This window comes from Mustela nigripes, chromosome 4, assembly GCF_022355385.1.
Source record: "Mustela nigripes isolate SB6536 chromosome 4, MUSNIG.SB6536, whole genome shotgun sequence".
NCBI lineage: Eukaryota > Metazoa > Chordata > Mammalia > Carnivora > Mustelidae > Mustela > Mustela nigripes.
In genome coordinates, this window is record NC_081560.1 from 21,609,005 (window position 1) to 21,835,974 (window position 226,970).

Consider the following 226,970-nt stretch of genomic DNA (forward strand, 5'->3'; position numbering starts at 1 on the left):
TGAGAAGAATCCAGAATGTCAAATATGACTGGAACCTCACAGGTCATACAGTCTGACCCTTAACTGATTTATGAATTCCTTCTACTACTTCCCTGGCAAGTGGCCAACAACTTTGTTTTAAAGTATCAAACCCTAGGATTTGGCCCAGAATTTTAATGGCAACTTTTCACTACATTGTTCCCAGGCTATAGCGAATCAGTCTCTGACAATGACTTACCCTCGGGAGAACACAAAGAAGTTCATCAGTCGAGTGAGAATGGGTGACAACATGCCTCCATCTTTGAGAAGCTGTAGGTGAAGAAGTAAAGATGTTAGAGAAAAAAAAAACCACTAACCAGAACAGAAGTTTTATATTAGGAACTAAAAAAGGACTTTAGTCAAAATGTCCCGCTACTGAAATGTTTGTTTATTGGCCTTTTTTGTTTTTTATTTATTGGTTTTGTTTGTTTTGCCTACCCATTCTCTCACAAAGACAAAACCTATTTGTAATTCCCTTTAAGATTACATTTCTACACTAAATCCCTAAGCCTTCTAACTGATGTATTCAACGTTAGGGTCTGATCTGTTCAGCCACCGTGCTAATGGCACAGATCTCTAGATAGCTGTATTTCTCTAAGTATCTGTTGATTTCTTACTCTCAGAAATGAGGCTTTACCTAGAGGCTGCTTGGGTTTTATCAGCCTAAGAAGGAAGAAACTACCTTTATTAATGTAAGTTCCTGAGGAGAGCATTTTCACTATGGCCCATTACAGCAGGTATGGCCCTTATGTAGGTCCTAGCATTATTCATGTTGGTATAAATCTTAAAAACTAATGATTTTGTGACCAGAGTAGCCAACCTTTTGGAGAAGGAGAGGACGGTGAGTCTCAGGAAATATACCTATAGGAGAAAAAGAGACTTATGCTAGTCATTTACCAACAACCGTAGGCCAAACATGGGTCCATTACTGGAGACTACCCCACCTTTGGGGTCATCACTGCCAGAAACAGGATTACCAGTAAAACTTAGTTCTGTCATCTAATTACTTCTCCAAGGAATTCTGTTTAATAGGTCAAATTCTGTCCCACTGGGACTAACTTTCCCACGATCAGAGTAGAGAAACGGGAAAGATAATGTCGGTGCCCGTTCTTAATGCTGATGACTAAACCTTAACTCCCCCTGGCCTTTCTAACCATTCCTCAGAGCACCCAGTATCATTAATGGTTTGGGCTACAAAAGAAACCACCCATTTTTTCAGGGACTGCGGGTCCCTGGGCAGGGTTGGGGGAGAAACGAGAGTTTTTCCTTTTCCATTTTTCTCTGGAGTCAATGGGAAAAGGCCCTGAGCACTGCTGATAAAGGGATAGACTCCTGCCCCCATCTGCCCTTATGGTATTCAGGAGACATGTGCATTATTCATGGATTTATACGCTATGCTCCATGGCACACAAAGAAAAAGAAATCCCTCCTAAAGGTCTAATCAGAGGCTCAATAATTTCTACCTAAAACCTGGCACTGCCACCAATTAAGTTTCTGCAGCAAATTACAGGAGTACCCGAAGCCCCTGCGGCCTCATCACGATTGTTTGCTGATCCAGTGTGGCTGCTGCAGATCTTGCCAAACGTCACCGGCCCTCCTCACTCCCGAGCGCAGTGCTCGCTGGACCGCCCCGTCCACCTTGCTAAGCGATGCTTTTACAAAGAAGCCCTTAGCTCTATAACATGGCTTTTTATGAACTGTATGTTGATCTGATCCATTTCTTTTATAATCCTATTCATTTTATTTTCTGTATTTAAAAACGTTATTTTGAGAAGGGGGCAATAAATCTCATTAGGCCACCTAAGTAGTTCATGGCACAAAAAGGTCAAGGGCCTCTGGTTTAATTGTGTCTGCCTGCAGTCTCATCAGATTCCCATTTAGACGTTGAGGTGGTATCTTCTTGTGGCCCTTCGCGGCTACACCTCACTCTCCACCCACCATCACGGCAGTTACCTCCGTTTGACAGACAGAGACTCTTTATGGTAAGCCGACCGGATCGATTCTGCTTGAACCTAGAACAGGTGAGGGAAACACAGCTGAGTGGACATAACACCAATCCAGCAGCTGAAGACAAACTCCCAAGAGGGAAAAGGGCTAGAACGAAACTTCTCCCAACATCTCAAGCCAATGCGACCCGTGAATGGTGCTGAAGTTTATGACCTCACTGACCTATAGAGCAGCTCCTGAGCAACGATGTCTCCGTAATCATGAGACAGAAGGTTGATCCTGCGGTTCTGGAGCCCCAAGTGCCGCAGAAGTGCCTCCACGATGCTGGCCTGCTCAAATATGGAGTAGTGATGCGGTCTCTAAGGAGAAGGCGGCCCAGACATACAGGAGGAAGTCATGAGTGCAGAGCCTCTGCCAGCCAGACCCACTCCCTCCCCCACCCAACACTGGTCCCATCCAGATGCTGCTTACTGGTTTGTCACTGAAGCCAAAGCCCAAGAAATCAAGCGCGATCACTCGATGAAACCTCAGGGTCAGACCTTCCCAAATCTACAAGAAAGAAAGAGATGATCTGGCTTCTGTGATCCTGCGCCTCCTCTCCTCCAGCCTACAGCACAGGAATTTCATTCCGATCTTGGCTTAGCAAACGGACTTTGATAAAGGGAAAATCTTGTGCAAGTACCACAGGCCCTCAGATGATCCTCTTCGTTTATTCCTAATCTCTACCGAGGGGAAATCTCCAGCCATTTTTAACTTGGCAATGATCCTTCCCAGATCACCAGAGTTTTTACTGCCTTACATTAAACGAGAAACAGCTCTACACTTGATCCTATTTCATTAGGCAATTCAAATACAGAAGAACCTTCCAGTGCTAAAAAAAAGAAATCCTTGATTTTGGATTTTTAAAGAAAGTAGGATCTAGAAATCTGATTTTATTACCTTGTACCAATCATAGCTGGATGTTGGAAAGCCATGTAAAAGCACAACTATCTCAGGACTTCCAACCACACCCACAGAGTCTGGGAAGAAGGAAAGAAATGAGTTAGGCTGACTGCCTATAAAAATAACCTTGAAAATCTTAAACTCTAAGTAAGCTAGTATAAGGACAAGAAACCCTGACTAAATTAATGAAATAAAAATAAATTCCTTTTTAAAACAGAAGCTTACTGCTTTAGGTAAAAACAGGCATTGGATTATTTTCTTTTGTATCTTAAAAACTTGTAAACAACACATTTTATATGAAAATGCTGGAAGGCAGTCTGCTTCATTTCACCTATATTTTTTTTAAGTATTTCTCCATCTTTTCCTTTTTTCTGTATTATCAATATGTAAGTTGTTTTTCACAGTAAAAAGTAACCTTGTGAAGTTAAAAGTATACAATGACAACATAAACACTACAGATTCTTTGTACCTTATCATTAAGGGCCTCGCAAAAATTTTCTAAAATATAGATGGCAACACTTCCTCAACCTGCTGGACACCTTAGTTTGCCCTGTTTGTCCGGCACCTTCATTTCTTCCAGGGGAAAGCCAATCCAGTATCAAAAGCATCATGCTCAAACTATTAACAATTCTAACAAGCAAAGGATTAAGCAGTATAGACTTGGACATTTTTTAATGCAGAAACATTTTAAATTAGCTAAATATTTAAACAGTAAAATGCCTTGCTTGTAGCATTAGATTAAAAGTGGCACATTCATACATCCTGCCAGGGGCATGAGATTTGGTAAGGTTTGCAAAAATAATTTCATTGGAACCAATTTTAAAATATTTTCTTGAGAATCCATGCAAATAAAATCATTCCATTGACAAATAGTGTAGTTTGAAAAAATATGGAACAAATAAACATATACACGAAAATATCCCTTACTATTAACTATTAGTTAACTATTTAAAACATGAAAAAACTAGAAACAACTCAATGACCAATATAAAGAAAAGTAAATACTTACTTAGTTGAATATAGCAAATGAGAGGAGGTCAGGAGCAATAATGAAAAACGGTTTATGACAAACATTTTTCGTTATTGCTCTTGACCCCCGCCCAAAAGAGATCTTTTCCAGTCTCGTTTCAGTTTCTTTACCTATAAGATGGGGTTAATGGCACCCATCTTCAAGTACTGTTGAAGTAAAGATATTTAATCTTAAAGATAGTAACAAAGGTTGAATACATAATTCAATGACTAACATCTGGTAATTACTTGATAAGTAGCAGTTATAATAATTATCATTAGCAAGTTGATCTATACAAAGGTATAAGGCTTAAAATCACATTTAGTTATGCATATAACAAATACACTTTATAGAAATAAACAATAAAATGAAATCAGGGATGGAGGGAAACAGAGCGAGCAGTAGGGCTAGCCGTTGAACACTAGGGGCGCTCAAAAGAGAAAACTGCTATCTATCAATACAAATGAGGCTATGAAGAGAAAATCGTACTGACAAGTCAGCTCTACAGATACCGGAATCTACAGATACCGGAATCTCCATTCCATTGCTCCCACCCAGCTACCCCTAACAGTTTCCTTTGACTTTCCCTGCTATGGAGTTTTTAAGGGGAATTAACTGCTTCCTTCAAGCACACTACACTGAAAAAGAGGATTCTTCCCCTCTCCCTCCCTTGAGTGGCAACGAGACCAATAGAAACAAAGTGAGTACCTCAGTGGGACTCACAGAACCTATGATACACGCAGGGTGCTCCAATAGTCCTCTTCTTACCTTGGTAGAAGATGCGCAGTCCCTTGTAGGTGAAAAATTTGCCCGAGGACTTCCAAGAGTGAAGAGCGGGAGAAAGCTGGGGAGGGGGGATATGCAGATAGGCCGCCAGCAGGGGCACGGCCAACAGCCCCACCTGAACCCACCACTCCCTCATCCTGTAAGACAATCAGAGACCTGGGGTAAGCAGTCAGATGACGCTGTACATGCTTTGACAAGCCCCAAATTGGTAAAATGGGGTGGGAAATTTCTGTCCCATGCCATGGCAGAAAGTTTACCAAGAATGCAGAAAGTATACCTCTCCCCGCAATGCAGTCACCATACCTGCTCACCATTCTAATTTTAAGGAAAAAATATATTACTTTAATACATCATCTTCCCCCTCTCCTTCCCACTTTAATCCCTTGGCACCCCCCCCCCCCCCCCCCGCTGTGCTTTTCCTAAAACCTGAAGAGGTTTTTACGTAAAGCAAAAGGAAGTTAAGTACTCTGCACCTTTTTGTTGGCTTTTATCAAAGCTTCCCCAGGAAAGATTTCCTTCCCATTTATTCTAAAAGCTCTATCACCCACCCACCAGCACCCCCCTCAAGTAAAATGTTAAATATATATAGATATACATATGTAGTTTTCCACTAATGTTTAAAATAGCATCACATGTTCTTAAACAGAGCCATTTTTGATTTTTTAGTATTTATCAACTCTCTGACCCCAGTGAAGCCCCACTTGGTACTACTCCCTGTGTCTGTGCTGAGAAACTGCTCCAGGTAAACAGTCTGTAGGAAGCTAGGTACGCTGTGTATTTCGCCATAAGCAGCTTTGTCATGACCCACAATATCTAATCTCTTGAGAGGTCAGGGCAGCAGGTTATATTTCTGCTTTTCTTAGACTCTGAGGTAGCTCTCATTTATTTAATTTGTTAGAACTGGTACCCCCCCCACACACATACTGCAAACCCCTCAAAAAAAAATGAGTCAGAGCTCATATCCAACACCTGAAAATTGCTTTTGCCTTTGGAAGGAAAGCACTGGTTTGCACACCCAACCTTCTCATGCCCAGAACTTCTAAGTCAGTCTATCCACAATGAGGAGTGCTAAACAGGAATCAGAGACAGTTCCCTCTGTTTCTAGTTTGACTGCTAATCCCATAGTCAGCAGAGAAAGAATTATCAATACAATGGAAGTTCTCTAAAATAACCAGAATGGAAACACCTTCTAAAATGAAAATCTAGCCATAAATCAGGGAAATGAATTGTTACAGCCATGGCAGCAGTGGCTGTGTGTACACACCCTTCCACCATCTTGCCTGTGATCTGGCCACAATCTCTATCCATCATAAACTAATCAAAAAAAAAATTTTTTTTTAACTCTAAAACAAGTAAGACTGTGGTCCCACAGGGGCCAAATCACCAGCGCCTTAAAGACTCTGAGCAGCACTGTCTATTTTTTTTTGCATCACCAGGGAAGTCTTTTTTTTTCCCCCCTTCCTCCAAAGCAGCTGTCCAGAAAACACACCCAATGATTTGGTTGTATCTTTCAAGTTAATATTACAAATGATTCCCTAAAATGCCCCCCAAACATCATCATATCACCATTTTTACCCCACAACAGCAGCAGGCTACATCCCAGTATCTACTTGAAAAATGAGATGACAGAAAGTATCAGGTTTGGATATCATTAGCTATCATCTGTCCTGTACTTCAGCTCCTACATTTGCACGTTCACATTTCATCACTCCTTCCCCAACCCCAACCCCTCCCCCCCCCCCCCCCCCCCCCCCCCCCCCCCCCCCCCCCCCCGCTTTTCCTCTCATTCATTCAGGGGTTCCAGCGGAGGAATATCTGCAATGACTCAGCAGAGAGCCAGGGAGGGGCTACGAGAGGAGCGGGCAGAAGGAGGCTCCCTGCAAGAGGGGTGGGGGGGGAGTTGGGGGGATGGAGGGAGGGGGATTGGAGTGGAAGGTGAGCGATGGGGGGGATGGAGAAGGGTTGGAGGGTGGGGGTGGGGAGGGAAGTGGGGGGGGGAGTGGGGGAGGAGCGGAGGGTGGGGTGGGCAACGACTGTGCATTTTCCACTCCTGGACACCCCCACCCTCTATACCTTCCTTCTCTTTCACTCCTCTAAAGAAAAGAGGCAACCTTTCAGGAAGCCGTTTTCTAGTTTAATTACTCGGTAAAAATGTTCCTAACGACATTTTGGGATTTTTAGTAGGGAAGCAATCTGGTAGTCAGTAGCCGAAAGAGATTAATCATTTTTTGACCAAAATCTCCATTACTTGACGAGCCACAAGTCAAGACTATAAATTCAGCAAACCCAAGTAACAAACGTTCTGGAAATTAATCAACCCTTCCAAGCCTTGATTTCTTCATCTCGTCAAGAGGAAAAAATACATTTAATATCACCAAACCTGCCACCTTCCAGCGTCGGGTGAGGCTGTGAACTACTTTGTAAATCATTGCAAACAATTCACGTGTAACATTATGACAGTTTGATCACATCATCATTCTCACTTAGCGTCTCATTACCGAAATCTGAAAAATACTTACGCCTCGGTGATATGGTACCGCAAGTTCTAGTCACACCTATGCAGTAACTCGCGCCACAGCGATACCAGGGTCTTCAAATCCTAAATCGCGCCACAGCGATACCCGCGTCTACAAATCTTAAATTGCGCCACAGCAATACCACGGTCTCGAAATTCTAAACCGTGCCAAGATGATGTGGAGGGTCTAGAAACCCAAAGTCACGCCAGGGAAATGCTGGGGTCTAAAAATCTTAAATCACACCAAAGCGTCACCAGGGTCTAGAAATTCTAAATCGCGCCTGAGCGATGCCGGGTCTAAAATTCTAAGTTGCATCCGAGCGGTATCAAAATCTAGAAACCCTAAATCGTGCCAGGGTGATGCCGGGGTCTAAAAATCCCAAACTGTGCCAAGGCGAAGATGGGGTCTAAAAATCTTAAATCGCACTAGGGCAACGCCGCGGTCTAGAAATCCTAAGTCGCGCCAGGGCGAAGCCGCGATCTAGAAATCTTAAGTCGCGCCAGGGTGAAGCCGCGATCTAGAAATCTTGAAGTGCGCTAGGACGATACGAGGGTCTAAAAATCCTAAATTCCGCCATGGCGACACAGGGGTCTAAAAATCCTAAGTCGCATCAGAGCGATACCAGGGTACAGAAATATCAAATCTGGGAGATCTCCAGCTCCATATTCTACTGCGTGCAAGAGTGACATCCCCTCCCAAGTAAGCGGATAGGGCTCAGAGGGCAGGCAGGTGCTCCCCCACCCACCCCAAACCCCGGGTGGGGGTTTTCCCTCCACTGCGGGAGTCGCGGTCCAGCAGCCCTGGCACGGACACACAGAGTCCCCACCAGCTAGCCTGCACCCACCCTCTCCCAGACGGCGGCTTGGAGCCAGCCACACCCCCTCGCGCCTGCCGCACGCACCCACCTGCGGAGGCGATCTCGGCGTACCATGGCCGCGTCTTATCCCATGCCGCCCGGCACACGGTTTGGAGCACCGCGCGCCGCAGCTCCCGCAGCAGGGCAGGCCGGCCGGCAGCCGGGCACAGCCTACAGCCTGCGAGGGCGGCAGCGGCCGCGGCAAGCAGCGAGCAGCCACCCGGGCGTGCGCTGCGGCACTGCGCGAGATGCGACTGCCGCAGAGGAAGCACCAAGATGTGCTGGTTGCCGCGGCAGTGCCGAGCGAGTGGGCACCGACTTTTAGAGCCCACCCGCGCTCCGCCCCTGGCCCGCCCACCGCGCCGCAGTGCCCCTCCCGCCACAGCCACCGCCCCTCCCCGCGGCCCCTCCCCTCAGCCCGGCCGCCACAGCAGGGATGGAGCATCCTTCTCACAGCAGCACCTCTAGGGGGCACCTTTAGAGTTGTCGACCCCCGCCAGCACCCCACTGCTCCCTCACAGGCCCCCCCAACCCTGAGCTCTGGGTTCTGCTGAGTTAACACTGCAGGAAAAGACCACAGATCCCGAAATCCCAACACACACCCCAACCACAGACCACCGCCCACAGTCCCCCCCAACCCCAGAGGTGGCCACTCGACCTCAGGTGCAGGGGCTCAGAGCGGCCAAATGTGGTTACCTGCTCTCAGTCTGCACCACGCCCGAGGCATGGGTTCTGAACTAGGCGAGTACCCAGTACAAAGCAGCGGTCCTCAAGTGCCCAACACCTCTTAAGTCCCTAACTATGGGACCTATGTCCAGCCAAATGGCTAGGGAACAATAAGCTCTGCTGGGGCTACTACCAATCTCATCGGCTGATTCGGGGTACAGCGGCTAGGAAGCAAGAAGAGCAAAACTTGGGGGAAAAGTCTGGATTCTCCCTCTCAACCACGGCCATGACCACGGCGCCAGCACGTCTCCTTTGCAGCAGCACTACGTGGCCCGCATGCCAGAGCCCCGCCGCAGCCCTCTCGCGCGTATCGGGCCAGAAATAATGATATTCACAATTATGAGACGAAAACTCCCCCTTTTTTAGATGTACGATTGAATCACAATGCAAGGGCCCCAGCGGTACAGGAAAGAGGGAAGGAATTTCCTTCTTCAGCTATAATCCTTTAAAAGGCATATATTACGCCTTTGAAAAGAAAAGTAGAGAGAATCACAGTGTCTACGTTCGTTTTCTGGCTATAAACTTAAACTGATGAATGCGCGCGCGGGATGCAAGCGAGCCAGGCAGCCCAAGCAGTGCCGGCTCCCTCCAGCGGGGGCGCTGCAGGCCTCTCCTTCAACTCACACCCGCCAGCCCGGGCCATTCCGCAGCCCAGAGCACAGGCAAGCATGAATCGCAAAAGGCCAGTCCAGCGGAGCCCACCCAAGGCCGCCCAGCACCTAACATTGCACTGGGAGGTAAGGGCCACCAACCAGACACAGGAGAACCCACCACTTATGAGCTGTCATCAAAACGGGTGGCGCAATCCAGGGTACACTTCTGGTGTCCGATGAACAAGGTCGTGAAAGGAACGATTTTTTTAAGCACCTACAATGAGCTAAGAGCCGGGGATACAAAGACGAATGAGAAATGGCCCCTGCCCCAGAACAAGATGCTGACCATCCGGTGGGGAAGACGGACAAGAACTGACGCCGCTTAAATTTTCTCTTTAATTTCCTGGCAACATTCTGTGACAGGTTGGCCCCCTCCCCCTAACATCTAAGGCCCTCAAAGGCCGAGCCCAAGTATTATTCACCTTTTGTATCCCCAGAGCCCGCCACAGTGCCAGCCACAAAGCAGGCCCCTAATAAATACTGCATGAATAAGTACAAGAATTTGAGGGGCGCACAGGGGAGGAAGTAATTAAGGGGAGGGGGGGAGGGTTGTCTTGAATGATGAATAGACATTTACCGGAGACACAAAGAGCATTCCAACCAGAGGGGACGGCATTTGCAACCGGAGGCGCAGGACTGCGCAACCTTTGGGGAAAACTGCAAGTCCTCTGGGTCCAGCGCCGGCAGGCAAAAAATTAGGCTACAACGAGTATTTCATCCTAAGGAGTTTGGAATTTGTCCTAAAGAAAATGAGAAGCCACAGATGGATGTAAACCCTTTATGGACTCAAATGGTTACTTACCAAAATATAAATTACTCCCTTTAACAGTAGAAGATTACCTATTTTAACTAACTACCACCTTTTAAGGACTGAATTAATTACTTAGCAAAATTCAAATCAGTCCTCTCAACAGAGTAAAGGTTTTCCCATTTTAATTAAAACAATAGTAACAACCTTTGCATTATTTTTCCCCCCGTACTTGTTGTCAGTGAGTCCCACGGATTCCATACTTTCATTCTCACCACACCAGGAATACCAGCACCCAAGATGAAGGCAGTTTGATATTTAACCGACTGGGCACTTACAAAGGATCTTATTCTGAGAGCCTTAGAACGAGTGGACACATAGGAGAAACTGCTAGGGGGAGGCATGGAGAGGGGACCAAGGAAGCTTTTGAAAACAACAGGAATTCTAAGTCAGGCGCTCAAGAGAAACAGAGTGGCTAGAAAAAACTTCCTTGGAGAAGGAGGAATTAAGGGTCGAGGACTTCAAACCCAGAACTTGCTTAGGCGACAAAAACATTTCTGTTCGGAAGACCCTCCACTGCAGAGGCAAAAGAGTCTTAACAATGCAGAAGATACTATGAGAGGTCAGCTTCGCTAAAGCCGGGAATTTGCTTTTCCAAAGTCGAGAGGACTAGCTAGCAAATAATGCCCAGGAACCAGAGGGTTAATGAATTTCTAAATGTGGAATTCTAAATTCCTAAATGTGCCTGCCTTACTTCCAGAAAGAAGCTTCCTCCACCCTGGGAGAATCTAGCCTAAGGTATAAAATAGTCCAAGTGCCTGAGAAAACATGCAACCATACATAAATCCAAAGTCTGCCTCCGGCTTGCTCTCAGTACACTCTTTCAGTTCTTGGATACAGAAAACATAATCCACAGACATCCGACATGCCGGGCAGTGCATTCCCTCGACCAGCAGCTTATCAGACACTCCTGTCACATTCCAATTCTAAGATGGTCCCCCATAATAAGACCTCGGATTTGTGCAAAAATTAGTGTCAGAAGCTCAGCATTCATTGTGCAACAGCGGTATGAGATCAGTTGATCATCATATTTTGATCATCATATTTTTTCTAACCCCGGTGTGAGACCCATACTATGACAAGCACAAGGATATTTCTGAAGATGACGAGACAGAACTGGGACCGCCACTCTGAAGAGCCATCTATAATTATTGATTCAAATAAATGGAAGAAGTTCAACATGGGAGAAATTAGGCTGAACAGCTGCACATGTTAGAGACTTGGGGCTTTAGGGGACAGGGAGCCAATGTGATATGGCTCCAAAAATGCCATTGTAGACTGCAGAATGTCATTAGAGAAGCACCGGGAATAAATTAACCCTACTCTATTTTGCTAGTCAGAATTCACCGAAAGTATTTTATTCTGTTTTACAAAGCAATTTAAGAGACACATAAACAGGAATTTGTTCAGGGATCACCTAAAAATGCATTGCAAATTATGTCACTGAAGGTATAACCGCTCTCATATTTTAAGCATGGATCTTCACCAATTTATCCCTAATCCTTACAATAACTCAGCAAGAGGACTATTTTCATCCACATTTTACAGAGAAAGATACAGCAGCTCAGAGCACTGAGTGTTAGTATGTAAAGGACTGGGAACTGAACACAGATGTGTCTGGCTCCAAAGCTGGCGTTCTTTCCACTACCCCACACTGCCTCCCTGTTTAAAATAACTGGGCATGTTTAGCTGGAAGAAAAGAAGCCTTGTGGAGTACGTGGAAGAAGGAAATGTGTTAGCAGTCCTCAAATATTTGTGGAAGCAGCATTAGACATTTTATTCTGTATGGCTCCAATGAGTGCAAATTGTAGAGAAACAGATGTCGATTCAACATAAAGAATTTTCCAACAGTCAGGTCTGTCTGGAGAGACTGAGTGGGCTCAGCCATTTTGGGACGTGACAAGTCCCCCGTCATGAGGGGCTGGGTAACCCTGTGGCAGGTATGCAAGCTCTGAAGAATGCACGAATGACCTTAAAGGTCTTTTCCCATCTGACAGAAACTAAGGATCAGAGAGGTACTGGAACTTGGCCAGGGTGACTCCTCTACCTAAGGGTCAAATCCAGAACTAGGTCTTCCCTGGGTTCCTCAGCCCACAACTCTTTGTACAACATGACGTTTCATGCTGAGGGCAAGAAAAATTGAAATCATCAATACAATCACACAAATCTCCCTCTCAGCCAAATTTAATTAATATATCCCAAAAGTGACTGGTGTTTTCCTCTTCAGGCTCATTTTTGGGTGAAAGTCTTTGACTGAAGAAAGTTCAAAAGATGTGTGGTAGAGAAGCAAAAGGTGAATAATCCATTAACCAGATAAAATGAACCTAAGTGACCGAGAGCTGTTTCTATTGATTATAGTGTCACTTGGCCCCCCGTGTATCTTCACACACCCTCTACGTTACTGCGCAGGTCCCATAATCCCACACCCAGTCCTATCCCACTGATCCGTACCTATAGCACATCTTACACACTCACACAGGTAAGAGAAATAGATTGGAGGATTCGAAATAAAATTTGTCTCTTGCATTTTGATAGCTCTTTGCCTTTCACATATATTATCTCATCTGATGCTCACCACAGTGCTCTAAGGAAAACAGCTACTTTCTTTCAGACAGACAAGCAATTTCCTAGATGCCTGGGGAAGAGAGGAGACGGTACACAACTCACTTAAAAATAAATAAGTAAACAACCTCCTTTCCACATTAGATTATTCCTCCAGCCTGGATGAGTCAACCCAGAAGCAGGTGTTTCGCTTTTGCTCGATTGCTATCCTCACCTCACACCTTCTCCAGCTGTCCTCCCCGACCGCGCCCTCCAGTGCCCCCACCCACGCTACTCCTGCGGCGCTGCCTCCCGAGTCCCCGTTACTACCACACTCCCCTGGCACCCCCCTCCCCCGCGAGTGGCTCCAACTCCCAGGGCAAACTACCCTCCCTGCGCCGTGTGGCCGCGTCGCCGCACCCCCACACCCGCCGAGGCCCCTGTGGCTGCCACATCCCTGGCCACGACCACTACGACTATCCCAGCGTGGGAAGGCACAGCCTCCCAGACACGCGAGTCCCGGTTCCGTGGAGGGCGGTCAAGCCGACTAAGGGGAGTCACGCCGAGGGCGAGGGTTAGGGGACTTTTGTGTTCTCGTCCGACCCCAAGGTTCTGGGAGATGACGATCGAGGACCTCGCCCACGTGGCCCTCGTGTGGCGCGCACACCTCGTGCAGCCACCCACGAACCCCAGCGCGGTCCTGCACGCCCCCAGCATATCGTCACGCCCTCCTGGGCCACTATCATCACTCCAAGCCTGGTCCCCAGGATGTGTGGGTGCTCCACGCACACTATCCACATTCCCCAAGTGTGGCTACACCCGCTCTTCGGGGGGTCTGTGAGGGTTAGGGTCACTTCTCCCCCGCCCGTCTCTTACCTGACTCAGGTAAGACCTGGGCTACAACACTCCATGTTTGGGGAAAACGGTTGCGCATGCGCTTCCTGCGGCCAGAAGTACTGGGCCTCACCCCAGTCCCCAGGGAAGCCCAGCCAAGCCACTGAATACCCGGCTCTGGGCTAGAGCGTCGCCCCTCCGTGCACCGGCCCGTCGCCCCCAACCCAACCTGTGCAGCCGCCTTCTCCCTGCCGGGCGTCAGCGCCACCTATTGCAAAGGGTATGAAATGGCAGTCTGTGTCTTGGAGAAGGATCTGATGGATTGGATAAATGAGAATAAAATTTTATACGGCCTCATCTTTTATGTGAGAAACTGAAGGCCAAAGAACAGATATTTGGGTAGTTGTTAACTTTGTAGAGATCTTTGGTGTGTCTTCTATATCTCAGCCAGTCATAGTCCCTAACGACTCGTAGTACCCTAAAGGCTCCCCAGTCTACATCTCCAGTCCTGTCCTCTACCCCCAAATTCTAGATGCATATATTTGCCTGCCTTGTGTTCATCTTGCCATGAATGGTGCACACACATCTAATATTCAACAAGGGCGAAGTTAAATTCACTGTCCTTTCTCCATGTCCTCCTTCCCACACTATCATGACTTCCTAAGAACCTGTGCTTCCTTCTCTACTCTCTATCTTGGTTAATGACATTACCATCTATTCCAGTCTCCCAACACAGAATCCCCGTGATGTAATGGAATGAGGCTAAAGAGCCTGGCAACTATGGGTGTAGATGCAAGTTCCTTCCTTCCCCCTCCTATCCATCTTACCTCCCAAGTGTCTCTTAAATTCATCTGGCTCCCCTCTGTTCCCACTACTGTTTGTCCTTATTCAGGTCTCATTATCACTCACCTGGACTACAGCCTTCTAATTAGTTTCCAGGTCTCCACCATCACATCTTTCTAATCCATCATTCACGCACCTGCCAGTGATTTTTCTTAAAACGCTTTCCTGCCTCCCTATTGCCAATGTTAAATTCAAACTCTCTGACTTGGCATGCAAAACGCGAATCCTTCCTCTAGAATCTTCTCTCTTATCATTTCCACCTGTCCCACACCCCAAACCTTCCCAAAACTTGTACTTCCTCCCAAACACCGTGGGTTTCCTTTCTCCCTGTTCTCCATGCACACATATTCTTTTCCCTTACGAAATATATTCTTCCCCACTTTGCTACCTAAAAAGTTCATTCATCAAAACTCAACTTAGGGGGCACCTGGGTGGCTCAGTGGGTTAAAGCCTCTGCCTTTGGCTGAGGCCATGATCCCAGGGTCCTGGGATCGAGCCCCGCATTGGGCTCTCTGCTCAGCAGGGAGCCTGCTTCCTCCTCTCTCTCTCTGCCTGGCTCTCTGCCTACTTGGAATCTCTGTCAAATAAATAAATAAAATCTTATAAAAAAAAAAAAACCAACTTAGTTGTCACATCCTCTTGCAAGCCTTTCCTAAAACCTTCCCGCAGAACAATCACTCTCTCCATTGTGATATCTGCGTCCCTTGAACACACTTGAACAGTTGAACAGTTAAACTTGAACAGGGACAGCTTCTTGTTCATGTCTGACTCCCTTGTGCCAAGCCAGCATTTTATAATAAGAATGAATAAAGCGCACATTTGTTCATCACTATGTGCCAGACTCTGCTAAACTCCTTATATATGTCATATTATTTAATTCTAGCATATAAAAAGAGCTATTATTGTCTTCATTTAACCAATGAGAAACTGAGGCTTTGAAAGATGAAGGAGCTTATCCAAGGTGGCTGAGCTGGTAAGTTGTGTAGCCGGGATTTGAATCCAGATATGTCTACTTATGTTTATTCATCCAAAAGTTTGTGGAATTGGGGTGCCTGGGTGGCTCATTCGGTTAAGCATCCAACTCATGACCTCAGCTCAGATCTTGATCTCAATATCGTGAGTTCACACCCCATGAGTTCAAGCCCCTACCTTTTAAACATTATTAATGCTTACAGAGTTAATTTATTTTTTAAACGGAAACACATAACTATTCTATGCTAGTGGATGGAAACAGACTGTTCTAATTCAAACTAATGGTACAGAAGGTCAAAGAAATACCCTTGATATCAGGTGAAATAAGAAAACAATCCTGCTGTTATTCTGTATAATCTGTTCTTACTATATGCATGTTATGAATACTTTCGTATTGTAATGTAAGTACATTTTTTCGAAACCACTTCTGGGTGTGTGGGGGAGGAGAAATATAAATTAAGAGAGTCACCATCAGAATGCTCAAGAAGTTGCTGGAGGGGTGCCTGGATGGCTCAATCAGTTAAGTGCCTGACTCTTGTGAGATCAAGCCCCCCCATCAGGCTCCATGCTGGGCATGAAGCTTGCTTAAAATTCTCTCTCTCTGCCCCACCTCTCTCTCTCTCTCAAAAATAAATGCATAAAGTTATTTTTTAAAAAGAATAAAAAAGATTCTCTCTCCTTCTCCCCCTCCAACTCCTCTTTAAAAAAAAAATTGCTGGAGATGAGGATACCAAAATATTATGTAGGATGCCTGCGGTCTAAATGAGCTAATATTTGAAAAGCCCTTCAAAGAATGCTTGGCACACAGGAACTACTCTATTACTACTACTGCTATTACTGTTGTTGTTGCTGTTAAGATCTTCAATAGCTCCCAATTCAATGGTACAGATAAGCACATAAGCTGATAACAAGCAAAGTGATGAATGAATAATACAGCTGTGAACAAAAGTCCAAGGGCATTCCCAGAGTGGAAGGGGGCATGTATCTGCCAGGGAATAGGGAGAGGAGCAGGAAAACAAGATGGCACCCACAGATAACACGACTGGGGAAAGTTGCTAGAACCAGAGCAACACCACCTAACTTCCGCAGAAACATTTGTCAGCAAATCTTATACTACTGAAAGTTCCGTTTCTCCAAATCTCTAATATTGGAAGTTTCCTTGCTATTCCAAGCATTCTTTTGCTGCTGGCGCAGGGATGGGGCCTTAACCACTGGGCAAAACGAGACTTTCACCAAGTTAGCATGAAAGTGTGCAGAAGGGAGAAAGTTGAGTGCAGCTTATGATGGTGTGGCCCTGTCCTCAAAGGAGGTTCCAACCCCACCTGGAAGTCCAGCTAGGATAACCGAACCCCACCTGGAAGTCCAGCTAGAATAATCGAGCTGGACCTGGAAGTCCAGCTAGAATAATCGAGACTCCAACTAGAATAATCGAGACTCCGGGAAAAGGACATTCCCATACCCCAGCCTCCAAGCCCTCCTTAGCAGAGGAGAGACAGTTGGGCATAGACTTGGTGATGTGTGCCCTGAGCAAGAAGGAAGGGCTAAGTAGCAGAGGCCGTCGTCCAGCTTGGCAGGCACGGCCCAATAAGGCGCACCTCTTTCCTCCAAAACCATGCCAGGTGTCTAGCACACTAACCCAGTGTTTCCTAAGCCAAACGACATGGAAGGCTGCTTAAAGGTCTACATTCTTTACCACAGGCCATTAACTTTATACGTAGGCAAAACATATTTATGTTCCTCCCGTTCTTCAATAAACAGAGTAAAGAAACTTTCTGTGGGTAGTTCACTCTGGACCAGTGAAATGAGGGCAGCTATTCTGATGGGAATAACTAATGAGACACATACAGAAGAAAAAGCTAAACATTAAACAGAGGAACACTGTTGGTGGAATTAAATAGATAGAACTTTTTTTGGAGAGCATTTTGGCAACGGCCATCAAAATTGACCTAGTGATTCGACTTTGCCAAATTTATCCTATATGTATACCCCTTAACATGTGTTCAAGGATGAACAATGCTGCATTATTAGGGGGAAAAAAAGTTTTTTTAACTGAAAATGAGCTAACTGTCCATCTATAGGGTGCTACCTGTGAGGCTAACACCTAAAGCTTCTGGATAAACATGAAAAAGCAAGGTTCAAAACAATGTCTATTACAATCCTACTTATATAAAAACATCTGTGTATCGTGTATCTAAATATCTCTATATTTATAATATTGATATATTTGTATATGTATTAGAAATGCCTGGAAAGATACAGATGTGGCAAATTGGCAGCTTAGGGACAAATTCGGGCAACAGGGAGATTGGTTTTACTGGGGGTTTTTGTTTGTTTTAAATTCAAATCTGGAATGCCTTTCGGAAGGGTTCCATACAGCTAGCTCTCTTAACTCTATTATCTTAGATTCCCTGAGTCTTCTTTGCCAGGGCCCTAAATGCAAGTAAGGAGACAAGTGAGCTTGGAGGAGGGCGGGTAGCTGGCGGGTACTTGAAGTTTTTACTTTCCACTTCCATCTAATCAGCAGACAGGACTTAAGGGAGGGTGGGGAAGGGATTGATGTCTTTCATTCTCAGGACAAGAACTGGAGGAAAACACCCATGCTGAAAGAAGAGGCACGGATTTGCAAGCTATTGCTATGGTCCAGATAAGGACAAGGAGGATCTGAAAAAGCCTGTAAATGCAAGGCTGAATTGTGAAACCCAGATTTGAAACTTCTTTTTAAATCCCTTATCAGCCACTGCCATTAAAAGAATGCACAGGCTTTTCTTTCTTCTTCCTGTTTTCCCCATCATGAAAAATTGCAACCTATGGTTTATCACATGGGCCACTTTTGCAGGGCACTGTTGTTCTCTGTGGGAATCCAGCTCTGCTCAAAGCGTGCCTGGAGAGTCTCATTTTCCCATACCCGCAAGTTAATTTCTTTTCTCTTCACTGTGTTGATGATACCAGCTGTATAGAAAGCAGAAGTCTTCACCACTAAAGATGTAGCAGAAACCAAACTCTGATGTCCCTGGACAGAGTCAACCAGATAGGACTGTCCTGGCCCTTGTTGTCTACCTTGTAGGATCACTGGTTTCCACAGTTCACTTTGAGATAATATTAGAAACCCCACAGCCTGCAAGTAAGAGTAAAGCTTTACCTTAAAATAAGAACAAGGAAAACTTCCAAACGAAACATTCCCTGGTTTTTGGCAGTAGCTAAAAGACAGCCTGGTGTGAGAGTCCTGGATGCCATCCTATGCTCTTTCATCTACTGGAAATTCTTCAGTTGAATGAAATTATTTATTTGAAAAGGTTTCATTGAATTTAGGCTGGTATTTCAGAGACTTTCTCTTCTGCTGTCTCAACAGTGGGGAATGTGGCACGGTACTACGTTGGAGAACTTGGGGCACGAATAAAGTCAGATCCATGATTACTCACCTCTTTGCTGGATCATTTCTCCAAAACAGAGAAAGGGAGAGAAAGGAGGATGGGGAGGTGGGATGTAACACAGAAGTTTTACAACTGTAGAAGGGGTTACTGCCCACTGGTAACCCACTGTACCCCCATTCCCACTGTGTTTGTCCCAAAACATTATGAGTGTCAAGGATATTCAAGTCCTTCAATGCAAATCCACTGAGTTCATACAAGTAACTCAAATGTCCGTTCATTGATTGATGGATAAATAAACATGGTATACGATACGATGGAATATTATTTGGCAATAAAAAGGACTGAAGTACAGATACTTGATACAACTTGGATGAATGTTGAAAAAACTGTTAAGTGGGGCACCTGGGTGGCTCAGTCGTTGAGCATCTGCCTGTGGCTCAGGTCATGATCCCGGGGTCCTAGGATCGAGCCCCACCTCAGGCTCCCTGCTCAGCGGGAAGCCTGCTTCTCCCTCTCCCACTCCCCTGGCTTGTGTTCCCTCTCTCATGGTCTCTCTCTCTGTCAAATAAATAAAAAAAAAATCTTTAAAAAAAATTGTATTATGTGAACAATGCCAAACACAAAAGACCACATGTTATATGAGTCCATTTCTACACAATGTCCAGAATAGGCAAATCTATAGAGACAGAAAGTAGATTAGTGATTGCCTAGGGCTAGGGAGAAGTGGGGGAATAAGAATGATTGCCAATGGGTATAGAGTTTTTTGGGGAGGTGGTGAATATATTCTAAAATTGATAGCGGTGATAGTTACACAACTCTGTGAATAAGCAAAAAACCACTGAATTGTATATTTTACATAGGCAAAAGAGTTGTTTTTAAAAAAAATAAAAAGGGGTGACTGGGTCGCTCAGTGGGTTAAGCCCCTGCCTTTGGCTCAGGTCATGATCTCAGGTCTTGGGATAGAGCCCGCATCAGGCTCTCTGCTCAGCGGGGAGCCCGCTTCCCCCCTCTCTCTCTGCCTGCCTCTCTGCCTGCTTGTGATCTCTCTCTCTGTCAAATAAATAAATAAAATCTTTTTTAAAAATCTGAAGTAGCTAATTTTATATAAATATAAATATATATATATATATATATATATATATATATACACACACACACACAAAATACCTAATAGAATTAAGAAGAATTTCATAAGAAGAATTTCACAACAAAGAAAAAGGGATCAATTCATGAAAAAAACTCTTAAGTGTGTGTGTATGTGATGATAGAGCTTCAAAATAACTGAAGCAAAAACTGATGGAAAATAGAAAAATAGGTAAATCCACACTATAACTGGGAATTTTCATATTCCTCTCTCATTATAGAAGAAATGGACAGAAAATGAGACTATAGAACACTTGAACAACACCATCAATCAATTTGAACTAAGTGCCATTTAAAGAAACTCCATAGAACACATAGTTTTTTCAACTGAACAAGAAATATTCACCAGAATAGATCATATTCTGGACCATAAAACAGGTCTCAATAAATTTAAAAGGATTGAGTTCATATGACATTTAGTTCTCTAACCACAATGGAATTAAATTATAAATCAATAACAGAAAAATATATGGAAATCCTTAGATATTTGGAAATTAAACACTAGACTTCTAAATAATCTATAGGTCAAATAATAAATCACAAGATAAATTATTAAATATTTGAACTAAGTGGAAATAAAAACAGAACATATCAAAATTTGTGGGGTACAGCTAAAGCTGTGCTAAGAAGGAAATTTATAGCAATAAAAGATTATATTCAACAAGGAGACATGTCTCAAATCATAAATTTAATCTTCCTTCTTAAGCAACTATAAAAAGAAGAGCAAAGGAAATAGAAAAAAGGAAATAATAAAGAGCAATTGATGAAATAGAAACAGAAATAATAGAGAAAATCAATGAAAATAAAAGCTGATTCTTTGAAAAGATCAATAGAATTAATAAAACTCTAGCTAGACTAATCAAGGAAAAGAAAAAGAAGACAAAACTTACCAACATCAGGAATAAAAAAAGGAAAGAATACAGATCCTCAGACATTAGAAGGATGAAAAGGAAACATTATAGACAACTTAATGCTAATAAATTCAACAACTTCAATGAAACAGACAAATTCTGTGAAAAATACCAGAGATCATTCAGGAAGAAAGAGATCAACTGAATATCCTTATATCTACTAAATAAATTGTACTCATGGTTAAAACCTTCCCCCAGAGAAAACTCCAAGCCCAAGTGACTTCATTGGTGATTGCTACCAAATAGTTCAGGAAGAAATAATCCCAATTTTACACAAAGTATTCTAGAAATAAAAGAGCCAGGAACATTCCCAATTCATTTTATGAGGCCAGCTTTATTCTGTTGCCAAAACCAGATGAAGGCATTACAAGAAAACTAAATACCAATATCCTTACGAACATAGATGCAGAAATCCCTAACAAATTTTTGGCAAATTGAATCTAACAGTATATAAAATGAATAACACATCACGACTACATGGGGTTTATCCCAGGAATGTAAACTTGTTTTAATATTCAAAAAACAATCAGCGGAATTCACCACAATAACAGACTTAAAAAGAAAAACCATCTCCATAGATGCAAAAAGCATTTAACAAAACTCAAACCACATTCTTGATAAAAATTCTTACCAAACTAGGAATTGGAGGGAACTCCCTCAACCCAAAAAGAGAAAGACCTATCAATAACATAATTTTTAATGTCTTCCCTACTAATACAGGGAACACGGACGTCTACTCTTCACATTTCTATTCAGCATTGTACTGGAGGCCCGAGCCAGTGAAATAATGCAAGAAAAAATAAATGAAATCACACATGTTGAAAAGGAGTAAGTAAAACTGCCTCTATTTATATACAACATGATTGTATATATGAAAATACTAAAGAAACTATTAAAAAGCTACCAGAACCAAAAAGTGAGTTTGTTAAGATTATAGAATACAAGGCTGTAAGTATACTTCCTAGCAATGAACAATCAGAAACGGGATTTTTAAATAATACCATTTACAGTATATCCTAAAATTATGAAGTACTTGGGGATAAATTAACTAAAATATTGTAAGATCTGTATACTGAAATCCTTACTGAGAAAAACTAAGGAAGATCTAATAAGTAAAGAGTTATATGATATTCATAGATTAGAAGACTCAATATTGTTACAGTATCAATCAATTCTCCCCCAATTGATCTATAGATCTGAGCAGATGAGGGACGCCTGGGTGGCTCTGTGGGTTAAAGCCTCTGCCTTCAGCTCAGGTCATGATCCCAGGGTTCTGGGATTGAACACTGCATCAGGCTCTCTGCTCAGCAGGGAGCCTGCTTCCTCCTCTTTCTCTGCCTGTTTCTCTGCCGACTTGTGATCTCTGTCTGCCAAATAAATAAATAAAATCTTTAAACAAACAAAAAAATAAATAAATAACAAGCTGATTCTAAAGTTTATGTGGAGCACCCAGTTTGGTAACACACATACTAAAGTTTATGTGGAAATGCAAAGGACCTAGAACAGTGGAAACAACTTTTAAAATAAAGAACAAAGTTAGAGCACTCACACTACCTTATTTCAGGACTTACACTAAAGCTATCTTCATCAAGACAAGGTGATGCAGGTGTCAAAATAGACACGTACAGTAATGTCACAGAACACAGAGTCTAGAAATAGACCCACATGTATATGATCATTTGATTTTCAACCATGTCCCCAGGTAATTCGGTAGTGAAAGGACAACATTTTATCATCTCTTTCAGAATACTATTTCAGAAAATAGTACTAGAACAAAGCAGAGGTCTATTGGGTATCCACGTGCAAAACACAAACACATACACACATGCGAGAAAAAAATCTGGTCTTAGTTCACATCACTTATAAATTTAATTCAAAATGAGTCACAGACCATAACCAAAACATATTCAAAATGCATCACAGATCTAAATATTGTAAGAACTATAATAATTCTAGAAGAAAACATAAGAAAAACTCATAGCAGGCTTTGGTTAAGCAAAATATTCTTAACTAGGACATAAAAATAAAAAATATGACAAAAATGATAAATTAGACTTTACCAAAATTAAAAACTTCTTGGGGCACCTAGGCGCACAGTTGGTTAAGCATCCGACTCCTGGCTTCAGCTCAGGTAGTGATCTCAGGGTTGTGAGATGGAGCCTTGTGTCAGGTTCCCCACTCAGTGGTGAGTCTGTCTGAGATTCTCTCTCCTTCTCCCTCTGTCCCACCCATTCATGCTCTCTCTCTCTCTCCTTTTCTCTCTCACTCTCTCAAATAAATAAATCTTTAAAAAAAATTAAAATTTCTCAAAAGACACTGTGATGAAAATGAAAAGCTACAGACTAAAGATATTTACAATACCTATAGCTTAGGGTTTGTATCCAACATAACTAAAGAATCTTGCAATAGAATAAGAAAACCACGCAGTTTTAAAAGAGCAAAAGAGGGGCACCTGGGTAGCTCAGTGGGTTAAAGCATCCCCCTTCAGCTCAGGTCATGATCCCAGGGTCCTGGGATCAAGCCTCTGCTCAGCAGGGAGCCTTCTTCCCCCTCTCTCTCTGCCTGCCTCTCTGCCTACTTGTGATCTCTGTGAAATAAACAAATAAAATCTTTTTTTAAAAATAAATTAAATAAATTTTAAAAAGAGCAAAAGATTTCAACAGACACTTCACCAAACAAGGTATATGAATAGCAAATAAGCACAGAAAAGATGCCTAACATCATTCCTCACTAGGGAAATGCAAACTGAAATCACATGAAATACAATTTCAGGCCCAGCAAAGTGACTAAAATTAAAAAGACAGACAATACCAAGTGTTGACAAGGATATTGAACAACTGAAACTCTCATACATTGCTGGTGAGAATGCAAAATTGTGTAACCTCTTTGGAAAACAGGTTGTTTCATGTAATGTTAAGCACATGTTTAATATAGGACTGAATTACTGAGACACTGGGTATCTGACAAATGGAAATGGAAATGTACATTCACACAAAGTCTTGTCGAATGTTCAGAGGAGTTTTATTTTTAACAGCCAAATCTAGAAATGCCCTTCAACGGGCACCTGGGTGTCTCAGTGGGTTAAAGCCTCTGCCTTCAGTTCAGGTCATGATCTCAGGGTCTTGGGATTGAACACCACATCAGGCTCTCTGCTCAGCAGGGAGCCTGCTTCCCCTTCTCTTTCTGCCTGCCTCTCTGCCTACTTGTGATCTCTCCCTGTCAAATAAATAAATTAAATTAAATTAAAAAAAAAAAAGAAATGCCCTTCAACTTGTAAAGAGATAAATTCTGGAATATCCATTACATTGAATAATACTCAGCAATAAAAAAGGAGTGAAATACTATATATGAAACAGTGTAGATGTTTCTTTTTTTTTTTTTTAACTATTTTTATTATGTTATGTTAGTCACCATACTATGCTAAGTGAAAGAAGCCAGATAGAAAATCCAACAACCCATATGATTCCATTTATATAAAGTTCCAAAAATGGTAAAACAATAGTATCTACAGATAGAAAGCAAATCAGTGGCGGACAGAGACCAGGGGGTCAGGGGAGAGAGAATTAATTGCAGAGGTGGCCTAGAAAACTTTTTGGGAGATTAGAAATGATTATGTCTTTGTTGTGATTGTGGAATGGCTGGATACAATGTACACTTAAACTTACTGAACATTATCATATGTAAAGTATACCTCAATAAAGCTGACTTTTAAAGTGATAGAAAAATAATATTTAGCATAAGTTTATAAAAAGTCTGGAAGAATGTACATTAAATTCTTAAGAATAGGGATGAGACTACAAAAGATTTTCCCTATTCTACTTTGTTATATACTTCTATGTTTTATTTTGTAATGAAGAAACTTCTCTATTAGTCAGGATTTTTGTGATTACCAGTGATAGAAACCCATCTCAAGCTAATTTAAGAAAAAAAGGAATTTATTGGTTTATGCGCCTGTATAGTCTGGGGTAGATTCAGAGAGAGCTGAATCCAGGTACTCCAATGAATTTACTAAGAATGAGTTCCCCAACTGTTGACCCTTTTCCCCTCTATTTTGCCTTCATTTTCAGACTGCCTCTCCCCCTTTGATGATGACAAAGCTTAGCAACTCCGGAGGAAAACACACACCAGGAAAAGTCCTGGGCCAGTTCTTAATGACCCAGCATGGGACACATATCCTTCCTTGAGCACTGGGACTGTGACAACCAAGCCTGGGTCAAAGGATGTGCATGGAATCGAGCAAGGGCAGGGTGATCACAGCTCACCTGCACACTGAAGATCAGTTTTCAAAAGGAGAAAAAAGGAAAAAAAAGGAAGAGGATCTGATATCAGAATAAAGCCTTGGCAGGCAAAAAGCAAAAGATGACTACTATAAGGTACTGCTTTTAGAATAAGGAGGGGAAAGTTTGTTTTGTTTCATTTTTTTGTTTTTAATCTTTAGAATAACTGAGCCCAAGCCAATATTCTTTGGTGTTCTAAGAGAGTACAGTGTACAGGAGAAGAAGGTATTCCTGGGGCCCACTCGTATGAAGTAAATGAATCTATTTAAAATTCATATGTTGAAACCTTAACCCCCAATGTGATGATATTAGAAGGTGAGGCCTTTGGGAGGTAATTAAGTTAGATGATGTCATGAAGTGGAGCTATCCTCCGTGATGGGATTTGATTCCTTACATGAAGAGGAAGAGACTTGGAGCACCCGACTCTTGGTTTCTGCTCAAGGTGTTGATCACAAGGGTGGTGAGATCAAACCCCACATCATGCTCCAGGCTCAGCACAGAGTCAGTTTGAGAGCCTCTCTCTCTCTGCCTTTGCCCCTCCTACTCATGATCTCTCCCTAAAATAAAGAAATAAATCTTAAAAAAAGAAGAAGAGGAAGAGGAAGAAGAAGAAAAAGAAGACAACGATGACAACGACTAGAGCTCTCTACCATGTAAAGTACAGTGAGAAGGTGGCCATCTTATGAAGCCAAGAAGTGGGTCCTCATCAGACAGAGTCTCCCAGCACCTTGATCTTGGACTTCCTAGCCTCCAGAACCGTGAAAAGTAAATGTCTTCTGTTTAAGCCCCTGGTATTTGTTACAGCAGCCTAAACTAAGATGCCGACATGGCAGCATTCTCTGAGATGGATTGGAGAGGAACTAAGGAAGATTCTATCCAGGAGGAAGACTTTCCTTGCCAAAACAGAGAGTAATTTGTAGAAAGGGGTTCTTGAAGGAAAGGATATTGGAAGTTGACTAGGAATGGGGAAAGGATTTCTGAGTCAGCCTGAGGGTGGGGCATGGGGGAGAGCTGGGGCACAGGGATGGCTGAAACCCTTGTGGGTGGCTTCTACGCACCAGGATTCCAGCCCCAGGATAAACATGCTGCACTTCTGAAGAATCAGGCCAATTTTGCTTGATGGTAAATAATTTTAAATACTTTCATATTAATACAAATCCAAATGCATTATGAAGTAAAATGCAAGAGTTGCATGAATTCTTAAAATAAAAATTCCTTGCTTGCAATCATCCCTTCGGCTGCCTCTCCTTCTCTCCTCATGAATTCAATCTTTTCTGCTGTTAGGAATGCTTCGGTGGAAAATTTTAGGAAGTACTTCTTTAAGAAATAAGGGCTGGGGATAAGGGATGTACTTGGATTTTATTTATTTATTATTATTATTATTTTTTTTTACAGTGTCCAGATACTTTCCAGAAGAAGAAATCAGGCAAGGATTCAGAATTCAAAAATTTGGGATTTTGAGGACAGGGCTAACATCTGGAGGGGTTGGCAGAACAGATATGAATATAAGCATTAGGGACTGAGGTTCAGGACTGTTCATGCAAACCCTAAAAGCAGCTGCATTCCTGGGTGGAACATCTCATGTGGAAACTATGGGATCCTGCCCTGGCTCAGGGTCTGGATTAGTGTCTCTTGGTAGGAGTAGGAATCTAGTGTTCTTGGAGAAGCAGATTCATGTCTGGGGTCAGGGGAAGTTCATCTCCAAACAGTGAGCTCTAGTGAGCCAGCTTTCAGCTTCAGAACTGGTGGAGGAAAGAGATGGAGCCCAGAGGTTCTGAGTTCACAGGCTTAATAAAATATGGGAGAGCAACAAAGGGTCATAAAAATAAAGACATTTTAACACCAGAAAAGTACGAAGGACAAAATGGAAATGACAGTCCTTCCCTAGAAAAGGACCATTAATGGGCACCTGGTCTTTTTTTTTTCTTCTTCCCCATCATCACGAGGCAGGAAAAACTTTATCACAGATCACCTCATTCTGAGAAACTGGGAACCAGTGAAGCAACAAGAAGGGTCCTTCCTTTCATGCATTGTGGGATGAAATGAAAATAACCCCCAGGGGGACTTTATTAAAAGGCAGTTGGATTAGCTAATACTACTGGAATAATCACATTACAATATATATCAGACTTACATGTCATACACCTTAAACTTATACAATCTTATATGTCAATTATATCTCCAAAAAAAAAAAAAAAAAGACAGGGAAATATCAGCTCACAGCAATCAGCTTAGCATCTTCAGCTAAACCACTGGATAACCAAGAACAACACAGATCTGCTTCCTCCTGGGTGGGGCCCCTTTGGAAATCTTAATAAGTCTTGACGAGCATGGTGGATTATAAAGGACAGGGAGCGAGAACGGGTGGCGTCAAATGACAGGATTAAATTGAAAATATAGATTCTTGGTGTGGGGTGGATGAAGAAATTAAATAATTACAAATCCAAAGGCAAAAGAAAAAAGAAAAGAAAACGAAAAAGGAAGAAACACAATCAGCCTGCACCTGGAGCATTAGGTTCTGGAAATCCAATTTGCACATAAAGAGTGAAGGGGCCTTCACAAAGGGGGGCAGGAGCTGAGGACCTGCTAGTGGGCAGAGGACCGTTGCCCTGGAGACAGTCTTAGCTAAGAAATGACAAATAGAAAAATAACAGGGGCTTAACAGAGAAAGGAAAAAAAAAAAAAGGCATTACTCAGGATGGTTGAAATCTTAGAAACCAGACTAGACTACATGAAAGAAATGTACTTAAAAGGACAAATATAGATTTAACTGCTTTAAAAAATGAAAACAGGAAGAAGGAAGGCGTTTTAGTTATTTCTAGGTTAGGAGAGGTGATCAGACACACAATAGATTTAATAGAGGATATGAGAGAAATTTGTTAGGAACAGAAACTAGGATACACTTGTCTATCTCCTAGCCTTTGTCCTGGAAGGTACTAACAAAATGTATACTTGGAGAGCCTTTATAATAGAAAAATAATAGTAAAAATAAATTCAGGGAGCATCCTTATTGTTGCCCATGAAAATGACTTGAAATGGTAGATTTAAGAGGGGAAGTCCAGAGTTACTAGCATGAATGCCACAGATACTAATTGACTAGTTTCAAGGCAAGGCAATGATTGAGAGGAAGTAGTTTGAGCAAATATAGCCAAGAGGTTTTGGGGTTAGGACTTGCTAAAAGTTGGTCTAGACACCATCTGCAGGGTGGCTAAGGGTTTTGGTATTGAATTTGGAAACCAGAGAGGCTAGACTCGAGATGGGATCCTATCTGGATGACCTGGAACAGGAAGAGCCACCAAGATAGGTCAAAGGATTTGGAGTAAAAGACAACTGGGAGAATGAGGTCCAGGAAGGAGCACCAAAGATAGGTGTGGAGCTAAAACAGTAAGTAGCCAATAACAAGGGCAAAATGATTAGGGACACTTGGATATCATATCAAGTAGGTTGCCAAAAGTACATCAACTGACAAATGCATAAAGGTCATATACACACAATGGAATATTACTCAGCCATCAAGAAAAAATGAAATCCTGCCATTTGCAACTACATGGATGGATCCAGAATGTATTGTGCTAAGTAAAGTAAGTCAGAGAAAGATAAATACCACATGATCTCACTTATGGGGAATTTAAGACAGAAAGCAGATGAACATATGGGAAAGGGGGAAATTAAAAAAGGAGAGAGGGGAACACGCCATAAGAGACTCTTAATAATAGAGAACAAACAGAAGGTTGAAGGAGGGAGGTGGATGGAGGATGGGCTAGATGGGTGACAAGTATTAAAGGGGACACTTGTGATGAGCACTCAGTGTTGCATGTAAGTGATCAATCACTGAATTCTACTACAGAAACCAATATTGCACTGTATATTAACTAGGTAAAATCTAAATATATAGAGATAGGTAAAAATGAGGGTTCTGGACAATTCCAAGAGGGGACTAAAGCAGTGGTTTTCTGAGTGTTGTCCTCTGACCAGCAGTATCGGCATCAGCCGGGATTTGGTAAAATGCAAATGTTTGGTCTCCCTAAAGCAGCTCTGGGGTTGGGGCCCAGCAGTGTCTGTTTCAACAGCCCCTCAAAGAGATAGCAACACACACTGAAGTTTCAGAACATCCTTACTAAAGCATCCCTGACTCACCTTTTAATGGCTCCTGAGATCAGCTTGTTAGGAGACTCCTTTAAACCTCTGGACCAGCCTCAACAGGAGGAAAAATAGTAAGACTCACTGAAGGGGACCCACACAAAGCCATATTGGGGTTTGACATTGGTGTCAGACTGATGGTGGGAAAAATCTGAAGCCACATGACCCAACTTGTAGAAGAAAGGTAGACAGAATTAGTTAAAGAGTAGAACTTTGAGAAGAATCCGAATTCACTGCTAATCTGTATCAGATAATTAACTCTAGAAAACTATGGGTTCATAATAGAAAAATTCATGAACCCAATAACGAAAAACAAACAAAGGTGACCCCCTGGTCTTCATATTGAATAGGTCTATAGATCAGAAGGTCCCCTGGAAATGGAAAAGGAAATTTTTCAGCTTGGAGAGATCAGGTAGTAAAGCAACAAGAAGCTTTAGGCATCAGGAACCAAAAACATGCAGACATCACTGGATGGGGTCAGGGCACTAATGGAGAAGACTGTAAATGACTGTAATTTTTGGAGCCATGAAGCCATAAATTGCACTGGGAGGGCTGCCTGCTATTAGAGTAGCACTCTCTGTTCTCAAGATGAAGCAGCTGGAGGCTATGGAATTGGTTAAAGTGATTCCTGGAAAAATAAAAGAAAACTGAACATGTACTATAAGAGGTCTTCTGCCACCCTCCCCAAAAGAAATGGGGCCCAAAGCCCTGGACATAGGGGCCTGGACCATCTTCAGAGGTGAGACTGCCTTCATGCTTCTGAAATTCAAATATGGGATTTCAAGGCTAAAAACTCAAGGACACTAAAAAAGTAAAAAGGCTGCCCATTCTTGCTACCACTAAACTTTCAGTTTAATGATGAGGCAGTTGGAAGGGCAGTGGGGGGTATGACGATGCGCAGGATGCAAAGAGAAAAACTTGCTCAGGTTATGGTCTTAGCTTTAGAAATGACAGAGGGCAAAGTAGGGACCTAACAGAGGCTTAAGGAAAAGACATATCCTCTCCAAGTTCCAACCCCATAAACTGCTGATGCAGCAACAGGAAATAAAAGTTAAGATAAATGAAGGTAGATCAAGGCACTAGGAAATCCAAGAATGAGAACCAGGCAAGTGGGTGGGCCGGGGATGGAAGACTGCCAGAGACTGAGTCTATTCCAAAGCTTTCCTCAGCCCTCCCTCTTATTTCCTTTTTTTGGGGAGGGGTCGGGGGAGGTGGTAATGGTGGTGAGTTTTTAACATTTTTCTTGAAATGCAATTGATGTACAACAGACCACAAATATTTAAAGCATATACTCTTCATATAATATCATGAATTTTAACATATGTATATACCCCTGAAATCATCACCATTATCCAGAAAATTTCCTCCTGCCCCTTTATAATACATTTCTTTCCCTTCCACCACCTCCTACCTACCAGTCCCCATACAGGCACTCAATCACTGACACAATTTCTGGCACTAGATTGACAGAAGCTTTCTAGAAAATTCTTATAATTTTTGTATACACTTTTCTAGAACTTTATAGAAAATTGTGTAGTACATACTCTTCTGGATGACTTTTTTCATTCAACATAATGAATCTGAGATCCATCCATTTTGGTGTGTGTATCAATAGTTTATTCCTTTTATTGCTGAATAGTATTCCATTATGTGGAATAAACTATATAGCCAACAAATATCTATTCATTTATCCAGTCATCTGTAGATGAACATTCGGGTTGTTTCCATTCTGGGGTATTATAAATAAAGCTATTATGAACATGTGCAAGGCTTGGATGTATTTTTCTTAAGTAAATGCTGAGTAAGGAATCTTGCCAGAGATAAAGGTCTGTATCAGTTTTCTATTGCTGCATAGCTAATTACCACAAGCCCAGCAGCTTAAAATAACACCCACATATTTGTTCACATTCTGTATATTAGAGGTCTGGTACGGCATGACTGGGTTCTCAAGTCAGGGTATCACAAGGTTGAAATTAGATATCAGCCAGGTTAAGTTTTCATCGGGAAGATCTGTCTGAAAAAATCCACTTTCAAGATCACTTTGCTAGAAGAATTCAATTCCTTATGGTTGCGTAAGTGAGCTCCCCATTTGTCTGCTGGCTATGAGCCAGGGGTCATTCTTGGTTCCTGGAACTTACCTCATTCTTTGACTTGTGGTACTCTCCATCTTAAAGCCAGCAAACAGGGAACTGAATCCCCCTCATGTTTCAAATTTCTGACTCCTCTTCTGTGACTAATGAAAAAAATTCTGCTTTCCTGTGATTAGGTCAAACCTTATGCAGATAATTTCCCTATTGTAAAGGTCAATAGGGCAATATAATATAAACTAATGCTAGGACTAAAATTCATCACATTAACAATCTTGAAGATTATTCAAGTCATGTATAACAGAGACAAAAGAAATATTGGGGGTCATCTTAAAATTTTTCCTGCCTCAAGGTCATTTCATAACAGTACAATGATTAAATGTGTTTGTATCTAATAACAGAGTTTCAAAATATAGGAGATAAAAACTAAGGGAACTAAAGAAGAATTATACAAATTCACAGTTGTAGTTGGAGATTTCAGCCTTCCTTTCTCAGTAATTGACAGGACAAATTACAAAATTAGATAAGATTTAGAAGACTTGAACAACACTATTAACCAAATTGACCTAATTGACATTTGTAGAGCATTATTCCCAGTGATTTTAGAATGACCACTCTTTTCAACTTCATGCGGTATAGTCACCACTATAAAACAAAAACAAACATATATAAACTAGTTTAAGTTTCAACAAATGTAAAAAGACAGAAATCATATAAAATATAGTCTCTAACCACAAAGTCATTCAATTAGAACTCACAAAACCCCCGTTATAGCAACTCCATCACAGCATGGAGACACTCCAACTTTATGTTTAGATGTCAACAAGACATTAATCCTTTGGTAAGATAAAAGAAATATTATTTAATCACAGAGAATAGAAATCCCAAGGTAACTGGTGGGGAAGACTGCTTTCTCTGGGACAAAGTCCAGAATAGAGAGAGTGAATAGTGAGTGGGCAACTTTTTTTTTTTTTTTTAGATTTTGTTTATTTATTTGACAGAGATCACAAGGAGGCAGAGAGACAGGCAGAGAGAGAAAGAGAGGAGGAAGCAGGCTCCCTGCTGAGCAGAAAGCCAGATGTGGGGCTGGATCCCAGGACTCTGGGATCATGACCCAAGCTGAAGGCAGAGGCTTTAACCCACTGAGCCACCCAGGCACCCCGTGAGTGTGCAACATTTTATAAAGGGAAAGTTCTATCAGTGTAAAATTTGAAAGAGGTTCCACCCAACATGAAATTTCAAAGAGCCAACAAAAGGGCCCATGTGCTTATGGGGCCTGGGAGCAAGCTGGCTGTATTGGGATGCTGCATGAGGCAACAAACACAAGCAAGCTATTAGACCCATAGATGTCTAGCTCCAAATCAGATGTCAAATCAGATGTCAGAATTTGTTTCTTTCATATCTTCTTCATAACCCCAAATAGGAGAAAATTAATAAAAGTAAATAATCTGTGGATTAAAGATGAAATTATAAGGGAAATGAGTAAATACTTTGAACTGAATGACAATGAAAATACAGTATATTAAAATTTCTGGGATGCAGCTAATTCAGTGCTTAAGGGGAAACTGAAATCTTATTGAAAAGAGGAAAACTAGATTCAATGACCTAAGCTTCCACCTTAAAAAACTGGAACAAGAAAAGCAAAGTAAGCCCATAACCCATAAAAGGAAAGAAATAATAAAGAGCAGAAATATACAAAAGAAAAGAGAGGTAATGGAAAAATCAACGAAGTTTAAAAAAAAATGCTTCTCTGAAAGGATCAACAAAAAGGACAAATCTTTAGCTAGACTGCTCCAGAATAAAGAACACAAATCATCAATATCAAGAATGAAAGATGTCATCACCACAGACCCAATAGATATCAAAGGGACAATAAAATAAATATTTTAAATAATTTTAGGCTAATAAATTTGACAACCTAGATGAAATGGAAAAAAAAGTTCTTGAAAAACATAATTTGCAGTAATAATTGATACTTTAAAAAAGCAAGTACTCACAACACATTTTTCAGGTAAAGGACTTGTATCCAGAATATATATGTGATATATAATAGTAATAAAATTATAGTATAATATCAAAGTAATATAATAAGTATGTAATATAAAAATATATCTTACAACTCATTAAATAAGAGAACTATCCAATTTAAAAGTGGGCAAAGCATTTGAAGAAATCTTCACAAAATAAGATTTACAGTCAATCTGCACATGAAAAGATATACAATATGATTAGTCATCAGGGAGATGCAAACTAAAACAATAATAATTTATCACTAGTACCCACTAGAATGATTACAGTTTTAAAAAGTGACAATTCTAAGTGTTGGAAAAGATGTGGAGAAATTAAAGCTCATTTATTAGGAATATAAGATGGTACACTATAGAAAACACCTTGACAATTCCCTTTAAACATACACTAACCATACAATTCAACAACTCTACCCCAAATTACCAAAGAGTAATTAAAACATATGTTCACACAAAGGCTTGTACATAAATATTCATAGCAGCTTCATTCATAATAGCTTAAATCTAAAAATGAGCTGATGTCAACTGACAGATAAATGGATACACAAATTGTGGCATAACCATAGTCAGCAATAAAAAAAACTAACACCACCTGCAGCAGCATGAATAAATCTCAAAAAAAAAAAAGAAATGATGAACAGTGATTCCATTTAAATGAAATTCTAGAAAATGCAAATCTAATCTATAGTGACAGAGAGCAGGTCAGGAGTAGCCCAGGATGAAGGGAAGGTATAGTGCCTGGGCCTGGGCACAGAGGAAATTTTAAAGGTGATAGAATTGATTGCATCTGTGATTACATGGATCTATACATTTGTAAAATTCACCTGCTTGTGTACTCAACATTAGTGCATTTTATTGCATGTAAATTACAACTCAATAACTTGAGTGTAAAAAATCTTCCCACAGGAACTCTTGGGTGGCTCAGTGGGTTAAGCCTCTGCCTTCGGCTCAATCATGATCTCAGGGTACAGGGAATGAGCCCCGAATCAGGCTCTCTGCTCAGCAGGGACCCGGCCTCCCCTTCTCTCTCTGCCTGCCTCTCTGCCTACTTGTGATTTCTCTCTCTGTCAAATAAATAAATAAAATCTTAAAAAAAAAATAATCTTCCCACAAGGAAAACTCTAGGTGACTTCACTGGTTTTCATTAAATTTTAAGGAAGAAATCATACCAATTTTACACAAATGCTTTAAGTAAATAGAGGAGGGGTGCACCTGGATGGCTCAGTGGGTTAAAGCCTCTGCCTTCAGCTCAGCAGGGAGCCTGCTTCCCTCTATCTCTCTCCCTGCCTCTCTGCTTACTTGTGATCTCTGTCCGTCAAATAAATAAAATCTTTAAAAAATATATATAATATATATAATATATAAAATAAAATAGAAATATATAAAAATTTACATATTTTTATATATTTTATATATATATAATATAGGTATTATATATTTATAAAAGAAAATAGAGGAGGGAACACCTTTTAACTCATTTTAATGAGACCAGCTATACCCCAATAATGAAACCAAAGAAGTTACAAGAAAATAAAACTTCAGGCCAATATCCCTCATGAACATAGATACATAAACAGACAAAATATTAATAAATTGAATGTAGCAATACATAAAAATATTCATATATCATGACCAAGGGGAGTTAATCCCAAGAACAAAAGACTGGCTCAACACTTGAAAATCGATCAATGTAATTCAATATATTAACTGAATAAAAGAGGAAAAAGCCATAAATGGGCAGACAATTTTCTAGGTACTCTAAGAATACCTTTTAAACAATTCTCCCTCCAGCTGATTCTTGTCCAATATTGGTTAGTATTACGTGAGTAGTTTGACCCCACCTGCCAATTTGCCTCACATCTAATCACCAATTCTTTCTTGAACAAGCTTTGCATCATCAATGTCCCAGGCCCATGCCTGCGTGACAGCAGGAGAGGGTCAGAACAGGCATTCAAGCGATGACTTTACCCTTTTTTCCTTACAACTTTATTGAAATATTTCTTTTGTAGAAAGGGTTTATATTGCTATGGCAATCACATTGGATTCTGGGATTTGTCGTATTTTATTTTGCCAGTGAGCAACACGCAGAGACCCAGACTAGGAGAATTCTGTCTGGTGCCCTCTCCTCCAAAAACTTAAAAAGCTAATAAAAGATACCTTTCCTTTGGATGCCTGCCCACAAACTGGAGGCATCCAAAGGAAACCACCGCAGCCAGATTTTGCATTTACTAGCCACCCTGAATCCTGGGAACCTGGTCTCACAAATCTGTGACAGGACTCAGCTTCTGTGCTCGCAAACTGGATCCCTTACCTTGGACCTTGGCAGCCACCGTGAGTTTCTTGCCCTGAACTTCCAAACAGGCTTCCACCAAGTCACTGATAGTGGCACAAAGACCATTAGAGCAGGACTTCCTCCACCGTAAATCTCAAGCCATACTCTGGCTCAGGGAGCTCAGGGAGGGACTGCCACATAGCTGCTCTTACCAGCAATCCATGGGAAATGGCTGCCACAGCCTGGCGGTGGGCCTGAGCTCCCCTGTGAGCCAAAGCAGGTGGGAGTAGGATCCAGTGATTGTTTTGTAGTAATTTAGGAGGAATGAGCTTGAACCACGAACTCACCCAACACGGGAGTTCAAGAGATACTTAAGAAACTGAAGTGGGAGCCTCCATGCCTTTGCCGGGGAGCCATGCTCAAGCCCTTCAACTGTTTATCTCCAGGTCCATTGTTGGTATCGGTCTGGTTCCCCATGTCTTCTGCTCTTGTGGCTGTACCTGAGTCACCTGCTGGCTTCCTCACCTCCTGCTGTTGTCAATAACTAGTGCTGGCCATGAAATTTATAATCCAAGCTAGGACACCTTTAAGAACATGAAGTGGGTGCTATTAATAATTATCCTGTAACAACAGGTATAAACTGGTTTTTCCGCCCCCGGAAAAACTAGGATATATGATTACTCTAGCCATGATCCCCCCAACCCCAAGGAGTTCTCTCTCTCAAAACTAACTGGGAAAGTCACAGTCACCAACCACATCATTTTCTTTGCTGCCCCCAGAAAAAAAGACACGCTTTTAATTTTAAAGGCTTTCTCTCTCAGCACTAGAGGTAAATTGACAATGGTAACAAAAAAAGAAACTAATAAGGGAAAATTAAAAGAATATAAAGTTTTTTTAACTTATGGCCCCTGGTGTGAACAGCCAAATTTACTAAAATGGCAAGTGAAATTCCATGGACTTTAATTTTTTTTTCTTTTTATAAACGACCAGTTATTATTACAAATATATCACATGTGTATTGTGGGAAAATAGAAAATGTAAACAAACCCAAACTACAAAATTAAACACTGCATGCCCATCATCAAGAGATTACTGCTGCTGAGTGATGTTAGCAAAACCAGTGGACTAAGAACCTCCAAATGCTCTCCTCCATACGGCGATGAAAAAAGTAGCAAAAATCATTAGACTCAATTTTTCAGAACTCTGGAAATTAAACAAAGCAATCCAAAGAGCATTTAGTCAAGAAAAAAAAAAAAACAGCTGAAACGCAGGAAGAACTATGAGTTCATGATCATTTAACTTGCTCTATTCCCATGTACCTCTCTCCAGCTTCATAGCAGCCTTGAAAACCGATAGTCGACAATTACAGTGAAAATTCAGCAGTTTGGCAGCCACCAGAGAGGCAGAATGGAGTTGGAACTTCTTTAAAGCCTCAATTTATAAAGAATTGCCATTATCTGACCTATCTTGGTGGCTCCCTGGGAGACCCCACTTGCAAGATGGCTTTATTTGAGTAACTCAGGGTTCATCCAGTACAGAAACCCTCTCCCCAGGACATTTGTTTAAAACAATAAGAGGTAATTGTCTGACTTCACAGCTGCCTGAATTATGGGCTAATGGTTGGGGCAAATAATAGACCAACTAAAAAGCTAAAAATGGGGACACCTGGGTGGTTTCGTTGGTTGGGCATCCGACTCTTGATTTCGGCTCAGGTCATGATCTCAGAGTCGTGAGATGGAGCCCCACATTAGATGCCACACTTGGCAGGGAGTCTGCTCAAGATTCTCTCTCTCCCTCTGCCCCAGCCCCATGCTCTCTCTCTAAAATACATAAATAAATCTTTTAAAAAATAAAAATTAAAAAATAAAAAGCTTAAAAAAAAATGATGGGAACAAAACGTCCATAGGAGCTATAAAAAGATCTGTATATTCCTGGGACTCTAGAAGCCACATACATATGTGGGCTTGTGCTTATGGCCAGGTCTGTGAACATGATCAGCAATGACCTTAAGAGCTCACTTTTACTGATCTGATGCTCTGTGCAAGCAGGAACTAAAGGAAAAGGAAGAATTTTCAACTGCCTGGCTGAGTGTTGAAGGTATGTCCCAACATACACACTGAACTCCTGTGTAAGGGCTGGGAGACTTATTGGTTCCAAGGAAATCTCTTTTATTATTGACTGACCACTAAGCTAATATATTGATCAGAGACTTCAATGGTCATATACAACAAAGAATACAGACTTCATAGAATTTGTTCAGAAAAGTCACTAAACAAATAAACAATAACAAATAGCAACAGGTATAAGACACTCTGGGGAGGGGAGATTTACAGATTATATTCCAGACTGCCAATCTGAATTCCAGACTGCCAGATAATATGATATTATTTTAAATGTCCTGTTTTTTTTTTTAAATTAAAAATGAAAATGTCCATTTTTAGTAAAAACTTCCAAGACATGAAAATAAACAGGAATATAGATGAATACACTGCAGGGAAAAGCAATCAATAGAAACTCCCTGAGGAAGCCCAGATATTGGGCTGAAAGGACAAAGATTTAAACAAGCTATTATAAATATTTTCAAAGAATGAGAAAAAGCCAGGTTTACAAAACTGAAGGAAAGTTTGAGAACAATGTCTCATTAAATAGAAAATACCAATAACAAGGTAGACACTATATTTTTTAAAAAGGAATCAAGTAAAAATTTTGTAGTTGAAAAATACCATAACGGAAATGAAAACACTCAACGGGCTCTAAAACAGAGTTGAGCAGGCAGAACAAAGTATTTGCAAACCTGAAAATAGTTCAATTAGCTTATCCAGTCTGAAGAATAGAAAGAAAAAAAGAACAAAGAAAAATGAAAAGAATCTCAGAGGCCTTTGGGATGCCAAAATAATTCAACAAAAGTTGCCAACTTGAAAAACCCACTTTCGATAATAGGTAAAACAACTAGACAGATTAACAAGGAAATAGAAGATAGAAACACTCCGAACCAACTAGATCTAATAGACATCTACACAACACTCTACCCGAGAATATGAGAATACACAGCTTTCTCAAATGCACCTGGAACATCCTCTAGGACAGACCATATGTTAGATCATAAAACAAGTCCTAATAAATTTGAAAGGACTGAAACAATACCAAGAATATTCTCTGACCAAAATGGACTGAAATTAGAAATCACTAACAGAAGGAAATCTGAGGAAGTCACAAATAATTGGAAATTAAACAACACACTCATAAATAACCACCAGGTCAAAGAAAATGTCACAAGGGAAACTAGAAAATACTTTGAAATGAATGGAAATAAAACACAACATGCCAAACTTTACAGGATGCAGTGAAAGCAATGTTCATATGGAAATATACAGCCGTAAATAGCTACATTTGGAAAGAAGTTTTCATGTCAATGATCTAACCTCTCGTGTTAAGAAAGTAGCAAAGAAGAGCAATCCAAACATAACGCAAGCATAAAGACAGAAATAATAAAGATTACAGCTAAAATAAATGAAATAGCAAATAGAAAACAACAGAGAATATTAATGAAATTTAAAAGTTGGTTATACTTTTTAATCCACAACATTAATAAAATGTTGACTAGACTGACCAAGAAAATAAAGATGGAAGATTCAAATTACTGAAAACAAAAATGAAAAAGGGGACGATACTAGTGACCTTACTGAAATAAAAATGATTATAAGGAAATTCTATGAACAATCATATGTCAATAAATTAGATAACCTAGATGAAACGCACAAATTCCTAGGAAGACACAAACTGTCAATACTGACTCAAGAAGAAATAGAAATTTTGAAAAGACCTATAACAAGTAAAGAAACTGAAATAGTAACCAAAAACTTCCCACAAAGTAAGCCCAGAACCAGATGGCTTCACCAGTAAATTCTATAAATCTTTAAAGAAAAATTAACACTAATCCTTCATAAACTGTTACAAAACATAGAAGAGGAAGGCACATTTCCCAACTCATTCTAGGAAGCCATTACTACTCTGCTACCAAAACAAGATAAAGATATTACAAGAAAAAATTAAAAACCGATATCCCTTACAGATTTACATGCAAAAATCTTCAAGGAATCAGACAATTGAATCTAGCAACATATAAGAAGGAATGTATACTATGACAGAATGTAAGGTTGGTTCAACATATGAAAATTAATGTAACACACTATATTAATAGAATAGAGCATAATACCACGTGATCATCTCAACAGACACAGAACAAACATTTGACATTTCATGATAAAAAACACCCAACAAAACAAAAACACCCAACAAGGGGTGCCTGGGTGTCTCAGTTGGTTAAGCATCTGCCTTTAGCAGCTCAGGTCCTGGGATTGAGCTCAACATCAGGCTCTCTGCTCAGCAAGGAGCCTGCTTCTCCTCTCCTTCTGTTTGCTATTCCCCCTGCTTATGCTGTTTCTTTCTCTCTGTCAAATAAATAAATAAAATCTTTGAAAAAAAAAACACTCAACAAATTATAAAATATAAAGGAACTTCCTCAACCTGATAAAGGCCATCTACAAGAAACCCACAAGTGACATCACACTTAATAGTGAAAGACTGAAAACTTTTCTCCCTAACATCAGGAACAAGGCAAAGGTGTCTGCTCTTGACACGTCTGTTCAACATCGCACTGAAGGTCCTAGCCAGGGAAATGAAGCAAAAAAAAACAAAACAAAACAAAACAAAAAAACAGCCAGAAAAGGAAGGAAAAAATTCTTTAACTATTTCTATTTGTGAATGACATAATCTCCTAATAGCAAATCCTAAAGAATACATACACACACACACACAAATACATACACAAAATTAGCACTAATAAATGATTTTAGGAAGAATACAGGATACAAGATTTAAAAATCAATTGTATTTTTATACACTGGCAAAAAAAATAAAACTAAGAAAATATTTTCATTTATAATAGTATCAAAAAAATATTCAGGAATGAATCTAACAAAGAAGTGTAAGACTTAAACAGTGAAGACCACAAAAATATTGTTGAAACAAATTAAAGTCCCAAATAAAAGGAAAGACATCCTGTTTTCATGGGTTAGAAGATTTCTTAGGGTTAAGATGGCAATAATTCCCACATTGATCTACAGACTCAGGGCAATCCTTATCAAAATCCCAAATGCCTTTTTTGCACAGATTGACAAGGTGATCCTAAAATTCAAATGGAAATTCAAGGGGCCCAGAAGTTCCAAACAATCTTGAAAAAGAACAAAATTGGAAGACTCACACTCCTCCATTTCAAAATTTATCCAAAAAGTTACAATATTCAAGACTCTGCATGGTTCTGCCATAGAGACATACAGATGAATAAAACGGAATTCGGAGTTCAGAAATAAACTCATATATTTACAGTAAACTGATTTTTTAAAAAGATTTTATTTATTTATTTGACAGAGAGAGAGAGACAGGGAGAGAGGAAACACAAGCAGTTGGAGAGGAGAAGCAGGCTTCCCACTGAGCAGGGAGCACAATGCGGGGCTTGAAACCAGGACCCTGGGATCAGGGGCTGAGCTGAAGGCAGACGCTTAATGACTGAGCCACCCAGGCGCCCCAGTCAATTGATTTTTGATAAGGGTGCCAAGACGATTCAGTGGGGGGAAAAATCGTCCTTTCAACCAATGTTTCTGGGGAAACTGGATACCCACGTATAAGAGTGAAGTTGGGCACCTACCTCATACTGTATACCAAAACTCTCAACATGAGTCAAAGACCTAAGTGTAATAGCTAAAACTCTAAGACTCTTGGGAGAAAACGTAGGGCTAAATCTTCATGAATTTATATTAGACACAGTTTTTAAGATATGACACCAAAGGCATAAGGAGCAAAAGAAAAAAATAGTTAAGTTGGACTTTATCAACCTTTAGTGCTTCAAAACACAAACACACCCATTAAGAAAATGAAAAAACAACCCAGAGAATGTAAGAAAATACTAGCAAATCATACAAATGATAAGAGTCTAGTATCCAGAATCAGCTCAATAATAAAGAGACAACCTAATTTTTAAATTGGCAACCAACTTAGACACTTCTACAAAGGTATACAAATTGCAAATAAGCCCATGAAAAGATGCTCAACACCGTTAGCTATCAGGGAAATGAATGGCAAAACCATAATGAGATACCCCCTCATGCAGAGTACGGCAGCTGTAATAGAAAAGTTGGACAGTGACTCGTGTTGTAGAGGATGTGGGGAAATTGGATTCCTCATACACCGGTGGTGGGAATGTAAAATGGCGCAGCCCTTTGAGAAACAGTTTGGCATTTCCTCCAAATATAAGCCGTGTGACCAACAAGTCTACTCTCAGGTTTATACTCAAAAGAATGAAAACATATGTTCACACAAAAACTTGTATACAAATGTTCATAGCAGCATTATTCCTAATAGCCAAAATGTTAACACAACCCAAAGGTCCATCCACCTACGAACAGATAAATAAAATGGGATATATCCATATAATGTAATATTACTCAGCCATAAAAAGGAATGAAGTACTACTCATATATGCTACAATGTGAATGAACTTTGAAAACATTATAAGTGAATGAAGCCAGACACAAAAGACCACATACTGTATGATTCCATATATACGCAATATTCATAATAAGCAAATCCATAGAGACAGAAAGTAGACTGTTGCTTGCTAGAGGCAGGGAAAAGGAGTTAAGGGGCTGATTACTCATAGGTATGGGGCTTTTCTGGGAGGTGACAGAGCTGTTTTGGAACAATACAGTGATGATAGTAGCAAGACCCTATGAATACAGTAAAATCCTCTAAATTGTATACCCTGAAAGGACGAGTTTTATGGTATATGAATTATACCTCAATAAAAAATATCTTAGAAAAACAATTGTATTTCAATACCAACATTACCATCTTTGTGGATCTTTTTCTATGCTTAGATGTAGTATGTAAGATTTTAGCCAAAATGGCATATCGCTAACTATACCCTTGGAAACCTTCTTTTCAGTCACCTTATGATTTCTGAAAGTTTCATTTCATCTAATACTCAAATACTCAATCCATATTAAAATGTCCCCATTTGTTTAAACAATGTTCTTTCCAGCCAGTTTGCCCAAATCTGTATCGAGCCCAAGGCCATCCATATAACACATCTTATGATATCTTAAGTCCCTTTTCCGGGACACTGGCTGTTGAAGATGCCAGGTCATGTGTCTTACAGAATACCCTACCCCCCCGAATTTGTCTGACTGCTTCCATATAATATTGTTCAGCTTGTTCTTCCATCTTCTGCTTTTCATATAAAATAAAAGTTATATCTAAACTATATATTCCAGTTAATTGTATTTGTCTAGAACAGATCATAGGTTTTATTGTATACTCCATATTGAGTCACAGCAGAGGACACATAATATCTGGTTGAGTGTCTATTAGTAACACTAAGTCTGATCCCAGGATATGAGAGTGATGACAGCCTGACTTCTTCATTGCACGTTTTTTTTTTTTTCCACCTTGCCACTGGAAAGCTTTCTGTGATATATTGCTTCCACACTACACATGTCTCAGCTCCCCAAATAACCATCCACCAAACACTTTTTTTTAACATCAATTGAAGCTCCTTGCCTGAATCTGTATTTTCATTAGAGTTTCCAAAATATTGTTTTCCTTATTGTGTAATTCCTTCTTACCTCTATGCAGGAATGCTTCTGGTGGGGCTTTTCCTTATCAGCTAGGGTTAACTGGTACCTTGAAATATAGCTCCTACTAGAAAGGAAGGATAAATGCTTAATTCCTTCCACCAAATTCAAATTTTCAGGGTTTCTTTTTTTTTTCTTACAGTAGTGTTCACCCATCCTGTCTTCCTTCCTTTTTACTTTCTGTGGCTCTTCCTGTCAGCCTGAAAATGTATTCAAGGCCTCTCTCCAGGCCAGCCTTCATCTATTAGGCACTTTCTACAGGGGTTCCACTCACTCAGCCCCTAACTTTTCCTAAAACTCAAATCAGCCCATTGAGACAAATTTCCCCAAGAACACCCACAGAACTACCAAAATCATGAGTTGAGGCCTTAGGGTTTCCAGAAATTGTCCAGGCATGCATTTCAACAAGACTAACCAAACCAGGTAGAGGCTGGTCTCCTTTTTCTTCTTCCATTTTTATCGTACCTGAGCCCTTGCCAGGGCAAGCCCTTGCCAGACTCAGCTCAGCTCTAACCGTGTTCTCTGAAAGTATTCCTCCTAATCCTCAGCCTTTGGAAATGATTACTAAGGTAAATAAACACATGGGCTAGGAATTGTGGTATGGGGAGATAAGAACTGTTTCCTCAGCAAAGGCCGTATTTCTGAAGAAGAGAGAGAATCCTGAGGAAAGATCCTGCACATCAGCACAGATTGTGGGTCCGAAGCCCTTTTCTTTTTTTCCTGTGAGGAAGACTAAGTCTGAAGCAAGATGGGCTCGAATCTGGAGGAGATGTGGCCGATTCGAGATACTTTGTCCTCAGCCTGGGCTGAGTGAAGGTGCAAACAAAGGGGAGCAGGACCTCACTGGCAGCCTCAGTGAGAGCTGGGAGAATGAGCACCTCTCTAGCCCCTGGGGTATATGAACTGACTGATGTATAAACCAGAACACCAATGCATTCATATACAAAGAGGACAGTCCTTGCCAAATGAACCAGATGTCCATGTTGACTGGTCAGCGCATTCTCTCCTGTTGGAAACTCTACATGGGAAGCCAAATTATAATCCAGAGGTTGTTTGTGAGCATGAAATCAGAACAAAGTGGGGGGAATTGGATGAGCTCTGTGGCATCCATAGGGATAGAGGGTGGATTGCATATTTGTGTCTAACGGTCAAAAAACAACTCTTTCCCTTGACAGGGCTGGAGACATAATGACAAATGTTTGTTCCTTGGCTCTGCTTTTCAGCACTCCCTACAGACCACCCCCCTTCTGCTCACATATTCTTTCTTCAGCTGTTAAGCCCATTGATTATGTTACAGCTTTCCTCCACATTCCGTCATGCCTTGATTAAATTTCCAGGCGCTGCTACATCCTGTTTCTTAGGATGACATTTGCAGACATGTATTCACATCCATTGTGTGTGGATTTCACTAGTTTAACGATCACAGAATAATATTTATTATCAGTTTGGGAGATGCTTCATGATTATTCCCTACATATTGATGTACTAGACAGCAGAAAAAAAGGAAAAAATGACCAGTGTGATGAAGGAGAAGACATCCTGTGTTTTGGTCTCCCATATATCTCCACGACCACTGTCAGAGAATTTGATTCATTTGACAAATGCTTGTTGTGTGCCCACCATATGCTAGTCACCATAGCCAGCACTAGGAATTTAAACAGTAGGATATGGTATCCCTGCCTTCAAGGAGCTGACAAAGTAGTAAAGGAGGCAGGCAAGGAAATCATCCATCATAGCACAGTGTGATAGATACTGTGTGCCATTTAGAAAGAGCACCTCTCAAAGTCTGGGATAGGGTAGGGGTTAAGAGAAGGCTCTCAGGAAGGGACAGTCTCGGGGCACCTTGGTGGCTCAGTTGGTTAAGTAACTGCCTTCGGCTCAAGCCATGATCCTGGAGGTCCAGGATTTAGCCCCATGTCGGGCTTCTTGCTCAGTGGGGAGTCTGTTTCTCCCTCTGACCTCTCCCCCTTGTTCTCTCTCTCTCAAATAAATAAATAAAATCAAAAGAAAGAAGGAAAAAGAAAGAAAGGAAGGAAAAAAAGGGATGCTTTCCATTTTGATCCCAAAGGAAGAGTGAAGGGTGAGAAAAAGACTTTCCAAAGAGGCACAAAGACTCAGAGGCAAGAGACAACGAGGCATATTTGAAGCTATTCTGTACTTCAGAATGGCTAAAGCACTTACTATGGTAAGAAACTGGGATGAAATGGTAAGCAGAGGACAGAATTTCTAAGGTCTTGCATGTCATCTAAAGGATATGGACTTTGACCATAAACTGTGGAGACTCACTGAAAGGTTTTAAAGTCTACTTTGTCTAAAATTAATGTAGCCAGTCTAGCTTTTGCTTTGTGTTGTTTTTACTGTGAAAAAATATACATAATGGGAAGTATATAGTTTTAAACATTTTAAAGTATGTATATAGCGTATTTTGTTTATCTGCTCATTAGCTGATGGACACTTGGGTTGTTTCCACCTTTTGGCTAGTGTGAATTACACTAGACAGATTACACAGATAATCTGTCTGAGTCCCTGTTTTCAAGCCTTCGGGTATATATCTAGGAATGGAATTGATGAGTCATATGTAACTCTATGTTTACATTTTTGAAGAACCATCACACTGTTTTCCCACAGCCAACTGCACCAGTTTACACTCCCACCAGCACAAGACTTCCAATTTCTCCACAACCTCACCAAGATGTTTTCTTTCCTTCCTTCCTCCCTTTCTTTTATCTTTTCTTTCTTCTTTCTTTGTTTCTTTCTTTCTCTAATAGCCCTTGTACTGGGTATGAGGTGGTAACTCACTGTAGTTTTGATTTGTATTTCTCTAATGACTAATGATGCTGAGCATCTTTTCAGATGTTTATTGGCCACTTGTAGATCTTCTTTGGAGAAATGTCTATTCAAGTCTTTGCCCTTAAAATTGAGTTGTTTGTTTTGTTGTTGTTGAGTAATAGGAGTTTTTTATGTATTCTGGATATTACTTCCTTAGTGGATATAGGATTTCCAATATTTCCTCCCATTCTGGAGGTTATCTTTTCACTCTCTTGACAGTGATCTTCAAAGCACATTTTTCATTTTGAAGTCCAACTTACTATTTTTTATTTCGTTGTCTGAGCTTCTGGTGGCATATTTAAGAAATCACTGCCAACTCCAATGTCATAAAGATAGCCCCCCATGTTTTCTTCTAAGAGTTTTATAGTTTCAGCTCTTCCATTTACGTCTTGATTCATTTTTAGTTCATTTTTGAATATGGTGTAAGGTTCAACTTCATTCTTTTGTGTATAAATACTGAGTTTCCACAGCACCATTTATTCAAATTTGTTGAATTTCCCTAGGCCAGCTTTGTTTTGATTAGTGTTTACATGATACTGTTTTTTTCTATCCATTTACTTTTAACCAAAAGTTATTTTTATATTTAAAGTATATTTCTTGTAGATAACAAATAGTTGGTTTTCTTTAGCTAATCTGACAATCTTTCCTTTTAACTGGGGTATTCATACTAAGGGCTGGCAAACTTTTCCAGCTAGTAAATATTTCAGGCCTTGTTAGCCATCCAGTCTCTGGACTCTGCCATTGTAGTAGGAAAGAAGCCAGAACAATACCTAGATCAGTGAATGAGACTGTGATTCTATAAAACGTATTTTACAAAAACAGGCAACAGGAGATCTGAGCTGAGGGTCAGTTTGTTGACCAGGCCCCCGCCCTGGTTTAGACCATTTATATTTATTTTAGCTATTGATATGGTTGGATTTAAACCGAACATCTTGCTATGCATTTCCTATTTGTTCCATATCATCTGTATTCTTCTTTTTTCTGCTTTCTTTGGGATAATTGAGTATTATTATTATCTATTTTATCTTCACCATTGGTTATTTAGCTACAATTCTTTTTTAAGTGGTTACTCTGGAGTTTACAATATATGCCTTAAACTTATTACAGTCTTCCTTGAAATAATGAACCATTTCATGAATAGTTTAAGAACCTTACAACAGTAGACCTCAATTTCCTTTCCCAAGGAAAATAGCTTAGAGCTATTATTGTCATACATCTTAATTTTACATGTTATAAATCTCACAATACATTGCTACTATGTAAATTTTCTTTTAAAGAAAACAAAAAGGGAAATATCTCTTATATTTATCCTCATTTGTGTATGTCCAAATTTTCACTAGTACTGTACTCTTTCTGCCAGAGAACTTCCTTTAGCCTTTTGTGTAATACAGGTTTATTGGCAATGAATTCCTTCAATTTTTGTGTGAGAACGTCTATATCATCTTCATTTAAAAATATATTTACACTGAGCATAGAATTCCAGAAAAACATTTCTATTTTCCTTTCTGCACTTGATGTCTCTTTATTGTCTTCTACTTTGTATAGTTATTGACAAGAAGTTTGCCATAAACTTATCTTTCTTCTTCAGTATGTAATGTTTTTCTCTGGCTGTCTTTGAGATTTTCTCTCAAAAGAAAAATCTTTGGTTTTCACCAACTTGACTATGATGTGTCTGTAAGTGGGTTTTATATTGATTTTGGTTTGGTGTACTTATGTTGCTTAAGATTCTCTGAGCTTCTTCAAACTGTAGCATTGTCCTTCATTAATTAAAAAAAAAAATACTGGCCATTTTATCTTAAAATATTTCTTTTGCCCTATTGTCTATCATCTTGATATTGTCCACAGCTCTAAACTCTATCTTTGGGGTGCCTGGGTGGCTCAGTGGGTTAAAGCCTCTGCCTTTGGCTCAGGTCATGATCCCCGGGTCCTGGGATCAAGTCCCGCATCCGGCTCTCTGCTCAGTGGGGAGCCTGCTCCCCCTTCTCTCTCTGCCTACTTATGATCTCTGTCCGTCAAATAAATGAATTAAAAATATTTAAAAAAAATAAATTAAAAAAAAAAACAACCCTCTATCTTCTGTACCCTCCTTTCCCATCTTTTTCTCTGTGTTTCGTTTTTGATGATTTCTAATGTAGTATCTTTAAGTTCATGCTTTTGTCAACAGTATCTAGTCTTCTGGTGAACAAACTACAAGAATTCTTCATCTTTGACATTATATATTTTTATCTCTATTTCCTTTTTATAGTTTCCATTTTTGTGCCCCAGTTCCCCATATGTTCATACATGTTTTCTACTTTTTCCACTAGACCTTTCATATATTAGCCATACTTATGTAGAAGTTCCTTTCTGATAGATCTTTATTGCTAAGATCTAGTTCTGTTGATTGTTTTCACTTGATAAGCTCTCTCCCCATTTTTATTATCTTTTTATATTGTTATAATTTGTCACTGAATGTGGAACATTACATGCGAAGCCAGTAGAGACTGAAATCAATAGTGTTTATGCCTGGAAGGGGGCTTGCCTCTTCTGTCAGGCTATTATTGGACCATAGGGAGGGGGGGTTAGGGTATAAGGGGTTGAGTTAATCTAGCCAGTAGTTGACCTGGTTTGAGCTTAGCTATTGAGGTCCTTACCCAACACCTCGTGCACCTCGTGCACCTCGTGCTTAGTGTGGTAGGGAATGGGTTGCTGGAGGGTTTTTCTCAATACTCTACCATTGGCTTTCAGCAGTACCTGCATATTTGCACCACTCCGTGGGGTTTCTCTCCACAGTCTTGCCTTCTCCTTGGCAACAGACTGCTTGCTGCTTGTTGCTAGGCTGTGTTGGAAGGCAGGTTGTGGTCCTTGATTCTCCTGGAATCAGCCTCAGTCTCAGGCAAGTCCTGTGCCTCTGGGCCTGGAGAATAGGACATTTTCAGCATTACTCCCCTCCTCCCGTCACCTCCCCAGTGGTGACCAAACTCTGTCTTGTGTCTTTGGTGGGCCTTGGGAAGGAGAGAAGTACCTGTTTCTCTCCCAGTGGTAGTCTACCTCTGCTTCAGTTGGTGCAGGTTCTTGGACCCAAGAGGTTTTCATGATCACTCTACCCCACCCCAACCACAGAGCAGACAGTTTTTGCTTCTATCCTTACCCCCGAAGTAATAGATATCTTCTGGGTTCCTGAGAGTGAGAAGAGTGAGAAGGTTCCTGCCCTCCCCCAGATGCAGACAGATTTGTTCCTACGCCTCCCCTGGGGACAGGAGGGTCTGCTTTCCCTCCCCCAGTGGCTTAAGACTTTTTGGCTTTAATAAAAGAAAGGTCACAAGATATGGGTGATTTGTGCCTGTCACCTACATCAGGCAGTCACCTCCTGTAAACCTATACCACCAAGGGGAGGGGCTCTCTCTGGTCTCCTGTCTCCCCCACCCCACATTTTCTTTTGAGCAACCAGTTACACTGTGTAGAAGACCTTGGAAATGAACATAAACTTTCCTTGTGTCTGTCACTCTGAATGAACATAAATACATAGAAATACAGACATAAATCTGCCTACCTACCTACCTATTTGGGAGAGAGGAAAAGATATTTATTTTAAGGAATTGGTTCATGCAATTATGGAAGCTGGCAAGTCCAAAATCTGAGTAGAGCAGCAGGCTGGAGACCCAGGGACGATTGCAGCTGCAGTCTAAAGGCAATCTGCTGGCAGAATTCCCTCTTCCCCAGAGAATTTGAGTCTTTTTCCCTTCAAGTCTTCAACTGATTGATAAGGCCCACCATATGATGAAGGGTAATATGCTTTATTCAAGTCTACTGATTTAAATGTTAATCTCATCTATTAGGCTCCTGGGTTGGCATAGTCAAGAGTCTAACTCTTGGAGTGCCTGGGTGGCTCAGTGGGTTAAGCCTCTGTCTTTGGCTCAGGTCATAACCTCAGGGTCCTGGGATCAAGCCCCGCATTAGGCTTTCTACTTGGCAGGGAGCCTGCTTCCTCCTCTCTCTCTCTCTCTGCCTGCCTCTCTGCCTACTTGTGATATCTCTCTCTCTCTCTGTCAAATAAATAAATAAATCCTAAAAAAAAGAATTTAACTCTTGCTTTTGGTTCAGGTCATGATTTCAAGGTCATGAAATTGAGTCCCACACTGCTCAACACAGAGTCTACTTAAGATTCTCTCTCCCTCAGCCCCCATCCCCAAGCTCACAAGCACGCACGTGCTCTCTCTAAATAAATAAAATCTTTTTTTTTTTTTAATGTTAATCTCATCTAAAAAGTACCCATAGAAACATCTAGAAGAGTGCTTGACCAAATATCTGGGTACTGTGCCTAGCCAAGCTGACACATATAACTAACCATCACAGGCTCCCAGTTGTTCTAAACTGATCCACTAGTCCAAATTCAGCCTTTAGGAAATTGTGAAAATTTTAGCTTGATTTCTCATAGTCAAATCTATCACACACACCTTTTTGCCGGTGCTCTGCCAAATGAGAAACAGCTTGTGTGTCCCTTTTTCTCCTTAGTCGGGCTTGCCCCTTTTTGGCATTTGGTTATGTGGCTGCCTTGGGATCTCAGTTCATACATTCAAGAAAATGTATAGATTTTGTAGATTATTCACTTTTACGGATAGGAAAGAAATAACGGCCCTACAGGTTTCTACATCTTAAATAAAAGCAAAACTCTCACTAATGTTTGCTTGTCTTTTACCATGGGTATGATCTTGATTATTTAAAAACCATAAAGGATAGGAATGATAGCTTGGTTTTATATGTCATATGTTGGTGGCCTATGGATTTCACATGAAAACCTAGGTTTCTATATTATTCTGAAATTCAATTTTATTCTGAAAAATGGACATCTGAAATACTTGATCCACATTTACTGAACTTTTCATGGGCAGGGGGTCTCCAGCTGCCCAGCATGCCAAGTGACACAGGTACCTCATGGCTGACTCCTCCTTCCCACCGAGACAGAACATTCTGAGATTCAGGTTGGCTCCTCAGAGTCCTCTTGGAATGAGAGTTGCGGCTCTATATATATCCTAAGGTAGAAGCAGAATATGGCATGTGACAACTGAATGGCCTGATAGGATCACAGTGGGTGAAGAAAGTCTTAGATCTGCTGGGCAGGGACATTGTACACCCTTCCTACAAACAGCTGGGCATCCTAGGTGGCTCTCAGAGGTGGCTGCAGAACTCCACATGTGGGAATGCCAACCCCATTATGTAAGCAAAACCAGGATGCCAATATTTTGTTTCACCAAAAAGCAACGTCCCCAGTGGTGATCCCTGAGAAATCCTGGGAGGTGGGTATTAATTTCCTGGGAAGGACTGTAGGGATGGCTGGTGCCTCTGGGCCTAGGCCAAGCACTTCAATTCTGGCCTAAGCTGGACACAGGCAAGGGTCAGCCCTCCACTCAGAGGCTGGTGTGCTACTCCCTTGGGGCACATTCTACCACCAGACAGAGTGACACTAAATTGTTCCCAGGACTTCAGGGACTTTCTCCCAAGGTAGGGTCTGTCTGGGGATTTGTGGGTTCACTGCAGCAAGTACAGTTCCATTTCTTGGGGACAGGGACAGAGCCCCAGAACTGGACTGGATTGGGCAGAATTCCTTCCTTAAGAACCTAGAAGTCCTTTATTTAGGGAGCAAAACTAAATAAAGCCAAGGAAGGGAGCGGAGGCCTATTTCTGAGAAGCAATGTCATGAGACAGATCTGAGGGGAAGGTGCTGGGCTCCCATCAGCAAAGGCTGAGAGCTGAGGGTGAGGGGGGTTGGAGAGACAGTTGGATGGCATGAGGCCAGATTCAGGCTGAAGATGGGTCCAGAGGGTTTTAGGCTCAGAAGAGAATCCGACTGCAACACCTACGTGCCCACATGGTTTCCCAGGAAGGGAGGCTGGGGGGGAAGGGATAGACCAAGTACAGCAGACCTAAAACATGAACTACTCTCAAGCCAGCTCCACTTAACCTATCTGGGGCTCCCACAAACTCTGCGGAGACTGAAATCTTTTTGGAACACCTACAGGGTTAAAAAAGAAGACATCAAACAAATGGAAGTTCACAAGAGCACTTCTAACTTCATGAAAAATAAGATTAATCAGTGGAAGCAGGAACTTTTAAAGAAAAGAATCAGAACTTCTTCTCTTACAAACAAAGCTTGAACCTCTTAGCAATCACAACTCTGATTGCAAGGATCTCACTCAAGTGCCTGGAGGGTCTTTTACTGCCAAGAACGGGAGTGCTGGAGCACTTCACAGAGCAGAATTACGCAGAATTCAGCTCAGGTCTAAAACCACCCAGACAAAGACCACAGACCATTTTCAGGCTGAAATCAGAATCAGGCTTTTTTGTGTCTTAGAAGGAGAAGGCTTTTTACTAAAGTACAAAATTAAATTCACAGTCACTGAAGGATATCTGCAAAATACACAGAAGTGTAAAGAATTTTAAAAATCCACATCCCATCATCCAGAGACGGCTTACATTTAAATTTTTCTTTTCAATGTTTTCTGTGGATACCTTTATGTTTCTCCACGCAAATCAGGATTATTTTAAGTAAAAAATTATTTCCAGCACTTCTCTTTTATATCATTCTCCATAGCCTTAATTATTCCTTGAAACTTACTTTTTAATGGTTCCATAATTTCACTTTTTGTGGATATGCCCTCACTTATTTTAATCATTTTTAAACTGATGATTATTTAAGTTGTTACAACTTTTCATCATTTTAAAAAGATCGCGGTAAACATCTGTGGGTGTAATCATTGCATATCTCTCTGATTATTTCCTTAGAAGACATTCTGAGAATATTAATATTTGAGGGCTTCTTGACACCTACTCTAAAATTACTTTTTAAAATGGTTATACTTCTTTACAATCACACTAACAATGTATGCGCATGCTTGTTTCATGCACTAGCCAATACTGAGCATTATCATTTTAAAAAGAGAGAAGAACACAAACTTTAGTCCATTTGTTAGTTGAAAAATGAGATCTAGCTGCACGGTATTATATTTCTTTCATTATTAGTTGGAAGTTTCTTCATATGTTTATTAAATGTTTTTCTTCTATGAATTATCTTTTTATGACAGTTATCTATTTTTCATATTAGCAGTACGCACCTTGCTTTAATTATGAGGCAGTTTTGCTACATACCCATAAGGAATCTTGAAGGGAAATTCATCATGTTAAAAGCCTTTTGATTTATAGCTTTAAGCTTTCTAAGGATTCCACCGAGGGAAATAAGAAGTTCTTCTACAGCAGAGCCTCTCAAGGTGTGGCCCTTGGACTCCATGCATCACAATCAAAAAGTAGGAGTGGGAAACATGTATTTAAAACCCTAAACCCTCACCCTAGACACACAGAATCAGCATCTCTGATAACTGGACCCCCAAACCCACATTTCGGTAATCTCTCTGCATGCTTACAGGCAGCCCAAATTTGACAACCAACATGAGTACTGAGACGAACCTGATATTCCCATACCCTCTGGGGAAAAAAGGGAAACGACCATATAGAGAAGTGAAGAATGGAAGTCGAGCTTCTTACTCCAGAAGGATTTGGGGTCTTACACTTTCTGTTCTTTTGATTTATTGACCTCCATTGTTCTTTAACTTGATTCATGCATTATCACTCATCTACTTGGTCCCGACGTTGGAAAAATTATAGCCATCCTTGATGCCTTCCAATTCTTTGCACTCCTTACTTCTTTGCACACATATAACTGTTCCTTTAAACTACACATGCTTTGAAAAATATTTTTCTCTTTTTACTACCTTTTAGTTTAGTATCCTATTCTCACTCTCTCCTCTCCTGTTTATTCTACCCATCATCTCCATCATCACCCCACCTCCACACCACACCAGTAAGTATTCCTTCTAAGTAGCAAGGTGTCCAAAAGCCTCTGAATAGTAAGATATCCTCCCCACCGCCCCTCTTCCTATTTTTTGCAGCCTCTAAACTCTACCTCATTCTAGTGGAGGGATGAAAAACTAGTAATTTTAGAGGGATTAAAGGATTGGAGGACATGAGGGAAATTCGGACAATGAACATGCAAGAGACAGCTGTGGCCAGTTTAGACTCCTGGAGGTCAAGCAACACCATTTAAGGTGTGGCCCTCTGGGTGGGAGGCTGAAGTGTCTGAAAGGACAAGGGCATGTGAGGCTACGTTGTTGAATGGGTCACCGGCACAGACCCTGCTATTACTCACAAGCAGAGAGCTAGGGAATATGAACAGTTCAGAGTAACCTTTCTCCATTCCTGGAAAAACAACTTAGAGCAAAGGACAAAGGGTTACTGTGTTGTTCTCCCATGTCAAAGTAAATAATTTTGTTGGATTTGGTGGGACATTTTGGAGCCAAAGTCAAACTGTGTGTGTGATAGTCTTGTAAAGGTGCTAGGACTTAATTTTCAGATCTGGAATAAGAACAGGTGGCAGCTGATGGCAGGAGTCACAATGGTTTCCATGACAACGGGACTGGTTCTTAGTCATCCTCCCATCCTCCACAAAACCAACTGCAGCTTTTCTCATAAGGTGCTTATTAAATATCTGTTAAATGAATGGTGAATCACAGAATGGTGTGTGCGCTTTGCAATTAAGGCTGCCGTTCCCTAGCTAGCTAAAAAGCTTTTAAAGCTACAATAATTACTGTATTTACCCATGATATTTTGCATAATTTGCATATTAACTTAACCCGAAAATAATAAACTAGAGATTCCCATTCTTGCTGAACCACTCTGTCTCAGATCTTTTCCCTATTGTAGAAGTAGCCCAGATGTTTGCTTAAGATGGCCTCAGGAGGGGAGGGTGCCCTGTGTCACATATGTGCCTGCACACTACCTAGAAATACTTGTTTCCCCCTTGAAGTCCCCCTTCACCGCCTTCTGCTCTCCCGCCCTTCCCACTCCCTGGGCTCTGCGCATCCGCTTACGCGCAGGCGCTAACCTACCCCTCCCCCCGCATCCCTCTTCCCGCGCTCAGACAGCAGCCGGCGGGGACCCGCGCAAAGCACAAAAGGCTTCCGCAGCTGGCGTCCCCCGTTGCCTGTGGCAACCATTGAGCGGCGCTTCGCTCTCCCTTGACCCCGCAATGGCAGAGTAAACAGGGCCTCCATTGGCTGGCCGGAGAAAGAAGGCCAATCGGAGTAGAGGTTGTAAGGAGGCGGCCGAGAGAGGTTGTTGGGGGGTGGGTAGGAAGCTAGGGTTAGAGGCTACCGGTGAGGCTAGAATCCCAGCGTGGTCGTTTGGAGCAGATATGTCTGTCCGGAGGCACATTGGGAATCCTGAGGTGAGGGCCAGGTCCGGATCGGAGAGCCGGAGGGGGCGGGCGCACCGGAAAAGGCTCCACGTGGCCGGGGAAGAGCAGCTAGCGACTTCCGCTGGCCGGAAGGCGGGAAGCGGCCGGCGTGAGGAGGGGTCTGGAGAGCGCAGGGAGGCGGGGCGGGCCCGGGGGACTCGGAGCTGAGGCCCGGATCCGGTGCTGAGCGCCGGCGGTTGTCGCCCAGAGCCGCGAAGTGCGCGAGGACACAGCCCCTTCCCTCAAAGGGCTTCCAGTCTAGGCGCGGCAGTTGCATAAAATAAAGAACACCTGAATGAACGCCCGGAACACGGAAGGAGCAAAATCAGGAGCAGCCATCATTTCTGATTATGGGGATGCAGAAGAGTAGGAATAAGCAGATCAAGCCATTTGGAAAGGACACAGAATTTGACCTTCGTTTACCCTCTAACCGATAGGACCTTGAACTTGGTTCCGCCTCTAGTGCCCCGCGGTATTTGTGGCCCCTTAGTTTCAACAAATGTTGACTGGACTCTTACATGGCAGCAGGCGCTAGAAGCACAGAGTAAGACAAGGCATTCGCCCGTTAGTAAGTTCAGTCTAGGGAGGGAGACTTGGAAACCATTTGAATACAGCGTGGTTGGGGAACAGGATGCGAGAGCACAGAGACGAGTGAGGGAAGGAAGCGTCGGTCCTGGCCATGGTCTGAAATGGCGAGGTGACTGGGAGTGGACAGTTAGTTCCCTGTAGAGAAGCTGGAGTCAAGTCTGGAAGGGTCTTCCGGGCCTTTATACCGAACAGGAGTTGCAAATTATTTCATTTCATGGTGGTTGGCTGTGAGCTATGCGGAGAAAGTTGTGAGGCTCTGCAGGACAATACCAGGATCGAATATAATCTCTATCATGAAGGTGGGGGAGATAGATGGGGAGAGTGGCCGTTTGCCCCATATTTATCTTGCCTGCTGGACTGAATTTGAGAAGCTTTTGAGGATCTTTCAGTAACTGAATGATGTGGTCAGATTTGCATTTTAGGCAGACGACTGTTAGCCACATCGTGGAGTTGAGGAGGCCAGGACGGGGGTAGGCAGATGGGTTAGGTGGTATTTACCATATAGATCTAAAGGAACGTCATGGAACATGGGACAGAAATGAGAAATATTTAGGTAGTTAAATCATTAAGACTTCATGATTAGCTTTGAGAAATGAAAGTGGAATGGATGACTTAGTTTCCCAGCTTGGGCTACTCAGCAGTGCCCATGCCATTGATGAGATCAGGAATGTGGGAGAGAGAGGAGTGTAGGGGACCAGAGCTGGGATGCTCTGTGTGGTCATACATTTGTGTCCTAGAGGAAGATGTCCAACTTCCTTGTTTTAGTGGAGCACATTTTCCAGTAATTTCTTGGAAAAAAGTGCATGAGAAATAACCATTTTTTATTTCTTTCTAAAATGCTAAGCATGTCTGAAAAAGTTATTCTGCCTTCACATTTATTTGCTTGCAAGTTTGGTGGAGTATAGAATTTTTAGTTGGAAACCATCAGCATTTTGAAAACATTGCATTATAGTTTTCTAGTATCCACTGTGGCTGTGGAGAAGTCCAGAGCCATGCTGTACCTTTGTACTTGGCTTAATTTTTCCTTTTTGGAAGCTTGTAGAATTTTCTCTATGTTAACAGTGTTGTGTTTCACAAAGATACTCCTTGCTGTGGGTCTCTTCACTCGTTTTGGTAGGCACCAGAATTCATGTCTTTATATGCTATGAAATTCTGCTGAATTATTTTGAATTATTTTGTTGTTGACTTCACCCTCCTATTTTCTCCATTCTCTCTCATTTATTTATTTATTTATTTGACAGAGAGAAAGAGGTCACAAGTAGGCAAAGAAGCAGGCAGAGAGAAAGGCGGAAGCAGGCTCCCCGCCGAGCAGAGAGCCCCATGTGGGGCTCAATCCCAGAACTCTGAGATCAGCAGAGGCCTAACCCATTGAGCCACCCAGGCCCCTCTCCATTCTCTCTCTCTTTTTTTTTAAAGATTTTATTTATTTGACAGAGAGAGATCACAAGTAGGCAGAGAGAGAGGAAGGGAAGCAGGCTTTCTGCTGAGCAGAGAGCCCGATGCGGGACTCGTTTCCAGGACCCTGAGATCATGACCTGAGCCGAAGGCAGCAGCTTAACCCACTGAGCCACCCAGGCGCCCGCATTCTCTCTTTCTTAAATTAATTATTTTCATGTCGCTTCTATAAGACTGGTTCTCTAATTTTCTTAAATTTTATTTCCTGTTTTCCACATCTTTTTTTTTTTTTAAAGATTTTATTTATTTATTTGACAGAGAGAGATCACAAGTAGGCAGAGAGGCAGGCAGAGAGAGAGAGAGGAGGAAACAGGCCCCCTGCTGAGCAGAGAGCCTGATGCGGGACTCGATCCCAGGATCCTGAGATCATGACCTGAGCCGAAGGCAGCGGCTTAACGCACTGAGCTACCCAGGCGCCCCTGTTTTCCACATCTTTATCTTCGTCTTTTTGCTCTCTTTGGGAGATTTGTTTATTTAACTTTATCTTCTAATCCTATTTAATTTCTGCTGTTGTGTTCTTAATTCTTAAGACCTGTTTTGGGCTCTGATGTCCTTTTACAAAAATTTTATTTTGAAATAACGATAGATTCATAGGACGTTGCAAAAATAGTATAGTCCCATGTACCTTCACCCAGTTTCCCCATTGATTATATTTTATGTAAGTATAATACAATATCAAAGCAAAGCCATAAATTTGTACAATTTGACATTTGTACAATGTGTATATTATTCTAGGCTATTTTTTCACATGTGTAGGCTTAATATAATCAAGGTTTCACATGTTTAGATTTATAATCAAAATACAGAACTATTCCGTCACCACAAATAGCTCCCTCATAGTGTCCCTTCCTAGTCATTTCCATTTCCTCTACCTCACCATCCTAGCCCCTGGCAACCACTAATGTGTTCTCCATTTCTGTAATTTTGTCATTAGGAATGTTACATAAATGGAATCACATGATATGTGACCTTTTGAGATTGGCTTTTTTCACTCAGAATAATGTCCTTGAGACACACCCAAATTGTGACCTATAGCAGTAGTTCATTCCTTTTGTTGCTGATTAGTATTCTGTGGTGTGTATTTATAACAGTTTGTTTAACCATTCAACTATTATAGGATATTTTGGCTGTTTTCAGTTTGGGGCTATTCTGAATAAAGATATGAACTTTTGGCAGCTGTTTGTGTGGATGTTAATTTTCATTTCTCTGGGATAGATGCCTAGGAGTATAGTTTCTAGGTTGTATGTGAGCTTACATTTAGTTTTTTAGAAACTACCAAACTATTTTCCAGAGTGAACTGTACCATTTTACATTCTCATCACCGGTGAATGAGAGATGAGTTTCTGTACATTCTTGACAACATCTGGTATTGTCAGTATTTTTTATTTTAGTTTAGTTTTTTGTGGTTTTTTTTGTGTGTGTTTTTTTGTTTGTTTGCTTGTCTTTAGGGAGGGAGAGAGGAGGAGGGAAGGAGGGACTGAGGTTGAGGGAGAGAGAATCTCAAGCGGGCTCCGCACCAAGCACAGAACCCAGTGTGGGACTTGATCTGATAACCCTGAGATCATAACCTAAGCCAGAATCAAGAGTTGGACTGAGTCACCCAGATGCCCCTATTTTAGTTGTGTGTGTGTGTGTGTGTGTGTTTTTTTTTAAGATTTATTTATTTATTTATTTGACAGAGAGAGAGAGAGAGAGAGCATAAGCAAGGGAGCAGCTAGCAGAGAGAGAGGAGAAGCAGGCCCCCAAGGATTAGGGAACCTGACACTGGTCTCTATCCCAGGACCCCAGGATCATGGCCGGAGCTAAAGGCAGTTCCTTAACCAACTAAGCCACACAGGCGCCCCATAGTTGTTTTAATGGGTATACTGTGACATCTCATAATGGTCTGAACTTGTATTTCCCCAATGGATACTGAGGTTGAATGTCTTAAATTTTTTCATGTGCTTATTTGCCATTCATATATCTTCTTTAGCAGAATATCTCTTTGTATCTTTTTCCTAATTTCTAATTGGATTTTTTTTAACCGTTGTTTTGGTCTGTGACTATATAAATATAAATTATTGCCAAAGCAGTGATCATTATGGTTATATTTGCTTTCTTATTATTTTTTGTTTTTCTTGGAGTTCCTATCTACCTTTATTTTTATTCTGTATTATTCCTAAATTTTTATAAATAATGTAGGAAAAATTTCCTACATCACAATGTATCATTTGTTTCCAGTTATCTTTTCCAAAATGTTCTCTGTGCATTTGTGTGTGTGTATGTAGAGAGTTTTATTTTACAGTTTTCTTTTACCTAAGTGTTAACAACATCATATATATGGCTTTTTGACTTACTCTTTGCACTTAACAATAAGTCTTGGAAATCTTTCCACGTCAGACAAATAAAGGTCAACTTAATTTTTTTTAACGATTTTATTTATTTGTTTGACAGAGACACCAAGAGAGGGGACACAAGCTGGGGAGTGAGAGAGGGAGAAGCAAGCTCCCCACTGGGCAAGGAGCCTGACATGGGGCTCAATCCCAGAACCCTGGAATCGTGACCTGAGGCAAAGGCAGATGCTTCAGGACTGAGCTGCCCAGGGGGCTCTCCCCGCAACTTAATTATTTTCTTGTAACTCTTACATAAGTACTTGGTGTTGTTTTAGAGCAAAAGTTTTTGTTTTTTTTTTTTTAATTTGTGTTACTTGTTAAATTTTAATGTTTTTACTAACAGCATTATGAGATATAATGCACCCATTTAAAATATACAATTCAGTAGTTTTAATATATTCACAGAGTTGTGCAGTCATCACTGATCAGAATTTTCATTACACCAAACAAATTCTATAACCTTTAGCTATCCTCAGTTTTCCCATTGTCTCCCCCATCCAGTCTTGACTATTACTAATCTAATTTGTCTGTCTATTTGCCTTTTGTCTACATTTCATATAGATGGAGTCATGCAAAATGTAGTCTTGTGTGACTGGCTTCTTTAACTTAGCACCATGTTTTAAGGTTCATCCAGGTTATATCATTGTATTAGTACTTCATTCCTTTCTACTACTGAATGATATTCCTTAACATAGACATACCTATTTTATTGACCTGTTCTTTCTGATGGACATTTGGATTGTTTCTGCTTTGGAGCTATTATGAATGATGCTACTGTGAATATTCATGGACAAGTTTTTGTGTGTGTATGTGTTTTCATTTCTCTGGTGATAGTTTTGGAAATATTTTTCCCCCTGCATAGTTAATTTCTTTCCTCTTGCTATTTTTCTTTTCATTTTGTTAGAGATTAATATTAGTTATCTCGGGCTGCCCTAACAAAATTCCACAGACTAGGTTGCTTAAACAACAGAAATTTTATTTCTGGCAGTTTTGTGGGAGTGCTGGGAAGTTGAAGATCCCGGTGCTGGCCAGTTTAGTTTCTAGTGAGAGGTCTCTCTTGCCTTGCGGATGGCTGCCTTCTCATTGTGTGTTCCTAGATTTCTTTCTGTGTGTACTTGTACAGAGGGGGAAGCTTTTCCGTGTCTCTTCCTACTGCGCTTGTGCCCCACCCTTATGATCTTACTTAACCTTAATTACCTCCTCAAGGCCCTGTCTCCAAATACAGTTACACTGGAGATTAGGGCTTCAACATGACTCAAAAATATAAATTAATAATTTAGGATTAAAAGAAGCCTTAGAACATTGCTATGAAGTGAAGTGAATTGCTGTGAATTTTGGGGGTCCACAATTCACTTCACTTCATGGAAACTTAAACAGGTGATTGGAATCTGTATATTTGAGAGGAGCTTTCTTTCTTTTTATTTTTCTTTTTCTTTCTTTTTTTTTTTTTAAGATTTTATTTATTTATTTGACAGAGAGAGATCACAAGTAGATGGAGAGAGAGGCAGGCAGAGAGAGAGAGAGAGAGAGGGAAGCAGGCTCCCCACTGAGCAGAGAGCCCTATGCGGGACTTGATCCCAGGACCCTGAGATCATGACCTGAGCCGAAGGCAGTGGTTTAACCCACTGAGCCACCCAGGCATCCCTCTTTTTCTTTTTTTTTTTAAAGATTTTATTTATTTACTTGATACACAGAGAAGTCACAAGTAGGCAGAGAAAGAGGGGGGAAGCAGGCTCTCCGCTGAGCAGAGAGCCTGATGTGGGGACTTGATCCCAGGACCCTGAGATCATGACCTGAGCCAGAGGCAGAGGCTTAACCCACTGAGCCATCCAGGCGCCCTGAGAGGAACTTTCTGACGGTGAGCCTAATTACAGGAAGATCTCACTGGGCCATGGTTTGGGCAACTATCCTCCCAAATCTGTACCTTCAGCTCTTTCCTCTTAGGCTGGTGATTGTCCTCAGAGAATTCCTTCAGTCTCCTGAGAGTAAAAGCCTATCTGAATTCCTGGAGGAATTAGGGCTAGGAGCTAAATCTCAACATTAGTATGCATCATTCACTTAATACCCCTATTTTCAGTAATGATATCTCTGCCTTTCTCTGTCTATAGACCTCCCAGTCCAGAAATCCTTCTCAGGGAATAAATCTATAGAGAGCTACCATGGTGGGGGGGGGCAGTCACCCAGTAGCACGCAGGGAACAGGAATTTGGAGATCAAGTTGCTTCTCAATCAGCCTTCAAACGATCTTCCTTTTTTGAGCCACTCCTTCTGCTCCCCATTTCTGGAGGTGCTTGAGGCTGTCAATTCCTAAGACTTTTAAGAATTGTTCTTGGCTTTCCCTTTGACTTTCTTGAATCAGTCAAGTCATTTTCACTGTTGATCCGCTTTCTAGAATTCAAAAATCTATTGCTGTCACTTCTCCCACTCTCTGGTTTTTTGAGCTTTATGTCCTTAAAATAGAAGACAAAATTGAGGTTTTGGAAGGAAGTGAAATTAAATGCATGTGTTCAGTATGCTGTCTTCACCCAGTAGTTCATGATCTGTAATTATTTTATTTGTAATCTATAATTATTTATTTGTTTATTTCTGGCATACTTACATACTTAGGGTCCTTGTATGCATTTTCCCACTGCCTGGCATGCAGTAAACATCTGTTGAATGAGTAAATGAATATATGCCTGAGCTGGGAGAAGAAGTCAGGCCATGGTTCCCTATTTGGATATCAAGCATATAAATGGAATTAAACCTAAGTGTTTGGCTCTCAGAGAACCTATAGATTGAGAAGATGGAATCCTGGGGATCACAGTGTTTAAGCAGCTGACAGAAATGATCCTTGTGTCATTGGAGAATCGGGAGAGCGATATCCCTGAAGCCACGGGAGTGGAAATTGAAGAAGGTGGGGCTATATACCAGTGTCAAATGGTACCGAAAGGTCGAGTGAGTTAAATAATGGAAAGTCAGCATTATATTCAGCAATTAAGGGCTCTCTGATGCTGGCTAGCTACCAGAGGAACCATAGTAGAATGTTGGGGACAGTAGCCATGTTGCAATGGATTGAGGAATACCCAGAAGGCATTCCAGTTATGTATTGGAATATGTATTCTGCTTATATATTGACTTATCATGAATCACCCCATGTTTAGTGACTTAAACTAATAGTCATTTTATTATGATCTCTATGGTTCTGAGGGTTGACCTGGCTCAGCTAGATGCTTCTTATTTGGGATCTCATATGGTTTTGCAGGCAGACAGAAGCTAGGGCTAGACTTTTCTTGAAGGCTTCTTCATGGCTGTTGTTACAGTCTGTTGGCAAGGACCTCAGTTGGGGCTGTCAACCATACCACCTACAAATGGCCTTTTCTATGTGGCTTGGCCTTCCTGACAACATTGTAGTTGAGTTCCAAGAACAAGTATCCCAGGAGAACCAGGTAGAAAGGTATTGTCTTTTATGATCTCACCTCAGAAGTCATAAGGCAGCACTTTAATCATAGTCACAAGCCCATCCAGATTCAAGCGTGGATGTGGAGGGTGCGGGGGGAAATAAGGGGACATTGGCCCACCCCACCATGGGAGGAGTTTCAACATCACAGTATAAGTGAGATGGGAAATTCTGTTGCAAACGTCTTGAAAAACACAATCAGCCATACGGAGTAGTTGCTAACAAAATGGGGTTGCTACATGTGCATACAGGGTCAATCAAGATTGGTGTTTGAGATCAGTAGAATTGGACCAGATTAAAACTGCCATTAAAAAAAATGCTGTCTTTTCAAAGACCTGTATTAAATGTAAGATTGCCATAAATGAGACTCTTTTCAAGATTGAATTCATTTCCTTCATTTTAGGGACCCCCTGTCTATTCAAAGGAGATAAGTAGGGAAATTCTGAGCAATAATGGTATTTTTTAAAGTCCTTTAAACATAAATCTTATTATATATGTTGCAGTTGAAATACAACCAACCTTGTGAGTTTCATTTTGAGAGAGGTGGGAAGTCAGAAAAGCTCATTCATGTTTGAACAATTTGAGATTCAAACAATCTCACTCATTTTTTAGTGTTTTGCTTTCAGAAAAATCCCATTGTTGACTTATCATTCTTCTCCCCTCTCTAACATCTATGCATTCATAGAGCCCAGTCTTTCTTTGCATGTATTAGTAATTGGCCAAAATACTCTTGCAATGATGTGGCTCATAGCTCAGTATTTTTGGTACCTTCCATTGTCCTCAGGACCTCCTCCAGACCCTCAGTCTACATTCAGGCTTTTCTACTTCGAGTCTGCATGTCCACGTCCCACCATAAGCACAGGATTTCATATACCCATGGTTCTTAACCCTTTTTGGGTTATAAACCTTTTTGAAAATGTAGTGAAAATCTCAGACCCCTTCACCAGATGAATGCACATTCACAAAATTTTCATAGTGTAATAGGACTCATGGGCCATCTAAAACCCACTGGTGGATCTGGTATCCAGAGCCCCTGGAACAAGTGGAAGTGGGCAAGCTCTAGAGACAGACTACCCAGTTTCATTCCAGGTTCCACCCTTCTCACCAGCTGACTAACCTCGGGAAGTCACTCCATCTCTGTGTCCCATTTCCCAATATGTAGAATGAAGATAATACTAAAATCTACATCAGGAGTGGTTGTGAGGATTAAATGAGATAATGTAGGTAAAATGCTTAGTCAAGTTCCTGATGACATGGTTAAGTCTCAGCAAATGTTAGCAGGGATTATCTCCATTGTTGTTGTTGTACCTTCTCTAGCAAATCGAACAATGTGGGGTTCTTTCAACATGCTTTTAAAGTGGCTTTACTGCTCTAATTTTCTCCACTTGGAATACTTTTTCCATCCTTCCCCCTTGGCTTTATCCATAGAAGTTCAACCCTTAAAACCCAGTTCCAGTACCATTTCTTCCACAAAGTCTCGCACCCCCAACCCCCCCAACCCCACCCCCACCCCCGTATGTGGGTTCCTAGGGCATCCCGCTGTGCTGTTCAAGGCTCAGAGCCAATGCATCCATTAGGCAGTCCTTACTGCTCACACTGGTGGGAGGCCCTGCAGCAGGTACAGAGATCCAAGAGGTCAAGCCATGTCCCAAGTGCAGGAAGTGAGGAGTGTAATTCGTACAAAGTGCTGTGACCATCCGGGCAGGGAAGAGACTTCCATCTGGCTGGGACCTTCAAAGGAGTCTGCTTGGAAGATACATCTATGCTGGGTCTTGAAAGACAAGTAGAAGTGATGGATGGCATGGGTAGACAAAAAAGACATTATCTTTGGACCCTTTCTAGGGATCTAAACCCTCAAAGGATCTTCGACATTTTTCATTGCTCACTGATAATACCACAGACATGAACTTTCTTAGCCTCCTCCATCCCCCCGACAAACTTCATCATGATTACCTATCTGATATCTTTATGTTAAATACATATCCAAAGCAGAACCTTCCACCTGGGCTCTGGGCCTCATCCTTTCCCGCTCCCTCCTGTCCATTTCCAACCCCTCCTATCTAGCCTCTAAACATCCTTAAATCTCTCCTTTCTTCCAAAACAAAACAAAGCAACAACAAAAACTAATTCCTTAGCAACTCTCAAGGAAAAAAAAAAAGGCCATCTGGCTACTATCGTCTTTCCTCCCTCCCCGTCTCATACAACCTGCTGTTTTTGCTTCTGCTTCTGTCAGTTTGCTATAACCTCAACCACCAGGGTCGTCAACAATGTCCTGTTTGTTCAATCCAAATTTGCTTTGTTATTCTCATATTTGACCTGCATTCTTGCTGGCTTGTTCATGTTTGACCTCTTGTTCTCGGACTTGACAGCATTGATCACTCTTGATCACTCCCTTCTTCCTGAAACTCTTCTTTAGTTTTCGTGACCCACTTTCTTCTGGCCTCTCATGAGTCTCATGCATGGTGCTTTTTTCTACCTGACCTTAAGTGCTGGGGTTTTTCTTCTCCGTCTTACACAATCTCTGAGGGTGATTTTGTCTATTCGTATGGCTTACTCTGCTTCCTATATGCCAACAACCCCCAAGTCCTTTTCTGCAACCCCAGATTTCCCTCCTGATCTCAGACCCAAACAGCCAGCCCACCACTTCCATTTTGGATGACCTACAGACATCGCACACTTAACATGCCTCAATAGGAAAAACATGTTTTTTTCAATATATGCTTCCCCCTTAAGTCCCTTTTCTGGGGAATGATAATCACTGTCATCCCCTGTTACACCAGTCAGTTTTCAATCATAGGATTTTACGTCTTTAAAAGATTTCTTGAAACTGTCTCTTCTTTGTCATCTCTACTGTCACTCCCTTAGCACCGCAGACGTTTCTTAGAACGACCACCCCTTAACTTATCTTTGTGCCTCTATCCTTGATGGCGGCGATCCCATTAGTTCTCCAGAATGCTGCCAGTGTGAGATTTCTAGAATGGAAGGATGATCCCATCACTTCTCCTTAAACTGTCTTCAATGACTCCCCAATCATCTGTACTGGGGATTCTCAACTTTGGCACCAGTAGCATTTGGGGCCAGCTCCTTCTTTGTCGTAGGGGACTTCCCTGTCATTGTGGGATGTTTGGCAGCCTCCCCGTTCTCTACTCAGTGGATACCAGTAGCACCTCCACCACCACCCCCAGTTCTGACAACCTAGAATATCTGCAGACATTGACAATTGTCCCCAGGAGCAGGGGGAGCAAAATTGCCATTTAAGAACTAGTCAACTACAGGAAAAAAAAAATCTGGGTTTCTTAGCGTGGATACAAGGCCCTTGAGAAACTGCCCTCCCTGCCTCTTCAGTCTCATCTGACCCCATGCTGCCCCCTGTGCCCTGGGTCTACCCAGAAACCCTGCTGCTTCCACCCACTACTCCTTTAGCTTGACTGATTTTCTTGGCCATCAGATTTCGGCCCAGAAGTCACCGCTCAGGACATGGTTCTTGCGGGAACTGATTCCGCAAGCTCCTGTCCCCTGCTTCCCTCTCCTTTTCATCATGCAAAGTGGGGTTTCTCTTTGTTGGTTTATCTTCCTTCCCAGCACCACTGAGAACTGGATGGCTGTGGTCCTCAGTGCAGGAGCTCACTCCTCCAGTTAATGTTGCCTGAATGGTTAGTGCTCAATAAGGCTTTGTTGAATGAATGAATAGTCCTTGAAACAGCTTCTTTCCTCAGCTCTTTCACTTTCTACCATTCCATCATGTTTATGTAATTTAAAGAAGCCAGTTGGTCAGTAGGTCAAGAAATAGTCACCCCCCACAAAGCAAGAATTTTAAGGAAAAAAGTATGGCAGTTCCATAAAAGCTATGGCAGTCTGCTTAGAGTGAAGCACAGTTGTACGTTGTAGTTGGCACTAGAAAGTCAGGAACAAGAAGTGGTCCAAAATGGGAAAATGGAAAAGAGACACTGCATTTTTCTACTGCAGCATATGGATTTCTCATTAGTCTCTGTAAGGGAAAACCGGGGGCGGGAAGGGCCCAGCGACTGCAGCTGTCCACACTCTCTCCCCCATCATTCTGCTGCCACCACACCTGGTCCCAGGAGACACCCTCACTTCTTAGCTATGTTGGCTTAGGTATGGACAAATCCCCTTGGTTCAGCACAGACTAGCCTGGAGTTTTTCAAAAGACACTTTGCTAGGAAACTAGTGGAAAACAAAACTAAACAAAAGTAAAAACAGGAAATAGCATATAGAAATTATGAAAGTACAGAGTAACAAACAAAAATAAAATTAAAGAAAATCCCTTAGCCTAAGATAATGGAATTCTACTATTAGCTTTTCTTGACTCAGTTTACCAGATATGTGATTTTCCTGGCTTTTTAGTTTGCATTTTTGGGTTTTTTTGGTTTGTTTTGCTATGATATTGTTTTCCTCTGGGGAGATCTTATTCTAAAGTTCCCCTTTTCAGTCTTTAGATATTTCCCTTCTCTCACTTAAGAATCTTCTGTTTTCATCTAGGAAAGAGTTGGAATCGATGTCAGAGTCAGTTTCTCTTAAAGACAGCAGTTTGCTGGTCAGAGGGAGACTGAAGTTTTCCAGTCTTTCTCTAGGGATAAAATAGCTCAGGGGTTACACGCATGCACGCGCACACACACACACACACACACACACATCTGAGGCCCAGTGCTAAGTGTTCACTTGCCTGGAGTGAAATGGAAAACACAGACAATGTCATGAGTTTTTTAATAACACTTAAAGACCAATCTTTTTATTCTGGGATTTTTTTTTCTTTCTTACATTTTAGGTATTAAAACATCAGATGGTGGTTATGAGTTTTGTGCTTTCTTTTTAATGTCCTTTCTTGGCAAAATTAAATGTTGATTTTTCTCTGTAGGTGCCCCCAGTTTTAAAAAAATTCTTCCTGGTCTCTGAAATCTAAAACACTGGCCAGCAGGACATGCTGTAGCTAACTACGTTTTTAAGAGCAGATGATTCGGGTTTTAAAGTTTGGTGTTCTCCACCCGGTTTTTTCTTCTTCTTTCTTTCAGCTGGTAGAGCAAGTGACTCTTAATCTCGGGGTCATGAGTTCAAGCCCCACATTGGGTATAGAGATTACTTAAAAAAATAAATAAATAGGGGCACCTGGGTGGCTCAGTCATTAAGCGTCTGCTTTCGGCTCAGGTCATGATCCCGAGGCTGGGATCGAACCCCACATCGGGCTCCCTGATCGGCAAGAAGCCTGCTTCTCCCTCTCCCACTCCCCCTGCTTGTGTTCCCTCTCTCACTATCTCTCTGTCTAAGTAATTAATTACAGTAATTAAAAATAATAATAATAAAGTTTGGTATTCTCTTCCAAGGAACCAGGGGATTACTATAAGATACTATAAGATTTTATTTATTTATTTGCCAGAGAGAGAGAAAGGGAGAGTTCAGCCGGCAGAGGGAGAAGCAGGCTCCCTGCTCAGTGGGGGGCTTGATCCCAGGACCCTGGGATCATAATCTGAGCCAAAGGCAGTTAGTTACTTAACCAACTGAGCCACCCAGGCGCCTCTATACTCTGCATTCTAGATACTCATTTGTTGACTGCCTATCAGCAAATGTGTCCGCTGTGTACTAGGTTCTGGATGAATACAGATTTGAGGAAATCTAGAGAAGCAGCTCAGGTTGTAAACAGGGATACAGGGTACTCTGGGAGCTACGGAGAAGAAATGCCTGATTCCACCTTGGGTAAGTTTGTGGTCAAACTTACAGTGGAAGTAAGTTTCTACCTAAGGGCAAGTCAAGGAAAGGCATTCTAGGCAGACATTTGTTAAGCCTGGAGACTAAAGTGAGTGCCGCAAGTTAGGGGAGCTCTCGGGCAACATCAATAAGGGAACACGTGCAAGAGGGGCGGAAGATGAAGCCAGAAGTGTATTGGCCAGTTTCAGTTTCCTATTCCACAGCTGCCTGTGACTGAGCGAATGATGTTCTTTCTTGTAGGCCAGGAAACGGCCCAAGCAAGAAAGCTGTATCTTGAAGTGTCAATTCACCAGCCTTCCCTCACTTTGATGGCTTTCACCAATACCCCTGGAACTTAATATGCATAAATGTCTTGTGCTTGGACTTTGAGTTCACTCCCAGAGTACAGGACAATAGCCATTTTTGGATGACCACAAACTTACCCTGGGCCGTGAGGAGCCTCAGCTGCCCCGAGAGTGGACACCATTGTAGTGACATCTGTGGAGCCTCAGACTCCAGGCAAGCAGGGAGGACTGCCAAACCAGGTCCTGGCCTGGCAGCATCTGGGCACAGTGCTCAGGTCTGGGTCCAAGTGCTACTTTTCAGGGAAGAGATGGATAAAATCTGGAGGGTGTCCAGGGGCAATGGCCTAGAAATCATCATACAAAGAGTAAAACTAAAAAGAAGGGGGAGAGAGCTGCCTTTAGTTATTTTCACAGATTTCTTGAGGCAGGGGTGGAGGGGGGGTGTCTTATTCTGGGTTGTGACAGTGGATTGGATGGAACTTAGAGGGAGACTAATTTGGCTCAATGTCAAATCATCTTTAAGAGTTTTTCTTCACTCCCACCCCAAATTACTCGTGCTATGAGATTATTTGGACCAAAAAAAAAAAAAAAAAGAAAGAAATATTTTGATAGAAACAAAATAACCATCTCCACCTATGGAAATGTTGTCATGAAGAGTTCTTGACTGAAGGGACAGTTGGACCTCTAGAGCTCCTTTCTTCTTTAAATTTGATGAAATTTTATCATCCGTTCTATTTTTTAAATATATGATTCTCAGTTAATTGTGAATTTTCTTAATTTTTAGTATCTGACCAAAAGAATACCACAGAATCCACGGTATCAGCATATCAAGTCAAGACTGGATACTGGTGAGTAAATATTAGAAAATTAAAACTTAAAAAAAAAAAATCCAATAACAAATTACTGTCAAGAAGCAGGCTGTTATTCCTGCTGTCAGTCAAAGCTCAAGGTTTCTCACATTCCAGTCCCATGGCCTTCCAGGTTCACGCTCTGTCTTTGAAAGCTTTTTTTTTTCCTTCAGATTATCAGTAAAAATTTCTATTTACATAACTTAGCTTCTTATAAATTGCAAAACTGATAAAAAACCTTGTTCAATAAATTACAAGGCTGAGGCTAAATAAATACCCCTAAATAAATAAATAAATAAACAAACAAACCTCTCTTTTGAAACACTTCAAGTATATTCCTTTAAACTTGGAATAATAGATAGTATCTGTATACACTTGTTCAATTCAGTACTTGCCAAGTACCAAATACATGCAAAGTTATGGACATAGAAAGATGAGTGTAGATTGTGAATTTTGTGGTCAAAGAGCTTAACCACTCCCCGGGTCCCTAGTGGATTTGTAGGCTTTTGAGATTTTGATTTATTTGTTTCGTTTTTCAACCATTCAAAGTCCTTTGTGGCAAATCCATTCTATTGGGAAGGTTTTGCTAGTGGATTGGGGCACCACATGCCTTTGGCAATGCTGAATTTGCCACGGGTAACCTGAGGACAACCAAGAAGATATAGACAAGATATTGACTTGGTTTGAATCTCCTTCATTTTGTCTTTCCCTTCCTCCAGTCTCCTTCGAAATTACTGTCTTCCATTATGCAAGCTTGCTCATGTAAAATGAACTTCAATTGAATGTTTTAAATGAACCACCTTTGCAGATACAATTTCTTGGGACCTTTCTTTCAAACATTTCCAAGCTGTATAGATATTTATCCTTGCAAATATCCTGTTTGACAGTAGGTAGAAAATTTTATCTCCGTTTTTGAGGAGGAGGAAATTGTGACACAGAGATTGTGTCATTTACTTCAAGTTCAATGAAAGGAGACAGAACAAGGGTTTGAATGCAGGGTGCAGAAGTCAGTGGTACATCAGGAGACCTGGTGTGGAGCCTGGCCACTGTCTCTTCAGCCAGCTGCCCCAGCTTTTCCCTGAGCCTCATTCCTTCTACCACAAATGCCTTCAATTCCTCCATCTCTACCTGCCCCCCGCCCCCGACCCCTTTAACTGTACCTGTGACCCACTCCTCTGGAATAAGCTATTCTGTGAAGGAAGCACTTTGGTTAAAAATGCTATATATTTTTTTCTGAGGGGTCCAGATAACATTTAAAAGGCAACTATAAAGGAATGCATTTCTTTTAGAACCTTCTTAAAATGAAAATTTTTTAAGAGCTGAGGTTTATTTCAGATATATAGGTTTGTCTGTATCTTCATAGATTTTTCTCCTGGAAATTGAATTGGGATTTGTGAATAAAAACCCATTTCTTTCCCTTCCATTCCTCAATTCCTAACTAAAATTTGACTTAATAATAAATAGTACCTGAAATTAATTTCCTCTTTTTTTTTTTAAATTGAGATACTGAAATCTGCTTTTTGTAATTCATAGTAATTGCCGATAGCCTTTTATATCCCCAGATTTTTAAAGTAGTGTTTTGCTCATTAAACTTTTTATTTTGAAGTAATTATGGATTCACAATTTTAAGAAATCATGGAGAAAGTTCCCATGTACCCTTTACCCAGTTTCCCATAGTAACATCTTATGGAAACTATATAGTATAATAACCATGATACTGACATTGACACATACAAGTCTAAATTCAGAACATTTCCAGCACTGTAGGGATCCCTCATGTTGTCCTTTTAAAGGCATATCCGCTTTCTACCCTCACCCTCTCCTTAACCCCTGACAACTACTAATCTGTTCTTCAATTATATGATTTTGTCATTTCACAGATGCTATATAAATGGAATCATACAATATGCAACTTTTTTTTAAATTGGCTTTGCACCCTGCATAATTCTGTGGGGATTCCTTAAGGTTGTTGCATTTATTAGTTGATACTTTTTAATTTATTGAGTAGTATTCCCATGGTATGGAAGTGCCACAGTTTAACCATTTATCTGTTCAAGGACTTCTGGATTGTTTCCACTTTTTAACTCTTACAAATACAGGTGCTATAAACATTCATGTTTTGATTTTTGTGTGAATATAAGTCTTCATTTCTCCCAGATAAACGCCCAGAAGTCCAATTACTGGGTGAGATGATAGTTGCATTTGCAGTTTTTTAAGGAACTGCCAAACTGTTTTCCAGAGTAGCTAGACCATTTTACCTTCTTCCCAGCAATGAATGAATGCTCCAGTTTCCCAACATCCTAACCAGCATTTGGTGGTGTCACCATTTTTAATTTTAGCCATTCCGCTAGCTGAATAGTGGCATATCACCATTTTGATGTGTGTTTCCCTGATGGCTAATGGTGTTGAACAGCTTTTCATGTACTTATTTGCCATCTGTATATCTGACTCAGTGAAGTTTCTCTTCATGTCTTTTGCCTGCTTTCTGATTGGACTGTTTGCTTTTTAACTTGAATGTGGAGTGTTCTTTATAGATTTGAGCTACTGATCCTTTGTTGTTTGCAAATATTTTCTCCAGTCTATAGCTTGTCTTTTCATTTTCCTGGCAGGGTCTTTGAAGAGCCTAAGTTTTTAATTGTGGTGAAGTCCTGTGTATCAGGCTTCCTTTTCTGGATCATGCTTTTGCTGTCAAGTCTAAGAATTCTTTGCCAAGACTAGATCCCAGAAATTTTCTATCGAAGTTTTTTCCTAAAAGTTTTATAGTTTCAGGTTTTACACTTAAGTCAACAATACACTTTGATAAAATAAATCGAAAAAATAAGAAACAAAAAAAGAGAGAGAGAACCTGGGTCACTCATTTGGTTAAGCTTCTGCCTTTGGCTCAGGTCATGATCCCAGAGTCCTGGGATTGAGTCCTGCACAGGGCTTCCTGCTCAGTGGGGAGCCTGCTTCTCCCTCTCCCTCTGCTCCTCACCTCTGCTCCTGCTCTTGCTTGCTCACTCTCAAATAAATAAATAATAAAAATACAAAAAGAGAAAACAAAACATTTTGAGGTGATTACTGTATAAGATATGCAGCTTAGATCAGAGTTAACTTTTTGCTTATGGATGTCTAGTTGCTCTAGCTACATTTGTTAAAAGCCTGCCTTTCCTCCATTGAATTTTGTATGCTCACCTTTGTCAGAGAACAGTTTAGCACATTTATGTGGGTCCATTTCTGGGTTCTCTCTTCTGTTCCATTGATCTATGTGTCTATCCTACCACTATCTCACAGGCTTGATTAAAATTGGTTAGACTGATTACTCCCACTTTCTTTCTCTTTAAAAATTATTTTAGCTATTCCAATTCCTTTGCTTTTCCGTATAAATTTTAGAATAATCTCATTTACATTTACCAAAAAAGCATTGCTCTGATTTTTTTTTAAAGATTTTATTTATTTATTTGACAGACTGAGATCACAAGTTGGCAGGAAGGCAGGCAGAGGTGGGGGCGGGGAGGCAGGCTCTCCACTGGGCAGAGAACCTGACGCAGGACTCGATCCCAAGACTCTGAGATCATGGCCTGAGCCAAAGGCAGGGGCTTTAACCCACTGAGCCACCTAGGCACCCCTGCTCTGATTTTGATAGGAGTTGCATTGAACCCATATACCAATTTAGGAAAAAACTGACATCTTTACTATGTTGAGTTTTCCAGTCTATTACTATAGTACACTAGTCCCCCACCCCCCTGCTGCCCCCCACCTTCCAGTTTCAGTTACCTGCGGTCATCTGCAGTCTGGAAGCAGACACTCCTCCTCCTGATTCATCTCAGAAGGTCAGTAGTAGTTTCATGCTACGTTACAATGCCTATGTCATTCACTTACTTCTCATCAGGCATTTTATTATCTCACATCATCACAAGAAGAGGAGTATAAGATGTTTTGAAAAACAGACCGCTTTCCCATAACTTTTATTGTAGTATGTATTATAATTTTCCTTTTTTATTATTAGTTATTGTAGTTAACTTCTTACTGTGCCTAATTTATAAATTAAACTTTATCGTAGGTATATTAGTGTAGGGATAACAGTACATGTAGGGTCTGGTACTAATCTGTGGTTGCAGGTGTCCACAAGGGAGGACAAATTGCAGCATAAGTATCCTGTCTCTTAGATTTATATGTCTGTTAGATTTACACCTAAGTATTTCATTTTTTGTTTGGCAATTGTAATTGGTGTTATCTTTTTAATTTTGGTGTCATTGTGTTCATTGCTAATGTATAGAAATTACAGCTTATTTTTATATGTTTCTCCTGAATCCTAGGACTTTGCTAAATTCACTTATTAGGAAAGAGAAGAGTTTGTTTGTTTATTGGGGTTTTTTGTTTGTTTGTTTTGTTTTTTGGTTGGTTGTTTTTTTTGGTAGATACCGTGGGCTTTTCTCTGTAGACAGTGGTGTCATTTACAAAAAAGAAGTTTTATTCATTCCTTTCCAGTCTGTGTATGTGTTTTATTGCACTGGCTAGGACTTCCAGAACTATGTCAAATAAGAGTGATGAGAGTAAACATCCTGTCTTTTCCCTAATCTTAGGGGGAACGCATTCAGTCTTTCGTCATCCAGTATAACGTTAGCTGTATCTGACTGAAGAAGTTTCCTCCTATTCCTGTTTTTCTGAGAATTTTCCATCATGAATGACTATTAAATTTTAACAAATGGTTTTACTGCATCAAGTGATATAATTATATGATTTTGTCTTTAATACGGTGGATTACCTTGATCTGCAAATATTGTACTATTGCTACATCCATGGACCAAACCTCACTTAGTCATGGTGTGTAATTCTTGTTATATATTGCTCAGTTCTGTTTATTATTTGGCTAAAGATTTTTGTGTCTATATTAATGATGTGCATTAGTTTGTAATTTTTGGGCAGTGGGGGGGCTGTCTTTGTCTAGTTTTAGTAGCAGGGTAATACTGGCATCATAAAATGAGGTGGAAAGTATTTCCTCATGTTCTATTTTTGGGAAGAGATTGTATATTATGAATTGTACACTTAAAAACGGTGACTTATAGTGGCGCCTGGGTGGCTCAGTTGGTTAAGCATCTGACTCTTGATTTTGGCTTGGGTTATGATCTCAGGGTTGTGAGATCGAATCTGGTATTGGGCTCTGAGCTGGTTCTGGAGCCTGCTTGAGATTCCCCCTCTCTCTCTGCTCCTTCCTCCCCCACCCTACTCCCACTGATATTCTCTCTTCTCTTGAAAAAAAAAAAAACCAACCTAAATTAAAAGGTGACTTTTATCATATGTAAATTATACCTCAGTTTAAGAAAATAGCACACCATTAGAAAAAATACTGAATAGAAAACAAAAAACCCTGGTGTTAATTGTTATTAATTGGTTAATTGGTGTTAATTCTTTCTTAACCATTTGGTAGAATTCTCTAGTAAAACCATCTGAACCTAGAGATTTCCTTCCTGAGAGTTTTTAAATTTTGAATTTAATTGTTTCATAGTTATGGGACTATTCAAATTACTTGTTTCCTATTGGGTGAGTTGTGGTAGTTTGTGTGTTTTGAGGAATTAGTATGTTTCATCCAAGTTTTCAAATTTATGTGTGTAGGACTGTAATCTTCACTTATTATCCTTCTGTTGTCTGAAGTGCTAGGCCCTGATACTGCTCATTTGTGTCTCTTCCCTTTTTTCTTTGCCATGGATTTATCCATTTTACTGATACTTGTGAAGAACAAGCGTGTGGTGTTTAAAATTTCATTGATTTTTGCTCTCATATATATTGTTCCTTCCTTCTGCTTTGGGTTTATTTGTTCTTCTGTTTCTAGGTTGTTGAGGGTGGGAACTTAGCTTATCATTTTAAGACTTTTCCTCTTTTTTAATGCATATAGTTAGTGCTGTAAATTTCTCAACACTGCTTTAGCTGTGTCCCACAAATTTTGATATATTGTATTTTCATTTTCATTCAGTTCGTTGTGCCTTTTTATTTCCTTTGAGACTATCTTTCTGACCCATGAATTATTCAGAAGTGTGGTGTTTCATTTACTAGGGTTTGGAGATTTTCCTGTTATTTTGATTTCCCGTTTGATCCCATTGTGGTTGAAGAACACACTGTTTCGATTTTTTAATAAATTGTACTGATGGGGGGACAGTTGGGTGGCTCAGTCAGTTAAGAGTCTGCCTTAGGCTCAGGTCATGATCCTGACTCCTGAGATCAAGCCCCATGTCAGGCTCTTTGCTCAGCAGGGAGTCTGCTTCTGCCTCTGCCCCTCCCCCTGTTCATGATCTCTCTCTCTCTCAAATAAATAAAAAAAGTCTTTTAAAAATACCTTTAAATTAGCTTTAACATTGATGTTCATTTTATTGCTCAGGATATGGACTATCTTGGCATTTATTCCATAGGCACTTGAAAAAACGTACATATGCATATTTTTGCTTCTTCATATTTTTCTTCTTTCCTTAGGTTTTTTTCTTTTTCTTTTTCCTTTTCTTTTTTTCTTTCTTTTTTTTAATACTTTTTTTTTTAAAGATTTTATTTTATGCAATCTCTACACCCAATGTGGGGCTCAAACTCACAACCCCAAGATCACACACACCACTGACTGAGCCAGCCAAGTGTCCCTACTTTTCCTTTTTGATTAGAGAAGTTTCTTTAGCTCTTCTTTAGGGTAGGTCTGCTGGTAAACAGACTCTCTGAGTTTCCTTTCATCTGCAAAATGTCTTGATCTCCTTTCATTCCTGAGGGGAATTTTCTCTGAGTGTGGGAGCCTAGGTTGACAATTACTTTCTTTAAAACCTTGAAAAATACTGTGCCACTTTCTTCTAGTGATGATTTCTGATCACGAACTGTTTTTCCCATATAGGTAAGGTGTCGTGGCTTTTTTTGTTCTTGCTGCTTTCAAGGTTCTTCTTTTCTTTAGTTTTCAGAAGTTTGATTATGATGTATCTGGTGTGGGTTTCTTTGGGTTTATCCTGTTTGGCATTCACTGTGCTTGTATGTACATCTATAGATTCATGTTTCTTGTCAAATTTGGGAAGTCTTCAGCCATCGTATCGAGTACTTTCCCATCCCCACCTCCTTGATCCTCTTTATGGTGCTTTGATGGCACCTCATCATAGCCCAGCAAGGATAGAAATCAAGCCCCCCCCCCCCCGACCTCACCCCCACCCCACCACCCCAACATTTGCTGACAGGTGAGGGTGGTGTTTGGTTGGAGTAAAGCAGTTATTGTCTGACAGTTTTCTGGCTTGCTGGGCTGCCCCTTCCCCAGTCCTTTGGGTGGAGCCAGCAGGCTTTTATGAGGGATTTATTTTTTCCTGTCTGTCCATTGGTGTTTCCGGGTTGCTGGCTTCTTTAGCTCCAAGTCTAAGATATATGAGGCAAACAAACAGGCAAGACAGATAAAACAAAAAGCCAAGTAAGTCAACTATCACGCCATTTCTTGGGTCCTGAGGTCCCTACCCAGTCTGCCCTCCTGTCTCGAACCTATCAAGTCTTTTTTTATATTTTATATGTAATGTCCAGGTTTTTTTTTTAATCAGTCTTTTTTAATAATTGATATATTATTGTCTTAAATTGAGGTATAATTTACATACCATAAAATTCATACTTTTAAGCAGTTCAGAAGTTTTTAGTACATTCACAAAGTTGTGACTCCGTCATCATTCTAATTGCAGAACATTTTTATCATCCCAAAAAAGAAAGCCCATATCCAAGAGCAATCACTTCCCATTCCTTACTTTTTCCAGTCACTGAAAACCACCAGTCTACTTACTGTATCCATAGTTTGCCTATTCTGAACATTTCACATGAGTGGAATCATGTAATATGTAGCCTTTTGTGTCTGGCTTCTTTCAGTTAGCATAATGGGTTCAAGGTCTGTCTGTGTTGCAACATGTATCAATACTTCATTATTTTTTACTGCCAAATAATATTCTATTATATAAATATATTCCACATTTTGTTTATCTACTTGCCAATTAATGGACATTTGGGTTGTTTATACTTTTTAGCCACAATGCTGCTATAAACATTAATGTACACATTTTTGTGTGAACATAGGCTTTTAATTCTCTTGGTTAGTACCTAGGAGTCACATAGGACCGTATGTGGTAACTCTGTGTTTAATTTTTTGAGGAACTGCTAAACTGTTTTCCAAAGCAGCTGCACTACTTTGCATCTTCACCAGTAATGTACGAGGGTTCTTTTTCTCCACATCCTTGATGATGCTTGTTAGTGTCCATCATTTTGATTATAGTCATCTTTGTGGATATGAAGTGGTATCGCATTGTGGTTTTGATTTGCATTTTCCTAATGACTAATGATGTTGAGCACCTTTTTATGTGCTTACTGGCATTTGTGTATCTCCTATAGAGTAATACCTATTCAGATCATTGGTCCAGTTTTTACTTCTTGTTGTTGTTTTTTTCCTATTGCTGTATAATAATAGTTCTTTTACATAGACTGGATCCTAGACCCTTATCAGAAATATAATTTGCAAATACCTTCTCCCATTTTGTGGGTTGTCCAGTGTTTTTGTTTTACTTAGCTGAAGGAGTAAAGTACATCTACCTCATCTTCCTGGAGTCATAAGTCTCCCAAACTAGTTTTAGAATAGCTTTTGGAAGGTCCAAAGTGTACTCCATTGCTTAAAACGGTATTTTAAAGTCAGTGTGGGACTATGCTAGTGTTTGATTTTTGTTGTTGTTGTTGTTGTTGTTGTTTCAAACTTAGACATGATTTTGAAGTCAATTTCAGGGGAAGGTTTTAACGGTTTTTTCCTATGACTTACCTCCTTGTGTATTCAGAGAAAGTTTCCGCTTGGTGTGCCATGGCCTATTGGTTATGTGCTGTGATACATGTCCTGTTAGCTCTCTGGGTAGCCATCAAGGCCCAGGGCACCCAGCATGTACACCAGCGTTTTGTTCAAACATTATCATTTATATGTGTACCGAAAGGTGCAAAGGGTGAGGAGTCCTGGTTAAGAGAGCACAAGTGAGCACAAGTGAGAGTATAGTCCCGTGAGAGTAAGGAGCCCCTGTCTATGGTACGTTTTTAAGCTCTGCAGTCAGAGCAGTGGAAATAGGGCCAGGTGTGAGTGAGCATTCCTCATTTCTAGGCAAAATAGATGGGTCTTTAATCTTTTCTTACCAAACAGTGAGCAATTCAGAGTTAATCACAAGGAATCAAGAATTGCATGGTATCTCCGGTCTTCGCCCAGATCACCTCCTGAGTTCTTCAAAGACTGCTGTCTTCTTCCTGGGTAAAGATTATTTTTGACTTCTATGCTTCTGACTCTACTTCTCCTATAAACTCAAACACTACTATATAGCCACGCTAGAAACAGCAGAATCATTTTGAACTTCAAATATTTCTTTTGTTCCATAGGTGCCTGGGTGTCTCTTACCGGCTCCCCAGCCTTGCCAGCCAGTGCCATGAATGGATTTTGCTTCTGACGAAATCCCTGACGGCGTTTTGTTCGGTCTCCACCGCAGGGTTCTGGTGTATTCTCAAGCACCGTTTCTGGGTTTCCGTTCCGCAGCACCACAGGCTGATGAAGGGACACTTTCCAAACCACAGGGCTCTCCCTTTGTCAGTGTCCTGCACTCTTTCATCGCCTGCATTAGCCTCTCATTTCAGTCTCTAGCCAGTCTAATTTCAAATGTCTTCAGTTTTCTAAAATTCTGTAGATTTTTTTCCACTGTGCCTCTTCTAGCCTTATTTTCAATTTTTTAAAAATTCATATTACTCTTGTTATCACCACACAAACTAGTCATTTTCTTTTTTAGCCTCTGCTCTGCCTGAATATTTGCTAATAGTCTTGATCTTAAGCACTCAAACTCATTATAGACAAGGTACTCTTCACTTTTATTTAGTATTTAATTCTGTTTCTTATGTCAAAGGAAGAAATGTATGTGAAAGCCTTTTATAAACCAGAAAGTACTATATACTCATATAACTTACTGAGATTAACAAAGGACCACTGTGCTTCTTTTCACGCTTTCTGCTCCTTCTGAGCCAAAGAACTTCTCAGTAGAGGAAGGAAATATTGAAGAAAAATAAAGCAATGGAGTTGTCTCTTAGCAACTGAGTTCATGCCTTATAAATCTTGCCCACTTTAGAGTGCTGCTGCTCAAAATCACTTGCTTTCTTTACTGGCTCAGTACAAATAATGTTATTAAATTATAGGAAAACAAAGGGAAAAAAATCTAACAAATGAGTCACTCTGTTTATTGACTGTGCACTCTCTTGAATAGCACTATTGATGGAGTTGGGTTGTCTCTTGATTCTAATCGCGAAAGTTTTTTATGTATATAAATACATATGTCTATATGTGTGTGTGTGTGTGTGTATATATATATATATAGAGAGAGAGAGGTGTGTGTGTAGGTATCTTTTTTGTAATTTAAAATATAAACTTAGGTAGAAGCCAAATGCCACCTTATACATTTCGAGGTTACCCAAGTCTTGAAATAATATGGATGTCACATAGATAGTACAAAACATAAACTGTGATAATGATCAAGTTGTGCAAATGCAAGCCAAATTGGGGGCATGATAACTTGTGTTATAAAATAATTCATTATATGGATTCTTCAGATAGTTGATCTTCATAGTATATTTCACTTAGCAAATAATTCCAAGTACCTTTTGTGCTAGACAATGAAAGAGATAAAGATTCTGTGTGTGTGTGTGTGTGTGTAAATAGTCTTTGGCTTTCACTATCAGAAGGTAGATAAGACTTGCACACAAATGAGGCGGTAGGATGATGAATTCCTTGTGGGTGGTGAGCTGAGTCTGTAGAAGTTCAGAGGAGGGAAAGGTCACTTCCAGCTGGGTGAGCTATTATGATTACATGGACAAGATGACATGTTAGAGAACAGAAGACTAACGGAGAGTTTGTCAAGTTTAGTAATTAAGGCAAGATTGAAGAGGCAGGTAAGACGTTGGCGCTTTCAGCTCTAGAACAAGGAGTTTAAACTTTAGTCAGGAAGCAATGGGGAGCCACTGACATTTTTTTTCTTTTAATCAAAGTCTTGTCTCAGAAAATTTATCTAGCAGTAATGTGTAATTTCAGTTAAAAGAAAAGAACTGGTTTGCTGATAGTCTTTTATGCTCCTTTTGTATGAAACAAAGCTGCATTTATAAATAAGCCAATTACAGAGTTGATTCATTTCTAGTCTTTTTAGAAGGTAGTCAAAAGCCTGTTTTCAGATGCAATTAGATCCAGTAAGATAAACTGCGTAGTTAAGATAAAAGTGTTCTATGAAGTGGGGTGAAATACTACATTTCATACTTTCTAAGATCATTTTTAAGGATCTTTCATGGCAGGCATCCTAGTGTCTTTCTCCACCTGAAACAATGCAGAAATTTCCCATTTCCTCTTTTCCCCCAATGCTTGGATAGAATAAATGTCTATAATGAAAAGACCTTCTTATCAGTCACCCTCTCAGATTTGTTCTTAATTTTACCAAATATTTGTATACCTCTGCAAAAGACTGCATTTGCCTGCCTTCTCCTTTAGTGGGAGAAACAGAAGGGAGCGCCGGCCTACCTCACAGGGTTGTTGTGAGGCCCCACTGGTACAAAGACAAAGTGCTGTGTAAATACTCAGAAAATGCTGGTAATTGATTGATTGAGAAATGGGCTTGGTGTTGGTTGGCTGTTGGTGGAAACCTCTCTAGACTGGAAATGCAATGTTTTAATAATAAAGGCCATATAATAAGCCTGGCTATTGTCTTCCATGTGTGGTGTGGGTCCCACCTGCTACTATTAGGGAAATCACACTTCCTACATATTTACCTCACAGTGAAATCGTGTTTTTTAAAAGCAGCACTCCCGAGAGAAGCAGTATGTTCTCGTTGAGCCATATTACAAACCAGGAGGTTGGGAACATTCAGTCCGGCTATCACTGGACAAATCGGTGATCCTTTTGGTACCTCGGCCTCCTTTTGTTTTTTTTTTAAGATCTTATTTATGACAGAGAGAGACAGTGAGAGAAGGAACACAAGCAAGGGGGGAACTGGAGAAGGAGGAGCAGGGTGCCCCGATATGGGGTTCGATCCCAGGACCCTGGGATCATGACTGGAGCCGAAGGCAAACACTCAACCAACTGAGCCATCCAGATGCCACTGTACCTCAGCCTTCTGACGAGACTGCCTGAAGCTGCCAGGCCAAAAGAAGCTAACTGCTGGGTCAGCAACACACAAATATAGGGGACTCAGGAACACTCGTGACCAAAAGCTGTTACGAAAATAGTTTAAGAATGAGACGTTTGTCATGTCTTTCCCCGTTGTATTGACCAATGGGTTCCCCCCAAGGTCAAAGTTGCAAAGGGAGAAGTGTGTGTGTTGAGGAAGAATTCGTGGCTCCCGCTCCAGAAATCTGGTCACATCTCAGGTCACTTCCAGCTGAAGAACCTAGAAAAGATCATATTTGATGCTATGTTGGTCTGGGGTGCTGTTTGAATCTCTTAGGCATTTTCAGGGTCTCGCCTGAGAAGTCTCGGGCGTTTCAGCAGCCCTGACTGCTGTCATGTCTCTCTGAGCTTTTGGAAGGCCACAGTCTGGCTGTAGGGCTACACTGTGCCATGCTGTCTCATCCTGATCTGGACAGTGTGTGTCTTCAAGTGGAAAAAAAAAAAAAAGAACAAGTGTTTTTAACTCAGTGGAATTTTATTCTCTGATGAATTTATAAGTAAAGATAAAATAACATGTTGTAAGTTTTTTGTTTTGTTTTGAGGATGTATTTTGAGTTTCAGAGCAAGAATTTTCTCTACTTCTGACCTAAAACATGAAGAAAAGCTCAGGCTAGTCCTTAAAAAACATCAGTTCGTGCCATTAATTGAAAGCATTTCTTTTATCTGAAGTTGGGACTGAATCGGACTAGCTGCTCCCAAAGCTTAAAAGTTAGCACAATTTTCAAAATGAGAAAACTTTGAAACAGTTTTCCCCTTTTTTGCTGTATCTTTCGAATGCCAGGCAGAGCTTGCTGTGTTGAATCAAATTGAAGCATGCCCAGTGAAAAATAATAGCCCCTGGCTTGGGAACTAGACCTTTAGTTCGTTCGGAAACCAAAAGGATCCTGGCCCAGTTTTAGTGTATGGAAACCCTCCAAACCACCTTGGCTAGCCCCAGTATTGTAGAACTAGGCTATAGAACACGAGGGCTCAGTGCTCTCCGCAATGGTGGGAATCTGCTGTTATTTCTTAGCAGATCAAATCCATGGTGAATACTAGGGCACAGACTGTGTGGTCTAGTTCAGGCTGCAACATCAGCAAGAAAAGTTGAAGACCAAGTTCAGGAAAGCAAGGGAAACCGCAAAGACTAAGCAGAGGGCAAGGGCTTGCTTGGGTAGCCACAGCAGCACATTTTAGACATTCAGAGAGATCCTTGCTTCTTTCTTTCTTACTGGCACAATTTCCCCACAGAAAGATTGTAGAAGAATAAAGGGAGGAGGAAAGTCTTGACTCAAAAAGAGAAAAAAAGAAAAGATTATATATATAAAGTGATCATTTGTATGGCCTGGGACTTCCTAGTGTTTGCTGTGTACCCTTTCAATACATGTGACCAGTACTTTCCCCTTGATTCCTCATCATTTAACGAGGCTATATAATCCAAAAGACTATTAATGTGGTCCAATTTACCTACTATGATTCTGTAGGAAGAGGATAGGAAGGCTTAGGGAATACTTGTACTCCATTCTGTTCTTGCAGTGTTCGCTCATTTTCTTCTACTAAAAGCCTGTTTTATTCTCTTTCTAGGTAACAGTATGACTAAATACACAGAGAAGCTAGAAGAGATCAAAAAAAGTGAGTAACACTATTGAGGTTCTGGGATAATGGAGCCCTGAAGTTCTAGAAGTAGGTTATTAACAACCTTAGCCCCGTCCTACAGCTGACAGGCATGGAGAGCTATGGGAGGCGGGCGAGCCTGGCAGGTGCCAAGGAGAATGTGGGAAACCCATGTTCCATCCCAGCCAGCTGCTAAGGTTGTCGCCTGAGGGCTGAGTTCTGCCCAACTAACATCCCACAGGAGATGTTAGTGTTAGAATGCAGAATGAGCTCTCTAGTTAGGCAGTGAGCATCCCAGCTTCTTGTTTCACTGGACTGCAATCTCCACGACCTTTTTCAAAGTCATGATCTTTCCTGTCTTCTTCGTTTTTTCTATGCCTGAGATAGTAAGCATACCACCTCTCCTTTCATAGCCTCCTTTGGCGTATAAATTAGTCGGTTATTCATGAAAGACGTGGAGGGGCGAGAGGGAACAAGCTTAGTCTTAAGTGGTGCTGCCATGCCTTCTGAATTCATTGCATTCTGCTTTCCTTTAATTAAAAATCATATTTCATGCACGTCCTTTTTACAAAGTAATCTGCTTCCAAGATAAGCTACTAGTCACCAAGTGCATCGCCCTTGCACAAAATCTTAATTTTTCAACTTGTGTCCAAAATGGATGGAAAGTGTACACAACCAAGGCCAGAACGAAAGAAGTAGAAACATCTGTTTCCTAAGATGGATTTGTCCATCTCCTCAGTAGAGGAACCCAGTGCCAGGGGAGTAGTTAGCTAATGGGAGGCAAGAGGCCCTCTAATGGTTCCCAGTTCAGAACTTCACTCTGGTAATACACATCCTTTGGGAAGAGAATATTACAAACCCAGAATTCACCATAACTTCTGTTTTTATAACAGGCCTTTTAATTTAAATGATAATGTTTCTGCTTCTTTTGAATTGCTGTGGTATTAAGAAACCCCAGCCAATAGTGTGGGGACTCCGGGGCGGCTTTATGCTGTGACCCTGCTGGTTGCCGTGTTCGGCTGTAAGGGCTGTTACAGACATTTGTTTTTTCCTGTGTAATTGTCACACCATCCTTTTCTTCTTCAATCATTTATAGCACATTTTGTACTTTTATTATACTTTACATTACATAAGTATACTTATAGAGAGAGAGAGAGGGAGAGCGAGAGAGAGAGCATATTTTACCATTTTAAACTTATTTAGAAAAAAATCTCATTACTCACCCATGCCTCATTGTTGTCATCCTTAGTTCATCCACAGCAGGTAAAATTCAGCCGGCTTGCTTCTGGTTGGGCCTACAATCCCTTTTGCCTCCTATCCATTCGAAGCTTAGTGTAAGCTCTCATGTCCACACCAAGATTTGTCCTCTGAAAATGTCCCATTCCACGCAGATTGCGGAACCCTGTTTAAAACATTTCTTAAAAGCACAATGTGGGGGCACTGGGTGGCTCAGTGGGTTGGGCTTCTGCCTTCGGCTCGGGTCATAGTCTCAGGGTCCTGGGATCGAGCCCCACATCGGGCTCTTTGCTCAGCGGGGAGCCTGCTTCCCCCTCTCTCTCTGCCTGCCTCTGTCCCGACTTGTGATCTTTCTCTCTGTAAAATGAATAAATAAAATCTTTAAAAAAAAAAAAAAAAAGCACAATGTGGTTTCTCTAATATCTAAACTTTAAATGGAACTTGTTTCCCCACCCTCTCCCCCCCCCCACACCCAAATACCTCTAGATAAAGTCCTTGAAAATGTTTGCTTCCCTCTTGAGAAGTTTTGGCCTTCCTTTTAGTAAGACAGGAGGCTCCTCTCACTTTGTTTCACACACTTTGTGCTGATTCCCTGACTAGAATTACTTCAGATTCTGGTTTGAGATCTACATTTTGGAAGCTCTTCCCTTCTCTTTCCCCATTTTCTGCTGTAGATGTTCTTTTGGGTCACAAGGGAGGAGAATATTGCCTTGTTTTGTGACACCCTAGACCCCTCACTTTTCTCGGGTTACCTTAGATGCCATGTCTTTCTGTGAAATCACAAACCTTGTTCTCTTACTTCCTTTGATTTGTCTTCCACTGTGAACCCAACTTCCCTTTGCTACTAACGTGTTTTAACAGAACCCTGAAAACGCAGAATTCCTTTGTAATCTGAATATTCTTTCTGCTCTGTCTCAGGAAAATAGACACTCTGTGTCTATTGACTGCTCACAAAGCCCATTCTTGGCTTCTGGTGGTTGGATGACACTAGCTGAACCCAGTGTGAAGCATCCTAGATAGTCAGGTCTCTGTCCTTCCAGTAACTCGAGAGAGCCAGCCCGAGACTCCGTACTTACCGGAGAAGCAAAACTTGATAACATATCTGAAACTAGGATTTTTTTGTCTTCATCCCGGAGTTTGGGAGAAGTGAGGGTAGCAGAAGCTCCATTCTTAAAGCTCTGTTCGCCCTTGCAAGGACAGACTGACAGAGCTTTCCAAGTCAGCCTTTTTAATAAACTTTAAAACTTACTAGTAAAACGTCCAGGTCGATCTTTTATCTCTGAGTAAGAATGTCAGAGAGTCCTAACGATGGCTGTCCTTCTAAACAAGAACCAGGTATGTAGAGTTCAGGTTCAAATGTACAGCGGGATTCTGAGTGCCTATGAGAGGATCCTAGATATACCAGTCAGCAGAATAGACGAGAGCCTGTTTTTCATTTGAGATCATTTCTACTTTGTCAAAGGGGATTTGGATGGGTACATTTTGTACTGGGAATGTGAAGAAGTGGAGAAGTATTTCAAACTATGTAACTATTTATCAGTGGAGAAATGCCACAGAGCAAGCTACTTGAAAATTGTTGACTCTCTTGATTGGTTTATTTAATTGCCACTGTGATGGATATAAATGACTTTTGGTGGGCAGGTTGGTGGTAGTCTTGGGTCTGCGTCCTCATGGGTCTTAGGAGTTCCTTTGTATCTAGGTTTGTTAGCTTGTTGTATCCAGAAGAAGCTATTATGAGACTTATCTAGAAGTTATGGTTAGTTATTAGCCACCTGTCTCTCTTTGAGACATAGGAGAGCAGAGAAGCTTGAATTCACTGTAACAAAGAGTCTTGGTATAGTGACAGAAGTCTAGTTGTTTGTTTGTTTGTTTGTTTTAAGATGTTATTTATTTGACAGACAGAGATCACAAGTAGGCAGAGAGGCAGGCAGAGATAGAGGAAGGGAAGCAGTCTCCCTGCGGAGCAGAGAGCCCGACATGAGGCTCCATCCCAGGATTCTGGGATCATGACCTGAGCCGAAGGCAGAGGCTTAACCCACTGAACCACCCAGGTGCCCCCAGAAGTCTAGTTTTTAAAGTACTATGATTTCCTGACTCTTGAGTCATAAGGTGTTTTGGTCAACCAAGCTAACACCCTCCAAAGGGTTCATTCTGTGTTGGTTTCTGGAAAATTCATGGAAATGATTAGTAACACCTAGTAACACCAGGTAAATAATTTTAAATACCTTTAATCCTTTCCTTTGTTGCTAGGAGTCTTGGTTTATGCGACTTCTACCCTGCAAAGGCCATAGTAATTATCCACCTAACCTTGAGTAATTCGGGATTAATGAGGAAGTACTTAAAGAATCATGGCGCCAATATAAAAATGTAGAGATGAAGGGGAGCATGAGGGTGGGTGGGAGCTCCATGCTGAAAACTCTTCAGAATTGGCAGTTATCTTCAGGAAATTTTAAGGAAGCTAACTTTTAACATGCCTCTGTGGGACAGATACTAGATCGTGTGAGACTGGCTAAATTTTAAGACCTTTCAATGTGATATGAAGAACCATTAACAACAAACAAGCATAAAAGTTGTCCCCATTTGAGTCATGTCTCAGGACTGTCAAGATAGAGCTGAATAAATACTGATGTTTCAGGAGGATGATTTTTCTTTTAAACTGTGGTTAAAAAGAAAACAACAAAAAGACAAACAAAAAACACCTAACATAAAATGTACCATCTTCACCATTTTTATATTTTTTAATTTATTTATATTTATATTTTTTAAAGATTTTATTTATTTATTTGACAGACAGAGATCACAAGTAGGCAGAGAGGCAGGCAGAGAGAGAGGAGGAAGCAGGCTCCCCATGGAGCAGAGAACCCAATGTGGGGACCGATCCCAGGACTCTGGGATCATGACCTGAGCCAAAGGCAGAGGCTTTAACCCACTGAGCCACCCAGATGACCCACTCTTCACCATTTTTAAATGTGACACTGCTGCACAACAGATCTCGGGAACTTTTTCATCTTGGAACACTGAGTAGGTGGATTTTTACGGAAGTGGAGTCGCGGAGAAACTGATAGAAAAGATTATCAGCACCAGGCCTAACTTTGTTCCCAGTGCAGTGGCAGTGGCAGTGGCGGTGGTGATTGGGGCAGAGGTGGGGGGAGGTTGTCCTGTGTCTCCAGCATAATTTGTAACCACAGGAACAGATCCGGGCAGAGTTAGAATAATAGGGTGTGAATGTCTTACCAGCTGTTTGACCTGGGGCAACTGAGCTTCTCTGGGTCTCTGTCCTCATTTGCAAAATGCAGGCGTTTATTCCCCCTTACCCTCTTTGTTGGGAAAAGGATTTCAAGTGTCTTATAAAATGCACGTACTACAACAGTGGTCAAAAGGAAGAAAGAGAGCAGAAGTAAAAGGGGGAAGATGGTAAGCAGATAGAAAAAATGCAAGGGGTAAAGTCACCAGACACAAAAAGATGACTTATAAATTGACTTTAGGCTTCCTGCCAGCCAAAGCAAAGGTGGGAATGTAGAGGTGATAAAAATGTGTGGCACACTTCATTTTGACCGTACCGTGAGGATCCTATATGAGATAGGATATGTAAAAGCAAATAAATCACTTGAAAATTACACTGTCTAACTTGATGGGTAGAAAGAATGAGTACCTCTAAGAAAAATATACCTAGAAAATTACTTGTCCTATCCTGCTTTTCAGATTATAGATACAAAAAGGATGAGCTTTTCAAGAGACTAAAAGTTACAACTTTTGCCCAGCTGGTAAGTTTAACTAAAATCCTTTGGAGTAAAGACTCTAATCTGTGCTGGTTTATGTGAATATTTCTAATGCCACGCTAGGTAATGTTTGCAGAAGAGTTCCTTCTGATTCTTTACACCTTCGGGAGGATTGATGTGTGGTATGTGTGCTCGCTCAAGGGTAGTATGAACAGTCTTCTCTGGTAAGAATTTTATAAAGTGCACATTCTGCCTTTCAGTCATCACGCTATGGCTTAGGTTTGGTTGTTGTTTGTTTTTTTTTCCTTGCACCCTTTAACTTAATATTTAGAATCTAGAATTGTGGTCTTTGGATTGTTTGGCTGTTTTTCTCTATGAAACCAGGTGATTGCTATGGGCTATTTGTTACTTTGGGAAAGTCACTTTCTTCTTTCCTTTGAAAATTACGGACAAAGTGTCTCTCGGGCCCCCCAAACATGAGTTTCATTGATGTACCTCAGATGGATCTTGGGTCTTAGGAGCTGAGCTGTGAAAAGTGCTTTAAAAACTATGTGTCGGTACACAGTGATGTGCTGAATATGTTTATAATTACATTTATTTACTCATTGAACGTAGAGTTGTTGATTCAGTTCTGTCATTGCAAGTACTGCACATTGAGACTGAAATATATATGATTATTTATTCATGTTTCTCGTCTATATTGCCCTTTTGGTCTTTTTAGTTTATTATGTGATGTTTTAAATGAAGCTTTTTTTTCTGGAACCATCATTTGCGTGCGGTATTATTACCACTCCCAAAACAAGGAGGCCTAAGATTTAGTCTCCAATGGAGGACACTGACGGTTCCTTAAACCCAGAGATCTTTTATGTTTGATGTTTCCTCATCTTTTATAAAAGATAGAATTGCCTCTGTTTAAAGACAAACATACATGCATCTCTACATTTCATTCTTTCTTCTATCAGGTCATCCAAGTTGCTTCCCTATCTGATCAGACACTGGAAGTGACAGCTGAAGAGATTCAAAGGCTGGAAGGTAATGGGAATCGAGGATGTGGGGTAGATAAGTCATTGACCATTTGACCGAAGTGCTTGCCCCGTCTGCTTCTGCTTCGCTGTTGTGTTCACAGAGAACTGGGACTTTGATGGATCTATTTGCAATTCGATTGTTACTCTCTGAGAAACGCTATCTGGTGCTTTAATTGTTAATTCTTATTTATTTTCAAAAGCCATCTGGTTTTCTGGCTCTAACATTTGTAGTTTTAAATGTTTTTGATGTGTTTAATATACTAATTACTTTCCAACAAATATTTTTAGTGCCTTCTCTATACGCATAGGTCACAGTATTAGGTGCTAGGAGACCACAGAGATGAACAACGCCCACTCTGCTTACAAGGAGCTGGTAGCCGCAAGTGCACACGCACACACGTATGTATGCTGGATGAGAAGAGCGGGAACAGAAGCACAAAATCATGAACGTGACAGAAATTCATAATGGAGAGCTGGAGAGAAGCCATCATTTGTTGAATATATATTGCTAAGTCCTGCACTCGAGTTTTCTTATTTAATCTTATCAAAAACTCTAGAAGGTACACTTTAGAGACGAGAAACCCAAGCCTCAGAGGTTACATTACTTGCTCAAGGTGACACAACCAGTAAGGAATGGGCTCAGGATACACAGATTTGCAGGTGTCTGGTAACAATCATTGTCTTTGCTGTGGGAGTTCTGAGGAAGGAAAGGTACTTTCCAGTTAGAAAACTGAGGTAGGCTTTCTTAAAAAACTTTTGAACTAGGCCATAAAGGAGGGTAGCATCTCAACAGGGTGCAAGTTAAGGGTGAGGTTCTTGCAACCTGAGCAAAGAAAGGCATGCGGAGAATGAGAAGCTCCAAGCGAGTTTGGGCAACATGTCATCCAGCCTGGTGGCCATAGGGTGGGTGGGGGTTGGGGGTGGAATGGGTGCTGGGTTGGAGATAGGGCCAGGAAGATAGGCTTCTAGAAGCTCCAGGTTTCCTTTCTGAAACACTGAGTGGAAAATAAAACCTCTTAGTTGTACTCTCATGAAAAAGAATACACAGAGTTAAGGTCTTTATTTTATCCTGAGGTACTCAATCACCAATGTGCGGCTGTTTACTGAAGGGAAATGTGTTCTGTGAAGGTTGATGGAGGCCAGGAATCTGACTTCTGATTTCAAGACAAGTTTCTCAGGAAGTCCCGAGCCCTGGTTTTGTGCGACTTAACTGTCATCTCCCTGGGCTTGTTTTTGTTAGGGAGGATAAAGAGCATCTGACAAAGACAGGAATTTATCTCTGACAGATGCCTCTCACACGGCAGAGAAATAAGGGCTCTTTGTAACAGAGATAATTGAGTCTCCTCACAGAAGTACTCCCAATTTTAACCTGGTTATATAAGTACCTGGATTTGGTCCTTTAATTCATTGCAATTGCAGCACTGGAACATATGGGCACATGCAATTTTCTCTTCTGAGATGAATTTGCACAGCAAAATAGGCTCTTATAAAGTAGGACACCATAATGTGTGAGTAATATTAGTGTTTTTCTAGTGCTCTACACAGAATAATAACTCACTCAGGAATGCCTGTAGAACAGATTGTATGCATATTGGCTATTTTTGAAGGAATTTTTAAAAAAATCTCCTTTTGTAAGTTTATTGTTTTTTTTCCTGACTTAAAAAGTGTATTTCTAGAAAATTAGAAAACGGCAAAAAAAAAAAAACCTATATAAAGAAAATTAAATAACATTTTGCTCTATTTTACCCGTATCTAACTGCCCAGCCAAATCCCTTCTCTTTGGGCATGCTTGTGAATTGTGCTGTTTCAAATTAACATTTTATCATGCATACTATCCTATGTCATTAAATGGGCTTCAAAACCTGAATTATGAAGGTTATGTTGTCATATAATGCCTGTCCTGTGAATATACCATAATTTATTTAATTATTCTCCTATTGGACATTACAGTTTTTCTAATTTCTCACTTTTATAAAACAATGCTGTAATGTAAATACATAAACGTCCGTGTGCTTCTGACTATTCCCTGAAGATAAATTGCTGCAGATGGTCAAATGATAGAACCATTTTAAGATGCTGGATTCCACATTATCTCCAGAATGGTTCTTCCTATTCGCATTCCCAACAAATAAAGGAGAAGACCTGTTTCTCTTCATCCTTGGCATTGCGGGATAATTATCATTTTTGCAAAAGTTTGCCAATTTGGTAGATGAAAAGTGGTATCTAATAATTTTCCTTTGAATCTCTCTGATCATGAAATAGACCTTTGTGGTACATATGTATTTGTTGGTCATACCTGTTTCTTCTGAGAACATTATATGTCCTTCCCCATTTTTTTTCCTCTTGTGGTATGTCCATCTTTTACTGATTTGTAAAAGCTCTGTATATTAGGATATCTTGAAATATTGGAAAGCAGTACAGCCTTGAAAATGAATGAGAAAAAGCTTTATTTAATGATTTGGAACAGTTTTCAAGCTGTATCGTTAAGTAAAAATAAAACAACAAAACAAAAAACCAAAGTGTAGAGCAGTATGAATGGCATTCTCCTGATATGTAAAAAGGAGAAGAAATAAAATAGATGCTAAAGTCCATGGTTATTTTTTTTCTGGAAGGAGACAGAAATCTCTGAATGCAGTTCCCTTAGGAGAGGAGCCTGAGGGCCTATGGGTCTGCAGTGGGAAGGGACTTCCCTGTCCCTATTAATAGTTTTATCTTATTTGCATTTTTACCTTGTGCACAGGAGCTTTTTTCAATTAAAGCACTAGGTAATTAAAAAACACTTTGTAAATTAAGTATATTAACCTTTTCTCATGCATCTGGGTCATAGATATTTTTCCTAATTTGTTACTCACCTTTTAATTTTCATGTTGGTTTTTGACATACACGAGGTTTGTTGCATTTTTAAAAGATTAAATCTATTAGCCTTTCATGTTGTGTTCTCTTTTATTGCCTGAGGCTCATAAAGTCCAAAACAAGATAAATGATTCACCTATACTTTCTTCTGTTAGCTTTGTTGTTTGTTTGGTTTCCGACATCAATCTATCTGTTAATATTTTGGTATATGATGCGAGGGGGTTTTCTAATTTGATTTTTCTGGATAGTAGGCACAATATCCCACTATCATCTACTCAGTCGTTCTCCCTTTACCCACTGATTTGTGATGTTACCTTTAACATATATATTCTCTTTTTATGTATATTCTGGGTTTTATTTCTGTGTTCTCATACTCCATTGTTCTGGTTTGTGGTTCAGCATTCTTTTGGTCATTTATCTTTGCAATATATGTTACTATTTGCTAAGGTATAGTCTCTAAATTACCCATATGTATGAATGTGTGTCTGTGTGTGTATATATGATATAAATATAAAATATCTACATATATTTTATATTACACGTGTATAATATTTTATATATATAAATATTTTTTTCTCATCTTTAAAATCCCTTTAAGCTTTTCAGAAATCCCATTGGGATTGTTTTATGTCTAAAAATTAAGTTTGGAAAGAATTAATACCATTTCACTTTTAGTCAGCCAGTCAGGAATGTGAAGGTACATCACTGTCTTCATTCAGATTGTCTTTAATGTCTCTTAAGTAAAATTTATAGAAGACCTATAAAGGTTGTAAGTTTTTACAGGTCCTTTACATGTCTTAATAGGCTTATCTTCGAGGAGAGGATATCTTATATTTGCAGTTGTTACTGTAAACGAGATGCTGATCATATTCCTTTCTAATTGGTATATTTTAAAAAAGTAGTTTTTTAGTATTTCTTTTTTTTTTAATTTAACCACATACTTATTTCCCTTATGCTCATAGGATTCTTCTGAAGTTTCTAGGTATATATATAGCATATGCAAAGTGAATGTTAATATTCTCTTCAATAACTAGGCCTCTGAGTTCTATTTCTTCTCTCACTATACCAGTTAGAATAGCGAATTCTCAAACTTTTTGGTATCGTCTCCCTCCGCACTCTGAAATTGAGGACCTCAAAGAATTTTGATTTATGGACATTATATCAGCTAATATTTAGGATATTAAAAATTTTAACTGAGAACTTAAAAATATTTATTTACTATTTCATTTACAAATAGTGATACTGAACCCACTGCAAACATAAATAACATTTTTATGCAAAATAGTTGTATTTCCAAAACGAAAAAAAAGTTTACTGAGCATAATATTGTTTTACATTTTTTTTTAAATCTCGATGTCTGATTGAATAGTAGACAGCTGATTCTCATGGCTTCTGCATTCAGTCCATTGCAATATGCTGTTTGGGTTGAAGTACATGGAGAAGATCTAGCCTCACATGGATCTGTAGTTGAAAAAGGGAGAATCTTTTAATAGCCCTTTCAGATAATTGTGGATACATATCTTCAGTACTATGCTAAAACCTGACAACCCATAGCTTCTTAAAGGTTAGCTGTAATGTGGAACCTGAAACCATATCAATGCGGGTTTCATACTCTGTTCCATTAAACCCATCGGTCTGTCGTGTACTTTGAATTAATCTTCTTACCCATGCATGATTTTATAACATCATCCATTGGTCATTTGGAAAAGATCGATTCACCGAGTTATGAAGATCTTCCAAACATTGACAAATTTCATTCATTACACAATATCCAAAATATATATATATATTTATTAAACTCACCACCTATCTTATCAGAAAAATCATTAAGTGCAGGGAGGCAGTCAAGCTCCTGGTGGCACGAACAGGATTTCCAAAATTCTGATTTTTTTTTTTTTTTTCAAAATTGAATCATCACAACAGATACCATCAGTTGTTTTCCTTGAAATGACAATCCGCTTAGATCATTTTTGAGAAAATGTCTGCCACATGCACGAGTCTAAGTAACTATAATTTTTCCGTCAGTTTTCCTTCCAAGTAAAAATGGTGTTCAGGGCAAAAGCAGCACTAATCACACTAATACTTTCCCTTGAGACAAGCATGGTGCGTCTTGGTTTGGAGCCGAGTTGCTATATGCGGATCCCCATTTCATCCCACGGAATATTCAAAAGGTGTATATTTAAAGATGAGATTTAATAGAATCATGATTATGGCTCCCTTGGGGACTTTTTCCCAATGTGACTGTCCTGTTTATGAACTGAGCGCATCCATGATGGTGAACAAATATGACGGTCACTAATAAAACTCGGTGCCTCTGCCCTGATTGTGGCTCAGGTGCTCTCAGTTTGGCCCCCATCACTTTGGCACCATTCATGCAAGTATCAACACAGTAGGAGAGACCTCACAGGTGCCCCTGAACAGGTCTCAGGGACTCCTGGGGTCCTAGATGTTAGAACTTCCGGGACAGTTTTAAAACCGTGATGGAATTTCCCTGTCTTGACCTAATTTCAAGGGGGCTGCCGCACTCGTGAATACACCCGGAGGTCAACATCACTTATTTATCCCTTTGCAAATCTTAGACCATGAGTCCTCGACGACTTCAGAGCCCGATGACAGGGAAATCAGTGCCAGGACCAACGGGAAGGGGAGCCTCGGGGAGCAGTCGCCAAGCCCCATGCAGGTCCTAAGCAGCACGGGAGCAGGGGACTCCAGCCGCTCGACTCTGCAGAGGTACGCTTATCGCTCCTCGGGTCCAGGGTTTTCCCTGCATTTGACTTCATACTCATTTGGGTAACAGTTTCAGTGATTTAGTCGCCGTAGAAACAGACTGGCAGTAGTCAAGTCCTGCATTTTCACTGCAGCCCTTCTAATTTTCTCTTGGTATAAATGCCACCGCCTGAATCTTTTCACAGCATCTTAGCGAGGATGAGAGTATATTGCTAGGAGAGCATTCATTTCTACTCCCTAATTCCAGCCTTCTCAGCCTTCCTGGATGCAGGTTTGCTATTAGGACTTAGCTTTACAACTACTATCTTCTGATTCCCACTCCCGCCCCCTTTACTGTCTGCCGCAGCTTATAATTACCCTGTCTGGAATCAGAAGAAAAATAGAGTGCCATACGCCCTGCTCTGATATTACGCAGGTGCAAAGGAGCGTGAAAGCAGCCTCTGGCGTCAGTTCTCCAACGGCACGGGACTGGTCCTCCTTCCTGCGTAGACTACGATGCAACACTTTCTCACAGATACTAGGTGCTGATTATAGGTTGGTGCTCATTTTCAGCACACGACCATCCCTTCTACAAGCAAAACAGTTGTGCCAGAGAAACTAGGTCTGCTAGAGAATGAATTGCTATCATCAGTACCACTATTATTTTTTTAAGATTTAATTTATTTGAGAGAGCACAAGTGGAGGGAGAGGGGCAGAGGGGGAGGGAGAAGCAGACATCCCCATTTAGCAGGGAGCCCCATGCGGGACTTGATCCCAGGACCCTGGGATCATGAACGCAGCCGAAGGCAGACTCTTAACTGACTGAGCCACCCAGGTGCCCCAGTACTGCTATTATTTTTTTTATAACTATTTCACGCAAGAACTCTAAAATCGGAATTAGCAACATGGACCAACAAGACTTCCACTGAGGGTGCAGCTTCATAGGAATAGATTTTCTTCTTCTTTGGTGCAACAAAACGGGCCCTTGCTGGCATCTCGTTACAACACAAACAGGTCTAAGTGCAGAATTTGATTTTCCCGTGCGGGGAGAGGAGCCGTCAGGGGACACGTCAGATTTGCCTGGGAAGGGCGTCCTCTTACTTCAGTACAGGCATTTCACTTCTTGCCATTTTGTTCGTAACACCCACTCCTCTTAAGCCTTTGATTCATATATTTTTTTTAACCACATTTTGTCTGTAATCTTTAATATGACAACCAGTTTAAGACCTTAGAAACATAACTGTCAATGGCGAACTCATTCATTTAATCCTAGTGTTTCCTCTGTCTCGTTATGTGAATGTCACCAAATCTAAAAGCCTCTTCAGCCTCAACACTGTCACCTATAAACTGGGAATAAGTACAGATAACTTTTGAAGACATTAAGGGTCAAAATACCTATCGGATAAGTTGTTGTATAAATAGATGAGAAACATTAAAATGATATTGGTTTTTTGTTTTTTGTTTTTTTTTTTTAATTTATTTGACACAGAAAAGGAACACAAGCAGGGGGAGTAAAAGAGGGAGAAGCAGGCTTCCCGCTGAGCAGGGAGCCCAGTGCGGGGCTCGATCCCAGGACCCTGAGGTCATGACCTGAGCCAAAGGCAGATGCTTAATGTCTGAGCCACCCAGGCGCCCCACAATGTTGATTTCTAGTGCATCTAATATACATAGAAAGCCTTCCTTTTTCTTGTGCTACCAACCTTACTCTTTCCCATTTTGTTCTGATTTCTTACACTCCTCACAATTCCATTAGATTAACTGTTGGCCTCTTTCTTTCTCTGAATGCTGTCCTTGTTGCTGGAGGTGGCATGTGCCCAACGGTTTCTGCCCCCTCAGCCATGCTAATGACCTAACATGCATTCTCTGAAGGTGAGTATGGGTGGACGCCTGGGTGCCTTCCTCGGGGCCCAGGGTGCTAGAATAGGAATCCATACGGCCATGCATTCAGAGGCAGAACTGAGACACCATTTCCATTTTCCTTTTTCTTTGAAGTACCCTTTGAAAAGACACTGAGCACTTTCTGACTTTTCTGAAGAAATGCATTTGACCTTGAAGGCACTCACCCCTGACTAGTTTCTGCCAACCTTCTTTTCACTTGCAGCGTCATCAGTGGTGTTGGGGAACTGGATCTAGACAAAGGGCTAGTGAAGAAAGCAGAGCCCACCGCCAAAGACAAACCTTACCCCGACTGCCCCTTCCTGCTACTAGATGTGCGAGACAGAGATTCTTACCAGCAGTGCCACATTATTGGAGGTAAGAGAGGGAGGAGGCGTTCTAGCGTCTCATTCCAAGAACAGAGCCTGTTCTAGAGTCCTGGCAGGCCGGAGCCACACCCCAGGGGCAGCAGTTAAAGAGATTTTCTGTTAGTGGGATCCCTTATGGGAATCTGGAATTGGGCCCTGCCATAATGCTCTTGAGAGAGGCTGGTGACGTTCCCAGATGGCTCTGGGGCCCAGTGCTAAACATCCTCAAAGGTGACATGAAGCTTCCTAATGTGTTCATAGTGCTCTGTTTCTGTTCTCTCAAAAAAGTATTTAGGTTTATGGCTGGTGGATTTTGCAAGTATGTTTCTTTGAGCTTTTAAACTTTAAACCAGCTGGGAATTTGGGGCCAAGTTGTACAGAGAGCTACAAACTGCCTGAGCTTTTTCTTCTCTTTGCAGCTTACAGTTACCCAATTGCAACTCTGTCTAGAACAATGAACCCTTATTCAAATGACATTCTTGAATATGTATCCTTTGTTGCATTTTAAGGAGTTGGGTGGTTTGAGGACTGTAAGAGTCAAACTTATCATGAATCATGCTTGTAGGGAAAAAAAAAACTCTGTAAAGGACCTTTGATATTAATTAGCTTACTTAGCATATTTCAGAATTTGGATTCTTAGCTGTTGCTGAGTACCCTGACCAGCCTGGCAGATGCTTCCAAGCTATCCTGCAGTGGGCCAAAAAACATTAGGTTAAAGTCTGTGATCTGTTGAGAGTTAGTCCTAAGACCTTTTTTCCCCCCAACAAAGCTTTCCCAACTAAAACTTCAGAGGTAAATTTTTTCTTTCTTAAAATTTTACTTAACTTTTTTGCTCATAAAAATGACACAAATAGAAAATAATTTAAGCACTGAAAAATATAGAAAAGATTGATAATCGTACAACTGAACAACTCTGATTATGTTTTTTTCATATTTTATTTCTAGTTGTCTTCTCTGTATTCCTTTTAACAAAGGAGAAATCATACTGGAGATATAATTTAGTATTTTGACTTTTCCTTAGTTCATAGTACAGTGTATTTCTCCAGGCTAATCCAAGCTCTTTATAAACTTCATTTTTGATGCAGCACATTATCTCGTCTTACTATATACTATACTATGATTTACTAAACTCTTCCTCTCTAATGGGCTTTTAGGTGGGTCTCCTTTTTTTTACTAGCATAAATAAGCCTGCAGTGGACCCATAGGACAGAGGTTTTCTATTTCCTCACCTGTGAATGGAGCTTGTCATACCTTTCAGGGCCGTGAGGATAAAAGAGCTAAAGGGTGTGGGGTGTGGAGCTGGTGCTGTCTTGGACCATGGTGATACTCGTTTATTAAAAAAAAAAAAAAGAAGAAGAAGAATACCAGCTCGTGTGGTTTCCATGACAAGAAAAAAAAAAAAAAAAACCAGAGAGTACAGATGTGCAGAATAAAGAGTGGGGTTGTCCAACGCTCTCTGAACTCAGGAAGGTGACCCCAGACCATTCCTTGTTCCTTGGGGGTTTCTAGGTAGTCTAGTGTGGGTGAACCTTAACTCCTGTGACTCTTAGAAAAATGCCCACGGCAAGGTCATCATTCTGTACGACGATGATGAGAGGCTGGCCAGCCAGGCAGCCACCACCATGTGTGAGCGGGGCTTCGAGAACCTCTTCATGCTTTCCGGAGGTGAGTGGGCTGTACCCTGTTTGGGATTGAAAACAAGATATTTGGACTCACAACCCTTCAACCCCCTCCCCTATCACCCTTTTCCTGTGCACGCTCAGAATTGCAAATTCTGGAAGGAGAGAGAACCACGCTGGCTGCAAGGGGTCAGGAGTTCTGTGAAACTTCTCTTAGCTCCGTCAGCACATGTTTTTAATTCCTGAAATACTGCTGTTGCTATAGGACTCTGGGAGAAAAACCTTAAAGCTGAAGACTGGAGCGAAAGGATTTCTGGTGGAATTCTCAGAATCCCGCCTAACCGTGGACATTTTCTGGTCTAATCTGCTTCATGGTGAAGCAGTTAAGATGTCCCGTCCTTGCGTTGGCTCAGACTGGGAGACCAAAGATGAGGAGACGTGCAGCCGCCTTCCCAGGCCCTCGCCTCACCACGTTAACACTGCTTTTTCTGATGCTCTTTCACACCCAGGTCTAAAAGTCTTAGCTCAGAAATTCCCAGAAGGACTGATTACGGGTTCCCTGCCAGCGTCTTGCCAGCAGGCCCTTCCTCCTGGCTCTGCCCGGAAACGATCGAGCCCCAAAGTGCCACCCCTGCCAGCTGAGAATAAATGGAGATTTACCCCAGAAGACTTAAAAAAGATAAAATATTACCTGGAAGAGGAGCAGGGTCCTGCAGACAATCCTAGTAAGATATTTGGACCTTTAGAGATCATGTTTTCCGTAGACCTTTGAGATTTGCAGCTTTGAACATCACCTCCTCGTACGAAAAGTTTGTTCTCTTATATTCAGTCTTAAAATATTTGTAGGGGATGGGGGGTGTGCGGGTGCTGTGTGGGGAGGGGTGGGACAAGGGGTGGTGATCCTAGGTTGTGGGAAGAATTAGACGTTGCATATAGACAGAGAAAGAGAAAGGGTTTATCAGTCGGATAGCGTACGTATTCCAAGCAGAGCGGAGGGGCTAAGTTGACGCACAAGGATTTCCTCTCCGATGGGCTTTGTTTCCCTCTGTGGCTTCTGGGCACCTTGAAACCCCGTCTAGCCTTCCCGTGAGCACACTACTTTCTCTTCTCTTTCCCCTAATCCCTCCTGTATCCATTTCTACCAAGTATGAAGGTCAGGCTAGGCTGGTTGGGGATAACAGAGAGGAAGGAGGGGGAGCAAAAGCTCTCTGGGCTTCCTTTCCTTCCGGCCCCTTCCCCACCTTCAGGCTGATCTCAAGGAGGAGGAGTAGGTTTTAGCCTAAAGTAGACCCTGAATAGGACTTCATTAGCTTAAAAGTGGTTGTACGCTAAGACTTCATTAACTTGAAAGTGTACTTGGCAGATCGTGCCCAGAGTCATTCTTGCAGCTCTGCCTCTGCTTTCTCGCTCCCTCAGGCCGCCTGAGCCAAGCTAACACCTCTGGAAGAGACTCCAAGGTTCCAGGCACCCGCAGCGGTCAGAGCCTACCTGCCGGGGTCCCCACCGGCCCCCCGAACCCTCGCTCGCTCAACAGCGGCCACCTGCAAGGCAAGCCCTGGAAGTAAAGACTTTGTCTGTCTTAGTCGAATAAATACTTTTTCTCCTTTTGGAACTGCCCAGGGGTTCCAAGTTGGTCATTTTCAGAAACTGCTGCACAGGAAAGACCCCCCTGCGTGTGACAGGCCCTCTTCCCTCTGCCCCGGGGCCAGCACTTGCCTGCACTCAGCTCGGAAGGAGTTTTACAAAAACCAGAGGCATGACAGGCTCTAGCGTCCTCCCTGTTGTTTACAGAATATTTAAGTTTCTGAAACTGAGCAGGAAAAAAAAAGTCTAATGTTTTAGGTCCTTAAAAAAAAAAAAAAAAAGGCCCAGCTTGTATTGGGTCATATCTTGCATTGTTTTGTAAATTCTTCAGTCCCATCTGGTATGTTCTTCCCAGGCAGTTCTTTTTCACTCAGTGATCTTGGTTTCATGAAGATTCTCCAGGTGGACTTTGTAGCAGCCATCTCGGGGTTGGGGGCTGTGGAAGGCTGGGGAAGTGGGTGCTTCTCATCTCTCAGCACCCCCTAGCCATGGGCCCACTGGTCTGTTATGAGTTGGGAGGCGACGGGGGACACCTGGAGCATTGCTTGGTTTTCGGGTGTGTTAGAGCCACCCTCACACTCCCTGAGTGTCCCTCCCCGCTGGCTGTTTTCCTGGACCAGCCCTGTAACGATGCCCTCACAGAGGGCATGAGGGCTCCTCACCAGGACGCCCTGTCTGCCGGACGGTCCTGTGTTAGGGCCACTGCTGCAGCCCCACTGCCCACCCCGACCTGCCCCTCATCGGCGGTCGGTCTCCTCGTTGTACATTTCCACTCCCCAGCTCAGGCCCATCCTTCTTGGATGGATAGAAATTATGGCCCCTTGAAAACAGCAGCGTCAGTTGGGCGACCTCAGGCAAACAAGGTGAGGACAACTCCATGGTCCTTTGTCAGGGCTGACAGCCCCTTGAAGCCCTAGCTTTAAAATACAGTATTAGTCTAATTGAGTAATTAGTGCAATTTCCTGCTTACTTTTCATTCTCATGACTGAGCTGTGATTAGGAGGTTGTGATTACAGATTCTGGTTTGGGCCAGAATTTTGAATCAGCATTAAATGAATTGCTAGGTGACTGACATTCATTCCATTTAATTGGAGGAACAAAAGACCTCAGGTAAGGATGAGGGACTCCGAAATCATCAGGCAAAGGGAAAGAGCCTTGTTAATTTTTATGGTCTGTGATTTGTAGCTGTGATAAGGGACTGAGGAATAAATTGTGCACTTTGTCATGGCAACCGGCTTCTGAAAAGCCAACTGAAAATTGCCTGTCCTTAGGTGGTTCCTGCTCTCGGTAAGATTTGCCTTAACGGGACCATTTTCTTGCCACCAAAAAAAAAAAAAAAAAAAGGGAAGGAAGGATGGAAGGAAGGAAAGAAAAAGAGAAAGAAAGAGAGAAAAAAAGAAAAGAGAGAAAGAAAAGAAAAAGTACTACAGTATTTCTGTATTTCTAGAGTTGGGGGCTGTGTTTGTAAGAGAAATAAAGGTAATAAATATCTCAAAGAGACATATGGAAAAATAACTCTCAGATTCAGCCCAGTTGTGTTTTAGTGTGTTTATTCTTCTCTACTTGATTTCCAAAGTGCAACATATTCTGACGCTTTAGAAATCAAACAAACCAGGGACATTGTTCAGATGTCAAGCCGTGCCCAATTTTCCACAAGATTCAAGAATCCTGTATAAAATGCAGCCAACGTACACATAGCTTTAATGAGGAGCCTGTCATGTTGCCCCATAAATTTATTGCCTGAGAACTTAGTTCAGCCTTTTGCTAATGCCAGAATGCTCTGGCTTTTTATTTTCTTTACGGCACAGATTTTAAAAAATGCAAATTTTTCCACACTCAACTTTCCCCTAGCATGGACAAGATTTTCAGCCATTTATGACACATATAGATTTTCAAGGGGGGAAAAAATCTCTCTGTGTAACAAAGTTCTGTTTATGCCATTTTAAAGTTGACTAGTCAGGAGTTTCGATTCCCCGTTCAATTCTATTTTGACAGGAATGGTAGTCCTCCTTTGTTCCGACTCTGCATTCCGATCACCAAACACCCTAGAGTATTAGAACCTACTTTGTGTGTGTGTGTATGTATATATGTATATGGAAAGTCACCATAGCCAAACCTCATAGAATCGCTGCGCATTTAGCTGCGACATCTGGCAGGTTGAATATATTTGTGTGTGTTTCTCTGTAGCGCTTTGCCTGTTGATAAGGATTTTAAATCACTGCTCCTCAAAGACCTCTTCTGATTCTGCTCTTTGTGTGTTAAGTGTCCACTCGCAGTTTTTTACACGCTCGAGTTACTGCTTCGAATGTTCTACTCTGTTAGCTTCTTCATTGGATTAACTGACATGTATTATTGAAGTGATCGGTGGTACTTTGTGCAATTATGAATGTTGAAGATTAAAGTACATAGTTATTAATTTGTTGTTTGCTATTCATATGCTGAGATCTGCCAAGTTCTCTTTTCCTCTCTGTGGAGATGATCTGGGGGGGCTGCAAGTGATTTGAAAGCATGCCTCTTTTCACGGCATCTCCCCAGAAGGTACTTATTCTTTGTGTAAAAATCAGGACGTCGTTCCAACCAGAGCGAGGGACCTTAGCTCTCCAGACAGAAGGCCTGGGTTTCTCCTCATGTTCAGGCAGGGGCTGGTGGTCCCTTAAGCACCTCACAGCAGGACTTTCTTGTCAGTGTTTCAGGGGTTGTCGGGCTGCACTTGCCTGGGAATGTGAGACCCCCCCGCGACCCCCCCACAGGATGGCACTTGCATTAATGATGTATAAATGCATTTCCACCTGAGCAGTGCTGATAGCCAAAATCTAAATAATAACCCCCGTGCTTTAAAGGGGTGTGTCTTTAAGGAAGAAAAGAGAAAAGCAAAGAAGCAAGAAAAGGAGTGAGGGGCTATGGCAGGGGTGGAGGGCTGTGGGGGGTGGGGTGGGGGAGCTACATTACTCACCCAAAAATGAAAAGCATATCTTGGGTTGTAATAATGCCAGGGTTAATCGACTGGATGGTATAGAACGATGCAAATGGCCTCAGAGTAATTTTATTTTTTGCCTTTAGTAAAACACCAAAATCAGCGCAGTCATGTCGGACTTGTTGTAAATCAGAATTACAAGAGAACAAATAGTGGTGTTCATTAGTTGCTGAGGGACTTTTTTTTTTTTTTTCCTGTGGAGCTATCGAGATTATACAAAAATTCTTAAGACTCCAGGCCACTCACCAAGAAAACAGGACAAAACAAAACCCTTCTTTTCCCCCAATTCCCTGGTGGAATATCAGTGAAATCAGAGTCCTCAGCGAGGAAGAAAGATGTAGGTAATTTTTCTTGTGCTGGTTTCGGGTTCTGTCATGTCACATATTGGTTATAGATTCAGTCTTTATGTTATCCGACATTTTGGCGGGGGTGGGGGTGTCATTAATTTCTGCCCAGCAGGATTTACAGCCCCGACTGCCTTCTTCCCCCACCACGACGATCATCGCCGAGAACCTTCCTTTCCACCGTTGCAGCCCATGGTCATGGTCTTTCTTGGTCATTTAGATTCATCACAATTCTTTCAAAGGCATGATTCCTAGAATACTTTTCTTTTTCACAAGAAGCATCAGAAACATGCATTATAATTCATCAGTTTAATTATGTGGGCATAATGATATGCTTCTATGCAGCTCAATTAATTTTTTGACTAACAAATATATTTTTTTCCTATAAAAACGGGAAATAAGACGCACTGTGCTCCCAGAGTGTTCCGAGTACGTCTGGGTAACAATACTTTCCCCAAACGGTAGGAATTATTGACACTGTTGTTGTCGTGTCCTTCCGCTGAGCCTTAGGTCTGTTATGACGTGGAAAATGTAAGGATGGAAATTTGTCAGCACTGAATTCTGACGAAACAGGATTCAGTGCGTGATTTTAGGCGTGTTTACAAAAGTCCATTTGTCACACCGCGATCCGCGATCCGCGATCCCCTGGCGGTCTCACTCTCTGAGGCCGATCCTCCTTTGTTCTGAACGCAGAAGCAAATGCTCTTCGCCTGTGTAACATCTTGAGGCATCTGGTAAGATGTGTGGCAAACAGAGGCCACTTATTAAATGCTCCTGACTGATGGACTGCCTTTTTTAAAGGATGCAAATACGTCTTCCAGTAGACATTATTTTGACTATAAGCTCCCAGAGGGTGAAAATCACCAGCGATGGGACAGTGACCTTTAGGAAGCGTGCGTGAATAAACGCACTGAAGCCGTCAGGACTGCGGTCTAGGGTGGGGTGCCCATTACGGGGGCCACTCGGAGCCGGCCTGCCGTTCTAGAGACCCTGGCAAACTCGTTATCTTTTGTCCCTGTGTACATCCTGCTTTTGTAGGAGAGGCATTCACAAGCCTGAGATTTTTAGATTACCCACTGCAGGGGGCACCCTGGGAGCTGTTAGGGCTGTTACTACTACCCTGGCTATGTGCAGTCTGCTGGGCCCATTTTCATGGTCCCCTCAGGCTCTCACTAGCCTTTGGAATTCATCAAACACAGGTGGCACACCGTCCCCATCCCAGAATGGGCTCTTTTTCTCCCTTGTTTCAAATCTCAAAACTCTCCAGATAGTGATCCTAGCAAACACGCTTACTGTGTGTTAGGCCGTGTTTCTAGACTCTTCCAGGTATGTTTTGGCTCATTTCTCACAACAGTCCCATGAGAGGGGCACCCCATTTTTCAGGTGAGACTGAGGAGCCAGTGGAAATTAACCAACTCGCCTCGAGCCCCTAGACCCTGAGCTAAAGATGGAGAAGCCCAGAAGCGACCTGAGAACCGTGGTTTCTGAGCAAATTCATCCAGACCACTCCGCTCTGTCTACCCACATCAGCTAGGCACTGCGCTCTCCCTCGGTGGTAACCCGATTTACCAACGTGAATGCAACTTGCCCTCGGGTATCGGCCTCCCTGCCCTCCTCGTCCCCGGCAATCCCACCAAAAGCTTGTCCTCCTCGGCCTGCACAAAAGGCAAGAGGAATTCAGAGACTGCACATCTGCTCCTGGGAGTATGTATTTCCACAAATCCACTGTCTGTCTGGCTCCCACCGCCTATCCTGAGAGCAGGGGCGCCAGGCTTTCTGGAATCCATTCTGTGTCCAAATGAACATGAATGAGGTCTCACTTAAAAAAACGGGAGTTACAAACTTTTAACCTGTCAGAAAAGAAGGAGGCTGTTTTCGTAAATTGAACTATTCATTTAATAAACCACATTGATATGATTTGTGTCCAATCGTTCCTTTCCTTTGGGGTGAGGTCTCTGATTTAGACTGAGACGTAAATTGTGGGAATTGGCTCCTGGCCACGGGCCTGGGTCTCACGGGAGGAAAGCGGCGGCAAACCTCTGCCTCCATCCGTGTCCATAGAGCGTTTGCTCCACTGCACTCTCCCCAGAATGTAGCAGAATGCCCCCCCTGTGGTAGAGCAGGAGACTTTTCATTTTCTTCTTTGCATTTGGCCATAAACATTTGGCAGTCTCCGTCTCTGAGGTTGTTAGGCGATTAACTCAGCTCACAATTCGAGTTGCCAAATTAATGCAGATCCTGAAAGCTTTGAGGAAAATTCATTACCCTGTGACACTTTTCAGATTTGATGGGTCCTCTGTGCCTCTCTCTCGGAGTCCTTCCTTCATGTGGCTGATTTGAATGTGATGGTTGGTCAGATCAGTTTCCTGGGAGTAGCACCTGGGGCTGATGATATTTGCAGAATGGTGTTTCTGTCCTTGGAGTCCTTAGGACAAGAGCCCTTCTGCACCCTCAAACCCACCTGGCCCCACTTGCCTTTGCAGAACCCTCGCTGAGATGATAAATAGCACTGCACTGGATGAAGGACTGGTGAGGTCATATCTGGATTGTAGTCAATGACATTTCAATTTGAACTTCAAGCCAAAACCGGAAAGCTACACGTGCATATCTGAGTGTCCCTTCAAGAGGCCACCTGAAGGATTCTTGTGGACCACCAGTGGCCCACAGGCCACATGGAGAACCATCTAGAATGGTGTTAGAAGAAAGCCGAATGTGTTCATTTAAAAATAAAGACTTTTGGAAGGCCTTGGAAAATAGGCATTAGCGTAATCAGTTCCCCAGATTACTGCAGAAACCAAATGCGAGCAGAAAGGGCTCTTGGGGAATTTCATTAGAGCTATGGCAGACTGCTCAGGGAACAGCTCCCAGCTGGGAGCAGGGGAAACCCCTTCCCTGTGTCGAAACACTGCTGCTTCCTGATCTATCTGGAGTATACGTTTTTCCCAAAGTAAGATTCATTGTTCTAGGCAAGATAGAGAAATAGGACGCCAGAGCAGAAGAGATGAGTTGAGGCAAGTTATAAAAAAGAACCTGGGCACAAATTAAGATTTGGCCATGAAATGTTGGATGTTAGTATTAAGTTGATTCCGGATAACTTTACCCACAAGGTATTTGGTGTGTTTGAAATAGTTGTGCTTTTTTCCTGATTCTAAAAGCTTGTTGCAAGAAATTCAGAAAAGAGGAAGACTACCACCACCACCACCACTACCCAGGGTGACCTCCATTATCACTGGAGAATATATCCTTCCCGGCATAGTGTGTGTGTACGTGTGCATGTGTATGTGTGTTTCAGACAAAAATGAGATTCATACTCAACATACTATTTTGTAACCAACTTACTTTTTTAAACAACTGTATGGAAGTACAAATCCCATACTCTAAAAGCCATGCATTTTTAAAGCTACAGTTCGAGGACAATCAGCAAATTTACAGAGCTGTGCAACCATCACCACAATCCTATTTCAGAAAATTTTCAGTGTGTGGTCGGCTTCATTTCACTCAGTATTTTGTGACCCATTTCCTCATGTCAACACGGTCTGCAGTGGCCTCATGCTACTCTATTGTTCAAACACGTCAAAATGGGCCTCTACAATGGTGCCCAAATGGGTTCTTTTCCTTTTTATTTAATTTTGTATTCTTGCAGCCTTTACATACATATCTTTGAACTTGTCTGAATATTTTTATAAAATAAATTTCTGCAAGTGGACTTTCTGAGTCAAAGCAACAATACATTTGAAATTTTGATTTATTTTGTGTCCCCCACCCCCACCCCCCGGGAAGGTGGCATCAATCTATCCTCACACCAGTAGTACATGACAGGTCTTATTTCTTCATACCCTTGATAACACTGAGTTGTCGATCTTTTTTTTTCTTTGTCAATCTGATGGGAGAAAAATGATTCCTTTGCTTTCCTTTAATGTACAAAAAAATCACCCAGAGGAATGGTATCTCTCATACGTTTATTGGCTTTTTCTGTTTCTTCTTTTGGGGATTGCTTATTTTTCTTTCAAAATGGTCGTCCTTTTTATTTAACGCCTTTTACTTATAAGACCTCTTTTCTCCTCAAGGTTTTTAATACTTTTTCATATATGCTGCACCTTTTTCTAAAATTATCATTTCCCTTTGTGCTTTATGTTTTTAATTCTAAAATAAAATTTTTGCCCCCAGATTTGTAAAAATGTGTATCTGCAAATAAAAATATAAGCCTCTTCCTACCCTTGGAAATAAAAAAAAAAAAACCAAAACCCACATAGTACTAACAAGTTCCATGTCTCCATTTAACAAGTATTTATTAAGTGCCTACTGTGTGCCATGTCTTTGGCCTACCGGTGAGGATTATGTGTTGAAAAAAACAACGCAGTCTCTGCCCTCGTGGAATTTTCCTTCTGGGGTCCGTTCCTTATCTTGTCAGGTATCTTAAGACTAACTTGCTCAGAGCCTCACTTTCTAAGTGAGGAATTCCCCATTCGGGGAATTCAAAATACCTCCCCAGCCTACACTATACAGATTATAAAATCCGTGAGTTCATTTGTTAGCAAAAGGAGAGAACATTGGCTCAACAAATATTTATTGGGCATGTAGATATCAACTACTGTTGGTGGTTTTGGACACTGAATGCTGAACCAAGTGGTGCCCGCTATCAGGAAGCATGATTATTTTAAATTAAGCAATTCTATCCTTGAAGCCTAAGTAATCTAATTTTGTTAGATAAAGTGTCCTTGCTAAAATTAATATTTTTTGCTTATCTCTTCTTATCTTTCTCCATCTTAAGCAAAAAATAAGATCGGCTTATTTGACTTGCCCAAACTGAGCCCTTAAAATAGATTTTAGCCTATCTACATAGATTAAATGGAAGTGTTTCGCAAAAGATAACTTGAAGGAAGTGTTATAAAATCTTTAGGTCATTTTTCTGTAAAGACTGAAATACTGGGCTACCTGGGTGGCTCAGTAGGTTAAACGGCTGCCTTCGGCTCAGGTCATGATCTCTAGAGTCCTGGAATTGAGTCCCGCATTGGGCTCTCTCCTCAGTCTGCTTCTCCCTCTTCCTCTGTCCTTACCTCCAGCTCGCCCTCGTGCACTCTCTCTTAAATAAATGAAATCTTAAAAGAAAAAGAAAAAAAAAGACTGAAACACCATTTTACCTTGCCTCATAACCATATATATATATATATATATATGGTTGTATATACTACATGTATAGTCTTCCTCACACTTTTTGTTTTCTGGAATGTTTGGTAGCAAAACAAAAGTAGGGCACTTGTGCTGTGGAAAAGATAAGCCTCTTAAGTCCTTAGAGCTGGATGCCATGTGACACCCCACCTGGCTCAAACAGGGGAAGGCTGCCATCTTGACCTGTCAGCTTCACTCTTTGGGGAGCTACCAACCCACCCTCACCCCCTTCCCAGTGACTCCTGTGAGAGTAACCCCCTGCTCCACATTGGCATCTGAAGAGATTGGGAAGAAACACCAGGTAGATTCTTGCTTTGAAATAAGTTGAGACGCCCAGTGTCTTGTGCTAGAGCTCAGGCCATACCACAGCCATCAGAACCAACAAGCCAAAGGAGGGAAATCAAGTTTTAGGAGCTATGGAGAGTATCAAAGGGAGAGTCTTATATTTGAGGAATTATGCAGATGATAAAGAAGCAGTAGTGGGTAAAAAAGGAAGGAAAATGGAAGCATGCCAGAAAGGACGTGCCATATCAAAAATAAAGCTACTTCTGTCCCTAAAAGCAAAGTCTTCTTCACGTACTACAACTAATAAAATGTTCTGGGATTGTTGTTTGTTCTTTATCTTCAGTAAATTTTTCATCAAACCCAGTTGTTTTCTTCTGACTTAATTAAGTTTGCTCTGCCTGGCGGCGACGTGTCTTTGGAAGAGCAGTGGCCCCCACGATTATTCTAGTCCGTCTCCCGAGTTATTGCTTCTGTAGATAAATGGACCCAACTAGCTCTACTATTGTGCAGGCGGAATTCCTCACCCCTGCAGGGTGCCCAGCATTTGGTTAGCAGCTGTGGCTGCACTGGCTCCCGAGGTAGGAACCAGTCGCCGTCCTGATGAGCTGAGCGCAGGGTGGTCTAATTAAAACAGATGCCACTTGGATCCAACTTCAGAGGACCTTGGAATGTAGGGGAGTTTGGGGGTCATCTAGCCCAGCCACCCACACATTCCCCTCGAGGCCTGCGGGAACTAAGCCCCTTCTGCACCAGCTTGCAAAGACAGAAACGCCGCGGACACTCCTCCACGCCAGTCCCCAGATTCTGTTCCTTGGACAATCCAACTTTATTTGTTGCTGGGGGCAGAGGCAGGCAGGGAGGAGGAAGAGGAAGGTGCCGAAGGGTCAGTTCAGTAGGGGTGCTGCAGGGCGTGCTCCATGATGGTCCGGAGCGCCAGCCACGTCTCCTGGGCCGTGGGGACGATCTGGGAGGCCGGCAGCAGGAAGCCGTAGCGCCCCGTGTCCCGGAGCTCGAAGGTGAAGGAGTACTTGATGCCCTGGCTGTAGGTCCAGTCAATGGTGCTTCCACTGGCTTGGTCTGGGGCGGGAGCAGATGCCAGAGAGCAAAGTTCAATCACTTTTGACACATTAATATGGGCCCCCGCACTGGTCCAAAGCCCAGAACCTCATGCAGGGTTCATCGGAGTTAACGTCTGCTGGGGCCTGCAATTGACCAAGCCGCCTGGCTTCCTCCCAGAAGCTTCCCCAACAGCTCTAAGCTCAAGAGGCCCAAAGAGAGGGACCAGCAGAGATTCTCCTATCACAGCGGTTGCAAGAAAATTCTCGCAATTGCGAAAGCCCCACTGAATACCACCCGCCCCCCAGCAGCTGCTTTGGTCAAACCTCCAAATATACCAGAGTTACCCACTTGGGCAACCAGGATTTGTCCCCTGGGGCTCTGGTCTGCAGGAGAAAGTGCAAAGAGCCAGAGGCAAAGTGAAAGCCCCCTGACTGGCATTTTGCAAGAAACTTGGCCCAGATTTGCAGTGAACAGAGGGTAATGAAGCTGTTTCAAATCGGGCCGGGTTGCAGGAGGCAGCTGCGTATCAGAATGTAAGTTGACAGCACTGAAGGAAGCCAAAAAACTTTGATACAGTTTGCAACTGCTTCCAAACAGAGCCTGGAATCCAAAAGTAAGGCCAGCCTGAGTGAAGACTGGTGCCCACTCACTGGCTAACACCTGGCACCCTGAGCAGAAGGTATGTGTACAGAGGGGTGTGTACAGCCCTCTCATCTCTGTCCCTGTCCCCTGCCTCTTGTCAGCCAGCAAACCTATTGCATTCCTCAGGGCCCTAAGGGATATGGCCCCACCCCACCTGGCCCCTATGACTCTGAGCCCTCTCACCCCACTGCCATCACATGGGGCTCCTTGTTGTTCCCACTATTTCCCCAACATGCCAGTCCAGATCACAGGGTAGGGCCTTTGTTCTAGAAGATTCCTCTGCCCAGAAGTCTCTTCCCCAGATAGCCTCTTGGCTCCCTTCCTCGTTTTCCTTCAACACTTGTCCATTTTTTACTAAATGAGACCTATTCTTCTACCCACCTCCCCAACCTCCATGCCCCGTATCCCTGGTTCCCCTTACCCTGTTCTAGTTTCTCTTTTTGTCCCCAACTTTCACCACCTAACATACTGTATCATTTACTTCTTCATGTTTATCGTCACTCTCCTCCACTAGAATGTACAGTTCCTGAACTTCGCTTATTCCCAACTGTTTCCCAAGCACAGAAAACAAGGCATAGTAGGTGCTCAATAAAATCTGCTGACGTTATTCCATTTTGATGTAGCAGTGCTCCTCCCAGGGGCATTACAGGTACAAGTAAGCTGGGGATAGATAAGATATAAGATATCTTCTTTAAATTAAAAGGCATCGGAGGAGGAGTATGTTTTTAAGCTGAATTTCTTGGTGATACAGAAATGCCAGCAGAACCCTCCACCTCCTCCATAAAGCTGGACTTAACCTAAAACAAGGGGACAAAGGTGCTCAAAGGAGCTGATATGCTTGTCTGAAGATATCAAAGAAGGCAGAGTTCCTGTCAGAAAAGGGCCCTGCTGCCCACCGAGACACGGCCGAGAACTGTTCTCCTGGCCCATGCTCCCAGATCTAGGCACTCCTGGGCACCTCCTCCAGGAGGGACAGGACCTCAGGCAGGAAACACCCCAGAAACCATGCACCCACTTACAAATTGCTTTGATGATGCTGCCATACTTGAACTTGGTCCCATATAGAGAGGCGAGGGCAGTCACAGCAGACTTGGCCAGCTGATCCTGGAGAAAATGCCAAGCAATAGCAGCTGTTATGGCCAGCAACAACAGGCCAGAACAGCAGGGCCATGGTAGCCCAACTTTTAGCTGGGAAGTAGCCCAACAGAGCTCAGGATTTCGGCAGCCCCATAGCCCTCTAACCCGGTGGGATGTCTGGCTAGCACTTCAGTCTCTGCCCTTTGGTCACACTGCAGCTCCAGACTGAACTTCTGGTACCAGCTCCAAGTCTAGCCCTACCCCCTGCTCGGTCATGTGACTGGAGTGACTCAACCCCTCTGTGCCTCAGTTTCCCAGGCAGAAAATGAGGCTAGTCTGCCTTGCAGGTCTTCCTAAGCCATCAGGGCTCCATGGAAGAAAGGGGTGCTAGGCACCGGAGGGCAAGCAGGGGATGGGCACACACCAGCTCATCCCGGTCGGGGGCTGCCTCTGCTTTGTAGCCGTAGGGATACAGGAGGAGCTGGGAGTAGCTGTGGATGGAGATGAAGGCCTTGATGTTGCCGTGGTTCTTCACAAAGTCCACAATGGACTTGACCTCCACTTCGGAATTGGCAAACTTGCCATGGTAAGTCTCCGAGCACGGGTTGCTGCTGGCTCCAGCCACTGTAAGAGAGGAAGGGGGTTAGCTGGCGTTCCTTACGGCCAAGCAGCGTGGCGTCCACAACCTCAAGTTCTCTGCATGGAAGTAGGAACGAGGCGGAAAGCAGGAGGGCTCACCCACACTCTGGGATTAAGGAAAGACCAAAGGCCTTTTATAACCTGGGGGTCCTCCCTCCCTCCCCAGCCAGGCATAGGTAACACGGGCAGAACCTCCTTCCCTGGGAGGGTCTCAAACAAGACCCATTTTTTTTTTCCTTAAGATCTTATTTATTTGACAGAGAGAGAGAGAGCAAGCATAAGCAGGGGGAGCCACGAGGGAGAGAGAGAAGCAGGCTCTCCACTGAGCATGGAGCCCAACGTGACTGACACCCGGCTCAATCCTAGGACCCCAGGATCATGACTTTAGCCAAAGGCAGATGCCTAACCAACTGAGCCACCCAGGCACCCCAAGACCCATTCTTGTAGTGAAGGGACCACAGAGAGAAGGAGTTAAAGTTATCCTAGAAAAGCCCTACATGGGTTTCAGGCCTTAATTCCATTGAGGGAAGATTTGTTTCTAGAAACAAGATGCAAGAAAATCTCACTGAGTCTCAGAGGAGACGCTGATATTCCCCCCCTCAACTCCGCCCTCACTGCTGGGGCAGGAAAGAGGTGGGGGAAACAGGACACAGGAGGGTAAGGAGCCGCTCTGGGTTTCCCATCCCTGCTTCCAAATTCCATGGGGCCTTACTCCCAAAGCCAGCATCCCAGTTCCGGTTGGGGTCCACTCCAACACAGGAGGAGCCCGCCGTGAGGGACCGAGTCTTGCGCCACATGCGATTCTGGGGAAGGAATTAGACATTTGTCTGTCATCGTCTATAGCAGAGGTGTGGACACAGCATGTGTCAGAAACCCCTTTCCATGGCTTGTCAGGATGGTCTGCAAAGGAGGCTCTTGGTGGAAAGAGGACAGTGGCTACAGTAGACGGCATTTGGCCAGAGGGTTCTACCTGTGGGAAGGAAGGCACCAGGTGCACCCCCCGCCCCACCCCCCCCCGGGTTGGAAGCGTGATATACCCGCCATAAAATAACATGAAGCTAGGAAATAAGGTCCAGGGCAGTGGGTCTCCCCCAGGGACAATACCAGGACATTTGGCAAAGTCTGAAGACATTTTTGGCTCTCTCAATGGAGGGGTTGCTCCTAGTGTTTCCTGAGTCTTAGGTCGGGTTGTTGCTAAACACTTTGCATGCTCAGGACAGCCCCCCACACAAAGAACTCTCTGCCCCAAGTTTCCAGAATGCCAAGGATGAGAGCCCTGGTCTGGGAGGACAAGGCTATCTGCCCCTCCCTTGACTGCTGGGGGTTGAGATTTGGGGTGAGTAGTTCATGGGGCTCAGAGGCCAGAGGCCCACCCTGTTGCCCCCCGAGAATGGGACAAGGCCTGTACCTTGCTGTGGGTGAAGGCAAAACCATCAGGGTTGGTGACAATCTCCAGGAGGATATCCATGGAGTCAAGAATGGCGGTGAGAGTGGAGTCCTGGCCATAGTCCTGTGTGATCTGGTGGGGAGTTCGGGGACAGACAGGCGGCACGGGTCAGGCCAACTGTCCACCACGAGGAGGCAGTGAACATCTGCTCTATCTGCCTCACTGCTTCCGGGTGAGCTGGGGAGGCCAGGGCTCCTGCGGGCCTCTTGACCACAGCTCCACCAGGCCAGGACCCCACTCAGTGCCCGAGGCTCACCTTCTTTGCAAACCAGACGCCGCTGGCCTGGGTGACCCACTCCCGGGAATGGATGCCTGTGTCGATCCAGATGGCGGGACGGTTTTCTCCCCCAGTGCTGAACTGGACAAGAAGAACGGAGAGATGCTGCTAGGGTCCTGTCTTGGCTCCTTGAAGGGGAGCAAACCCCGGCCCGGAGGCCCTCTGCTCCCCGGGTATGTCAGGTGGAGGCCCCGTGTGTGGGGCCGTCACTCCGGTGAGTTGTGGGGCTGGGCGTGGGGGTGTCAGGACAGGAATCCAGCAGGACGCAGCCTCCAGCCTTCATACCAGCCTTGGGGCGAATAGACCTCAGCCGGCACTCTGGGCCCTGCCCCCTTCTGCTGCCCATACACAGTCCTCTGTGGGGTATCCCAAACAAAATGTTTTCTCTGGACTCCCCTGACCCTGGGTTACTTCCCGCAATGTAACACTTGATTGAAAATACGTGGGACCCTTAACATTTTAAGAACTGGGTGTGCACAGGTATGCCTACAGCTAGACCAGCATAGAAATTCTGTCCTTCCCCAATGTCCACATGGGGTGTTCATGTCATGGGGAGTTCTCCGTGACCGTGGCTCACCACACGGGTGGATGCCCGTTCTCAAGCAGGTGCCTGTTACCTTCAGCACGTAGATGGGACGCCCTTCGTAGCTGTTGCCAATCTGGAGCTTGCTGACCAGCTGCGGGTGCTCGGCCACCAGCATATCCATGAAGCCATAGATCTGAGAGGGGAGAGAAGGGGAGGCCAGCTGGAGCGGCTGCCAGGCACCTGGCTGCCTCCTGGACGGAGTGGCCCCATTAGCCTGCCAGCTGCAAGCCCGACCATCTCGGGGACCCACCGCCCCGGGCCCCCCGCCACCCTCCCCGCAGGGCCGCCTGGAGACCCAGCAGGTGCCACGCCCACCCAGGTGGGCCCCGTTCTGCCAGCCTGAAGCAGAGCTTGGTGCTTGTGCTGAGTGACCCAGGGCTCCCTCACCTCCTCCAGGGTGTGGTAGGTGGCGTAGTTGAAGGTGTCTGAGGAGCGGGCCCGGGCCTGGAAGGCGAACATCTGCTCCTGCTCCTCGTCCAGCAGAGCCTGCACGTCCTCAATCATGGTCGTGTACCCGATGCCGTGGGCCTCCAGGAAGATTTTGACAGCCTGGATGCTGCGGAAGGGCACTCGGACGTCGATGGGGGAGCCAGGCTGGGCAGGGCCCCGCCAGAAGTCCAGCTGGGGGGGGGGGGGGGGGGGGGGGGGGGGGGGGGGGGGGGGGGGGGGGGGGGGGGGGCCGAGGGGGGGGGGGGTCATGGCAAGCTGGGGAGGGGTCCATCCGGGAGGGGAGGTTGGGCCAGAATGTCCCCTATGACTGTGGCTGCGGCATGGCTGTTAAGGGCAGGGGACGAAAGGGGAAACTGCGGGCATCAGACGGAGTCCACTGTGGTCAGGGAGATGGCCCGGGAAGCACGGTGGAGGGGCTTCCAGACCGCAAGACAGAAGGGCTGGAAAGGGGGCCCCCCGCTTTGTTCAGATCCTGGAATGCAGTGAGACTCTGGAACAGGGGGAGGTGGAGGCTGAGTCATTTCCTATCAGGGATCCGTCCCGTGGGTCCTTTCTGGGTGGTGAGGAGAGAGGGCCCAGGACCTGGGGGCCCCAGGGAAGGGTGGTATCCTGGGGTGGATCGGCTGGCCCGAGAGGAACCAGGGAGCCTCGGGGGGGACCCCCCCCCCCTTCTGACCTGCAGGTGCTCCAGGTCCTCCAGCTCCTTCACCTTCTCTACCTGGGCTGCATCGGCAGTGGAGAGTCGGAGCACCTGGTGCCTGGGCGGAGCGGGAAGGAAGATGAAGGGCCTGAGCCTCTGGGACTGGCCATTCACCCTCCCCAGGTGGGAGGCGGGGGGCGTGGAGCAGCCTGGAATCCCCAGGCTGGGCTCCGATCCTCTGGCTGAGCAGGAGAAAGCATGAAGGGTCTTAGCAATGCAAGGCCTAGGATCCTTGGAACCTTCTGGACACAGCTGCTATCCTCATCCCGGTTTTGACTCTCTTTTTCTCTCCAAAGCTAGCCAGGCTTCCTCCCACCTCCTCTCCTAAAAACTCCTTCAAGCTCGGATTTCTTCGTGAGGGCCCAGGCCCCTTCTCAGCCCAGGCCCCTGGTCAGCCTGCCCTCCCGGGGTGTATGAGTCTGTGCCTCTCTGGAGTCTTCCCACAAGTCAGCCCATCTGTCACCTCCAGATGCTGGCCCGGGGCTGAGTCCTCCCTTCTCCTGCGTGAGCACCCTCTTCTCGCCATCCTCTTACCCCGAAAAGTCCTCTTTGCCAAGCACAGCCCCTAGCAACACACTCAAAACCAGCAGCCCCCTCATGCTGCAGCCAACTGGGAACATCAACTGAGTCTCAGAGAAGGTCCTGGGGCCTTTTAAACTCTCCCAGGTCAGATGTCTTCTGGCCATGCCCAAGGCTAGTCTTCCCACTGGCACCTGGGCTGAGTCCCACGGTGGGGGACGGACGGGAGTCCTGAGCTCTGACACCTTATCACCCTCCCTGATAAAGTGGCAGGGAACTGGGCAGCTGGGGAGATAAGCTAGGCCTCAAGCCCTTGGCTGTGAAGTGCTCACCTGGGCCTGAGGGTCAGCTGGGGCCTGAGGCTTCCCAGCTGGGCCCTGGCTTGCCCATTGCCCCAGGTCTGCACCTCAGGCCCTGCACCTGGGCCTCAGTCCTGTTTACCGACCGGGCAGTGGAGAAGGAGCCAGGATTCCACAGCGGCCACACCAGCTGGAGCCTCACAGGAGGTGTCCCCTTCCCCCATGTTCCTAAGTGCCAGCCCCTCTGTTCCTGTGGCAGAGTAAGGTGGGGCTCTCTGCCCCCACCCCGCTCCCGCATCTGCTGGCTTGGTCCGGGGCTGCCCCTCCCTGGGGCTAGGCACATTGCCTTCTGGGGTACGGCCCCCTGAAGGGTGCTTCCCAGCCCCACTCCTCCCAGCCTCGATGATCTTGTGGGCAGCCAGAGCAGCAGCAGTTGGGGCAGGAACCTGACTCTCGCCTGTGTTGGCCCCCACCCCCACTGCTCTAGGGCTCAGGATCAGGGCTCCCCTTGATGGGAACGACAACCAGATGTCATCTGAGTAGAAAACGTGGTGGTGGGAAGCAGGGCCAGACCCGTGTTGGGACTGCACAGTGTCCAGCAGAAAGTGGAACTCACAGGGGGGAATTGATTCTGGCTCTGGACGCTGATCTCACCGCGGAAACATCTCACACAAATCCGCCCTAATCCACAGGGGCCCCCAGGGGCTACCCAGCACCGTCTGGGGGCCCTGCTCTATGTCAGGGCCTCAGGCTTGGACACTGACAACAGCCAAGGTGGCGCTTTCTGGTTTCCATCTGTTCCCTCCGCTTCCCTATCCTACCCCCTACCTGGCCAGTCCCCACTCTGTCCTGAGCCCAGGTCCAAGCAGACAATAGCACACTGGACACCCCCACCCCCCGCCCCAGCAGATGTGGAGACTCCATGAAGACTGTTTCTTTCCTCTCCAGCCACCTTGCCTGACCTCCAGGCCCCAGACAAGACCTACTTCCTCCCTGAAGCTTCCTCTGGCTTCTTTCTCCAGTATTTGCCCCTTCTCTGAATGCTAACCCCCTTGCGTATTCATTCTTCAGGCCAAGCACTGTGCTCTCCCCTGCGATGATGCCCAAGGCACATCGCCCCTGATCTCAGCGAACTCACAGTGTAGTGGAGGCAACAGAGATAACCAACTAACTTGTGTTCTCTTGGGGTCCTCCAAGAAGCTGTCTCCAAGACAGGATTGGACATGCAGGAGAGTCGTGGGGAGAACTCCCCGTGAAGGATAAAGGAGAGAGAACAAGAGAAAGCAGGAGAGCCTTCACACCAAGCTATGGGGCTGAGCCCTGAGAGAAGAGGTGGGGAAGGAAGGGGAGGGGGGTTGGGGAGAGAGGAGGGAAGAGATGGGGAAGGAGAAGGGGAGAAGAGGGGAAGGAGAGAGGAAGCAAAAGGTGGAGGAGAGGAGATTGGGCAGGAGAAGCTCAGACAGGAGCCATTCTGAGAACCTTGTGGCCAGGCTGACACAAAATCTTTGAGTCAGGGGAGACCTGCGTCCCACAGGAACGCCAGTCAATGGCTAGGGTCAGCCTGTGGGATATGTGGCCACATCACAAGATGGGGGTGAGGCCCTCGGTCAATTTGGCTCCCACTGACTTGTCTCTGATTTCAGAGAGCCCAAGGACTCATGTGGAAGACAGAAGTAACCAACCAACGTGTCGGTTCTCCAACAGGTCTTACAAGAAGCCATCACCGAGACAGAATTACATGAACCAAGGACCCACTGGGGATGCCTTCCTCCCTGTGGGAGACCTGAGTGGGGCATTTTCTCTGCTGTGCGTGAGAAGTCCCTGGAGGGCTGCGGACTCCAGGCTATGGGTCCATACTCGGCATCCAGGGAAGACTTTACCAAGAAAGTGACATTTGACCTGAGTCTTAATGACAGGATTTTACCAGACACAGAAAGGAATGGGTGTTTCATGACTCCAGGCAGTGCTTGAACACACTCTCATTTACTCCTCCTTAATGTGTGTCTCCCCAGTGAGACTGGAAGTTTCCTTGGACCCGGAACTGTGTTTTAGCCATCCCTCATATTCTCCCTCAACTCTTAGTGCCCTACAGTGTTCTCGTGTTTTCCAGTATGTCCCCCAGCAAGAAGAAAGGTTCTGTAGACCCTTTCTTCAGTTTGCATTATGAAAACAATATTTCTTTCTATGTTTCTAAATCTAAAGGTATCCTATACGTTTCATGCACACTACACATGTTGGGGGTGTTGGGTATTTCTTGAGCTTTCTGTGAATTCCTTCCAGAAAAGACAAGTCCACTGGTGGAAGGGCGATGGTGGGGCCTGTGGGGAGAGGGTCAGCCCCACCAAGCAGGCCTTTTGAAGCATCTAGCCAGCAACCTAAGGTGGCCAAGAGTCACATAATCTATTTTCTTGCAAGATTGGAAAAGATTAACTCAATGCTGCAAGTTAAAATTAGGGGCAGTACTGGCAGGAAGCTAAAAACACAACAGGAGAGGACTCTGGGTCTCAGGTGGAGGCTAGGCCTAATTCCCTGGCTCCCTCCAAAGCCCCTCAGGAAGCCGAAAATAGTTTCTTCATGAAGACTATCTGCTAGAATGGAACCAGGAGCAGAAGGCCACGGCTCTGCCTTTCCATGGGAGCTTCTTTCACATTGGTCCAAAGCAGGAGCAAAGATGGAGGCCATTATGTGGAAAACAGGGGGTATATGAAGAACATCAGGACCTAGTAGCATAAGAAATAAGCCACCAGCCTGGCATTCAGAGTCAAGGAAAGGACACTGGTCAAAGGACTGAATGCAAACAGAGGAAGGCCTGCTGTAGCCACATGGAGGAGAGTCCAGTGTCCCTCCCTTCTTCCTCGAGGAACAAACCTAGATTCGGTGCAGGTATCACCTCTCAGGAAAGTCACCCCCTTCCCAGCTCAGAGATAAATTCCAAGATTGGCTTAAGACAATTGAGGAATCCCATTGTCTTTTGCAAGTAATTGATTTAGGGGTAGGCATTTGACCCAGTTTGGCCAATGAGACATGAAGGGAAGCAAGCAAGGAAATTTCTAGAAAATGTTTTTTCCACACTTGAGAAGGAGACAACTTTCCCCGGTTGTGAAGTCTGTTGCCTCACCTTTGGACTATATAATATGAAAGAATATATGTTTCTTTTTTATTAACTGTAAAAAGCACTAAGTCTGAACAAAGCATTCTAAGTGATGCCCTTGCTAAGCTTTTATTATGCTTTTTAAGATTTTATTTATTTTTTTAAGAGAGAAACTGGGAGCCATGGGGTTGGGGGCAGAGCAAAGGGAGAGGGACAAGCAAACTCTGCACCAAGCACAGAACCCAATGTGAGGCTCCATTCCATAACCACATCATGACTTAACCCAAAATCAAGAGTCAGACTCCCAACCAACTGAGCGAGCCACCCAGGCACCCCCTTACTAAGCTTTTAAAGTGCTTGTGTTGTGAGAGGACAATACAATTTTAGCCTAGGGGAGACTTTATGAGAAAAGTGCATCCTTCTCCCTCTGAGCAGACAGTCCCTCATCCTCTCAGCAGAATGCTTTTGTGCAGTGCACAACTTGGACAACTATTCATGGCAGCCCTGTTGCCAGAGAGTGCCCAAGCATGGTAAACAGAGTTTCTAAGACAATGCTTAAAGGTCCCTAAACTAAAACCTAGAAAAAGTTTTGTTAAAAAGGTAGGAAAGTCAGTCCATGTCCATATTAGGAATCAAAGGAGGCCAATGGAGAAGGGATATCCTTGCAGATAGCACACATGGGCACAGTCAAAATGGTCAAATTTTGACTGGATGACAGCTGCATGAGATTTCAGCTGTCTCGCTTTGGCAAGTGTGTTTAATGCTGCCTGGGGTACAGTTGTGCATATGGAAAGAGAAGTCTGTGAGAACCTGAGGCAGCGAGGTGGTGGACTATAATGGCCATCTCCTCATTTTGCCTGCCCAGCACCTCCTCCTTTTGGTAAATAACACCTCTGTCTTCCCCTGGGCCCACTCTTCCCAACTCTGAGGACAGGTGACTCGGCTGTCCCCACCCCCACCGTAGCTCTGGAGATGAGCCAACTAATTCTATTTCTTACCCCTCTGGCTTTATCAAGTTGGCTTTCTGTCACGTGTGCCTGAAGAAAGTACACAGCTCACACAGAGACATTCTCCAACTTCAGGAGAGAGCAAAACGGGGGAGGGAATGCTGTCCAGGAGTAGATGGCCACAAAACCCATTATATCATTCAGGGAGGTCACTGCGCATCCCGGAGCCTCAGTTTCCTTCACAATTCTGTCCTACAGAATGTCCTACAGAACATTATGATTCTAGGACATTTGTATATTTTACCCCCAAACAAATCACAGCCTTGGTGACAGGTCTGTGCAGAATACAAAGAGCCTTCCCCAGGTTTGTGGGCAGATCAGAGTAGAGCCACGGGGGCCCTGGGGCTTGTGATGGGTGAGTGTTCCCAGGAGCCCGCGGGTTGAGAGGGGCCCCTGACGGCTGAGGCTGTGGTGGGAGGTTGCAGGCTCTGGGGGCTTCCTGGAAGGCTGGGTGGGGGTGGGGGGAGGCCCTGACAGCAGCCTCCTTGAGCTTTTCTTTCATTAATTGGGTGCCCGGTAGAGGCTATTGTTTGTTTGCTTGGAAGTTGCAAAACTATTCCTTTAAAGGGGCTGCTGGGGCTTATGTCCGGAAAGGAGGTAGAATTTGTAACCTGAAGAGAGAAACACTCCAGTGGGCCTTTAGGAAATGTCAAGTCAGAGCCCAAGTCTCAGAACAGAGACGGAAGAGAGAAGATCTAAGCAGGAATGTCCCATAATGTAGAAGAGGAAATGGGGGAGGGGAGAAGCAACGTGGGAACAGGCAGAAGGCCAAGGAGAGTGAAGGCTGTAGGAAGGGGTTGTCTCACAAAGGGACCTAGGCTGACTCCAAAGCCAGCTTCCTGCGGAAGTGATTTACTTTCTACATTGTATTTCCCTCCTGTATCCCCAAGTAAAAATTAGTGAAATGTTACCTTGAGGTCTTAGCTAGGCACTGGGGACGTTGAGGGAGGTGGATGGAAGGGAGGGAGGGTGGATGGGGAGCCACAGAGTGTGGCAAAGCTGGTTAGGCGGCCAACGGCAGACCCGGGGCTGGGGGGCAAGCGCCAGAGGCGACCGAGGGACAAGCCAAAAGAATGGATTTGCAGACATGATATCATTCCCAAGGATGATCCCAGATGCTTGGGACAGGAGAACATGCGAAGGCCAAACAGGTTAAAGTTGTCCTTCAGGACACCCCCGTCCCCAGAAGAACATGACATGCGCCCCTGCAACCCAAACTCAAGATGTGGTGTGACTTTGATGAAGTCCCAGAACCTAAGTCAGGTTCGGTGGGGTGCGGAGGTTCGGAGCCGACGACTAAAGAAAGAATTCTTAAGACGTCGTTGGTGCAAAAGGTGATTTATTAGAGCACGGGGACAGGGCCCGTGGGCAGGCGGAGATGCGGCTGCCCCGGGTTGTGAGGGGTCGGCATGTTATATACCCCGCGGTTCGGGGGAGGTGGTGAAGGGATGGGAGGTTTCGACAGAGTTCTCACATGTTAAGGAGGACCTACAAGGTGCCGGGGCGGGGTGGTGGGGTCCTTGCCCTTATGGCTTGATCAATGTCGTCTTTAGGTCAGGCACTAGCATCAAGATAGTTGGGAGATTCTTGGTGGGGTGTTATGATCCTGCTATCATTTACATTCCCTTCTACCTCAGTCTCCTCCAGTTTATGGCGGGGAGGGAGACATTAGGGCTTCAGGAACTGAGAGTTATTTGCCTCTGGAAATTTGTGCTATTGATAAGGTCACCTCCCTGTTTGTAGATCTCTAGGACATCTGTAGAGCACGGGAGATTCCTGTCCTGCAGGATTGCGATCCCTGCAAGTGAACTATTTATCGTTTTATGGCAGTCAGGGGTGCCTGAGGGATGCTACACATATTATGGAGGGGAGCGGGTGAAGAGGGGGTGCAAGGCGCCAGCTTTTGCTTTGTCCTCAGCCAGCCTCCTGCTCCCTCCTCAACTTCACCAGAGGGTGAGGCCCTGACAGGCTAACCATCCCTAGATTCCCTCCACCCGTAGTCAGCGGCTGTCCGGGCCATCTTATTTTTCTGAAGAAGCTTTTTTAAATTTAATTTTATGTTTTCGGTAAAGTCATTTTCTCTCCGGGCCTGTCTGGGGCGGTCAGAGGGGAGACGGAGGAGGGAGGGGGGGCTGGGGTGGAGGCAGCTAACGGCTCCTCACTGGACTCCCTGGCCCCCGGCCGCGCGTCCATCACTCTCAGCCTCTGCCGCCTGCCTGCCCTCACACAGGACTCTTTCAGGTTCCAAACCGCCCGCCTGGCTTGTTTTTTTAAGAAAGCAATAACCGCAACACATTCACTGTGGCTCTTTATAGCTTTCCATATGTATAATCACTCTTTCTCTCTTCAGTTTTTCCAATGTTTTTTTTCTTTTAAATAAATGCTCATAAATTTTACTGGTGAAAAGGATGAAAAAACATACCTAAAAAGAGCAGTTTGTTGGAAAGGGAAAGGAAAAAAAAAAAAACAAAACCCAACCCAAGCAGAATGTAGAAAAACTGAACTCCTGTTTAGCATTATATACCTAAGAAATGAAAAACAAAAAAAGAAAAAAAAGTTCAGATTTTACGAGAAAGAGATGATTCTGTCGTATCTCTAAAACTTGCATGTTTAAGGCTTGAGCTTTTATTGGACACACTTAAACCCCTCTAGCCACCACTTTCCTGGTCTTGCTGAGGAGAGCCCCTCAGTCAGAGGAGAAAGACCCCTGGCTTTAGTCTCCTCTCAGCCGTTAGGTTCATGGAGGGCCTCACAGAAGTTCAATGATCCGGAGACCCCAGATGAGGGGTTTGGCCGGAAGCTTAAAGGGCCCTGGAAAGTTCTCTGGCTTGATGTTAAGTCAGTCACTTGTTTAACTAGAGCAAAGAAACTGACTCGGAGACCCCTTCAGACCTTCTCTCCCTTCAGAGCAGCTTCAGGAGACTGCTGGCCATCCTTCCCTACCCGTTCTCCCTGTTCTCCTACCAACAGGACTCTAATTTTATTTGGGGCAGCACAGTGCTCGGCTGTAAGGTGCTTTTCCAGCTTCTGTGAGCGCCTGACACAGAGTGTCGTGGAAGTCCGTGGATGGACCAGCTTGGCCGGGGACTCCCCATTTCTGGCCCCGGCCCTTCCTGCCTGAAATACGGTCCCAGGATGGCGTCAAAGTGATGGCAGGGTAGCCAAACGGAGCAGGCCAGAGGGGCCTGGGTCTCCAGTGCATCAAGTCACGTTCAGTCAGGTGGGCGGGTCTGCCCACTGCATGCGACTCAGTGTGTGAAAAAAATAAAACCCCCATCTGATTAAGCCACAGAAAAGTGGGCTTCCGTCACCTGATGCTAAACCGAAGAAAGAATCTATAAAAGGCCCAGGAGGAGAAACACTCCACAAATACTGAGTTTCTGTTGTGCACCCGACAGGAGCTGAGTGAGGCTGAATAACCCAAACATGGTCCCTACCTTCATGGGAGCAGCCAAACTAGTGGCAGAGACAAAACAACACAGAAGTCAATTATCATTGTAATCCCGGAAATACACTAAAGCCTTGTAAAAGAGGATAATAGATCCACTTCTAATGGGTGGTTCTAGGAGGACTGGTGAGGAAATTATATTGAAGAGAGAGAGAAATTTAAAAAGTGGGCCATATGGAGGAAGAGAGGAGAGAATGTTCCAGAAAAGAAGGAGCATCGTGTGTAAATGCTTCCAGCTGAGAAAGAACTGAGAGGAGGCTGGTGAGGTTGGGGCTGATGAGCAAGGTGTTCAGCCAAATTAGGAGAGGTTCCCAGGGTCAGCCATGTAGCATCTTGGGCAGTGACAGGGTAGGGATGGGGCAGGGGGAGTTGAGTCTCTGAAGGATTTTAAAGAAAAAGCTGCCTTTCAAGACAACCCCCTTCTGTAAAGCAGTTTCAGCTCCAAATTTCCTGAGTCTATTGGCTGCACACAAGTCTTGTCAACATGGCTGTGAGAACAAGTTCCTGGCCCTTAGTCCTAAGGGGCTCTGGGCATGACGCACTGCCACTCAGTTAGCTGGATGCCCCTTAGCTACTATCCTGAGCCTGAGCTTCTTTATCTGAAAATCAAGGCAGTAAGAGTCCTAATTCTTAGAGCTGAGAGGAGGAAATGTGTTGAACCCTGTAATGCACTTGCAGCCATGCCTGGCACACAGCGAGTGTTAGGAAAGCTTATTATTTTCACTGTTGTTACTGAGAAACCCATCAGGGTCCAGCTACTCCTGCTTCTAGGGCAGTGCTTTTGCAGCATCACCTGGGCTCCATCACCAGAGATGTGGGTTCAGGAGGTCTGGGGTGGCCTGAGAATTTGTATTTCCAGAATTTGTATTGATGCCTGTGGCCTCCAACCACATTACTTTAGATGAAGGCCAAGGCAGCCCCTTGGGAAGAATGACCAGCCTCCCACTGCTGTAACCACCTTCAGACCTAATGGATAATAGCAGAGGGTAGAGATGCTGAGCCCCAAGGTCCCCAGGAAGACTCAAATGTGTTTTTCTGGGAGACAGGAGAGCAGGTGGTTCTCAGCCTTTAAGGAACCTCACAACTTCAGGAGGCTTTAAGGAACCTCACAACTTCTGGGGCAGATAGTAAACATACAGATTCGTGGGGTACACCCCAAAGATTCCGTTACAATCTGGGAATGGAACCCGACTACCATAACATTCAAAGACTCCCCATGGACTCTGCTACAGGTGCGGTTACATGTCGCACTTGGACAAATGATGACAGAGTGATTTTGGAGTTAGACACACCCAAGTTCAAATCTCCCTCAACCACTTCCCATGCATGTGGCCCCGTGTGGTCTTTAAAACCTCTCCAAATTGTGACCATGTGTTCCTCATCTGAAATACAAGCTTACGAATACCAGTAATAGTCTCCCCAAGAGGATGAAATGAAAATATTTGAGCAGAGGGTACAAAAGTTATAATCACAGACTCTAGTGTGCAAAGGTGTAACTTGCTTTATTTGTCTATAGCTTATACTAACTCAGCCCATGGCATCATATTTCCTCTAAGAGCAGAAAACTTCAACCTGGAGGTTCTAGCTTGCTCAAATCACTTCCACTTCCCCTCGTAAGGAAATGCAGCCCGAATCAGGACACTCTCCTCCTCTGTTGTTGGCTCTTGCCCTAGAGAGGATCTGGGTTCTTCGGATGTTCTTTACCCTGACTTCCTCAGGTCTCCTCATGGCACAGCTTCTCTGGGCACAGGCCTCCCCTGGCCGTGGTGCCTCCGTGGTCACTGGCTGCATGGTCCTTGGGCTCAGCCTTCTTGCCTCGACCCCAGGCCTCCTCACCATTTCTTTACTCGGAGCTCCCGAGAGCTGCACTGCTCAGGTGTACCCCGCCATGTGGGCACACCCATGAGTGTACTTTAATCACCTGTCTAGACCCCCAGTTCACTCCTTGTTAATCTGCGCCTCGGCCACCATATTGGTCATGGGCCTTACCTAGAGTTTAGATCCCCGCGGATCCCTGCCTCCCACTGATTCGACCTCTGGCTTCTTTTACAGGGTGGGTAGAAATGGGGACTTGTTCTCGTTTTCCCCTGCTTCCTTCTATATCTGTGATTTATAGTAAAACCCTGTGTTCTGTGACCTGCGGGGACCAAATCACGGGTCCCACAATCCTTTTCTTTTGCAACAAGAACAACAAAATTCTGGCCCTTGCCAATGAAAGTCTTGTTTTCTGCCTCAGACTCACAGAGACCCTTTCAGCTCTCTGGTGAAACTCTTGCTTCTTCAGAGGACCTGCCTTCCCCTGAGGGCAGGACAAAGGGACCCACTCTCCCTGCTCCCCGGTGGTGGAGGAAGGCAAAAACTATCAGGAAGCCTCGGGATGGGGGTAGGGGGCCCCTCAGTTGTATCTCAGAACATCATCCCTTTCTCATCCTTAAATAAAGTGCTTGCTTGGTAAATGTCCAGCCTGCTCAGGGCCTGACTAGAGCTTGGTGACTACAGGTGAGGAGGAGGAGGAAGCTGCTTGTCTGTACCCACCTTTCCCTCAGGGCGCCCGAGATGCCGCCACCGCAGACCCACTCCTTCGGGGGAAACATTGTGCCCTCATCTCAGAGTGTAGACACCAAGGGGACAATGTGTATACCAGTAGCTCCCAGAGAGTGGGTTATGTGTTCTGGGCCTGGAGAGCACTCAGGGGAAGGAATAGGAGGTCTGCTAGCCCCCGGATCCTCCCGGATTCCTAAAGAGCAAAGAGGCATTTCAAGCTGCCCCTGGCCCCTTCTCAGTGCTGAGCCCAAAGTGGGTGGTGGCCAGCGCCAGAGGCCACCCAGCCTGTTCAAACCTGTTATTTATTGCCTAAGGGGTTAGGGTAAGGGTGTGGGGAGGACTATGGATCGATCACTTGGGGTTCAGGAGGAGCCCCAGCCTTGGGGAAGGGAGTGCGTGCTCCTGCTCTGCCCTCAGCGCTGTTGCTAGTAGGGGTGCTGCAGGGCGTGCTCCATGATGGTCCGGAGCGCCAGCCACGTCTCCTGGGCCGTGGGGACGATCTGGGAGGCCGGCAGCAGGAAGCCGTAGCGCCCCGTGTCCCGGAGCTCGAAGGTGAAGGCGTACTTGATGCCACTGTCGTAGGCCCAGTCCACAGTGATCCCGCTGGCCACATCTGGACACAGAAGGGCAAAGAGATGCCCCCAGCAGGAAGAACAGGGTGTGGCCCGAAGGTGCAGAGGTTGTCTGAGCCACAAGTGGGCCCTGGCGACCAAACCCCAACTCACCCCAGACAACACTGCGCTTCCTGACCCCAGCCTCTACCTGCCCCATGCCCTGCCCACCCTCCCCATCCCCTGTGCCAGCAAGAAGAGAGCTCCTGGAGACCACCGAGCTTAAGATCTGCTCCTTCAAGGAACATCACAGTAAGCCGGTCATTAACTAGTGCTGCAAAGAAAGACCAGCACTCACCCCTCCATTCAGACTCAGACATCAGCTCTGACCCAACCCAATTAGGCCGACGGCGCTGCTCTGGGCACAGCCCTGCCCGTCAGCTGCCAGCCTGCACCTGCCCCACCCCAGGGGAACGAGGGGCCTCCAGCTGTGGCCCACTCACAGAGCGTGGCGCTGATGCTGCCAAAAATGTACTCGATCCCATGGACCTCATACAGGGCCTTCACCGCGTCCTTGGCGAGCTGGTACTGTGGGATTGCAGCCAGAGGATGAGAGGCTGGGGCTCCCCACACCCCCACACCCTCACCAGCTGCTGAGACACAAGAATTGAGGGGGTCCCGGAAGCTGAATGAATAGGTGACTCTCATAAGAAGGGAGCACAGCCCGTTTGGCTTTGAACTCAACCACATGTGAGAACAAGCTCTCCCCCTCCTCCCTACCATGGGGTCGATGGGTCCAGACCCCGGTTTTGGAGTGAGGGCCTGAACCTCTGGGGAGGTCTTCCTGACGCCTCCCCCAAAGCCCCGAGCCGCCAATCTCACCAACTCCTCCTGGTTTGGAACAGGTTCCAAAGAGTGGCCATAAGGGTACATGAGCATCTGAGAGTAGCTGTGAATGGAGATCAGAGCCTTGACGTTCCCGTGGGTGGTGATGAAGTTCACTATGGCTGCCACCTCTGGCTCCGACTGAGGGGAGGGCCCACGGTAAGTCTCAGAGCAGGGGTTGTTATTAGAACCATTTCCTGGAAGAAAAATAAAACCGTCCAGAGAGTTTGAATTCCCAGGTTTGGGAAAGACGCCTAATGCTCCCAAAGTATCCAGGTATTCCTCTACGTCTCCCATAGTCCTTTGCAGTTTGGTTGAGGCCCCGTGACGACTTCGGACCAATGAGAATGTGAGCAATAACGATGAGTCACTTGTAGTTTGAGGCTCTTAAGGGCAGGCATGGCTCCTCCACAGTCTCTTCTGTCTATGTGGCTGCAAGCAAAGGACTCTAGATTGAGGAAGCATCCTGGGTCCCTTTGTCAAAGTCGGGAGAAAGCTGCCAAGGAGACTCACCTACCCACCCACGTCGGACTTTTGTGCCCAAAAAATTAACTTCTACTGTGTTGAGTCCCTGAGATTCGGGTGGGTTTTTAATCACTGGGGCACACCCTAGTCTAACACATCAGAGGGATGAATTCACACGAGGACTCAGCCATGCTGCCGGCCTTGTAGAGAGCTCTCTCAGCCTGTCCTATGCTTCAGCCCTGATGGTTCCATTAGAAAAGTGGGACAGCCTTCAGCGGAAACTCGAGGTCTACAACCCTGGCTTCCCCGATGAGCCTCGACCCCTTTGAGCTGACCCTTCTCTGCCGACTCTCCCCTGCCGTGCCGAAGTCTTGGCTCAGCTGAGTGCTCAGACTTAGTATCTGTTCAAGCTTTGCCACAATCACAACCTCAGGATCAACATGGACTTGGGGCCAGAAAAACAGAGACTAGATCCCTGCCTGAGGCCAGTCTGGGAGCCACCGATGTAAAGAGCCTTTGACAATTCTTCTTGGGGACTTCAGCTGGGGGAGAGGAGCTGAGTTTCTATTTTGTTCACAAATTTAATTGGTTCCCATCTCCTAGATTCTCTGCTCTCTGTCTCTTTTCTTCCTCTTACCCTCTTCTTGTGTCTCCTTCCCCTCCCCAAGGGCCATGTCATAGAGGGTTGGATTGTGGGCTGGTCAAGATTTGTGGGTTAGGAACATGTTTGGAAAGAGCCATCCCAGTTCCTCCTCTCACTCCTCCCTGAAATGATTGCACACAAACCTGAGGCGAGGTCAGGGGTCACCCCAACTTCTGAAGGCACCTGGGGATGCCAGAGCTGTCCCCTAGACCCTTAGGGCAGTGCACTGGCTGGAGGGCTGGGGGGACTGGGCCAGGGACCTGTTGAGATGCTGCACTAGGGTTGCAGCAAATCAGTCCTCCCCAGGAGTGCAGGTGAGGGCAGCCTGAGTGGGAGGGACGGTCTACAGATGACTCATTATGCAGCAATTAAATTAAGGCAATGATAAAACCATAAACAAAATCTTCCCGCCTGAGTCACCAACCCCAGCACACACTATTTCTGTCCACAGGCAGGCCCAGAGGCGGTTCCGTCACTGGGGAGAGAGCGTCCCCCCCCTTGGTCTGCGGGGTCCCGCCTGCGGTGGGGACCCGGGTGAGAAGGGGATGTGTCTGCAGGAAGCAAGGGTGAGGAGCAGCCCCACAGGCTGGACAGTGGCCCTGTTTGTTGTGTCTGCCGGGAGTTTCTGCACCTGCTCCCCTTGATGAATGACAAACAGCAACAGATGAGCAGAGCCGGGTTGGGGGGGTGGGGGCTGAGAGCTTTGTCTGCGTTCGCAGCCCACGCACAGAAAGCGGTTCCCCTGCCAACAACCAGGTGGCTTTGCCCAAATATGGAGAAACACTTCAGGCCATTAGTTCTGGTTTGAGCTAAGCAGCATAAACTAATCTTCCCTGGACCAAATGGGAATTAGCTGCCTGCCTCTTTCTGACGTTCACAGTCCAAGTCCTCTGAGCCTGCCTGTGTCACAAGTACCTGCTAATGGAGTCATTAGCTATTTATTTTTCCTTCTCTGAAAATGTAATCTGTAGCAAGGGGACATCTCTGGAAGGACATGGTAAATTATTAAAAGCAGTAATCTTTGCGTAGTGGGATTATGGGAGCTTTTTGTCCCCTCTGGGCTTTCTTTTCTCCCCCCATACATTTTTTTATATTGTGTATATACAGACTGGCCCCCCTTCCTGCCCCCTGTGGAGAAACACACAAATGTTATTTTCTTTAAGAGATCATTTGTCTTGCTGCTAGCCGGTTTATCCTGGGGCACACGGGCACTTGCTTCAGCCGGTTCCGAGGGGCCCACCTGGATGCCCACTCGGAGCAAGTGTGTGGTCATTTGGAGGTGAAAACACCCATTTTTACACGGTTGTGTTCCCTTACACAAGCAGCTACACACACAGTGCCAGATTCTCAGACAGCCCACACAACACGGGCTGAGGAGCCTCACTCGGGATGCTTCAGTGCTGATTTTTCAACGAGAACAAACGGAAGGAAGCCAGATTTCCAAAGTGATGGGCAGATCTAGAATGTTCGATCTCATTGGTTTGGCCACCCATCTGTGGAATCTCCTTTTCAACAGCAAAGGCACTGTCTCCTTGAAGCCAAACTCCGAACCCCCCACCCCAGTCCAGTATAGTGGGTGTTGCATCTGGAGCATGAAGACTGCGCCTGTGCAACTTGTCTAGGCCAGGCCCAGCATCCCACCCATCAGATTCCTGCATTCCCAAGGTCCACATAAGGGTCTCTAGGTTTTCTGGAGGCCTCAGTTTCCCCGTCTAGTCCCTACGCTACTGGTACAGTAAGGGAGATCATTGAGAAGAACAACAAGGAACTTGGGAAGAAGCTGCCCAGCTCTGCCTAGAACAGTATGACCCTGCAGACGTACACCAGCCCACGCAGCCAGGATTACAAAGCAACTGAATAAAAAATAAAAACCAGGCTCAAATCAGAGTTGATGATAAGAAGTTGACTTATTCTATCATTAAAACCATTGTTCTGGCCTCCCCAAAGGGCAAATTTCAGATCGTGGCTCTCAGGAAACGCGTTTGAAGACCTTTTCTTTTGGTGGGCTCCCTACAAGGGTGGGCTAGAGAGATTGGGGGGTGGGCATATAAACTGAGTTTTGAGCAAGCAGCAAGACCACCTTGTACCTCTTGAAGGTACAACCTGGAGACTCTCTTGTACCTTCCCCCACTGTACTTAAGGTATAATTCCTGGAGTTAGTCCTGCATACAAGGAGCTGTTCCCCGCGTCTCCCAAGGAGCCTGCGCATACGTGTACATCCACAGACGTGCAACATCTCCCCATACCGCTCTGCCAATCCTAGGCACGTCCCTGGCCATGACTCACTTGCATTAGCTAACTACACCACCTCCACAGTATGCATCCATGTAACTTGACTGTGTGGGAGACGTGCCAAGGCCCCAGTACTCCTCCAGCCCGGCCCCCAGGTCCAGCGGACTGCCATACCTCCAAAGCCCGACTTCCAGTTCCTGTTAAGATCCACACCGATGCAGAACATTCCAGGTCTGGTGGACTTGTTCTTCCGCCACAGGCGGTTCTGAAAAAGCCCATGGCAGGTGACATTCACCCCTTTTCCAGGGATGGGAGCCTCTGACATCCTGTCCTAGGAAGGCAGGTCTGGGGGGACAGAGAGGGGCAAAAGGAAGGACTCTCTAGGGCAGGATGGATGAGGCTGGGGCAGGACTGCAGATCCCCTGGCAGGGGGAGGCCGGAGGACAGGCACAGGCTGGCAGCAGTGGCCTTCCTGGGCAGCAGGGCAGGGATGGAATGGCAAGGTCCGAAGCCGCAGCTCCCGAGTCACCCGCCTGCCTTCGTGAGACTCTCTGCCATGAGCCTCTAAGGGGCCGGCCCCCAGGGAACCTTCCCAAAGCCTCAGCAACCTTTCCTGCATCCGCCCCAGAGCTGACCCCGGTCCCTCTCCTTCCCAAATGCCCTCACCATGCTGTGGGTAAAGGCAAAACCATCAGGGTTGGTGACAATCTCCATGAAGATGTCCATGGCGTTCAGTATGTTTGTCAGGGTGCGGTCTTTGCCATAGTCACTGACAATCTGCAAGCAAGGGCAGAGTGGGGACAGGGCAGGGATGGGAGGCGCTGCCGGCTCTCCTCTAAGGTGGCCCGGCCAGGGGCTGCGGGCAGGGGTGGCCTCAAGCCATCAGATGCATTCTTGGTGCAGAACTAAAGGCTTGGATTTTAAACAACTAGAAGGCAAAGGATGGATGTGGGTGCTGGGCTGCCGACGGGCAGAGCACACGGCAGCTGTTCCAAAGGACAGGAGGGGAGAGAGCCCCTGAGTTTAAACAAACCCAGTATAAATTTTCAGCTGGTGACACCCTGAAACAGTCAGGGGTGGGTGACACCCAGCCCTGCCCCACCCCCATTCCACGCTGACCTTCTTGGCCATCCAGATGCCAGTGGCATGCGTGATCCACTCCCGGGAGTGGATTCCAGTGTCGATCCAGATGGCCCGGCGCTGAGAACCTCCAGTGCTGAACTGGGTAAAAAGCACCAGGCCCAAACAAGCGTGAACTGAGACAGCTGCAGGGCTGTCCCTAGGCTCCCAGAAGGAGGCCCCAGATGTCTCCGCACCACCTGGGGTGGCCCCTCTGGGCCCAAGAGGGGGACTCTATGCGCAGGTATTTGTGCCTGAGTCCACAAAGGGCGCGCGTGTGTGGGCCCTGATGACGTTGTGGGGCACATGCACGTGGGGAGCGGGGTGGTCCAGCCAGAAGCACAGAACTTCTCGGGCCTGAAAGTACCTTAGACTGGTGTTTCTTGACCTTTCAAGGGCATGTGAATCCCCCAGGATCTCCCTAACATGCAGATGCTTGGTTGGTAGGTGTGAGGAAGGGTCCAGGGGTGGGCATTTCTGACAAGCTCCTGGGGACGCTGCTGCAGGCAGGTACCAGGACCACACTTTGAGGAGCAAGGTCTTAGACAACATTAAAGAGAGAACCCGCACAGCCCCCAGGGAAATCAAGGCAGGGACAGAGGAGGTCACGTCCTATGGGAAAGGAGGACACCTGGTCCTTTGGAAGAGTCCCCCAGGGCAAGGTTGAGAGCAACAGCGTTCGTCTTCTCCGAGAGCTGGATGTCAGGGGCCCTGTGTGATCCACACTCCCGAGTGCCCTTTAGGGCACATGCTAAGAATTGTTTCTGGGTGGGTTCCGTGTTCCTACCTATCCTGCCTCATTCATGACCAAGGGCATTGCTGCTGCCAACTTTGCTCAAACTCTGTTTCCGGTGGCCCCTGGGAAAGGTCGGGAGGTCTCCCCACAGACTCAGTCCTATCTGAGGGGTTGCCTGAGCCAGAAGGCCTCGATCATTTGGAAATGAGGCCTCTATTTACCTCTCTTCCCATTTAACAGATGAGGCAACCAAGGGACTAGGGGGAAAGCCGGCTTCTCCACACTCACATCCCAAGACCAGCATGACGACTGCCATCTTGCAGTTCCCTCTCTTTAGCAACCCTCCCACCTACTTCCTGAGGACATGTCAGGTCATTGCACTGTCACCTGCCCATATCTATAAGGGTGGGTCCCTGAACACCACAACCTCTGTGCTGCGGGTCACCTCTGGGCAAGAGCACACACATCTTCTCTGTCCTTAAAATTGCCACCCCGCCATGACCCCACAGGAGTTCAGTCTTATGCCAGAGGCACTCACTGTAGAGTCTAGTGGTCAACACCGCCAGCTTTTACCTTCAGGACAAGAATGGACCGATTTTCAAAACTGTGGCCAATCTGAATTTTTGAGACAATATCTGAATACTCGGTTACAAAGTTGTCCATCCAGTTATAGATCTGAAAGGAACGACAGATATCAGACGGGCTCTTGGGCAGAGAGGGGCGAACCCCGGCGTCTCCCCCATGCCACCCTCCTGAACGCTTTCCCACCCCCCTTGAGGATCTAGGAGAACACAGATGGAGAACTCCACAAATCAAAGACACCCACTAGGCCTACGACAACGAGCTGCAGTCAGCCTGGACCCGAAGGCCACACACCACACGCAGAGCTAAGTGTGTTGCACGTGTTCACCCACTCAGCCCCCAGGCTCGGCCCCTAAGTCTCTCTCCGGCAGGGAGTGTTTCTTGCTTCCATTCTCTTGGCCCACCGAGTCCATCTGACAGACCCCGCAGACCCTGCTGTGCTGTTGGGGCCTTCTCGGCCCTTTTAGATGCTAAGCCCTCTGAAGGCAGAGTTATTTATCTCTGATCCCAATAAATACTGACAGGCCGTATTAATCCCTTCCCTTCCTCTTTCAATGTATATAATTGAATTACCAAATATATGGGAAAAATGGATCTTCTATTCCAGGCCATGTGAAACGGGGAAAGAAATGATAATCACAAGGTGGACAGTACCCTGTCATCCCAGCCTTTAACTGAAAATGGGGCCTGTGCCTTGAGTTTCTATCTGGACTGGGCGTCTCTACATTCTCCTTTATACATAAGCCACAATTGGTCATGCCTGCCCTAGCTGGCTGTCACTGGGATCAGGAATTTTCTCAACTGAAGCAACTCTCTGTTCTACTCTACAAAATGGCTCTCCAACGTTCCTTGCCTCCTGCCCCTTTACACCCTAGTACCCACAGCTGGGGCCCCTTGACACCAGAAATGCTGTGGGAAGGTCGAGACCCCCCTGAATCAGTATTGAAACAGTGTTGGCTACTGAGACGGCCCCCTCCTTCCCCTAGCTCTTCCCCGGGGCCAGTGACGCATCTTGACTTCAGCGTCCTGCCTCCTCGACCCATTACTCTGCCCCATAGCTGCCCTGGGCGGTACTGTTGAGCCCCAGTTCTCTCTGAATCCTGGCTTCTGGACCTCTTTGAAGCTGTCTTCCTGACAGGCCTTCCCCCAGTGTCTGCGCTGCCCTCCCCTAGTGTCGGCTCACACTCTCCCACAGATGTCAGAGTCCTTCATTAGTCCCTGCCCGAGTCTGGAGATCCGGAGAGCCCAAAGGGTAACAGAGCCCGGAGTCGGCTGGGCAGACCCACCTCCTCCAGGGTGTGGTAGGAGGAGTAGCTGAAGCTGCTCGTGCTACGCTCCAACCGGCGGGACTTGGCCATGGCTTCTCTCTCCTTATCCAGCAGCACCTAGGAGACACGCACACATGCTGGAAGGGAAGGGGAGGGCTGGGCCAGGCCTGCCTTCCCAGAGCCCTACCTCAGCTGGCTGGGTGCAAAGACAGCACTGACACAGGAGAGTGAGCCACTGTGAGCGTGAACTGCACAACGGGAGAAGATGCCAGTTATGCGGTGACTCTGCTGGGCCAGCCAGTGTTCATGCTGCCATTTCCCAAGGGAGCACAGGGTGAGCAAATGCCACCAACTTGCTGTGGGGCCTTGGCCTTAGTTTCATCAGCATGAACTTTGGGACAGTAACACCTGACTTGCCCATCATCACATAGATAAAATGTAATCATGGATATGAAAGTGTTTTAGAAAAGTGCTCCTCATCTATTGCCAACGTCATTTTTGTCCTCTAGGGGCACTGCTGAGTCAAGGTCCAAGCTGAAGCATGTACCCTGGACCCCTGGTCTCCTCTGACCCACAATAGCCCCTCTTACCCACAGGGAGTAGCCTAAATAATTGATGTCCAGCCCATTTGGAAATCCAGCTATGGACTAAGCAGGTCCAAATAATTAGAAATTTAATGTGTCAATAGTCTTTTACTCACCATCTTAACTGCCTCTTAAATACAAGCATGCGTGAGCCAAAAGCAATGTCCTTGGGTATCACTGGGAGTTGGCATTCAGTCCTCATATAGTACTTTCCACTGACCACAAGGAGGGCACATAGCTGGATTGGGTTGCCCTCCCACATCGTTCTGGGACACTTTTCCCAGCATGGGACTCAGTGAGGAGGGCAGCTGCCCTTCACCCCAAGCTCTACCCTTACATTGGCAACCAAGGAGAGAGACATCCCAGGATTCTACACTGACTTGCAGCATGGGAAGTGCCTGGGCCCCCCTGCTATGAAGGGTGAAGACCTCACCCCAAAGTCACCCTGGTTTGAGCCCTGGGACCCAATAAGTCTCGATGATACTTTGCTTCAGGCCAGAGCAACCTTTCAGCTTACCAGACATCCTTATTCTCCCTAGCTCAGCTGACCCAGTACATGACAAATGACAGGGTAAGAAGAAGAAACTATTCGTGTTAAGGAGATAAAGCAGATTGGGGGAGTGAAGGGACTCAATGGCAAAGCCATTGATAAGAACCCAGATATCTTATTCCTAGCCTTGGGTTCCCTGAGGTTGTCTAGATATCAAAATGAAAGTCTAATAAGAATAATAAACACATATATTATTTATATATTATTTATAATATATTTATATATATTATTTATATATTATGTATCAAAATATATACATATATTTATATATGTATATGTCTATATATGTCTATATATTATTTATAATATATGTGATAGACATATATATATATATGCACACACATAGATATGCATATCTACAGTTGGTCAACCCCCACACAGCTGAAAATCTACATGTAACTTTGACTTCCCAGAATCTTAACTACTAATAGCCTACTGTTGACGAGAAACCTTACCAGTAATATAAACAGACAATTAATACGTATTTTTTATGTTATATGTATTATACACTTACAGTAAAACAAGCTAGAGAAAAGAAAATGTTTTAAGAAAATCACAAGGAAGGGCACCTGGGTGGCTCAGTCCATTCAGCACCCAACTCTTGATTTCAGCTCAAGGTCATGATCTCAGGGTCGTGAGACTGAGCCCCTTGTTGGGCTCCATGCTCAGAATGGAGTCTGCTTAAGATTCTCCCTCTCCCTGTCTCTGCCTCCACTTCTGCTTGCTCCCTCACTCTCTCGCTCTCTCAAAATAAATAAAAATCTTTTAAAAATTAGAAAATCATAAGGAAGAAAAAAACATTTACAGCATCAAACTATATTAATTTTTAAAAATCCATGTATAGCCACACAGTTCAAGTCCATGTTGTTTAAGGGTCAACTTTATACTTATCTGTGTGTGTGTATGTGTGTGTACATACAGAGAGAGCAAATGTGTAAAATGTTAACAACGGGCAAAAATTCCATCATACTATTCTTGCAACTAAAGGGTGTTTTAAAATAATGAAGAAAGCAATACCCTGAGTATGGGAAAACATGATACTAAAATGTCAAAAAATGACCAAAATGTTAACAATTCCTGTTAGAATAGAAAGATTATTATTTTAAGCCATTTTAAAATTTTCTCCATTTTTACATTTTGGCAACGTGCTTATACTAAAATGCGTATAATCTTCTCAATGAATAAATAATACTAAAACAAAAATAAAAGCCCCTGTGACTCAAATAAAGGAGCAACCATGGACTCTTCAGTGCGGGGGGGGGGGGGGTGGTTGAAGAGAGGTAGGACCACCATCCCTGCTGCAGACAGAGGCCACCGCCCTGTGACCACCACCCGCACGCCCTCACCCCCGCTGCCCCCGGCCAGTTGCTCACAACCCTCAAGTTCACAGATTCAAAAGTGGGACTGGGGATCAAGGCCTGGGCCTCATTTTCTTTTCTTTTTGAGCACCGACTGCATGTTAGGCAATGGTGATTGCAACGTTTTCTGGCGCAATGGGGTGGGTTGGGGACAGTCCCACTGGGGCAAAGCTGGGATTGCTGGTGGGGTGAAGGAAGGAGGGACGAGCCTTGGTCCTCGCTGGCACAGGCGTCCCCCTGGGAAGCTCTAACAAAAGGGACTTGTCTTCTCCCAGGAAACCCAGAAATCTCAGCAGCCCACCACCATGACCGACGTGTGCCCGTTGTTCTGGGCCGGGCCTGACCAGCTGTGGAGAGCAGCTGCAGGGGTGCAGGCGGGCTGACTTGGTGGACCCGGACGCCCCACTCTGGCCCCAGTGGAGTGAAGGGTCCGTACATCCGACGGCCTAGGGAATTGGAGGAGGGCCTGAGGCAGTGGGTGAAGATGGAGGACGGGGAGGAGAAACTGGGAAGATAGGAGCAGAGGACCCGGCTCTGCCTACAGACCCAGGGATGCCCACAGGAACACAGCTCCCTTGAGACCCGGCTCTGCCTACAGACCCAGGGACGCCCACAGGAACACAGCTCCCTTGAGACTGTTCTTTGTTCCACAGAACAGCTTGGGGGCAAATGGGAAATCGCCTCGAACTGCAAATAACTTTCCAAACACCCTCACAGGCTTGTGAATGGAGACGACACCTGCTTACAAATTGGGAATGCTCAGCCCTCGCAGCTGGGCCCCAATTCCAAGAACACTAATCTCCCCTGGCTTGAAAACCACACAGATGTTTGCTCCCTTCATGGGGCCGAGGGAAGGAGATGGGAGAACCAAGAACGCAGTCTTGCCACAGGCTCAGGGAAGCCTAATTACAGCCCTGTCAGGCTTCTCACAGAAAAAAAGAAACAGCTCAGAAGTAAGCCATTTGCCTCCCTGGAAGCCATAACCTGACAAGGAAAGTAATACCTTGGTGTGAATTAATTTATGACAGGGTTAAGGAAGGATGAGAACATCGAGCAGAGAACAGCACCTCCAGGATGGAGGAGGGCAAGAGGCTGAGGAAGGCCCCGGAAAGGTGAAGTTGATGCCTGAAGGGAACCAGCACTCGGCAGCCAAACTCCAACCAGACGCAAATTGGGGAGCAAATTGGATGCTCCCCATCCAAATGAGGCGGATGGGGAGCATCTCACACCCCACCCCACCCCCAGGCACCCCCATTCTGTGACAACAGCAATCACCTCTCCTCATATGCCCCTGGCCTCTTCCAGGCAGCCTCATGGTGGGGGCAACTGCAGTCCGCATCTCCATGGTGGTGACTACAGATCGGGGGTTCTCGGAATGGACCCCCTCCGAGGTCAAGGCTGAACGGTGGCCCCACTGCCCAAAAGACAAAGTTAAATCCACCCACACCAACAACAATGGCAACTGCTGAGGAAGCAGATGGCACAAGGGCAGAGAGAGGACGGGGCCTGGAGCCAGGCTGTCCCAGGTTGAATCCTGATGCCATCACTGACGAGCAGGTCGCTCATCGCTCTGTGCCTCAGGTTACCAAAGCATTAATCTCTCTGTGCCTTCATAAAATGGGGGTCATGTTATCACACACTTGAGCACAGTCTTTAAGCTGTTCTCATGAGGATCAGAAGGGTTAATACGTGTAAAGTACTTGAAACGCTGCCTAGCATGCAGCTCTGAGGAGAGCCGGAGGAGGATGGCAGGGCAATAGTCACTCTTGGGGTGACTCCAGGACTCTGTGATGGAACAGTCATTTACCAGACATGACCAGGAAATCTGGATTCCTCCAAAGAGAAGTGGTATCTGGAGGACTTGGATGACAGATGGCCGTTAACGGTCAGTCAGCAACAACCCTCCTCCCAGGACCAACAGAAGGGTCAGGCCTTCTCTCCCTGCCCCCTTGGAGCAGCCGGACTCTGCCTCTCCATCAGTCCCTTGCCCACAGCTGCTCCTTTCCTCCCTTGCCTTCTCCTGCTCCTTCCTGTCCAGCCTCCTCTCCTTTGAAGAGCTGCCTCCCAAGCCCACCCCAGCCACAGTCATGGCCACTTTTTAATCTCTTCTTTTCAATGAACAAGTGTTTGTGGAGCACGCACTAGGAACTAGGTATGGCAGCCAACGAAACAAAACTGCCTGCCTTCATGGAGCTTACAGTCTGGTAGGGGAGACAGAATAATTACATAAATTATAAACAGCATAATTACATAAGTTAGATAGGATGTTAGAAGGTGGTAGGTGCAGAGGAGAAAAGTGGTGCCGTGGAAGAAGGGAGGGAGCTGGAAAATGTAGGAGAAGAGTACAACTTCAATAAGTTGAAAAGGGGCCTATGAACAAGGTTTTTAAAGCAATGAGGGAAGAGGTCTTGCAGATACCTGCAGAAACAGCATTCCAGTCATAAGGACTAGAAGTGCAAAGGCCCTGAGGTACAAATCAAGTCAAGGACGCTGAGGCAGGAATGGATCAGGCAAGTTTGAGGAACATTAAGGAGGTCCAGGTATCTGGAGCAGAGTGAGCAAGGGGAGAGTAGTCAGTGATGTGGGGGTGGGGCATAGGTGATGTGGCACCTTATAACCATAACTGTGGCTTTTACTCTGAATCTCTGAATTGGGAAGTCATTAGAGGTTTTTCTTTTTTTAATATTTTATTTATTTATTTGACAGAGATCATAAGCAGGTAGAGAGGCAAGCAGAGAGAGAGAAGGAAGCAGGGTCCTTGCTGAGCAGAGAGCCCAATGTGGGGCTTGATCCCAGGACCCTGAGATCATGACCTGAGCCGAAGGCAGAGGCCTTAACCCACTGAGCCACCCAAGCAGCCCTCATTAGAGGTTTTAGGCAGAGATGTGACATAACTGAATATAATATATAATACTAATGATTTTAAAGGATCTGTTTTGAGACAGGCAACAAGGAGGCAAGGGTGGAGTTGGGAAGAGAAGTAGAAAACTCTTGGAATAATCCAGGTGTGGGGCCAACAGGTGTGCTGGCCCTGGGTGGCAACCTAGAAAGGTAAGATACATTTTAGAGGGAGAACTGATGGGATTTGCTGGCGAAATGAAAGTGGGATGGAAGAGAGGAGTGAAGGATGACTGCAGGCTTCTTGTCTGAGTGAGCAGAAGGATGGTATTGCCATTTCCTGAGATGGAGAAGGCTGTGGAGGAGTGGGTTGGGTGGGAGACGGTATTCACTTCGGAACAGTGAAGTTCGAGGCGGCCATGAGGCAGGAGGTGGTAGCATGTAGGAGTCCGGGGTTCAGGCTGGAGGTGGGAGTCTGGCTGGAGCTCAGTATGGGAATATTGAGGGAGCTGACGGTATTCAACACCATGACCCTGGATGAAGGGATAGAGGAGCAGTCGAAGAACAGAGCTGGGAACTAGGAAAACAGCGTGCAGGGGGGCTGCCAGCCAGTAAGATGCGATAATCCAGGAGAGCGTAGTATCCTGGAAGCCCAGACAGGACATTTTCAAAAGAGGAGAGAGTGACCAGTTGTGTTGAAAGTGGAAGGAACAATGGGCACTCCAAGTCAACCCCTGAGTTGAACCTAGATGCTGTGGGCGAGGACACCGTTTTGGTGACAACACAGTTTTGGTGACGTGAGGGGTGGACAGTCCGCGCAAGGAGAAGGGTGGAGACGGCAGGACAGTCCACGTTTCCAGGAGCTCTGCTGTATGGGGAAGCAAAGCAATGGGCTCATAGCTGGAGGTGGGTGGAAAGGAAGGATCAAGGGTGGATTTTTTTAGGGCAAAAGAAATAACTCAATATCTGTATGCTAATGAGAATGATCCAGTTTGGGGGGGGAGGGGCGATGGGCCAAGCAATATTTACGCTAAACTGTGTTTTGCTCTAGAGGCTCAGAGAACTGGCGGTTTTTGTTTTCTCCTTTGTGCTTTCCCCTATTTTCCAAATTATCTAACATGAATATTTATTAATTTTGTAATCAGAAAAAAGCCATTAAAATCCACAGAGCTGATTGCTCAAGTGAAGCTTTTCCATGGTGACTCATCCTAGAGGAAAAAAAAAAAGAAAACTACACCAAACCAAAGGGCTGAAAAAAAAGGGGGAGGTGAAGAAAAATTAAATGCAAATAGAGCTCACTCGGAATCAGATAATTTCTTGCCTGGCCCACTGCAATTTCCTCAGCGCCCTCCTTCCTGTCAGTGTCTCCCAGCTCCTGTCCCCAACTCAACATTGCCACTGTCAGAGGGATTTCTCTTAAATGCAAATCTGATCATGTCAGAGCCCTCCAATGGCTCCCCCACAATTTTTTATTTTCGGGATAAAATCTCAACCTCTTCACCTAGCAGAGGATGCCCTTTGTGATCTGGTTGGGCCTCATCGCCAATCGGGGGCCCCCTTCCCCTGCCGGTCCCCCCTCGCCTGCTCTTCAGTCGCACAGCACCCGCACCGTAATTACTGCCTTCTGAGAGCCCAGACTCTTGTCCTCGCTCCCATAGCAACCTGCTGCACTCCATCAGCACACTCATCCACTCCATTGTAATCACTGATTTACTCCCCTCGGCTCCCCACCCCCATGACCCCAGCGCCCCTCACGATACAGGACCAGAGCTCTTCTCTTTGTATTTCCCGCACCTTGCACACAGTAGGTGTCTCTGTATCTGTGGGTGGAATGAATGCACCCAACTCTTCTACCTCAAGCAGCCCCATGATCACAGCTCGGAGGCAGGGGGTGGGTTGGGGGGATGGAGGGCCTCTTCCCTTCTTCAAAAATCTCCAGTGCCGTTGGCCAAAGCAAAAGCCCACACCCAGGTTTTTTCCCTATCCCTCTCAGTCTGGTACTATCCAGCAAACACAACTGCACTTCTTTCCTTTTCTCGAATCCGTTAGTTCATCTAACATTTATTAAGCCCCAGCCGAGCGGCAGGTGCGACAGCATGCGCTAGGATATAAAGATAGACAAGGGGCATGATCCTGGACCTTGAGGGGCTTGGGGGTCGGGGGGCTCTGGAGACAAAGACCAACAACATAACAGCAAGGTCTTTGTCTGGCATAGCTCTTCCTGAACCTGCCAACAGAGTAACTGTTGCGACAGTTGAGGGCCCACCGTGCAAGGGACACTAGGCCAGACACTGTCGCTGAGAAGGTCTGGAAGATTTGGAAGAAATTCGGCCTGTGAGCCAATCACTGCAACATGAGGCTGGAAGCCAGCAACCTGAGGGGTGCAAAGCCTTCCCCTCCCGTTAGCGCCTCTGAGCTTTTCTCCTCCTGGACGCCCTCCCCCCCTCATCACCACAAATCAAACTCAACACAGCAGCCTCCCCCACCCCAAAGCTACCGGCCCCCAGCTCCCTCGAAGCCAAAATGGGATCTTAAGTGTGACAATCAGAGCTTGATGCAGCACAGAGAGAGCGAGTCGTTGGTGTAAATCCCGCCTGGCTGGATCTGGCTGGATGAGGGCTGGGAGTCTGGGGCATCTCACTAAGACCCGGCCCCCCACCCCCAGGGATTCCAGGCCAGGGGAGCACAAGAGAGGACAGGCTGAGGAGAACGAGGACGACAGCTCCAAAGGAGCCCGTGGACAGGCTCAGAGTGCCTCTGGGGCCCTTCCTGATGTGCAGAAATCAACAGAAAATTTTGAGAGACCTCTTCATATCTGCTTGCCAAATGCTGCGGGGGTTTCCAGGGCCCAGCAGAAGCAGGGAAATGCAAACTTCAAAATTCAGGCTTGGGCTAAAAATGAGAATCGAGTGCTGTTTCTTTCGATGTGGTACCCTGTCTTATCTGCGGGAGTGTCCCCATTTTGGTTCGTGGGGAATTAGAGAAAGAGCCCAGCCCTGCACGCTGAGCAGCCAGCACGTGGGGGGATCAAGGTTTCTGAACGGACCTAAGGGACCCAGCCCCCGGGCTCACATGGGAAAGGAATGCCCCCAGGGCCCTTATCCCTCGGCACGGGTGTCAAGTGTGGGCGCCCGGAGACTGTTCCCACACTGGGAGCCCTCAGAGAGTAGCTGCAGCACAGCGGGGCCGGGGGAGAATCTAGGTGGCTACGCTCCTACAGGTACCCAACGGCAGAGGGGGGCAGCTGGGGAGGCCTAACCAGCACATGGTGCCCACAAGATCGGCTTGAAGAAGGAGGCTCCCTGGGAGAGCCTTGAAGACAGAAGAGTGGAAACAAAATGCCATGATGTCCAGAAAAGACACTGTCAGGTGTGCGGAGCGGTGGGGGTGGGGAGTTGGCATGGCCCTGAGGAAGGCTCCCTCTGCCCTCCCCGAGGCCAGGTCTGCGGCCCCCCTGGGAGCACCCTGCCTGGGAGAGGTGTCCGGGACTGAGAGCCTTTCGGTACTGGCTTTGGGAGGGAGGCCACAGCGGGCCCACAGTTAGTCTCATTCACCTCTTGCCGCTTGTCTGGAGTGAAGGGACTCTCTGGTATTGGATGGCTGAGACACCACCAGGACAGGAGGGACGGTCAGAAAGGCCAAGAGAGCCGTCCAGTGCTGCCTACTCCTTGTGCCTAGGAAAGACCTGAGCTACTTCCTCCTTCCTGCCTTCCTCCCCCCAACTCTCCTCCTCGGCTGCGAGCGGCTAATTCCTCCCCAAGAGGACTCACCGGCAAGTGACTGCCATTCCCACACTAAGAGAACCCCCCACCCCGCCCCGCCGCGTGGACTCTGTCCTAGATTTAAATATTCTCTGAGAAGTGTGAGAGTTCATTCCTTCCACAGCCAGTTCACAAGAACGCAGATGGAACTCTAGAAACAAGATGTCCACTGTTAGCCCCGGCTTGTTTTCCTCCTCGTCGGGCCCAAACCAGAAAGCCATGTGGAAGGTGGGGCCCTAGCCGCAGCCCTGGGGCAGGACCTCACCTGGATGTCCTTTATCATGATGCTGTAGGCAAGGCCATGAGACTCCAAGTAAGATTTGATGTCTTTCAGTTCTGAGAAAGGAACTCTCATATCCACAGGGAGGCTGGGCTTGGCTGGGCTACGCCAGAAGTCCACCTTGGTCACAAAGGAAAGGAGAACAGACATGTTTCTCGCATGTCCTTATTCACGATTCGGTAGGCACCTTAAGTAGCCAGGTGGTCGCCTTCTCTTACACGGTTAAAAGGGCCCCAGTTCCTAAGGCCTAGCGGAAAGATGGGAGCAAACAAACCCCCCAAACTGAGCCTCCCTCTGTAATTCCCAGCCCCGCCTCCTCTCTCAGCCTCACCCACACACTGCAACTTCACCTGAACCCCAAGAGCCCCACACAGTTGCCAAGAGCGAGACAGCTCGTTGTGTGGGACATGAATATGGACAAGAACCCTGGTCAGAAGAGGAAGGCCTCACTGCCCCTAAGTCCAGGAGAGGTGAGGAGCACCCGATCCGGATTCCCACGTCATTTGAATGCGACGTCTCTTTCCCAATTTATAAAACAGAGAGAGCTGTTCTAAAGTCCTGGGGGAGAGAGAGGTACGCAAACAAAGGCTCCGGACAAGGGCTCCGGGCTACCCCCAGAAATATCTGGTTGTTTCAAGAGGCCTCCAACATAACCCTTCTAACCTAACGGTTGAAGAAAATGTTTTCCATGGTGGAGTACTTGCAGAGGACAATATTCTCGGAAATAAATGCTCAGCCTGACAGGGACGAACCCAAATAAAACACAGGTTTGCCAAGCTAAAGCCATTTCAGTTGGGAAACAGATGTGTCCAGGCTACACTCGGCATGGCAGCCCACCCAGGGACCTATTGCTTCCTCTGTGGCTTCAGGATGTTCCAGTCCCTTGCAAAGTGGCCCCCGATGGGTCTGCCCTACAGCCCCCCATCTAGGACAGAGGAGAAAGCCAAGAAGGACCACCCAACCTTCTGGGCGAGTGTTCCCAACCTTTCCTGAAGAGAATTTGATTTTCCACAGTGTTGTGCTCTTTGGCGGAGCTGTTTGGCGGGCAGGCTTGGGGTGTGGGGAGCAGGAGGGGGGCTGAAGGGGCAAAGCCACTCTGAGAGAGTACAGAATGTGTTCCTCAGCCCTGAGGAGTCCTCACCTTCTGGGGCTTCAGGCCGTCCAGATCCCTGAGAACTGAAAGCTGCTTCTCATTTTTAGCCAGGACTCGAAGAACCTGGTCTCTGGAAAGACAGAGGGAAGACAGAGGGAGCTGCGGAGAGGGCCTCCTGGAAGGCTGGGCTGCTTGGAGGCGGCTGCGTGAGAAGACACCAGGCCTAGGGCCCCTGGCAGAAAGGCTGGAGGCTAGAGGACCCAGAGTAGAAGTACACGTAGCTCTGGGAAGCACACGCCCCTCTGATAGCGGGGAGTCCTTCAGCCTGGGATAGGGGCCGCTCCAGCCTGAGGACAGGCTGTAGACAGATGAGCCCAGCGCCAGGACAGAGGGAGGAAGAGCCGGAAAGGCTCTACAGGGGAATGGAGGAGGATGGAGAACAGAAGGAATGAAGGGGAGGAAGGAATAGATCCAGGGGGGCAGGGGAGACCAACTGTGGCCCCAAGGGCTCTTCACACAAGGGCCCAGGGCCTTGGTCTGCCCAAACCTTGGGCCCTCTCTGGCCTTCTCTCAAGAGCCCGAGGACACAGAAGGGAGGATCAGCCTGACACTACCTTATGGGAGGAAGGTGAGCCCCTTCCCACCCCGCTGGAGGGACTGCGAGGCGGTACGACAGCAGCCTGCCTGTGGCCTCCGGGGTCTGCCATCTGGGAGGGCACCGTCTCCCTCCCTGGCTGGCTCTGATAGCGGGGAGGACAAAGCCCCTCTCTGACCCCCTCTCTGATCACCATACTGGGGATGCCATGGGGTAGTCACCCGCCATGAGCTTTGGGAGGCTGAGAAACAGGTCCCTAGAGGGCCTGGTGTAAGACACTAACGCGTCTCCTTAGTTGCAGGAGGACAATACTGCGTCTCTAGGGTAGGGAGACATAGTCTTCTGGCGGTTACTAACTTCCTTAAGAACCAGAGAAAAGTTATAAAACTTTCCCCCCGCGCCAGGAAAAAAAAAAAAAAGTAGATATGCCAACAACTTCACCTATAACCAAGAATCAGGGGGTTCAGGAAGCCCTGAAAGCTTCCCCATGGGCCGCAGATGAAGAACTAGTGTGGGGAGGGACAATAATACAGCCGCTTGTCCCACCCTTGAGCACAGGCATGGGAGATGACCGACCTGAATGGGAACTGAGGTGCCGACTCCCTCCGCCTTGGCCAGGTCCCAGTGGGGCAGTCACCTCCCTCTCCCCACACACACACACCTGGTCCCCAAGCTCTCAACAGCTGCCACACACACACACACACACACACACACCCCCAGTGGAGCAACCACTCACCCTGTGAAATTCATTTGGCCCAAAGCCGTTGCCATAATAAAGCTGAAGACCACGAGCATCCACCTGTCCACAGGGGATGGGCCAGGGCCCAGGCCTCCTCCAGGGGCGCCCTGCATGCTTCTTCCCTCAGGCGAGCTTCAGGGGCCTTCCTCGTGCCCAGGCATGGCCCAGGCCTCAAGGCAATGCAGCACCTAAAGGCCGGCAGGCCCGGCCTGAGAACAGGCGTTAGGTTCTCTCTGGGGAGACCCAGCGTGTGACTCGACACAAAGGGCCTGGGGAGAGCTGGGGCCACCCCTCCCCACTGCTAGGCAAATCCCCTCCTGGGAAGAGGAAAGAGGGAAAGAGGAAGACGAGGCTCCTGGCTTTCTTTCCTCCCTGGAGGTTTGCTGGGCCAGCCTCTGGGGAACATCAAATCCTCCATTTCCGAGAAAGATGAGAACAGCTAGAGGCCCAAGGAAATCACTCCTTTCCTCCCTCCTCATTGAACTCTTTTCTTTTTGGCTCTCCTTCGCCCTCCCCATCCACTCACACTTCCCCCGGGGCCACGTCCTCCTCACACATAAGGGTGTGGATGCCGTGGAAAGAAGGCTGGGTTTAGAGACAGAGACCACGTGCTCACTTCCTATCTAAAAGACCAAGAGCAACTATCCTAATCTCTCTAAATCTCAGTTTGCTCATCAGGAAAATGGGGTTAATAATACCTCCCCTCCCTACCTCACAGGGGTCTGGGGGGGTATTAGATGAGACAGCTTGGGTGAACTGGCTTGGCCAGGCCTGCAAAATAGAATGTATCATTATTTCCGAGCATTAACGCTTAGTCACAGCTGAACCTTACTTAGGTCAGGGCTCCAATGGCAGTGGGGAGGAGGGGGACAGAAGGGAACGGAGAGGGGAACCAAGCAAATAGGTACATAGCATGAGAAGGAATTCGGGAAAGACTCCCTTTCCTCTGTCTTCAGCCGGTCGCTGCTAGGCCGGCACAGGTAGTGCATTTTCTGCTAGACACCAAGGTCACTGCAATCATTATGGTTCTCGACAGACGGCAGAGTCAATTTCTCGGTCCTGCCGAAGCCCCACACAGCCCCCTTTATGGTCCGGGAAGAGCGGGAATAAAGCCGAGGCCAGCACACAAAGCAGTCATATTGGAAGGGGAGAGTGAAAGATGATGCCTGAATGGTAAATGAATCTAACAGAAAATCCACAGGAGGCCAAGGAAAAGCAGAGACTAAAATCCAACAAAGTTGTTCAGCAGAGGACATCAACAAAAGGCCACTTAACTGTCACCGGCGATTCTCAGAAGCCCCCCTCCCCATCCATCCTTTCCCAGAATGACCAATTAACCAGCCATGTGTGCGGAGAAGGGAGCTCTTTCATTGACAGGATGCCCTGCTCCCACCCCCCACCTGACCTACTCCATTATTTCAGGGTTCAGCTGTTCAGACATGCCAAACTCTCCTAGAACCCTGACTTCGGGAACTCTCAGACAGAAACATTAGCAAAGAGTTTCAGGACCTAGAAAAGAAAGCAATTAGGCTTTCCACCCAAGTAGCATTCAGTTTTAGTAGAAACAAGAATAAAAGAGTGTTCTAGTAAACAATAGCTTGGGAATTTAGAAGAAAAAAAGTGGGATGGTACTAGTCACCAAAAGTACCCAGCATCTTCTTGTTCAAAAGCATCACTTAAGTCACTAATAATAAGACAACTATCCCTGTCTTTTTGGTGTAGGGGTGGGGAGAGAGAGAGAGAGAAAGATCGAGAGCAAGAGCAAAAGAGAAAGAGAGGAAGAGAGAAGAGTTCTTCAGAACTCTTGTGAACTCTACGGCAGCCCTTCCAATAGAACTTTCTATGATAATGGAAATGTTCTATGTCTGCACTGCCCGATGGGATAGCCACTAGCCACTTGAAATGTGGCCAGTGTGACCGAGGGGTGGAGTATCTTATTTTATTTAATTTTAATTAATTTCAATAATTTAAATAGCCGCATGTGGCTAATGGCTATCACATTACACAGCACAGTTCTGTGGGAATTCACCAGCCCAGAGCAGTGCCTCTCAGAGACACATGGCTGTGCTTGCCTTAATACCTAATATTGGCTTCTCACTCAAAATTAATTATTCATCTATCATTTACTCAGTAAATGTCTACCGAATTTCTGCTATGTGCCAGGCACTTGCTAACGTGTGGGAATAAAATACAGAACAATACAGACCTGGCCCTGAGGTTTCTAATGGGGTAAATTAAATAAGTACAATTATTTTGCAAATAATTGTAAAAATATCACAGGTGTGTGTGTTCCAGTGTGCCATGAGGACAGGTACCACTGCCTCCATACAGACTGAGGAGACAGGGAGAATCTTCTAGAAGAAGATCTGTTGGAGGAATTTTATCTCCTGCAGGTGAGGGGTTTACAAGCCCAAACAATCCTGCCCACGTGAAACAACGAAAATGTTGGGTAACGTATCTATAATGACTTTTAAAAGGTACCACTGAGTTGGCAGGAGAGTAAAAATCTACAGATCCCAAAAAGGTGTAAAAGCCAGACACCTCAACGGTAAGCAAATTTTACCCCCTGAGGGGTTCTCTCCAGCCCAATTCCTGATCTGCCTCCCTAGGAGAATATGCCTAGAATCTAGGGTCATTTTCCTTCTGCTTGAAGTAGATCTTTTGAAACTTTCCTTTAGTGATATTCTTTGTTCTTATTTGTTTGCAAGTTTTTCTTTTGTTTTCATTCTGTTTATTTATTTGTTTGTTTGTCAGAGAAAGAACAAGAGAGAGCGTAGCAGGGGTAGCAGCAGGTGGAGGGAAAAGCAGGCTCCCCTATGAGCAGGGAGCTTGATGTGGTACTCCATCCCAGGACCCTGGGATCATGACCCTGGGATCTCGACCTAAGCCAAAGGCAGACACTGAACTGACAGAGCCATCCAGGTGCCCTTCATGCCATTTTTTTTTTTTAAGATTTATTTATTTGTTTGGTGGGAAGCAGGGAAAGAGCACAAGCGGTAGGGGTAGGGAGAAGGAGGCAGAATCTGAAGCAGACTCCGTGCTGAGTATGGAGCCCAAAGTGGGGCTTGATTTCATGATCCCGAGATCATGACTTGAGCCAAAACTGAGAGCCCAAGGCTTAACCGACCACACCACCCAGGCCCCCCTAATTTGCTTTCATTCTTAAAAGAGTTTAACTGGATATCCATCCCAGGTTGGTTATCATTTTACTGTCAACACATTGGAAACATTCTCCCACAGTCTTCTGGTTTCCATTTGTCCTGTTCAAAGGTAATCAACTAGTCTATTCACTGTTCTTTAGCAGGTGATCTTTTCTTACCCCCGGTTGCTTTGAAGATCTTCTTGTCTTGGATGTTCTGCCGGTTTAGCTTCCTGTGCTGACTCTTCGGCCATCCCAAACAGACCCAGAGATGCAAGGTGATTGCCTTCAAAGCCCAACAGTTCCACAAAATTTCACAAGCTGATAAACATGTATACAAAAAACAAAAAACAAAAAACAAAACAAAACACAAACAACCACACATCCTAATTGTCAAGATAATCCCGAGATCAGAGTGGGAAGACTTCCTACAGAATCCATTAAAACATATTACAAAGACGCTATAATATTGGCACAGATAGACAAATCGAGTGCAGAAACAGACCCAAGCATATTGGGGTCTTCATTTTTTGCAGACTTTGGCCCAGCAGATCACTGTGAAGTAGACCGGCTATTCAGTATATGTTTCTGGAACGACTGTAGATGGAAATGAGAAAAAATGGAATGAAATCCCTTTTGCACCACATATAAAAATCAATTTCAGGTAGATTAAAATGCTCACATGTAAAAGGCAAAACTGTAACACACTTGGAACTGTAACATAGAGAATATTTCCTGACATTGGGATAGGGAATAATTTTTGTAAATAAGAAATAACAAAAAAAAGAACATAAAAAGAACACGCCCTTCCCATAAAGGGCAAAATGGATAAAACCAATAAAACTAAACTAAATTTTAAGAACTTCTGTTCTTAAAATCCTTGACAGAGGGCGCCTGGGTGGCTCAATGGCTTGAGCCTCTGCCTTCGGCTCAGGTCATGATCTCAGGGTCCTGGAATCGAGTCCCATATCAGGCTCTCTGCTCAGTGTGGAGCCTACTTTCCCCTCTCTCTCTGCCTGCCTCTCTGCCTACTTGTGATCTCTCTCCCTCTGTCAAATAAATAAATAAAATCTTTAAAAAAAAAAAAAGTCCTTGACGGAGAATAGAAAACCGACTTCAGGGGCACCTGGGTGGCTCAGTCAGTTAAGTGTCTGCCTTCAGCTCAGGTCGTGATCCCAGAGTCCTGGAATCAAGCCCCACGTCGGGCTCCCTGCTCTGTGGGGAGCCTGCTTTTCCCTCTGCCTGCTGCTCCCCTTGCTTGTTCTCTGTGTGTGTGTCAAATAAATAAATCTTAAAAAGAAGAAAGCCGACTTCAAACTGAGAAGACATATTTATGATACCCAAAACCAGTAAGCCCTTGCTATCCATGCTATAGAAAGAACATCTGTGCATTCATTTCTTTGCACGGGTCAAACATATGCAAGGCCATTTCACAGCAAAGCACTCACAAGTGATCTCTCTCGCCACTCTTGGTGGAAGTTTAAATTGGTGAGATTACCACAAGCTGTTGTTATCTAGTGAACTTGAAAAGGTACCGTACACCCTATGTCCTGACAATCCCACTCCCGCCTACGGGGCCTGGAGAATCTCTAGCTCATGAGCACCAGCTACAAGGACAAGCCGGACGAACGAAGGTGTAGTCGTGTTCATACCAAACACAAGAGAACAGAGGGAACGAATGAGCTGTAGTCACATCCATCCAGGGGACAAACCTCAGAACCGCAAAACTGAGTGAAAGGAGCAAAATCAGAATATACCATATGTTTCCATTTACATGTTTACATTCACAAACAGGTAACACTCAACAATAGATTGTTTGGGAATATGTACACACAGGATAATTATGAGGAAAAGGAAATTATTAGCACAGATTAGTGGATTCATCTGGAAAAGAGAAGGGATCATAAGGAGGGGCACATGCAGGCTTGTTAACAGTGCCCAGTCTTGTTCTTTTTCTTTTCTTTTTCTTTTTTAAGATTTTATTTATTTTACAGACAGATCACAAGTAGGCAGAGAGGCAGGCAGAGAGAGAGGGAGGGAAGCAGGCTCCCCGCTGAGCAGAGAGCCCCATGTGGGGCTCGATCCCAGGACCCTGAGCTCATGACCCGAGCTGAAGGCAGAGGCTTAACCCACTGAGCCACCCAGGCGCCGCCTCCCTCCCCCATCTTGTTCTTAAGCTGAACAAGTAATATTTTATTTTTAACAGGCTATGGAAGACTCTCGTATGTATCCTATGCTTCATAATAAAACATATTTCAAAAGAATTACGGGAAACTTAATTCTTATTTTTTATAGCGAGAAATCAATAGAAAATGCCTAAAACAGAACAATCAAGAAGGAGCAACATAAGCACCTTCCCTTGATCTATGGATGTGAACGTCAAGCCTGAAAGAATTCAGTATGGCTGTCGCTGGAGAGCAAGACGTGGGGAGAAGAAGGAAGGTTCGGCTGCTTTTTATAACAAGTCTTCTGAAATTATGTGACTCTTTAAACACTGTACCGTATGACCGATTAAAATAAAAGTGAAGTTTAGGGATCCGGGGTGGCTCAGTCAGGTAAGCGTCCGACTTTTGATTTCGGCTTGAGTCATGCTCTCAGGGTCATGAGATTGAGCCCCGCGCTGGGAGTGGAACCTACTTGAGATTCTCTTTCTTCCTTTCTCTCGGCCCCTCCCCGCATCGTGTTCTCTAAATAAATAAACAGCAGCATTTGATACCTAGAGTAGTTGAATGCACGGAGACAGAAAACAGAAGGGTGGCTTCTAGGGGCTGGTGGGGACAACAGAGGAATTAACGTCTCACTGGGACTGTTTCATTGAGGAAGATGAAGAAATTCCAGAAGCAGATGGAACTGAGGGTCGCACAATGATGTGAATGTACTTAAGCTACTAAACTGGACACTTGAGTTTCACACGATGCCTATGTTACCACACAAAAACACTGAAGCTCAAATAAAGGTATTGTTTGAGCTGAGTTAGGTAACGACACGAAGGAGTTAACCCGCCAAAGCAAGGTGGGGAGTCTGCAGGGAATCTGATTCTTGCCCGGAATCCCTCTTCATTAAAGGTATTAATTCCCACTTTGGTTGGGAACCTCCCTGAGGGTCTCCCGAGACGGCATGAGGTGCTCCAATATTTACAAATAAAATTCCCAAACTAAATTATGTTTGATTTCCAAAAGTCCCCTTTGGGTGTTTAATGGAAATAAATATATCAAATGTAATTTGAAAACACAGAGAAACAGGAGTGTCATCATTCACATTACAAAAGGATTCTTTGATTAACAAGAGGATTTACCACAGTTTCTTAACATAGCCGCCTCTCCCGGTACACTCAAAATGTGATTTAATTAACACAAAACAGGCTTATCCCACCTTCCAGAAATAAGCCAGACAGGTGCTTTCCGAGGAAATGGAGTAATGAGAATCCAAGAAAGCAATAACCCACCAAAAGGTGGTTAAGGCTTCTCTGGAGTTTCCAAATCCACTTCATCATTCCAAATCCGACACCGGGGCCACCCCCCCAGGGGAAGTCATAGCAGGCCGACCACATTTTCAATTTAGCTGCTCACGCCTTGTGCCTCCCTGCCCTCTCACCCACTGTGTAGACGCTGCCTGTTTGCCAGTGTCAGTCTAACCAAACAATCACCCTGTGGGCTGGAGCTGTGTCATCCTCACCCACGTGACCCAGGAGCCCCAGGTCACTGCCCACAACCTACCTACCTATTGCCTGAGTTGTTGATTCCCTCATTCCAATGACTGCCCAAAGCTTGGGGAGCGTGGGGAGCTTGGAAAACTTGGCCTTCACCTAGGCTTTCACCCCTCCCTGCACCACCAGCTCTGTATCCACCGCTCAGAGCTCCTAAAACTTTGTTCTGCTCCCCATTTTTAATTCCTAGACCCCATTCCCACCACCCACAGCCAAAGACCTCACTTGGTGTACTCCTCAAGGGCAGCTTTCCAATACCAGGGTCTTGCCTTCCCTTCCCCCTGGACTGGTGTCCATCACCAAACCTAGGCCAAGCTGTTGGTGACAGCTTCATCGGCCACCCTCTGCTACATGGCTGCCTTCAACAGGGCACCCAGCTGGCCTCCTCCCAGATGCACTGTACCCACTCTCTTCCCCACTGGGCCAGCCACCCACCAAGGGAACCCCAAGCTCCCACCTGCTTCCACCTAGCCTCTACGGGACCGAAGCTTTGCCCGGTGACATGCTCTGGTCTCAGCCCACAGTTCTCACCACATTGTGGCTGAGGGACTGGCCACTAGAACCCAGCTAATGACTGTGAGATGCCCAAGACCATGGCCCAAGAGCCTGTCCTCAGCAACATGGAGGGTTGGCAACCACCACCCAAGAAGCCATTTCTCACTCTTTGGAGGAAGGGCGTCTGCAAGCCAAGGGATGCATCTATAAACAGGACCAGCCCCTTGGGGTGGAGAGCCACCTGTTCGGCCCTGTGGGGAGCTTAGGGAGTCCCAACCACGTGGAAGAGAGAGAGTGTAACCCACATGCTTTCCCTGTCAAGGGATGGCAAAATCTTTCTGGAAAGGGCCAAAAGTAAATCATAATAGGTTTGGGGGACCACAAGATATGATAGAGCAAGAGTTCTCATGGAATTGTCTTTTTTACATTTAAAAATATAGTTCATTGGGGCGCCTAGGTGGCTCAGTCAGTTGTGTGTCCAACTCTTGGCTTCTGTTGAGGTGGTGATCTTGGGGTGAAGATCTGGGGTGAGCCACCCAGGCATCCTTTTATTTCAATTTTTGTTTGTTTTTTATAAAATATACAATGAGTACAACAGTATTTGCCCAGAATTTATAAATAAGTAATGACGTATGTTGGATGTGACACGTTATTTTTTCATTATGGGAGTGCAGGATGAAAAAACATCTAAAAGATGTTGGCCTGGGGCACCTGGGTGGCTCAGTGGGTTAAAGCCTCTACCTTCAGCTCAGGTCATGATCCCGGGGTCCTGGGATCGAGCCCCGCATTGGGCTCTCTGCAGTAGGGCACCTGGTTCCTCCTCTCTGCCTGCCTCTCTGCCTACTTGTGATCTCTGCCTGTCAAATAAATAATAAAATCTTTAAAAAAAAATGTTGGTCTAATGCTCAGGGACTGATTTATTTTGAAAAAAAACCTCACAATCTCATGCTTTTGTTTCGAAAAGTGCTTCTCCTCCCACATTGTGTCAGATGGCAAAAGTTTTTAATTAACATTTATTTAAATCAATGTTGACATATTGAAGAATTTCACTATCTTTGAAATCAATGTATTTCGGGGAGAAGCTATTTTTTAAGCACTGCTATGATCAAGGTTGTCTTTTGGGAATCTGATGTGTGGTGGGGATTTTAATCATCACTGTTCCTTTTTGTTGCCCAGAGTCAGAACGCCTTCCTCTGGCAGGCTGTTGGGATCAAGAATTTTAAAATGAGTGCTTGGGTCTGTGCGAACTTCATGCCTTCTTTGACTGACATCCATTATGCGGCGCCATTCCCTGTGTATACCGAATCCAGTCTCTTCCACCACAGCAGACTTTTGTACAACAATAGGACTGTGGGCGGGCGTGGGAGAATTGCTTGCCAATGTAGCTTCTCACCTTATTTGGTTTCATCTAAACAGCAGGTTTTTTGCATTTTGCCCATATTTCGTAAAAATTAGTACAAAATATAAACTAAAATTATTAGTGCCTGTGATCAAACAATTGAAATAAGCCTGATGCGGCTGATCTAAAGATGGAGGTAGATGTTCTGGAAGGAAACAGCCTCACTCGGACATTCACTGGGCCCACCCAGGTAACGAGGTATTGATTTAGGCAGGAGAAGAGCAAAACTATAAAAGATGTTGTCCAGAACTGTGACCGCTTGAAGATTCATCTCTACCTGGAAGCTAATATGTGAACTTGCCACAATTTCATGAATGCTGGTGGAAGAAACAAAAATCCCAGCCCAGAGACAAAGGACTTAATGATTCACGGCCATATCCATATTTGTGCCAGTACCTTGGGCCCCGTTTTCCACAAAGGGGGCCTGATGACACCTGAACAAGGCAGTAGGTGGGAACCTGAAACCTCTAATGATTTCTATTCTTCTCATCTGGTATGACCGGGACATGCAGAAATGTGAAAGATCCATGGAGAATCATCTCCTGACTCATGTGTCAAACACTGGGGACATGGCACTGGAAATTGGGCTTAAAATAGTAGTCCTCAGCCTTGGCTGTCCATGAGCAGTATCTGGGCAGATTGTTACTGAATCAAAGTCCAGACATTGTTTTAACTGATCTGAGATGGAATCCAAGAATCAGTAATCACAAAAGCCCCCAGGTGATTCTTCTCTATGGGCAGGGTAGAGTCCACCTGTCCAAAAGATGATGAGGGGAGATGTAATTAGCCACATTCATGTTTAGCTCAGCGCTTCCCAGACTTTGCTGGGTACATGAATGACCTGGGAATCACATCCGATGTCGATTCTGATCCAGTAGGTCAGAGCAAGGCCAGGGATGCTGACGAGCTCCCCGCTAGAGCCTGATGTCAGCATTCAACTCTGAGTAGAAAGATTCTGTCTCCCTGGGAGTATACTTCTCATCACAGCCTGTGTCTACTGTGAGATTTTCATACCTTGGGCTTTATGTACATACGTGTTCCAGAATTTATCACATATGAAGGAGAAGGCAGTCTGCTTTTAGAAGTGGGTCTTGCAAGAGGAGTGAAGCCTGTCCTTCCTCAGGACCACAGATACATCCTGGGTGTTGAGATCATGAGAAGCTGTTCGACAGACTCCTGAAAAATGGAAATTTAGAACACAGGGTAGGTGGGACACTGGGGTGGCTCAGTTGGTTAAGTGGCTACTTTTGGCTCACATCATGATCCTAGGGTCCTGGGATTGAGTCTCACATTGGGCTCCTTGCTCAGTGGGAAGCCTGCTTCTCCCTCTGCCTCTGCCTGCTGCTACCCCCTGCTTGTGCTCTTTCTCTCTCTGACAAATAAATCTTTAAAAAAAAAAAAAGAAGAAGAAGAAGAAGAAGAAGAAGAACACAGGCAGGCCATTAAATCCTAAGCAACAACTTCACTCTGAACCATATGTTGCTCATATATTGATGAAGGGAACAGTTAGGGAAGGGTTCACAAATCTGGATCCAAGTGTCAGAGAAATAAAAAGGAAAATCCCGACATTGCTGGAACAAAAGCCCCATCAGGTCTGAGCAACTCAGGAAAACATTGATCAACTTGTTATTATTTCTCTCTCTATTGGGACTAAGGGAAATAGCTCTGGACTGCCTTTTCCTAGTCTCTGGTTTCATTTCGGTTTTTTGTTTTTGTTTTTTTTTAAGATTATTTAATGGAGAGAGCGCAAGGGGAGGCACACAGAGAGAGATGGAGAGAATCTCAAGATGCTGAGAGTCACTCCCTGCTGAGCGTGGAGCCCCACATCGGACTTTATCTCAAGACCCCAAGATCACGACCTGAGCAGAAACCAAGAGTCAGACGCTTAACTGAGTGTGCTTGTTACCCAGGAGTCCCTGCTGTTTTCATTTCTAAAGGTCATGGTGCCATTGGCCTCTGAGTCCTTGGAGCCGGCATCTACACCCTTCTACCATCCCGTAGCCCTGGCAAAGAGGGGAACACTCTCTTCCAGGGCCAATGCTACTCTCACCAGGCCTTCCCCAACATAGCAACGTATCCACTATCCATCTTGATCCGGTATCATTCTGGCTCCACAAGGCCCTCACTTATTTTCCAGAGCAAATGGAAGGCCCCTAGACCTGCCAGGCACCAGGGAGCCTGAGGACACAGAGAAACATGCCCCTTAAATATTGATCCAACCGATGGCCCTGGGGCAAGAGGGAGGGAAGGAAGATCTGGTGCATTCTTCTTTCACTTGCCTCCTTAACAAGTTAATACCTGTTCACCAACAGCCGCCTCTGACAGAGCTCTAGAAATACCACCTCACAATGACACGATAGATCACCATCCTTCCTCTTCCACGGGGCCTGGCGTCTCAGAGTTTTCTAACAGAGATTTGCTGAAATTGGAGCAGAAGGGCTTTGCTTTCTCTGACCTCTGTGTTTCCCACATCCGTCAGAAAAGAACAATGCCATGGCAATGTCCTTGGAGCTGAGGAAGGGAGAGAGCCTCAGACACTTACCTAAGTGGAAAGAAGACACCAGGCTGCTTCCAGATCAGGCATGAAACTGACGCTGCTCAAGGTACTCACGCACTGTCTCCTTATGACGCACCCATGGATGCTTAGGTCCTGGGGGTCCCAAAGAATAAATCTTGGGTCGCACCTCGAGAAAATGATGAGCCCCATATCTGGGTCAACAGTTTCCTAAGGTTAGCCCAAGTTGTTTAAATACTCAAGAAAGTAAATATATCTATTTTGTCATCCAAAAATTTGGAAATTTTGAGAAGCTAATAGTTAAAGGTGGGGTTGGTGGGTCCTATGGTTTGTCTAATCCCTATGAAAGGGCATAAAAGTCTAAAGGATGAAAATAGGCTTTGGGGTCCATTCCGGATGTTTCATAATAAGTAAAACATTCATTCGTTAATTCCAAGTCCACCCCGGATGGCAAACTCAGGCGTAGGCCCAGGAAGGGCAGACCCACAGGAAACACACAAAACACTCCTCCATTGTGGTCATCATGGGCCAGCAGTGGCCGCTAGAGAGGGAGACCTGGGCTCCTGTTTCCTCCTTACAGCACCTCTCATCCACAAAACTGGAAACAAAGGTTCCGGGAGCCAGGAAGATAATACAGGGTGGTGAGACCAGACAGGCTAGAGGATATGCTATCTGCCTCTTTAAAACTCGGAGTCCTTATCAGTGAAACAGGGACAGTAGTAGCAACCAGCCCATGTATATCACCAGGTGCTTGTGATAATTTAATTATCCAATATCTATAAAGGCATTTTGAAGCTATAAATCATTACAAAAATGCAAGCAATGAAACCAATATCAAGTCTTTCTTATCTCTGAAGGTTTAATTTATGCTCTATCTTAGAACTTAGGCACATGCATTCCAAACTGTTTTCCAGAATTCCACCAATTGGTTCGAAAAAGTACTCTTTTCCTGATGCCCTAACTTGTTGAGAGTATGGTTTATGCAATTGTTAACTCACTGCCCCTGCAGCAAATCAAATCAACAAATATTTATCAGCTGTTGAGCTTTACCTTGTAGGAGATACCAAGAGAAAGAAAGAAAGGAAGGAAGAAAGAAAGAAAAAAAACCACACAAAACCATGAGATTCACTTTTTGCACTAAAGGAACAAGTTGCCCAGCTCCCCCGCAGTACCCATACATCAAGGAGGAGGAAAAAACTGTGCTCTCTGGATGCCCCCAGGACACCTGGAGCTTTACTTCAAATACAAGAAACAGCTGGTGTTCATGATTTAAGGCTCAATACAAATAGTAGAATGAATTTATTTTGCAAGCTGTCTGATTTGGCAAAAGTCCAGAACTCATCAAACAGAAAGATAAGGATGACGATGATAATACAAATGATTCTTCATAGTTGATCCTAGTATAGTGACATAAAACAAGGGCAACCTCCATAGGATATCCCAGAGCTGGAACATACCCTCAACTTCACTTGCAAGAAGTTTACAGTGGGGTCTTCCCGGGCCCCGTAAAAATCTAAGGTGACCCCATAGACTTGACATGGTTGTGCTTGAAAGCTGGGCCTGTGAAGGCTTCAGGCAATAATTCTTTGTATTAACCCAGTAAAGGGGCATCAATATCTACTTAACATGGGAAAGCTCCCAGAGACAGAACCCCAATATTTCAAAACCCAAATAATACTAAAAATGACTTTGCATCCAACAAGTGCTTTTCTGTGAACTGTTGAGACTTTTGTCATTAAGTCATATGAAAAATCTAAAGGACATTAGGGGAAACACCAATCATTCGATTCATGAAGGAATGTCCACCACTTGGTGAGAGAAATGATTCAGGCTAACACACACTGAGAACTGTTCCTGCCAGGTAAGGCACTCCATACTTGAACACATCAGCTTCCTGAATACTCTCAAGACACTATTGTAAATACTCCCATTGTTCTCATTTTAAATATGAGGAAACTGGAGCTCCCAGAGATTCCATCAAGGAATCAAGGACATATGGCCAAGCAAAGGAGTTGGGTTGTCCTCCCACTCCTCGCCATCTACAAACCAGAAGACAGAAGTGGATGTGGTCTGTGTGTCAGCTCCCAAGTGACTGCAGTTCCATCGGTGGTTCTGGTTTCAAGCTGACAGCACAGAGATGACAGCTAGTCCCATTGATAGCCATGGACTGTATCCCTCATCCTGTCAGTCATGTCACCGAGGTCTGTTTTTGGACCCCAACAAGACTGGGTGTAAGATTTGGGGATGACTCAGCAAACCCCATTATACCCCCAGTGTTGTAAAAAAAAAAAAAGAGAGAGAGAGAGAGAACTCAAAATACTTCCATCATTAACAGATTGTCCCTTTTCCATGCTCATTGGTGTCCTTAATAGTGGAAAATTCTGTAAAGACTTATTTGATGAGGTACAAAAGCCTTCCAAGCTTAAGTGTGTCTTAGAAATTTAAGTTGTGTCCATGAATGTTCATGGCTCAAGTTTTCTTTTTCTCGGTGGGGTCTTCACTTAGAGAACAGAAAATAGTAATTACTTGTCTTGGGGAAGAGACACACTGCTCTTGAGAGATCTTCTGCCTATAAAATGTGCATTATAACATCTAGCCTACATTTTTTCATATGGTTTGGGGAGTCCAAAAAGAATGCAAAAAAGAGAGTTAAGAAAAATTTTATACCACAGCCCAAACACCATCTTCTCGAATTTTCCCAATCGAGAGGCCCCTCCACCATACATCTCTGTCCTTCCAGCAGCCTGTTTTTCTGTTATTTATGGCAGCTCTCATTAACCAAATTAAAAATTTTTAATTTGTTTTCTTGAGTACTTTCTGTCTCTCCAACAACAATGAAATTCCATGCAAGAAGGAATTTTGCCTTCTTGTTTGCCAGGGCCTTGCCAGCATCTAAAACTGTTGCTGGCACAACTAGACGTTCAGTAAATGCATACTGAATAAGAAAACATTTCTGTGTTCAAATCCGTACCTTTATAAACATCTTTAAAACTGGATTTCAGGTACAGACAACTAGATTAATCATAATCCTTGGCTATCGTTGACCCATGCATGGCCCTCTTTTATGATTTATTTAGCTACTGAATTAGTCCCCCCCCCCCCAATAAGATCATAAATTCCTGGAAAAAACAGAACCTGAATCTAACCATAGGGCCCTGGTCCCTATCTCATCCCCCGCCTCTCCCCATCCAAGGGAATCATCACTCAGAATGCCAGGCTCTTCATTTCCTGTTGTCTTAAGTCCATTTTCCTAGAAGTAGAGCCTGAGAAAGGATTTTGTTTAGGTGATTTTTTTTTTTTTTTTTTGAGGGAGTTCTCAGGAAAGGGGGAGTTTGAGAAGCAGGACAGGATGGGGGGGTGGGGAAGCTAAGGAAGGATGTGGAATCAGCTGGAAAAGGTATTCAGAGCTCTGGAGCCCACATTGCACCACAGTGTGACCCTACATTGAGGCAAAAGATTAGCTGTTTGTGCCCCCAAGTTAGTCAGGCCTTGGCTGACATTTGGGGAGGTGATATAGGGAAAACAAGTGCATAGCTTCCTGTGTGAGTCAGCCCCTATTTGGCTAACTGCAATTCTCCAGAGAGGGAGGGAGCCTTGAGCTGCTGCCAGCTAACGCTCCCAGCAGCTGGGAATCAGTACACTGAACAGGAAAAGGGGTCTGAGCATGTATCCTATCTTTCTTCCCTTTCCCTACAATTTTTTCAAAGTTTGTATGGCTTCCTGAAAGGGAATTATTACTTGCATTTTGTTTAGTTATTTGGAACTTTCTAGAAAGGAGATCATACTAAATTTTGTTCTGACTCTGTATAATATTTCAGTATGTGAAAATACCGTACTTTATTTACCCATTCTCCCACTGGTGGACTTTCGGATTATTTTTCAGTTTTTGCTATTAGGAACAGCGTTGCTGTAAACATTCTCCTCTGTCTCCTGTTGTTTATATGCAAGAATTTCTTGGGTTTATGCCTGGAGTGGAACAGCTGGACCATAGGTGTGAACTTCAGAAGGTAATGCCAAATTATTTTCCAAAGTGGCTTTACAGATTCACATGCACCAGTAACACACAAGAGATCCTATCACCCACCTCCTCGCCAATGTTTTGATTTCTGTAAATTGAAAGAGTGTAGAACGGCATCTCATTGCAGTCTTGACTCGTGATCAGTAAGCCTCTCCTCATATGTTTATCAGACACACATGTTTCCTCTTCGGTGAACTGTTTTCTCACAACTTTTGTCCATTTTCTCTTGGTTCTTTGTGCTTTTCTTACTGATCTGTGGGATTTCTTCATATGCCCTTTGTTGTGTGTACAGGAAGGTAGTGAACATCATCTAGTTTATAACTTCTCACTTTCTTTATGTATATATTACTAAATAGAAGCTCTTAATTTTATTATAGTCACAGGTATCCTCTTCATGGCTTTTTAGGTATTGTTTAGGAACTCTTTCCCTCAAGGAATGTAAAGGACCATCTCAGTCTTGGGGGTGAAGAGGTCTACACATAGAGCCAGGTTAGAGACAAGTCCCAGAGGCAAACACTGCCATGCCTCCTGGGGTATTGTCTGGTCCAAGGCAACCCTGACTAGCCGGCACAAGTGATCAGCTGGCTGGCTAGCAGGTGTGTTCTGGTTCTAGAATTGGATATATCATGCCATTAGAGCTGGATACCATTAAAAATTCTAATCATAGACTGTAATTAACTTTCCTTGCTCTGACGCCCCGCTCACTAAACAACCTTCTGATTATAATTTGGCTTCCCATGTATCTTGCCTACAGGGAGAGAATGTACTGTGCGGACCAACGTGAGGATCCAATCCACTAACCAGTTACATGCCATGATGTAAATTAATAAATCCGTATTCTGATTTTATCACATGCCTCATCTGAGCTCTGTGGGCGTGAGTCAGCATCCCCGAGTCTAATCAACATGGACACCAAGAATATCAAGTGCCTGAACTAAAAAAGTAAGAACTAGACCCAGGACCAGAGTGCAGTCACTAAGGTAACGCAGCCCTGGAGGCCCCTCAGCCCGAGGGAGAAAAGGCCTTCCTACAAGTCACGCGATACAGAAAGGGATTAAAAATTGGCTTTTGACATTAGAAAGAGCTGCATATTCAAAACCATGGCTTGTTTCCATTCAGGTGAAGGCAAAGAATCGGAGAGGATCATGAGATTCATATCGAATATTTATTGGCTTATGAGCACATACCAGATGCTGCACGAATCCTAGGCAGGAGGATAAGATTTACAGACATGTCTGAGAAAAGGAAAAAAAGGAAGAAGGGCAGATGGTATGCGCTGAGAAGAAATGGAACAAGAGAAGGCTGACTGAGGAATCCTTACTCCACCTTGACGCTCATGGTCCGGGATGTAAAGTAGAAGTTGTCTTTAAAGACCAAAAGGAAAGCCAGGAGGAGGAAACACAAGGTACACCAGAGCAGAGGCAGGAATGTGCCACAAGAATGTGCAGTGAAATTATCCAGGCCAGAGGAGTAATTTAGGACCCGTAGGGTGAGGGCAAGATCTTTGAAGTGAGTTCAAAAGGCAAAGTAGAGGTGAGCCCATGAGGACAGATGGGGATAATTTAGCAATCCTGCTATTAGATCACCACTTCATAAAGGGTTCCTGGGAGAACAGTACCTAGGTACTGGGTGGCACAGATCCCCTTCTGGGATCCCAGTTACACTGTGTAACTAACTAATGGAAGAAAGTGATCGGAACTGTTGTATCTAGGCATTTGGGGCCCAGTGAGGAAAAGTGATCCACTACTTTGTATTCAGACCCCAAACAAACAAAAACCAAAAGGAAAAAAAAAAAAAAAGGAAGATGGCCTCTACTGATAACCTTACAAGATTTATTTTTCAAAGACAAATATGTTCAAGAAGGAGTGAGATAAATTAAAGGAAGTTCTATGTCACCTTTGAGACTGATCTCAAAGACAGGCACTGTCGCCCACAGCATCTCCCTTGGGGCCCCAGCAGCGCAAGGTCACCAGCCTGGATGGATGGGACAAGGTGGGGAACCATCTTAGTTCCTTGTTTTTTGTTTTCAAAATGAGTTAGAGACGTGCCACCCAGTACGGAATGATGCTAAGTGTGGTCTGCCCAACCACTTACGTGAGAGGAAGGCCACAGAAAGGGTTCAGTGGACCAGCAGGATGGAAGCACAGCAGGGTGGCAAGAGCGCCCCTCTGAGGTGCACCACCAGAATGCATGAACTTCCAGGATGAGGGCTGAGGAGGGGCTGACCTGTGCTCCCCACAAAGCCAGAGGGCTCTGAGTCACACGTGAAAGAACAAGCTCCCTTTAATCGTGGCTTCGGTGAGCACGCGTACATGAGGAGAAATAACCAGAGACAGAGCAGAGTGCCTCATCTAGTAGAGATTGTCCCGCACATGCTCCATGATGGTCTTCAGCCCCAACCAGGTCTCCTCTGCAGTGGGGATGATCTGGTTGGCTGGCAGGAGGAAGCCATAGTGCCCAGTATCTCTCAACTCAAACGTGAACGCGTACTTGATGCCATGATCATACGCCCAGTCAACGCTGCTCCCGCTAGCTGGATCTGTAAGTCAGGAAAGAAAACACCTTTGAACCCCAGTTCCTTTCAGGGTTAGATGGGCAGGCCTCAAGAGTTCTGCCTGCCCATGGTTCCTTAGGGACCTAGAATTCTTGCTGAAGGTCATCAGGCCACCAACAAATGAATACCGGCCTGATCCGTTTGTCTCAGTCTGTCCTATATGATGGTCATCTTCATTCATCTCAAACCAAGAAATTTTAAATATTCGAGCCCACCTTTTCGCTAACTCACTGTTTAGACTCTTTCCAGTCACTCAAAACCAGTCTTCACAGAGTGAGACAGGCAGCCTCCAAGCCAGCCCCAATGATCCTTGTCTCCTGGTTTTCACCTCCCTGGGTGGTCCCCTCCGACACTGAGTGGGGTTGCCCTGACCTGAGTAACTAACAGGAAATTGCAGGAATGATGACGTGTGACCTTCAAGGCTGATCATAAAGACTGTGGCTTCTGCCTTGCTCTCTCTTAGATCATTTGCTCTGGGGAAAGCCAGGCATCAGGGTGTGTGGATGGTCAGAGAGTGTCCCATCACCAGGTCTGAGTGGTGAAGAATGGAGGCCTCCTGCCAGTACTCAGCAGCTGAGTGAGCCACCCGAGAAGCAGACCCTTCCAGCAGGGTCAAGGATTTAAAGGACTCTAGCCCTTGACTGCAACTTTGGGAGAGGCCCTGAGCCAGAGCCACCCAGCTAAGCCATTCTTGAATTCCTACCCCAGGGAAAGAGTGGAAGAAAATAAATGTTTATTATTTTAAGCTGCTAGGTTTTAGGATAACTTTTTACATAGCAAGAGATAACTGATAAACACAGAGAGAACGAAGCACAACCCTTGAGACTTCCCTTTGCCAAAAGGCTGGGGAAAAGAAAGAGGCCTGCTTTCCTGCTTCTTCCCAGCCAAACTCGACTAGAGCAGAAACTGGCTAAAAGTGCAAAGTGTGGATGACACTGAATAATAAAACAATGATGTCAATAGCAGCTATCATTTATTGAACATCTCCCATAAGCTGGTCATTTATATTGAAAAGTTCACATCTATGACCTCATTAATCTTTAAAAACCCAGTGAGGTGGGTATTACTGTCCTTGTTTTTCAGAGGAGGAAATCCAGGCTCAGAATGAGTAATTTATCTAAGGAAATATAGACGGAAAATGGCAGGACTGGAATTGAAACCCAAGGCTGTCTGCTGAAAAAAAGCCCATGCTTTCCTCAACCTCCTCCCAGTCCATTTAGTATTTATGGTACATGGCTGTTAAATGAAAAGATGGGTCCTTTTGTTTTCCATTATTCTTGAGGGTTATTTCTCATGGTATCACTTGTGATTTTTTTTAAAAAGATTTTATTTATTTATTTGACAGAGAGAGATACTGAGAGAGACGGAACATAAGCAAGGGGGAGAGGGAGAAGCAGACTCCCCGTGGAGCAGGGAGCCCAAGGCAGGGCGCGATCCCAGGACTCTGGGATTACAACCTGAGCTGAAGACAGACGCTTAACGCCTGAGCCCCCCAGGCACCCCTCCACTTGTGACTTTTCTAGAGATGCTGTGATGCCATGCCCCATGAGGTTATGAAACAGGCTCTCCTATAGTCTCTGAAATTCTTGTGTGGTCTCATATACCTCTACCTACTTGTGCTCTCTCTCTCTCGCTACCTTGCTGTTAAATAAATAAATAAAATCTTTACAAAATGATAAGATAAATTTTAAAATTAAAATAAATAAAAATCACACTATTTCCCAATTGACATTTAAAGATTATTCCCTATTCGCATCTACAGACGTACCTCATTCATTTAAGCGGGGGGCACACTGTTTCACTGTGTGCCTGCACCAAATGTGTTTTTATTCGGTACTGTACTGACGGACACTGAGGTACTCAGTAGGCTTCTGTGAGTATGAAAAACGTTGTCATGAACATCCTTCTTACTCAGGATCTATCCACAAGTCAAATGAGCCTAAAGAACTTGTGTCCCAGCCCTTAGTAGTAAAGAGAAGGGGAGAAGGTTGCTAGAGGCAGGTAGTCTGAAAGCAGTACAGTCTGACCAAGGGAAGAAACCGGAAAATTCTAAAAAAGCAGATGCCCAAATTAAAGCAGCAAAATGGGCTTGGGGTTGCCCAGCACAGGGACTGAAAGTGCAATGTGGCACGGAAAGCCTCTGGAACATTATTACTAATGTTCAGAAGGCCACTACGTCATGAAGAAAGGAGCTTAAATCCCTTGTACATGCTCTGTTTAAAAAGGCAAGAAAGTGTAAAATTTGAGATTATTTTCAGCTAAAATGGCTCATCTAAGAAAAGGTCTGGCATTTGAAGGGACAGACGTCGACCATGCGTGTAGCACATGTAATAACCCATGGGATCAGAGTGTTATTATACAAAAATTGATTACAGTTTTGGGAAGCAAGGAGGGCAGGCAAAGCCTTTAAACAATACAGAAGATGGGCTCTTGAAAGACTTAGGAAATATTATGTCTCCTGGACAACACTCAGGGAGCGCCTTCCACCTCTGGTTCTGGAGGAATCCGATGAGTATCTCTTGGTTTTGGCAGAGCTTAGACTGGGAAGAATGTGTTTGATGTGGGTTGACAAGGCCACCCTTTAAACTGGTGTTTGACCCAAAAGCCAGGACTGTGGTGACCCACAAAGCTCTTTCGAGAGGGCCTCACCAAAGGACTCCCACCAAGTCTCTTCATCCCTCTGCAGTCCTAAACTCAGTTCTCACTAATGGAGCAGAGGATGGAGAAATTCTCCTGAGGTGTTTCTTCTCCGAGGAGTTCCCATTTAACAACACTAATAATAATCAACCATGAATAATTAATGGATGGTTCCCGCAATTAGCCACATGAACACCTAAATCAGGCTAATTGCTTTATGCAGCAAGGCAGTATATGAAACACACACAAGAGGGCTGAGGTCAGATACAGAGGAGGACCCAGGAGGGGGGATGGAGAAACTTCCCAGAACAGGAAGGCTGAAGGGAACAGCTAGCTGAGGTGGAGCGCTTGGATGGAGAGTTACGGTGTGGAATAGGACAGAAATACGGCAAGTGTGCAGGGAGTCTGAGGGGGGCCCCACTGTTGGAAAATTACTTACAGAGGATAGACACTAGAGGGGAAAAGACGGGCACTGGCTTCAAAGGTGTCAGAACCATGCTCCTCGTGCTCATGCTTTTATTTCCCCTTGATAGCTAGACTCCTGAAGAAGGATAGTGTTCTTCGATTTGATCTTTAAGTTTAAAGCTCAGACTCATGGAACGAGGGAACTGGAAGGATCTCAGTAGGAACAGAGTGAAATGCACACATGAAACACTTCAGTGAGAAACCAAAACAAAGCTATTTCCTCAAAATGAGGTTGAAGTTGTAGGTAATGAGCCCAAAGACCCTCTTCAGGTTTGGAGCCTTGGTAGGGTTTGTTTGGGGTGGGTTCTTTTTGGCTTGATGCTAACCATTGCCGAGAGGAACCCCGCTCCCAGCATGCTCTGCTCCAACTCGTGCTCATCTCCGATGGGAAGAGGACGAGTCTCCTCTATGCCCACTACAGCCACCTCGGTCTGCATCTCTGAAGGTGGGTTTCCTTTGAAAATGAAATGATGGGCTTGAGGAACTTCTGATAAATGATGTTGGGATCTTTCATGGATTAGAAGGGACACAGACTCCAGCATACTAGCAGGACTAAACTCGCCACGGGCAGGTGACACGTAGCATGACCGTAGTGATGGTACTGATGGAGACAACCGCCTACAGCAGCTATCATTCCACAGGCCTGACACAAATTCAGTCTATCGCTAACAGCCAAAACCATCAGACTGCGACGTAGTAAGCCTAATCTGCGGCTCTCCTTCCACTTCACGTTTCCTCTCCGGGCATTCTCGAAATAACTAATAGAGCAAGTACTTACAGACAGTGGTGCAGGTAGGACCCACTTGGTATGTCGTGCCTGACAGGGAAGCCAGAGCTCTGGCCGCACGCCTTGCCACCTCGTCCTAGGAGGGGGAACCAGCAGAGTGAGAAAGAATGGATCCCACAACCTGACATCCCTCAGCTGCTCTGCATTGCGATGGTGTGGAAGGTTCTTGGCCCTTCCCTCAAGTTTCCCTTCTGGTCTCCTCCTTTTCCATCCAACTAGAGCCAAAGCCTGATACACAGAAACGTGGAGGGCTGCTCACCAACCCAACCTAGTGAATACACGACCATCTTCACCTCCCTTGAGGGATGGGAGTGTCATGTTCTTGAACGTGCGGGAAGGCCAAGTATGTTCCAGAGAAAACTTTCTAAGAGCTGGGTGTTCCCAGAGTGAAGGTGGAGACAGGGCCGTCCTATATGCATATGCCAACACCTGTTTGAGACCAGAATGTGACCCACACTTAGCATGAGCCCTGCATCTACTGGGAGGTTTAGAGACTAGCTGTGGCCCTGAGCAGAAGGGCGCTCTGGAGTCTACCAGCACAGAGGGAGAAGCCTGCCTTCACCCTACAGATGCCAGCCCTACTCCAGTCAGTCCACCCTAAGTGTCTCTTCACATCCTAGGGCGAGCTACTACCTGTGACGTGGAGCACCCCTAGGCTGTAGGTGGCAGCCTACTTCAACTCTACCTTGACTGGAATGAGGAGTACCTCTCCCTCACTCACCACAATGCCACCCACAGTTTTGGCAAGCAATGGGTCTGTCACACATTTTGGTCAGAAAAACAACTAAGAAGGAAAGGCAGGGGTCAGGTGTGGTTCTTGAAAGTCACAGCAAACACAGAAATAAGGAGAACTGTCTTCTTGTCCCCAGACGGTCTGATGGCACAATCCAAAGGGCAGAAGGAGAGAAGACCAGGCCCTTAATGAAATAAGTCCAGGCTCCTGGACTGTCTCTATAAGTTGTGGAAGGACCATTGTGGCAGCACCCCGGGGTCAAGCAGGCCCAGGGCCAGGTCGGCCCTAGGGAGGGCAGCCCGTCACTTACCAGCTCATCAGCATCCGGGGCCTTCTTGACGGTGTACCCATATGGATACATCAGCAGCTGTGAGTAGCTGTGCAAGTCGATGAAGCATTTGAAATTCCCGTGTTCTTGGATGAAATCTACCACCGACTTCACCTCCACTTCCGAGTTGGCATGTGGTCCATGGTATATCTCAGAGCAAGGGTTGTCACTGGCCCCCTCTCCTGTGGGGAGTGGCCCAAGCAGAAACATGAATCCATCGGCAAGAAAACAGAAATGCAGGACACTGAACCCAGAGGAAGAGCAGGAGTGGCTGGCCATGGACAGGTCGATGGAAGGAGCCCCCTCTACACCAGAAGCCTAGTCCGCAATATGTGGACATGGTGGGTGGGGCGGGGGGTGATGCAGAAGAGGGAGGGCATTGGATCTGCCACAGCTGAGGAGGGAAAACTGGAAGGATTCCTTTAAATGGATAGAGTCGACCTTGTATTGCATCACTAACAGCTGTCATAAATAATTAATATCATACTCGACAATGAGTTGTAATTAATAAGTATTCCAGATAATTAATACAAATACCAATTAATAATGAAAATGACTCCATTTATTCTAGTGTCAACTCATTCTCTTGGTTCAGATCTTAATGGCCAAGTGCTGCCAAAAATAATCTATTGTGGCTAAAGCTTCCCAGTTGGCTGGTATTTAGATACTGCCTTCTGTACTGGTTCACAACACAGCTCCCTGAGGTACGCGGTATGTGCGTAAAACCTCCCTGCTTGTGGGAAGAGCTGACTTAACTTCCACGCCCTCAGCGCCCCCATTTCTCTCAGCTCCTTTCCCACAGACCGATGATTCTTCCCGCCACAGGGTGTGGGGAGGGCGAATGTGCAGGTACAAGAAGTAGGTTGAAGACAGGACATCAGCCCAGCTGTGGAAGAGCGCGAGAGAGCACTACGGGCTTCTGGAGCTGCAAGGCGAGCTCCGACCCTAACTCTGGGCCACCTGCTCCTGAGACTGTCTCCGAGCCCGACTGTCTCGCTTCAGATAATAAAACTCACTCACTGGGTCAGACAAATAAATAAGGGAACACACAGGAACACTTTACCTGGCAGCCAGTGGGCATGACTGTAGGGATGGTTTTTAAACAGCTGGAACTCAGAACCTGGGTCTCCTAATCCTCGTGCCCTTTCTGTGACACCAAAGGGCTGCGTGTCACACTGACACATCTAAGGGTCAACTGCTGGGATTGAAGCCTCACCACGACCCACGATCTGGTCTGGCAGGGTGACTGTGCTAACTGCTCTCTTCCCAGTTACCACCAGGAACCCTTCCACCCACCCAGTCGCTCGCCCGGGAGAAGTGGGGATGCCCAGGGCACAGAGCGTGGATCTGAACGTCTAAGACTAGAATCATTTTTAAAATATAAGTGTACTTTCAGGAGAACAAGAATTGTTGAGTCATTCCCTTTCAAAACTACCCCCCAAAAATGTTAAAAACAAAAACAAAACAAAAAACAAAAACCTGAGACAGAGTGTAAGGAATTGGCCCACATCTCTCAGTGAAGCAGGAATGGAGCCAGCCTGGAAACTGGCTCCCTCACTGCCTGCTCAGCGCCCTGTGGACCAGGCTCCCTGGGGCAGCAGGGAGCGAAAGCCACCCCCCCCCCACCCGCAGCCTACCTGCAAAACTAGCATTCCAATTTCTGTTTGGATCAGCACCAATGCAAGGGCTTCCAGGATTGACGGACCGTGTCTTCCTCCATAGTCGGTTCTAGAAAGACCACCAAGGAGGGAATAAGCATTCGGAGGTGGGTCAGGGCACAGGAAAAGCAAAGGTGTTCTCTGGGGTGGGGGTCTATGATGGAGCAAGGTTCTTAGCTCTGCCTGAAGGATCACTGGGGCCCCGGTGCTCAAGAACTGAGCAGTCTCCTCTCATCTCCCAGAGAAAGGAGGCTCTGCCTCCCCAAAATGCCGTGATGAGAACTTTGTAACGCAAGAACTAGCCTGATGTTACCTGAACCCTCCAAATTGATTTTTGGCTTAGGCAGAAGGAGGACAGACAGACATTGTCTGCCCGAACTACCACTGGTCTGACGGGAAGTGCACAGCAATTATTTTATTCTTGCCTGAAAAACTCAACTGAACCCAGTCGAACTTCAAGCTCTGACTACAAGTGAAGAGCAAATACAGGGCTTATAGGAACAAATGACACACAACAAAGAAGCCATCAGACAAATTCAGAATGTGAGATGTTCTACAGGACAATTTACTTGGTTTCTCCAACAAATGAATGACATTTTTAAAAGAGATGTGTGTGGCGGTGGGTAACTGCCGTAGATTTAAAAAGCCTACAGAGCGGCAACAACCAAATACAAGTGCAAAACCTTATTTGCGGACTGATTTCAATAAACTGACTCAAAAGACATTTAAAAGATAATTGGGGGAATTAGATGATGTTAAAGAAATTCCATTAATTTTTTTTAAGTGACAGTGGTGTATTGTTTGGGTTTTTTCTTGTTTTGTTTTAATTACCATCAACCAGAGATGCATATTAAAGAAATTTGGGGTCCAATAACCTGATGTCAGGGATGTGCTTTTAAACAAAAGGAAAAAAAATGTGTGGGAGGGAAAGAAATGAAAAGAAGATTGGTTAAGTGTTGATAATTGTTCAAAATCCATGAGAGGGAGTTCATTAGACGATTCTCTCCAAGAAAAAATATTCCCTGGTGACTCTCAGCTCAGGGGATGAGTGAGAAATGGAACCCGAGGAAGCTTGTAACGTGCATGTGGGTGGGAGTTCTCTCCCCGTTCCTACAACTGTTTGGGTGCACAGCAAGGAATTCACCAGACTCTTCTCACCTTCAAGCCCAGCACACTCGGTGTTACTCACTTGAGTTTGTGTGTACACATATCCATCAGGATTGGCCACAGGCAACAAGAAAATATCCATTTTCTCCAAGATGGTGGTGATGGCTGGGTCCTTCCCGTAATCAGATGCGATCTAAGCAGAGACAAGATTGTCAGCTTCTTGGGTGACCAGCTGGGGTGCCCAGTCGAAGCGCGTGTATCTTCCCCAGGTGCCCCCTGCAGCCTCTCTGTCCCCCTCATAGACACAGCTCTCTACAAAGCTCTTGGAGTACTTCAAACACTGGGGGAACATGGCTTCCTGATGACATCAACTGCAGAGTCTGGGGCTGCCTTGTTGGTTCCTTCCTTCCAGGGGGCGGGAACAAGGGAGGGAAGAGCCACACATCATCATAGTTTTGGGGAACCTGGGCCCCCACGCTAACGGAGAGGGAAAGTACATCCTCCACACGCAACACCCCTCCTCTAGCTAGTGCTGCGTTAAAGCAGACTCTTGGGGGGGGGGGGGGCACATGCAGACAGCCTGAGATCCCTGAGGGTCTAGAGGGCTAGGGTGGGCTGATGGCACAGTTGGTCTGAGTTTTCCTGCGGAGAAGGCTCTGCTCCCTTTCTGCGGGGCTGACTATGGGCTCAGGATTTGGGGTCTATTTCTACAGCTCATTAGCTTGCTCGCTGCCATGAATGGACTTTGTCATTTAGCCACAGTGGCTTGACCGAAGGACTCTGACCTTTTGCTTCTCCAACCCAAAAAGCCCACCCTCCAACTGTTTCTGTGCTGAGTACCTTCCCACCTCATCCCCCCCCCGGGCCCAGCCTCCTAGGACCCTGCAGGGGCACCCTGGCCCCCCAGAATTGTCAGCTAATACCGCGCGACATGACCTTCCTCGCAGTCCAGATCGCCGTGGCCTGCGAGATCCACTCCCGGGAATGGATGCCTGCGTTCAGCCAAATGGCTGGCCGCCGCCGCCTGCCTTCTGCGGTGCTGAACTGTGGAAGGACAAAGAGGCCCGAAAATGACCCTCCTGCCCGTGTCTCCACTCATCTCTCCTCTCCCCAGCTCACCCCTATTCATTTAATCAATTTAAGATAATTCAGAGACCAACTGTTCCTGAGGGTACCATCTATTTATCAGGTTTATCCGTGACCAGGGAGCTTAATTGGTTGGTTGGCGAGGCCCGGCCGCGGCTCCAGGCCACTTGAGCCGCTCCAGGGTTGGAAGCAAATGGCAAGGGGAAACAATTGCTATTGTGAATGATAATGCCAGTGTGATTAGAGATAATATTATGTCTCTTGAAAGACCTCAAATGGTACCCCAACAGAGAGAGGCCCGAGAGTGCATGAACTGGCCTGTTCCAGCTGATGCAATAAATGAATTTGATTTTACAAGGAGGAAGACAGAGGTTCACTATAGCTCTTTGCAAATGGCATTAAATGAGTTCTGGCTCCTGCCTTTTAGTGTGGGTCTGGCCACCTTGGGTCAAAGCGTGGTGCTAATGAAGCCAGAGTCTCCTCAGGTTGGCAAATCGTCTAAATTTATGTGGATTATTTTAGAGCGACCGGCTCGGTGGCAAATCTCCTCTGGCTGGTAATTCAAGCCAGGAGCCTGGGTTCTTCGGGGCTTATATGACACTAAGGATCTGACAAATTCTTAGCACCCTCATTTGTTCCATGCTTCGTATCTCCAAATTCCTTTTTATTCATTTGGCTGGGTTATTTATGTAATTTGTGCCCCTGCCATAAATTCTCTACCTCTTTTGCCAATACAGACCTGAATCTGTTAGAAATATCTAGAAGTTAGGCTTTGTGCAGCCAAGGATCATAGGCTGGGCTTAAAATTACATCAACCCTAAAATTAGCTTCCTAGATTGCTTTTCCAATAAGTACCCCTCAAAGCAGAATAGAATTTGTAGAGCAATCCCAATTTGACTTGCTTTTTGGAGGTAAGAATGAAGGCAAAAGATTGTGGCCCATCTGAGTGCTTTCTGGAATGCTAACAGACCCACCCCACCCCCATCCCCATACCCCTCACCCACTCCATGACCCTCCCCCCTAACTGATCCTGTCTTTCAGTCAAAACTTGCAATGGGATGGTCTCCTTCTACGTTCTAACTCCTTCCACATTAGGCAAAAACAGGGAACTCTCAATCACACCAAAATTGAGCCCCAGAAGATGTCTCCCAATGCCTCTGAAATCAAGAAGAGCCTAAAACCCCCCTCCTTCAGAGGTCTGAGGGCTGGGTCCTGGACACAAGGGACCAGGAGCCTGAGTCCAGCTAGGCCTCTTGAAGAGCCTCTGGCCTCACCTTCAGTACATACATGGGCCGGTTTTCAAACGAATGCCCAATCTTCACCCTGGTCGCCAACTCAGGAAAATCTCCGGCAATGCTGTCCATCTCACGGTAAATCTGAAGCATGGAAAGGTGGACTCAGGAGCATTTGAAAATTTTGTTTTCAGCTCTGGGTAGGTATCTGTGAACTTCATCTTACTTACATCAATGACTTCTTCATTGATTTGATCAATGATTAGATCCAGCCCTGTGATCTCAGGGTTGACAATATTGCTGCCATGGAATACTTATTCTTGAAGAACTGCCTTAAGAGCCCTTTTCTACAACATTCTAGAGAATAACACATTTTATCTGTCCATAAAATTATAGGCCACTAAACTAGAGAGACTTGCACACAGACTCCTCTAGCGGTGTGGTCCTTCATGCCATACCAGACTGGAGAATCAGCAATTGCCCCATTTGGCCAAGGTTCTTGAAAAGGGTCCTCTCCAAACCTTTTGATCACTTTCTCTACCAGTTTTTTTAATTAGCATACACACTATATATATATATATATATATATATATTTGTTTTATAAGAAATATATGTTATGTATATTACATATATACAATATATTATGTATACCACCAGAATAATGTACCAAATGTATTAAGTACATTATAAAAAAAGAAACAAAATGGTAGCATTAATAATAAGTATAAACGTATGTAGAACGTAAATAGAAGTTGTAATAGTTTCTTCCTCCAACCCAGTGAAGCATCTTGCTTATACCCTGTAGCCCAAGCCCCCCACTTTGGAGATTCTTCTAACGGCCTTAAGGGAACGAGTGAAGAGCTATAAATCACAGCAGCAAATGCTTCCATTTGGTTTCAATTTCTAAAAAAAAATTAATTTAAATAGGGTTCATTCATCTTAGTTGCTCAAAACTACTGAGGGCAAAAGAAGGAAATAAAGAAATGTATGTTTAGACCTTAAAAGTGGAAGAGGGAGCCTTACAGGGGAGAAAAATACACGATTGATACTAAAATTCCAGTTTCAGTGGTCTGCCTGAGCGGCAGTCAGTACGGCAGACCGAGCAGAAGCAAGAAACCGCTCCCCAAATGTATACTCAGGCCAGAGAAACTACAATGAAAATAATCCCCAGCCAAGCTTAAAAATCAAGAAAGGAGACATTGCAGGGACTAGAAATGAAAAGGGACCTAACCAGCTGAGTGGAGGGCAGAAAGTGGAGCCTTGGGACCAGATATCCACTGCAGGCACTAAGGGTTTACAGCAAGTCAGGAGTAGTGATCGAGGGCATGGGAACCGGGGTGGGCCAAGGAGCTGGAACTTAAGAGCTGAGAACCGGCCACTCCAGCCGTGAAGAGGGCTTGGAAACTCTACCTACTAACCCTAGAGAGTGAAGCAAAAGCCAGATGCCCACCCTGAACCATGAGAGGCAAGAGAGTCCCCCAGGAGAAGTTAAAACACCAAGCTGTATCAGGAGGGAAGGGTCCAAATTCACACTGCCAGCATGAGGAGGAAACTTAGCCGGCAAACAACAGAAACAATGCAACAGCAACAAACATACAGGAAAACGGAAACTGGAAACCCTGGCTGAGACAGACATGAGACTCCCACCAGAGACCCTAAGCAGTTACAGGATGAGAGCTCTTCAAAGCTGTTTTTAGAGAGAACTGCATGTGATCAAGCCAAGAGGGAGACCGTACACCAAGGCACAGCAGAAGGCCTCACAGGGGACGGGGGATGTGGGGGAAACTGCAATCAGATGGCAGTGACCCCTAAAGCCGGAGAGCAAAACCAAGCCCATGAGAAAGTGCAGCTCCCATAGAGGGCAGGTGAGGGGATGGCATTTCTGGGGTCTTGGGTGACATTTGCAACCACTTAGCTCAGCTAGGGAGTGTGCCACGCTAACGAGGCGCACGTCATGGGTCTGATCCCTGTGTGAGCCCTGAGCTCTGCTTTTGTCCGTGGCCCTGGACTGAACTCCTAACTTTATCCAGCTGCTTTGCAGATGTATGTCATTGGTCACAAAAGGGATCAAGGGGCAGTGCAGTTGGAAGTGTATACAATAAACAAAGCTACTGACAATCATGGGAAAGAAGTGAAAACAGTTGGTCAACCTTGAAAATAATCCCTCATCTAGAAGAAAAACAGCTCAAAGTCTATGTCTCACGAAAAGCATGCCAGGAACCCCATCTTTGGTTATAAAGAACAATGTGTATGCAGATATGGGAAGGAGAATAACAATTTCGTTTTGAGATGTTGTTCTGAGCTAGTAGAGAGTTTCTAGACTAATGTAGAAGACATTGAGGGTCTTAAGGAAACTGTAGGCTATCTGATGCAGCCCCATTCTATAGCCCCTCTTGATTCCTCAAGTTCTAATATCATATTAAGTGGTTCTGCTCCAAATTTTTTATTGAAAGTGTTGGCTTACCTTGAAAGTCAGTCATCTATATAAAGTGGTTTTTAACTAAACACAGCACCAAAACACATTAGAGTACAAATATGCATTATAAGTAATCATGATAAATGAGTGGAAATATTTGGTTAACCTTGGAAATAACCACTTGTCTACTTGCCTGGAATAAGTAACATTTTAATCTGGGTGAGTAAAATACAGGGATTATGGTGGGATATAAGAAGGTTGAATTACAAGGATGGAAATGATTGTAATTATTTCATGGTTTTCTTTCAGGGGTTGCCTCAGGAAGGAAGGATGCATGTGGGAGAAAATGTTCAGTTGTGTTTCACTATGCTCTTAGGTGCTGGTGGGAGATAAACAACCCAAGAATTACCAAAAAACAAAACAAAACAAAAAAAAATGGAAGTGTTCACATTTTAGCCCCTTAGTAAAGGGGTACTGCGCTATGGACCAGGGCTTCCTCCAAGTAAGAAAAGGGGTTACAAAACCCAAGATGTCAATGACCTTGATCTTAACCTGCTCCGAGACACTTACAGCTTCCAGGGAATGGTAGGCCCCATAGTTGAAGTTATTACTGCTCCGCTCTTGCCCTTCATTGTGTTGCATTTCTTCATCTTCGTTATCTAGAAGGGCCTGAAATAGACACGGCAATGCTGTGAAGTGACCCACTGGAGACGGAGGTTTAAGTTGTTTCTGCCACATTTTGGCACGAGCTGGCCAAGATGGCGGCACCCTCGGCACACAAACGTCAAGGTGTAAAAGGGGGTCAGATTTCTTCCACATATCTACAAAAGCTTATTTCTTGGCATCCAAAGTACATCACCCCATTCAAAACCCCAAAAGCAGCATATGTGCTATTTGGTTATTCTGTACTATGAATTCTCTAGACATCGGCCCGCATCTGGTATCCAGTGCCTCTGAAATACACAGCTTGGGAAACCATTCAGAAACAAAGAAATTCTTATAACCACTCATACTTTGAAGGCTCCTGGCAGATGTCCGTGACATGTGAGGATGATTAATAAGCTCACAGCTGCTCACGCCATCAGGAAACTCCCGGGCCAAATCACCAATTAGTCTATAACCCACCTCGGTGAAGGAGAGAACATGAGCCAGACACTGTCCTGCTGTTCCGACACAGGTCGTGAGGCTGGTGTCTGGCTTGGGTGGTGATGTTCCCGCCGCTGAGAACTACAGGTGACATTCCCTCATTCTCAAAAGATGCTTTTCATGACGAGTCTCCAACATACCCCTCCCCACACACACTTTTCTTCCCTCTTGACTTCAAATACAACAAGGGAGAGAGGGTTTGTATTTGTGGGGCATCTCTGACAGACCAAGTACCGTTGGGCATTTCACATACACTTAATATATTTAATTTTTTCGATCAGTTGTATGAAGTTGGCATCGCTGCTACTACCATTTTACTGATGAAGAAATAGAGGCTCAAGATGTTAATAGCTTCTCCAGAGCCACACAGCTGATAGCAAATCGGGATTCAGATCCAGGTCTGTCCAGTTCCCTAACCTGGGTATGCCCTTTCTACAACAACAAGTTCCCACTAAGAAGTCACTGCACTTTACTCCCATGGACCTCAGTGAGTTCATTTATAAAATGGAGAAGGATAAGACCAAGACTTGCACGTGTCTCAGGTCCACTCTGGGTGATTTGTCCTACACAAGACCAGTTAGGGACCATGGCCTACCCACCTGCAGGTCTTTAATTGTCACTGAGTACTCTAAGCCCTGGGACTTCAAGAAGGATTTGACTGGCTGCAGACTGACAGATGGGACCAAGACATCCACAGGACGACTGAAGGTGGAGGGAGATTTCCAGACGTTGAGCTGAAGAGAATGGAAAATAAAACCAGGTTAAAGGACAGTTCAGGTAAAAGGCACAATGAGCTCATTCTTCTCAAACAACTGCCAAAAGCCAGGATGATCCCTGAGGAGCTGGGTTCTGACCAGGGGAAAACTCTGCCCATTTCACAGCTGTGTCTGGTCAGGCCTACCCAGAAGGCAAGACCTGGTGAAGTCCAAGAAGTAGTAAGTCAATGACAGAAAGAGGGAGCCCACGGTTAAGGGCGCCCAGCTCCTAGGACAGCAGTGCCATGATCTACAGCACTTCTCCCCATCAGCCCTCACAATCGTGTAAGGACCCGTTGACTAATACAGAACTATACACAAAAACTCTCCAGGAGTAACAGTGTCGGTGGTGCAAGAGTCTTCCGTCACTGAAGTCAGAGATACTGAAGAGGACTCAGAAGAACCACGTACCTTAAGGTTGTCTGAATTCACTAGCTGACTTAGTTTGCTGATCTCATCTCCATTTCTGACGTTAATCCTAAAAACTTGGTCCCTGGAGGGGAGAAAAAAAAAAAAAGCAAAAGATAATGGTGAGCTTTCAGCTGGCAAATAAACCCCAAGCCTATGTCCCAGACATAACTGGGCCGAATGAGAGGAAATGGTCTAGTCTTTGGTTATAATGTATAGCCATTAAAAATAAGACTACGTGGCAAATATGAAAAAGTGCTTATAGTATAACTTGAAGGGAAATATTAAGTGAAAGAGCAGGACACAAAATTGTATGTATGCCACGATTACAAGTATGGAAAAAGCAGATGCATTGGAAGAAAAACAGACAACGGAAATATAGCAAATGCTGACAGTGCTTATGTCCGGGTCGTGGGATTATGGATGACTGACTTTTTTTCCCCTTGTATCTGTTTTCTGTAATGTGGTCATATTACTTTATAATGAAAAACATATATATTTTGCAGAAAGGAATGTTCCTGAGTTACACGCAAAGCTAACTCAAGACATAAAGAAGCACTTCTTCACTGTCAGGGGCCAGGACTGAGACTCTGGCTGAAGGTCCACGCTGGGAAGAGCTGGAAAAGAGAACAGACCTTCCATCCTTGGAGGGTTAGCTATTTGCTGGGTGGTCTCCCAATCCCGTCCAGCTCCAGAACTCTATACAAATGTGAAGTACAATACGGGCTGGGTGCTGGGGCTGACTTGGGATTCAGTCCTCCCCAGGGGGGCCCTGAGAAGGCCCAGAAGGGAGCCGGCCAGTCCTGAGCCCTCCTTTGTTGTTTGTCCCGAACTTGCTTCATCTACACCATTTAGCTTCCGCAGCAGCGGCAGGGGCCGAGGCCCCCCTAGTCCTGTGTGTGGGCGGGAGAAGGCCAAGCCTGAAAAGCTGCCTTTGTGCTCTCAGCCGGCTCAGGGAGCCAGGGGGAGCCATTAGGCTGTTGCTAGGTGACCGCCCGAATGAATCCGCACTCGAGACGCTGTCACATGCGTCATCCCTTTACCCGAATGAATGCGGGAAGAGCTGCTGGAGAGGGCTGTGGGCTGAAGGACCTGTTGACAGGGAAAACGGTTCTGTCACAGGGAGCTAAATGTGCAGCCTCACGTGGCCGAACCGCATCTTCTCATCAGAAAACCGGCTCGATCCAGATGGGACTCTCAGGGTCTCACTTTGTTCCAGGAGGTTCTGGAGACTCTCCAGGGGGTCTAGTTCAGCCCCAGAGAGGCTTCCCCTGCAGGTGGTGGGTCTGGAGGAAATGCCAGCTTTCTCCCCAGCCCACCCAGGCCTTGGAAGTGGGCTGCCACGCGCAAGTCCTGGGAGCTACTGAGGCCACGGAGGAGAAGCCACTGGCCGGGCAGGTCTCAGTCAGAACCCAACAGGCCTGTTAGGGGTTGAACTGCAGCCCTGCGAAGGTGGGGAGTCAAACCACCATTTCCCCGACACAGGCAAGCAGCCTCCCAAAAAAAGGAACAGGTTTAAAACAGAAGGGAAATCCTTACTCCTGGCTAAGTACCAGGGCCCATCTGCCGAACTTATGCTCTGTCACAACCCACCCCCAACACTCCAGAAAAAGAGGAGTCTTTAAAATGAGTGTTCTAGAAAGCACCTGTGCACTGACATCTCTATCGACAAAATGAGGCATCTCGTAAAATACAGCATTAACTAGAACAATGACAAGGAAGGAGGGGAGGGAAAAGGAGCAAGAAAAAAAAGAGAGGAACATAAGAAAAAGGGGCTCTTCAGAACACGAAGATCACATTACACAAGCATCCAGAGCACGCATTTAACTCTTCCCGAATTGGAGACCTCACAACAGAGCTTCTACACTCCTGGGTGCAGTCCACGACAGTGGAACACGGTGGATCTAACTGGCCCCGAGCATGAAAAAATCCACAGCACACTCCATCAGGCCCTATCAGCCAAGCTACAGAGGACAAAGATGCAACCCGAGTGCAGAGAGGCCGAGTGGAAGGATGGGTTCAGAATGGAGCCTTTCCTCAACTGTCTCTCCTCTGCCTCTCCCTCCTCCCTCCTCTCAGCTCCAGCCTCACTGAAATCCCAAATTCACCATGTCCTTTGCCCTTCCATGCCTTTGCACATGCTGTTCCCTCTGCCCGGATGTCCAGCCCTTTTCCTTATCTGCCTGGCAATCTCACGCCCAGGCTCTAGAATCAACTGTCAGCGTCTATGAGGTTCTCCCTAACCTAGACGGAGAGTCTTCAGATGGTGCTAAAAAAAGCGGGGAGGATGGGGTGGATCTAACACCATTCTCGTGAGCCTAAGTCCATCCAAACCTAGAAGCAGAAAGAACGTAAGGAGGCGTCCAATGAAGGGCAGCCATTTTCTAATCGTCCTTGTCTCTATCTTTATCTCTATCTCTACTTTCCCAGTCCTGAGAGTTCCGATAGCTGAACACAATCTATCTCTGTGGTCTGGAAATCCATTCAAGGATCTCAAACTCCCTGAAAATGGAAGATGGGTCTGGGAGAGGGGATATGTTGGAATTTGCAAGTTGTCGTGTTGACCCCTGTGACTCCACACAGGTGCTCTTAGTGATGTGTTCATTCCAGCCTCTCCCACACCTGCCGCCCTCCAGCTGCTACCAGCAGAGTGACGGATGCCTTCCTCTCGCTCACCCTCCCACTCATCCCACATTCTGACAGTCAACAGCTCCACTGGTGCCGAGCTTCTATGCCTCTGTTGGTTCCATGCACACAAGCCAAGGGCTTGTCCTTTGTGCCTTTCTCACCCATACCCCCAGCCACCACAAAAGTTGATTTCACAGAACTCGTAGCTGCCTGCCAGCTACTGCCAATACTCCAACTGGTTTGGCAACTACATTCCTGTTCGCTGTCTGTCCTGCTCCTCTAGGCATCCTGGCCACCATCCCATCCTCAAGATGACCAAAGGGCAGCACAGAAGATACCAGCAGAATGAGACACTGGGGGCAGTGGGGCATTAAGCCGAAGGAATAAAAGCTGGGGAGGGAGGTGGTGAGGGTAGGGGAGAAAACCCATCATCTTCATCGCCATCGGTACTGTCCCTGCTCCTAGCCAATAAGTGCTCTGGCTTCCCACCACTTGAATTCTCACAGAGGCCAGCTTCCCCTTGCTAGAAAACGGTCATCGAGCTGGGTGTGAGGGCCATGTCTCTAAGCCCCTGGAAGGATCCCACCACCTTTGCTGGGTCCTCACTACAGGATGAGAACAGATTTTGGGGGTGAGGATGACACTGCCTGCGATTAGCTCGTGCACACAGCCCTTTCTGTGTAAGCTCTGCTCCTATGGTGGGCACTCCAACGCCAGGTCCTGCTGTCTCAACTCGGGCGTCCACCACATTGTAAGCGAAGTCTGTATCCTGAGAAATAAAGATTTTTCCAGCCATGTGAATAGCTGCAGTGAGAGCCTGACAACTCCATGCTTCAGCCCACCCGGCAGCGAGCATAGTTATTACACGGCGACTGCTGAGCTGCCGGTAGAAAAATCTTCTCCGGCCACCTGCTATGTCTAAGTCCTCTGAGCTATTCGACAGTAGACACCAGGTGTGAAAAGAAGTCATCACCATAAAAATTACTCAATCTCATATTAGTAATTACCTCAATAAACAAACCCCAAGTCCCTTTAGCCAGCTAGCATATGAAAGAGTAGACTAACAGATAGAGATATCTCTGTGAGATAGACGATTCTCCCCTGCTTACCAGTTAAGTGGGCTTGGGCAGGTTCCTTAACCTTTCTGAGGCTGAGTTTTCTTCATGTTTAAATTGAAGAAAATAACATCCCCGACTGGCGAAGTTGTTGCGGGACCCAAAAGATAATGCACATGAAAGATCTTTGCAAATGTCAAAGCATTAGGCCGTAATGAGTTATTCGAATTCAATCTTCCAGCAGGGGACCACAGCATCCTTTCATCCATCCTACCGCCCAAATGTCCTCTCCTCCGCAGACCACAAAGCATTCCGCACGGACCGTGTTGGGCATGTGTGTACGTATGCACGCACACGCACGCACACACACACGCGCACGCACGCACACACGATCCGGCTGTAACCTTTCATCCCAATTCTCACCACTGTGGCCAGGCGAGAGCTAGCAAATCTCCGTGTCCCAGATCCTGACGAGAAAGCCCCAGGTCTACAAAGCCTTCCCCGCTAACAGAGAGGTGAAACCAAAAAGCCAAAGACCCAGGTTTTCCCCTAAGCATGGCAGAAATTAGAAACAATCGCTGGTAGTTCTTGGTACTTCATAATAGAGAAGTGAAAAAGTAAAAGAGGCCTGGAACTGACCTTAGAAATAAGAACTGGGAAAGAAAAGAACTGGCAGGAGATTAGGGAGCCAAGGAGGGACTGTGGAGGCCACCTGGTCCCGATTTCACAGGCATGACTGAACCTGACAAAGAAGGAACTTGCCCGGGATGACACAGGGCAGAACTGGGACACGAGCTCATGTCTTCTTTTCCAATGGCAACTCCACTGGAGATATAACCAGCCAATCATTTTCAAATCCATTTGGTTCCCATAGCACTGAACCAACCAAATAATAATAAATCCAAAAGGAACTTACCCAAAAAACTTTTCTCGGCCACAGACGCTGAGCCCAATAAGGGCCCCAAAGAACAATATCCACTTCATGTCCCAAGGGTGTCAGTCCCAAGGCTGTCAGTCATAGAGTGGCTGAGTCAAGCTGTATTTATAAGAAGTGTGAGGCAGACTCATGTCCCTAAAAATGCTAATGTGATTCCCAAGCACCCTTGCAACTGTGATGGTACATCAGGCGGGCCCCTACCAATGCCTCTTCCATTCCTTTGGAATGATAAAGGCCTCTTGATTTACAAGGGCAGGAACTTGATCCTCAGGCTGGAAAAGTCTGTGCCAAGGGAGCCATATTGCTCATCATTTGGTATTTAAATAGTGTTTTTTCAGTAAATAGGGAAGTCCCAACAGTGCTGGAAAGAATTTATACTGATGGGAGAGGCCAAATTTTAAGCCCTAAATGAGGTTACCTCTAGAGTTAAAAATAAATAAATAAATAAAGTGAAGACTTAATAAGACTTGTCAGAGAATTTCACCAGAGCGGGTCATGATGATGAGGGTTTGTGACCTCTGTTAGGAATCTGACATCTAACTCTTAAGACCCCACTCAAAAAGTAGAAATACATGAGGTTGGTGGGATAGGAAGAAGTGTTAGTCTGGATAAAATACCAGTTTTCCTTGGGGTCTGAGTAAAGGTAAGGCTTAATAATTAATAATTCTTAATTATTAATAATGAGACTTTCTTACATTTGCTAGACTCTGAATCTGGTATCCTTTCCACCCAATCACATCAGAATAAATGAAAGGTGCTCATAATCTCCACGACTTCTTCAGGGATTCTAAGGCCTTCGAATCTGTTCTGAGAACTCCAAATCCTCAAATTCGGAGCCCCAAAATGAAAGCCTCCCCCATCCCATTGTCCCCATGGTCTACATCATTCTTTTTGTTCTTGCTCAAGGCAAAGTGGATACAACCAAAGGTCATTGTCAGCGATGCAAAAGAAAAATTTTTCTGATACTTATTAAAACTGCAAGGAAGACTTTATTCAAGATTATTACAATAGGGTTCACACAACAGGAGAGTAATTGTGTTCAATTCCAAGTTCAGTGAAGACAGCAGAGTGAGGGGGTCAGTGGATGGAATACTGCTAAGGGAAAACATCAAGGGTAGGGGGGTTCTTGTTTAACTGGACTCACAGGGTTCTTGCCAAAGGCAGACCAAGAACTTAGTCATCAAAGGTGGAGGATGAGCAATTCAATTTGGTATCAAGGACTGGGGGATGACTTAGGATTCTTTGCTAAGACTGACTTAAACAGGGCCCAAGGACAAGGTCTAGTCAAAAAAAAAAAAAAAAAAAAGGGCTCAGAGAAGTCAAGGAGAGTCTTTGTCAGAAATCATAGAGCTGGGGGCTTTATCAGGACTCTTTTCATCCTTCCAGCACTGAAACTGAACTCCTACGCACACCCTGGTCCATAACAATGGTTGGGCTCCAGCTTTGAAACCATTCGAAACCAGCTTTGAAATTAGTAACAAGAAAAGATGGGAGCTGAATCTGCAAGAAATGCGAACTAAAGAATCAAGTACCCAGAATTCTAGGCAAGCTGACATTCACTTCCCACCTTCTTTTCCCAGAGAAAACCATCAAGAGGAAGAAAATCGCAATCCCTAAATGGAAGTCAATGTCTAAAAAGAAATTATGTAGAATCTGAGACCCAGGTTTGATGGGGCAACCAAGATGAATGAGTGTCATTTGTTTGGGTCCCAACTAGTTTTTATAACGCAGCATACTGGAAATGCGAAAAAGCCAAAGGCAACAATGCGACCAGAGAATACGTAAGTACCTAGAATAATGTATGGCACGACGTAGTTGTTTAATTAGTATTTATTGAATAAAGAAACTCGAGGGTGCCTGGGTGGCTCAGTTGGTTGGGCGACTGCCTTCAGGTCAGGTCATGATGTTGGAGTCCAGGGATCAAGTCCCACATTGGGCTCCCAGCTCCATAGGGAGTCTACTTCTCCCTCTGACCTTCTCAGGTCTCATCCTCTCTCTCATGCTCTCTCTCAAATGAATAAATAAAATCATTAAAAAAAAAAAAAAGAAAGAAAAAAGAAACTTGAAAGTCACTTGCTAGCTCTAAAATGTTACTCCGTTAAGGTGAAGGGGCGGGGTGCCTGGATGGCTCAGTTAAGCACATGCCTTCAGCTCAAGTCATGATCCCAGGGTCCTGAAATAGAGCCCCACATCAGGCTTCCTACTTTGTGGGAGCCTGCTTCTCCTGCTCCCTGCCTCTCACCTTGCTTGTACTCTCTCTCTCTCTATATCTCTCTGTGTCAAATAAATAAATAAAATCTTTTTTTTTAAGATTTCATTTATTTATTTGACAGACAGAGATCACAAATAGGCAGAAAGGCAGGCAGACAGAGGGAGAAGCAGGCTCCCTGCTGAGCAGAGAGCCCAATGCAGGACTTGATCCGAGGACCCTGAGATCATGACCTGAGTTGAAGGCAGAGGCTTTAACCCACTGAACCACCAAGGTGCCCCAATAAATAAAATCTTAAAAAAAAAAAAAAAAAAAAAAAAGGTGAAGGGGCCAACACATGCCACAACATGGATGAAACTTGACGACATTCTGTTTAAGTAAAATAAGCCAGTCACAAAAGGACAAGATACTATCTGATTCCATCTATATAAGTTACCTGGAATAGGCAAATTCACAGAGACCCAAAGTAGAATGGAGGTTTCCGGGGGTTGTTGGGAGGGAAAATGGGGAGTTATTGCTGAATGGGTACAGAGTTTCAGTTTGGGATAATTTCCAGAAATTTCCAGAGATGGATGATGGTCATCATTGCACAACCTTGTGAATGTACTTAATGAATTGTGCACTTAAAAATGGTGAAAATGATCAATCTTATGCATATTTTACCACAATTTTTTTTAAATCTTTAAACGATGTTGGGAGCCTTTTTGCTCAGTATGGGTTTTGTTCGTGGTTTTTGAAGATGAAGGGGTACAGCTCAGTGGCTTGTTATGTTTTAGGGCAACATAAATCAGAGAAATAGTCCTCCAAGATCAGGGTTAGAAAAAAGAATAATCACAACCCAACTCTGCTTCAAACCAAAGAGCTTTTAATGGTGTTTATTCCCTAGAGCCCTAATAGGGATGGTCCCGCACATGCTCCATGATCGTCTTCAAGCCAAGCCAGGTCTCTTCGGCTGTGGGCAAGATCTGACTGGCCGGCAGGAGGAAGCCAAATCGACCGGTGTCTCTCAGTTCAAAAGCAAATGAGTATTTGATGCCATAGTCATATGACCAGTCAATGCTTCCTCCACTGGCTTGGTCTGAAGGGCAAATGAGAACAAAGTCTGAGTATGCTGTTCCCACTGGCATCTCCAGACACATAACCTCTGTGTTAGGTTTCACCATTACAGATAAGTCAGGCCCCTCTGCGTGGACCTTGAGAGCAGAGATAGCTTCATAGGGGGTCATGCTCATGAAAAAGTAGATTAATTTGAAAAGCAAAAGGTGTTATTCAAACGGACGCTATACTTAGCCTTCCTCTGGCACTCTTAGGAGCCTCTGGCTTCACCCACCCATTTGGAATCCTGCCTGCTCTCCTAATTGGCATCTACTACACCTTAAGGAGGCCACACCTCTTCCTTCTTTAGAGGAGTGCTAGATGCAGACATCGTTTTCTCTCGTGGGAGAGGAGGGATTACAAGCAGAGTAAGAGGGGCGCCTGGGTGGTTCAGTCGTTAAGTGTGCCTTTGGTTCAGGTCATAATCCGAGAGTCCTAGGATTGAGCCCTGCATCGGGCTCCCTACTCAATGGGGAGTCTGCTTCTCCCTCTCCCTCTCCCCCTGCTTGTGCTCACTCTCTCGCTGTGTTTCTCTCTGTCAAATCAACAAATAAAATCTTTAAAAAAAAAAAAAAACAATAGAGTAAGAGATTTGACCCCTGCCCTCAGGGAACTTTCAGCATGAGGGTGGAGTAGGCTTTATTCTGCTATCAAATAATATGCCCGGCACCTATACATGATGGGTGACACCAACAAAGTAATGTGCACCTGTGTAACGTGTGGCCACTGACATGACAGATGATGAAGGAAGGTGGCATTAACCTACAAAGACCTATGGCAATCATGACTCAGAAGAGCTGAGCAATGGACAGGCACTTAGGTCCCTCCCAGGGAAGGCAGGGGAGAGGTCAGATGGAAGAGTGGGAGAGAACAGCAGGAGACCTGGGGGAGACAAGGGTGTTGTACCAGGAAGAAGTAGGATTAGCGGTTAATATTATAAATTAACACTATAAAGGTCTGTGATTTGTGTCTTTGCCTTCACCTGAATGTTTGCTGACTTGAACTGAATCTTCCTGGATACCAAATTTCCTAATTTACACTACCTGCCTACAGCCTATCCTGCTAAGAGGTCCATGGTAGACAGAATGCTGGCTTCAGATTGAATCCTGGTTCTGCAAATCATTAGCTGGATCACCTAAGGCACTTACCTCTCTCAACCCCAAAGGCTTCATCTGTCAAATAGGGATAATACTACAGTACTTATTTCATAGGGAGAGTTAAGTGGGAGAACACTGTGTGTATGATTCCAACACTTGTTTGAGCACTTACTAAATATGTTAGATACCTGTTAAATCAGTTGATTTAATCCCCACATGGATAGCAAGGTGGGTGCTAGTATTATTCCCATTTTACAGATAAGGAAACTGAGGTTCTGAGAAATTAAGGGAAGGAGCTGAGATAAAGTATGTAGGCTAAGCATTCAATACATTTCAGTTGTGATGATAAGCACCAGTATGAATAAATGACTAGGATCCTATCAAAAAGTCAGACCATGAGGAAGGTAAGAGGTACCTGAAGGGGAGTAATCCAACAGGAAACTAACAAGAAACATTTATATAGTGCCTTACAGTTTGAAAACACTTTTATTCTACATCCTATCTTTTGAGACTCTCGACAACCCATTTCACAGATGAAAAAATCAAGGAAGGATGAGTGACCTGCCTGAGATCACTTGGTTCCAAAGTGGCAGAACTATAATTCAAAACCAAGCATCCATCCCCAACGTCTGGGTCTTTTTCACCCTCCACCTCTCTGAGAAAGAACTCAAGTGACAACTTCGTCCATCATAGCACAGCTCCTCAGAGCCCTTTCCAGATGAGAAACTACCCAGGAAATGTCTCACCCACCACAGCAGTCCAGCCACCTCTTGGGTGGAGTAAAGCAGGTGTTCAGCCCAGAGCTACATACCAATCTAGGGCAGGAGGCAAAAAGTACTTAATTGGGACCTGTTCTTAGAGGCAGTGCTTGTCCAAGCTGGCGTGATGCCAGAATCAAGGATAACAGAGTCAGCTCTGGGAAAAATGGAGCCCGAACTTGCTTGACCATTAATGGTCAGGTTCCAACAGATCAGATGGCAAACCTTACACATGTCTGATACATGCTTATTAGGAATATCTGAAACCTTACCAAGTAAAGCACACTAAACCTCAGCCTTCCAAGGTGTACCTCACTTGGACATGCCTTAGATAAGAATGGTGAGAAACCAGAATCCTTGTAATAAAATGGTTGAGACCCCACGTGGAGAGCACAGGATGCCATTCTGCTGACATTCTCAATACCAGCCTCCACTCAGAGGCTGCCCAACTCAGAAACCATGCATTTCTTGACCTCAAGTGGCCATCATGGCCTTCCTCCCCAGTGCCACTAGTCAGAGGGCCCTCCTCCCTGGGGGTTCCTCTGCCAAAAGGGAGGACAATCCCACGTGGAACGTGGTTTAAAAAAAGGTCAGGGCAACTGTAAGCAGATCAGCCCTCCCAGAGAATAGGTTAAAAAATATGTAACAAGAGCTCCAAATCTATTCATCCCGTTTGGCCTGGTAATCTTGCCTTTGGAATATACACCAAAAGGATCATCTAAAAGAAAAAGAAGTCCATACCAACATGTTTGCACTAGCATGTAGTAGCACCATTTAGCAAACAATATAAAGGTCCAATAACCAGGATATAGCAATCTACTGGAATAACAAATACCTAGAGTGGAAATGCATAGACATGTGCAGGAAATAACATCAACTGGAAAAGGCTGGACACAAAATAGAACACACATATTGATAACAACTAGATAAATATATTTGAGTTCATCACCAAAATTACTAAAGAAATTGAAACATAAAATGCAATGATCATTAGATTTCTTTTTTCTATAAAGTCTTTTAAATGCCTCGTAATGGCAAAAAAAAAAAAAAAAAAAAAAGCAAAATGACAGAAAAGAAAAACCATAATCATGATCAGTAGTTCTGGGATTTCCATTGATTGTCCTAGATATGCTAGGTGAACTCTTGCTCCTCAGCTCTCCAAGACTACCATTAAGAAAACCATGACTAACAAGTGTGCCTTCCCTTGGATTCCCACCACGCTCCACCCCCATGTAGCTGCTCCCGGTGCCTCCAGCCCATCTGCAGACTCACTCCTCCTATTCAAGCCTGATCTACCCACCCCTACGTGACTCCTTCTTGTCCCCTTTCTCCCCCACTCCACAGTAGCACTGCCTTGCTCATTTCTTGTCTCTCCTGTGTCTTCCACCTCTCCTTCTCTATTGGTCCTTTTCCCACAGTCAATAAAGAAGTCTCTCATCTCAGAAAAAAAAAAAAATCTCCATTTCTCTCTCCTTCCCTTCTCATCTGGGCTCCTCCAAAGGGGGTCCACATAGGCTCCAGACCTCCGCTCTCCCCCATCCCATGTGCTCCTCCCGTGACCCTCACCATCCTTATGAAATGGTCTGCTTAAAGTCACCAATAAGCCAGTGATAAAAATCCAGTGGTAAATACTCTGTCCTTGTCATAGTTGACCTTCTCATAGCCTTTCGTCATCATTAACTGCTGCTTCCTTTCCAAAAACTGCTGCTCCTATGGCTTCTGAAACATAAGCTTCTGGGCCCCTCTGCAAAGCCCCACTGGGTGGCCCTCCCTCACGACCCCCTCTGCTGTCTGAAAGGTTGCTCCCCTCCTCCATCCAGGGCCCTTCCTACTCCAAGTGGTGTCCTTGCTCTCCCATTCCAACCATCCTTTCTATGTCAACTACTTTTTTTTTTAATGTCAACTACTCTTAAGTCTCTCTCTCTCCACAGAAGCCCAGGGCCATGTGGTGCACAGCCTACAGGATGTCCTCCCTTGAAAACACTACGGTCCTCTCAGCCTGACCCTCCCCAGAGCTGAACTCACTCTCTCTCCACCCACCACCTTTCACCTTCCTGGAAGTCTCCCTCTGTTAACAGCCCTGCTCAATGACCTTCGGTGAGAAACTCTACCACATCCAGTGAATAACCAAAGCCTTTTGGTTTTCCCTGCTTCACATCTCCCTAGATCCTCCACAGCACTGCTCTAGTGTGGACCCCACTTTCCCCTGAACAAGTCCTCCTCTTCCTGCAGGAATTTCATACTCCCAGCCCATCACAATCCAGCCTCCACACTCTTGCTAGGAGCCTCAACACACTCACTCCCTGCTGAAAACTCCAGTGGCTTCCGGGGTCCTGTGGGTCAAGACTTAAACTCCTTAACATGGCACCCAAAAACCTGAACCCTCACTCCCCTTGTTCCTACTTTCTTCCAGGGTTCCCAAACTTCCTTGTTGTTCACAGAGTCCATCATGCAGTTTTACTTCTGTGCCTTTGCCTGCACTGTTAGAGTGGAAATGGCCCATTCTTTCCCCCTCCTCTCGCTGTTTGGTGAGCAGCCATCAAAATCCTGCCGTATGCAGCTTTTCCTGATTCTGCCACTGTCAAATCCTCCCAACTTTCTAATACTTCTATACCATGTATAGCCTACTACAACACACAGCAAACCAACATTCATCTTCCTGTTCATCTCCCACATTAAACAGTGAGTTTTCTGTGGATTCTCTATGTCTGTAGTACTTGACATAATGATTAGCCCATAGTAGAGGCTTAATAAAAGGGTGCTGAACAGAGTGTGTGCCTATAAGAGGCATTTGTTTCCAAAGGGTCCATGGGTGTGGGAGCACAGGGAAACTCCTGGGCATTCAACCATGGGCTCTTGAGTTTCTGGGTTTGCCCCTAAGGAAGTGGAGAGACTCCTTTGGGGGACTCAGAATCTGCATGGGTGCATTAGGATTTCCCACGGCACTGCAGTTGTTTCTTGTTCCTATCCCAATCCACCATGGGAGAGGAGAGTCTCAGAAAGTCTGACAGCAGGCTCCCCAGCTTTGTTCCTGACATTGGCAGTACTCCTGACTGATCTTCCTCTTTGTCTCCCCAAATTCTACATGCACAAATGGCTGCAATAGAGTCTGCCCACCAAAATATCTGGGTCCTTTTAAAGAGTCGCCCCCATTCTGCCCCCACAATAAGTCCATGGCATTATTCAGGGTGCAAACCCCTCATCCCAGAAAGGAATAATTAATAAAAGTGATGGCTCAGGACTAAGTCTTGACAAAAGCTTGTTTTTAGGCAAAAAGTTTCCATGTAATGACAAAGAGCTGGAAGGGTCAGGAGAAACAGAGAGGAACGCACACAGCTCAAGTATTTAGGAAGTTCTTTGCTCCAGATACCACATAGTACCTGGTGGCAGGAAACCGGGCAGGGCTGAGCACCTGCACAGAGACCTAGACATTTCATATCAGGACACTGACAGGCTCTGGCCCAAAAATCCCATGGTGCCCACTTAGTGGGTCATAGGTGAAAACCCATTAGATACTTACAGATGACTGAGCAGATAGGTCCCACTTTGTACGTGGTGCCGTGCAGGCTGGTCAGAGCCTGGGCAGCCTTTTTGGCCACTTCATTCTAGAAAGAACCAAGAAAAGGTAGATTGATAACACTTGCCTCTTGAAGATTGAATGCCCAAGTGCAGAACGTAGAACAGGGCCCTCTGATTAACTAGACCCTCGGGCTAATGTAGACTTAAGTACAATGCCCTTTCATTTCAGTCATTTTCACTGAGAAGTCAACACTAGTTCACTTCGGTTGGCTTCAAAAATACAACATGAAGACCTTCATTGTTTGTCTGATCATCCAGGTGTTTGCAATAAATAAACCAGGGTCATGATTTTGCCACCATCCTTCCTTGTTGAGGGTGTGGAGGGAAATAGGGTGGAAGTAAGGGGCCAAAGAGAATACGTACTGATACGTACTGACCCCAGGATGTACCGGGGAAGTTGATTTTTTTTTTTTTTTTTTTTTTTTTTTTTTTTTAGCTAGATCCCTACATTGGCTTACCTCCCTATGATTGTGTCTTTTTCCAAGAAGTAGAGCTCAGCAAAATATTTTCCATTATTTGAGGGTTCCAATTTTGACTGATTGAGGCTTTACTGTCCTTGCTAGGGATAAATGTAAGGTCTTGAACTTGGGTCCAGGAAAACAACTGTACAATTACCAGATGGGGGAAACCTGGCTCAGCAGAATCCTCAGAGAGCCTGGGGGTTTCAGTTGTCAATGAGCCCAACATGAGTCAACAGCACAAGGCTACTGCCAAAAAACTAATGTGACCCTCAACTGTTTAAGCAGAAGTACACGGTCTGGAGGAGGGCAGCCATGACCATGCTTCCCTCTGTGCTGGCTGACCCACAGGTTTTATGCTCACTTCTGGGAGCTACCCTTGAAGAACAGAGACTGACCAAAGCATGTTTGGAAAACAGCAAACAGCATGGTGAGGGAACTTTGCACTACATTATGAGTGTTTGAAGGAGCTGTAGGGATACAGAAAAACCTAGAAGAAGCAGGTTACTGGTCTTCAAATGATTAATGGACTTGCTTCTTTTCAAAGGGAGCAAGATGATAACCAGGGCTGGAGGTAAAAACTATTAAGGAGCAGGTTTGGGCTCTATGTAAGGAAGAACTCAAACAATCACACCTGCTCTAACACGGAACAGAAGCCCTTGGGAGGCAGGAAAACTGTCCAAACACAGACTGGATGACTATGTGGCAGAGATGTGAGCACCAGCTTTGGAGAATTTAAGGTCATCTAGGTCTACTAAAAGCACCTTGTAGGTTCTTTTCAATCTTAAGGTTCTTTTTCCCTTGATTTGGCCTTGAGTGGTACTATTCATCATCAAAACTCTGAGCACTGCCCTACAGGGCTAACATCCGATGGATGAGATGAAAGATACACCTGAATGAGAATAATTTAGTCCATTTCTGCCAGGAGCTGCTGATTGTTAACGTACTTGAAAGTAAACTGACCAAAAGTTCCCATCTCAGGGTTTATCTCTAACATGTGGGTCTCAAAAACCAAGCCTAAAAGCCAAATTGGGAGTACTGCACATTCTCCTCAACTGGGAATAGCTCGTACACGCCTGTAAGGAGCCCTCTGAGAGGTCCCTGTCATTCCTGAGACAGGAAAGATGATGGAAGGTAGCAAGTGAGGGAAGGGAGTGTTCGTTCGTGCAGCAGGACAGAAGGTCACAGAGCAGAAAGCACCAGGAAGGTATAAGGCTAGGAGACAGTACTCTTTCGCTTTGAGCATCTGACAGCATCTAACTACAGATCTGTGAGACTCACATTCAAATTCAAGTAGTTATTTCCTAAGCAACAGAAAGCACGTCCTGGGAATTTATGGTCCCATTGAGGCTCCCGCTCATCTAGATCAAGACAACAGTGATTTTGTGAATTCTATTTCCCAAGGAAACTTAATTTGGAAAATCCATAACCAGTCTTTCAAACCTCTGCCTGTGTCCCACTCTTCTCGGTGGTTGAACCTATTCATCTTTGTAACCTGTCACTAATCCGCCCCCATAATGGGACCAGGCTCTATGACTGAAACTTACTTGTCCACACAGTGGACCTTCAAGGCTGAGCAGAAATGACATTTTGGAAACTTACCAGTTCATCAAAGTTATCTGACTTGGTACATGTATACCCATAGGGGAACATGAGCAGCTGGGAATAGCTGTGGAGGGTAATGAAAGCCTTGATCTTCCCGTGACTCTTGATGAAGTCCACTATGGATTTCACTTCAACTTCAGAGTTGGCATAGGGTCCACGATAGGAATCAGAGCAAGGGTTGCTACTGGCTCCAGGTCCTGATGGGACACAGAAGAAGCCCAGGAGGAACAGTAAGCTTCAGGGAGATGCTGTATGGATATATGTACCATGCGTCACGGAGTTCCTCCTCTGGAAGTCAGCAAGACTGTCCCTGCATTAGATGGACGTGTTCTCTAAGGGCACAGGAGGCCAAACTGAAGTGATTCTAGAGGCATCTCTCTTTTTTAGAAAGATGGTCCCTCTATATGGCAGAAAGAGCTATCAAATTAGATCATCTCCTCTCTGTGGGAGTTGTTGGAAGAAAAGCTAGATTTAACATTATAGATGGAATTCCTGCATTGGGTGGGAGTTGAGCAAGCTCTTTTTCTGGGATTTCTTCCAATTCTTCACGTCCAAGAGCAGAAGATTCTATACATCTGTACTTCTAAATCACAAAGCCACAAATGCAAGGAACCTCTGACACCCTTTCTGCAGTGAGGAAATCACAACTGCATTTGACAACAAGGCCACCTTTGGCCTTGATTTTCTCAGCAACTGGAGTTACTCGTGACCACCAAAGTGGTCCACTGTGGCCTGGCCAGGGCTCTGAATGCTAGAGAAACTTCAAGGAGATCGGGAGGGGCTGGGACTCCCCCACGGTCTCTAAATGATATAGACAAAGTACAAATACAACCTGTGACTTCATTGCAAGATTATTTAGTAAGAACCATAATATTTCAGGGGGAAAAAAAAATACCTGACATTGAATTCCTGGGCATTGTTCAGCATTTTGGATCTGATGCTTTGATTTTTTTTTTTTTTCCCCTACGCTTAAAAAAAAAAAGCTATTATAAAAGCGATGAATGAACTTGCCACTCATCCATTGCCACAATTCCCGAGTGGGTCTTTTCTTGGTTCAATAACTCTCATTAATTCATTTGTCTTACAAATATTTAGTGATTGCCTTCTATGTTCCAGACACCGTATTGGGTGGTAGCGACAGTGCAGTGAAAAAGACAGTTTCTAACCTCACTGCGACCAGACCTAGTGAGGAATGAACAAATTTCAATTCTGTGATTAGGGAAACACAGGAGTTTTAACTGGTCCCTAAAAGCATAAAGGAGCCTCCCAACCAGGCTGCCACTGAAACCCCCAAAATTAGAGTCACAAGTCAACAAAACCCAAGCAGCAAGCCAGTATTTTCTCTTTGAATCTGTTTTGAAAATCAATTTCTTAATCCTATTTGTACTTCTTTTTAGTTTTCTTTCTCGAAACATCCAGAGATGATGTAATGCTTCTCCTCTGAATAGATCCTAACCCCCTCTAGTGGTTGGTTCAGGGCTTCCTGAGGCCTCCTGCCATGGCGCCAAGTCTTGTTCTGAAGACTCAGAAGCGAAGCCGAGCTGGGCTACAGCTTGTGGGAAAACTAAGATGTGAGACAAAATATATTAAATGCTGCTCAGAGATGTGTGACAGCGCCGCGTGCCTGTGAAGGGAATTTACTTAAGTGTTTTTCAAATAGGTTTTTAAATGGCTTCAATCCTGAATGGGTTTAGCAGGCTGACAGCACTGCAGAGCCCTTGCAAAACAGCTAGTTGGCCAGACAGCTTCGGGCCATCCCTGGGGGCGAGGTCCCTGCGCTTACCTCCGAAACCTGCGTCCCAATTCCGGTTAGGATCAACACCAACACAGGAGCTTCCTGATACCTTGGACCTGGTCTTCCGCCACATACGATTCTTATAAATCCAAACGCAAGAGAAAACGGAAAAAAAAAGAAAGACGGTCATTCGGCCTTGATGAGATGGTCCCTTTAAAATCCCGTGTGTTTCCCCTGCTCCCTCCGGGGAAGGCCCCTTTGAAATGACACTAATTTCCTTGCCCACAGAGGTGTCAAACAGTCCTATGGGGTTCTGCTTCAAGGAGTTTCTTTGTTGTCTCACAGAAATGAGAAGTAAATAATCCCCCATCTCCTCAAATCAATACCTGGCAAACTATTTTCCATAGGACACCCATTCTATTCAGTGTTAACAATACGAAAAAATAGGGGTGTCTGGGTGGCTCAGTCGTTAAGCGTCTGCCTCTGGTTCAGGTCATGATCCCAGGGGCCTGGGATCAAGCCCCACCTTGGGCTCCCTGCTCAACGGGATGTCTGCTTCTCCCTCTACAACTCCCCCTGCTTGTGTTCTCTCTCTCACGGTCTCTCTCTGTCAAATAAGTAAATAAATCTTTAAAAATGAAACAATAACAAGAAATAACAACAACATGTGGGGAGAGAGCAAGAGTTCTGTGATTGAATATTTCAGGAAAACATAGAGCTAAATTCGCTAACATACTTCAGCACTTCTAAGTTTCTTAATGCTTTCGTGTTTCTTTCATGCCACTCCAGGAAAGGGATACGGTGGGCGGTACTTCCCAAACTTGACTGTGGAACCCTCTATTCATAGGATATCTCATGAGATGAGTACTAGTATTTGTATGAGTTCTTTTTGAACACATGTTGAAAAACACTATCGTACTCAGCTCTCTCCAAAAATAAACTTGAAGCTCTGATTCACTTTGAATATATGTGGGGTCACAGTTACCACAATGGGGTTCTGTAATAAGATTTTAAAGGGAAAAAAAAATCTACGCAACTCCTTTTAGTGATATTACAGAGGATTTCTTCTACAGATTGCAAGTAAAATGCTAAATGCATTGTACTGCCTACCCAAATCCTACTGCAATCTAATTGTCAGCAGGTAACATACGCCTCCTCTTTTCCATCAATCCCACCACAAAAAAACACAGAGAGAATTGGAACAAATCTCCTAGGTGACTCACGGTGAACACTGAGCTCTAATAGCCCAGCCTAACAGCTAAAATGGGCTCTGACGGAGGCAATATGTAAAGACCTCGTGTGTCAGAATAACAGGTGATTATAAAGTCCACTATACGCCTCAATTCCGGGCCACTACTGAGAAATTACGCATTCCACTTATGGTAAATCAAGACCAAAAAGGTTAACTTTTGTCTTTTAAGTTCCAACACACTTCCATGAATTCTTGTTGAAGAAGAAAAAGGTCCTAGGCTTACTTTGGTTTGAGAGAACACATATCCATCAGGGTTTGTGACGGGCAGCAGGAAGATATCCATCGTGTCCAAAATGGAAGTGATGGACGGATCATTTCCATAATCAGAGGCAATCTGTGCAGAGACAACATAGATGTCAATTTCACACTCCCCTTTCACCGGGAACACGGGATGGAGTATTAAGGCAATGTGGTTTTTGGTTTTTGGTTTTTGTTTTTCCAGGTATGAACTAGATACCACTGCTGGTCAATGAGAACTTGGCAGGACTACCACCCAGTCTCCTGCAGTACTCATGTGTTTAATACGCCAGTGTCTGTACTTGTATTTCCAGTCAGAATAACTCACTTATCTTAAGTAAAACTCAGACATCATTTATCCATTCTCTCTCAAAAGCAGAATTCTTTCTATTCATTCCGGGGAAGCATTTTGCAATGGTGGATGTGGCTTATAGGGATCTGTAAACCAAAGACATTTTTTCAGCTTTCCTTCATCATCACAGAGGCTAGCTTTCCAAAAGTACTCACGACGAACAACAGATTACTTAAATGTGTAGAGACTTTTTCTGAAGATACAGAGGGCCAGTTAAATTCCATTTGGGGAATTAAATTTCTCCTTGCGATCAATTGCAGTGGAGTTGAAGTTTCTGTTGGATTAAAATTTATTCATTTCCTGTGCTCAGCCATCCTAAGGCATTATTATTCAACTGTTAAATATCCATTTCATAATACCCTAAAGGTAACTGCATTTTAATTGAAGGGAAAAATGTATCAGTCGGTGTGCACGTGGTTGCACATGCTTGAATGATCTGATGTGGATTGATTTCCTTTGCTCATGAATTAACATTCTGATTTAGAGCGTGTCATTTCTGAATTACTTAAGCAATACCAGACTAGGTCACACCCAGTCCACTGTCCTGACTCTAATTCCAATGCACATGTGGAAGAAAGGTATTGCGACACTCCCAACTTCAAAATCAGATTTGGAACATTTTCAGAAAAACCCAGAAACCCTTAACTAATTTCGCATTGGATCTGTAGGGCAAAGTAAACTCTCCTAGCACCTGTTTATATTTTCCCTCCGAGCCCCTTCGGCGATTGTATAGCTTTCTAGAACATTGTCCCTCAGCCCTTGGGGCCGGAGGCAGCAAAACAATTTTTCTCTAGTCTGTTGTTATGCTGAAATCTGACTCCTGGGGTCCGTACTTACCACCCTCTCAATCTCTTCTGACTTTTTCTGTTAACAGAGCACATGGTGGCCAGCAGGCCCTGGGACAGTCCCAGCATGCTGGCTGGGGCAATACGGCAATCCCAAAAAAGGTCAAATAGGCCTATGCAAAGAAAGGCTTGCCAAGAACATCAAAGACCATTGCGTGGTTAGGTGAGGCCTAACCCCAGAAAGCCAAAATTAATGGAGGAATTTCAGGGAAAATGACCTTATTTGCGGTCCACAGTGCAGTAGCTTGTGTAACCCACTCTCGAGCATGGATCCCGGCATCTAGCCAGATGGCTGGCTTGTCTCCTCCGGTGCTGAACTGTAAAACAGTGTGGAAATGTGAACAGCTCCACTGCTAGGGGCTCCTGTCCCCACTTTTTTCCCCTAGGGCCTTGTCTGTCCCTCTTTCTGTACTTGATGTGATTGAGAGAGGAGGAGGTATAGACAGAGATGCTGTGGATTAACTCTTATTTCACGTGCTTTTTCTGGTCCCCCGCTTTTAATATAAGTTTAAATGCAGGCTAAAAAGAGGCAGTAGACTTTTTCTCCTGTGATGTTTGTAAAAACTAGGTACAGATAATGTAGTGACGTGAAATCAATTACAATTTTTACAAAATAGATTACAAAATAGTATGACGCCTTTTGATTCTCTTGAAAGGCCAATTCACATATGTGTGTGTATATATATATATATATATATATATATATATATATGTACGCACACAAATACATGAGAAAAAGGAAGAGGGGGAGGAAGAAAGAAATAGCAAGACATACACAAAATATTAACAGCTATCACTCCATAGTCGTGGAATTAGGAATATGGGGATGTTTTTCCTCTTTTGTTTCTGTTTTCCAATTTTTGCAATGATTGTGTTATTTTTGTAATAAAAATGCTTTTGATAACCTTTCGAGTCCTTCATAAAAACAGGATGGTAGGTTCTGGAGGTGCTTTCCAGAGTTTAAATTTTATGATCTAAGTGTCTCAGTTTTATTTGGAAGAGTGGCTTTGCCAATTGGATCAGTAAATGGGGAGGAAAAGATTATTTTTGCACCATCAACTTCTATCTCTGTGCTGCATTCTAAACATAGGAGATAAGGTAAATGAGAAATGCAAATCCCTGCTAAAAATTACATTTCATGGGCTTCGAGAGTTTTAGTTTTAAGTGTTTCGTGTCTTTTCCTCCAAAGAGCTCAATTGTAGAAAGCAGGGAACTTTCAAAAACACATAACATTCTCACCCACAAATTACCCTGTAAAAGAGAAGGCCAAGACAATCCAAGGGGGAGGAGAATCTGGGAATTCTTGGCCCAACGGTAGGAAAAAAAAATTTTTTTTTTTAAATAAGGTAGTAAGTATTAGCAAATGTACCACTGTGTCATGAAGTAGGCAAACCACTTTTCTCAAGCCTGCTTTGGGAGAAACACTATGGAGAAATCCATCTGTCCCAAAGAGTCCGTTGGTTCTCAGCCATAACATTTCCAAAATTAGTAGGGAGTTGTGACATTATCTCACTCTCTCTTCTTTTTTTTTCCCCCCCTCTTTCACAAACTCTTTCTAGGAAACCCGGTAAATAAATTTCACTCTTTTTCTGGGCAAAGTTAAAAAGCTTGAAACTACCAGCAGTAAGACTGTCAGAGGTTACAGGTTGGCGTAAAACCCTAACCTTTTTCAAACTAGCCTTTGTTTTCTGGGCACTTGCCTGTGCAGTTTAGATGCCCTGTCCTCCTCCCGCACACTGCAGGAGTGCTTCTGTTTTGAAATGCAGCTCAGGCAAGTATTTGGCGCTTTTTTTTTTTCCTTTTCTTAATCTCTCGGTTTCAAAAAGAGAGAGAAAAGAAAAAGAAAACAAGGTACAGAACCCCTACCTTGATTAATTACAGAATACCTCCGCAGCCCCTGCTCACCCAAAGGCCAGCACCCCCACGTCCAACTTCCCCCTCACCCCTGGGGCGCACACCACCCCCAGCCAAAGCCTCCACCTCAGGACCAGGCCCGTACTGCCGCCCTCATACCTCCCCCCCCCCCGGGGCCCTCGTCATTTCCTCCATCTGCCCCCCCCCCGCCCCCGCGCCCCGCTTTGCTCTGGGACCCCCGTCACCTCCTCCATCCGCCCCCCTTGCCCTGGGGCCCGCACTGCCTCCCCCTTCCTCTGTTCCTATTGGCGCGCTCGCCTCTGGTTCCCTTTGAGCGAATCTATCAAGATGAGAGCATTAATTCACTCCTGCAGACCTGCGTCAGCTTGCGCAGGAGAGAGAAAAGGAAAAAGAAAGAGGGGGTGGGGGTAGTGGGGAGGTGGATACTCCAAACCAGCAAGGACCGGTTAGGAGGAGAAAGGGGAAAGGGGGTGGGGGGTGGGGGGAGGAGCCGCTCTGCAGGCAGAGCCAGGACTGACGGCCCGCCTGGGAGCGGTGAGATTCTAGAAACCTCGGGAAGAAAACCCACAGCTGCACCTGTGTACCTTGAGCACGTTCATGGGCCGCTTTTCAAAAGAATGGCCAATATGCACTTTGCTCACTAGATCCGGGTGCTGAGCCACGATGTTATCCATTTCTTGGGAAATCTGAAATGTGTAAGACGAATAAGTAGACATTTGGAAATGGATGATGTGATGCAACCATCAGTGACTTTTCCCCTCGCCTCCCTTTTCATTCCCTCCGGGAACGGAGAGGGCAGCGCGGCGGATGCTACCGGATTGGGGACGATGGACCCCGCAAGGGAAGACATGATGAGTCACCGGGCGTCCGCAGGGGCTGGGGAGGGGGAAGCCATTTTGTGGCAGCGGAGCCGGCTCGTTCCAGTTTTGTGCTTCCAACAAAATGGCACTTCTCTGGCTTGCCTCTGGCTCACCTCAGCGCAGCGCGGACGGGCAGCTTCCCCGGCCATAGAGCTGCTCGCTTCATTAGCAGAGGGACACGAATGGCAGCGCCCCCCTCCCCCCACCAAAGGTGGATTTGGAGACCAGACAGCAGGGCTGACTGAGGCCCGGGGCGACAGGGAAGTGGCCTCTGAGGCACTTCTGTCCCCAGCTCCTTGGGCTCCTACTTGCGAGGCTGACTGAAATGCTGCGCGGCTGGGGCACCCAAGCTGTGGCCCTGGCTGAGGCTGGGACGTGCCTGGGCGTGTCTGGAGAGGGGCCGGCGTGGAAAGGGCCCCTCCAGCCGCGCTGCCAGCGCTTGTTCTCTGCGGGACACACACGCCAATTTGCGAGGCCAGGCAAGGAGAGCGGGCAAGCCCCTTGCTTTCTTCACGCCCTTTACCCCTCATTCTCTATACTGGTTCGCAACCCCTTATCTGAAACCCTTAGGAGTCATACATGCTTCAAATTAAGATTTTTTTTTTTTTTTTTTAAGAAAGGTCAGAGGAAGGGGGCGCCTGGGTGACTCTGGGTTAAGCATCCTCCTTCAGCTCAGGTCATGATCTCGGGCCGTGGGATGGAGCCTCGCGTTGGGCTTTCTGCTCAAGTGGGCAGCCTGCTTCTCCCTCTCCCTCTGCTGCTCCCCCTGCTTGTTCTCTCTCTCTCGAGGGCGTGCTCTCTCTCTCTCTCCATTAAATAAATAAATAAAATCTTTAAAAAAAAAAAAAAAAGTCAGAGGAAGCCTACATTGCGTATTAAACATGTGGCATTGCTTCATATTCAGAGATATTAATATTTCTGTCAGTAAAACAAATGAGTAGCGAGTCCATTTAGGTCAGAGTTTGCCCCCAGATGAGTTTAGGTCAGGTTAGCTTTTGCCACCAAATAAATTGGGGATGGGGAGAATTAGTTTCAGACTTCTCTGCATTTAAAATTGCTGGTTTAGGGGATGAGTACCCACCAGATTCCTCCTCTTTGGCTCTGTGCTACTCCTTCACCAACCCCTGTTACCCTCCAACCCCCATCTCTTCTCTCCTCCCCTCCATTCCCCCACTCTAAATCATTTAGGCAAGTGGACCCCGGTGAACCCAAGAAAAGCTTTATGTCAGGAAGAGGCAAGCAGATGGCCAGGTGGCAGTGTATGACCCAGCTGAAGGAAGGAAGCATTCTTCACACCAACAACTCAGGAAAGACAGCAGAGACCTCACAAGACTTTGCTGCTATTAGGTCTCAGAGCACTGGTCAGGTTGGGAGACCCAACCCTCGGCTGAAAGCCAGAGGTGTTGGGGAAGCCCCTGATTCTATCATCAGTGGCAGCCAGGAAGCACTGCTCTCAAATGGCTTTGTGGGCAGCATGGGTCAGAAATCGGCAGAGGGGCCTTGACAGGAGAGGCTCATCAGCAGGAGAGGCTGTTTGTGTGCCCACTTAAGACACTCCTAGACAATTCCAAATAATGGAATGGCTCTTGGGATGGGCAAGTGGGCCTCAGGGTCCTGCCTTGAAGCAGTGACACTGATACTGGCTGTGAAATCCTAGAGAAAACTGAAGAAGTTAGGAAACCATAAGAATACTTCCCATTAAATCACCAGGTCGAAGTAAAAGCCTCGCCATCAGAGGAGAAAACGGCCCATTTCTCTGGCGTTCATTTTGAAACACCTACCTCTTCCAACGTATGATAAGCCTCAAAGTTGAAGTTACCATCCCGTTGTCTTCTCTGATTAAGTAACATTTCTTCATTCTCTTTGTCCAACAGAACCTAAGGTAAACCAGTCACACCTGTGATTAGTTTACAGCAATCCATTTGCATCTACAGTTGTGAGGGAAATGCTAACACTCAGGTCCCCAGTCCCAAGCATCCTCTTCCTGTTATACAGGCTCTGGGGTCATGCCTTTCCCTTATTCTGGAAACATCTTGAAAGGGGATTAGGCACCAACAGGACTTCTGGCCAGCCAGATGCTGCAAATATAGGATGCCAGTCTGTCCCGCGGTTGTGTTCTGGCTCTCCTACCTTTCTGGGAAACCAGCACCCAAGTTAACCCCCCATTAAAAACTAAATGAGGGCACCTGAGTGGCTCAGTGGGTTAAGCCTCTGCCTCTGGCTCAGGTCATGATCTCAGGGTCCTGGGATCGAGCCCCACATCGGGCTCTCTCTTCAGCAGGGAGCCTGCTTCTCCCTCTCTTTCTGCCTACTTGTGATCTCTCTCTCTCTCTGTCATATAAGTAAATAAAATCTTTAAGAAAAAAAAAAGAACTAAACTAAATGAATAACATTTTGCTTTCACTTAAATGAACACTCTTCAGTTTGTACTTTACATTTCATGCCAAAGGTTCTGTTCTTCCCTCTCACTTAAGATTTTAGTTACCATATCCCACTTATGCCAAATGCAAAAGGGAGAGGGTCAGTGTCAGGGGTAGTCAAGACTCCCGGAAGGTCCTAGCAATGCCCACAGGTCCTTTTCCCTGGCAGAGAGTATCCAAGGACAAAAAAGGATGGATCTTCAGTTCATGTAAACCAGCAAGACTCTGGAAGAATGGTTGGTGGGATAATTACCTGAACATCTTCAATCATGATGGAATAAGCAATTCCCTGGGACTCCAAGAAAACTTTGACTGCCTGGACATTCACAAAAGGAACTCGGACATGGGCTGTCTCCCCTGGGGTTGTGGGTGATTTCCAAAAATCAAGCTGGAAGGGGTAAAAGGCCGAGGCAATAAGAGGGTTATTTCAGGGAAATGGACAGGTTTCCAGGAATCAATTTTTATCTATTTTACCTCCAGCCCATAAGACTAGAATCACTGCAGAATCACTCTGATATTGCAAAAGGGTTTTTAAATGTCCAAGCCGGGGCCTTTGTGTCCTATTGTTTGCCCCCCGCCATGTTTAGATATTAAAATTGGCAGAAGGCAAAGATTATTTAAAACTATGGCAGTTTTTTTTAACAGTTGACATTCAAGCAATCTAATTCATTTCATAATAGAACATTAATACTGTATATTATCGTAGGATGGAAATAATGCATTAAAGCTGTTCAACAGTTTTTCAAAGTAACTTTCACATTCGGTCTCTTTTCACTCTTACGATAAACCTGTGAGATAGAAGAATGGTATGTTTATGCTCATTATACTGAATGGGATAAAAAGACACAGGGAAGGTAGGTGACTTCCCCAGTGCCACAGAGTCGAAACTACAGCCCAAGCTTTCTGTATCTCAGCTCCGTGAGTTAGTGTTCCACGCTATGTCAGGAAAGATGAGATACAGTCCAAAGTCAGAGATCCCAATCATCATGTCTAACTGTGGAGTAGTCACTTTGGGAAACAGAAGCTCCCTTTAGAATGGATACCTGAAGATGTTCTTCAGCCTCCAGTTCCACCAGATGTTTTACTTGTTCTTCATTCCTTGGTGAGATCTCAAGCACCTGGTCCCTAAGAATATGAACCACAGACATGACCTTAAAAGCAAAAGCTGGACACTGTTTCCTGCTGCTTTCTGCTCCTGTTACTCCCTGCATGTATGAGGTTAATGGAGCAATTAATAATCTCTTTGACAATTGAGAAACTAATAAATTGTATACTGACCCACATCCCCACAATGAGGACTTGGTAGAATGGCTTTACTTCCCCCCCAGGAAATGGTATCTAGATAATAATTGAGAGGTGTACCTACTCTTAGCAGGAAGCTTGCCATTAAAGTTACCTTTCCTTTAGCTAATGATTATTTATAAAATAACACCTGCTGGTCATAAAGCAATACCTTTTAAAACTTGTCTGTTCCTGCTTCTCAGAAATGAGGTGGGTTTTTTTTTTTTTTTGCCTTTTTTTTTTTTTTAAAGTGGAATCATTAAGTTGGTGCTTGTAAGAAGAAATTGAATTCACATCTGGATAGACCTACGATGTTTTATTGTTGTTGTTAACTGAAATGTATTAGAGTTCCATCTCCAAACCCCATTCATGTGGCGTAAGCTTGAGGTATGCCAGAGACAATGGGGACCCTGAAAAAGCATGCTGTGCTCTCCACACACACCCGTACACATGTATAATGAGGAATAAAGGATATCAAGAAAAAGAGAAGTTGCAAAACAAGCAAACACATATTCTTAGAAATAAGTGGGGGAGCAGATCTGGATTCGTATAACCCTTCCTTTCTCCAACTAGGCTGACTTCCTGAGTCACTGCCTTGAGCATTTGTGCATCAGGGAAAGGATTGGTACAGAGAGCCATATACGAGGACCAGAACCCAGGTCTTCAGAACCCAGGTCTTCTGAAACCAAGTGTCATGCATTTCTAATGAATGCTAGTAAAATACCTAAGTAATAGAGTATGAGATCTTCAAGGCTCTTCTGCCTACAAGGAGACACCAGCCCTGTGATCTGAAAATTCTTCCATTTGAGTCTCATTCCTTTTGGTTAGTGCAGACACTCAGGAGACACCCCCCCACCCCCCGCTTTTGTAATGGGAAGGCACTGAGAAAAGTACTGCTTTGGACTAAATTTCCTGGTGTGTGCTCTAAAGAACAGTAGCCCTTTGAGTCATTCAGCATGTTTTAAAAAAAAAAAAAAGTGAAAGGAGTTTGATGATCAAAAAAAATGGGTAAATGTAACAACCTATATCCCTTCTTACAGATTTATAATACACACAATTTCAGTAAAAGTCACTAGAAATCCTACAGTTTGTTAAACCCTCTGATTCCCAAGTTTATTTGACACCAACTTCTTTGGGCCAGACTTACTTGATCACTCCTTTAATTCCATGGAACGCTCTTTAAGAAATGCTGCCCAAAGCCTTTCACAGAATCTTGAAACCAAAGTACTTTAGAGCAAAGGTGAATCCTATGACGCCATGAGAGTTGAGTTTGGGCTGAAATCTACACCCCTGGTCCTCCCAGCTCGTGAGGTTACATGGCCTGGGCGCTAGATCTGCAGGTGAGGAGGACAAGGGCTGACGTGGAGGGCAAAGCCCAGAATGGCCCAGAGGAGGTGGTGGAAGAGAAACCATCACTTACTGAGATGCACTGAGACAATCAGCCAGACTGCTTTATTTTCACTGACGCCTATCATCCCTCATTGTGAGGTATATGTGTTCAGATTTCACTCAGTTTTTTCCTTTAGGTGTCATTTATCTCTTCCCTGGGTCACTCATTCCTTTATTCCCACTATTCCCTCTCTAAATCTGAAAATGCCATACGCTTACACCCATTACTCTGCAACTATCCGATGAGACCCTCTGAATCAGGTGGAAAAAAAAAAGTTCAAACAGGCACCAGAAAGCATAACTTACCCCTCAAATGTTTCTCGACAGTAGATATGCCCCAGAAGGGCACAAAAAACCAGGATCAACTTCATGGTGAAGGGTCTTCCCAGAGTCCAGAATTCAGTGTCACTCCCGAACTTTATTTATAGGGCCCATGGCTGAGGCTGATCTGTGTAAGAACTCAAGTTCAATGCCCACATGGTAAAATTCCCACCTGCATGTCCAATTCTCAAGGCTGTAGACACCCACCTGTGTGATATGTCCAATCCGTACATTTTCCATTCCTGCAATGAGATAACAAACTTTGATGGAAGGAAAACAAAATTGCTAGAGCATACCAAGGGCAAATCATGTGTTTATGATTTAGAACATAAAGTGCCACTAACTGACCGGTGATAGAAGCCAAATTAATAGATCCGAGGTTAAAGTCTTTTTTTGGTGTCTGACAAAAAAAAAACCCAAAAAACAAAAAAGAAAAAAAACAAATAAAAAAGGGCACAGCATTTACAGTAATTATGCCAGCGTCCAGTCTATCACATTCCATTAGTTTGCTCATTTGTTTATTTTTATAATGTTTACCCTGAAACACTACAATCACTCAGTCCACATCTGCTGAATCTCCCTGTAGAGGTGGCCCATTCCTGTCCTCACTCTATATTAAAACAAAACAGAAGGTCTTTTAATATTCAATTTTGGACTGTTTCTAAAGTGATCCATCTGCATTTGTACCAAATTGATGTCCTTGTTTCTGTGCTTTTTCCCAAAATGAAAATGTCTTTCTGAGTACGACAATGAAGTTACTTGTTATAGAAAGTTTGGATAAAAGGGAAGTAGTAGTAGTTCCTTTCATCACCAGTAGTTCCTCCACCCGAAAAAAATCATTTGGTATATATCTTTCCAAATTTCTTTCGTGTTTTAGAGCTTTATCTCTTTCTCTTTTAAAAGATTTTATTTATTTATTTGACAGACAGATCACAAGCAGGCAGATAGGCATGCAGAGAGAGAGGACGAAGCAGGCTCCCCGCTGAGCAGAGAGCCCGATGTGGGGGCTCAATCCCAGGACCCTGGGATCATGACCTGAGCCAAAGGCAGAGGCTTTAAACCACTGAGCCACCCAGGTGCCCCTAGAGTTTTTTCTTGAAGACAAGATGATACCATATATTCTGATTTTTAAGCAAAGGGTTTTTTTAAACAAAGGTGATCTTTCCTTTTCTATAACATAAGTCTACATTAATCTGACTTTGTTCTCCATTGCAGAAGAGAAAGATCGAACTACCTATTTTTAGAAATCATACTTTATTGTACTTAATCATTCACACACATTATGTCCAGCTCAGCAAGAATCAACCATAAACAGACACAAGGAAATTTTCTTCTGTCCTCTGTGTGTCAAATTCTTCCTCCACACACACTTTGAATCCAAGGGTTAGAGTTCTCAAGTACATACTTGATGGGGGAAGGTATCCAGCATGGTGTTTCCAGTTTAAGAAACTCCTCCTGGATCAAACTCGGTTTTTCATTCTCTTGGGTGTCAGGGAGAAGACAGAAACCAAGAGACAGGCCGGAATTCATTCTCATGTGTCCTGCTCCCAGCAAGTAAACAGTAGTCATAGAAATTGGAATGTACTTGGAGAATCAGTAAAATCTTCTGGGGAAAGATGGGGTCTGAGCAGAGTGAGTCTTAAAGCAGGTAGGATTTGCTTAGGAAAAGCTGGTGATAGCGAGAGATGAGAAAGATCCGGAACTGAGAAACCTGGGGCACGTCATTAGGTCCAGGCAGAAACTTGCCCCACCTGGGCAGACATGGCAAAACATGGCGAGAAAGGTGAAACAGGAAAAGATACGAGAAGGGCTGCTAATGAAGTCCTCGTGGTCCAAGCAGAGTTTACCCCTGATGAAAGGGGGAAATCGCCTTGGGAGGCTGCTGGGCTTGCAAGTGATTGAGGAAGGCAGTGTTGAGAATGATCAACCTGGCAGGGTGGGCTGCAGGGCAGGTACCCTGGAAGCAAAGAGCCAGAGAAATCCAGATTGATTTAAAGTGGTGCGTCCGGACCAGGTGGTAGCAGAGGGAATGTGTGAGCGGGGCGCAAAAGTACTTCCGCGGGAGAATCTCGAGTCTGTGCTGAGTGACCGGTGCCTGGCTGAGAGCGGAAGAAGTCGGGGAAAGGATGCTTTCCAGGGCGCCTTGCAGGAAGGGCAGACCGCCACCTCCATGCAGCCTCCCACAGCCCCTCTCCTCTCCCACACGTCACGCTGTGAAGTTCCACTGGGAGAATTTGTTTTATCGCCCTTATACAACATGATTTCAAACTATCCAATGAATTGCATTCATTTTGCAGAAGCATAACAATTCTCTTCTCTTCCTGAAAAGGATATTGGAAATGAATGTAGAACCGCAGTAGGCATCCAAGAGAAGCTTGGACCCCACACTCTTGAGTCTTGGGCAGTCTACTTCAAGGATGATACCTGGGATGAGCAGAATGAACATTCCCTGGAACGGATGCAAATAGTCCTTTTAAATAACAAATAGAAACCGGAGAAGGAGAAAGCACAAACCTTAGTAGGACGCTGTAAGGGAACTCCAGAAAGCACTGTTTATTTCTCTCTATTACTGACAATGGAAACAGATTTTTATCAGAACAGACCACTGTCCTTTCTCTTGCCTCATCATTCTAGAAGCTGGATAAAATCTCTTTTTAGATAGCTGTGTTGAGATATACATGACAAACAATAAACTGCCTGTATTTAAAATATGCCCTTTGATAAGTTTTGACATATATATATACCCAGGAAACCATGACTACAATCCACATCATAAACATATCCATCAACTCCAATAAAATCGGTTTTTGAAAATCACTGAGAAAAATCTCCAACCGGAAAGAGATCATTGGAGTGCCCTTGCTTTGCAGATGAGGAAATGAGGCGCCAGACGGGAGGGGACTTACACAAAGCCTCTGGTCAGGGCTGATCAGAAGTGGAGCAGGCTGGAGGAGCTCCATGCTCAGACCATGGGTCACTGCTCTGACACTGTCCTGTCCTGTCATCCCAGGTAATTCCACTCTGCTCTAGGAAAAGACCGTTTTAGACCAAATGCTTCTTTATCAGGCTATCAGTGGGGAAGCTGTAATTTCGAAAGAGAAAGATGATAGCTCTCTTCTAATGGCATGTTACTTCCTATTAAGGATGATGTTAGGCACACGTCCCACGTTTGCCCTTTAACCCCAGGAAGTGAGCAGCCTGATCGAGGGGAAAGTGAGGGATTAAAAGGAACCACAGGAGATTAAATCCTCCAGTGGAGTTTCCAGGCTCCAGAGCCCTTCAAAATCAAAACTCTGAATGCCCTTGGCATGTAGAAATGTTATTGTTATAGTAAAAAGAGTCCCACAGCTCTGTTAGTCAACGGTGAATGATAAATTTCAGAACATTCTGAATGACATAGATTTCTGTGCTCTGCCTGGAAAATCCACAAAATCAAGGTGTCTGAAAAGAACGTACTCCAAATGTCCACCAACCAAACTTTCAACTAGATTTTCCATCGGAGGAAGATGAAGATGGTGTGAGTTGGCTTGGTTCTCTGGCACCCATGAACAGACAACTTTCAATCCTGCATGGTGGTGTTTTGTTTGGGCAAATCACTACAGTTATGTAGAAGGGAGCACTAGGGCAGATGGGATGAAAGGTAGGTAGGAACTCTCCATACTGTCTCAATCACTTTCCCATAAACATAAAATTGTACTCCAAAGTAAGTTCATTTAAAAAGGAAAACAAAGGGACGCCTGGGTGGGTCAGTTGGTTAAGCAGCTGCCTTCGGCTCAGCTTCCTGGGATCCAGTCCCACATCGGGCTCCTTGCTCAGCAGGGAGCCTGCTTCTCTCTCCGCCTCTACCTGCCATTCTGTCTGCCTGTGTTCACTCTCTCTCCCTCTTTCTCTCTGATAAATAAATAAAATCTTAAAATAAATAAATAAAAAGGAAGACAAAAACAAAAAAAAACAAAACAAAACTTCTGGGAAGCCATGTGCAAAAATAATGGAAAAGGCAATATACAGTGGGAAATATATGCTACTATTTCTTTGTTCGTTGTAGCATGTATTTTCAAGGATTAATATCCTCACTGGGTAGAGGCCAGTTAGAAAACTCTACAGGAAAGTATCTTGTAGAAAATTGACAGTAACACCCGGGCACCTGGTCAGCTCACTCAGGCAAGGGTGCGACTCTTGATCTCGGGGATGTGAATTTGAGCCCCATGTTGGGTGTGGAGGTTACTTAAAAAAATCTTGGGGCACCTGGGTGGCTCAGTGGGTTAAAGCCTCTGCCTTCGGCTCATGTCATGATCCCAGGGTCCTGGGATTGAGCCCCACATAGGGGCTCTCTGCTCAGCAGGGAGCCTGTTTCCACCTCTCTCTCTCTCTCTCTCTGCCTGCCTGCCTCTCTGCCTACTTGTGAGCTCTGTCTGTCAAATAAATAAATAAATAAAATCTTTAAAAATAAAATAAATAAAATAAAATCTTTTAAAAAAAGAAGAAAAGAAATGGACAGAAAAAAAATAGGCACACACACACAATATATGACCATTTTTAAAAAATGTTCAATATCTAGTAACCAAAGAAATGCTATTTTTGAAAATGACATCACTTTTTTTTGCTTTCTTTTGGTTTTTCACCTGTCAAGTTGGCAAAGTTGTTGGGTTTTTTTGGTTGTGGGAGATGGTTGTCTCCTCGCTTATTTTTAATACTACCCAAAATTGGTAGAAGGTTTGGGAAAATGGGTACTGGTGGAAGAGTGTACACTGGTAGAGACTTCCAAAGATTTCCAAGGGATTTGGCAACTGAAAGCCAAAAACATACAGATATGTGCCTCTGCACCTAACATTCTATTTCAGAATTTCTCTGCCTTTAGTGCCCGCCTTTCTTGGTCATGCTGCTTCAAAGAAGAGCGAAGAGGTAGACCAGATGAAAAGGGGTAGGCAGCAAAGCAAAGTTTATTGAGCAAAAGTATAAAGCTCACTGAGAGGGAAAGGGATCCGAAAGGGTCTCCCCCGAGTTTCTAAGTTTAGGGGTTTTTATGAGCTCTTTTGCAGAACTATCTTAAGCAATCAGAGTGTGCTGAGTTGTGCCAGTTAGGGCTTTGGTCACGTTATCTGTCTACCTCGTACGTTCGTGTCCATGTGCTGCCGGTCTTTTTTTTTGCTGACATCCGGGGGCTTATGTCTTAACTGCCCTTGCCAGTGATATTGACAAATGCTTTGTGGTACATTGTCTTATTTTAGAACGTTTTGCAGAAGTCATTTCTGCAAAGGTTGCAGAGCAGCATGGTAGTGAGGTCCTGTCTAAGCTGCAAACAGGATGTCTGTGCTGTTTTATTTTAGCTGCCCTAACTCCATATTTTCTTGGTGGGGACTCTGGCCCTGCCCTAACTGTCCAACTAACTCCTAACAATTCTACTTTTAGACATTTATTCTAAGAAAAGCATTATGGAGAAGCACAAAGATTTACCTAGTACTTATATTATTTCGAACAGTGAACAATTGGAAAAATCCTAATGTCTTCTAACTGGTAATTGGTTAAATCAGGCAGAGCAAATCTACACCAAACAAAGATGAGGGGACCATTAAAAATCATGTTGTAAGTGAAGGAGGTTAAGAGATACAAACTTCCAGTTATAAAGTAAATAAGTTACTGAGATGAAAAGTACAGCATAAAGACTATAGTTAATAATACTGTTTTCTTTAAATTGTATTTATTTATTTTAGGTAATCTCTGCACCCAACATGGGGCTTAAACGTATGACCCTGAGATCAAGAGTCACATGCCCTTCTGACTGAGATAGCCAGAGGCCCCGAGAATATGATCAATAATATTTTAGTAACATTGTATTGGTGATAGATGGTGACTACACTTATCATGGTTAGCATAGAGTAATGTATAGAATTGTCGAAGCACTATGTTGTACACTTGAACCTAATATAACATCGTACATCAACTAACAATGATAAAAATTTAAAAATAAATTTTAATTTAATTTTAAAATGATGTTGTACAAGAATACTAAGAATATGTAAAGACAAGGAAAGAGATTCACAGAATATTAAGTTTTTTTTTAAAACTTACAGGGTGCCTGGGTGACTCAGTCGTTTAAGCGTCTACCTTCAGCTCAGGTCATGATCTCAGGGCCATAGGATCTAGTCCAGCATCTGGCTCCCTGCTCAGCTGGGAGTCTGCTTCTTCCTCTGCCCCTCCCCACCTCTCGTGCTCATGAGCTCTCTCTCTCTCACACACACAAAAATAAATAAATAAAATCTTTTTTTTAATTAAAAAAAAAGAGCCACTTAAAAATAAATAAATACCTACATACCACTTACAAAACACATGTTCAAATTATATAGCAGGGAAAAGAAAAAGGATGATATAGCAAAGAAATACCCCCCAAAGTTAACCTAGTGATTTGGTTGCAAAAATTCCCAAATGTTCTCTGTGGCTAACAGTAATTTTAATTTCCCTCATTTGGCTTAAAATTTAAATGAAAGAAAGAAAGAAAGAAAGGAAGGAAGGAAGGAAGGAAGGAAGGAAGAAAGAAAGGAAGGAAGACCAAATCTCCCTCTGAGGTGGGGTAGGAAACTACAGACCCTACCCTCTTTTCTTAGACCTTGGTCTCAACTTGGTTTGGCGTCCCTCTTGATACAGAGCTTACTAGGCTGGCTTTCCTTTTGGTTTTGAGTTCCTGATTTGAGTTCACCCTAATACTCCATTTCCCCACCTATGAGTACTTCGGGGCTCCCAAGAGCGCACGGCCCTAGAAGCTCTCTGCTGCCCCCTCCTGCCAACAGCAAACGACCATTATGTGGATCCAGTGGGATCAAGTTTACTCTGGGCACCCCACCGTCTTCCAAAGACAGTCTTTACTCTTGCTTAGGTCTGCAAGTCCATTACATAAATTCTTTTTTTTTTTTTTTAAGATTTTATTTATTTATTTGACAGAGAGAGCTTTCTCTCTCTCACAAGTAGGCAGAGAGACAGGCAGAGGGGGGGGGGGGGGAAGCAGGCCCCCCGCTGAGCGGAGAGCCCAATGTGGGGCTCGATCCCAGGAACCTGGGATCATGAACTGAGCTGAAGGCAGAGGCTTAACCCACTGAGCCACCCAGGCACCCCCATAAATTCTTTTTTATATTAAGTCAGTTGGGGAGAACAGACTCTATACGTCATTAACTGTTTGCAACACCGAGCTCAAAAGACCTCCAGTATAATAACTATTTGTCCTTCCTCAGCCAGAAGTCAACAGAGCCACCCAAGGCCAAGCTCTGAAGATTTGTGTTCTCACCCTTCTCTTTCTGCATTAGGTTCCCATTTACGGTCACCTCAGTTCAGGATCCATGAATAAATCTCTTATTTATGGACTATCTCCTGAATGACCACCACCATTAAGTAATAGGGCTCCAAAGATGAATAAGATTTTATCAGCCAAGAGCTCAATGTCTAGACCAGCACAGTCTAATAAACCTTCTATAATGATGGAAATGTTCTTTATCTGCACTAATAATGCAGCCACCAGCTAAGTATAGCTTATGGCCACTTGAGATGTGACTAGTATGACAGGGGAACTGAATGTTTAAATTTTATTTTAATTAATTTTAACTTAAATTTAAGACCTAAAGCAGTGTAAAATATGTTTCCTTTAAATACACTACAATGTTTTGGTAAGTCTTTTTTTTTTAATATTTTATTTATTTATTTGACAGAGAGAGATCACAAGTAGGCAGAGAGGCAGGCGGGGGTGGGGGAGCAGGCTCCCTGCTGAGCAGAGAGCCCAATGTGGGGCTTGATCCCAGGACCCCGGGATCATGACCTGAGCTGAAGGCAGAGGCTTTAACCTACTGAGCCACCCAGGCACCTCTTGGTAAGACATTTTAACTGCTGAAAATTCAGCACCCAAATTGAGATATGCTATGATGGTAAAACACACATGAGATTTCAAAGACTTAGTATGAAAGTTAGAATATAAGATATCTCATTAATGATTTTTATATTCATTACATGTCAAATGATAGCATTTATTAGATAGTATAGCTAGTATAGATTAGATAGTATAGCTATATTGGGTTAATAAAACATTATTAGAATTAATTGCGCCTGTCTCCTTCTATCATTTTTTTTTGAAGTTTTATTTAAGTAATCTTTACTTCCAACATGGGGCTTGAATTCACGACCCCAGGATCAAGAGTCACATACTCTATTGACTGAACCCCCAGTCAGGCACCCCCAATCACTAGAAAATTTTAGATAACATATATAGCTTAGATTTAAATTTCTACTGTGTGACACTGTCTAGACCAAAAAAAAAAAAAAAAAAGGCATCTAAACAAACAGTCTCCTACTAAAACACACTATAGTTTCCTGAGACTTACAAAAAGCTATAATGCATAAAAGTTAAAAGTAGACTTACCTGATTTAATAGGATAGAATAGTTAAAGAGGTTAAAAAAAAAATCATAAAATCCTTAATTTCAACATGGACTAAGTAAGAGCCTTTTATCTGAATTGAAAAAGTAATTCATGCTGCTTATTAAGAATTGAAACATTATTGAAATAACTCTGAAAGCTAAATTACTCCTAGAAATAATTAACAGTTTTAGCTATAAAAGAACATATTATTATTGGTTATTTTTTAAAGATTTAAATTATTTATTTTTTTGAGAGAACACACTCATGTGCAAGTTGGAGGGGAGCAGAGATGAGGGAGAAAGAGGCTCCCCACTGAGCAAGGATTCCAACGTGGCACTCCATCCCAGGATCCTGGGATCATGACCTGAGTTGAAGGTAGACGCTTAATCGACTGAACCACCCAGATTCCCTTATTTTTGTGAGTGTGACTTGATAACTGTATTCTGGGGAGAGCTGAATTGTATTCCACTATATGGATGGATTAGAACTTATTCAACCAATTCTTATTTACGACATCCAATTTTTTACTATTCAAAGCCTGTTACAAGGAACATGCTTATGGTATCTTTGTATACTTGTTATATTTACTTTCTCTGCTTCTCAAATAATATTTGCATAGTAAAAACATTTAAACATTATTAAAAACTGTAACAAAAAAGGTACTACCTCTCTTGTTGCCCACACTCCCTTATCCCAATCTCTATCTCTGATGACTGTAACCAGTCAAAATTTTTTTTTCTATCTATATTAACCAGCTTATTTCTTCCTTTCACAGAATTTTACACAGGTTATACATACTGTCCAACTTACTTTTTTTTTTTTAAGATTTTTATTTATTTATCAGAGAGAGAGAGGGGGAGAGAGCGAGCACAGGCAGACAGAATGGCAGGCAGAGGCAGAGGGAGAAGCAGGCTCCCCGCTGAGCAAGGAGCCCGATGTGGGACTCGATCCCAGGACGCTGGGATCATGACCTGAGCTGAAGGCAGCTGCTTAACCAACTGAGCCACCCAGGTGTCCCCTGTCCAACTTACTTTTTAAGGTAAAAATTTTGTTTGGGTGAAGGAGGTCAAAGGATAGAAAGTAAAAAATGCAATTGATATAAAACAAATTTTAAATCAGATTCAAAAACTGTGTTTAAAAAGAATGGATTGTGCGGTCAGAGGGTAACATTATGTATAACTTTTTGAAAACCTGCCTAAGTCTGTGCCCAATATTTTTATGAGCATTTTGGAAGACACAGAAGTGAAGATAACTTCTTGTTCCGAAGAGCTCACAATTTACAGTATGTGGAGAGATGAAATAAACACGCATACATTAAAAGTATAATTATAATCTAGTTTATAATTAAGAGCCGAACCATGTAGTTCTAAATTAAAAGTGGATCCACAGTCAGACACTCTCAGAGCAGGAAGGGAAGAGAAAAAATATATATGTATTATTGGGACATCTTTCTATATTACTGTATATACTTAGATTACTAGTAAATGCTCATCAAAAAGAAACTCACTCAATAAATTATGATATAACTCTACAGTGGAGAACTATGTGGGCATTAAAAAATAAGATCGATCTTTATGAACTAACATGGAATGGTGTAAAAAATATATGTGTAAACAAAAAAGTGCAAGTTGTTGAATAGCATATATTACAATTCTTCTTTTGTAAGAGAAAAAATATTTGTACGATGATCCCTGGCTATCCGAATTTATTTATCTCTAAATTCCGAGAGCGAGAGTTCAAATATGTGTAGTGAATTCAGATGGTGAAGGATACCAAGTTTTCTGAATGTATTCAGCTCCTGAGTTTCCGATAGCAAATAGTAAGAGTTAGGATGAGGAGAAGTAGATCTCAAATATTTGTCTAAATCTATTCAGTTGTTAGGTTTGAAAAGCAAGATTCAAGCTCATTATACATGTTTATGCACAAAAATGGTCTGGAAATAATGTGCACGGACCTATTAGCAGTTATCATCTTTGGGGTGGGATTTACTTTCTTTTTTAACATAACTGTGTTCTGTGAGTTTCTTAGAATGTACCCAAGTACTTCTAATCAGAAAACAACATGATAAAGATGTCATTTTTAAGAAGAAGATTCCAGGTGACGCCTGGCTGGCTTAGTCGGTAGACCATGCAACTCTTGATCTCAGGATTATGAGTTCAGCCCTATGCTGGGCATGGAGCTTACTTAAAAAAATAAAAACTGTCGGAGGCAGGCCCCTGGCCAGGGCGGCCTCCGCCATTAAAAGATGGCGCCTGGCTAGTTGCCAGGTTAGGATTGCCTCCTGAGACTAAGTGGAACGCCCAAAGAGGAAGTAAACAGCATTGGTTGCTAGCGAAGTTGTTCGTTTAGGTGCACAGCCTGATTCGCTCCCTCCTGTACTCTGCTCGCTGATTGGTCATGTAAACGTATATAAGTGTGTAGACTTGGCGGAAATAGAGAGAAGATACATCTGAACTGGGGCTTCTTGTCGTCCTTGCGGGTCGAGGGCAATAAAAACAAAATATAAATAACTAAAAAGCAGATTCTGGGAACTTGGGAATCTAAGCAGATACAATATTTCAACGACTATCCATCAGTATGTACCTATTTTGTGTGGGTGTACACACACACATGTGTCAGACCAATTCTTAGCAGTAGAGTGCTAGGTTTCAGAGCACAAGCATTTTTTATATTCCCAGGTTGCCCTCCAAAGAAATTATACCAATTATCATTCCCACCAACATTGCTTCCAAAGGGTCTTCTTTCCAATGCTGGTATCATCAAACACTGGACCTATGTCAGTCTAAAATAAGAAAAATACTTTGTTTTCCTTTGTATTTAATTATTTGTGAAGTTGATCATCCTTTTGTGTACCATTTAGAATCATTTAGAGTTCCTCTTCGGTAAACTTTCTATTCAATTCTGCTGACCATTTCAATTTTGCTAACGCCTTCGGCCTTATCTTTATTCTAAAAACGCATTATAATTTGGGGATATTAGGGCTAGCCCTAATTTTGTGTTCCAAAAATTTTCCCTGTTTGCCTTTGCCTTTTCACTATATTTACTGACTTTTTTTTCTCTCATTCTCCCTCTCTCTCTCTCCAGAAGTTTAAATACTTGTGTGCAGTCCAAGTAAAGTCTTTTCTTTTAAGGCTTCTGGGTTTTGTTTATATTATGCTTGAAAAGTCTTCCCAACTTTAAGATTAGGAAATTTTTTACTAGTGTTTTTTTCTAGTACTTTTGTGGTTTCCTTGTTTTATCTTTTAATTTTGTCCCATCTGGAATTAATTTTTATGTAAGGAATTAGTTCACATCACCTTTCAGATATATTCTCCAGGAATATGTTTTTCAGCATTTTATACATGTTCTTTAATTTTTATCTCTCTTTTTCCCACAAATGAACAGAGTCAACAGGCTTACATCCAAATACGTAATTGATACTAAAATCCACCACTTCCAGGATGTCTAATGATTTCCAGCTTTGTCTCAACTGAATTAACCCTATAAAATCTACCCTTCTTATCACTAACATCAACACATTCACTTTGCCATGTATAAATGTCAAGGACTAAATATTTGAATACATGTATAAACATCGATGCACAGAGATATCGATGCCCTTGAAAGTAAACAAATGCAGTTGTTTGAAATGTTCATTCATGACCTCAAGTACAAAATTCAAGTTCTGGGAGTTTAGGAGTATCCGTGCATAATGTCCAAAAACTCCAGTTATTTGATCATAAAACATAAAGAGGAGGTTGGGGGTTCATTATAGTCGGCTAGGATCAGGGCTACAATAAGGGTCTTAACTGTGGGAACCAGCCTGCCTGGAAGAGCCACAGAAGACAGGCCTTAACATGGAGGAGGGGTTCAATATTTGAAGAGTCCAACATATGAAGATTTGGAGACTGGCGTTTCAGAGAGAGGAGGCAAGTGTGGAAAGGTAGTTAGGTTGGGGCTTCTTAAAGGCTGGGAGCCATCTTTCTCCACACCCAGCAACCTCCCCTCACCAAGGAAGGGAAGGATCTAATGTCAGACTTACTCTTATTATTTGACCTCCCTCATAATAAAAGGACTGTTCCACCCCAGCATAATACATTTTATATCTTCTTATCTTTAATTGTGTAATAAAAGGCTTTTAGTCAAAAACAAAGCAGATCAGGAGATTTTACAGGAGATAGCCAAATGATCTAATTGAGTCTTTTGTTGGTGTGGGACCTGGAACACCAGGTGGCCTTGCCTTCTCACCCCAAGAATGCCACTGCTCACCTGCAGAAAGTGACCTTCTCCTTTTTGTCAAGGCTTGGATCCTGTCCTCATGAAGGTCACCTTCTTCCTCGTCTTTCCACATGCACTCCCAGCCTTTTTCCATTCCTTGGTTCAAGTCCCCTACCTCCCAGAGTCCCAATACACCCAAATCGTGATTATACTGAAAAAAAATTTTTTTCAATGTTATTTAAAAACTTAATCCTACTTGCTCTACTCCCTGAGCCCCAAGACTCTGCACATTGGAAATTAATTAAAAACTCTTAATTCCAGTATTCCCAACTTAGCAGTCACCAGTATATACTCCTGAACCTTCTGTATAACAGGGATTTTCTGCAACGTGTGTGATGTGTGTTATCCTTTAGGCAGCAATGTGCCAGAGCTGTCTCAGACTGGTTCCCCAGTCAACGCACTCATCTCTTCCCAACTCCACGTTCACTCATGCCACTTTGGTAGCTGAAATGAGCAAGAGTGGGAGTATTTATATCATGCAAATCAGCAAGTGCTACAAAATCAGGGCTTTTAACAATCAGAGCCAATTGTTAAGCATTTACCAGGACACCACTGTTTAAATGATTCTTTGGGTTTCCAGTAATAGAAACCCACTTGAGCTAGACTAAGCAAAAAAGGGAAAATATTATAAGAATCTGCTAGTGAAGTATATGATGCCTGAGTGTGTAAACAAATGGGCCTTAGGAATTAACCGGAACCAGAGACTTGAAAACCATCCGTCACATCTGTCTGCCCTTCTCTGTTGGTTTGATTTTTTTTTTTTTAAGATTTTATTTATTTATTTGACAGAGAGAGAGAACAAGCAGAGGAAGAGGCAAGTAGAGGGAGAGGGAGAAGCCAGCTCCCTGCGGAACAAGGAGCCCTACACAGGCTTGATACCACAATCCTGGGATCATGACCTGAGCTGAAGGCAGAGGCTTAAACGACTGAGCCACCCAGGCATCCCTGTTGGTTTGATTTTTATCCTTCAGTGAAAACCTGCTTTTTCTGGGTCCCTAGGTACATGAGGGGCAATATTAGCCCTAAAAATCTGCTTTAAGTCCAGTTCCTAGAGATCTCTTTCCTGGTTCCAGTTCCAAATTCGCAGGAAGGGACCCTGATAGGAAGGACATCCTACCAAACCCGTGCCTGGATGGGGTGAAAGTGAGATGAGAACAGGCATGATCACACCATACACAATACTCGTGAGAATCAGGGGGAGTAGAAACTGCCGGAATTTCTCAGTGATTAATAGCTCTCACCACCATTGTCAAAGGCCAAGTCCAGGCCCCATCAAAGGAGCACAAGCACTTTATGTGCAGTTTCTCTTCTAGGTAAAAGGGGCTGCTTTAAGGGGCGCTGGGTGGCTCAGTCGGTTAAGCATCTGACTCCTGATTTCGGCTCACATCATTATCTCAGGGTTGTGGGACAGAGCCCTAGGTCAGGCTCCGCATTGGGGCATGGAGCCTGCTTGAGATCCTCTCTCTCCCTCTCCCTCTGTCCCCCCTCCCACATGCACTTTCTCTCTCTCAAAAAGAAAAAGAAAAAGAAAAAAAAGAGCTGCTCTAAGAACCATAAAGGACAAGAAGATGGCTAAGACGTCATATTAGCTGCGAGTCACAGAAAAACCAACTTCAAATGGTTAATAGGGTAATTTTCTTGCCCAAAAAGAAGTCCAAAAAAAGGATGTTTCCAGAATTTGTTAATTCAGCGGCTCACGACCTAGTCTCCTCCGTCTCTTCCATATTCTTGCTCTGATGTGTTCAGACCCATACACTTAAGGACACAGGGGGCTGTCACCATTGCAGCCATCATGTGTGAACTAGTCATCGTTCACCAGACGAAAAGGGACCATTTCTTTCCTGTGCAGGTCTTTATAAGACAAAGAAGCTTTTCTCTGATTGCCTCCACCAGCAAATTTCCCTTTCCAGGGTTAGCTCCCGTGCCCCTGAGTGAACCACCTGCGGACAAGGGCAAGAATAAAGGCTCCCACAGATGCTTTCTGGGCCTGAAGGGGGGCAATCAGAGAAGAGACAAGAAGCCCCTGCCCCCAGGTGGCATTTTCTCCAGTCTCTTCGTCCCCGCTCTCAACTCTCTGACTTGTTAGTCTGTCTTCCCAACTCTGGCTGCAGACTCCTCCCCGAGGGACCTGGTTTTTATCTCCCTGCCTCCCTCTCCTGATTTATACTAATTAGTAGCAGAGTTGGCTCCCCACCTGATACTCTCACTGCTAAATCAAGATTTCGAACACACGAAACTTCATGGTGACAGAAAGCCCTAATAAACGAACACAATAATAGACAACAGGCCCCGGTAATAAGGCAGCCTGAGGGACCATCTATGGCAGAGGCCAAACTCCCAAGATAAAAGGTAAGAACCAGAAAGGAGCGTGGCCTGGGATTATTAACAGTTTTGTTTTCTAAAAAAAAAATGTCATGCATGTCCTTTGGTGCACTGAGTTGGAATCTGCAACGAGGAATAAGTTATTCAAAACAGGACAAGTATAATTTTTTTCATAATACAGCTATCCTCTGCCAACCCCTCAAGGTCTCTCTAATAACTTCCAGTCTACATACCAAAAATAAATAAATAAAAAAATTTAAAGTTCAGTCTTCTGTTTTTATCTGTAGCCTTTGTGAATTTAGATATGAAGTGTGGCTCTTCTTTACACTAAAAAGGCCTATAAATGTGCAGTTCAGTGGATTTGTAATAGAGACTAAATAAATAAATTAAATAAATAAAAGACATTTCTCCCTTTTGTCTCCTTCACCACCCCTGCATGTTTGTGCATAATTTGTGTTTCTCTTACCCTGCCCTGCACCTCTGTGACCACATGTTCCTGACAGATAGAGAATATCCAGGTGGCCTGGTACTTGGAAACTTGTCAGACGTTATTCAAAGCAATAAAGAATACATCATACAAGTCTTTGGTATATTGTTACAGGGAAACGCTGTTTAGAATTTACTAATTGGGAATTTGTGATAATTTGAGGAAGGGCTGGCTGAAGTTAACCTTTGTACTATCTGTGGAAAAAAAAAGTTCACTGAAGTTCTGAATAGTGTAAACAAGATTGGAAGGGGAATAATTATCTACTTAAAAGAGCCAGTTGTTTTGAAAAGCTTTAGAAGTATCCCTTTACATACAAACAGGGTAATTATGATTTAAACAAAGGCTGGCCTGTTTGGAAGCCTTCTTTGAAATGTCAATTACAAATTACACTTGTTTATTCATCAAGGCAAAACCTAGCCCTGTGTACCAGGCAACAGTTGGTTAGCTGGCTTCCACTTACTCTATTTGAAAATAATAAACCTAAAGTTCTTTTAAAGTAGTATAATTTAATTCAAGCTTTTCACTAATCTAGACACTTGGCCCATCCTACGGTATGGGTGAAGATTTACTAAGTACTTGCATACAGCAGTCGGGAATGCAATTCTCTAACTTAGTGGAATAGTTGGCTGATCCAGAAAAATCTACAAAGAAAGCTACTCCAGAGCCATGGCTTTTATTTTGTATCTTACCATGGTAAGAAACACATTTTGCATTGCAACTCAGTCCTCACACACTGAAACAAAAACAATGCTTACCCTTATTATGTGCCATGCACTGTTATTTTCTATTTATTTTTTAATAAATGCTAGTCACAACCCTCTAAATTGATTCCACAATCCATGAATGGGGTTGCTGTTTTGGAAACACTGGGATCTGTGGGGAGACAGTTCTCTGTCCTGAGAGAAAGGGGTGGGAATGGGGAAGAGCTGTGGTTGCTTCTGGTTTCCTTGGCAGTGTCCTCTCTAGCTCTCCACTCACATCCTGGGCCATCCAACTCACTGCTTGAGTCACTACTGTCTCTTGTTCCTGGACACTGAAGAGCTCATTTCTACCCTCACCAGCCCTTCCAGCCAAGTTCCCAGTTCCCCCAGTTCCCACCCATCCCCTTTTCTTCAAAAGACCACCCTGAGTTTCAGCCTGATCTATGGATAAGTTGGCCAAGCTGACCACTGCAGACAAGCTGAGGCTCTCCACTCAACAGCGGGGACCCTCCCCAGCTTAATGACTCCCATCTCTGATTCTTGGCTCCATTTCCCACTAACACAGTCCTCTGGTCTCTGGACTGAGTTTGGTATTTGGATCTCCCAAGTTCTTATCTAATTGCTCTCCATTAAGAACATGGATAACATTATCATCATCACAGTAAAAACAACATCTTTGTGGCCAGACAAAACCCAAGACCCAGCTCCCCCATACTCACCAGCTGTGTGACCTTGAGTAGGTCATTTAATTTCTCTGTCCATCAGTTTCATCATCTATAAAATTGGGAACATATCTGTTTTGCAGGCTTGTGAAGGGTAATAATCCTCATAAAATGCTTACTTCGGTGCCTGGCACATAACAAGTATTCTCTAAATGTTGCCTATTCTCAGTACTATTGTTGCTCTTATTGTTGGCTCAAATTTAACCTCCTGGTTCCTTTCTTCTCCCACCAAAACCACACCACTCCTGGAAGGCAGATACTGGTTCAGAGTTTGAGACTGCATACCCTGTGGGCACAGTTCCCGTCCCCCACTCACCACCCCCTCTCCAAATTACCTCCTGGGTGATACTCTTCTTTCCCATATCCATCTCAGTTAGACCCTCATTTCCATTCCATATGTCTGCATCGCAGATCTTGCCAAGAATTGTGATGCTTGAAGTAAGTGGACAGGGGACAGTGCTGATCATTTAGCTGCGTGAAGGGACCACAGATAGGAGGAAAGCCCAAGAATTCCATGCCTCCCCTCAAGCAAGCTACCCTAACAGGTTGTAACCTTCTACCATGAAAATCAGAGGTAGCCTACTTTATCCCGTGCAGCAAGGGGAGACTGATGAAGGGACTGGATAGCAGCCCAGGGACCCCATCCTGACAGCTCACACCAGGCTCTGCATGCAAGCAACACCCAGCCACAACTAGTGCTTGCTGCCCTGGTTTCATGAACTGCCTGCCACCTCATAGGTATTGTTCCTTGCTCAGTAATCCAGTTCTAACGTGCTTGGCTGTACTTTTGTGGCTCCCCTACTATGTCGTTGCCTTATTCCTTTGATTCCCTGATTTCTCTGGCTTTGGATATCCTCCCACCTGTGTTTGGCCTCTGTTTTGCTTTGATGTACTCACAGATTACCCTGTCTCATATCGATAATCCCTGCTTTAACTTAATCCTAATTCCTTCTTCTATCCCTCACTATCTCCTACCCTCTCAATCTGCTCTAGCCCCATGGACAAGAAAAGTAGCTGTCTCTGTTATGACTCTTCAGATAATAATGTCATTGGTTTATATTCTAGATGCATAAGCAAAACATTTGGGGCATGGGTCCTTATTCTGTTATCTGGAAAATAGCCCTCATCCTCCGTTTCCTGGTGAGATTATATCTGCTTGGGGCATGCCTGATGGCTGTGTGAGAGGTGGTGATGGACTTACCTTGAAATCAGGATCTTTCATCTTCAGAGAATAATGGCTAAGATCATTGTAATTAAGAGTCCAAACTCTGAAGCATGACAATGTGGGTCTAAATCCTGTCCCTACAACTTGCTATTGTATTTTGAGCTTGTTTTTTTTTGGGGGGGGGGGGGGCGTTGTCTGTCTGAGAGAACGAAGTCAGGAGGGTGTCGAGGAGTAAGGGAAGTTTTCATGGAAAAGGTTGATGCTTGAGTATCTCCTGAAGTCCTGCTTTTGGCTCATGGCCTCAGACCTATTCAGGCAACCTGAACGAGACAGTCTCCACAAATAAGCTCAGAAATGTCACCCCATGTCCTGGATTCTAGTGGTCTTGTTCCAGTGGTCGGGACTCCCACATTGCCCCCCCTCCCACCGGCGGCAATCCAGGTTCCTGTGCTGCAATCAGTTAAGAAAGCTACTATTAGCGGGAGTAACCAAAGTCCTATCTTGTGGTCCCTCTGCCAGTGAGTCATGAAGGGCTTAGTCCTTATTATCAGGCTGCAGTCTTTATCTTATTTGTAATACC

The 226,970-nt window shown here is 44.4% G+C and overlaps 6 protein-coding genes and 2 long non-coding RNA genes across 10 annotated transcripts in view; 1 reads left to right on the forward strand and 7 right to left on the reverse strand.

Annotated features, from left to right (window-relative positions):
- MEST (mesoderm specific transcript) overlaps window positions 1-13,761 on the reverse strand; it is an 18,266-nt gene extending 4,505 nt beyond the window's left edge. Inside the window, exons 1-8 of one of the 2 annotated variants that reach the window (XM_059396401.1) lie at window positions 13,679-13,761; window positions 4,685-4,839; window positions 2,905-2,984; window positions 2,437-2,514; window positions 2,188-2,324; window positions 1,972-2,030; window positions 839-879; window positions 218-288 (exon numbers count right to left, since the gene is read on the reverse strand). In XM_059396401.1, coding sequence (XP_059252384.1) covers window positions 218-288; window positions 839-879; window positions 1,972-2,030; window positions 2,188-2,324; window positions 2,437-2,514; window positions 2,905-2,984; window positions 4,685-4,838 — 620 coding nt within the window. In that variant the 5' untranslated portion in view covers window position 4,839; window positions 13,679-13,761. Of the gene's footprint in view, window positions 1-217; window positions 289-838; window positions 880-1,971; window positions 2,031-2,187; window positions 2,325-2,436; window positions 2,515-2,904; window positions 2,985-4,684; window positions 4,840-8,123; window positions 8,367-13,678 lie in introns of those variants that run through there. The other variant, XM_059396399.1, reaches the window with a different exon arrangement.
- Window positions 13,762-48,965: 35,204 nt separating this feature from the next.
- On the reverse strand, window positions 48,966-55,458 carry LOC132015707 (uncharacterized). The gene is made up of 3 exons (XR_009403750.1): window positions 55,383-55,458; window positions 51,111-51,211; window positions 48,966-49,095 (listed from the first exon to the last, which is right to left on the reverse strand). It is a non-coding gene; the product is annotated as an uncharacterized LOC132015707 (long non-coding RNA).
- CEP41 (centrosomal protein 41) lies at window positions 55,338-103,348 on the forward strand. Its single transcript, XM_059396402.1, has 11 exons — window positions 55,338-55,455; window positions 70,107-70,170; window positions 83,918-83,965; window positions 88,886-88,947; window positions 89,865-89,934; window positions 95,360-95,510; window positions 97,588-97,739; window positions 98,149-98,216; window positions 99,280-99,394; window positions 99,858-100,073; window positions 100,765-103,348. Exons 1-11 carry the CDS (start codon window positions 55,423-55,425, stop codon window positions 100,911-100,913), a joined length of 1,128 nt encoding a protein of 375 aa, XP_059252385.1. The 5' UTR covers window positions 55,338-55,422; the 3' UTR covers window positions 100,914-103,348.
- On the reverse strand, window positions 82,400-86,352 carry LOC132015706 (uncharacterized). The gene is made up of 3 exons (XR_009403749.1): window positions 86,260-86,352; window positions 85,171-85,540; window positions 82,400-82,574 (listed from the first exon to the last, which is right to left on the reverse strand). It is a non-coding gene; the product is annotated as an uncharacterized LOC132015706 (long non-coding RNA).
- A 7,172-nt stretch (window positions 103,349-110,520) lies between the features above and the next one.
- LOC132014923 (carboxypeptidase A1) lies at window positions 110,521-117,180 on the reverse strand. The gene is made up of 10 exons (XM_059395613.1): window positions 117,116-117,180; window positions 116,558-116,639; window positions 115,819-116,052; window positions 115,463-115,564; window positions 114,825-114,926; window positions 114,530-114,640; window positions 113,834-113,924; window positions 112,907-113,106; window positions 112,425-112,509; window positions 110,521-110,781 (listed from the first exon to the last, which is right to left on the reverse strand). Exons 1-10 carry the CDS (start codon window positions 117,178-117,180, stop codon window positions 110,594-110,596), a joined length of 1,260 nt encoding a protein of 419 aa, XP_059251596.1. The 3' UTR covers window positions 110,521-110,593.
- Window positions 117,181-127,804: 10,624 nt separating this feature from the next.
- On the reverse strand, window positions 127,805-147,881 carry LOC132014924 (carboxypeptidase A5). 2 transcript variants are annotated; one of them, XM_059395615.1, is made up of 11 exons: window positions 147,766-147,881; window positions 146,483-146,564; window positions 145,327-145,461; window positions 135,989-136,087; window positions 134,694-134,795; window positions 133,385-133,486; window positions 132,932-133,042; window positions 132,440-132,530; window positions 128,923-129,122; window positions 128,544-128,628; window positions 127,833-128,102 (listed from the first exon to the last, which is right to left on the reverse strand). In XM_059395615.1, exons 1-11 carry the CDS (start codon window positions 147,879-147,881, stop codon window positions 127,915-127,917), a joined length of 1,311 nt encoding a protein of 436 aa, XP_059251598.1. In that variant the 3' UTR covers window positions 127,833-127,914. The 2 variants fall into 2 exon arrangements, with proteins under 2 accessions (XP_059251599.1, XP_059251598.1); XM_059395616.1 differs by lacking the exon at window positions 128,544-128,628 and having other exon boundaries at window positions 127,805-128,102.
- A 17,053-nt stretch (window positions 147,882-164,934) lies between these two features.
- On the reverse strand, window positions 164,935-180,431 carry CPA4 (carboxypeptidase A4). Its single transcript, XM_059395617.1, has 10 exons — window positions 180,356-180,431; window positions 179,789-179,923; window positions 178,614-178,712; window positions 175,670-175,771; window positions 174,246-174,353; window positions 173,392-173,502; window positions 172,182-172,272; window positions 170,527-170,726; window positions 169,475-169,559; window positions 164,935-165,579 (listed from the first exon to the last, which is right to left on the reverse strand). The coding sequence occupies exons 3-10, from the start codon at window positions 178,683-178,685 to the stop codon at window positions 165,392-165,394; spliced, it is 957 nt and encodes a 318-aa protein (XP_059251600.1). The 5' UTR covers window positions 178,686-178,712; window positions 179,789-179,923; window positions 180,356-180,431; the 3' UTR covers window positions 164,935-165,391.
- A 7,605-nt stretch (window positions 180,432-188,036) lies between these two features.
- CPA2 (carboxypeptidase A2) lies at window positions 188,037-208,583 on the reverse strand. The gene is made up of 12 exons (XM_059395618.1): window positions 208,548-208,583; window positions 208,326-208,467; window positions 206,393-206,474; window positions 205,603-205,737; window positions 204,711-204,806; window positions 202,654-202,755; window positions 200,413-200,511; window positions 198,984-199,094; window positions 197,557-197,647; window positions 195,771-195,970; window positions 193,652-193,736; window positions 188,037-188,259 (listed from the first exon to the last, which is right to left on the reverse strand). The coding sequence occupies exons 2-12, from the start codon at window positions 208,388-208,390 to the stop codon at window positions 188,072-188,074; spliced, it is 1,254 nt and encodes a 417-aa protein (XP_059251601.1). The 5' UTR covers window positions 208,391-208,467; window positions 208,548-208,583; the 3' UTR covers window positions 188,037-188,071.
- Window positions 208,584-226,970: the final 18,387 nt, after the last annotated feature.

Excerpts from the sequence above, each read along its gene's own strand:
- CEP41 (XM_059396402.1), top strand. The coding sequence starts at position 55,423 with ATGTCTGTCCGGAGGCACATTGGGAATCCTGAG. Across the intron at positions 83,966-88,885 it reads GCTAGAAGAGATCAAAAAAA|ATTATAGATACAAAAAGGAT; the intron begins GTGAGTAACACT and ends CCTGCTTTTCAG. Across the intron at positions 88,948-89,864 it reads TTACAACTTTTGCCCAGCTG|GTCATCCAAGTTGCTTCCCT; the intron begins GTAAGTTTAACT and ends TTCTTCTATCAG.
- LOC132014923 (XM_059395613.1), bottom strand. The coding sequence starts at position 117,180 with ATGAGGGGGCTGCTGGTTTTGAGTGTGTTGCTAGGGGCTGTGCTTGGC. Across the intron at positions 115,565-115,818 it reads CCTACCACACCCTGGAGGAG|ATCTATGGCTTCATGGATAT; the intron begins GTGAGGGAGCCC and ends CTCCCCTCTCAG. Across the intron at positions 113,107-113,833 it reads CTGGGATGCTGGCTTTGGGA|TGGCTGGAGCCAGCAGCAAC; the intron begins GTAAGGCCCCAT and ends CCTCTCTTACAG.
- LOC132014924 (XM_059395616.1), bottom strand. The coding sequence starts at position 147,881 with ATGCAGGGCGCCCCTGGAGGAGGCCTGGGCCCTGGCCCATCCCCTGTG. Across the intron at positions 133,487-134,693 it reads GGTCCATTCTTGTCCTGAAG|TTCAGCACTGGAGGTTCTCA; the intron begins GTAAAAGCTGGC and ends CTTTTTACCCAG. Across the intron at positions 133,043-133,384 it reads GCATCTGGATGGCCAAGAAG|ATTGTCAGTGACTATGGCAA; the intron begins GTCAGCGTGGAA and ends CCTTGCTTGCAG.
- CPA4 (XM_059395617.1), bottom strand. The coding sequence starts at position 178,685 with ATGCAACACAATGAAGGGCAAGAGCGGAGCAGTAATAACTTCAACTAT. Across the intron at positions 172,273-173,391 it reads ATGTGTACACACAAACTCAA|AACCGACTATGGAGGAAGAC; the intron begins GTGAGTAACACC and ends TGGTCTTTCTAG. Across the intron at positions 170,727-172,181 it reads TTGGAATGCTAGTTTTGCAG|GAGAGGGGGCCAGTGACAAC; the intron begins GTAGGCTGCGGG and ends CACTCCCCACAG.
- CPA2 (XM_059395618.1), bottom strand. The coding sequence starts at position 208,390 with ATGAAGTTGATCCTGGTTTTTTGTGCCCTTCTGGGGCATATCTACTGT. Across the intron at positions 205,738-206,392 it reads AGGCTGAAGAACATCTTCAG|CTTGATTTTTGGAAATCACC; the intron begins GTATCCATTCTA and ends TACCCCTTCCAG. Across the intron at positions 193,737-195,770 it reads CAGATAACTTTGATGAACTG|AATGAAGTGGCCAAAAAGGC; the intron begins GTAAGTTTCCAA and ends GGTTCTTTCTAG.